Source organism: Triturus cristatus, chromosome 1_1, assembly GCF_964204655.1.
Source record: "Triturus cristatus chromosome 1_1, aTriCri1.1, whole genome shotgun sequence".
NCBI classification, from domain to species: Eukaryota; Metazoa; Chordata; class Amphibia; order Caudata; family Salamandridae; genus Triturus; species Triturus cristatus.
This window is the reverse complement of record NC_140579.1, coordinates 533376672-533665029: the sequence shown is the minus strand read 5'-3', so window position 1 is coordinate 533665029 and position 288358 is coordinate 533376672. Positions and strand designations below refer to the sequence as shown.

Genomic DNA, 288358 nt, shown 5'->3' with positions numbered 1-288358 from the left:
AGATTCTAGAACATTTATGGAAATTATCTTTTAATACTCTTTACACTACAGTTCAAGCAGCCAATTTAAGGAGAAATCACCTTTTTAGCTCACATAGGGTATATTGGATCCCTCTAAAATTATCAAAGTTGGGTAATGGAAGACTGCCGAGATGTGTAAAATGTAGTCTAGAAAAAGCTGACAATGTCCACATGTTCATGGGATGTCAAGGGATCCAAAAGTTCCGGGGTGATGTGAGTAGATGTATGACAACAACTCTTGATATGGCATTCCAGGTAAGCTTGCCTCTTATAATCTTTGGGGTGGTAGTGCAAAAGGAAGGTTTGACCAAAGATAAAAAATAAGTTTTTCTATATAATCCTCCTTGCCCGGAGTGAGATGTGTACAAATTTTAAAATTGGATCAATCAGTAATCTTTCACCTATGGTAGTTATGTTGCAGCGCGGAAACCTGGTATCGGGAATCAAGACGAAACCCCTTACCTGATATCCTCCTTCTGTCACAGACCAAATATCACATTAACACATTCACTCCTACAATCATTGGTGGGGCCCATATCACCAACATTCACACTTCACTTCTCATTGGTCTGTACTTATAGGAGAGATGAATGTACCAAGCGCTGACATGAAAGGAATACCTTATAATCCTATAGGAAGAAAATTATTTACACATCTGTACATTAAACCTTATCTCTACCCATCATAAACTTAAACATTAAGATACTCCTCCCACGTGATCAATGGATCATTTAGTTGAGTTGATATGGTGATTTAGTCCAGCTAAATACAGTCAAGATCCTGATCTATCCTCTATTAATAAACGACCAAAACACATTTGCTTGTTAATCAATATTTTGTTTATCTAATTATTGCAAGAATTTAGTTTTATCTAGTGAATTTATTAATCATTACGCAAATCACAGAACACCATATTTACCTATTCTGGCTATCGGTCATCCTCTAAGTCATCAAATTTTAGTCATCAATCAGTCAGAATTCGAAAGTTCTTCATGCACCACATTACAGTCCCATGAATGATCAAGGACCAGAGCTGTGCTAGCATCTGTCGGTGCCCATAGATTTAGGAAGTCCTCAATTCATCAAAGAAATGGGCAGCAATTCAGTCTGTCAAAGATTCAGGAACACAGCGTCACCGTCGTCTCCGTCAGCAAAGAAATTATAAGGAAAGAAGAGCAAGAAGCGCCCCTCTCTATTCTATTGTCATTTTATAATGAAAGTCAAGTCCGAATGATACATTTTACAAAATTTAGACTTCATCTATTGGTTAGTTAGGATCGTTCGATGCTGAAGTAAGCAAATTTGATATAATTCACGTGGTGATGTCATGGTTCTTCTAAAGTCAGTCCATACTGGTTTGCTTGTGGAAGTCCATTGTTTTTCGTCTTGTCCATCATCCCACAGTGACCTTGTTCGGGTACACCACATTTAGAGTTCATTATTGAGGTCTAGAAGCCTTTGTCGCATCTGCGCACTTCGCTCCATGCCACGTGGGACAGTGGCCACTTCGTCGTGTCACGTCGGCACCCATATTTGTTTTTAGGCCCAATGATAACTTAAGCGAAACAAACACAAAAGAATAATTAATACATAGAAATAATGAATAAAGTGTTAGCTCTTACTAATTCCCTTATGTGCTTGTAATTATCTAGCGTATAGCAACATTCAAAGAGTTCATATTCACCCATTGATGCCATCTGGTGGAACATTACGAAAACATTACGAAAGCAACATATACCATGCAGTATCCTATTTTCTACAGTTAGTATGCGTACATGGGTTAATAAATAAAATTATTAAGCCATGCAGATGCTAATCCCACGTGTATTTCATACATTAGTTATATTGATTAGATCTCAAAGAAACACATTAATACTTCTTATAATTAATAGATTATTCTCATTAGTGTAGGCATGCAAATTAAGAGGGGGTATACAAAATTTTGTACTACCCGCTCCATCAGTGTCATACTGGGTAAAGTCAATTAAATATACCATCAAGTTAGATAAAGCAGTAGCGAGAAAGAGGAATGAGTTTTGGATCCCAGTACTGAAATGGTTAGAGTCAGACGGTCAGAAATATATTTAAATAGGGTGTAATAGGGAAAGGTCCAATCATTCTGTCTTTTCTTGGTCGCTACTTTTTTTTCTTATGTTCTGCAAATTGGTCTGGAAGGCCAAGGCGGAAATTTAAGGAGAAGATAATGGGATTTTATGCCTAGGTATAAATGATCTTCCGAAGCAAGGCGCTCACCTAGGGAGATTTCAGAGGTCAAACCGAAGGAAAAAGAAAAAAAAAGATGTAAAATGTCCAAAAAAAGTACTAGAATTGTCGGCCATATACCTGCCCTTTATGAAGCCAGTTGGCTCTAGACCAATCAATTCCGGGATAAATTAATTGATTTGAAGAGCTGAGATTTTTGGAAAATTTAGCAGTCTAAATATTTGAGAGAAATGGGTCTGTAATTAGCACAAGAGGAGAGATCTATGTCTTGTTTGGACAAGCATCGTTTCCAAAAAACGTACTGCAAACTTCTTTATTGGAGAGAAAGTACTGATACAAAGAGAGCAAATGTGGGAGTAAGATGGGCAAGAAGTGTTTATAAAATTCAACTGAAAAATTGTCTGGTCCCGGAAAAGCTTGATGCTATTGTCATCAGTAATGATAACTATTTTGGACTTTTGTGATTTGACCTTGAGATAGTTAGCGAGCAGCTAGCTTGCTAGCTCTATTTAGCCCTCCGAAAAATTTAGCATTCATCTTTAATAATACACCAGATGCCTCTTCGGTCGATCGTTTATTGAAATCCAACTTGACCAGAATATGGCGCCTAACTGTAATGTCATTGTTGGATGTATAGTATTTGTGTTCTAGTTGCTTAATAGAGGTGAGGAAAAGTGAGGATTCTTTTAGAGCTTTTTTTCATAGGCTGCAACATAGTCAATAGTGTACCCTGTAGCATTTGCCTTAAATGAATCCCAGATATTATGAAAAGGAAGGTCGGAATTAGTGTTGGAATCAAAGTAGTCCTTTAGGAACAGTTCAAACTTTTGCACATAGACGTTATCTTTCAATAAACTATTGTTGAAACGCCATCTATTGGACCTGGGGGTATCAAGCTACTATTCTATATCAACGAGACCTGGTGCGTGATCTGAAATTAGTATAGAGCTGATTTCAGCATTGGCTAATGTAGAGATTAAGTGAGGTGTGAGGAATATATCATCTATCCTAGATAGGTGGGCAGGAGAGTAAAAAGTATATTTTAAAGTGTCTGAGTTGTAAACACTCCAATCGTCTACCAGCCCCCTGGAGCGACTAGTATTTTTGCATGCTTTTGTATTTTGTTGGGGACATATTTAGCTTGGGATTTTGTATCAGTAAAGGGATCCATATATGGATTACAATCTCCACCAACTATGTTGTTTGTGTTGGAGCAGGATCGTAACGTAGTTGACATTCATTTCCAAAACTGTACATCAATGCCAGTAGGACCATATACAATAAGAAGGGAGATCGGAGTGTGATTATAATCAGATGAAGAAGGAGCCACCTACTCTCTTCATTGTTTTCGTCCTTCTCAACTACCAAGGAAAGTGATTTAAGAAACAATATGGCAATACCATTTTTGTTTTGGCCGGCAGGAGAACAGAAAACTTGATCAACCCAATTCTTTCTTAATGAATTAATGTATTTGGCTGAAAGGTGGGTTTCAAGTGGCAGTGTAATTTTACATTGTAATCGAGATAGATGTGTAAGAACCATATGCTTCTTTATAGGATTATGTAAACATTTACCATTTCAGGACACAAAACGAAGATAATAAAGATGCTCAATCAACATATTAGGGTATGCTAAACAGAACCAGTAATACAACCTATGAAAGATATGCTGAGTAAGGCTTATTAGAATAGGATGATAATGAAGATAGTGGAGCAAAGGAAGAAGAGAAGAAGTTGGGGGTAGGGAAGGGAAAGAGCAAAAGCTGGTAAAGGAAAAGAAGATGGTAAAAAGCCAAAGAGTCTTCATCACAATGAACAAAAAGACATAGAGTACAACATCAAAGTGATGATGGGGATGGTGAAACACAATGAAAAAGAGACAGCTGACAGAGACTCAACCAGTAGCTCACAGGGAGACATCCGGAGACGGTAATATACCAACAAAGTTGAATAAAATAGCACAAAAACATAGATTAGGACAACATAATAGGGAAACTAGGAGCACTTACCAACAAATGGTAACACATTGTGAACACTAGGTTGGGGGGATGGTACATGTGTGAGTGAAACATTCGGGATGGGGATTCAAGCAAGAAATATGTATTTGTAATATGTGTATTTGTAAAGTGCAAGTTCACCCAAAAGGGTATATTGGCGTTGAATAACAGACAGTTATTGTTACCCAACTCAATGTTACTCATTTTATTTAAGTGTGAAAGGCTAAGTATACCTGCTGAAATTTGAACCTATGACCATGAGGTTGAACAAAGGACCCTACGGTGGATGCATTAGTCCACTAAGCCATCAGACCTGGCCTGACAAGAGACACCAGTAAGGAGAGGAAGAGATGAAGATAATGCACTTGGAAGAACTGAACTACATCTAGAACAAGAACGACAACTTGGACATAAGTCACAAGAAGACAGGGCTGAACATATCAAGATAGAAAAGTTCAAGTCTTGCCAAGGTCCCTTTCCTCTCCCTTGTGTTGGGATATTAATTTTTTTAAGTCTTCTGGGGAGTTAAAAGAGATAGTTCTTTCCTTGTACATGACCTGGAACAAACAAGGGTGTGCGAGGCCTTAGTGGGCATTCATGGACCACAGGACAGAACAACAGAAACTCTTTTCATCGAACAGCTGTCACACGTGCAACCTCTTGTGCAAAGAGGTCCATAGAATCTGTTTTCTTTGTTTATCTCCTGACAAAACCAAGTTCAAATCGGTGTACTGCAGAAACAGAACTATAATTCCTCTTGGCCAAGCCGATGAAGGTTTAGGGCAGACGTGGTGAGCTTGTTGCAAATTAAGTCTAGTTCCTTCCTTAAGAACGACTATTTTTCCAATGTGTATATATATATATATATATATATATATATATATATATATATATATTATTTACTGGCGGTCGCCAGTAGATAGTTATAGTTAGGACCGTGTTTCCATAGGAAATCCGCAACATTCTATTTGGAATAACTTTGGCGCCGGTTGACGAATCCTCGGGAAATTTTCAAAATAGGTTGTGCGCTCCGCTCCGCTCCTACCCTGAAAGTCTCGGGGGGATTCGTCAAGCGGGGGCTGAGAAAAAAGGGGGGTCCCAAAACACGTTTTCCCCATGCAATTTTCCATAGGGACCTTTAGTCCAAGGTACAGCCCGAACGGCTGAACAGAATTACTTGAAATTTGGCAAAGAGGTAGTCCTCAGGTCAGGCATGTGCCTTTTGCATATATGGTGTCAATCTGTTCAGTAGTTCCTGAGAAAATCAAAAGTAAAATCACATACATATCTGGGCGGAGCCTAACCACAAATCTCATCGTGAGATCTTATTGGCTGTCAGTACTTCATCCAAGAAGTGTTGGCAGCCATCTTGGGACCAATATACATGATAGCACCTCATTAAAAAGCATTGCAGTTAATAGAAGGTTTTAAGACTTTAGTTACATTATAAATCATTTGTTGATGGTACCATACTCATTTTAGGAATTGTGGTGTGTTCTAAGGTGATGTTACCATGTGAAAAAGCCTTCTGCTGTGATATCACGAACCATGTTTGAGAGAAAACTATTTTCTCATACTTTTTCCCAGAGGTTTGGAAGGTGATCTATAAGCTAAACTGAGAGCATATTTTCTGTAAATTCACATTATCTTTCTCAGTCATGTAAGAATGAAGTCTGACATTCTCAGTAAAACATGTACATCCAACAAGGGCAGAGACTGTCAGTTGATTCCTTTGTGTTCTACTGCAGGCAGCTTCCCAGAGTGCTCTAAAGAACAACTAGAGCGCTAAAAGTCTTACTTATGACAAAAGTATGGCACACCTGAAGCCATCTTGATTGGAATAAAGTGGTAACACTTAAAACATTTAATTTACAAAGGAACAAAATGAGGGGGTTCATTTTGCCATATAAATTATGATTAGTGCTGCAGAAAGAAAAACTAGGGCACATTTTGACTTCTGAAATCCTCTTTTATTTCATAAAAACATTCTGACATGCAGACTGAAACATGCACTTTGAATACCAGCAGCAGACTTGCCTGGTGAGCAGTAGCTTTACTACAGTGATCTAATGAGCAACTAGAGTGCTAACATTCAGAATTTATGGAAAATGTGTGACACATCTGAATGCCTTCTTGATGGAATCAAAGTAAAAAACTGAAAGTATTTCCTACTGAGGAGACTGCAGTAAATGAGGAAATTAGGAAACTTCATAACAAATAAATCTCCCAAGACGGCCACCAGAGACAAAAGAGCCCAAATGTAGCCCAAATATCACCCAGATGTAGCCCAAGTATAGCTCAATGACAGAATGTCCCAGAGTGTTCTTAAGAACAACTAGAGCGCTTACTGTCTTACTTATGACAAAATTATGGCACACCTGAAGCCATCTTGATTGGAATAAACTGGTAACACTTAAAACATTTAATTAAAAAAGGAACACAATGAGGGGGTTCATTTTGCCATAGAAATTATTATTAGTGCTGAAGAAAGAAAAATTAGGGCACATTTTGACTTCTGAAATCCTCTTTTATTTCATAAAAACATTCTGACATGCAGACTGAAACATGCACTTCTAATACTAGCAGCAGACTTCCGTGGTGAGCAGTAGCTTTACTACAGTGATCTAATGAGCAACTAGAGTGCTAACATTCAGAATTTATGGCAAATGTGTGACATATCTGAATGCCTTCTTGATGGAATCAAAGTAAAAAACTGAAAGTATTTCCTACTGAGGAGACTGCAGTAAATGAGGAAATTAGGAAACTTCATAACAAATAAATCTCCCAAGATGGCCACCAGAGACAAAAGAGCCCAAATGTAGCCCAAATATCACCCAGATGTAGCCCAAGTATAGCTCAATGACAGAATGTCCCAGAGTGTTCTTAAGAACAACTAGAGCGCTTACTGTCTTACTTATGACAAAATTATGGCACACCTGAAGCCATCTTGATTGGAATAAACTGGTAACACTTAAAACATTTAATTTAAAAAGGAACACAATGAGGGGGTTCATTTTGCCATAGAAATTATTATTAGTGCTGAAGAAAGAAAAATTAGGGCACATTTTGACTTCTGAAATCCTCTTTTATTTCATAAAAACATTCTGACATGCAGACTGAAACATGCACTTCTAATACTAGCAGCAGACTTCCGTGGTGAGCAGTAGCTTTACTACAGTGATCTAATGAGCAACTAGAGTGCTAACATTCAGAATTTATGGCAAATGTGTGACATATCTGAATGCCTTCTTGATGGAATCAAAGTAAAAAACTGAAAGCATTTCCTACTGAGGAGACTGCAGTAAATGAGGAAATTAGGAAACTTCATAACAAATAAATCTCCTAAAATGGCCACCAGAGACAAAAGAGCCCAAATGTAGCCCAAATATCATCCAGATGTAGCCCAAATGTAGCCCAGTGACAGACGTGTGCAAAACACTTATTTTTTGTGTATTTGCAGTTTTATATAGTGCAGACTTGTCAGGTATTGGAGTGCTTTACCTGAACATTGGTTACATCACACAAGATCAATTTCATTTTGGTTGTAGACATGGGGAGATTAAGTGATTTGACCAGAATCACAGAATGTTGAGCTGAAGCAGAAACTCCAACCTGGTTCCCCAGTTGCAAAGTCTGCAGCTCTGGAAGTAACACCACACCCTCTCCCCTTGGATGCAACATTTAATCAAGTGGTCAACTGGATAAAAAAACTAAGATTACAAATAATTTAAAAGTTCTTTGTCGCTATTTGAAAACTAAGAAAATATGTCCTCATTTTAGTTTTTTAGAGCACTAACCATAATTTTGATGCAAATAGGACCCTCTCATATATGTAATTTCTAAAGGAAATGATCTAGGCATTACAGTTTTGATTACATCAAGATGATGTCAGGCATTCCACACTTTGTAATAAATATAGAATGTTAGCAATCTAGTTGTTCATTGGGATACTGTTGAGAGGCAGAGGCCAAGGGCACGGACTCTGAAAATTGAAGGCAGGTAGGAGAGTGCAGAGGCAACAATTTGACCACACTAAGCAGGCAGGAAGGGCAGTGGCAGCACAACAGACTATGGAGGGCAGTGGAAAGGGGGGCAGGGGCAACAAACCAACAATACAGGACTGGCAAGAGAGGCTGTGGCAATATAATAGACCATTGTGGGCAGAAGGAAGAGGCAGTGGTCATGCAACCATACATGCCAACAGACCCGTTTCAGCCAGGAAACGTCCAATGTTTTTCAGCATCCCTGGCGCATACTGGAGATACCTGTTGGGCTAGTTGGCCCTCAGGGACCCTCAGTATTGAAGGGGAATTAATTCCTCAACTTACAACTGGCCAGGGGTTGCGTCTGCAGAGTGCTGCAAGGAGGGGGCGTGGCCGCCGGCGCGATGCCGGTCTTTTATTTATTTATTTTTAAGAAGGAGGGCTGTGTGGCCCTCTTTCTTTTTCTAATTTATTAGCCCTGGGGACCCCATCCCCCAGGGCCTGCACCCTAATTTTTTTTGTTGAAAAAAACTTAATTTGGCCCTCTCAAGGCCTTAATCGGCCCCGGGGACCCCAACTCCCAGGTCATGGCCTTTTTTTAATTTTTTTATTCTTTAGGAGGGGGGCTGTGTTTCCCCCCTCCTCAGGCCACTTCCCCCGGGGCCGGCCTTTGTTTTTTATTTAAAAAAATATATATATATTTATAGAAACACCTAGGACATGCTGGACAAACCGTATGTACCTATCACCATGACGATTTGCGTGATATTCATTAAAAGGCAACTATGCATACAATGAATCCACGTAGAATGTATTCACACCGCTAGTGAAGCTCTGACATGTCTGACACCCTACCGTGCCTAATCCCGGCGCCCCCGCTGGTGGGTACTCTCCAAGTAGACGCCCTTTTCGTTTATTTATGCAAACATGGGTAGCTATTGACGGGCACATTTAATACACATGCACACCAAGCCATTCAAAGGGGATTCGACAAAAATTCGACCAAACTATGCAAGAAACCCCCTCACGGTTAATAAAACACACATCCACCGCCGGATGTGTAATACTTTTTATTTTACTCTCTGGAAAGGAGACAAACCTCACTTGAGAGTCACAGCGTGCTCCTGGCTGAGCCCAATGCTGTGTTACACCCACCAGTGCCCGCCGAGTGCCACACACCTCTGTGTTGTATTCCACCAGCTAGTGCGTATGCTATGACACTCTCTAGCCCATGTGCACTGTAATACCACCCCGTGAATATGTCATGCCACACTTGCCTTCGCATGGGTTATATTGCCCCATCTAACGTGCCTTCCTCGATGCCTATGTTATAAAGCACAGCGCCATGCCATACATATTACAATCTGGGATCCATATCTTTGTCACAGTGCATATGCAATGTTACACTACCCAGCACATATTTTATATTACAACTTTAGAGACTACTTAGGTTACACAACACTGCCCTGTGCATATTACACTCCAAGGCGCATATCACATAGCAAGCGCAAGTGCCTGTGCTATCTCGCGCTCTCCAATGAATCTGTCATTGCGCACAATGTATTGCATATTATATTTCACTCCCCGGTTCATCTTATATCACACTTTTTGGTGCATAGTTTATACCATATACTATATCTAGTTTTCATTTTCAATCGTGCTCTCAGGACTATGTTCTATATAACACTGCGTCCACCTACCCTTTTCACGGGCATTACATTTTGCGATGGGGGGTGGAGGGTCAGGGGATGTTTCTGCCAAGTGAGCCCGGAGTCACAGTCCCAAACGTCCTCTTCTTCCTGAATAAAAGTGAGATTATGCTGCATACTTGTTCATATTTTAAGTAGTTTGCGTAGACACACATTTTAAAAACAATAAAGTTCCTAATACCCACCTTCTATGAACAGTTAGCTTGCTGCCCCATCCACCTCCTCCCTATCCTCTGTTGTCTGAATCCATGGACTAGCCTCCTCCCTCCTGCCATGCATGGTCTGATGTGCTGCCACTGCCCTGCATTTAGCATGATGTACCAGTCCACTCATCCTGCCCTCCATTGCCCAATTCTATGGCCCATCATTGACCTCCTGCTTAGCCTCTGTGCTTTGCTTGCTGCCCCTATTCTCCTTCCCCCTGCCCTCCGATGTCTTTGTGCATGCCCCTGCTCCATCCTTTTTGACCACCATGTTCCATGGACCTGCCACTCCTATCGACTCTGAGTGTTCTGTTGAGCTGCCACTCCCCTACCACCTGCCTAGCATTGTCAGATGACTGTAACCTGTCCCTGCCACCTCCACCCTGCCTGTCCACATGCCATGCCCCTATCCCCTTCCTCCTGTTCTCCATGGTCTATTTTACTGCCACACCCTTCTGCCCTCCCTGGTCTGTTGTGCTGCAACTGCTCCTCCTGCCTGCCCCGTGCGGTCTGTTGTGAGGCCCCTTCCCCTGAACTCTCTTGTCTGTGCCCAGGTCCTGACCCTCCCTTCTATCCTCCTTGGTCCTTTGTGCATGCCCCTGCACCCTCCTTCTTGCCCATCATAGCCATTGTGCTGCCACTAACCCTCCCGCTTGCCATGCATGGTCTTCTGTGCTGCCATGGCCCCTCCCACCTTCCCTGTGTGGTCAGCTAGCTGCTCCTGACCCCCTCCCACCTTCCCTCCATGGTCTGTGTGTATGCCATCATAGTCTCACTGTTGCTCTCCATGGTGTGTCTTGTTTCTAGTGCCCATCCTGCCTGACCTCCATGGTCATCTTGCTGCTCCTGCCCTGCCCCCTTGCCCCCAGCCCTCTGTTTCCATGTGCAGACCCCTATTCCCTCCCTCCTGGCTTGTCGGTTCCATTGTAATGCCCCTGATCCGTCCCTCCTGCCCTTTATGGTCTGTTATGCTGCAGCTTTCTCTCCTGTCTGTCCATTATGGTCAGCTAGCTACCATTGCCTCTTTCCCCTCTGTTGTCTGTTGTCCATGTGCATGGTCCTGTCCCCTCCCTATTGCTTTCTATGGATTGTTGTGCTGCACTCCCGTCCCGCATGCCCTGTGTGGTGTATTGTGCTGCTGCAAACCCTGATGCCTGCCCTGTAGGGTCAGTTTGGTGCACCTCTCAATGTCCCTCCTGTCCTCTGTTATCCGAGTCCATGTCCCTACCCCAATTCCTCCTGCCTACCATGATCCAATGTACCATACTTGCGAACATTTTGAACTTGGTAAGAGGGAGATTTTGAAATAAAACTGGGGTATTGATTTTCCCCTTTGAGTTACATTGAAAAAGAGAAGATTGTAGACAGGAAACAGATCAAGTAAAGCCCATTTGAGCTTAAAAACATTGGACGTTTCCTGGCTGAAGCGGGTCTGTTGGCATGTATGGTTGTATGACCACTGCCTCTTCCTTCTGCCCACAATGGTCTATTATATTGCCACAGCCTCTCTTGCCAGTCCTGTATTGTTGGTTTGTTGCCCCTGCCCCCCTTTCTACTGCCCTCCATAGTCTGTTGTGCTGCCACTGCCCTTCCTGCCTGCCTAGTGTGGTCAAATTGTTGCCTCTGCACTCTCCTACCTGCCTTCAATTTTCAAAGTCCGTGCCCCTGGCCTCTGCCTCTCAACAGTATCCCAATGAACAACTAGATTGCTAACATTCTATATTTATTACAAAAGTGTGGAATGCCTGACGTCATCTTGATGTAATCAAAACTGTAATGCCTAGATCATTTCCTTTAGAAATTACATATATGAGAGGGTCTTATTTGCATCAAAATTATGGTCAGTGCTCTAAAAAACTAAAATGAGGACATATTTTCTGAGTTTTCCAATAGCGACAAAGAACTTTTAAATTATTTGTAGTCTTAGTTTTTTTATCCAGTTGACCACTTGATTAAATTTTGCATCCAAGGGGAGAGGGTGTGGTGTTACTTCCAGAGCTGCAGACTTTGCAACTGGCGAACCAGGTTGGAGTTTCTGCTTCAGCTCAACATGCTGTGATTCTGGTCAAATCACTTAGGGCCATATGTAGGTAGCTAAATACCGGTCGGAAAAGGCCGAAATTCGGTAAATATCCCGTTACCGACCGGTATTTAGCCAATTGAGATGTAGGAGGCCAAAAAGAAGGATTCTGTAAATATGAATCGGTAAATACCGAATCATATTTACCGAATTCTAAATTACCGATTCAGATTTACCGAAAACATATTTTCCGAATCGGTAAATATGAAGTGGTAAAACGAGAAAAGAGATGTAGGTAAATTCGGTATTTAAGAAATCCCTGAAATTCGGTATTTAAGAGTCGGTAATTAACACAGATTGAAAGCAGGTGGTAATCAGCAACAGTGCATATAAGCAATCCCAAAATGCAACAGCGTGAACACCATGGCCGCTCTGTATGTGATTGCAAGGCGCCTACGTCTACAGGCAGCAGGTCTGAGGATTTGGAGACGGGAGGAACTCATTTACAGACAGCGCATCACACTCTTTCAACAGACTGAGGCTGAGATACATGAAAGGTACAGGCTACACCCCCAAACCATCATGGACCTGATAAGGGACCTGCACCCACTCCTGGACCAGCCAACAAGAAGGGCGCATGCCATACCACCACATGTGCAGGTTCTCTGTAGCCTACATCTACTTGCATCTGGCAGTTACCAGGGGGTGAAAGCTGCGGTAGGCGGGGTATCCCAGAGTTGCCTGTCCCGTTTCTTAAGGAAGTTCCTGGATGCCATGATGCTGAGAATGCAACACTACATCAGCTTCCCAAACACACAGGCTGAACTGCAGAAAACCAAGACTGACTTTTACCAGTTGGCACAGTTCCCGCATGTCATAGGCTGTATTGATGGCACACACATTCCAATCTGCCCACCAGCAGCCACTGAGCACATCTACAGGAACAGAAAGTCCACCCACTCCATAAATGTGCAGGTAATCTGCAATGCAGGGAACATAATCACTGATATCGTAGCTAAGTTTCGTGGGAGCACCCACAACTCCTTCATCTTCCAGAACAGTGGGATCTACATACGACTGGTTGCCGGAGATTTTGGAGAAGGATACCTGCTAGGTAAATCACTGTGACGCTCCCTAATACTTATTGCAAATGATTGTGTATTGAGGCATGTGACTGATGGTACTCTCTTACTCACCTAGGCGACAGTGCATATGCTGTGCGGTCATTCATCCTCACTCTCTACCTATACCCATCAACCCTGAGTGAGAGACGATATAATGTGGCACACAAATCAACACGCAACGTGGTGGAGCGCACATTTGGATTATTGAAAAGCAGGTTCCGCTGCCTCCACAAAAGTGGAGGCGCACGCCAGTACACACCCATCATCTGCTGCAAGATCATTGCCACTTGTGCAATGCTGCACAACCTTGCCACAAAGAGAGGTACAGAGGTGGAACTAACTGATTTTGAGGACAATGATGATGAGTCTGCACAGCCAGAGGCCAACGCAGCAGGAGTGGCAACAGCAACAGATGGGAGAGTGAGACGGGCAGAGATCACATGCAACTATTTCTGAGTAAGTAAGGGGACACAGCCAGTAGTTGGATGCAATGACGTAGTTTAATCATGCAGCACTACGCCACAACACAAAGGAAAAACTGTCCTATCAATATTGTGCAAGCACTTGTTACTTCACCCAATAGTCTCATGCAATTGTGTGCAGCCTCAGTGTCTGCGCCCACGCACTACAGTGCGGGATGCCATTGATTGTGCGTCCTCACTGGCTGTGGGACCAGTGGCAGCCCCATGCCGCCTGCTGCTCCTCCGTGTGTCTGGGACAGGGGGGGTAATGCTGCTCCTGCTGGTGGTTTCTTCACTGTCCCCAGCATCCACAGCACCAGTTGTGGCAGACTGGCTTGTTATCAGCACCTCAAGTGCACTGGTGACCCTCACCATCCCCCTTGACACGTCATTGCTGCAGTGCGCAAGCCCCTCCTGCATTGCCACGGAGCGCCTGCAGAGCAGCGAAGTGGCAGTTGCCAGCCGGTTCACTGCCCTTGTGTGATGCTCTTTTTTCTGCCGTTCCCGGCGCCGTGCTGCTCTGTCCTCATCAATCTTTGTGCACAGCAGCATGACTGACTGGGACATGTCCCGCATGCCCACAGCCATCTCACTCATTCCCTCAGCCATAGCGCTTATGCCCCTGTCAATATTGCCCAAGGTGTCATTGAGGCCCCGCATTTGGCGCTGTACTGACATTATTGCCTTTGCTTGTAGGTGCTGTATCTTGACCATGGTGGCCTCCAGCCCTGAGAATACTCCATGGCTCTCACCCTGTGGAGGTGGACTTGCACCCGAGCCCTGCGGCGACGTCTGGCACCTGTGTGTGCTCCCTCAGAGGCGGAGGGCACACTGGCATGGCTACCATCCAGGGGCACAGTGGATGTTTCCGCACACCTCGAGTCTTCAGATGAGGACTCCGAGACATTTAACCTGCAAGCAGCACGCCTCCTCGACCTGAGCAATGCAGGTGGTGTTGATGCCGGTGACTCCAGCAGGAGTGGCGATGCTGGCTGGGGTGGTGAGGCTGGCTGTGGTGGTGAGGCTGGCTGTGGTGGTTAGGCTGGCTGTGGTGCTGATCTCTGCCCAGAACTTGTGGTGGCCTTCTCTGCGCTGTCCCTCCGGGGTGCCCTCTCTCCCTTCTCATGTGCAGTCCTGCGCAAAGTATCGTCTGTGGACAGAAATGCAACATCAGCTCAGTGTACCTGAAGCTCTGCATTGCTAGCATCACAATACATTTCTGAAATACTCTCTCATTGTCCTCTGCCTGCTTTTCGCTAATGTGTGTATCATGCCTTGTTGTTCTGTGCTATTCTTCTCATGTTTGGGGTTTCAGTGACTACATCTCCCATAATGCATTGCTAGTATGGACTAACACCTGTACTGGAGTGGGATTCTCATTGCCCAATTGGGGAGTTGGGATAGGGGTAGGGGGGCCACATTGCTGTGCATGCGTCTTACCTTGTTTGGTGGCGGCTCTGGCAGAGCTGTCTGCATCCCCAATCCCCACGACACTCTCGGGCTCAATTGCTGACTCCACTAGCTTCTCCAGTTCTGTCAGGGCAGGTGCCCTGTTCCTTCCCCCTCCTGTCCGGCTGGCCTCTTTCTGCAGTTCCCCCATCTTCCTCTTCGTGACGATACAGAGGTCGTACCACCGCTTCTTCAGCACGTCTATGTCCCGGGGGGTCACTCCTATTGCATTGACCTGCGCCTGGATTCCCAGCCAGATTTTCCTTTTCTCTGACTCAGGCACTTGCAGGGACTGCTTTCCAAACAGCTTCTGGTGCTGCTTGACCACCTCCTCCACTAGTACCTGCAGTTCCTTTGGGCTGAATTTCAGTTTTCTCCTCCTTTCACCTCCATCTCTCTCTGTCTCCTGGCTGGACATTGTGTCAGTTTGTTGTTCACAATCAGGCACTGGCTCTGTTGCTCTGCTCTGCACTACCAGCCTCTCCAGAGTCTGATGATTGTGTGCACCTGCCTGGGTGTGGCCACTTCCTGGTTGGGTGGGGTTGGCCTTACACAGGATTGGCTGATTCCTCAAGAGATGTATATTTGAATTACCGATTCGGTAAAATCCGATTCGGTATTTACCGAATCGGTAAATACCACTTCGGTATTTACCGATTCGGTAAATACCGCTTCATGATTCCGCCCGGTATTGTGGATTCGGTATTCATTTACCGAATTTTACCGATTCGGTAATTTATACCGAATGTTTACCTACATACTATTTACCGATTCATAAATACCGATTCGGTAAAATTCGGTATTTATGAATCGGTAAATAGTATGTTACCTACATGAGGCCCTTAATCTCCCCATGTCTACAACCAAAATGAATTTGATCTTGTGTGATGTAACCAATGTTCATGTAAAGCACTCCAATACCTGACAAGTCTGTACTATATAAAACTGCAAATACACAAAAAAAAAGTGTTTTGCACACTTCTGTCATTGGGCTACATTTGGGCTACATCTGGGTGATATTTGGGCTACATTTGGGCTCTTTTGTCTCTGGTGGCCATTTTAGGAGATTTATTTGTTATGAAGTTTCCTAATTTCCTCATTTACTGCAGTCTCCTCAGTAGGAAATGCTTTCAGTTTTTTACTTTGATTCCATCAAGAAGGTATTCAGATATGTCACACATTTGCCATAAATTCTGAATGTAAGCACTCTAGTTGCTCATTAGATCACTGTAGTAAATCTACTGCTCACCACGGAAGTCTGCTGCTAGTATTAGAAGTGCATGTTTCAGTCTGCATATCAGATTTTTTTAATGAAATAGAAGAGGATTTGAGAAGTCACTCAAAATGTGCCCTAATTTTTCTTTCTTCAGCACTAATCATAATTTATATGGCAAAATGAACCCCCTCATTGTGTTCCTTTTTAAATTAAATGTTTTAAGTGTTACCAGTTTATTCCAATCAAGAAGGCTTCAGGTGTGCCATACTTTTGTCATAAGTAAGACAGTAAGCGCTCTAGCGGTTCTTAAGAACACTCTGGGACATTCTGTCATTGGGCTATACTTGGGCTACATCTGGGTGATATTTGGGCTACATTTGGGCTATTTTTGTCTCTGGTGGCCATCTTGGGAGATTTATTTGTTATGAAGTTTCCTAATTTCCTCATTTACTGCAGTCTCCTCAGTAGGAAATACTTTCAGTTTTTTACTTTGATTCCATCAAGAAGGCATTCAGATGTGTCACACATTTTCCATAAATTCTGAATGTTAGCACTTTAGTTGCTCATTAGATCACTGTAGTAAAGCTACTGCTCACCAGGCAAGTCTGCTGCTGGTATTCAAAGTGCATGTTTCAGTCTGCATGTCAGAATGTTTTTATGAAATAAAAGAGGATTTCAGAAGTCAAAATGTGCCCTAGTTTTTCTTTCTGCAGCACTAATCATAATTTATATGGCAAAATGAACCCCCTCATTTTGTTCCTTTGTAAATTAAATGTTTTAAGTGTTACCACTTTATTCCAATCAAGATGGCTTCAGGTGTGCCATACTCTTGTCATAAGTAAGACTGTTAGCGCTCTAGTTGTTCTTTAGAGCACTCTGGGAAGCTGCAGTAGAACACAAAGGAATCAACTGACAGTCTCTGCCCTTGTTGGATGTACATGTTTTACTGAGAATGTCAGACTTCATTCTTACATGACTGAGAAAGATAATGTGAATTTACAGAAAATATGCTCTCAGTTTAGCTTATAAGATCACCTTCCAAACCTCTGTGGGAAAAGTATGAGAAAATAGTTTTCTCTCAAACATGGTTCGTAATATCACAGCAGAAGGCTTTTTCACATGGTAAAATCACCTTAGAACACACCACAATTCCTAAAATGAGTATGGTACCATCAACAAATGATTTATAATGTAACTAAAGTCTTAAAACCTTCTATTAACTGCAATGCTTTTTAATGAGGTGCTATCATGTATATTGGTCCCAAGATGGCTGCCAACACTTCTTGGATGAAGTACTGACAGCCAATCAGATCTCACGATGAGATGTGTGGCTAGGCTCCGCCCAGATATGTATGTGATTTTACTTTTGATTTTCTCAGGAACTACTGAACAGATTGACACCATATATGCAAAAGGCACATGCCTGACCTGAGGACTACCTCTTTGCCAAATTTCAAGTAATTCTGTTCAGCCGTTCGGGCTGTACCTTGGACTAAAGGTCCCTATGGAAAATTGCATGGGGAAAACGTGTTTTGGGACCCCCCTTTTTTCTCAGCCCCCGCTTGACGAATGCCCCCGAGACTTTCAGGGTAGGAGCGGAGCGGAGCGCCCCACCTATTTTGAAAATTTCGCGAGGATTCGTCAACCGGCGCCAAAGTTATTCCAAATAGAATGTTGCGGATTTCCTATGGAAACACGGTCCTAACTATAACTATCTACTGGCGACCGCCAGTAGATAATATATATATATATATATATATATATATATATATATATATATATATATATATATATATATATGAGAAAGGCGATCATATCAGATACTTCAGCACCTTAAGGGATTTCATGGATTCAGAGATTGTTGCATCTATCATGGTTTTCCAGGTCTTCTGTTTGTTTTTTTAGAAGAGAAATTACTTTAGACATCATTTCAACCTCTGTTGCCGTATCTTTGACGTCCATTAGAAGTTGTTCCACCTCATTCACCCGGGATTCAAGACTTGACCATTTCTCTTCAATCCTCTGAAGCTTGGAGTTGGTTTCTATCACAAAGAGTTTTAAATGTTTTATTTTGTTCATTAAATCATGATGTGTCAAAGGTAGTGGAGACTTTGTTGGTGAGATTGGGTCCTCCTTTTGCTTTTTTTTAACATTGATATTAGAATCTTTGCATGAAAAAGGCATAGTTGCAGGTGGGAACGATACCTTTTGGATGGAGGGAGTGACAGAGCATAAGGTAAGTGGTGTGGAAGAAAAAGAAACATATAAAAAGACAGAGGGTCTAAAATTAACATTTACCTGCTCCCTGCTTACTCCGATGCTGCCTCAGCCCACCTCATGTGAGGAGGACAACTGGTCAGGGCAAAGCTTCGAGCAAGGTCTCCGAGGCGGCGAGAGGCCCAGGAGCCGATGACCATTTTGCAGGCGGGTCAGCACACCCCTCCATACTATCTTGGTTTTACAAAGGGAATGTAGTGAGCATTCCAATATGGCGTGTAGGAACAGCAAATGTTTAGGTGTGAATATAGATTCAGGAGGACGAGTGTACGATGGGATAAATGCAAAGGCTACAGCTATTTAGGAGTATAATGTAGTAGAGACAGAACAGAGTGCAAGTTCAATGGCAAGGTCAGAATTTGATGGTTGACTTAGCATTGAGAAAACCCTTATCTGGTGTTATCCGATAATACCTCTAGGGATTTGTGAGGGGAGAATTTGTTACTGGAAAGACATTTGACAACCAGGCTTGTGGTGGGATGCGTATAAATATGGTAGGGTATTGTGAAGTCAGCTTGAAGTATAAGGGTCACTCTACCCATGACAAGTGGCATATAGCAACGTAAAACTTGTCATGGGAAGGGGTATCAGCAGTGTCTGACTGGGGCACCGAATGGAGGTCCACTTATTTTTCTGAAACTTGGTTCAGGAAGCAAGTGTCAACTGCCCTGAAGATATCAATTTTGGAGCAGTTTCGTAAGTCAGGGTGTTTAGAATGTGTGAACTAGCAGATGTTGCTAAAGAGCTTTGACTATGTTTTAGGGGAAACACGTTTGTGTGCCAGTGATGTGAAATGTAGAGTTCCAACACTCTATAAAGCCTAAAAGAGAAGCATGTTTGTCAAGCATTGACTTTCCAATATGTTCAAGGAGTGTGTCTTTGAGAGTAGCAAATCACCATTGTTTCTTTGTCACTGTATGTAAATGCAATGATACGTTGCATCTGTGTGTGTATTTAAAGACAAATATTTGCTTGCAGATATTTCAAAATGCAGCTGTAAGACTGATGCTCAGCACCCCCAGACACCACCACATTTCGGGAGGCCTGTAAGAACTTCAATGACTTCCTTTTACTAAGCCAGTCAAATTTAATAACACCATCCATTACTATTAGAGCACTTGACAACAAAGACCCTTCCTATCTTCAGTGCCTATTCCACCAGTGCAACCCCAACTGCCCCCTCAGATCAGCAGAGGCAAATCTTCTTTCTACCCCAGGTATCAAACAAGTCAGACAAGGAGGACACTCCCCGGCCTTCCTAGCGGCAAAAGAATAGAACACCCTATCAAGAAAGCTGTACTCCATCAACTCTGAGACACTTTTCTGCAAGAAATTAAGAACCTGCTTTTTCAGTTCTGACTAGCTTCTTTATGCCACCTGCAGTCTGTTAGCCCCCCCCCTCACTCCCTAGTTAGGGCAACTATTTGCGCTCTATAAACTATTCATTCATTTATTGTCTGTCTGTGCCCCTCTGTCAAACTGAGTGCAACACCCAGGGGAGGAAACATTTTTCAAAACTAGATTTGCCTGCAGAAAAATATCAAGTATAGCTTGATCAGCATGTTGTGTGGAATAGTTTTGATTACATTAATTGTTTCATTTATCAAACTGTGTCCAAATAACCCCATAGTACGCATTAACACTTCCCAACCCTGAACCTTTAAAGCCCCAAACTACCACTTAGTACTACTTGTCCCAAAACCTTAAAAGCCCTAACTACCCTTCTACAATCCATAAACCCTCTCAACCCCTTACCATCCAATAAAGCTACCATTTCCTGAACTTTAAAGACTATTACTATCCCTTAATGCTACCCTTCCTGGAACCTAAAAAACACATAGTTCCCTTAATGCTGCCTTTCCCTGAACCCTAAAAAGCCCATACTACACTTCAATGCTACCCTTCATGAACCCTAAAAACCCCTTACTAGCTATTTATGCAGCTCTTCCCTGAACCCTAAAAACTGTTAACTACCCCTTATTGCTATCCTTCCCTGAACCATAAAAACACCCTTACTTCCACCAGCACTGCCTACTCCTGAACTCTATAAGCGCTTACTACCCTTTTACACTACCCATCCCTGAACCATAAAAGCACTGAACCACCACTTAATGTTGCTCTTCATTACCTTTCCATAAACCCTAAAAACTACTGACTACTCCAAAACACTACTAATTCTTGAACTTGACCAACCCCTTACTACCTCTCAACGCTACCCTTAACTGAATCCTAAAAAACACGTAGTCCTCCTCCCTTCCCCACCTCACTGTGGATGCTTCTCTCCAGTTTAGCAGAGTATGCCCCCTTGCCCCTGCTCACAGGGCACCTACTTTTGCCCTGTATGGCACAACATATTTAGATTTTTTTGTAGCCTCAACGTTTTTCATTCTATTTTTTCAGAAGAGAATATTTTTGACACAACTTCTTTTCAGCCTACTTTTTTCCACACTATATTTTTACTGCAAACCAATCAGCAATCAGTCTCCTACTTTACTTTGGTGGTATGTTCCAGTTTTCTTGAGTGCAATTCTAGCTGGTTTGGTTTAGTTCCTTTTCTACTGTATGACGGTTCATTTATTTGGGGATTTAATAAGGTGGGCCATGTTTCAGGGCAACATTTAGTGGTATAGTTGTACCTAAGAGGAAAAAGATTGTGTTCTCCTCACACTGTTGTGACTGTTCTGGAGGGGTCATTCTGGGATAAGACACCCCAACTCCCGAGAAGCCTCAGAAACCACCAACAGTGCCAGCAACATCACTTCCCTTTACTGCTACACTTTCCTGAACCCCAAAAAAACTCTCACTACCCCTAAGCACTGCCCTTTCCTGACCTCTACTGATCACTTACTATCCTTTTACACTACCCATCCCTGAACCATAAAAGCCGTGAACCACCACTTAATGCTACTCTTCATTACCTATCCATGAACCCTAAAACCCATGTATACTCCAAAACGCCACTAATTTCTGAACTCTATCAACCACTCACTACGTCTTAAAGCTACCCCTACTGATTCTAGTAGAAAGAAGAAGCCACCTTAGGTACAACAGAAGGATCCAAACGAAGCACAATTCTGTCCTCAAAAAAAGAGAGAAAAGGTTCTCTTGCCATAAGAGTCGCCAGCTCCCCAATCCTCCTAGCTGAAGTGATAGCCACAAGAAAGACTACCTTCAGGGTAGCAAACTTAATATCAGCCTGCTTCAGAGGCTCGAAAGGATCAGAGGCCAAAGCCCTCAGGGCCAATGGAAAATCCCACAAAGGAAAAAGCGGCCAATCAAAGGTCAAGCAAGAGAAAAACCCTTGGACAATTGGGACATCAAAGCCTCAGAAACAGCCAGATTACCCCGTGGAGCCATTAAAAGCCCAGATAGTTGCCTACTGGGCCCTCAAGGTAGAGATAGCCAGCATCTTCTCATGCCCATCCCAAAGAAAGAGCAAAACCTCAGGAAAGGAACAAGCAACTGGAGAAACCGAATCAGCCTTACACCAAAGCAGCATACAAGGACCTGCCCTTCAATGTTACTCAACTACTTATGCACCGGGTGCACCCAGTCATTCAGTCCAGTGTCATACACCTCTGCTGCTGCAAATCTGATCTGCAGAGTCCCCAAGGATTCTCGCTCAGCTGCACAATGCTCACCACCTACGTGGCATCGTTCAAAAACATCATTTGCGCACACAGAGTCTGCATCATCTCATATGTTGACAGCACCCAGTTCATCCTCTCCCTCTCTGATGATGACACCTCCAACACTCGCATTAAGTTCACTACCTGCATATCTTAGTTACCAAGTGGATGAGGATCAACTACCTAAAACCAACTGGCACTCTTCGAAATGGAAAACTCGCTGTGGACCCACACTTGGTGGCCTACCGAACTACGACTAACACCCAACCCGTCTAACCAAGCCAGGCTCCTCTGCATAGTAATGGACAATCAACTCTCAATAACCAGCTAGATCAACACGGTCGACTCCTCCTGCTTCCTCACCCTCAAGCTCCACAGAAAAATCTTAAGATGGCTCTGACCCAACACCAGTAAAATTATCACACCGATTCTGGTCTCCAGCAAGCTGGACTACAGGACCACACTCTATGTCAGCATCACAAATCCCCATGAGAATCCAGGTTATTCAAAACACCTCAGCCAGACTCACACTTAAACTCCCACCCCACATTCAGATATCCACACACCTACAAGATCTCCACTGGCTCCCAGTTTACAAATATGAACTCTTCAAGTTCTGCACACACATATATAAAGCCCTACGCAATTCAAGCCCCACTGACCCTAACAGCCGCATCAATATCCACACTGTTAACAGAAACGTCCCCTCAGCCGGCTCCTTTTGGACCACTTCCCCAGAATCCGAAGAACCAAAGCCGGTGGTCGTGTACCTGGAACAACCTCCGCTTGCACATCAGAGCGGCTATCTTAGGCCTTGAATTTTACAAGAAACTGAAAACATTGCTATTCCAATAGGTACCAGCCAGGGCCGCACCATCCTTCTTTAGGTGTAAGGATACCCTCCTGGCTGAAATGTGCGCCATACCAATGGTAAGAGTATCCTTTTGTAATTTAGGAACGTTAGCATTACTGAAACAAACTATCACCAAATGTATCAGTCCTCATTTTAAATTTATTTCAAATTGTCAAGGTACAATCTTAATTAAATCTTCTCTTTTTCATCAGAGCACTCCTTGGAATGTTTATTTGTCTCACCCAATGTCAACTTATTATCCATGCCCAGGCCCCATTATTTTACTACTCATTTTCAATCCATACCTATCTCAAATTAATTCCCTTTCTCTGGTGGGGTAGATTGCGCTGAGCTTGCAGTAAAACGTGCAGAATATTTACAAATGTGGGAAATTCCTGAATATCACATGTTCATTCGCTGCAGGTGTAAATGTGCAGTGGTGAGTCATGCAGAAACGGTAATTCACTTTGTTTATCATTTTTGGAAATAAAAAAAAATGTTTTTGCAGAGTTTTGAAGGTGATATGCCCCTCCCCAAAGAACGCACAAGGGCTCTGTGATAAGGTAGTAATGAATGAGAACCTGAAAAACACTGTCAAACAGATGCTATTCATAGCACTAACTAAGAATAGACTTCTCTCCAGGCCTGAATTCTTGAAAGCAAAAAATAGCAATAGCCTCTGGCTTTTTTGTTTTATCACGCTTTGCTTCCTTGTTTGACTAATGCGGTTTTAACATTTTTAACTGCGCCCATGGTCAGGCAGTGGCTTCCTTGGTTGTTGAACTGTTGGACGCGGCATGGACCACTCTTGTTTCCAAATAAGAAGGCTGTGATATTCTAGAGGGGGAAATAATGGTGTTACCATAGGCGTGGCTCCAACTCCTACACATTCAGGGGCAACGCATGCCATGGTCGTGGGTGACTGTAAATGATGCCTGTGCACTAACGTGAACCTCACTGGTTTCGCAAGAATACTGTAGCTCTGGGCTCTCCTTTGAGAATTGGTGTAAACATTGGAAAATGATGTTGTCCTGGTCAAATCTTATGTGACACAGCAGGGCTCATGGTAACAGGATGGTAAATACTTGCTGGATGGAGACATGAATGCAACTTATAATCAGCTTGTTGGACGGATCAAGCTGACCGAGGGTATCGGAGTGACTAGTAATGCCTATGTGTGGACAGTCTTCGTGTGTTAGGGGGATGAGGACATACAGGAGCTGGTGTGGCATCAAGCCTGAGGCTGAGCTGAAGAGACTTGCATTCTGTTCTTTACAGATCTGAAGCCAGTCTGCTGCCAGTGAGGTAATCAACAAGAAAGACGACTAAGCAGATGACAGGTGGTTTTTGGGTGACTAGCTTCACATGGCTGGGTATATGGTAATGCTGAAAAACGCTAGAAAGGTATTAGGTGGCACTACCCTTTCCGTGATGGGAAACCAATACATGTTTTTGGTTTTTTAAGGGCTGTGCAGATCAAAGAGGAGTAAAATAGTTTGTTTCTGTACTTATGGGGCTAAGAAATCTTATTTTTTGGGAAACCCGTTGTAAGTAGTATTGTAGATATCAGGTCTGGATATTTTCAATAGCAGTACCAAGGTTATATTTTGAGGAAGTGCAGCAGGCAGTACACCTTATCTAAAAAAAGGTGGAAAATTGGGTCTTTGTGGAAGCACTGACTAGAAGAGTCAAAGAGATTTCACTGTCAAATGCTATGTTCAAGTTGCTCAATGTATGGGGCGATGCCAGTGAGGACCTCATGATATTACACTAAATGACAGCATAGAGTGATGAACTGTTATGAAGTATCTCAGTCTTCTGCGTTTGATGCTGGGTTTCCTTTGGTATGCTTACTAATTGGTGATAAGTTCCAGACCCTTTTGTAGACGTTTAAGAGTACTGGGGAGAGGGTCGATCCCTGGGGAACTCCAGAGATGAGAGGGGTAATGTCTGAGTTGCTGGATGTTGTTTTCGGTTAAGGATGGGGTCCATAAAAGAGCAGGGCACTCAGTTCCAGTGGCAGGCATTTGATAAGGAGTTTGTGGGTTAAACTGCCAAATGAGACTTTCACTCTGATGTTTTGAATTGTGGTGCTGATTTCAAGTCATCGATCAATGCTTGACTGCACTCATCAGGTCATTGGCTTCATGGCAGAGTGTATAGATGCATTCGTTTAACGTTTTCTAATTCTCAGGATTTGGCCTTTTAAGAGAGTTACAATATTATACATGTGAGATTCTAAGGGGTATGACCTATGGATGAGGACATATTTATAAGATTAGTGCTTAGGGTGACCAGTGCCTTGAGGGCCTCAAGGGTGAGTAGCTGCGTTATAAGTCCCTGATTGATTGAGTGATTGAGTGTGGCCAGCCTTCGGTTATTTTCAATAGCATTGCCGGTGTCTGTTGGGGGACAAATGTGGTGACTTTTCTGTCTACCAAGCTTGAGGTTGCCCCTCTGAGCTATACAGGTCTTGAAAACCACCATATTTCCACCAGCAGAGCTTCCACCGGCACAGACCTTTGACCAACAGCCAACTGACATATAGGCGTCAAACAATGGACGTCAGAGCGTCCGCCCAATTCCCTGGTAAGGACGAACATTCTGACATAATTTTTTCCTGTTGGGAATGGCAGGGAGAGCATGGATTGCCAAGTCAGGATTGGGAATAATGTTGGGAACAATCTCCGAGCATGTCAGGAGCATTCATTCTTTGTTTTTCAAAGACAAACCTTTGGTTTGGGAGTTTGAATTTTAATAGTCAAAAACCCTTTATGAGTAGGTACTTTGACTATAGCACCCACACAGCAACTCTTCAGTGCCTTCAGATGTGCCTGGTTGGCAGCGACTCATTTGAAGGCACAGAAAACTCCACCTGTTGAACCCACCCCTAAATATGTTGGGCTGCAATCCATCAGATCACTGATCTTTTGTGGAATGAAGTACAGCTCACCAAACGATAAATAATCTCATATTCAATTTCAATCAAGAAATCCTGTGTGAGATTCTAACACTGCCATGAGTGAGCACTGAGTATCAAAACTAAATCAATTGTACATTACTACAGCAAAAAGAACAATAGCACATCATATGTTTACAATGCAGACCCTTGCAATGATTTACCATTCCGTCTGAAGCTGCCTAGCTACAACAATAATGCAAAAATGAAAAGTAACTTTAAAGAACAACTTCACAGATATGTCCTGTTTAGGTCTCGCTGAGCCAAAGGCTCGAAGAGACATTTTGTATATGGGATTTTGAAAGTGCTACCCACTGTCTTTTGGCTGGCCTAAACCTTGAGTGCACGATCACATGCACATGCACAGCTGCTCCCACTCCCCCCTCCCTTCTCTATAGCTTTGGCTCCTTTGTTTTTTATTACACCCTCCCTTCTCTCCCCGCCCTTTTCACACTACCCCCTCCCTTCTAATCAGTTTCCTTTCTGCTCCTTGGATTGACCTTCCCCCTCCCTTCTCTCCCCACCTCATCGCAGCTTGTTTATTCGCGCGGTCGTGTCACTTTTCAGCTTTAATCAGGCTCCTCTGATGCTGGCATTCCCCCCTCCCTTCTCGCCCAGCCCTTCGGCCACGCATCCGTTTTCGGTCACCGGTAGTCAGACCAAGTTTCAGGTTCGATGCAGCCTTTTGCCTGACGGCTCAGTTTCCACTGATGCAAGCTGCATGTTCGCTGCGTTGTACAGAGCACAGATCTATTGAGGCTATGGTGGACTATTTCAGTGCTTTCTTACAGGCTAAGCCCCGATGGTAACTACTATAGAAAAACTAGAGACTTTCAAATCCTGTAGTGCATTAAAAGCAGCAGGGGCACAACTAACCACTTCTTGGCACAATGTGCAATTCTGAGTGATACATGCAGTCCTTAATACCTACCAGGCAGCATCCTCCATCAGACTGCTCCATGAGTGAGGAACTGGAGCGGGAGCTCGAAACAATGAAACCTACAGGAGGCAGGCCAGGGACAAAGTGCTGCACACGGCTTCATTTCCTATCTTTAGCATGTTAATCACCTAATTACGCAATCAGATACCGATTACCGCTTAAAATTAACAAAGACTTGTATTTGTCCTCATGTTTCTAAGCCAAGCCTCAAAGAGCGGCTACTAGGAGTCATTAGCATTACTGAACTCACTTTACTGACTTCAAGCTGGAGGGAACCGGCCTGGTTTTAAGATGCCACTAACAACCTCTGCCACTGGCAGCTGAACCCACTTAGTTACTTTATCTGTAATGCTTAATACAGGTCACTCCCACAGTGACCATTTAAAAATAAAGAGGCACATTTTAAACAGCAGTTGCTTCGCTGCGTTGTACAGAGCACAGATCTATTGAGGCTATGGTGTAAAAGGAAACAACTTTTACAAAATCGCCCATGTGTTCACCAAGGCATGCCATCAATATCCACAATCAGGAATGCTGATGCCTTTTTGTTCCGGAGCTGCAGCCGACAATGCTTTTTATCGACATTCACACCTGAAATGCAGACTGATTTGCATATGGCCATGTCTGAACTGGGGTGGCAGAGTGGGCTAAAGAACGGTGATGGATAAAACCCAGATCTGTTGACTGGGTGTGAGTGTTTGATTGGTTCTGATGCTCCGTCCATCACCACCCTCTTTTCTACCGCTTTGTTCGCCATAAGTTGGCAGGGTATGCTCAGACGTGAGTCCCTTGCTCACTTTGCCACTGGATTCAAGCAAGCCTGGCTGAAGACGGCTGAAATGCCAGAAACCGGTCCTAGGAAGTTTGTTTCCGGTCCAGGGAAGGCATGGCTTGGCAGTTCGGGCTGGACTGTTCCCATGAGGCACAGGGTCAGACTGATTTGCATATGGCCATGTCTGAACTGGGGTGGCTGAGTGGGCTAAAGAACGGTGATGGATCAAACCCAGATCTGTTGACTGGGTGTGAGTGTTTGATTGGTTCTGATGCTCCGTCCATCACCACCCTCTTTTGTACCGCTTTGTTCGCCATAAGTTGGCAGGGTATGCTCAGACGTGAGTCCCTTGCTGACTTTGCCACTGGATTCAAGCAAGCCTGGCTGAAGACAGCTGAAATGCCAGAAACCGGTCCTAGGAAGCTTGTTTCCGGTCCAGGGAAAGCATGGTTTGGCAGTTCGCTGTTCCCATGAGGCACAGGGTCAGACTGATTTGCATATGGCCATGTCTGAACTGGGGTGGCAGAGTGGGCTAAAGAACGGTGATGGATCAAACCCAGATCTGTTGACTGGGTGTGAGTGTTTGATTGGTTCTGATGCTCTGTCCATCACCACCCTCTTTTGCACCGCTTTGTTCACCATAAATTGGCAGGGTATGCTCAGACGTGAGTCCCTTGCTCACTTTGCCACTGGATTCAAGCAAGCCTGGCTGAAGACGGCTGAAATGCCAGAAACCGGTCCTAGGAAGCTTGTTTCCGGTCCAGGGAAGGCATGGCTTGGCAGTTTGGGCTGGACTGTTCCCATGAGGCACAGGGTCAGACTGATTTGCATATGGCCATGTCTGAACTGGGGTGGCAGAGTGGGCTAATGAGCGGTGATGGATCAAACCCAGATCTGTTGACTGGGTGTGAGTGTTTGATTGGTTCTGATGCTCCGTCCATCACCACCCTCTTTTGTACCGCTTTGTTCGCCATAAGTTGGCAGGGTATGCTCAGACGTGAGTCCCTTGCTCACTTTGGCACTGGATTCAAGCAAGCCTGGCTGAAGACGGCTGAAATGCCAGAAACCGGTCCTAGGAAGCTTGTTTCCGGTCCAGGGAAGGCATGGCTTGGCAGTTCGGGCTGGACTGTTCCCATGAGGCACAGAGTCAGACTGATTTGCATATGGCCATGTCTGAACTGGGGTGGCAGAGTGGGCTAAAGAACGGTGATGGATCAAACCCAGATCTGTTGACCGGGTGTGAGTGTTTGATTGATTCTGATGCTCCGTCCATCACCACCCTCTTTTGTACCGCTTTGTTCGCCATAAGTTGGCAGGGTATGCTCAGACGTGAGTCCCTTGCTCACTTTGCCACTGGATTCAAGCAAGCCTGGCTGAAGACGGCTGAAATGCCAGAAACCGGTCCTAGGAAGCTTGTTTCCGGTCCAGGGAAGGCATGGCTTGGCAGTTTGGGCTGGACTGTTCCCATGAGGCACAGGGTCAGACTGATTTGCATATGGCCATGTCTGAACTGGGGTGGCAGAGTGGGCTAATGAGCGGTGATGGATCAAACCCAGATCTGTTGACTGGGTGTGAGTGTTTGATTGGTTCTGATGCTCCGTCCATCACCACCCTCTTTTGTACCGCTTTGTTCGCCATAAGTTGGCAGGGTATGCTCAGACGTGAGTCCCTTGCTCACTTTGGCACTGGATTCAAGCAAGCCTGGCTGAAGACGGCTGAAATGCCAGAAACCGGTCCTAGGAAGCTTGTTTCCGGTCCAGGGAAGGCATGGCTTGGCAGTTCGGGCTGGACTGTTCCCATGAGGCACAGAGTCAGACTGATTTGCATATGGCCATGTCTGAACTGGGGTGGCAGAGTGGGCTAAAGAACGGTGATGGATCAAACCCAGATCTGTTGACCGGGTGTGAGTGTTTGATTGATTCTGATGCTCCGTCCATCACCACCCTCTTTTGTACCGCTTTGTTCGACATAAGTTGGCAGGGTATGCTCAGACGTGAGTCCCTTGCTCACTTTGCCACTGGATTCAAGCAAGCCTGGCTGAAGACGGCTGAAATGCCAGAAACCGGTCCTAGGAAGGCATGGCTTGGCAGTTCGGGCTGGACTGTTCCCATGAGGCACAAAGTCAGACTGATTTGCATATGGCCATGTCTGAACTGGGGTGGCAGAGTGGGCTAAAGAACGGTGATGGATCAAACCCAGATCTGTTGACCGGGTGTGAGTCTTTGATTGGTTCGGATGCTCCGTCCATCACCACCCTCTTTTGTACCGCTTTGTTCGCCATAAGTTAGCAGGGTATGCTCAGACGTGAGTCCCTTGCTCACTTTGCCACTGGATTCAAGCAAGCCTGGCTGAAGAAGGCTGAAATGCCAGAAACCGATCCTAGGAAGTTTGTTTCCGGTCCAGGGAAGGCATGGCTTGGCAGTTCGGGCTGGACTGTTCCCATGAGGCACAGGGTCAGACTGATTTGCATATGGCCATGTCTGAACTGGGGTGGCAGAGTGGGCTAAAGAACGGTGATGGATCAAACCCAGATCTGTTGACTGGGTGTGAGTGTTTGATTGGTTCTGATGCTCTGTCCATCACCACCCTCTTTTGTACCGCTTTGTTCGCCATAAGTTGGCAGGGTATGCTCAGACGTGAGTCCCTTGCTCACTTTGCCACTGGATTCAAGCAAGCCTGGCTGAAGATGGCTGAAATGCCAGAAACCGGTCCTAGGAAGCTTGTTTCTGGTCCAGGGAAGGCATGGCTTGGCAGTTTGGGCTGGACTGTTCCCATGAGGCACAGGGTCAGACTGATTTGCATATGGCCATGTCTGAACTGGGGTGGCAGAGTGGGCTAAAGAACGGTGATGGATCAAACCCAGATCTGTTGACTGGGTGCGAGTGTTTGATTGGTTCTGATGCTCCGTCCATCACCACCCTCTTTTGTACCGCTTTGTTCGCCATAAGTTGGCAGGGTATGCTCAGACGTGAGTCCCTTGCTCACTTTGCCACTGGATTCAAGCAAGCCTGGCTGAAGACGGCTGAAATGCCAGAAACCGGTCCTAGGAAGCTTGTTTCCGTTCCAGGGAAGGCATGGCTTGGCAGTTCTGGCTGGACTGTTCCCATGAGGCACAGGGTCAGACTGATTTGCATATGGCCATGTCTGAACTGGGGTGGCAGAGTGGGCTAAAGAACGGTGATGGATCAAACCCAGATCTGTTGACTGGGTGTGAGTGTTTGATTGGTTCTGATGCTCTGTCCATCACCACCCTCTTTTGTACCGCTTTGTTCGCCATAAGTTGGCAGGGTATGCTCAGACGTGAGTCCCTTGCTCACTTTGCCACTGGATTCAAGCAAGCCTGGCTGAAGATGGCTGAAATGCCAGAAACCGGTCCTAGGAAGCTTGTTTCTGGTCCAGGGAAGGCATGGCTTGGCAGTTTGGGCTGGACTGTTCCCATGAGGCACAGGGTCAGACTGATTTGCATATGGCCATGTCTGAACTGGGGTGGCAGAGTGGGCTAAAGAACGGTGATGGATCAAACCCAGATCTGTTGACTGGGTGCGAGTGTTTGATTGGTTCTGATGCTCCGTCCATCACCACCCTCTTTTGTACCGCTTTGTTCGCCATAAGTTGGCAGGGTATGCTCAGACGTGAGTCCCTTGCTCACTTTGCCACTGGATTCAAGCAAGCCTGGCTGAAGACGGCTGAAATGCCAGAAACCGGTCCTAGGAAGCTTGTTTCCGTTCCAGGGAAGGCATGGCTTGGCAGTTCTGGCTGGACTGTTCCCATGAGGCACAGGGTCAGACTGATTTGCATATGGCCATGTCTGAACTGGGGTGGCAGAGTGGGCTAAAGAACAGTGATGGATCAAACCCAGATCTGTTGACTGGGTGTGAGTGTTTGATTGGTTCTGATGCTCCGTCCATCACCACCCTCTTTTGTACCGCTTTGTTCGCCATAAGTTAGCAGGGTATGCTCAGACGTGAGTCCCTTGCTCACTTTGCCACTGGATTCAAGCAAGCCTGGCTGAAGACGGCTGAAATGCCAGAAACCGGTCCTAGGAAGCTTGTTTCCGGTCCAGGGAAAGCATGCTTTGGCAGTTCGGGCTGGACTGTTCCCATGAGGCACAGGGTCAGACTGAGTTGCATATGGCCATGTCTGAACTGGGGTTGCAGAGTGGGCTAAAGAACGGTGATGGATCAAACCCAGATCTGTTGACTGGGTGTGAGTGTTTGATTGGTTCTGATGCTCTGTCCATCACCACCCTCTTTTCTACCGCTTTGTTCGCCATAAGTTGGCAGGGTATGCTCAGACGTGAGTCCCTTGCTCACTTTGCCACTGGATTCAAGCAAGCCTGGCAGAAGATGGCTGAAATGCCAGAAACCGGTCCTAGGAAGCTTGTTTCTGGTCCAGGGAAGGCATGGCTTGGCAGTTTGGGCTGGACTGTTCACATGAGGCACAGGGTCAGACTGATTTGCATATGGTCATGTCTGAACTGGGGTGGCAGAGTGGGCTAAAGAACGGTGATGGATCAAACCCAGATCTGTTGACTGGGTGTGAGTGTTTGATTGGTTCTGATGCTCCGTCCATCACCACCCTCTTTTGTACCGCTTTGTTCGCCATAAGTTGGCAGGGTATGCTCAGACGTGAGTCCCTTGCTCACTTTGCCACTGGATTCAAGCAAGCCTGGCTGAAGACGGCTGAAATGCCAGAAACCGGTCCTAGGAAGCTTGTTTCCGTTCCAGGGAAGGCATGGCTTGGCAGTTCTGGCTGGACTGTTCCCATGAGGCACAGGGTCAGACTGATTTGCATATGGCCATGTCTGAACTGGGGTGGCAGAGTGGGCTAAAGAACAGTGATGGATCAAACCCAGATCTGTTGACTGGGTGTGAGTGTTTGATTGGTTCTGATGCTCCATCCATCACCACTCTCTTTTGTACCGCTTTGTTCACCATAAGTTGGCAGGGTATGCTCAAACGTGAGTCCCTTGCTCACTTTGCCACTGGATTCAAGCAAGCCTGGCTGAAGACGGCTGAAATGCCAGAAACCGGTCCTAGGAAGCTTGTTTCCGGTCCAGGGAAGGCATGGCTTGGCAGTTCGGGCTGGACTGTTCCCATGAGGCACAGGGTCAGACTGATTTGCATATGGCCATGTCTGAACTGCGGTGGCAGAGTGGGCTAAAGAACGGTGATGGATCAAACCTAGATCTGTTGACTGGGTGTGAGTGTTTGATTGGTTCTGATGCTCCGTCCATCACCACCCTCTTTTGTACCGCTTTGTTCGCCATAAGTTGGCAGGGTATGCTCAGACGTGAGTCCCTTGCTCACTTTGCCACTGGATTCAAGCAAGCCTGGCTGAAGACGGCTGAAATGCCGGAAACCGGCCCTAGGAAGCTTGTTTCCGGTCCAGGGAAGGCATGGCTTGGCAGTTCGGGCTGGACTGTTCCCATGAGGCACAGGGTCAGACTGATTTGCATATGGCCATGTCTGAACTGGGGTGGCAGAGTGGGCTAAAGAACGGTGATGGATCAAACCCAGATCTGTTGACTGGGTGTGAGTGTTTGATTGGTTCTGATGCTCTGTCCATCACCACCCTCTTTTGTACCGCTTTGTTCGCCATAAGTTGGCAGGGTATGCTCAGACGTGAGTCCCTTGCTCACTTTGCCACTGGATTCAAGCAAGCCTGGCTAAAGACGGCTGAAATGCCAGAAACCGGTCCTAGGAAGGCATGGCTTGGCAGTTCGGGCTGGACTGTTCCCATGAGGCACAGGGTCAGACTGATTTTTATATGGCCATGTCTGAACTGGGGTGGCAGAGTGGGCTAAAGAACGGTGATGGATCAAACCCAGATCTGTTGACTGGGTGTGAGTGTTTGATTGGTTCTGATGCTCCGTCCATCACCACCCTCTTTTGTACCGCTTTGTTCGCCATAAGTTGGCAGGGTATGCTCAGACGTGAGTCCCTTGCTCACTTTGCCACTGGATTCAAGCAAGCCTGGCTGAAGACGGCTGAAATGCCAGAAACCGGTCCTAGGAAGCTTGTTTCCAGTCCAGGGAAGGCATGGCTTGGCAGTTCGGGCTGGACTGTTCCCATGAGGCACAGGGTCAGACTGATTTGCATATGGCCATATCTGAACTGGGGTGGTAGAGTGGGCTAAAGAACGGTGATGGATCAAACCCAGATCTGTTGACTGGGTGTGAGTGTTGGATTGGTTTTGATGCTCCGTCCATCACCACCCTCTTTTGTACCGCTTTGTTCGCCATAAGTTGGCAGGGTATGCTCAGACGTGAGTCCCTTGCTCACTTTGCCACTGGATTCAAGCAAGCCTGGCTGAAGACGGCTGAAATGCCAGAAACCGGTCCTAGGAAGTTTGTTTCCGGTCCAGGGAAGGCATGGCTTGGCAGTTCGGGCTGGACTGTTCTCATGAGGCACAGGGTCAGACTGATTTGCATATGGCCATGTCTGAACTGGGGTGGCAGAGTGGGCTAAAGAACGGTGATGGATCAAACCCAGATCTGTTGATTGGGTGTGAGTGTTTGATTGGTTCTGATGCTCTGCCCATCACCGCCCTCTTTTGTACCGCTTTGTTCGCCATAAGTTGGCAGGGTATGCTCAGACGTGAGTCCCTTGCTCACTTTGCCACTGGATTCAAGCAAGCCTGGCTGAAGGCGGCTGAAATGCCCGAAACCGGTCCTAGGAAGCTTGTTTCCGGTCCAGGGAAGGCATGGCTTGGCAGTTTGGGCTGGACTGTTCCCATGAGGCACAGGGTCAGACTGATTTGCATATGGCCATGTCTGAACTGGGGTGGCAGAGTGGGCTAAAGACCGGTGATGGATCAAACCCAGATCTGTTGACTGGGTGTGAGTGTTTGATTGGTTCTGATGCTCCGTCCATCACCACCCTCTTTTGTAATGCAGACAAATGCAGCAGCATGTCTGAATGAGGAACATAAGAAAGCGCCCATGTCCACCTCGGGGGAGTCCCTCACCATCACAAGTCAGTGCCAAAACGCATTGGTTGTCCGCGCCTGGAACATGAGTCCTTGCCAATGTAGCCATGTTCTCTGTCGTCTTGGGACATGTGACCAGATTCCCAACATGCGACCATGTGTCGGGACACGTGCAATGGATCACATCCAGTTGTGGCTGCAGGTACCTTGTCACTCGTCCATGAACGCGAGTGCAACTGCGTAGGCCAACATCTCCAATGAGCGATTGTCGTCCACCACATCTGACATGTCGTCGACATAATTCATCAGCTGACCCGGACAAATGTGCTGACTCCAACTACTGGACCCAATGTGCACCAAAGCCCAATCGGGTAGTGGCTCAATGTGCTCACTGCACACGACGACTCGTGCAATCTCCCAGGTCCAGTTTCCAGCCTGCATGCCAAACATCCATGCATGCCATAAACGGGCATCCCGGTGACTCTCCTGGTCGTGGGCAAACAGGGGGCACACACGTCGTAATCCAGGTCAGCTTCCGTTACGTTGGAGAGGCAGACATCCATGGACCACTCGAATATGCATGAGCGGCAATGCAACACAGGCTGCACGCAGGTGACGTTCGCAAGGTGGAAGCTCAAGCGGTAACTGATCTGCAGCACTGCCAATGGCAGTGCCCCCTGTACATGCAGTAGACGTGCACGGTTAAGGTCCACGTGACTGGAGTCGAGCATGAGTCCGGGATGGTCTGCCATTGCGTCAGTGGCTCTGCTTGAAGCGGCACTGGCTTGCCCTGCGCCAGACCTGTGGATGAAATAGCACAGCTTGGTGCAATGAGTAGTGTCTGTGTGCAATGGGTGCAGGCCTGGGGTGGGGTGGGAGTACGTGTGAAGGCCATTTCACTCATGCCAACTACGACCAAGGACTTTTGCGTGTGGGATGTGTACATGTTGGTCTCATGTCAGGCAGGGCATAGTGTGGGAATCGCAAGCAAATGCTATCGTATCTGTCAGGGTGTGCTGGCCACATGCAAGTTCCTGCTCGGAGCTGCAGATGGGCTACCACCTGATAGTTCAGACAAAGGACCTTTCATCCCTACAGTAACCTCACCAGCTGCATGCATAGAGGAGATGTACAGAGGCCGGTCATGGGTGTGGTGGGATGTCTGCGACCCTGGGAATCATGGATGATATGCCCTAGCACGTGGCACATGAGCAGACCCACTGTGTGTCACTTTGCCACACAGCTGCTCCTCCTTGCCATGAGCCCCCATACATGTGTGCGCTGCACCATTGCAGCATGTGCACACCTACGGGGCACCATTCTAATGCCTGTCCGCGTATGTCCAGCACCATGCCAACTACACTTGGGTGTAGACCAATGGTCCGGACAGGGCGGACACAGGTGTACAGCCCATGGCTGACTGTGATCGCGCTGCGAATGAGGCCAGGCCACTGACTCATGCATCCGCAGGACTGATACACATAACACTTGGCATGCATGTGCCAAGACCCTGAGCGGTCTTTCGCTCCTACATGTCCCCGTACCTGAGGGCCCGCCCTCCTGGTGCATGCCACATTGCAACATCGACTACTGTAGCCCTGGTGGCAACAACACCCCAACACAGAGACACACTTACTGCACTTCTTGCTCAGGGCCAGTCCAAGCCACGCCCTGCCCCCCTTCTGAACTAGCACACGCAGCTTGTGCATGCAGGGGGGTAGGAGCGGAGCCACATGTCCACAGTCACTGCCAACGCTGAGGTGACATGGCAATGTCCGCTGAAGACAGCACACTGTGATGTTGCAGGGCCCATGCCCATCATGCTTACACTAGGAACACACGGACACACTTGCTCAGATGGTGTGAATGGCTATGGGCACGTGCGCACGGCCACATTTATTAGCAGGCACACTTACCGAGTGACACCTGTGTTGGATGTGTGTGGAGTGTGTGCACACCAGCCGGCAAGGGATGCCTGGTGCAGTCAGAAATCGACAGCAGTGTACATCATAAAGGACACACACATTCAACCATAAAGGCCCCATGACCTGTGCTGCACAAAGTTAGTAGCCCCGGATGCATAGCGTCCTGCATGGGCATGCCGCCACGGGCCGCTGACTTGCGGGGCACTGGGTCAGGGTCACGAGTGCAGAGCAGGTTCCTGAGATGATGTCGCTGAGTGTCTCTGTGGACAGCGGAAGGGGTACCCCCAGGGCATGATGCAGAGGGCAGGCCCACACTGAAACAGTCACTATGGTGGAGATGAATGGAACAGACACATGTCGGACACCAAGTCCGGTCCAGCCAGATAAAGATGCAGAAAACCACCAGGCCATGGGATCTGATGCCACCAAGGTCCAACCAGATGGTGCCCATGACTCATTGCGCACAGAATTAGTGCCACCAGTTCTTTTAGGGGATGCCGCCTGCGATGAGGCATGTCCAATGGTGTGGATTCCCACACATCTTACCCAAGACACAGTTCCACATTTGTGACCTACTGGACCGCAGTGTAGGCCTGAGGCAGCGGTCAGCAGACCATTCACAGAGTGTCACCAGCATAGGTTGGATGGCCCCACCGGCCTGCGTAGTTCTGGTTCAGTGGCACCACAGGACGCGGACTTGCGGTGAACAGGGTTGATGGCACCAGGTCAGTTGTTGATAGTGTTCAATCACCTCTGTGACTCTGATCCAGCTTTCGTCCAGACTGAGCCGCATCTTCCTCTTACTCCTCTCCGTGCGTTCAGTGGTGCGGACTGTGCAATTCGTGATTCGCGACTAGGTGCTGGATGTGAGATCTACTGGTCCGCAGGGTAGTCCTGGTCCCTCATCCACGTGTCGCCGGCTTGCGCTGAACAGGGTTAGTGGCAACACGTGTCGCAGGCCTGCCATATGGAACTATGCCTCACTGATCGAAGGGAGTCTGGTGCTGTGGCCGCTGCCCCGGCTTTGGGGTCACTGCCATTCAGGACTCAGGACACAGTTTCACATGTAGGACCTACTGGGCCGAAGAGGGCGCCGGTGGAGTATGTCAATGAGGAAGGGGTAATGTGGGCCAGAGTCGGGGAGCCAGCGATGGTCTGAGGAGGCTGCAGAGGTCGCGGGACTGGTGCTTGGAGCTTGCACCGGCACGTGGTGGGCCCTCTTTGACACACACCGGTGTAGGCAGGTGAGCGGAGCCTCGTTGGTGCACTGGGGCAGCCATGACGGGTCCGGGGACCACCGTCCCGGGGTGCAGCAGGTGCACAGGGACGCAGGCTCTGCCATGCTCGGCGCAGGGCTTGTGGCGGGCTGAGAGGTGCCACCCTGGCAGACGCGTTGTCCATTCTGAATGAGAGCCACTACCAGTACGACATGCTTTTTGTTCACACCCCTAAGCAGGCCTGGCGTGAGCAGGTCCAGCCCACCACGCACGCGCATGCAGGGGGGGAACGTAACGTGCAACATTTCTGCGTTCTTCCCCAAAGCCTGTGGGGACATGGTAGCGTCCACTGGCCAATACACCCCATGCACCAGCAGTTGATCTCCACATGGCCATTTCCGTGGTTTGCATTCTATGGTCTGTCCGGCACCACCACGCCACACCTGGCATTAGGTAGGTTCACATTCCTTAGTCACTTTCCAGTCTCGCACATGCCTACTCCATGCCTCTCCTCACATCCTGCTATTGTGTGTCTGTGATGCCATGCCGTGGCTGGGTTGTGGGCATGGCAAGGCTGGATTCCCAATGGAGTCGTGTTGTGGTGTCTGGTAGGTTGGCATGTTGTGTGTCATGATGAATGTAGTTGTGCTGTGTGCCCATTGGCAGTGTCGTGAGTTGCATGACTGTTGGTCTTCTATTGTGGCTCTTGGCTTGGCTCCCTTTTATGCTGCTGGTAGTCGTCCTGCTTAACACCAGCAAAAGGCAGGTGTTAATTCCCTGCTGCTACCACGGCTTATCACCTGTTTTTGGTTCGCATCGCAGATCTGTCAGTTTGTTGTGAAAGTGGTGTTGTGGTTTTCTCTTGTGTTTTTGCACGGGAATGCCTACTCTGCTTCTCATTAGGGTTAGTTGGTGGTGTCCACTGCGGAGGTAAATTTTGGGGCAGTTATCGCGGGAATACTGGTAATGTCTGCAGTTTGCACCGGCTTGTGAATAGGGTGTTACATCTATATCCACTTTTGATGCGTTAAGGTGGGGATAAATCGGAGATAAGTCCTTGTGAATATCCCCCTTAATTTTCTGCGGTATAATCTACAAACTCGTTTCTCTTGTGGAATTCTTTTACAGCTACATATACAAACAAGATAAGACAGCTGGTTCATGCGAAAAAGCATGAAAGGTTTCCTAAGATCTAATTCCATTACTACTAGGAATGTTCAAAGTTTTTTTCCTTCAAATACTCATCATCCTCATAGAAAAACGAATAGATTTTTGGTGTGACGTTCGTTGATGCATCTTCATTATTATAACAGAGTCCTTACTGATTAATAGTGAAATTTGTGATAAATATATAAACAAACTATTACTAAAAAATATTACCAGCACTACCTCTTTGAAATGTGTCCTACTAGTAATTTACAATTAAGTAAATAGCTTATTTGGTTTACATTAAATCATAAGACACTTTGAACATGTGAACATTGGAAAACACAACATTCACATATAAAGAGTATGGACAGATAAAGGCAATTTCCATAAAATGTATAGAAAACATCCTACTAATTAACAATGAAATTAATTCTGTTGAAAAAAAGTCAACAAGAGTTTAATGGTGTCAATAATTTCAAATTTAATTTTTATCACATGGATAGTATTCATGATGATACATAACTTCTAATTTTGCATATATTCTGCACCTAACCAAACATGACAGGATCTTTGCATTACACATTTAGAGCAGTTGAATTTAACATGGTTATCTGTTGAAAAAAAGTCAACAAGAGTTTAATGGTGTCAATAATTTCAAATTTAATTTTTATCACATGGATAGTATTCATGATGATACATAACTTCGAATGTTGCATATATTCTGCACCTATGTAAACATGACAGGATCTTTCCATTACACATTTAGAGCAGTTGAATTTAACATGGTTAGTAATTTTCTGAGGTATAACCTACAAACTGCGAGTTATCATTAGGCCGTACAAACAGTTCTACACATCATAGCTTTTTTGTTTCAATTGCAAAAAGACACATATTATCAAACACACATATATTCCAATTAAAGAAAACTCCAAGGTTAGAAGAGGGGTAACCCCCCGACTCCCATCCTAATTAAATCTAATGTTGTAGTTGAACCTTTTGTAGCACCCGGGAACCTGAGTACATTCCCCAAAACCCCATCCCTCATTACATTTAAAGCAATAGCTTAATGTTTTTTAAGCATATGGCAATCATATAGTAACATGTGATTCATGTTATTATTCAACCTTTGTTTTTTATTAGCATGTGCAGATTAACAACCCGGGCCTCAGCCTCAATTAAAAATAAAGCAATAATTGTAACATTTTTAATAGCAAGAGGGGTAGACCCCACATATCCCCTTTCTTAATTGAATTCAAAGCAATAATTTACCCTTTCATAAGCATGTAGGGAAATGAACCTGTGAGACATTGGGTTACTAATTGGGAGAAGAGTAAAACCCTACTCAATCCTTGTCAGGGTGAGGCACAAGAAAACACCAAATTAACCTATGCTAACTCTCTGGTAGCTTGGCACAGAACAGTCAGGCTTAATCTAAAGGTAATGTCTAAAGTATTTATGCAGCATTTCAAATAGTATTAAAATGAAAACACAACTAAAGAAAAATCCTACACCAATTTAGTAAAATGTGATAAATAAACAAGACCAGAACAACAAAAATCCAATCAGTAGAACCAGAGATATGCAATATTAAAGATGTAAATGAAAATAAGTTTGAAAAAAGCCCAAAGCGGCACGCAAGACTGTCTGGTTATGCAGGACTGGGAGAAAGTCATAAGTTCAGGCCGCCAATGATGGAGCGTGGGTTGGATACATGGACGAGGTTAGTTCTGCTGAAAAGCTACCTTTTCAGTCCAGCACAAAGAGTCCCATTTGAAATGGAGGGGGCCACGAAGAGCAGAAAAGAGTTACGAATGGTCATGGATGTAGCACAAAGTGCAGGCGTGGTGCCATGGACACGCGTCGCTGTATCCCGAAGATCCTGTCATCGTGATGAGCAGTCAGGCTGGAGCTGTGTGGTGGCACTCCATGTGATTGGCCAATGCTGGAGCACAAAGGATCGGGATGACGGAACTTCGCACTGGCGTGCTGTGCAAGTGACAAGGTTTTGGCACCAAAGGGCCCGTTTGTGGTCTCATAGAGCCCAAAATCTTTAATTCAGCCTCTCTGAGGCCACACCAAGGATCCTGGACCTGAGGGGCATCAATGGCTTGCTCCAGCTGGATCTGGGTGCTGGTGCAGCTGGTTGTGAGCCTTTTATGTCTCTGAGGCTATGAATAGGAGATCAGCAGACTAGCTCTTGGAGTCACTCTGGGAGTCCTGGGTTGGTGCACATTCAAATCCCTCCCACTCTTCCAAGAAGGCAGTGGGTGACCAGGGAAACAATCCAGCAAGGCAGCAGTCCTGCCTTTCCTTTCAGCAGCACATCAATCCTTCTTCCTTGCAGAATCCCAACAGGCACAGATGTGTGCTTAAGAGTTGTGGTCTGAGGTCCAATATTTATATTTGGTGCCCACTTTGAAGTGGGGGAAGCTTCTACAGGTTTCAGCCGCCCTGAGGTGTCAGGCATCCCCTTCCTCCCTGTCCTGGTCCTAGCTTGTCTGGTGTCACAAAAGACGAGTAACAGCCCCTTTGTAAGAGTAGTCAGGCACAGCCTTGGTGATGTGCAAGTGTGGTAGGTGATAGTTCCTCCCCTTATTAAATCAGAGTGGCCCATCCTGCGAACACCTACCTTCCCTTTCACTGTCTGGGAGCAATACAAAAAGTCCAACTGCCAGCTATACCTAGTCATGTGAATTTAAATTTAAAGCAATAATGTAATCACTTTTCTTAAGTATATGGGACAGTAACCCGCCCAAGTCACTATTAATTACATGTAATGCTATCATTTAACCTTTCTTTATCAGCATACGTGGGGGGTGTAAACCCCCAAACACTCTACCTAAATAAAATTAAACATAATTAAAACACATTAACTAATCTGTGTTGTGCTGTCCCTCTGTGTGGTATTATCCTACATTGAAATGCCCTGCATGGTAGTGGCATTGGTGGTGACTAACCTGCATGGTAAATATCCTGCATAGTATTGAATTTGTTGTAATCGACTCACTTGAGTCAGATGTGGTTATAACAGTGGCATCTCTGTTGGCGGCAGTGTCTGCTCTGCTCCTGCCTGCTGTAGTGATGATAGTTACTAGTTTGCTGCTGACAACGTGAATGAACCTCTTGTATCAGATATAGGTGTAGGAAATGTGTAGGATCAGTTGAAAGGAACTAGAGTGTGGCTCATGCCGCATACTTAAGATTTGGACTATCATTCAGGACTGCCAATGCTGTTCTTGCTCTGGCATGATTTACTGAGTATGCTTTCAATTTCTTCAAACATGCATTGGAATCTTGGAGGCATGAGCATCTGTTCTTATAGATAGGTGATACGTGATGGAGCACTTCCTAAAATGTTTACACCAAAGACATTTCTGAAGTTAGTAGCTAAAGGTTTGTGCATGGGGAACTACTCGTGGGTCAAGGGGTGTTGAGCTGGACTTTCGTTGTCTAAAGATGCATAAACATTGTTTGCTAAAATTCGGCTGTTAGTGCTCACCCACATAAATCCTACTATGATGTAATCTACATGACGGTGCAATGAACTAATTCAGTTCTATTGCCTACCTGGCTGCTGAGTGTTTCCACAAGCCTCTTAAACTTCACAGATATGTTCCTCATCTCGCTGGTAGAGAATAAGCAGGACCTCATTCTCAATGATCTGAGGTTCATTTGTGGGTTGGTGTCTCGATAAGTCACTAGGTTGTTGGAAGATGTCTTGTTACAATATGATGGGCTCTCTTCTTTATGTCGTTCCAACAAGGATTGGACAATGCTCCTTTCACTTTGTCAGTAAATACCAGTCACAGCTTGGATGGCACTTTGACTAATGCCTTTGTCGTCAGCTGCTGTGAATCTTTCATCACCTTTCTGTCATGACCTCAAGTTCCTGGTGGACAACTAATCTGCACAATTAACGTTTACATTTTATCATGCCTCTTGATGTGGTTGTGAGAAGTTGGCCTGGCATATGCTGGTCAGTAGTTATAGTGGCCACCTTACACCAGTCCAATTCGACTCTTAAGGTGATAGGTTTAAAAGACAACCTTTAAAGAAAGCTATCCTAGTGGTAGCTGTGGAGAGCAGTCTTCAGGCTAAGTCTTGAAGGAGTGTTAAGCTTATTGTTTTACCATAGATAACCTCTTGAATGACCAAGTGAAAGAGTAGTCCACACAGGTATATATATAAAATATATGTATTTATTCTAAACAGAATCCCCCAAGTCTCTTTATGAGGCTAGAGGTAAAGTTACAATTCAAACAAGCATTTATAGATACAATAAATAGCACTGGAATCACAGGGCCCCAGGGGGGGACCAAACCATATATTAAAAAAGTGGTATAAGAACCACAACAGTTCTACAGACAATGCCTAGGGCATTTAGGATCACTGGCCCCTTGAGAATCCATCCCAGGTGATGAGGAAGGGGACCCACGGGAGGAGCGTGCAGTGGAAACAGCTGATATCGGGATCTCTATTAAAGCCTATAGAGAATGTCGCGGTTTGATTTAAACAGATTAAAGACACTTCTAGCAGGAGTTAAAGTTACAAACTTAGAGTTAAGCTTTTGAGGAGCCCACTACCACGGGAGTACCGAGGTACCACTGTTACCTGCCCCAGGGAAGCCGGGTGCATAGGTCGTTTTCGATGTCAGGTCGCGGGCTGATTTTCAATGGGAAAATGTACAAAACTGCTGCTAGCCAAAAGCGTCGATGATGCCGTGAAGAATGAAGTTGTAGATCTTGTAGAGGAGAACCTGAAAGCAGAGGGGACAGAGTCTGGGTCACGGCACAGTGACCAGGGACCTCAAGGAAAAGAGCCCTTCAATGTCGGGTGCTTCAAGTGGAAAAGGTGTAGCGTGGATCTGCAGCCACGGGCTCCGGGAGGCTTTAAAGAAGGCCAGCTTCTGGAGGGAAATTGTCCCATAAAGGATGAGGGTAGCTGCGGTGTTAGTGTCTGGATTGGATCCACTAAGCCTTGGCAACCGCAACCCACGCAAGATGAACAAATCAGCTACTGGTGCAGACCCACGAGGTCTGAGAGAGGGCTCCTTCAAGGAGACTGTAGAGCAGGCCTGGAGAAACCAGGGGAACTCTTAAAAGTAACAATTGTCCTCCGCTACGGCCCACAAGTCGAGAGTCAGGGACCGTGGAAGGCAGCAATTTGGAGTGCATAAAAGGGGGTCCACGTGCCACCGGAGTGAGCTAGGGTGCTGATCTTTGGCACAGTTGCTGCTGAGAGGTTGGCTCAATATTGGGCCAAAGCACAACTTCCCCACTGGTCAGGGTCATGTGCTACGCAAGAAGTGGCTGGTGTCCTGGGGTATTTGGGATCTCAGCACCCACGCGGTCCACGGTGCTCAGACTTACTGGGCACGGTCACTGGCCTCTGGGATGCTAGGAAACCCACCTCAAGGTTGAGAGGAGTAATCGATGTCCAAAGGAGCAGCGAAGTTCCAACTGGGTCACTTGCAGTGTTTCAGGTGCCTGCCAAGCAGGGGGGTAACTCCTTTACCCCAAGGGAGATTTCTTCAGTCAGCTGAGCAGCAGCTCGTCGTAGGTCAAGTCTGTGAAGTCCAAGATTAATCTGATTCTCTGGGGACACGTTATTCACCTTTATCCACAAGATTAGGGGAGTGTCCAAATCAGTGTCCACCAATGGGAGTTGAGGCGGGAAAGGGTGGCTACACCCTCTCCCCTTTGTGTGTTTCCCACCTGGGTGAGGGCCAGGATGCCCCTGAACCGGTTCCAGGCGGTGCATGCAGAATGTAGGCGCTGTAGCAGCCTACGTGCAACTCTGAAAGGCATCCTATGGTGCACCCACCCTGTTCCAATCCACATAGCCTGTCTGGGAAGGTGCTGGCTCCTCCCTGCAACAGGATCCCTATTGTCCAGCTGCCGAGGCTGGTGTTTTGCCCAGCAACAGGCAGCCAGAGTTGTGTGGGTGGCGAGTAGCATCCATTTTGTGATACGGGTGCACTTTTAAATTGGTGTCTAAATTCTGCTGCTTTTCCCATATCGCCCCTCTAGCAGGGGGGAATCATGCCCTCATGCCCATGGCTGGACTGGGGGTATGATTCCTACATGTTTGACACCAAACACGATATGGTTCTGTGTAGCCATTCTCAAGTTATCACGCTATTGCGATATACTTATAATACGGTTAAGAGTATATGGTATGGCTACACTCCAAACAACCCAGCAATGATTTTCACGAGGGTTGCAGAGGGGCCCTACTCAGGTAGGGGTCCCCCCTCACACATATCCCAGCACCCTGCCTTGTAGGATTAGCAAGGCCTGCTTGAGGGGTGACCAATTAGAATACATGTGTTGTACATAGGTGGGATACAGGAGACCTGTATCCCTGTAAGGGGGTGCAAGCACCACCTTACCCAGACTACAGTAGTGGTCTGGTGGTGTTGTTTGGTATGGCTGTCCCAGAGTGGCACAATAAGTGCTGCAGCCCTGGTAGGCCTCTGAGGGACCCATGCCCTGGGTACCTAGGGTACCATCTACAAGGGCTGGCAGGGTATCTACAGTATCCAATAGGGTTGTACCTAGGGTACTCACATCAGTTTAGAGAAGAAGCAGATAGGCTGGGGTCCTGAATAGCAGGGCCACAGCCTGACTAGAGTCATAAAACAGTCAAAACATCAGCAAAAAGTTGGGGGCAACTATGCAGTCGATGCCACTCTCCTACATACCCCCCCCCCCCCCAAACGCAGGGACATTAAACTAACCTTGACCAGTTGAGTCTTCATGTTCTAAGTGGAAATATCTGGAGAGGCCATCTGCATTGGCATGGTTGCTCCCAGGTCTATCTTCCACTGTAAAGTCCATCCCCCGTAGGGAAATGGACCACCTGAGTAGTTTGGGGTTTTCACCCTTCATCTGTTTTAGCCATAGGAGGGGCTTATGGTCTGTTTGAACAAGGAAGTGAGTGCCAAACAAGTATGGCCTCAGCTTCTTCAAGGCCCAGACCACAGCAAAGGCCTCCCTCTATATAGCTGACCAACGTTTCTCTCTGGGGGTCAACCTTCTGCTAATAATAGCTACTGGTTGATCCTGGCCCTCTTCATTCCGTTGTGATAATACAGCACCTACCCCCACCTCAGAAGCATCAGCTTGAACTATGAATTCTTTGGAGTAGTTGGGGCTTTGGAGCAGAGCACATAGCCTGTTTTAGGTCATCAAAAGCTTTCTGACAGCTGACAGTCCACTGAACCTTTTTGGGCATCCTCTTTGAGGTTAGGTCATACAAGGGGGTCACAATGGATCCATATCCCTTTACAAACCTTCTATAATAACCAGTCAGGCCCAAGAAAGCTCGGACCTGAGTCTGGGTGGTTGGAGCAACCCATTCCATGATGGTCTGGATTTTGCTCTGAAGTGGTTGAACCTGGCCTCCACCTACAAGGTGACCCAGGTACACAACTTGACTCTGCCCTATCTGGCACTTAGTAGCCTTGATAGTGAGCCCTGCCTTTTGCAGGGCTTCCAAAACTTTCCTCAGATGGATCAGGTGATCCTCCCAGGTGGAGCTGAAGACAGCAATATCATCTAGATATGCTGCACTAAAGTCTTCCAGGCCTGAGAGGACTTGGTTCACCAACCTTTGAAAAGTGGCAGGTGCATTTTTCAAACCAAAGGGCATTACAATAAATTGATAATGCCCACCAGGGGTAGACAATGCAGTTTTGGCTTTTGCAGACTCAGCTAACCTTATCTGCCAGTAGCCAGCTGTCAGATCAAATGTGCTCAGATACTTGGCTGAGGCCAATCTATCTATGAGCTCATCTGCTCTGGGAATTGGGTGAGCATCAGTCTTAGTGACTGCATTGAGTCCCCTGTAGTCAACACAGAACCTCATCTCTCTCTTACCATCCTGGTTGTGAGGGTTTGGTACAAGGGCTACTGGGCTAGCCCAAGGGCACAATCACTCCTAATTCCAACATCTTTTGGACTTCTGTCCTTATGCAGTCCCTGACATGGTCAGGTTGCCTGTAGATTTTATTCTTGACAGGCAGACTGTCCCCAGTGTCCACTTCATGAGTGCACCAGGGGGTCTGACTTGGAGTCAGAGAAAACATATGTCTGTAAGACTGAAAAACTTGTCTACAGTCTGCTTGCTGCTGGTCAGTGAGGCTGCCTGCCAAGGCTACTCCATCAACTGACCCATCGTCAGGGTTGTGAGAGAGCAGGTCTGGGAGAGGGACACTCTCTTCCTCCTGTCCCTTATCTGTTGCCATGAGCAAGCCCAAGTCAGCCTTGTCCACATATGCTTTCAGTCTATTAACATGAAGTACCCTGTGGGGACTTCTGGGAGTGCCAAGGTCCACCAAATAGGTGACCTCTCCCTTCTTTTCCAAAATGGTATGGGGTCCACTCCATTTATCTTGGAGAGCTGCTGGGGCCACTGGCTCCAGCACCCATACCTTCTGTCCTGGCTGGTACACCACCAGTACAGCCTTTTGGTCTTGCCAGGCTTTCTGTAATTCCTGACTTGCCTCCAGGTTTTTAGTTGCCTTCTTCATGTATCCAGCCATCCAGGAGCAGAGACCAAGTACATAGTCCACAATATCCTGTTTAGGGGGTTTGAGAGGTTGCTCCCATCCCTCCTTTACTAGACAGAGTGGCCCTATAACAGGATAGCCAAACAAAAGTTCAAAGGGGCTATAACCAACCCCCTTTTGTGGCACCTCCCTGTATGCAAAGAGAAGGCAGGGCAGAAGAACATCCCATTTCCGCCTATGCTTTTCTGGGTGCCCTTTAATCATACCCTTTAAGGTCTTGTTGAATCTCTCAACAAGACCATTGCATTGAGGATGGTAAGGGGTGGTGAACCTATAGTTGACACCACACTCCTTCCACATTGCCTTGATGTAGCTACTCATAAAGTTTGTTCCTGTGTCAGACAACACCTCCTTAGGAAAACCCACCCTGGAAAAGATTCCCAGGAGGGCACTTGCCACCACAGGTGCTGTAATGGTCCTAAGTGGAATAGCTTCTGGGTATCTGGTGGCATGATCCACTACCACCAGAATGAACCTGTGCCCAGATACTGTTGGTGGGTCCAGGGGACCAACTATATCAATCCCCACCCGTTCAAAGGGCACCCCCACCACAGGCAATGGTATCAGGGGGGCCTTTGTGGACTTGCCTGCCTTGCCACTGGCTTGACAGGTACTGCAAGAGCTGCAAAAGCTCTTACAGTCCTCACTCATCTGTGGCCAATGAAAGTGAGGGACAATTCTGTCCCAAGTCTTGTTTTGGCCTAGGTGTCCTGCTAAGGGAATATCATGGGCCAGTGTGAGTAGGAAACCCCTAAACTTCTGAGGTATGACCAACCTCCAGGCTGCACCAGGCTTGGGATCTCGACCCTCAGAGTATAGGAGCCCATCATCCCAATAAATCTTATGGGTCCCACTGGCATTCCCTGCAGCCTCAGCAGCAGCTTGCTGTCTGAGGGGTTCAAGAGTGGGGCAGCTCTGCTGCTCCAGGCTCAAGTCTGCCCTAGAAGGTCCCCCTGCCCCCAATAACTCAACCTGATCAGGTTCCAGTTCATCTGGGGCAGTTCTTTCTTCAGGAGCTAGATCCTCTTCTGCTAAAAGAGTCTCTACAGACTGTTCCTGGGGGGAAGGCTCTGCCTTACCCCTGCTACTCCTCCTCTTGGAAGGTCCTTGGTCCATTCTTCCAGGATCCAAGGCCTGTTCAGTTCCTGTCAGCTTTGCTTTTGACCTTGTCAGGGCAAATACTTCTGCTGGTATACCCAACATTGCTGCATGGGTAGTTAGCTCCACCTCAGCCCATGCTGAGGCCTCCAAATCATTCCCTAGCAAACATTCCACATGTAGGTCTGCACTCACCACAACCTTCTTTAGGCCAGTTACCCCTCCCCAGGAGAAGTTTACAACTGCTAGAGCATGGTTAGTACTAACGTTGCTGGCATTGGTCACTTGGTAAGTTTCCCCAAGTATGATCTGGCTAGGGTCCACAAGGTCCTTAGTCACCATGGTGACACTGGCTCCTGTGTCCCTGTAAGCTAATGACTCCCTTCCATTTATTTTAGGCTGTTGCTTGTATTTGCCCAGACCACTGTGACTCACAAATAGGGACAAGTCCCCATCACAAACTAAGACAGCCTGAGTAGGAGTTCTGACTAGGCCAGAATCCTCTCCAGATCCCAAGGTCAACCCTACTATGCCCTTGTTCTGTGTACCACCACCTATAGCTGGACTAGGGGGAACAGGTGCCTTAGGGGCAGGTGTGGTACTTGTGGAGTGTTTGGCCTTATTACAATCTGAAGTCCAATGGGTTTTCTGTTTACAGACTTTACACAATGGCTTCCTTGGTTGTTTAGCTTTAGTAGCTTGGGTGTTATCAGATGCAGATTTTTAGGGGCCTGTTGAAGACTGCTGGTCTTTTCCCTTTTCCCCACCCTTCTCAGAGTTCTTGGCATCTTCCTTTTTAGTTGCACCCCCCAAGGGCTGGACCTTCTGCTTAATCCTGGTTCTGACCCATTTGTCTGCCTTCTTTCCCAATTCTTGGGGAGAGGTCAGATCTGAGTCCACCAGGTGCTGATGTAAGAGCTGATTCTGACAATTATTAAGGATCTGCTCCCTCATTATGAGATTATACAATCCTTGGTAATCATTTACTTTACTGCCAGTTAACCAACCTTCCAGTGCCTTGGTAGCAATATCCACAAAGTCTACCCAATCTTGATTCTGTGCTTTCTGGGTGTCTCTGAACTTTAGTCTATACTGATCAGTGGTTAAGCCAAACCCATCTATCAAAGCATCTCTCAAGATATAATAATCATCTGCATCCTCTTCTCTCACAGAGAGGAGCTTGTCTCTACCTTTGTCTGCAAAGGAGAGCCATAAGATTGCTGCCCACTGCTCTACTGGGACCCTCTGAACTTTACAGGCCCTCTCAAGTGCAGTGATGCGTTTGTGGATATCATCCCCTGACTGATAGGGGGGCACAATCTTATGTAGGTTCCTACTGTCAGGAGCTTTCTCTCTAACTCTAGGGGTATTACTGCCACCAGGGGTCTCTAGACCCCATTTTCTTGAAGCTTTCTGAAGCTCCAGGGATTCCCTGTCCAATGCTAACTGTTCTCTCCTGAGCTGTAGCTTAGCCTGCTCAAACTGGATCAGTCTGCATTTCCTCTCTTGGGAGGATTCTCTTCTCTGAGAAGAGGCAGAGGTCCCTTTGGATCTCTCAGAATGGTTGGACCACACTGAGGGGGATCTGTTCCTTCTGTTTGGATCCACCATTCTCCCTTTAGGGATGGAGAGAGTGCATCTTGGGCCATCACCTCCATGTTGTGAATGGTTTTGTTCTTCCAGGTCAAGTTCATCTTCCTCTTCCTGGTCCTCATCAGAGTGCACCCCAGGGGTGTCCTCTTCTGGGGGATGCCCACCCAACCTGTCTACCCCATCAGACACTAAAGTCTGCTTAAAGTCTGCTATGAGCAGGATTTCCCTGAGACGTTGAGTATTGGCACCTTTGTTTGTCTTAAATTGCCTAGTGGTGCACATCTCCCAAAGCTCAGCAAAGGAGAGATGATCATATTTGTCGACTGGAACCCTATGGGGTCCTTCCAGAGCCATATGGGCACCTGAACCTAATGACATTTCTAGTGTAGTGATAGTGGTGTATCTACCTACACTAGGTGTGGCCTACTGACCCCTTTCTTGAGTTGTAGTCAAGGTGTGCTAAACCCTCTACACACAACTCCTAAATTCAGTAGAACTTATTATATTCTAAGCTTGAATTTATATGTACCTTTAGTACCAAGTGGCTTTCACTTTAGAAATTCAATTTGTTATCTGGTAAAACAATGGCAAGCTTGAATCCAACCGCTGCACACCAATGTGAGAAGTTGGCCTGGCATATGCTGGTCACTAGTTATAGTGGCCACCTTACACCAGTCCAATTCAACTCTTAAGGTGATAGGTTTAAAAGACAACCTTTAAAGAAAGCTATCCTAGTGGTAGCTGTGGAAAGCAGCCTTCAGGCTAAGTCTTGAAGGAGTGTTAAGCTTATTGTTTTACCATAGATAACCTCTTGAATGACCAAGGGAAAGAGTAGTCGACACAAGTATATATATCTAAAATGTATGTATTTATTCTAAACAGAATCCCACAAGTCTCTTTATGAGGCTAGAGGTAAAGTTACAATTCAAACAAGAATTTATAGATACAATAAATAGCACTGGAATCGCAGGGCCCCGGGGGGGACCAAACCATATATTAAAAAAGTGGTATAAGAACCACGACAATTCTACAGACAATGCCTAGGGAATTTAGGATCGCTGGCCCCTTGAGAATCCACCCCAGGTGATGAGGAAGGGGACCCACGGGAGGCGCGTGCAGTGAAAATAGCTGCTATCGGGATCTCTATTAAAGCCTATGGAGAATGTCGCGGTTTGATTTAAACAGATTAAAGACACTTCTAGCAAGAGTTCAAAGTTAAAAACTTAGAGTTAAGCTTTTGAGGAGCCCACTACCACGGGAGTACCGAGGTACTACTGTTACCTGCCCCAGGGAAGCCGGGTGCATAGGTCGTTTTCGATGTCAGGTCGCGGGCTGATTTTCAATGCGAAAATGTACAAAACTGCTGCTAGCCAAAAGCGTCGATGATGCCGTGAAGAATGAAGTTGTAGATCTTGTAGAGAAGAACCTGAAAGCAGAGGGGACAGAGTCTGGGTCACGGCACAGTGACCAGGGAGCTCAAGGAAAAGAGCCCTTCAATGTTGGGTGCTTCAAGTGGAAAAGGTGTAGCTTGGATCTGCAGCCACGGGCTCCGGGAGGCTTCAAGGAAGGCCAGCTTCTGGAAGGCGACTTTCCCACAAAGGATGAGGGTTGCTACGGTGTTAGTATCCAGATTGGATCCACTAAGCCTTGGCAACCACAACCCATGCAAGATAAATAAATCAGCTACTGGTGCAGACCCACGAGGTCTGAGAGAGGTCTCCTTCAAGGAGACTGTAGAGCAGGCCTGGAGCAACCAGGGGAACTCTTAAAAATAACGATTGTCATCCGCTAGGGCCCACAAGTCGAGAGACAAGGGACCGCGGAAGGCAGCAATTTGGTGTGCGTAAAAGGGGGCCCACGAGCCACCGGAGTGAGCTAGGGTGCTGATCTTTGGCACAGTTGCTGCTGAGAGGTTGGCTCAATATTGGGCCAAAGCACAATTTCCCCACTGGTGAGGGTCGTGTGCTACACAAGAGGTGGCCGGTGTCCTGGGGTATTGGGGATCTCGGCACTCACACGGTCCACGGTGCTCAGACTTGCTGGGCACGCTCACTGGTCTCTGGGATGCTAGGAAACCCACCTCAAGGTTGAGAGGAGTTGTCGATGTCCGAAGGAGCAGCGAAGATCCAACTGGGTCACTTGCAGTGTTTCAGGTGCCTGCCAAGCAGGGGGGTAACTCCTTTACCCCAAGGGAGATCTCTTCAGTCAGCTGGGCAGCAGCTTGTTGAAGGTCAAGTCTGTGAAGTCCAAGATTAATCTGATTCTCTGGGGACACGTTATTCACCTTTATCCAAAAGATTAGGGGAGTGTCCAAATCAGTGTCCACCAATGGGAGTTGAGGCGGGAAAGGGTGGCTACACCCTCTCCTCTTTGTGTGTTTCCCACCTGGGTGAGGGGCAGGATGCCCCTGAACCGGTTCCAGGCGGTGTATGCAGAATGTAGGCGCTGTAGCAGCCTACGTGCAACTCTGCAAGACATCCTATGGTGCACCCACCCAGTTCCAATCCACATAGCCTGTCTGGGAAGGTGCTGGCACCTCCCTGCAACAGGATCCGTATTGTCCAGCTGCCGAGGCTGGGGTTTTGCCCAGCAACAGGCAGCCAGAGTCGTGTGGGTGGCGAGTAGCATCCATTTTGTGATACGGGTGCACTTTTAAATTGGTGTCTAAATTCTGCCGCTTTTCCCATATCGCCCCTCTAGCAGGGGGGAATCATGCCCTCATGCCCATGGCTGGACTGGGGGTATGATTCCTACATGTTTGACACCAAACACAATATGGTTCTGTGTAGCCATTCTCAAGTTATCACTCAGGTAGGGGTCCCCCCTCACACATATCCCAGCACCCTGCCTTGTAGGATTAGCAAGGCCTGCTTGAGGGGTGACCAATGAGAATACATGTGTTGTACATAGGTGGGATACAGGGTACCTGTATCCCTGTAAGGGGGTGCAAGCACCACCTTACCCAGACTACAGTAGTGGTCTGGTGGTGTCGTTTGGTATGGCTGTCCCAGGGTGGCACAATAAGTGCTGCAGCCCTGGTAGGCCTCTGAGGGACCCATGCCCTGGGTACCTAGGGTACCATCTACAAGGGCTGACAGGGTATCCTCAGTATCCAATAGGGTTGTACCTAGGGTACTCACATCAGTTTAGAGAAGAAGCAGATAGGCTGGGGTCCTGGATAGCAGGGCCACAGCCTGGCTAGAGTCATAAAACAGTCAAAACATCAGCAAAAAGTTGGGGGCAACTATGCAGTCGATGCCACTCTCCTACAGTGGTGTTTAAGTCAACTGAGATGCATCCATTACCATAAGCTTTTAGAGATACTTAGGACTAGAACCCGACCAATCATAATTCTCCTTGGCCATACTTACCAATTATATGCTAGGTTGACTGCAAAGAATCAGACAGACACCCACCTTTAATAGAATTGTGAACCATTTAACATACATTATTAACTAAAACGTGTGTGATAATTATACTAGTGCTATTGCCCATGGTTGGAACCTTAACTTTAAATACAATTTACTCTTTACACAAAGTGCTAGCACTATTTTATTAACCCTTCAAGCAACCTCTTCTACTCTCAAAGTTTTTCAAATCTGCCTGCCTCCTTTTTTCTGTAGAAATACTATGTACGCGTTAGACCAAATTTTGAAGAGATCAATGGATTAGCTGCTCACAGCAATTCTTGACCTTTTAGCCCGTTTTGTAGTGAATCTCCACTACAGAGCACCTCTGGGTGATGTACTTCAATAGCCGAACCTTCTTTCACGTACGCCTGAGGAAATTTCAATATGATCACCCCTCTAATTCAACTTTTTTCACTATGAAGTGAGGAACCCTTATCACATTTCTCCTTAGCCATTTTAACCCAGATGGTTGAAATAGAACCAGCAGATGGGGGATGTTTTCTGGGCAATGCATTGATTAGCAGTTGTCAATTTGCACTTACTCTTTACTCCAAGCCTTTGTATCATGTAACATTGTGAATGATCAGTAGCATGCACAATCTACTTGTAAACCTGCTGTTGACCAGGTACTGCAAGGGATATATAGGCTTTGACATGTGCCAAACAAATATAAGATGTACTACTAAGGAGATATTGTCTTAAACCAATTTTCCTTCCACAGAATATTAGAGACTACAAAATTGCACTAAGCTACCTGTTTGCACTTGAAGACTTCTGTGTATGTTTTAATGTTTCACTTTATATAAGGGGGGCAATACACCTCAGTAAAAGTTTTGCATGATAGGCGTGACCAAAAGGAAAAGGAGGCTGTTTCTTAATTAAGTCTTTTTCGTTTGCTTGTATATTTTTATGATTGTATATTTATCACTGTAGTGGCGTCACTAGGGTTGGTGTCACCCGGTGCGGGTAACTCATAGTGTCACCCCCTCACGACTTACCGCATGGACCTCCTCCGCTCCGAGTCCGCCAGTGGACACAATTGGCAAATAACGGGACCATGCAGAATCCTTAGTAACGTTTGTAAATGTAGGTCCTATATTTACAAAATGTGCTTGTTAACAACTGTGTGATAATGACTCATTAATCAGGTTGTTCAGTGGGCTACCTGATAGTCAACAGTTTATTGTAATTTATAATATCATAGGTATTGTACTTTGTTCTGGCGTGGTGTTCCCACTATCCAGCAACACGATATATCAGTGGTCGAAGTGGGGGTAAAAAAGAGGGCGGGAATCACCCAAGGATTGGATCAGTGGGCGGAGCCAGAGGTGTGACCAGAATGCGCAAACATCCCAATTTTTTGTATTTGTTTGGTTTCACTGCCCAGTTTTATCAACCAATGGATACACATGATTATTTAAGGTTATAAGGAGTTATTGACAGTAAAATGTATTCACAAAGTGGGATATGCTTCTAATCACAGAATGTCCCCAAATACGTGGAAGCACAAGCCATTTGTCTCCGAGCCATGGAGTTTCTGTCATCAGCCCTTCTCCCTTTTCCAAAACAGCAGTTCAAACAAGAATGGCTAAAAATCCTAGTTTGCAAATGTTTTCTAAATAATAATGGCTCTGCCATATTTGCCTCATAATGCAAGATCTGCAGCATGATCTGACCATTTAAACGAATAAATTGTTTGTAGCTCAAACGTGTGAAACGAGTAGATGACAGTTAATAGCTCACTGTTCTATGTTCTAAGGATCTCTCTGACAAAAGCAGTAGCCCACTGGCCTATTTACATTATGTGCACTTTGTGATCTGCATGGTACATGTTCTTTGCTGCAGGTACATTAACCCTCTGAGCTACCTTTCCATGAGTCAAAATTCCGATCTCTCTCTAGGAAGAACATTAATCACCAGAGTCATCATGACATTTTTATTGTTGCCGAAAATTGCTGGAGGCCAGGAAGGAGGCAGCAAGCGCTTTTAAAACCATAATATACTTGCAAAAATGATGCCTCCACCTAAAGTCAGCACCTGGTGTGGTCACACCGGTTGCACCGCCCTAGAGCTGGCCCTTCTCATGGGTCCTGTGATCTCAGTGACAGGGTCACTGTTGTTCTAGGGTGTGCTGCTTCATAGGCCTGCCCGCAAGACTGGAGGTGAACTTCAATATGAATAGTGGTGGACAAACCTTGAAGGTTAACCTACACTTGTCATGCTAGGGTCCACCTGCTGGTGCTACGACACCGGGGCTTCTAATGTCTTGCGAAGCCTTCTAAGGTCTAGCATGAGATAGTGCTCTCTCAGGAGAGTGGTCTGTTCTGTTGGACTGGTTATTAAGGCTGAACCTGATTCCCCAGTTCCAAATTCAGCAGCTCTGGCCATAGTGCCACATCCTGGCCCCCACTGAACACCATACTGCCCCACTGAGGAAAAACTCAGACTGCCTTCAACTACAACCCAATTGTTGCCAGCTATAAACACCTGGATGCGGCTCAATTTAAATTACGCACTGGGCAAGAGCAATATGTGGCCTACAAGAAAAAAGTGACAGCATCCTGGAAAAAGCAAACAATCATAGGGAATGCAAAATTTTGCAAACCATGTGAAATGTAAGCAGGAACAACATGGTTACCTTAACGCTTTTACACTCACTCTTCAGAAATCAGTGAGTGCCTTGAATGGACCTATTTCAATGGCCATTGCTTATATCCTTACAAAACGTAAGCAGTATGGTAAAAAAAGACAACATCCCTAGATGCAGAGCAGCAGTACAAATTTTGTTTTTCAATCCTCACATTGCAGTACCTCCAGGATTGGTGAACTAGTTCCAAGCCCAGGGAAAACAAAGCCAAGACAACAAAAATAGCGCTTCACTGGCAAACTCTGTAAAAGTGGCGCTAATGTGTTTGGGTGTGAATAAAATCTATCTGGCCAGTTTGCTACCACTCTGTCTTACTTTATTTAGTTATTTCTTTTTCATATTTTTAAACTTTTATTCCCGATGCTGCACTTTGGAATTAAATGTCAGAAGAATACTTCATTGATTTCCCAGCAAATGTGATTTTCTTTTTTGGATCCATTTCACAGGGAAGCAAATAAAAGAAAGCAGAGGAAAGAGAGTGAGAACCCCATCTTGCAGCCACTGTTTTCAGTGAGAGAAGAACTGCTGGGCTAGCAGGCGAATGGCCTCAGCATGTACACAGAGCTGCTGTGCCTGAAAGTCATCTTCGCAGGCCTCCCGACAGCTCAAAAGATGGGCCCACAACTCGGTGATCAGTGATCAGAGGCAGGCAACCTCGCTCCGCACTGCCTCCGCCCTCCGCCCTCCGCCCTGTGCCCTGCTCAAGATGTCACTCACTCACAACTCGCACAGCACAGGCGGCATATCCGCTTGACCACCCACGATCATTAATCAATTGATGCGGGAGAGACTCACCTGCTGTGTTGGTGGCAGACAGGGGGGGCTACGTTGGCGGGCGGCCCAGAAACCGGTGGTCAAGACAGTGCCTCTGCTCCTCGTCACTCGTGCTGCTGCTGCAGGCCAGTCACGCGCACTTTTAGGGCCCAATGCGCATGCGGGAATGACGCCTGCACTTGAGCCTAGAGAGGCGCACAGACACGGCGGAGGAGGAGACAGTGCGCACTGCGCACAGGCACCTCCTCCTCCTGAAAGATTAGGTTGCTCTGCACACACCGGCCCTGTTGGTGTCACCCCATGTGAGGGTGTCACCCGGTGCGGTCCGCACCCCCCGCACCTCCATAGTGACGCCGCTGTATCACTCTGTGTGAACTTTTCTGGCTCTCTTTTTTAACCTGCTGAATAAAGCTTTTCACTCGAAATCGAAGATGTACTACTATGCAAAATCTTCACTTAGCACATATGCTGATGAGAGGTATAGGTCACGCAGGCAGTTTAAAATCTCCACATTGCATTGTATGCTGTAATGTCCTGAAAGACATAAATTAATATATTGCTTTAATATTAATTTACCTTAAAAAATCAAAAGACGAGGCATTTGGCACAAAGCAGGAACAGCTGGTTTAATTAAACACTTCGGACAGGAGCACAGTTGCAGAAGCGGGTCTGAGGACTGTCTCAAAATACAAACAATCTGAGCAAGGTTTTATACATTTCTTTGGCTATCATAAAGTGTCCATCCTTTTTTGGTAAAATAATACAGGCCTAGTCTTTGGAGTAATAAATAAAGACCCTGATAACAAATGAAGGTGTGCCTCAAACTCTGGTGGACACAATGGGGGCCAGTGGGTCACGCGTCCAGATGTCCATCATGAGGGGACTGTGATCACTGCGTGTACTGTGCGTGCTATGTCCTGATTGGCTGTGTGTTCTTAACTTCTTGTGGCATTTGACCTTATGGTGTTTTTGGGAATGCGTGCACCACTCTTGCCATGTGAGCTTTATTGGGGCCAATCTCCCTGCACCATTGTGGTGTCGCTGCGCTTATCTGTGGGATTGACCTGAGTTTCCTTTTCATACTTTTGTCTGCCGGCTACATGCCACCCCACCTGTGACCTGTCAATCAGTAACCTCAGGCCTAGGTCTCAGAGACTGCCTGACCACGTATTTCTCAGTCTGAGTTGACAGAGAGTTCATGACAGTTGAATTTGATAACAGAGATGTGATTTCTTTCTTACAAATGAATGTATCATTATTAACATTGGCTTTTTCAATATTAACAAATAGCTCCACGTGTTGGCTAGAGATGAGCTTAGAACATAATTGGTTGGTGGCATGATATAGAATAGCCACTGCTAGTGCTCTGAGTGGGCCAGGACCTGACTGGTCTCAGGACTGGAAAAGCAAAAAACAGACATTGAGCCTATAATCAGGGCCACTGGAATTATGAAGCAGGGCAAGGCCAAATTATGCGGCAGAGTTAAGTAACTTATGCTGCAAGGAACGGCAAATTATGCAACTTAATGCAGCACATTTTGTGATAGCATTACTTCATTATTTTAAGACCTGCTGTAATCTGGAGTGTAGTCCCAAATTCTAATCCAATTGGTTGACTCCCCCGTTGCTTGTATTTCCTGCTCCCTTATTGGTGGGGCTCCCGATATTTCACTTCAGTTTTTTACTTCAGGATCACCGGCCGACTACAGTTTCATTACGCTGTAGTTGTTTCACTGTTCCTTTGGGAACTACATCTTTAAAATTAGGGCTAATGGTAAATTTAGCTAGGCATGCGAATTCCTCGCAAGCTTTCTTTATCTGCTTGTTCACAGTTTTGTTTCATAGCGTTCTATAGTGTTTTTGAAACGTTTTTGGCAACATTTGCAGCTGTGGGTAAAATTGTTTTCAAAGATGTGCTCTGGGTCATTTCAATCATGCATATTTTAACAAAAGTGTGTGGAAGTCATAAAGGCATGCAAGCTCGACAACGTGACTGGCACCACACACCCAGTTAAAGGATTATTAAAGGAAGTTTGCAAATAAGAATGTTTGTTAGATTATTTATTTTGTCAAAAAATATGCCAGCAGTAACATAAGTAATTAAAGAAATCCACAAAGCATGGAAAGGGTCCAATACCACAGGCTGTTACCAGGTGTTCCTGTAGGAGTTGAAAAAGGACTTCTATTATCCATATAAGATACTGCATTCTAAATGCAATTATAAATAGAAAGATTGCAACTGAGCATACTTCCAATAAAAACAAATGGAAAGGTAGGCTCAGCTGCAATTTTTTATTTTTTCTAATTGCATTAAGGGTGCAACACCTTAAGTTGCTAATACAGGTCCCTTTACAACTCCACAGGGACACCTAGTAACCGCCTGTGGTACTGCACCCTTTCCTTGCTTCATGGATATTTTATTAGTTATGGTACTCCTGGAATATTTTCTGACAAAACAAAATCTAACAAACATTATCATTTTCAAGGCCGATAACTAAAAATTACCCTAATGATAGACCTATTGCATTGCAAATGCTTGTCACACTTGCGAACTGTCAGGGCATGGGTTGCACCTCATTAGTACCAGTTTAGCACCCAAATATATCAATAAGCAAAAGAAAAGTGACCAGTTAACCTTTGCAAAGGGCTTTCCACTGCGCATCAGCACGTTACTGCACTTTTAGTAACTTTTGAACCATTTGAGCCAGAAACATTTTGGGGCAGATATGCAAGCCCCTTGCGCCTCATTTACGCCGCCGTTGCGTCACTATTGGGATGCAGCGGCGGCGCAAATCCTGCGCCATGGTGCGGGGTACTTACAACGTGACGCATCTGGGAGATGCGTCACGTTGTAAAGCCCTGCGCCACATTTAGGCGTTCCTGCGTGGGGGGGCGTTCGAGCGCAGGAACGCCTCCTAAAAGTGGCTGAGTGAAATCTACAAGATTTCACTCAGTCACTTTTAGGCCCATGCTGCGTCAAAACCCTGCGCCTGCCTGAAGCAGGTGTAAGGATTGACGCAGCATTAGCAAGATAGGGCCCCCCAGACCATTGCTGGAGCTGCGTCGCAACTCCAGCAATGCGCCACTTTTACGGCACAGATGTGTCACGCATCTGTGCCGTTTTTGCCCCATGGTGCGCCGCATTGTAAATGCGGCGCATCCATGGTGGCGGAGCTGTGGCGCACAATAACTGGCGCATCCCTGCTGATATGCAGGAATGCGCCAGTTATTGTAAATATGCCCCCTTGTTTGTTAAAATCTGCAGAATATGCAGCAGATGATAGACTAAGAGGCAAATGAGGCAAATTTACAATTATACAAGAACATTCTGCACTCTCACAATCGCAAAATTTCAGTGGGCCTGCTTATAATGCCCTTTACATCAATCCCTTGCTGTCTGAAGGGAAAAAAAAGCTCTATGTGCCTGTCAGTCATACACTAAAAATGCAATGGAACAGCACTGGGCATGAAGATGAGGCAACATGTGTATTATGCTGTCTACCATATGTGTCCATGACCACGGACACTACTTCATTTCAGCTGATGGCCAACGATTCCTCCTTGTGCACTTGTCTCTCAAAGCAAAGCGATAGCAATCAGGCAATGTGCGGCTGGCTTTTAATTCGTCCTGTCAAGGAAAAAATAATGAATAAATATATCAAATTCACAATGGCAGGATCGGATCTTCAAAATATAAATACAGAATACAATATTCCCACAACTATGGTTCATGTTTGACTCCTGGTCAAACAACAGCTGGCGTGCAGTGGTGAAGGAATGGGATCCAGCCAGGTGGGCATGCCAGGGAAGTCAGTTACAAATGAGCAGGTTCTTTGCAATTTGTCACTCATAGCTCATGCAGTTAGTCAGCCTCGTTATTGCAGGCTGAGAGAGTCATTTCGAGTAATTTCCCTGCCGATCCTGACCGGGTTCTCTGCAGGACTTCATCTGTCCCATTCACCTTTGCTTCTGTTAATGTGTGGCTCACAGGTACAGGGAAGTCACGGGGCCCCGCTCCGCCCATGCACTGCAGTTAGTCGTATGTCAGGAGCAGCAGCGGTCTGTCCTTTGTTATCCATGGGATTGCCCTAGCTAGTTCTGCCCCCTTTCGCTCACTGTAGTTTCCATTCCTTGCCCATTCTGTAGCCCCTCATCAGAAAAGAGGAGGCTGAAAGTGAGATAATGGGTGAACCCTGTGAGTTTATTGTGGGGCAGAAGGGTGTGTAACGTCACTTCCGTTGACATTTTGGTGAATGGATATTCAAGACACCACCCAGCTTGAGCATACTGGCTGAACAGGACTTCATATCTGCTCAGGTGGCCCCTTTTAGAAGGGAGAGAGTGGCCTGTAGATTTTTAGCAGGTCAAACTTGCATGCAGCTTGTTCTTTACTGGGGTTTTAACATTTTTGTACTTGCATATCAAGGATAAATGTTTTGAATCAATATTATTGCTCCAATATATAAGTCAGAATTATGTAAATTTTGGGATGACCTCCTTAGGCTGCTAAGATCATGCTCAATAAAAATCGATTGAAAGAATGAAGTCAAATATACAGCCGGGTGACCCTGTGCATATATATCTGGCTTCTCTAGCAGACGAGTCTTGTGTTTCAAAAACTTTCAACATGACACGTCCTCAAATTCTTTTTGGCTGTTTCCTTGTAACAAGCATCGTGGGAAGACAGTGAGGCTCTTTACATGCCTTGCTATAAATAAACTCCACTGTCAGCTACTAATAGAAAGGTTATAAATAGTAACAGTGCACTAGTGATTAAGAGGAGCTGCAGGGCCTTTCCAAGTAGTGTATATCTGTATGTCATCTCTTGAATGTGGCCCAGTAAAAACAACCTTCCACCCGGAATGATTTAAATACAACATAACTTCATAGGTGACTTGTGAAATAAAATAGTCTGAGAGATCTCTTAGGGTAAGTACATGCAAAAGCCTGTTTTACCTCAATGATCCCTGTGTGTGCTACCTCAGCACCTCTTTCTGGAGGCTAGTAAGGTGCCGCGAAATGCACCGATAACTGCATCAAGATGAGCAGTAAGGATCAGTGTGAAAGGAGACAATGAGCGAGGACCCTGGACACTTGAATAAATCCGGGATCCTTGATTAGAAGCAAGTTAGTTGTTCCACTGGCCCTGTGCAAGGCGGTCAGGATTTTTCTTGGTTACCATAGGGTCCTTTGGGGGACTAGGTATTTGAATACTTTGAGTGTTGTACATGGCCGCACTATGGTCCAAAAAACATCACTGCTGGAACTAAACTAAAAAGTGATGTGACATACAGTATGCAAGCAACACCAATGAGCTGTTTTTCGCCAGTCTCCTGTAAGAATATAGCAAGGCGTGCAGCCGCCATCCACTGCTTTCCACCCTCCACCTACTGACTCAATCTGCTGAAATCGCAGTTTTCAGTGGGTCGCCGCAGACCAAAGAGAAGCTATTGCAGCTGCAGCATCGCATCCTGTCTTGCCCACTACCTCCATTTCTCTTCAAGCCCAGGGCCTGGACTGGGCTTAGCGGGCACCAGATGTTTTCCCCAGGGGCCGGAAGGGTGAGCGGGTTTTTGAGTGGTAGGGGCCGTTTTTAGGTCTCGCCTAGGCAGTGCTTGCACTGTCTCTTTGAGACATGCTGTTTTCAGGATATGGGCATAAAGCTCTGCCCACTTTCTGCCTATCCTTTTAATTGGCTCCTGTCCCTGTCCTTTGTAAATGGTGTCCTTTCACTGGTCAATAGGCTTAGTAGTCCCTCCTTAGTTCCACCTTGCCTCATCTTGGAACCTCCCATGAGAACACCCCCTGTTACATGTGTTGTTACTCCCTAGGTTTTTATTACAGCCTCAAGTCACTATTTTCTTAAAGGGCTTCAGGCAGGACATACACTTGGTCCTAAGCTAAGCTGGCAGTGGTTACTTCACTCACTAGAACATCTCACATGTATATGAGACCTTCTATATATTTCCCTTCATCAGCTCCACACAGAGTACAACCAAATCCGGAATTATTATAATAATTCTTATGTTACATTTCAAAGCTACTACATGTATATATGGACATAGCTATTTGAATGTACTTGTGTGACTGTCTTGCATACAACTCATTATGGGTATGGTGGATTTACCATATCTTCTGCAGGGTGCAGTACCATATGTGGCCAAAAGAGGTCCCATGGGTGCCAGATGCATTTCCAACACAATAGGTCTTGCATTTTTAAAGTTAGACCTGTTGGCGTCAAAAATGACAATGGGCCATATTCTCAAGGATCTATCGCCGTGTTAACGGCACTTTATCGCAGCCAAAGTTGCGATAAATTTATTGCCCCATTCACAAGCTGGTGTTAACAGCCCACAGCACCACTTTTCCGGCATCGGATGACCCCGGCAACTATCGCTAATGAGATGCAGAGTAGGCGTTCCAGAGCAAAAAGCAGCGACCTCACTCCGCAACATTCTCAATGACCAGCCAGATCTGCGATAAGAACACAAAACAGACGATAAGGCGCTTTAGCAGCAGGAAATTAACACCTGCTCAGACCTGGTGCAAAGTCGGGCCACAACCTGCACCAGACAAGGGAGCACAGCCCATAGCCACACATGAAGAACAACAGATGCCCCCGGGCAACTGAACATGCAGCACGGACACCCAAGAGGGCTACAACACCCACCGACACCACACCCAGGCCCATAACACCTCCCCCCCCCCCCGGGCCCACCACCAACCCCAGACAAAGAATCTGCACACTAACACCACAAATCTCAAAACAAATATTTTGCCTGATGTCACACAAGCAGGAAAATTAACATACATGCGTGGCCAGAAAATGTAGAATCAGTCATACAGCAATGCAATCACCAACACAAAACACCATTCAAACAAAAGCCAAAACAACCATTCGGGTCCTCACTGGACAATCTGTAGGACACAGCCTGGAAGACAAAATCCAAGAGAAGAAGGTGTGCCATGCGCCCAACAAAGGAAAGAGAGAGGGAGAGAAGGAGGGAGAGAGCAAGGAAGAGAGACGGAGTGAGATTGCACAAGCAGCGCAAGGCCTCTGGGGCACCTGGCTCCACATGCCAACATGTGTGTGTGTATCGCCATCCGTACACCATGAGCCCAAGGCCTTGTCCCAATCTCAGCACCAAAGCAACAACACATTCCGAAAACGCAAGTAGTAGTCAGACAAACATCAGGGATGAAAGCTCCATTGTTCCAATGCAGAAGGCGGGAGCACAGCTGCACCTCTGACCTTGGTCCAGAACGCAGCTGGAACACCCTGAGAGAGATGCCATGGCAGATGGGAACGACTCTCACACCACGCGTTGCGCAAATTAACTATCCGACTTATCCACACCCCACACTCAGAAGCCCCTGCCTGAGGTACCCCCGCATCGGATGCCCTTGACACTCACAGAAACAGCAACCCATTCTCCCCAATGTTGCACACACATTCGAATCATTGCTCAGAGCTGTGGCATATCCTCCACACAACTGCTGCAGTTCAGAAGAGTGCCGGTTCCACGAGACGCACCAACGCAATGGCACGCCATCCCAGGCACATGCGCAATCCACGTCATGTGGAACAGTACCATGCACTTTTGCTGAATTTACTGGGAGCACGCCCACTGGCAGTGCTGTGGATCAGTTACTGGCTGACCTTCCGCCTTGCCTACAGTACCTGAATCCAGCCCTGGTTCCACTGCCGAACATGCACATTCGAGTATCCCATGGATGTCTGCCTATCCAACACAACCGTAGATGAATTGAACTATGACTTGTGTCTGCGCCCCCTGTTGGATCACAGGAGTGTAACCGAGATAGCCGTGCATGGGAAGCCTTGACATACTGCGTATGTATTGGCAGTTGTTCATGGGAGATTACACAATTCCTCGTGTGCAGTGACCAAATCGAGGCGCTCCCCTATTGGGCTGTGTTGCAGATTGGTGAAACGGCGTGGGCTGAGCACACCTGCCCAGACCCGTTAATGGATTGGCTCACCCTGGTGTTCCTTGAACACGACAACGACGTACTACTGGAACACATTGCACATGAAGATGCATGGGCATTCATGGACGAGTAACTACGTTCCTGCAGCCACATCTGATTGTTACCCACAGCACAGGTCCCAACAACTTGTTGCATCATGGGGAATGCTCACATATCCCACCACAACAAAGGGCATGTCTGCCTTCATCAGGACTCTGGATGCATGTGCGTGGAACTACGCGTGTGTACACACACCTGTGCAAGGAGATACAGGTCCATGGTCGGAGCAACACAGCGTCGTTTGGCAGCGTTGCCAATTCGGACACACTGCTGGGGGAGAGTAAACACATGGCAATGTAGCATGACATGTGAACCTGTCGGACTCTTTCACCTGATCACTGTTAACAGAGCAGACAATCGGCGCACTCCGGTGGCAGAGCACTATGCAGATCCCATGGGCAGTGAGTCGTGCCCCCTCACACGGGGCAATGGGCAGACTCCAAACAACACATGACTCATCCAGCAAGGCAAGGTGGGCTGAGACCATTGCCATCCGTGATGATTGGTGTCCATTTTTGCCTCACCATTTTCTGAACCTCGACATGTACCCATGCTGGGTGTAAGTGTCTTAAGCATGTCCCTGCTGTTGTGGCCGTTTCCTCGTCCGTACTGACACGCACATGCCAATAAAGTCTATGCCACTTCACTGGTGTCTAACTATGATGTGTGTTGATTAGATTGTCCACTCATGTGCCCCAATAAGCATTGTCCCAACACAGGGAGGAACTGACTGATGCATGTGCAATGGGGGTGGGTCCCTTTTGCAAGCTCCACCTCTGTGAGCCAGACATTGTTTTGGGATAGGTGCTGGCCGACTTGTGCACTTACGTGACTTCAGCAATGTGAGTATGGTGTCCAACCTCTGACCATGTGGAGCAGGGTCATATTTCATGACAGAATGTGTCCACACAGATGTGTGTAAGTAGGTATGCGACGTGAAGTTCTGTTGTCACATGTGATGTAGGACACCACTCCTGGCCTGCTACCGATTTGGTCATTCCTACACACAGCCCTATTCAACACATGGATGTGTGCCTACGTTGGGGGGTTACACATGCACATAGATGTCAGTTACCAGGGTGTACCTTCATGTGCAATCAGTGTCCCTACATCCAGCCATACTTCCATACGTGAGTGAACATAGTCATGACACATCTGTGTGACTTAGAATGTTTATTTCACATTCAGGTGATTGACGGAGCTTGAGCTGTACATGGCCATCCAAGCCCACATTACATTGAAGCCCAGTGGTGGGCCAACCAAAGTCCTTTGGTAATTGAAAAGTGATTAGGAAGAGGGGGAGTGAAGTCCGCAGCAGGATTGCTGTGTAATTATGCAGCAGTGAAGATATGGCAGTCCGTGTCGGGGTCTGGGTGAATGTCGCAGAGTGTTCCTGGGGTCAGTGGAAGGTATTGTCCCAGGGCATGATGCATAGGTCAGAACCAGGCAGGGACAGGCCCTATGGGCGTGATGGATGCTACTGCCTCCTTCCTCACACAGTAATTACCATCCCCATCTTACTCCCCTGATACGGGTTCTGTGTTTGGTGTGTCCAGTGTGTGTGGCGGGGTAATGGCTGCATAACTGTGTGCCACTGACAAATCAGGGGTCGGAGCTGTGTGTGTCGATGTTCCTGCTTCAGTCATCTGGGACAGGCTCAGTGGCAGCAATGGCAAGATGATGAACTGCAGGGCATTGAAGTTCCCAGCTACTACTCGCTGGTGTCCAGCCATGGCAGCCATACTTCCAGCCTGCATCTGCTCCATGGTCTCCATTGACCTTCGCATCTGTCTCTGTGCTGTCATCGCTGGTGCCTGTCTGACCAGACAGTTCTTGTATTCGATTAATGGCCCCTGCTAGGTCAGCCAAGGTCTGTGGTGGAGCATGGTGCGTAAAGGAGGTGTCCGATAGGGACTGTACGTGGTCCCTGATGGGACTCAGCCACCCACGTATGGCATCGAGTTTGGCTGCCACGAGCTCGAAACCCACCTGCAGCTGTTCAGCCAACTCCACCTGGCAACCCCACACACGCTGTTGGAACTCCATGTATTGGTCGGGGGGGTCCGGAAAGACAGCCGTGATGGTGTGTGTTTCCTGCTGTGTGGTCTTTGCAGGTGCTGGGGTCACCTCGGGGCATCTGGCCTGCCCTGTTCCTGGGGATGGGGTGTGGAGGTTGTCCATTATCCATTGGAGGGTGTCTTGACATATGTGCAGGTTGTCCTCTTCATCATCAATGATGGGAAGTGTGGTGTGCTCTGCAGGAGGTGTTGTTTGTCGCTCTGCAATGTAAAGGGGAGATGCAGGTTAACAGAGTTACACATGTATGTTGAAGATTTACAGATGTTTACATTCAGATTGCATGCCAATGTACATTGTGACTGTTTGGGTGGAGCTGGCTATTTGATGGCAGTCAGTGTGTTGTTTGACTACATGATGGATGTGTGGTAGTACCCGTGCATTATCACACAGTGTCAGGCAATGCCAGATGTGAGTGGACAGTTACAACGCATGTGCGGAACCTGTTGTGAGCCCTGTCCTGTGGTGTTGGTGTTGCACTTTGTACCACATTGCCGTCATTGCTGATGTTCTGTGATTGCTATGTGTGTGTGCTGCATTGTGGGGGAGTTGCCCCTGCAGCTCTGATTTCGTGTAGCCTTCTCCCTTTGAGGCGGGGTGCCTTTGAATTGTGTGCTTTTCGGGGGCTGAATTGCTTTTGACTTGGTTCATATGTGCTCTCGGACAGATTTTGTGGCTTGGTGCATTGTTCGTCTGCTGCTTGTATTGTACAGCAAAAAAGCGCCAGTGCTGTTATTGTTTTAAACTCAATTTAAAGTGCATTGAAACAAAACAATGTCACGACAACCACTATTTCCGTTGGATTTAATCCCAAATTTATACCATTTACATAAACAATTTACCAACATAACATAACCAACATCTTAAAGTTTTTATACAAATATATCTTTAGCGCCCTCACCTACAAATATAAAAGTTTTTCACTTTCATACATACTTAGCTAACACCCACTCTCAACCATTCATTTAGCTCATTTCACCATATTCATACCAAACATACCAATCATGCCAACACTACACATTGTACACTTCTCACACAAACAGCACCACTAATATCCAAAAAATATTTATCTTCCAATCACAAAAAAAAACCAATTAGTTGCCAAATACAACAGAAAGGCCATCAACTGCATCAATTGCTCTAAATGAACAACATAAACAATTTTAATCTTAGATTGGCCTTTATAACCGTGGTCTACACGTTTCAAATCCCTCCAAATCACGGGATTCTCATCAGGACCAAGACATAACTGAAAGACACAAAAAGACAACCTTGTCTTAAAATATAGCCTCAAGTGACCTTGTTTCTACGCACCTCTTCTGTGCTACAAAGCCCTTACCTTTTTACATGCCCATTGTTCTGCCAAGCATACAGTTTTTCAGTTTCTCCGTTTTTGCCACACCTATAAAGCAAACATTCAGTCATAGTCTCGTTGTGGAAATACGTGCTAGCGTATCATGAGATGGTACATGTTTGTAAAAAAGCAGAACTCTTACTTTGAGCACAGCCGATCGTATCGCACAATCGGGGATGGCGGGGGTCGGTATTTTACATGTCTGTAACATAAAGGATACACGTTGTTCCTATCATTTCAATTGATTTCAAAAATTAAACGTGCCCTTTCTGAAATTGCCCATACCGGTCTTAATCTCCGTTGTCTTAAAGGAGTCGAAAAGAGGAGCACAAGCTGGGAGGGGACAATAGCGTCTGTCTGAAAACAAAAATACAGACCAACTAAGTTGCATTTATTAGCGAGATCTTTTCTGTTCGCCTGCAAGCGAATAGATTTTCAGCATCGCAATTTATGGTAGTCTGACAATGGAATTTTTAGCATTTCGTATATGCGGCTGGTCTTACCTCATATCGCCTCTTCGATGTTCTAACAAAAGAGTAAATACGTTTTTTTCTTTTTTCGCAAAGTCGTTTACTTGCTCCATACGTGGAAGCTTCTTTAAACGTCAAGGAAATGACGTAAACGGAACAGTAATTATGGGAGTTGTAGTGCAATAGTATCCAAATGCGAAATATAGCTGATATTAAGGGGGAATTTTATATATATTTTGTGCCCCGTTGTAGGAAGGTGGATATCTGACTATGGTTACCCCCAAATTTTTGCCTAGTGTCTAGCTGGTTTTTCGACTTAGTTGGCCTGAGATCCTGCTATTCAGGATCTCAGCCTGGCTGTTCTCTCTTTAAAATGGACTCCATGTACCCTAGGTACATACCCAATTGGTTGGATCACCCTGTCAGCCCCTGTACCAGTGTACACTAGGTACCCAGGGCATTGGTGTACCCAAGGCCTGCCAAGGGCTGAAGCATGTATTATGCCACCCCAGGCTTGGCCTAACAATTTGACACAACTGGCTGATCACTCAGCTGGGGTAAGTTGGTGTAATCACCTCTTACTTAGGTGTAGTATACCTATACCTAACCTTAAATGGGACACCTGGTAACCTATAAGTCACTCCTATGGCAGGCCTTAACAATCCTGAAGGCAGAGTGCGTGGTTCCATGTGAGATGGTGCTCTGGCATGAGCTGAGCCTGTCTGCAGTGGTCGGAACAACTTCCTTCTACTGTTTCCAGATATCGTCATACCATATACTCTTAAGTGCATTATGAACCTCGCGGTTAAATGCTATCTTTGGTTTGGCTTTATCAAAACATGTCGAGTAAGGTGTCATACGAATTGGAATACTAACCCCTCGCCAATTCTGGCGACGGGGTTAGCATTCCACCCTTCTAGAGGGACACGACATGTACAGTGCCTGAAACCCGGGTAAAATCAGACATAGCCTCAGCTCCACAAAATGGATGCTGCCACCACAGACACAAGTCTGCCCTCCTGCTGCTGGGAGTCCTTCCAGCTTGGGAGGTGTGGACAAAGGGTTTCCTGCCAGGGGAGGTGCGTGCACCACCCCAGACAGGATTTTGTGTATTGGTCAGGTAGGGCTTGAAAGAAACCAGACATGCCTGTGGCTCACAAGGAGCCTTGGTGCATATGCCAGTTCAAACCGGTCCTGGGGCACACCAGTCCCGGGCCTGGGGCGAGCTGGACAAAGGATTGGGGGTGTAACCACCCCCCTTCCTGGTCCCACCCATAGGGAGGGACCTAGCAGGTAGTCCGGCCCCTAGAATCCGCTTAAAGGTAGGAGCTGTGTCCTAAGACTTCAGACATCCTGGAATCAACTTAATACTAAGAAGAAGACGGGAACTTCGACGCTCTGCTGCACAGAGGACTGAAGCCAATCTCCCCTGTGGTCAGGGAGTGACCACCTTGCTAACGCAAGCACCATCCAGCGAATCAACGTCTGCTTTGCCGCCGCCTCCCACCGGAGCCCGAGCCCAGAGACTGACAAGACCTGGACCTCCAGACCTCTCACCGCCCGATCCACAGTCCCTGAAAAGAGGAGACCCGTGGAGGCACCGAGACACGTGGAGCCGGCCATCTTGGAACGACTACGACAAGCTGACAAGTGCAACAACCGAGGCTTCCTCCAAGTTGTGCTTTGGGATCTGAGAAGCCCAACACCCGAGCAGCATCTGCACCAAAGGTGAGCCCTCCAGCATCTCCACGATCTGCGTGGGGCCCTTCTGCATTTTGCCACTCGACGCGCCTAACCGGTTGCTGGCCCGCTGGCTAGTAGCCATCTTGGCGACGAACTTCAAGAAATACACCGCTGGTCTGGTTGCTCCAGACTGGCCCTTGCTCCCCTCCAAAGGAGCAGTCCTTCTGACCTTGCTGGTCAGAACCATCAGCTTATTTCATCTCCTACAACAATTGCTTTTGCCAAGGCTTGTTTGCTTCGATCAAGTCGCCGACACCGCCGACAGCGAGAGCCTGCGTGGGACAGCTCGTGAACCGACTCCTGGACGTCGTCGACCTCCAGGGACCGCGTGGCTGCAGAGACAAGCTACACCTTTCTTCCTGTTTGCACCCGACATTGCCTGGTACCCACCTGGTGCCACGCCGGTCACTGGCTAGTGACTGTGAACACTGTCCCCTCTGCTTACAGGTCTTCAACATCTCCGATCCACTCTTGGATCCACTGCATCTCTCCCGGACCGACCGCCTGCAGCATCTTTGTCTTCAGGCTCCACGGAACAGATAGAAGAAACCCGACGCACTTCGAGGCCTATGCACCCGCTTCCTGTGGGTGAGGTAAAGCTGGCACACCTGTGCCCAAGTGTAGTATTACATCTCTAGTGCCTGTGTTCCAAATCTTGAGTTCCTAGTCCATCCGGAAGATCCTCTTTGCAGTAACTTTGTACTTTTTACGCACCCATTGAAACCTATGGGAGCACGCGTGTGACTATTTGCTCTGCACACGCCACCCGTGGACCTCCTGGTCACTAACTGACGTTAGCTCCTTGTAGGCCCAGCGATTCTAGAGGCCCTAGGCCTTTTCCCTTTTCTGTTCGTGGTACTTATACCACTATTTTAGTATATGGTTTGAGTGGCCACCAGGGCCTATCCATATAAAGTGCAACTTCTGTGTATTCTACTGTAATCTTGTTTGACGATTTGTGCTCCTGTGCTCATAAAGAGACTAGGGGTTACTTTGAGAAATAAATACATATATATTTTGAATATATATCTGTGTGGTGTCCTTTCATTGGTATAAAAGGGGGTTACATTTGGTAAAACAGCTGGCTTAACACGCTTCACGAGTTTAGCCTCAAAGACTGCTTAGCCTACGCTACCACTAGGGCAGCTAGTCCGAAAAGGTTGACTTACAACCACACCATAAGGGTTGCTTGGCATGGTACAGGGTGATCACTTTAACTAGTGAGCATCATATACCAGGCCAACTTCTCACACCCGTCTTCTGTGAAATTATGCAATAATGTCCTTAATAAAGGAAGCTTGATATGTTTTGCTTAATTCTTGAAGCTACAGAGAGTTTTGACCAGCCATATGTCATCTCTCGAATATTTTGAAAAACAAAAATTTGGGTGAGGTTTCTGATCAACTCGATTTTAGTAGAACGAAACTGTAAGAGAATTCCCTAATCTTGACTTGTATCTGTGGTCAAAATTTGTAAATTTCTGAGAGTTTGTCCACTGCTGTATTAAATCTAATAATCAGAATTGCTTCTAGTTTGGTTAGTTTTATGTCTAAGTCGCCACCTCTCGGGTCTTGCTCGATCCTTGAAATTACAGTCCACCTTAAATCTTTTTCCGTGTGTTTGGTCGCATGCCAATGGTTGACTAGGGGGGCAGTTTGAACATTCTTCCGGATTCTAGATTTATGCTGAGAAATCCTATGCCGTACTTCTTGATTTGTCTTGCCTATGTATAGCTTTAAACACGGACAGAGAATCCCATACTCAACATTTTTTGACTTACAATTAGAAAACTGCTCATGTTTCCAATTTATCTCTCTGTGTGAAAAAAGTACACCCTCCAGTGTGGATTCACAGCAAATGCACGTACCGCATTTATGATGGCCTTTTACTGGAGGGAGGCCCACATAGTCACGAATGGATGCTGTTGGAGGTTTTGGAAATGCGGCCCGTACTATCTGGTTTGTGATACTTCTGTCTTTCTTGAAGGCGAAAAGTGGAACCTCAGTGAGCGTCTTGTCTAGGTTTTTTACCAGATGCCAGTTTTGATAAATTCTCTTCTGAACCAATTCGACGTAGGACAGTAAGTAGACATGCAGACTAGCCTTTCTGTAGACTTCTTTTCTTTTATCTCAAGAAGAATATGCCGTGGGGTCCACCATGCTCACTTCATTGCTTTTTTCAACAGTTTTTTGGGGTAACCGTGGTCTAACAAATTGTCCTTTAAGTTATTCCCATGATGTAAATACTCATCTTTGAAAAAACAATTTCGCCTTATCCGCAAAAATTGCCCATAAGGCAGATTTTCTTTCAGACTTCGCGGATGGTTGCTTGTGAAGTGGAGGGCTTTGTTTCTGTCAGTCTTTTATAGCGGAAAGGCTGTAAGGCATAAGGGAAACAAGGGGTGAGAGTGAGAGGCAGGACACGCAGAGGTGGGATGATTGAAGACCACTTTGAACCGAGAACCAAGCCTGCAGTTCGTTTTCCGATCCAGTCCGTGTGCGCAGTCCTCATTGGATGCCATAGTGTAGGTTTTCCACTAACCAGCTGCACCATTAAATTATAACATATGTTGTGAGGCACGCTACTTATGCGGCACTTAGCTCAGCAGTGAGAGAGGGCAGGACACACTGAAGCAAACTAGACTCACCCATAAAACAGCAGTTGTGCTTATGAGCTACTGCAAGTCAAATCTCGAAACCAAAGCCTTATTACTGAAGCAGACCTGTTAGTCTTGTTATTTTATATTTGGAATTCAGAATCTTAAAACTAATTCATAATATACTGCTAGTCAATGAGAGACTGAAATAAGCAGAGTATTTCCTCGTGTCTTGTTATACCAAACTATTTATTTAGGCACTCTCCACTCCCCTTTATCTCTTCTAGGATTTACACGGCAACAGTTCCTCACCTGTTTTATTAGCTCCCTGGGGAAAACAAGCATTGGCAAAGTCAATAGGTCTTGGTTTAATGTGCTAATACATCCAGCATTAGCACAACAGAGCGAGGCTCGTGGGTGGAAGCCACCAGGGGCAACTAGAATGGGCTATAGTTATAAAGTAGTCCTAATGAAGTTGAAAGCAAGTACTCAAGTGCAGGCAGCAGGATACCCCCAGCCAGTACCATTAGGTGAGGGATGAATACTCCACTGGTCTGTGCCAAGACTTGACTGACAAAGTCTCAATACAATGGCTGAAAGGGGCTGGCTGCCGAAAGAGCACAGTTGAAAGGGGTGGATCCAAAGCCCACTCTGAATATGTTGTTAGCAATAGGACTACATGACTGTTGCGCTGCCAAAACCCTGACCTAGAAATAATTAGAAGTGCTACCTTCTGATGAGGGATTTAGAGCAAGCATACCCTGAAATAGAAACCTAATGCATGCCGAGCAATACACCTGTGTGCGTGCATGCGCTATCTAGATGATCAACGTTCCTACGCCGGTCTTCAGCTTTAATACTATTACCAGAACGAGCACTGTCAAAGAGAACTGGCTTTTATTGGCTGTATTCTCTCAGGTACACTACTCATCCTCCTCTCATACAAACTGCCACTCAAACTACAAGTTGTTTACTCTACATTAACAGAGCCACACTACTTACCCTGAACTCACAAGGGAGCACCGTCCCACTAGACTGAAATAGCTCACAGTACACCCTGAACTCACAAGCTCTCATCTCATCCTGTACTGATAGAGACACCTCCTCACCCTGAACCCACACCAGTACAGGCCTTACTCCGCACTCACAGTGCACCAAGCTCTTCTTCCACATGTACAGGAAAGGCATGCAACTCAGGTACTTTGCTCATGATGCACTCACACAGGTTAGTGCGCTCATTAAGATGCACTGCTCACCCTGCACTTAAACAGACATACCTTGCACTTTGGCATATTGCTCACACTGCACTCATACTGGCACACCACTCATACTGCATTCCCCCCCGAGCCACACTGGTTCCTTCTAATATTACTTCCACAGCCTCTCCTTGACACCCCTAGTACATGTGTTTTACAGTTATAGGGAAGTAACTGGATGGGAGAGGGGACACGGAGCACTTGATAGCCTGCTCACTCCTGTGTGTGGCCAACATTTCCCTTCGGGAGCCTAAGCCTGGTAAGCAGAGGACAGCTACACACTGGCAGGGTGAAAAAAGTAATCGTTTCAAAAAGAGCCTCAGTGAAATAAATTATTTGCCCAGGATCACACAATTTGATAAAGCAGGAAGCCTAGATTGATCAGCTAATTCTTTTCAACTATGTGTAATTCAGTGACTCGATGGGTATATTTGACATCAAAGGTTAATGCTGCGTTCTTAAGACTTGTTTTTCCCTTGTTAATTACTGTTGCTTATTTATCGTATTTAACTCTTGTTGACCAGACTTCTTAATCCAGATTTTAGAATTTTAAACTTACAGACGACCAGAGAGTTTTCCTATTATTGCTATGCAGGTATTTACAATCAAATGTCCTCAAAGTTATGCAGGTTTTAATTAGTATGGGGGCACGTTTAAAACTGGAAACGTTGACAAACATAATTTCTCACCGTGATTGTTTTGTTTGTCCTTGGCTGTGCTTTAAGAGCTGGTGCAAATATTTCTTGTTCAATTACTAGAAACTAATTTGACTATCTTTATTATAATTGGTTTAAAATTGTAACAATTTGTATTTACTAATTACAATTGCTGCAGCCTAGCATGAGTTTGCCAGCCAATCAAGCAACAATGCACTTTGAATATACACTCCTAGCGGGAGCACCCAGTCTTACAGTCCACTCACAAAAATATGGTGTAGCGGGAAAGTTACCGTCATTGGAGAAAAGCAGCCTTGTTCGGTTCTGGATTAAAAACTGGGTCTCCTGGTTCAACAGTTTCCAGCTTGGACTCTAAAAACACAGTCCCATGGGCGAGGTCCACCAACAAAATGCCTCTGTGTTGCGGATCCAGCCAAGATTTTTCGGTCTGGCCTTTGAGATAGCTATAGCTGATTCTCCAGACTCCTATTTTCTCAAACAGTATTAAATTATATATATATATCACACGCTCTACCTGTATTTGCCAACGCTACTCCTCTCAGAACCTGTGCATGGATGAGGGCAGGTGTAACTCTGCGCATTCAAGCATTTGTCTCCACCACCACAGACGACCCAAAAGGTGGCAGACAAACACCCAAAGCTGTTCCCAATATCCCACATTGTTTAAAATCAGCAAACATGGACCTCAGCCATTGGCTGCCCTGTGAGCGATGGCAGTTTGCTTCTACACAATGTGCATTTCTACTTTAGAAGTATTCGTCTTCAATGCCTCTGGTAGGGCCCACTTGTTGCCGTATGCAGTGCGCCACATCCCGAGGGGGTACTGCTTTCATGGATGGCTTCTTAATCCAAGATGGTGGACATGTTGTTCTCAATTCAATTATATCCCAAGATGATTATTGGTGAATGCCCACATACCATTCATCAGTGTTTATTGCATGGTTTATAGTTGTTTAATTGTATAACATGGACAATTTGTTGCTTCTAAACACATTAGCCTTATCAACAAGCATTTGCAATGCAATAGGTTTCGCAGTTGTGAGAGTTTGAACTATTGGCATTGTAAATGGCAATGCCTTTTATTTCCGTGTTGGTTTTTAAAACTTAAATAAAAGGCATTGTCATTTACAATGCCAATAGCTTAAACTCTCACAAATGCAAGATCTATTGCATTGCAAATGCTTGTTGTTTTTTGTTATTTGATTATTGCTGGCTTGGCCTTGCTGTTTTGGATCCAAATCCCTTATCGATTTCTAGCTTGTATTGTACGGCATGGGTTGTGGGTGCACGTGGATATGTCAGAGTGTGACCTGCTCCTTTACGGATGTGATCCGCACTAGGCCACCTCCATGTCGATTCGTGGGCCATGTCATGTTTTTTGGCTGCTGCCATGCTATTGGGCATGCAGTGTTACTTGCATAGTCAGTGTGGGTCACAGAGCCGCTGCTTTGCTGGATTCAGCACATGTGCATGGGTAGGGTGTGATATTAGTGATAGGGAGGGGGGCCCCTTTGTGCACATTGTGGACGGGGGCCTATTTGGTGTTTTTATGTGTGCTGCAGTGTGCCAAGGCTATCAGGGACATGTTCCATGATCATTGTGGATGTGCAGTGTGCTACACATAATTGTGCATGTGTACCATTGTGCCCATCTCCCCCCGTCCCCCCAGTCCCTGGTCGTTACTCACCCAGTTGCTGTTGGGTCAGGTCGTATGGAGCTGTTTCCAGGCTCCCAAATCCTGCCACCTTCTCCACACTGCTGACTGTGGCCACCATTTCCTCCAGCTCATCCAGCTCCTCCTGTGTCGCAGGACTCCCACCTCCAGTCGCTGTTGCTGCCTTTCTGTTTGGTTTGGCTGGGCACTTCATGCCAGCGTCTCTTAACCTCCTCCGGTGACCTCCTCAACACTCCGACTGCATTGACGTTGGTGACAATGGCCTGCCATATTTCCGTTTGGGTTGCCAGTGCCACAGTGGAGGTGCCGAACAGTTGTTGATGGTGTTTTATCACCTCCGTGACGATGATCCGGTCTTCCTGCGGACTGAACCCCGTCTTCCTCTTCCTCTTCTCCTTGCCCTTCCCTGAGCACGGGGTTCCTGGCTGTCCCTCCGTGGGGCTTGTGGAGTTCGGCTTGTCCTCTGCACTCGGTCCGGGTCCATCCATGGTGTTACACAGTTTGAATTGGTTTCGTTTTTTTCCCCTCTTTCTTTTATAGTGCATTTTCACGCCAGACGCGTCGAATTTGCAGACCTGTGGCTGGTTTTCGCTGATTTTTGTACCACGATTGGCCTCATCGCATGATTTTTTGCGTTCGCGTTTCGCACTTTTGCGGCATGGCGTTGATTTTCTCGCTGACATTTGATGTGCTGTCTGGTGCTTATCGCATGCTACCACTGCGTTGTGAATACTTGGTTGGCATGGCGTACTTTTCCCGCGATGGGCTGCGATGTTGAGAGTTGCCTTAAGCTACTCTTGCAGTAGTTATCACACGTTCTTGTGAACATACCCCAATGTTGTTTACTCTTGCCAGTCGGGCCCTGTTCAGACCCCATCATACTAGTGGGAAGAGTAGGCAGCCGTACCAGATGCTAACACCTGCCCTTGATTCCTTAGGGTCTGGAGAGCCCTGAGGGGAGAAGGGTATGTAGAAGTGTTCAACAAAGGATCTGTCAGGCTAACATTACCACAGCAGCCTGAAAACTTGTGGGAGACATTGGGGGGATTTGGGGAAGTAAGTTGTTTATATTTTAATGGGAAATGGTAACTGAACATACACTGTCAAAGGTAGGTGCGGATTGTACTAGGTTAGGTGTTTATTTATATTTAACAGAATAGTGGGGTGTGGGACCGGCTGACAGAACTGGTAGAGTATGGTAGGAAGTAAGTCAGTTTTCCTACGAATTATTTTAAGGGACAGGTATGGAAATGACTGAAAAAGCAGGACAAGGTGGCAGGCATGGTCAAGCTGACAATTTGGGCATTCCAGAATTTCCCAGTGGACTGGAAGGTAGGGGGCTCTATTTTGGATGGAATGGACTGTCATAAAACAACTCAAAAAGCTCAAATATCTTTCTGTAAATTTAAATAATTTAAATAATTTTCTATAATGTTGGCCAAAGAACTCTCCTTCCCGTGCCCTTATAACCAATTGGAGAGGGTCAAGCTCGCTCAGTACCCTCACTGATAGAGTGCAATTAGAGAGTGACTTTTAATCCCTTATGAGTGACTGTAGGCTTTTATCTAGCAGTGAATCCATAATAAGGTGAGGTTTGCGTCCGACACTTTTTCTAGTTTAGGAACACCTTGTTTTGGGTTTCTGATTTACAGCCTCTAACTGTAAATTTGTTTTAAGCTCATGATTATGTTGTTTAAGGTTACAAAAACCGCTTCTATTTTGCAGCTTCCTCTTAAGCATAGAAAACACTTTGAGCAACATGTATTTGAAAGACCAAATTTGCCTTGACCATGGGGGGTGGGGGGGAATGGATTCGATGGTTTTGAAATAGGTATTAGGTAGGTATGGGACCATAAATACAGGGAGTGACCACAATTAGTGAAAAAGAGATACCCACTGCTAGGTGTTTTTTGGTAATCTCTTCTCTATAGAACAATTTAAAAAGAAAATGGGGCAGATAGTGCTTTTTCAATCACAAATTATCAACCATAAAGCAAATGATTGTAATGCAGAACTAACGTATACCTCACTAAACTCATTCCAATACTTCACAGTCTGCTACTATTAAACTGCCAGACCACTATGAGCATGGTGCCTCGAGATGGTTCCATGTACAGTTGATTTAGTACTAGAATAGAATATCGAGTTTTAGTTATTGTGGTGCAAAATTATTGTTGCAAAAATACTAATGACTAAGATATCAGCAAAGTAAGCATAGGTTCACTACACTTAACTCCACATCCAAGTACTTCGGCAATATATATAAATAGTCCGAGAACTTAGATGTACAGTTAAGAATAATAAATTTATACTTACCAATATATACCTACCGCCACGTTATTTTGTTTGGGGATTTTTTTGCTGTGCTATTCCTGTAGCACGAAATTTCGGTAGTTGATATTCTGACATACCATCATATATTATAGTGTGTTCCTTCACTGATTTTATTTCATGTTATGGCCACCAAAGGTGTAAGTCCCACACAAATTTACAGTTGCAATACCTCAAGTTCTTCCCGCCAAAATCAAGAGCTTGGTTTGAGGTTCGACTTGCTTTGTGAGTAACAAATCAAGTCTAATTCAGGAAAACAGCTTGTATAGGCCAGAGTAAATATGATGGGCATCTCATCCTCTCTAAAAATCGCCATTGACTGAGGGGACTCCTAATACACCTGTGGCTTTTCTGGCATATAGGTATCCATTGAGTAGATAGTATTGGCAAACAATGCTGCTATTCATGCCTGGACAATAAATAAATATCCCATCCCTAATAAGAGAGGCACTGAAATTAGCCATGCTGCAACCATGATTTTAATGGCTGGAGGGCATTTTAAAGCTAGGTATTTGTCAGAACCCCTTTGAAAGGGCCACAGGGCAAGCTGGAGCTACTGGGCCTAATCATGGTGGTTGAGGCCTTTTACGCTGTTATGTCCAGGTGCCGACCTATTATGGCTCCTGAGCAGCTGGACTAAGTATACCCCTACAGCACTTTACTAGCAGTGGTAGTGAGGTTCGATCAGTACAAGGCTTCTCGAGTGGGAGGGGGAGAAGTAAGTGCAAGGTGAACATAGGCTCAAGACTCAAAATACACCCAGTAACCCCACCAAATGATTGTCCAGCCATATACTTGCTTTTGTGAAAAAAGTTGTTTTTATATGCAAACACAAAGTGGAATCTTATATATGCAAACAATATACCCAGTCCTCCTAAGGCTAATATGCTAGTGTTACCCTAGTAGAGCCCTGAGACCCATTTCCCTGTCTTCTGGCAATGATTATTCCCCATTTAGGATAGGCAACACTCAAGTCCGGACCCACTAAAAGTCTCAAGACTTAGAAGTCACATTGTGGCTTTTTAGAAGTGAAAGGTCTTGATTCCCAAACTGCACTTTGTAGTACGTTTTGTAGTAGTATTAAAAAAATTACTACAGATTGCAATTCACAAACTATGTGCAGAGTTTTACACCTCCGCTTTACCTATACTAGTTATATGTGCAGAGTTCTTCGTTCCATATGTGGAGTTTTTGCACACAATTATAGGTTTTTGTAGTAAGTGTGGGAGGGGCATAGGAAAGTGGCTAAAAAAGGGACAGATATACTACAAAAGGAATTGAGATTAGAGAGGAATACGAGAGGAATGGGGACAGTCAGGGAGGGGTTTATGGAGGGAAGTCACCCATGCCCACAAGAGTAAGTCAACTGCAATACTCAGAGGGTGGAAGACCTGTAACTTACACTTTAACAGTAAATTTACACTTGCAATTTGTGAAGAGCAAAATCAATAAACTTACTCCATATTGTAAACATACTCGAAGGTGTAAATTGTGTTCCCTGGGCAATGAGGCTGAACAAGTTTCCCCTGGGCTCTCTGGCCCAGCAATCAGTCTTACCCACTCCTGCTGGTTTTTACGATATGGAAGACCCAGGGACTGTTCAGCACTCTGGCGTCGTGATAGACTGGAGTGGATGCTGGTGATGAGAGTTAGTGTCATCACTTTAGGCCAGATGGCTGGTTGTTCATGGCGCTTCTTCAGATGATGCAGTAAGTTCCTCTGATCCCGCTGGCAGGTTCAGTGCAGTCACTCAGCTTCTGATGCTTCAATCTTGGCATACAGTGCAACAGGACAACTGCCTTTGCGCTTCACAGGGGCCCCCTCTGGATACTGGTCACCAACTCAAGTGTGCTCTTGGGCAATGGCCCAATCAATGCAACAGTAGATTTCTTCATGGCGGCCCCCTCTGGCATACAGGGTTGCAAACTTTAGTCTGCACACAGGACAATTGTATGATCAGTGGAACAGCAGCTTTCTCAACGGTGGCCTCCTCTGGTACACAGGGTTGCCAATTTTAGTGTGCACACAGACAACAGCCTGATTGGTGTAACAGCCAGTATCTTCATGCAGACTCTTCTGGCATATGATTTTGCAAGGATCCCCCACGGGACCTTGCTCTCTCCAGACACTCTCCTCCTCCTCACAAGGCCCTCTGGTCTCAGCAAGCAGGCAGGTGCTTGTGCTCCACACTCCAGGGCAGGTTGTCTCGATTGCCTTGGTTGATGTCTCCTCACCCAGCTAGGAGACTGGCAGACCTCAATCCCCAGTCATGGTCAAACAAGGTAGAATTCTTCTGATCTTCTCCATGTCATAGTACAGCACAGGCTGGCTGCACGATCGAAGAGCCCTGTTGAATTGTGCAGGAGAGCCTGGCTCTTCCATCCTCTGGTGTGTGTCCCACACAGCTCCACAAATCTGTCTGGCAGGCTCCTACACCTACCGCCACATGCCTTCCTCAAGACCCTGGGCTTCCAATATGGAACCACTTGTAGGTACACATATATCACAGCACACACTTTCAACACTCACTTGTGTATTGCACAGAACTACATGCTAACATCATGTAGGCCAAAGATGAGTGAGGCACATAGCAGCGGAACTTTACATGAGTGGGCTGATAGGCTCCACTCCATGGACACAGGTTAAAAGACCTGTTCCCATTACTGATCATCATTACTAAAACATGGCATTCTACCATAACTGTGCTCATGCTACTTAATTGTTTGGTATGGGCAGTGACCTTCTACCACTTACAAGGTTAGTGCTTTGGATACCCCTCCCAGTTTAACAAGACAGTAATCTGTGAGGCATGCCTATGTCATGGCGCACGTGCATGATACCTGAGCCAAATCCTAACCTGGAGAGTTTGGGTCGACATATTACTAAAACCGGCAGGAAGGTCCGTCAGCATTCTTGTGGCTCAATCCAGTTCTGTGCTCAACTACACAACCTAACCTGTGCAGACCATCTCAACAACTTGGAATTCTCTTCTTTCATAGCTAATACCCACTTCAATGGCTTATGGTCTGTTTCCACTACAAACCTAGTGCCAAATAAATAGGGGCTGAACCTACATAAGACCCACACTATGGCAGAGCACTCTTTCTCAATAGTCGTCCCGTTCAGTTCTCTGGGTAGGAACTTCCTACTAATAAAAGCTACTGTACGCTCTCTACCTTTGTCATCCACTTCAGCTAACACAGCTCCAACTCCATTGTCAGAGGCATCCATCTGTACAATAAAAGGCTGACTGTAGTCAGGTGCTTTCAGTACAAGTGCATTGCATAGTGCCTTCTTCACTTCCTAAAATGCCTTTAGATACTCCCCAGTCCAGATCACATTTCATGGCTGTTTCTTGGAGGTTAAAGTAGTCAATGGGCCAACTGCCTTCATTTCAGCCTGAGTAGTAGGCATTTCCATCACAGACTGAATCTTGGCATCCAAGAGGTGAATCTTTCAATTACAACCTCATGCCCAAGGAAGACGGCAGAGGACTGCTGGATCTAGCACTTGGTCACCTTGGAGGTCTGTTTTACCTTCTGTATCCTAGTTGTCTCAAGTTGTCCTGTCATGAACTGCTGAAACACTGCAATATCATCACATAGAACTGCTCCAGCTCCTCAAGAACATGGTTCAACAGGAGCATTCTTCAACCCAAAGGGCATCACCTTATACTGGTACAACCTCTCTGGTGTGGAAAAGCCACTCTTTTCCTTGGCATCTGGTACTAAGGAGATCGGCCAGAACCCACTGGTCAAATTAAAGGTGCTCAAGTACTTTGCAGCTCCTGAAGGATTCACAAGCTCATCCGCTCTTGGGATTGGATGGGCGTTCATTTTAGTTACCTAATTGAGGGCTCAATAGCAGTGACATCTTAGATATTTTGGGGGCCCTGGGCAAACATTTTTTGTGGGTCCCTGTTCAGAACTGCTTTGAATTTATAATCCAAATCCAATGATTTCATCTCTTTCATGCCCTTTTTGGCCAGGTCACTGACGCTGCACAGGAACACAATCGTCTAATATTCAGGGATGGAGACATGTTCTCAATATTACACTGCAGCAGCTGACTGATATTACTGCAAATAATCTCTGTGACCCTCCTTCCCATTTCTCATATTTGAGGTCCTTTTTTGATGTAAAATGAACTTATTTATGAATGTCACATGAAACATTAACACAGCATTTATCTACAATATTCACTGAAAAAACCATAGGTTTCAGGGGTGTTATAGTTAGCTGGACTTTTCACTCGTACAAATCCATTGAAATTTCCCCGTTATAGATAGTTCAGCTAACTATAACTCGCGCGCCCGCAGTGCACTGCTGATGACGTCACATATTACATCACTGATGACATCCTCCAGTGAATGTGGGTTTTTCTGAAAATTATATATGTTTTATATATGTATATCTCAAGGTCGATGGAAGAATAAATGGGTATATAAGTGTCTAAATGGATGATTTGTTTTTGAAAAATTGATTGTATAACTGACTGATTAAGTGTATCTTAGTGAATACATGGCTTAGTGAGTAATGTTTAAATATGTAAATATCTGTATCAGTCTCTCACTTTGTGTATAAGTGGCTGCATGGGTTGGTGAGTAGCTACATGAGTGTCTATTTAGGTTATTAGTTGGTTTTTTGAGTATCAGTATGAGTGTCTGAGTGTCTGTATGGTTCGGTGGGGGGTATTACATAGTGCATAGGTGCATGAATGAGTGACTCACTGTTTGTATGTGTTGAAGACAGCATGTGTGCAGGACCGTATGGTGGATGAGTGTGTGCATGGGTGTGTTAGTGAGTGAATGACTGTCTCAATAGTGTCTTTATGAGTAACTACATATGTTTTAAACTAGTATATGTGACTATTGGTGTATATAAGTGAGTATATGTGAGAGTGAGAGATTGAAAGAGTTCCTGTATGAATAAGTATGTGTTTCTATAAGTGATTGTTTAAAAGACTAAGTATGTGTAAGTTTCTGTAGAAGTAAGTGTGGTGGTGTGTGTATAACTGTATATGCAAGTAAATGGATGTTTGATTCTTTATTAGCATGAGTGACTATGTGTGTGAGTAACTCTATGGATGAGTGGCGTTGTGTAACAGGATGTATAGGTGTATGAGTACATATGATGAGTGTGTACATGTATGAGTGACTGTATAGGACTGTTGGTGAATGAGTGGATGTGTATGTGGATCTTAGAATTACTGAATAGGTTGTTGTAACTGGTATTGGTATGTCAATTGTTTTGAAAATTTCAGTTTCTATTTTTGAATGTGTGTATCAAAGGTTATATTAGGGGGAGAGGAGGTCTGCCACTCTATCACAAGGATGATGTCATCAGTGATGTAATTTGAGATGTCATCAGTGATGTCATGAGTGATGTCACTGACCATGTCATGAGTGATGTAATATGTGACGTCATCAGCAGAGCATTGCAGGCGCGCGAGTTATAGTTAGCTGAACTAACTATAACAGGGGAATTTCAATGGTTTTGTACGAGTGAAAAGTCCAGCTAACTATAACGCCCCTGAAACCTATGGTTTTTTCAGTGAATTTCTAAGGTTTTTTAAATGCTAATTCCTAACTATAACGTGCCTGAAACCTATGGTTTTTTCAGTGAATATATATATATATATATATATATATATATATATATATATATATATATATGGATTTAGGTATAGAAAATATAGACTTACTTTTTAATATTTTATCGATATCCTGTCCGCTCCACTTCCTGTACCTCTCCATATACATCTGGAAAAACAAATGGAATAACGTGAAAATGGATTACAAACTGATGTCTTTATTCCTAAATGGAAATTAGTTGAATGTGCCACTAACATGTGAGCAGAAAGCTTTTCAGAAGTGCGGTCTTACAGATAGAAAGACACAAGTTTTTGATTTAGAACTTCAGTTCCAGCTTTTTTACTATTTGGTAAAAGGGAATTGGACCCAATCCCAAGAGAGATTGCGACAGGGTCCTCTTTGAGACTAATGGCATCTTTCATTCAGGATGTCTATTGACTTCGATGATATACTTAATATCACACACCACCATCACTGGAGTATCACACCATCTACCCTTTCCTCACGTTAAAGGGTATGAAGTGTACCACAGTATTTATTAATTATTTTAACTTAACTAAATGACTTCTACTTGATCCATCAATGCTTGCAAGACTTGCTCTGCTTTTGCTCTATCTTGCCACTGAAAACAAGTGTCAGCAGAACATGCTGGGCAAAATATACCACCAGTGTGTAATATCACACACTTATGCCTTATAAGCTGCTAACCAAAAACACCCAACACCAAGGTAAGAACTTGCAAAAAATGAGTATAAGGGTGATGGGTGCAAGCAAGATAAGAAAAGAGGAAACAGGAAAAGAGAATATGAAATCCTAGTTTGTCAGTTTGGTGAAGGTCATTTATTTTAACATTTTCCAGAAACAGGTTTGACAGAAGGGGTCCACAAAGTTGTTCTTTCTCTAAAATCACATAGAGTTGGCAAAAAGAAAAACTAGTTTTTCCACCTTTTAATCTAGAATGGTACGGTTGATTAACTTCACAAGATTTTAAAGGAACATTTCCAATGTAATTGGTCTCGCATCACTGAAAGTTTGAGCTATTGGCGTTGCATTATTATTTGCAACACCAATAGGTCAAACTTTCAGTAATGGGAAACCTAATACATTGCAAATGCTTTTTTAATCTTGATCTTACCTCTGGGATCCCATGATCTTCTTCAACATCAGGCCCGTGGCCTGTAGAAAAGGGCCTAAATGTTCTTACTCGGAATAACGAGAAGGATGAACACTGCATTTGCATGTGATGGGAGGGAGGAGTCAAGAGATGGCCAGAGCTGGCCAACCAAAAGAACCAATTGGTGATGTCTGCTGGGAGGGAACCAAGCACCAAAAGGCAGGACATATGCCCAATAATAACCAACCAGAGAGAAGGAATTTTGAAAAGCAGGCCAACGAACCAACCAAAAGCAGTGGAGGTGTCCAAAGTCCCTCATAGACCATATACTGAATACAGCATGCCTCGCAGAGCAGTGCATGCGCTAGCCAGGCTTGACCTAAAAAAATATAAAATGTGTTCCCAGATGACAATGTTACTTACTTTTGGCAGCGATATTTCTGATAGTTACTATTATCGTTCCCCCAGATCCCTCACCTTATTGTCCGATTTGTTACAAGCATCACCATTACAATATTATGCTTTGTTGTTCAACTCATCTGTTCACTGATCCTATTTTAAACATTATTAGTATTTATTTAATGGCGATTTCTTCAGCCCACAAGGTTGGGGAGTTGCAGGCCCGTCAGACTTGCCTCAATTTACTGTTTCTAAAATAAAAAGATGCTTGTACTCGCCTATTCGTTGCATTATACAAATCGACCAGCTCAATTGCATTATTCCTTCTTCTTACTCACTCTCCAACTAAGAGGAGAAGCTACACACAATGGACCCTAGGGATACTGTCTTTAACTATATGGATCCTATGAAGCATGACTGAGTGAGTGATCGATTCCAGGTTTCTCTGGAGCTAAGAAAGGCAAAGTGGCAACTAAGCAGATTTATTTCAGATTGCGTTACCTTTTGTATTAAGATCTGCTATTCCTTGGTTAAGAAAGACCAGGGGTGGCTGGTGGATTTTGAAATTGGTAGGGCAACAAATTTGTAGCCTTGTACAATGTGCGAGCGAGCGAAGCGAGCAAGCCCGAACTGAAAAAGGATTGTACGGGGGGGGTTTCCCCCGCAAGAAAATTTTGCAAAAAATGTATTAAAATGGTGGGTTTTACACCACATATTTACTGCAAATTTTTGCAAAAATGGGATCCTAATATAGCATTTTAAAGCACAAGTGTGAGGAAAACATTACAAACACATCACAAATGTGCCCAATCCTCTAACTGGTCTGCTTGCAAAACGACCCCCCAAGCCAAGCACACACAGCCAATGGGAACAGGCCCTCTAAGTGTTTTCTACCTGTAACATATCTCTTCCTCTTTACTGTATTGGTTAATGAAGTCATCTAGGCTCACACCATTGGTAAGACCGTACATTGCAAATACTTTGAAAATTAGATGGCGAAATAGATCCATCCCAGGGTTGCAGCTCATCCTTGATTTTTTTAAGATTAGCCAGACAAACAGAAATTATATTTCAGCAAACTGTGTTTATATTGCAAAATATAGCATGTATATACTATAAATGTACACTGACAGAAAGTCCACATAACAGAAATTGAGGTGCAAAACATACAAACCTGACGACAAGATTTTGGGTGGAAAGCAAAGATATACTGAAAAAGACAGATATGGTTTATAAAGTGTTTCAAAATTTACAACAGAGAAAAAGGAGTTAACACAATAAGTTTAATTTTTAAATTGAAACATAAATAATAAAACATATAAATGTAGAGCATTACAAGAAAAAAAATCGAAATCAGTGAAGAAAGTAGTTTGCATTTAGGGCCTCATTTATGAGGTTTTGCTGTAGGGCAGAACAGTAGGCCTTCCTGCTGCCCTGGCCTACAGCAAAAGAAAAGGGCACAAATGTACCGTATCTATCAGCAGATACGGCGCATTCCTGTCCTTTCCCCATGCACCGGCACACAATAAGCTGCTGTGCGCCAATGCAGGCACTGTTGCCTGCATTGCAGGCAATTACAAGAGGCTTTTTCCTCTTTCCCTGTGTGCTGCAGAAGGCAATATGCATAGAAAAAAGAAAAATGAGGAGAAATAAAGAGATTTCTCCGCGTTGTACCTCTGTAAGTTTTTGATGCTGCTTCAGATTACCGATTTCTCGTAAATCTGGGGCAGTGTCAAAAAGCCATGGATGTTGCTGGGAACGCCCCCAGCAACACGCATTGCACGCAGAAAACTGCGTTAAAGGGGAACATATTTACGAGGCAGCATTAAGCCAAAAAAAGTGGCTTAGTGCTGCCTCGTGAATAAAAAGCAGGCTCCTGCACCACGGAACATCACAAAAAGAGACATTGCGGCAGCGCAAGGGGCCTCATAAATGAGGCCCGTAATGTACAAAAGAAAAGCAAAGTATAAAATGTAAACTTTAATTTGGCATTAACAAATAAATAAAACCACACCAAATGGTTAACATGGTTAAGAAAATATTGTTAAATAAACACAAATATGTTAAAGTGACAAAGCTTGGTTTCCACTCTTTATATTGGAACAATAATATTTAACGAGTAACAGTAATTTAAAAAGTGTAAACTTTTAAGCAGCATCGGCAAATAAAGACCACACACACAGAAAAATAACTATGCAAACCCAAAATACGGAAAAATGAAAAGTGCTCAAATCTTTTTGAGGAATACAAAAAGATTATAACAGCAACTGCTTGTGATTTGTAAAGCACTAGGAAAATGCTGAAAATGTGTCATTGTGATTTAGCTGTATGAGTCAAACCCCCTCCAAAAACGTTATTGGGTGTCAACCATGTTCACTTTTTGTACAGAAATTTGGCACGGCGATCTTTAAGAGTGACAAACTTTCTCTATAGTACGCTTATTAAATTCTGGAATGTCTCTGATAAGTTCCATTTCCATAGACAACATGGCCAATGTATTCAGACGAGTCTCTATCATAGTGTTCCTTAACCCCTTCCCCGCTCATGACGGAACCGTTCCGTCATGAGCCACGGTTGCCGTGTGCTCATGACGGAACGGTTCCGTCATGACAATCCTGTTGGCGGCCGCTCCGCCTGCGCGGCGCTGTTTCCCCGCCTGTGCGGGGCGACAACGCAAATGGGCGGAGTCATGACGGAACCGTTCCGTCATGAGCACAGCTCAACTGTGGCTCATGACGGAGCGGCTCCGTCATGAGCACAGGCCCACCGCGCTGCCCCCCTGCCCCCCCCAGCACTGCAGCGGAATGTCCGCAGCAGCGAAGGGGTTAAGAATGTTTTTATTCTCTTTAGAGTTAAAAAACACCGATCGGACTCTGTTGTGGTCATGGGTGTGGTGATCAGATTCTTCAACAGATTCATAGTCTCTGAAAATGGTTCTTGTAGATTGTTTTCAACAAATAAACTGAATAAGGGAATGGCACCAGTAGCTCTTCGAAATTCATGCCTCCCATATATGATTGATAGTTCAGAGTTCAATTTTTCTTTGTTTAGCATGGGATATGCCTTTATAGTTTCATTGAGTATTTGATTTGGAAATGATTTGTCATGTTTTTCAAAGTGGTCACTTTGGAGTAGCACTGACAAGATGTTTGGTAAATTCAAAGCATTCTTTGGCGTGGACAATGATAGTATCACAAACTTCTTTGGCAACTTGGACCTAGACTTTTATATCAGTTCTATGGCTTGAAAACACAGATTCCACCGGCAATCTAGTATCAAGATTGTCAACAGATGCCCTTACATGGGTGATGTGGGTGTCAAAATCTGTTGTTTTTGTTTGCACATATAAGGCATCTATGTCCTGCTTTTGTAGCTGGTTATACAAAATGTCCACATGGGGCATTATGTCATGAAATAAAAAAAGGAAGAAAAGAAACTCTGTCTTCCAATGTTCTTATGAATCCATGGGCCTCGCGTACAGCAACTGATTCAAAATGACCGCTACTTTCAATGGCCCTAAAGCATTTTTTCAAGTCTTCTCTGTACTCATAGATCATATTGACAGTGCGTATGTGGAAATTCCAGCGAGTTGTAGCCCCTCTTGGGAGTCTTCTAGAAACAATGTCTTGGAGAACTTCAGATCTTTTTGGAGATCGTGAGAAAAAAGCAGGAAAGGCCCCCAGAATAGCAAACAAATTTTTTACTTTTGAGATCCTTGATACTGCTTGCTCCATAATCAAATTAAGTTGATGAGCATAGCAATGCACATAATGTGCATTGGGGTAAACATCTCTAACTTTTTTCTGGACTCCTCCAGAGCCGCCACTCATCACACTAGCTCCATCATAGCTTTGAGAAATGACTTTTTTTTTTGTCACTGGTCTCTGGGAAAATATTATTAAGTTCCTGAAGCAAAGTTGTGGCAATTGTATGAGCAGATTAATCTTTTAGTTGATTAAAACAATAGAATCTGTCAACAACTTTATTGCTGGCATTAATATAGCGGAAAACCAGTACGGACTGAGTCTGTGGGGATACATCAGTAGTATCATCCGCCTGAATAGCCACAAATTCAGAGCTTCGTAGCTGCTGTATTATGACGTCTCTTGTTACTTCCAACATACAGTCCAGGAGTTCGTTCTTGATGGTTTTGGAAGTGCCTTTAAAAACTGTTGCTGATTTTAAGTGAGTGTCCATTGCACTGTCTAAGCTGGCAACAAAATCAACTAGGCCTCTAAAGATTCCTTTATTTGAAGAGCCTTCCTGCTCATCGTGACCACGTAATGCCAGTTCAAAAGCACCACAAAAAAGAACACAGTCAATAAAATTAGATAAAATGTACCTGTTTTTATCAACTTCTAGGTTATGATTCCTTATTCCAATGCGATAGCTGTCATCCAGCTGTGAAGCAATATTCATTCTTCCAAACATGGCAAGCTTTATTGAGCTATCTAGATGAGATTTACATGATTTGTGCTTCTTTATTTTTTCAGAGAGATGCTTCAAATCCGCAACTCCTGTTTTTGTCCATAGTACTTCACCACCAAACAGTAAGCAGGGAAAGCAGAACAGCGAATTTTTAGTAGTGCTAGCAGTAAGCCACATTTTCTTTGTATACCATGTAGTAGTGAATTTTCTAGTGTAATCTTTTCCACGAGCTTTTGTAGACTGTTCAAGCTTGATTTCAGGCTTATCAGGTCCTAAAGTTTTGATCTGCATTTTCTCTTCTTCTTTCAGCCTAAAAAATGGTGTGAGGAGTAGCTGGTCAACTGTATTCATTTTGTATAGCAGAAAATTATCTAGTGATCCAAGTGGTTTGATGGAGTAGGGCAGTGCTTTGAGTCTTTTAGTGATGCTGGCTGGCCTTTCTGCCAGTTACTGGGTCAATCGATGGCCCCTGTGAATAAGTAAAAAGTAGCTGTAAATTTGGACACTAGATGGGGTGCATCATAATCACATGTCGAGCGCACCCACATATAATCATGTTTCATGCAAACACGTGTGTTAGAAATGTAAACCATGTTAATGCATTTACATGCCATATTTTAGCAATTATCTAGACGATGAACAAAATAACATAGGAAATAGACATGACGGCTGGAATTACTCATGTGAAGAAACCTGTGTTACATTCATAATATTTTAGTTGTGGTTTAAACTAATGCTTCATTTTAGTTTGATAATCCGCATTAGCAGAATTATAATGTAGTTGTGCTAAACTAAATTTATGTAACATGAATGCTTGAAATACATTCTTATGTTACCTCAAGTTGTAGGCCTGAAATACCAGTCCTTGGTAGTTCTCTCTCTGAATGAACGTTAAATTTCATGTGCACTGTGGAATTGTACTTTCTCAAGTTTTCTTTGCAGGTGGAGAAGCTTTCTCGTAGGAATAGTAATGTTTTTGTTTTAGCAGCTAGTCAAGGATAGGAGAGGTTAGAATTGTATGCTGTAAGGTGATATGGGACAATACTCGGGAGTCAGTTTCTCACAGAAAAAGGCATGGGAAACAAGGGCAAAATAAATGTTGCAGAAGAGCAACCTGGAGAACACCGTGGAAAAGTCCATCCTAGGCTGTGTGACCATCATTGGAGTACGTGAATGAAGGGAATTAAGGGAAAGAGTTTTTTTTCCCTCTGTACCTTTATACCCTTGAACTGAGGTTTATGTCCTACTGTTTTTTGCATTGTAATAAATCGAACTAACCTGTTCCAGTTGTCTGTGAGTTATTAAGTATTGAGGTGAGTTACCTTGAATTGGTTTGTTGACTCAATTGATTTTCCCCCCTTCACACTTTCATGCTGCTTAAAAGATTCATCCGTTGGCATTTCTAGAAAGATCCAGTACAAATGGGCCCTGCCCTTTCACTACCATGAGGCTTACAGTATCTGTGCTACATACAGCTGATAGCCAGCAAGGAGTTAATATGAAGTAGGGAAGAATGCAGTTAGAAATCCTGACTTGAAACAGCAGCGTCTTAGACAGACCCAATCTCCAAGATCCAGCCTTCTCACATGGTGAAGACCAGTCCTGGTGAAGACATTTTCTGAGTTGGCAGGTCTGAGTAACGTTCCACTTCATTGGTATGCATACTCTGTAAGGGTTAGTGTTTCTGCGTTGTAAGCGATTAACTGCAAGTGCGTTTGATCACAGCAATAAACCTCACTCCTGAGTCAGGCCAGGCCCTGATAATGTTCTGCACTGGGAACCGAAGCACACGAGTACCATCTAACCCTCATATGTCCACTACACAGTTCCCAGGCATGTGGCTGGTATGACCTTTGGCCTTGCTTTTAATCTGTCACAAACCACATCATCCTCTACCTCCTTCCCTTCTGTTGATTTACTCCCCACTGCTTTACTCCCTACTTTTGGTTGTTCCCAAAAACACATTAGGTCAGCTGTCAAAGCAAATTATCCTACAAATAAATAATCACAATAAGTTGCTAAGCCTCTGTAAAGCAAGCTAGCACGTCCTAAATTTTGAACTGTGTTTCTCCAGGAGTGTTGGCTAAGCAGGTGGTTACTGGTCAGGAGGGACCCAAAAAAGGAATTCTGCATGCTATGTTGATATAATCTACTCATCTTATGGCTTTCAGTGGCAGTCATGGCAAATGTCTGTATTGCCTAATGGTTTGTGCTACCTTCAGTCTGGGCTAGGCCTTTAACTCAAGCCGCTTTGAATGCTGGGACTCTTGCACCCAGGCAGGCAATTACAGTCAACATACATGTGTTAATAGTGTTACATACATTCAAGTGATTTATTTGGCTGCAGGTGTCAGGTATGATATCAGTAAAGTGTCTCATAAAGTGCAGGGGAAGACAAAGAATTCAATTCACTGGAAAGAATCCTAAAGAAAATGTGTCCCTAAAAGTTAAGTCAATGGAAAAACCCTCCAGGAGTTTAAATTATACACTGCCTCCTTCCATGCTATAATTTGAAATCACTCAACTTCAGTGGTTCTGGTTCAACACTTTAAATGGCAGGATGCAATTACAGCCTTTTAGGACATTACTCACACATTTCTTTGCAACTAAAAAAAAGAATCAAGCCATCTGTGTGATGAAAATAACTCCTCTGGTACATATTACACATTTCCCTCCTTTTTCTCTTCTATATGATGCTATTAATTACATAATGTGCATATCTGCTAAGCTAAAAAAGAAAGCACCTGACTTGAAGTTATTAGCTTAATACAATTATGCATTAAAAAAAATAGACAATTTTAGAAAGAATTCTGCAGGTGCACAAATTGTGTTTCCCCCTGGCATTCTCAGCCTTTGAGCCAGGCCCTGCCTGCCGGCGCACACTGATAGGATATTAAAAGCTAAAGGTGGTGAAGCATGCAAGTATGCAAATCTTTCATCATGTATTTTAAACGCAAACCTTCCATTGTGTATTTTAAACTATAAAAAGTACGGGAGAATTTCTCTGTACTTTTTATAGTTTAAAATACACTATGAAAGGTTTGCATGCCAGGACTGTTGTATGCTTGCAATGGAGCCCCCTTTACTTATTTGTTTAACCTAAGTGCTTTGCCCTGCCCTTTTATAGTTAATAATGTTCTTTGGCCATGTGCTGTTTTAGAATACACCCTGGAAGTCTATCGCCATACGGTACAAGTTTGACTTCACCCTATGTATAAGAGCCCCAGCAACTCAGAACTGGGCCCTAATCGGCGGGCACTGTCTGCTTTCCAGAAGTGGCCAGCAGGGAGCAGTAGTGCCAGCAGGGCTGCTGTACCTTTATTACGACAGTACAGGAGCTTCAGTAGGGCTGATGGACTTTTGAAGGTACAGTACCGGTGCTACTACTCAGCAATGCTGATGCACATTTAATTGTACAGTGTCCACGCTTCTCAGTACTGTTAATGAGTCAGCACTAGAATTCCAATTTTAATGACACAGTATCTTTCAGTATCTTTACTTGTTGTCATTAGATCGTTTTTGGGAACATTACCAACACTTTTAGCGGGGATGCTGTCCTTTTAATTGGACAGTGACTGCCCTTCGTAAGTAGGGCTGTTGAACTTTTATGGGGGATGTTTTTGCACTTCTCGGCGCTAGAGTTGGTGTACTTCCTCAGCTAGCACTGGCACTTTTCATCGGGTCTACTATGGTTTTAATAGATAGAATAAGCACTTCTCAGCCTGAATGCTGTTCATCTAATGGGATGTTATTATCACTTCAGGGAAGAGATACTATACTTATATGGGACCAGCCCTGCTCATCCGAGCAGCTATACTTTTAAATGACTGCACCAGCACTTCAATAGAGCTGAGGCACTTTAAATGGGACAGTATAAGCACTTCAAAGTACGGCGGCTATGCTTTTAATGAAGTAGCGGTAGCATTTCTGAGCAGTGATGCTGTAGTTTTAAATGTCGCACTTCAAACACTACTTGTAATGGATCAATGTAAGCCCTTCTCACAAAAGTTGTTATATTTAGAAGGGGGCCCTGCCAGCAGTTCTTTGCAGGCTGCTATATTTTAATGTGCCAATGCCAGCACTTCTCATCAGTCCTTCTATACTTTTATTGTGGCAGTAATGCACTTTTCACCAGGCTGCTATATTGTAATGGGGCAGTACCTGTCCAGCACTTCTCATCAGATGACTATACTTTAGTGAGGCGGTGCCAGGATTCTCATGTGTTAATTTTAATAGGACAATACCAACTCTTTTTTTTTAATCAGGGCTCTTATAAATTGAATGCAATAGTATCATCACTTCCCATCAGCACAGCTATTCTTTTATTAGGACAGTATCATCACTTCTCACCAGCCCAGCCCAGCCTGCTATATTTTACGGGCACAGTATCAGAACTTCAGGGCTGACATACTTTGAATGGGACCATAATGTACCAGTATTTGACGCCAGCACGACTTCACTTTCACTAGGACAGTGCCGGCACTTTTCATCGTAATTTCACAAGTAACGACACTCCCCCATCCCAATAGGACTTTCAAGGGCACCAGCACAGCAGAGAACCACCTCGGATCCCAGCTGGTGTTGTGAGTTAAGTTCCTAAGAGAGGTTTCGTTTGACTAACATTAAGAAAACACACATGATGCATGCCACTGGCAAGGAGGAATAATGAAAACAAACATGTTGTGTTTTATAGCATGTCAAACTCATGTACCAGACACTGCATTCATGCATTGCTCTTTGGGGCACTGTAAACATGCTTTTTTTTTACAAAACAGACAATTGAAGCAATATAGAAAGTCATCACAAAACGCTGCGCGTGCAGCCAATTAGTCTGACGCCGTCACGTAAATTTGAATGGATCGTGCCACCCAGTGGCAAGCCCAGGCCTTTAAGTGGGATGAAAAAACTGGGGGTCTCTCAAAGGGGCGTGGCCAATGTAATTATTGTATACAACAAGTAACATCATACCTACAACAAGTAAGGACTATTGGCTTTGACAGTGGCTGTTAGTTGCATAAGATAAATAAGCAGCAACTATGGCTTGTATATAGTTTTGAAAAAGCTTCCACTTAAAGCCCTGGTGACACCACAACAGTGTTGCTCCTCCTTAGTTTAAAAAAAGAGAAGGGAAATCCAGAGAGAAAAAAAACTCTTTAAAGGATTGCCCTTCCCCAATAACGCTCACCTGGCATGATGTAATTCCGTAACTTCTCCACTAGTAGGAAGTGAGCAGTGTGAGCACGCGCACATCAATGGGCCTGCTGTCACTGCAGGCCGGAAAAAGAAGGGCCACCTGTGACAGGGCACAAAACAGAGCCCGATAGACACCCATTTTGAGGCCTCCTTTAAAAAACTTCCTGTGCTCAGCACTGGTGAGACCCGGCCCACACAAAGACCTGCCTTCACCTCTTCACACTACTTTCTTCTGCAGTCTCTCGGTTAGGCACACTTTCTACTCATAGTTTTCTGAAGCAGCCATCTGCGTCTCACACCTCATCTCTTTACTCTTCAGCATCATCTTTTCACTCTCTTTTGCATACACTTCCTTGTGCCTCCTTCACTTCTCCACTCATAACACACACATACACAATTCACCCACTCACCTGTAAACACTGCATTTTCTTTAACTTTTTCCCCACACAGTAGTGTACCTCCTTCACACATTTTTGCATTGAATCACAGTTATAATCAGTACACCTGACAGTGCTCTCTGTGCTCTGCAGAGAGGCCAGGGATTGGATGAGCACTTTATGAACCTCTATATAACCCGCTGAAGGGCACTGTGGGAATTCGCACTGAGTTTGGCCTGTACTCCACAGCTCTCGGCCATGGACCGTTATAAATACCCACCCACAATCTGAACTCCCACAATTACACAAAGGCTACTCTTTTCACACTACGCACTGTACACGAGTAATTGCTGCATGAAAGCATTACATCCTGGAAAATGCCTACACTTTAAGAGAATGCAAACGTTAAGTAAAGCTTGGAATGTAAAAATTAACATCTTTGCTGTTCCCAAGCTGAGAGGTTGGTTTTTGGCAGCTAGGTCTGTCGTCCAGTGGTGAGACACAAAAGTGGGGCCAGGAAAGTTAGAGATGGGCCACTGGCCCCACCTGCCACCCACCTAGAGATGCCACTTGTCATCAATTGCAGGTACACCTCTCTTAGACCAAAGGCTGATGGAACTGCATGTAAACCCCTCAGTCTGCAGGCCCACGGCTGATGCAACTGCCTCAATTCCCCTGTCTGCAGACCCTGTATGCTTCCCCCTCGGCTGACACAAAAAACTGTTCCTTCCAAGAATTACTCCCTCCCTGCACTACAGAGTATAACAGTCTGATCTCTTAAAGGAACCCTACGTGAATGATGTGCTGTCACTGCAGTCTGGTAAAAAACTAAACGGGCCGGCTGCCTGTGCCGAGGCACAAAACAGTGCCCGATTAGAGACCTGTTTCGAGGCCCCCATTAAAAAACTGCAGGGGTTCAGACTCGGCCCACTTAAAGCTCTGGGCAAGCCCACTCTCCTTCTCTGCGATGCTGCACGTTTGAGCAAAATAAATGTAATGCATTTGACTTCTGGCCTCCTCACATTCACCTACTCTGAGATATCGCATTGGACACAGGACAGGAAGTGGGCAGACGTCACGGGCCTTGCGGGCCTCTGTCTTAGGAATTATTATTACAGATCAATTGCAATATTTTTTGGGGAGATTTACATGAATTTTGAACAGTCAGCTGCTGTCAAATGAGCATCTGGTTGGATTTGTTATCATATGGGTATCAACTATGTTCTAAATGGTTTTGATTTGAATGGCCTGCCTGATATGAGTCATTCTCATAAAAAAGAATGTGGTCCATACTCTGTAAGAATTAGACTAGAGGAGTGGCATTGGGAGTGTGTGAACACTGAAGAGACAGCTTATCTGCGTTTATTGGGCTATACTCGGAACTTCCGAGCCGTATACCACCACCTCCTTAATATTAACTATATAACTTAGCACGGTTTGCTGTATTCAAACCTACAATCGCTACCCGTTTTTCATATCACAGTGCCACAATTGCAGGGTTTGCGTTGGTATTAGAGTGGCATTGTTTGAAGTTGTTAAGTTGATAAGTCGCCCTTGTATCTCTATGAATGGAATTGTTAAAAATGGCACACAAAGGCGCACAGGACCTCAAAATGTCTGCTATCCAACAAACGGAACCAAAAGTTACCAACAAATTGCTCAATGTACGTACGCCACCAGGGCAAGGCAGCAGGCCACAAAGCCACCCTCCACCCCCCCCACCACCACCCCAACCCCGCAACTACCCACCATGGAATCAAAGTCACCCTGCTGGCCGGGCCCCAAAGGCGTCAGTAAAATAAATTATCGCAGCAGTGACAAAATGAAAAACAACACTTAAACAGTTTAACTGTTTAAGTGTTGTTTTTCATTTTAAACAGTCTTCAGAAGTTCGGCACAGATGTTTTAGTATGAGGTCAAAGACCAGACTTTTTAGCCCTTGGAAAAATGCTGCTTGCAACCTGTTAGAAATGGGATTTCTGGTTGGCTAAGGCTTGCGCCAAAGTCAGGCAGAAACCACCACTCTAGTCAGGGCAAGGAAGGTACACGCCAAAGATAACCCCTGCTCACCCCCTTGGTAGCTTGGCACAAGCAGACAGGCTTATCCCTGAGGCGATGTGTAAAGCGTTTGCGCGCGCACCCAGCAACAACACCCAAGGCCCACCACAAAGGAAACTCCACACAAGGTATTATATAAAAATAGCCTTTGTATTATACCAAAACACATTAGATAAAAACACACACTTTACAATGTGCCAACAGGCACGGGCAGAATTTACAAGGGATTATATATACAGGGGACAGGGCCACATGGACCACTGTCAGGAATTAGCACTTTGTAGAAATAGTACTTAGAACGTAGGAATAATATTTTAGAACATAGCACATACAATCACTGTAGCACTAAAAATAGAACATATAGCACACAACCAGTAACTACTGGTAACAAGTAAGTACTACCTACGCAACCCTAACCACCTTAGGACAATATCGCGCAGGGAACTAGGACCTCACTAGCACCACCTGTACTAGGAGTAAACAAACAACCACCTAAGTATCACAATACCTGTAGGGGTAAAAGCACATTACACATGACGCATAAAAACATTCAGAGGTGTAAACACAAGGCACATGACGCATAAAAGCACAACCTACACTAGGAAAGACCTTCCCCTACGCATAGGTACAGCTAGCAATCAACATAGCATAAAGGCATTGCGCAGGCGCAAAAGTACATATGTAAACGTCAACAGGTACCCTAGGTGAGGGCACGACACAGCAAAACTGTCCCCAGGCCAACCTGGCCCTTCAGGGGCTCAAACGCCCTTCGTCCACAAAGTCAGGGCTGGACTGCGCAGGCTGCGCAAGCCAATTAGCGCAGGGGCACAACCTAAACGTGGCAGCTGCCCACTAAGTGCTGGGCAGCTGTAGGGACTGAGGCCTGGGCACCTCTGGGCCCTTAGAACAGTTATTGCCCCCTGAGCCTCGCAGGCTCTAAAACAAGAAATGCCCCCTAGATAACGTAGGAGCGGCCCGCTGCCTTCCGGGGCCGCTCTGACCATACACGAAATGCGCCCGTCGTTGGAGCCCTCTCAGGCTCTTTAAACAATTGCCTCGTTGGAGCGCACTAGCGCTCGGAATCCACCAATGCCCCCGGGGTTGGAGCCTTCACGGGGCTCTGAATAATGAGCCTTAACCACGTGGGGGCGGCCCACTGCCTTCCGGGGCCGCCCGTTACCGGTAGTGCCTTGGTGCCGGTCTCAGGCACCCCAGAAATGCCCCTGCAACGTTGGACACCAGCGCGAGGCGGGGGAGGAACCCACGGGGACAGCCGCACTCACCGTGCTCACGAGGCGGCGTCTCCTTCCTCGGGTGCCTCCTCCGGGGCGCGGACCTTCCTTCACCCGGCCCCCTCCTGGGACCCGGGACACGGATCGGAGCCGGCCGCTCCGGACTTCTGTCTTCGTCTTCCTCGTCCGGCGGTAGGAGCGCGGGGTAGGCTCCCGTCCGCTTCCTCTTCAAGTCCCGCCCCCGTCCCAATGAAGGCTGCCTGACTTCCGGCCTGGAGAACCGGGCCGCCGCTGTGATTTCTCCGGTCACAAGAGGGGTGGGCTCCCTCGTAATAAGCAATATACGGCGGGGTGGCCACCCGCCAGAGGAAAATAATTAAATAGGCGGGGTGGGCACCCGCCAACGAGCGCACAATGCGGGGTGGGCACCCGCTTCAATCTTGGCAACCAGAGGGGGAATCCCTACGCTGGGGATTCCCTCTTTCAGGAGGAGCAGTTCGGCGCCGCTGCAGACGCGACACGGAGCGCTCTAGAAGCGCTGGGGCCACAGAGAGAGCGCTCCTAGCGCTGTGAGGCAGAGAAAAGCGCTCCCAGGCGCTTAGGGGTGAAATAACCACCAAATCCAGCAAAGTCCTTAGTAAGGTGGGCAGGGGGCAAGGCTGGGCCAGGGGCCAGCTCACTGGGCCCTCCAGGCGGGAAGGCAGTCCAAAGTGGCGGTTCCTCCTGGCCTCCAGCAGCAGCAGCCCCCCCTCAGGATCCTGGAAGAGAACAGTTTCTGTGGGGACACAGCCCCATTTTTATACAGTACAAACCCTTTGTTCTGGGTTCAGGGTGAGGGGGCAAACCAGTCGCAGCTGGTTGGGGAGCACCCTTGATGTGCTCAGCCCCTCACTCTATTCACTGGCAGGGCTAGGGTCGTCAGTCGCACCACAGGGGGCGGAGCCAGCATTGTGTGGGGAAAACCCTGCCCTATTCAGGACCCAGGTGTACTCCTCCCACCCATCTAGCTGCTGATCTCCCCATTCACCACTGGGTGACTCATCCTGACTCTGGGGAATCCCTAGCCCATCACATGACCTCAACCAGCCAATCACGCGACAAGGCACACATTTTACACTGCACACCGAAGTGCCCACTTCTAGAAGTGGCACTTCCACACTAGGTACATGCACGCCGCACACATCATCGCGCAGCATTCAATCACACGAGTCCGCACATACCAAACTCGGGCCTGCACACCCCACGCATCAAGAACTACTAGGGACACATACATTCCCCATGCATTCCTATGGGAGGGCAGGCCTATCTCACCACATGCACTCAAAGTGCGCACGCACTTTACCCTGGGACACAGGGAAAGTGCGCAGAAACCAAAAATCACCACACCAAGTCACCAGTAAAAAGCAAAAAAAGTTCAGGGGTGAACCTGCCAGAAGGGCCAAGTCCAACACAACCCCCTTCCAGCCAAAACGCAGGGCAGCCCAATCACCACCGTGATGATCTTCCCTGCTTGGGGCGATAGAACACGGACGCGGGCCCGCAACTGCAGGGACACCCTCCGGTTCTACGCCACGGTGAACCCATGGAATTCTTTCTAACACCACTGTCTGGACCAACTGGGCTACCCCAATGGTACTCCCAAGCTGTCCGCGGCCAAGACCAGGCCCTAGGCCACCCAGGTGCCACCGGTCCTTGCCTAACCACAGAGTGGGGGGTAGTAACCCCTGGCACATAGCGGCCATTCTCCACTCTTCCTCTCTGCAAGACAGGACTAGACTGCCACTGGTTCTCCAGCCTAGGGTCTACACCCTCAGGCGGACCAGGAGTCTCAGGGAAGGCTCTCCTCCCCCTACCTCTTCTCCTAGGGTTCCTCCTCCTCTGGCGAGGGGTACACCTAGAACGCCATTCCAAACCCAGGGTTTAACCCCTCAGGTTGTACCGGGGCCAGAGGTGGGCTCTCCCACCCTCTGCACCCCCTTCCAGAACCCTGCTCTCTACCAACTGGGGCGGTACCTCTGGAAGAAGAACCGGTCGGGACGCTGATTACAGACGTCCCACCCTTCAGGTCAGGCTGATCCCGAACCTGGCCTTCCAACCTCCGGCCTAGAACCTTTGGTGGAATAATCGCCTGGCACTCCAGGACTTTGGGGGATTTACACTCCATCCCCCTGAGGCTATCAAATGACACATATGTCGAGCAACTGTCTGTCTGGCGCTGATCTCCCGTCCCCTGTCCACCTGACAGTGCGCGGAGATCCCCCAGAACAGAAGTGGTGTCACCCTGGTCACTACACGGGATCCTAGCCCAACTGGGAAGTCCCTGACCCACCGGCTCTTCCACTGGGGAACTCATCCCCCAATCACTCATGCTGGACTCCTGTACCCTCCCTACCGGAGCGGTACTGCCAGACTCCAGAACCACAGGAGCCCTGTTTACAGGCGCTCCAGGTCCTCCGCTCACTAAGAGACCTTCCTCAAGTGGACTAACAGGACAGCCTAGGTCCCCAACTTGGTGTTCCCTCATGAAACCATCCAAGTCCTGAGGCAGGGTTTCGGGCATCTGGGGACCCTCGGTCACTCCCTCACTCCTGCTCCACTGAGCCAGGCAGTGAGCCCCTACACCCTCCTCGCTATCCTGGGACCTAGCTGGGCTACACTGAGCCTCCTCCACCACACTGGGCTGGAGGATCTCTGACCCACTATTGTTGGAATCACTCACTAATGACACTAGAGGACCTCTAGCACTTTCCCAATGGCCTGCTTTTTCTGCAAGCTCAAATGGCTCAGACAATCCACACCCCAACAGGTGTTGGCGCAACCCCGGCACACAACAACTGAGCAGGTGTTCTTTGAGAACCAGATCATACAGGTCGTCATAAGTACGTTCCGAGTTCTGATCCACCCAATCGGACAGTGCCTCATTACATCCCTCCAAAAACTCCTCCCAAGACTGGTGAGACAGTTTCCTACTGCCCCTGAATTTCAACCTATACTCCTCCTCTTGGGAAACAGGTACCATACTCGGGGAACTGGGAATGGGACTCTCTATACTGCACTTTATATCGCTGCCACCACTGGACTTCACCCTCACTGGGGAATCCAGAAAACTACCACTGTGCTCAGGGGACAGGGAAAGGGATGAGGCGCTATCTCCTACGCTGGACCCAGCAAGGGACTCCCTACCCACGGGGTCCTCACTCTCTACTGGCGTCCAGGTACTGTCATCTTCTTCTGAATCTTCAGGGCTCCCCACAGACCCACCACCCTCCAGGTGAGAGGCCCGGGCCCTTTCTTCCTCACTGCGCTCACGTTTCCATTCACCTGCTTGCCATCCAATCATGTGGTTCCTCAGTTCGTACACAGTGTCTGACTCTCTCACCCCTATGTTTCTCTCTCTACAGAACCTTACCAACTCCTGCATACTGTAATAAACTAGATCACTGGGATCAAAAGCAGGCTCCATTCTGGCAGACGTTCTAGAGAAAAGATCACACAGGGAACCTAGGGGTCTGCGTTTAACACAGGAGTACACAATTCACAAAGGATTCAGCAAGCTCTCTATCCCAGAGAACTCACACTCACTTGCCTAGTGCCACACACCATTCATCCACACACAACCCTCCCCTCGGACTGGTAAGGCAGTTTCTACCACCCCGGATTCCTCAACCTGACCACCACGTGACACAGGTACCAACTCTGGGTGCAGGGCGGGGGACAAATGTACAGGACACTATTACGCTGCCACCACTGGATTCCACCCTCTGGTGAATCCAGAAAACACAATGCACTAAGGGGGATGATCTACCCTCCCGAGCTAGGGACACCTAACTCACAGTGCACAAGAAACACATTTCCAAAGAAATGACATTTAAAAACAAACTTAGAACAATCATCCCTATACCATGTGATTTATCTAAATGCAGAGTTTTGTGGTGCAGCCAGTTGCCGCTGCGGTACAGCGCAAATGCAAGTCCAAATCCCACCGCTGATCTCCAATGTTAGAAATGGGATTTCTGGTTGGCTAAGGCTTGCGCCAAAGTCAGGCAGAAACCACCACTCTAGTCAGGGCAAGGAAGGTACACGCCAAAGATAACCCCTGCTCACCCCCTTGGTAGCTTGGCACGAGCAGACAGGCTTATCCCTGAGGCGATGTGTAAAGCGTTTGCGCGCGCACCCAGCAACAACACCCAAGGCCCACCACAAAGGAAACTCCACACAAGGTATTATATAAAAATAGCCTTTGTATTATACCAAAACACATTAGATAAAAACACACACTTTACAATGTGCCAACAGGCACGGGCAGAATTTACAAGGGATTATATATACAGGGGACAGGGCCACATGGACCACTGTCAGGAATTAGCACTTTGTAGAAATAGCACTTAGAACGTAGGAATAATATTTTAGAACATAGCACATACAATCACTGTAGCACTAAAAATAGAACATATAGCACACAACCAGTAACTACTGGTAACAAGTAAGTACTACCTACGCAACCCTAACCACCTTAGGACAATATCGCGCAGGGAACTAGGACCTCACTAGCACCACCTGTACTAGGAGTAAACAAACAACCACCTAAGTATCACAATACCTGTAGGGGTAAAAGCACATTACACATGACGCATAAAAACATTCAGAGGTGTAAACACAAGGCACATGACGCATAAAAGCACAACCTACACTAGGAAAGACCTTCCCCTACGCATAGGTACAGCTAGCAATCAACATAGCATAAAGGCATTGCGCAGGCGCAAAAGTACATATGTAAACGTCAACAGGTACCCTAGGTGAGGGCACGACACAGCAAAACTGTCCCCAGGCCAACCTGGCCCTTCAGGGGCTCAAACGCCCTTCGTCCACAAAGTCAGGGCTGCACTGCGCAGGCTGCGCAAGCCAATGAGCGCAGGGGCACAACCTAAACGTGGCAGCTGCCCACTAAGTGCTGGGCAGCTGTAGGGACTGAGGCCTGGGCACCTCTGGGCCCTTAGAACAGTTATTGCCCCCTGAGCCTCGCAGGCTCTAAAACAAGAAATGCCCCCTAGATAACGTAGGAGCGGCCCGCTGCCTTCCGGGGCCGCTCTGACCATAAACGAAATGCGCCCGTCGTTGGAGCCCTCTCAGGCTCTTTAAACAATTGCCTCGTTGGAGCGCACTAGCGCTCGGAATCCACCAATGCCCCCGGGGTTGGAGCCTTCACGGGGCTCTGAATAATGAGCCTTAACCACGTGGGGGCGGCCCACTGCCTTCCGGGGCTCCCCGTTACCAGTAGTGCCTTGCTGCCGGTCTCAGGCACCCCAGAAATGACCCTGCAACGTTGGACACCAGCGCGAGGCGGGGGAGGAACCCACGGGGACAGCTGCACTCACCGTGCTCACGAGGCGGCGTCTCCTTCCTCGGGTGCCTCCTCCGGGGCGCGGACCTTCCTTCACCCGGCCCCCTCCTGGGACCCGGGACACGGATCGGAGCCGGCCGCTCTGGACTTCTGTCTTCGTCTTCCTCGTCCGGCGGTAGGAGCGCGGGGTAGGCTCCCGTCCGCTTCCTCTTCAAGTCCCGCCCCCGTCCCAATGAAGGCTGCCTGACTTCCGGCCTGGAGAACCGGGCCGCCGCGGTGATTTCTCCGGTCACAAGAGGGGTGGGCTCCCTCGTAATAAGCAATATACGGCGGGGTGGCCACCCGCCGTAGGAAAATAATTAAATAAGCGGGGTGGGCACCCGCCAACGAGCGCACAATGCGGGGTGGGCACCCGCTTCAATCTTGGCAACCAGAGGGGGAATCCCTACGCCGGGGATTCCCTCTTTCAGGAGGAGCAGTTCGGCGCCGCTGCAGACGCGACACGGAGCGCTCTAGAAGCGCTGGGGCCACAGAGAGAGCGCTCCTAGCGTTGTGAGGCAGAGAAAAGCGCTCTCAGGCGCTTAGGGGTGAAATAACCACCAAATCCAGCAAAGTCCTTAGTAAGGTGGGCAGGGGGCAAGGCTGGGCCAGGGGCCAGCTCACTGGGCCCTCCAGGCGGGAAGGCAGTCCAAAGTGGCGGTTCCTCCTGGCCTCCAGCAGTAGCAGCCCCCCCTCAGGATCCTGGAAGAGAACAGTTTCTGTGGGGACACAGCCCCATTTTTATACAGTACAAACCCTTTGTTCTGGGTTCAGGGTGAGGGGGCAAACCAGTCGCAGCTGGTTGGGGAGCACCCTTGATGTGCTCAGCCCCTCACTCTATTCACTGGCTGGGCTAGGGTCGTCAGTCGCACCACAGGGGGCGGAGCCAGCATTGTGTGGGGAAAACCCTGCCCTATTCAGGACCCAGGTGTACTCCTCCCACCCATCTAGCTGCTGATCTCCCCATTCACCACTGGGTGACTCATCCTGACTCTGGGGAATCCCTAGCCCGTCACATGACCTCAACCAGCCAATCACGCGGCAAGGCACACATTTTACACTGCACACCGAAGTGCCCACTTCTAGAAGTGGCACTTTCACACTAGGTACATGCACGCCGCACACATCATCGCGCAGCATTCAATCACACGAGTCCGCACATACCAAACTCGGGCCTGCACACCCCACGCTTCAGGAACTACTAGGGACACATACATTCCCCATGCATTCCTATGGGAGGGCAGGCCTATCTCACCACATGCACTCAAAGTGCGCACGCACTTTACCCTGGGACACAGGGAAAGTGCGCAGAAACCAAAAATCACCACACCAAGGGCCATATGTAGGTAGCATACAAGTTACCACTTCTTAAATACCGAACTTTACCGATTCGGTATTTAAGAAGTGGTAACTCGTATGTAGGTATTCAATCGGTAAAAATTACCGATTCGTAGAAATTCGGTAATTACCGAATCGGTATTTACCGATTCGGTAATGAGGCATACCTTCCCATTGATGGGAAGGTATGCCTCATTACCGATTCGGTAAATACCGATTCGGTAATGGGGGGAGCACATGCAAGGGTGGCAGGGTGTCACATTGACACCCTGTTGCACCCCTGATTCGGCCATGTGTGCACATGTGGCGCACATACATGCCCTAAGGGCATGTATGTCTGCCACATTGCACACTTAAACGTGCACAAAAATGCTTTTTTACACATATTCGTCATTTACCACCAACCTTTAGTTGGTGGTAAATAACGAATCCCCACACCCACCACACACTCCCCCTACATCTCATTTCATGATTCGGTATTTACCGAATCGGTAAAATTACCGATTCGGTAATTTTACCGATTCGGTAAATACCGAATCATGAAATGATCCCCCTACATCTCAAAAGCCTAAATACCGGTCGGTAACGATATATTTACCGAAAATCGGGCGTTACCGACCGGTATTAGGCTTCCTACATGAGGCCCCAAGTCACCAGTAAAAAGCAAAAAAAGTTCAGGGGTGAACCTGCCAGAAGGGCCAAGTCCAACACAACCCATGCCTAAGAACATACCTCACGCACAAATAAAGTGTGCACAAATATGGAAATCTTGCCTGATCGTTCACAGCATAGACTCTATGGAGGAAAATAAAAGAAAATCGTGTAGAATCAACTTGAGATCAGGACTTCGAAGTTCGAACTGATAAACCCTAGCCAACACTCTGCATCAGATACAACAGGCCTGCTGAATGACTTTCATTTTTCTAAGATGAGTATGTTTGTCTTACTGTAAAACAGATCCGAATTGTTGTGCACATCGTAAGCCAGCACGTTGGTCTGAGACTGGTCCCGACGAGTGGGGGCTTTGAACCATGCTGTGTGCCACGAGGTGCCGCGCTGCCCTCTCATGTGGTGATTGATTGTGCATGAAATTCTACAGGAGAGCAAGAAGGCTATGGCTTGAGGGCAGCACCGGGAGCCACGGAAACGGAATGCATGTTTCCGTGTTTCTTTTTCTTTCCTTTCTGCTTGTGCCCTGCCCCTGTCTGCACCTATGAGTCCGACCTGCACCGCGTGTGTAATGTGTATACTGTATACACTAACAAGCGCCGCCAAGGCAAGGCCTCTCTAAAGCCAGTAGCCACCCCCACCCCCACCACCACAGAATCAAAGTCACCCTGCCTGCCAGCCGGGCCCCCAGGCGTCAGAGTAAAGTAATAAATTATCGGATTCGGCTCGCACTCGCAGCACAGTGATAAAAACCTTAAACAGTGCCCCTATAATTAAGAAGTTGTTGTGGGTGGTGGCGGCCGGGTCGCTTACTCGCGTTTACAGTACTTACCGGTGTTCCAACGTGATGATGACCTTCACCTCGGTGTTGTTCAGTCCAGGCCTGGTTCAGTCTCTCAGTCCAACGGACTGCAGTTCACAGCATGGCAATAGCTATGAGAGCACGCACCTCGCACAAGCCACGATGAAGCAAGCTAAAAACTAGAAAATACTGGATTTTGTCTTTGGACTCCACCCCCAGACCCCAGCAAACCATTCACTTGAAAGCAACAACAACTGTTCCTGGGTCTGATGGAAGAAGTAAAGGCAACTGCCACACCCCCACAAACTCTAAGCTTGCCAGACAGCCCCGCCCCCAGCCATTGGAATGAATGGAGGGTCTCCAACTCCTCCCTGGGCCAAGGGGATAGCGCCCAAAATCGAAATGCTATTCTGCAAATGAGACACAGGTTGCACCCACCAGTGTGTCGTCATTGCCCTGCTTTCTGGCTCCAGGTCGATGAAATCTTCGCCCAGCCAAAAGCATGTGCAGAGCAAAGGCCATCCCCCCAAGCCCCCCAAAGAAAACCCCACATTTTCACATGTTTGTTCACTGAGCACTAGCAGCCAGCACAATTTATTGCTAGCTGCTCAGTGTTTTTCATCAGGCATTTTTTTGTCCCCCAAGGTGGGAGGGCGACGCCCATCTCGCCCCTATCCACCAGCCTCGCCTGAGAAAGACCCTCCGGCTGGCATTCATGTGCACTCTACTATGGCAAAGGAGGATTCTAATGCACTTTCCTGGGGCACCCACATTGTTATTTGCTGAGCAGTCCCTTTGCATTTGTTGCTAGCGTGCCATATAAGCTGTTGTCGCATCCTGGTTCGACAGAACTGCAGTTGGTGGCACCTTGAAGTTCCTGGCAGTCCAAGGGAGCTTTTGTACTTTGTTCATTTTCTGTATCTAGTCTGGCATCACAGATTTGTTATGCATTTTACAGAAGGACCCTTTGAGGGACTGCTGACTTTCTGAAGATGTCCCCGATTTTTGCTCATACATTTCCTTAAGGGTCTGACCTCAAAACATCTTTGCTTCCTGATGGACTTCAGGTGCATGGAGAAGCAGGAGTGACAGGCTGAAGAAAAGAATCATGGCCCGACTCCACATACCACAACACAGGTGTCCTGGAAATGCTAAATGGCTGATGGTGTCAAATCAAGTGTTAAAGTAGCCACACTTGAAGTCATTTGATGCAACACAGTGGTAACGGAGAGCTACGGAAATGTTTTCCATATGCAGTCTGGCACCTGTGGGATGAAGTATGCATCAGAACTTTGCAGTGGGGATTATGCAGTAGCTATTCTGTGCCTTGGACCAAGCACCTAAAAGTAAACTAGATTTTTGGAAAAGTAAGCATCAAAATAAGGGTATATGTAAGTGCATTCACCAGCAGCACACCTGCTGACCCCTGTGTAGTGCAAGCCACAATGATTAACATCTCATTGTCATTGTATTTAAAACAAGTATTGCCAAAGCCAATAGGTCTAGCTACCAGGACTTTGATGTATTCAATGAGTGCTTTTTTTACTGTGTCAAGATTTTTGAGGAGCTGCTGTGCCCATGTAAAAAACAAAAACGTTAGCTAAATGCAAACACAGCACACATTGTCATAGCAGTCTCTGGTAATGAAGAGAAACACCTTGTGGGTGGATGCACTTATTGTGAAAGGAAAGAACATCATCACTCATACAGTGGCTGAAGTGGGGTAGCCCAATGATTCATGCTGTAGGCTGTGGAAGAAAGATATGAATGATGAAACAACAAACATTAATGTCAAGGCCTGGCTGAGAGTATAAGGAATAAAGTACCCTCTGCCTTACATTATTGGGATAGTGCAAGTCACCCGAGGAGTTCCATACCTATATAGAGGAATGAGGCTGAAGGCCAAGTTCCTGTATAAGGTTATGGAACTCCAAAGTGGCTTGCAATATCCCTATTATGTATGACAGGGGGCACTTTATCCCATATAATACATGGTGACACCATCACCTTTCCCACAAACCTCTTAAATCCTTTATGCATAGCTCCTTCATATTAAAGGGAAAGCATGTTTGCAAACACGAAGAATAAAAATAGAACCTCTAGTGCAAAATTAAACCCATCAAAAACCTGTTAGATATTTGTTGGGAAAACTTATTAGAATTTTTATTTTTATTTTATTCAGTTGTATGTGTTGAATGTTGATTGTAACTGTTTTATGATGTCATAACAATGTCTTGGATGAAGAAAATCTTTTCCCTTTGCCTCTCATTTTGGACTGCAGAGTGTTTTCTTTGGTGAGACAAGGCACTCTTGTGTAAAAAAGAGATGTAAATGATTAACATGGCAAATGATTAATACATATTGACACACAGGATTAATGTACTGTTTTGTGTATGTGTATTGAATAATTGATAGCTGGTGGGGGTCTGTTGTTTATTTCTTTATATTTTTGGATCCCTTCCCCACTTAGGTTTTATAAGATGAAACCTCAGAATATTTTACATATGATAAAGACAGAACATCTCTAGGGAGACCGAAAGAAATAAATGTAATTCTGGAAGCCATTCAGGGCATGAAACCAGGTAACGCCCCATAATCTGATGGGTTCACCAGCCAATTCTATAAAACCTTTGCTGACATTATCGCTGACCCACTCAAATCTGTTTTTGAACAATTTATTTTGGGCAGTTTAAGTGTCGGAAACAGTCGCCATAGTTGTTATTCCGAAACAAAGGAAGGACCACCTAGCTGTCAAAAACGTCCGACCAATTTCACTCTTCAATATCGATTGCAAACTGTATGCAAAAACGCTCTCCTACAGAATAATTGGGAAACGTATCCACCCCTCATAAACTGGTTTCCTTAAAGGAAGGCTTGCTCGACAACGTAAGGCTTCACTGTCATGTGATAGAAGAGCAAAGAACTCCTACTCCCCCATGGACACCTTGGCCTTAGATGCAGATAAGGCATTTAACAAGGTCTCATCGCCATTATTACACACAAGCCTACAATATATAAATTAGGCCTTGACTTCATTCGCGTGCACATGGTGCTGTACAGTGAACTGGTTGCTAATATCAGGCCACCTTTCTCACCCCTTGCAGCTCACACATTGAACCAGACAAAGCTGCCCTGTATCACCCCTGCTATTTCTCTTAGTCACAGAGCCTCTCTTACAAGCCGTAAGCGAAAATCCTAATATTAAAGGCATTCCCTTCCTAACAGGCATGGAAATCGTGGCTGCCTACGCCGACGATGTATTAATTTTCACTTAAGATGTAGAATACACCATCCCGAGTGTCCTCCTAGAGATCTCCAGATACTCAGAGGTTTCGGGAAACACCCTAAATAAAAATTAAAACTGAAGTATTTCCCCTAAATGTGAACTACACATCCTCTGTTCTGGGTTTCTCTGGTCTAAAATGACAAAAACTGCCATTATATTCCCTGGTATCTGGATTGCAAAGAATCTAAATAACTCCCTCTCAATGAACGAAGAGAAGACTCACACTACAATCAAGATACTTCTTGAGGGATAGACTCCTAAGATTATATCATGGCGGAGACAAAAGCGGCCTGGGGATGGGGCCCCCCTTCGCCTAAAAAATGCTCTAGGCCCCGGGGATGGGGTCCTAGGGACCAAAAGCGGTCTTGTGGCCAGCTGGGCGCAGAGGGGGGCTTTTTTATTTGATTTTTATTTTCAGAGCTTTATATAGCACAGACAAAACCCAAGCGGGTGACAGAGCACTTTACAGGAATTAAAGTCATTGAAATAGAAGTGGTAAGAGGTATAAATGTGCAAGGTATAAGACATGAAGACAGTATTCAATCTGAAAGGGTGGACTAATATAGGGATTATGGCACCTCGGGAATATCCACATTAATATGTTCCCTAGCTGACATGGTCAGCAGTGCTGCAGAGTAGAGAGAGCCACCTATCTCCGTAAAGTGTGGCCTAGGCCAACAAAGCAACACAAACACAGTCCCCAGCACACGCCCAAAATACACTTTTTGAGTATATCAGTACACAGTTGACAATAAATCTATTTCGTTGTGTTCCTCTTTTCAGTATTGCATTCTTAGCCAGCCAACACGTGTTTCATCGCCATGTGGGAAAATGCTCCAGCAACTTTCTCAAGGCTCAATCCTCAAATGCAGAGACTTTTCATTTGGTGATAATTCCATTCCAAACGATATCGAGATAAACCATATATGTTGGTACCCGTGCTTCCACGCGTTTTTCAATTATAGTAGCTTGTCATTGGTAATTGTCCTAAGTAATCGTGAAGTGAAGGGCGCAGTAAATAAATGAGAGCTTTTATGTAAATAGGCCTCGATCCAACAGTGTCCCAGTATGGGATTTGTACACAGGCCCGTTTCAGGGAAGGGAAACAGTCGTCCGTCCCTGTGTGTCTCCCCCGGCGTCTTCGGATACGAGAAACGCACAGCTTCCAACTATCCGAGCCAATATTTCCGGAGAAAGGATTCAGCTGTCTGTCCCTCTGTGTAACCCTCAGCGTCCTCGAGTACGAGAAACGCACGGTTCTGACCAAAAGCGGTCTTGTGGCTGGCTGGGCACAGCAGGGGGCTTATGTATTTCATTTTTAGAGCTTTATATAGCACAAACAAGACCCAAGCAGGTGACAGAGCACTTTGCAGGGACTAAAGTAATTAAAAATCAGAGTGGTAAGAGGTATCACTGTGCAAGGTATAAGACATGAAGACAGTAGTAACTTAAACAAAAATACTGAGATAGACAAAGTCCATAAGTGTGTCCGGGTAATGTATAGAGGATTGGGAAGCGGCAGAAGCAATGTGGAACTCAGTGGAATGGGTTAAGCGTCAATTGCATGGAACGTTGGGTGATCAATGTCGGGGTTCAGAATGAGAGGAATCTTTTGATAGTAGAATTTGAACTTCCTTCCTGAATGTGTATGTTGATGGGTTGCATCTCGTCGCCAGAGGGAGAGAGTTCCAGATTTCTGTAGCCATTCCGGAGAAGGATCACTTGTAGATTTTCTGTTTGTAAAAGTTTTGTGGCTTAAGAAATAGGGAGCTGGTGTTTCTAGAGGTTCTTGTTTCACCAGATAGAATCAATTTCTGGGTCAGAGAGGATGGAGTGTTGTGGTGCAGCGCTTTGTGGGTCATGCAGGCAATATGCTGGACCTTAGCCTCAAAGGGCAGCAATTTCAGGGGTCAGGGGTGATAAGTTCCCTTTTTTTAGAGCTTGTGATAAGCTATTCTGAAGCGTTCAAGGTAGTCTTTAATGGAGCAAAACTGATTTTCAGAAGGACTCCGAGGGTAAAGCTACAACATTCTAATTTCGATATCACGATTGATTAAACCGTGGTTTTAAGATCACCTGTGGGAAGGAAGGGTTAAATTTCCTTGGTGCATGTAGTTGATGATTAGTTCCTCAGGTGGTGGAGCTGATGTGATTTTGCATGGAGAGTGTACTGTCCAGGGTTATTCTAAGGGAATTTGCTGAGTCAATGATGTGTGGGGTACAATTCAGGGCAGTAAGATGTGGTAGCCACTGGGTGCTGGGTGGCGAAATCAGTAGAAATTCAGTTTAAGTGGATTGAGTTTGAGATGGTTGCGGTTCAACCATTGTTACGTTTTTGTCAAGGTAATATTAAGGGTGCTGATGTCATCTGGAGATGCAATTTTCATATAGAGTTGAATAGCATCCGCGTACATGTGGGAAGAGAAGTGGGAGGGTTTGAGGATTTCAGTTAGAGGCTCCATACAAAGGCTAAACAGTGTCGGGGACAGAATGGTGTCTCGGGGAATGATGAGAGTCACTGGAGATTGATCAGAAAAAGTGTGGTTGATTAAAACCCGCTGGGATCTGATGTGAAGGAATGAAAAGAACCATTTTAGCATGGTACCAGTGAGCTCCAACCTATGTTCTAAAAGGTTCAGAAAGATCTTGTGATTGACCGTGTCGAACGCTGCTGACAATCAATCATTCAATCAATCAATCAGGGGGTTTATAAAGCGTGTTACTCACCCGTGAGGGTGTCAAGGCACTGGAGGGTGGCGAGGGGCGGGGGAGTGCAGCTCCAGTCAGTCGAAGAGTCAGGTCCAGTAAGATGAGTATGAAAGCTTCATTCTGTTCGAGTGCAGAGCATCATCAACGATATGTATCAAGGCTGTTTCGCGCTATGGCACGGTCTGAAACCTGATTGGCATTGGTCGAGGAGTTGGACATGTTCCATGTGACTTCTACGCTGTAGTTCCCCACATTTTTCCAACAGTTTGGCTAGTGTGGGGATGTTAAAGAAAGGGTGACAGTTGTTGGGGTGGGTAAGTCTCAGTTTTTTTTTTTTTTAGGATTGTGGTAACCTGACCACTTTTGAGACACTCCAGTATGGAGCCTTGGGTGGGTGAAGCATTGATAATCCTTGTTCATAAAGAGAGTAGGAGTGAGTGAACTCTTCATTGAGGACGGGAAGAGATCATTGAAGTGGTTTGAGTATTTCTGAGTGGCTAGAAGTTTAGAGATGTCATGTTCATTGAAGGTTTGGAAACATAATCAGGTGGCATTCTTTTTGGGTGCGTTGGAAGGGTGTTTGGTGTAAGCGTCCATGTCAGACAGGATTAGGTGTAGGGGGTGTTTGTGCAGTGAGAGCTTCAAAGCGTTCTGAATATCGGTGGGGATTAGCTTTGTTTTCTCAGCAAAGAACGAGGCAAACTTTTCACAATTTGGGAGAGGATTTGCATTCAAAGGATGGAGCATTAAGATTCTGGCTCATTTAATTTTTGACAATTTCTTAACAGTTTTGTTGATAAATTGGTTGCTGTATTGAGTTGATTTAGAAATAATTTTCGCTTGGAGTGTCTGATATGCCTATTGTAGGCAATCCGTCTTTTTTGTAATAATCTGAGGTTTGATATAGTGGGGGTGTGTTGCCATGATGTTTCAGCAAGTCTGAAGCAACGTTGTTCCTCATTATGGTTATAGTTGAATCAGGGGTTGGATCTTTTAACTAGTGCTTTCTTTAGTTGTTTGGGGGCAATGTTGTCTATGATTTTGGCCATGGAGTTGAAGTAGTGATCAGTGAGACCCTGAGCATCAACCATGGTGGGAGAAGGGAGCAAGTTGCAGCTACCAATAGTTGACATCAAGAGTGGGTTGATGTTACAGGTGTCTCTGATCCAGTGTTTGGCCTTCCTTGGTTGGCCTTTAGGGAAAGATGCCTTTCAGTTAGAAGGAAGGTGATGCAGAGGTGATCAGGGCAGTCACAAGGCAGGATTGATTCAATGTGTATGGTGTTCTCTCATGCAATGATTACCTCTAAGGTAACCCACTTTTTGTGTGTAGGGCTGTTGCAGGCGTAAATGACTTTGAGGTCGTGGAGGAAGGATGATTTTAAACTGTTGACAAGTGGTTCTTTGGCATTGTTCCAGTGGATAAGGAAGTCTCCAAGAAAAATCTGGGCATTACGCTCATTGATGTTGGAGAAGAGAATGCCCATGATCTGCTTGATAAAAGTGTAGTTATCATATGGTGGGTTGTACAAGGAATAAAAGGAGCATGTTGAGTTGTCATTGTTGGACTTGGCCCTTCTGGCAAGTTCACCCCTAAAATTTTTTGCATTTATCCTTTTCCTAAGTTGTATTAGTGGTTTTAGGCCTCTAGGCACTTTTACACTGTGTCCCAGTGGAAAGTGCGTGCGCTCTGTGTATGTTTTAGTGAGACTGACTTGCCCTCCCATAGGAATGCATGGGGGATCTGAGTGACCATGTTAAGTCCTGATGTGAGAGGAGTGCAGGGTCAAGTTTGGTATGTGCAAACTCGTGAGATTGAATGCTGCGCGATGATGTGTGCGGCGTTACTGTGTCTAGTGTAGAAGTGCCACTTCTAGAAGCTGGCATGTCTGTGTAATAAATGTGAAGTGATTGTCTGGCTTGTGATTGGCTGGGGTGCCTGGCTCCAGGAGTCAGGATGGGTCTGCCCTGGTGGTGAATGGAGAGATCTGCACGTTGATGGCAGGGAGGAGTACACCTGGGACATGAATAGAGCTGGGCTTTCCCTCCACAATGCTGGCTCCACCCCCTGTGGTGCGTCTGATGTCCCTGGCCTGTCCTGTGAATAGGGAGAGGGGCTGAGCAAAACAAAGTGCTCAGGAACCAGTTGCATCTGGTTCGCCCCTTCCCTGCACCTTTGTGTATAAAAGAGGGGCTGTGACCCCATGAAAATGTTCTTGTTCTTGTGTCTTGACTTGAATCTACCAGGGGCGTGCTGCTGCTGGGGCCCACGGGAAGGCTTGCCTCCCTGGGCCCTGCCCAGCCCCTGGATGCCCTGGATGCTGGAGGACTTCTTTTGGACCCTCCTGCCTGGCCTGAGGATGGTTGGGAGACTGTCCTTGCCCTTCATTCCTAAGGACTTATTATTTTTGATTGCTGAGGACTTTGTATTTTACCCCTAGCGCTGGGTGAGCGCTTTGGTTCTTTTCCTACAGAGCGCTTTGTTTTTCCCTTACAGCGCTGGCGGCGATCCTTGTCGAGGGATCCCCGATGTAGGGATTCCCCCGCTCTGGTGTATTGTGGGTGCCCACCCCGCTTATAGGTTTGGTGTTTATGGCGGGTGCCCACCCCGCATTTGGCCTGCTTCATGGGTGCCAACCCCGCTTATGCCTCCTTTCCGTGGCGGGAGCCCACCCCGCACTTTGCCACAAGAAATTATCACCGCCGCTGGCCCGATTGCGAAAGGAAGTCCGGCGCGTCCGCCTGACTCTGGGCGGGACCACGCCGATGTCATTTCTGCCTTCCCCCGGTCGGGAGAAGGCGACGCGGAAGTCCGGAGCCCGCAGCCTGTGGTGAGGGAGGCGGAGGTGGGCGCGAGGCACAGTGTCGGTGCCTGCCCTCCTCCACCTGAGTGGAAGCGCCGCCGGAGCCTTCCCAGCGAAGAGAAGAGAGCGGAGCCTTTCAGCTACCCTGGTGAGTAGGACCAGGTGAAGCTATGCCTCATCCTGAAGCGAGACATTGTGTGGCGGGGCTCCCATGAGTGAGGGGAGCCCCAGAGACAGAGTCCTGCCTGCAGTCCACAGAAAGGAGACTTCATCCGCTGTGCGGAGTCCCGGTGAGTGGGGGGGGCTCCCTGTGTGCCTGTTTGAGGCACAAGCGCCAGCACGCTCCATTGGGGGCATGATATGGTTAAAGCTCCCGTGCGCCCCAAGAGGGCTAGTTGTTTTAAGGGCCCCAGTGGGGGTCCCAAGGGTCAGAAGGGCCCTTGCTTCTACATGCTGGATATTTATTTTAAAGAGCCCCCAACAGGGCCCAGAGGGCACCGTTGTGCCAGGGCCCCTTTCGTCCTTCCCCCACAGTTCATTGGGGGACACATGTTTGTGTCCAGAGCCAGATGGCTCCCACGTTTTGCGCATTGATTGTTCTAGAGCCTAGAGGGCCCCAATGATTGGCGCATATTGATTTCAGGAGCCCGTGCGCTCCATGGGGACATGTTTGTTTTCTGAGCCAGATGGCTCCAACGTGGGGCACATTGGTTTCAAGGGCCATTGAGAGCCCATGCCTCATCTTTAACTTCCACAGCTGCGCAGCACTTAGTGCCAGCTGCAGCGTTTAGGCCCTGTTCTTGTCCCCAGCTGCCCAGCAAGTAGTTGGCAGCTGCTACGTTTAGGTTCTGGTGCAACATGGACCCTAATGTGATTTAGGTGCTATTGTGATTTATATACTAATGCTTTGGGTGTTAGGAAATGTACCGTGTGTAGTATGTTTTGCGCAACCTGTGTTTTATACTTCTAGATATGATTTCTGCATAGGAGGTTGTTTAATGCGTTGGGTGTTAGGAAATGTACCGTGTGTAGTATGTTTTGCCCGCCCTGTGTTTTATACCTCTAGATATGATTTCTGCATAGGAGGTTGTTTAATGCGTTGGGTGTTAGGAAATGTACCGTGTGTAGTATGTTTTGTGCACCCTGTGTTTTATACCTCTAGATATGATTTCTGCATAGGAGGTTGGTTAATGCGTCGGGTGTTAGGAAATGTACCGTGTGTAGTATGTTTTGCGCACCCTGTGTTTTATACCTCTAGCTAATTCTGACAGTGGTCCATGTGGCCCTGTCTTGTGTAAATAGTCCCCTGTAAAATTCTGCCCAGTGCCAGTTGGCACAGTGTAAATTATGTGATTATCATCTAATGTGTTTATTATAATACAAAGGCTATTTTTTATATATAACCTTGTGTGGAGTTTCTTTTGTGGTGGGCCTAGGGTGTTGTTGCTGTGTGCGCGCGCAAACACTTTACACATTGCCTCCGGGATAAGCCTGACTGCTCGTGCCAAGCTACCAAGGGGGTGAGCAGGGGTTATCTTTGGCGTGTAACTCCCCAACCCTGACTTAGAGTGGTGGTCTCTGCCTGGCTTTGGCGCAAGCCTTAGCCAACCAGAAATCCCATTTCTAACAGTCATTGTTTGTGATATTGATCCTAAGGTATTCGCAGGAGCGGAGTGAAAGCAAAAATGTTTGCTTCATAGCAAGTGTGGACCTGTATATGCAGGCTAGGCCACCCCTGGAGCAACCTGCGCAATGAAATCTGATGATTTCGTGGCTGGGAGGGACAGTAATTCAAAGATAGAGGAGGAGGATTCGTTTAGCTTAATTTCAGTAAGTATAAGGATATCAAGGTGAAGGTTAAGTATAAGATCCGATATGTCCCTCGTATGTTTCACCACTGACAGAGAGTTGAGTAGTGAGCGTGTAAGGAAAGATTTGATACTATTAGTTGGGGTATGGGAGATGTGTACTTTTTCTAGCTTCACTTTGATGATGTCCCTATAGCTAGGGTAGAATTCCCTGAGAGGGTGAGTGATGATAGAATGAACTTTGTTTTCAGAAGGTGCAAGAAGGTCAGTCAAAGCATGGTTATAAGTGGAGATAGGATATCATTATTAAATAGCTGTCTGACTAGCCTATTGGGTCGGGAAAGAGTGGTCATGGTTAGGCTTGTGATGCCATTTAGGTTGTTGTGCCCAGCTATAGGTAGGGCTGGAGATAGGGTGGGATTTGGTAGTTGGTGTGGTATGGTTCTGAGAATCGTGCATTATGAAAGGACGAGTTATGTGCCAGGTTGGGGGTGAGATGAACAAGTTTCCAGATGTCTGACCTAATCATGTTGACTGCATGCGGGGGGTTGGCCGCAGTGCCTGACTGCAGGCCAGACCAGGCCCTGCAGCTAACCCCCGCTGCACACAGCCGAAGGCCATGCACAGAGGGTGTTGGCTGCATGTGTGGTTTGGCGGCACGGCCTGGCCACGGGCCCTGCCAGGCTCTGCCGCCAACCCCCTGCCACGCACTGCCAAAGGCCATGTGCCATGGCTGTTGCACTAACATATGGCCATTGAATATTACTTTACGTTAAAGAAATGCTAGAAATTCAATTAAAAAAATCAAAGGTTACAGGGACGCTATGATTAGAAAATAGAATTAAAAAAACTTTAGAAATTCACAAAAAAAAACACAGGTTACAGGGACGTTATAGTTAGCTCAGATTTTATACACATAAACACATAGAAATTCAGCAGTTATAGATATCTTAAGAAACTATAACTCATGCCCTAAGGTAACTATAACTCGAGCCCTCACCAATAATAATAATAATAATAATAATGTCACTTGCAGAGTGCATGGCTACTTCAATGAAGTGTCCCAGTACTTTGCAGCTGACTGTGGATAAAACAATGCACACCAACTGGGAGAAAGTTACACATCTGAAAAGCCATGCTCTGCTAATTACCCTGCAAATTACATCAGTCATGACACCTTCCATGACATAATTGAAAAATATGCAGTACAATTATTGATGAGAAAACTGTGCATGACAGGGGCGCAGGTTATAGTTACCGTAGGGCATGAGTTATAGTCTTGAGATAACTGTAACTGCTGAATTTCTATGTGTGTGTAAAATCCGAACCTAGCTATAATGTCCCTGCAACCACTGTTTGTTTTAGAATATATGTTTGTATATATATATATATATAGTAGTAAGGCTGAAAGGACTGAAAGGTCTTCTCTAACGCCAAACCTAAAGAGGAAGTTGTTTTCAAAACACTGCTGTCAGCACTTCTATGCCTTCGCGCCCCCCGCGTCCTCACTCCTGCTCTAAGTGCAAGCTTTTCAAATCAGGCCCATTGTATAAGAATCCGGGAGCGAGCAGCATGCCTTTCCGGAGTCCTACCCTGGTTTGGGTATAAGAAGCCCTTAAATGATTGCTGATATAGACTGGACTTTGGTTTTTGGTACTGTAATGTGTGATGATCTGTAGAAGCGCAGCCATTTACATCCTCAACACTTTCATTTGTTTTGAGCTTTTTAGACCACTTTTTACCCTTTCAATATTTATGCACAGAAGAAAAGGAAACATTTCAGAGCTGTCACTTGAGTTGGCTACCCCACATCTTGTGCACATTAATCCATATCCTTGAGGCAAAAATAAAGACCTCAAGCGTCTTTTAGGGTTGTAAAGCTAAGCTTTAAATAAGCTGTTGTCAAAATCAAAAGGCTGTAGAATTGATTATAACATATAGCAAAGGGGGGCGTGGCCAAGAGCGTCAAGATGGCGGTCACACTTTAGAAGTGCTCCGGACCCCTCCGTCATCCACTCTGCAATCCGCAGCCATCGGTACTTTTTCGCCCACGACACTGAGTGCCTTGCTGCCCGGGACCCGGGAGCCCCCTTCGGAGGCGATGTGAGGCAATTCTAAGTGGCGCGGGCTGCCCTTGCTATACGAGCCCTGCACTCGGCGACCCCAAGATGGTGACCTGCTGCGGCGATCTTCCGATCCCCGCCTGAACATGTGGTCCCGTGTGCGGAGCTGACTGGCCTTGCCTGGAGGGGTGCTGATTCTGACGAGTAGCTGGTGCTACTCCGGCTTGGTCCTACGAACCGGCCCTCCATAGCGATGACCTGTTTCTGCCTGGCCTGGAGCACTCTGAGCAGCCTGGGAGGGCCGGCCTGCTGCGCGCTCCGGAGCTGATCCTGCGATGTGGGTGTGCCGTGGCATGCGATCAGCTGCCGATCGGGCGGTGGGAAGGTGGAGGAGCACTTCTTTCCCTGGTGTCCCCCCAGCGCTTCGTTCTTGTGGAGCCTGTTTGCCACCCCATGAGGAGATTGAGCCCGGTCTCCGGCTCTGAAGTTGCGGCTCTATGGGGCCGCTCCCGAGCACCAGCCGGGTGCTGCAGCATTGGCGGTGTCCTTGGAGGCTGCTTGGATGGGGGAGCGTAAGATCCCTTGGCCTCTCCTGGCCCTTTGCGTGAGAGCTGGGCCAGAGTCACGGAGGCCCGCACTGGTAGTTGGCTACCATCCTGCTAGGGGCCTGCACGCTAGGAGTAGTGGCGAGGCCTGGCAGCCTGGGGACCTGGCAGAGGACTGCTGCTGAGGTGAGGAGCGGTGTGTCTGCATGAGCCAGCCTGCTGTGGCGCCTGTCCTTGGCCCTGGGTGGTGGGGGATTCGGCCGTCGATCGGGCGGCAGGGTGGACCTGTCTCCTAGCACTGCCCCCCCTGCCCCCAGTGTGCTATGATTTCCCAGGAATACAGGGCTCGGCTCGGCTGGCTGCGGTAGTCCCAGACTGAGGGCCGTGGAGTGAGGTGGTCCCGGTGTATGGCGATCCCCCTGGCACACTGGTGGGGTGTGGTAGGTGCCTCGGCTGCTTTTTTGGGCAGCGGTGACCCCCTCTGAGATTGCGTCCCCTCTTGGGGGCAGCTGCGAGCCAGGCAGACTGGGACTACTAGAAGCCCTCTGAAAGGTTTCGGCCACCGCATCGGGTGGCGGGGTGCAGGTAGTCCTCTTGTTCTCCTTCCTGCCCCCTCCCCTGACCCCCGACTTGCCCACCACCTCAACATCCTGGGGCTGCTTTCTACTCCTTTGTGCGCACCGGCCTGGAGCCCTAGTCCCGACGCTAACCTCGACCTTCCTTTGCAACCCTGCACGCTTGAGACTCCCACCCGGGAACGTGAGCGGGTCTGCTGAAGGAGGACATCGGCCGTCGGTCGGGCGGTGCACTGTGGAGCGGCTGGGCCCTCCCCCCCCTCCCTCCTCAACCGCCTCCTTCATTCCCCCCTTCTTCCCGCCTGAGCACCCAGGGACTGGACTGAATCTTTCTTCCTGCTGGGCGGCAACCATGGGTAGGGACAAAGCATCAAAAACTCCCGCCACCCAAACCAAAATTGACTGGTTCACTACTACGAACTCCGGGGCGGCTGGAGGGACCCCAGACACAGAGGCCTCTGCCGATGTGGACCTGTGGACTCATTGTCAGTGATATTGCTCTCCCCCCCTTGCAGCTCCACAATCAAGTGAGGCCTTCCCCCGAGCCCCTGCACTTTCGAGTGCTGGTGTTCGAGGTTCCCCTCCACCCGCAGGTTTTACCTGCGCCTCATCACTGGTGGTCCAGTGGACCTCTGTCTCCATTCTCTGTCTCCGCTCTTTCTCTCTGTTTTCACTTGTTTTTCACTGATTTCAATCTCCCCCTTTTACTCTCCTTCTGTGTCTTTCCTCCGTTTTCACTTGTTTTTTCCTGATTTCAATCTCCCCCTTTCACTCCCCCTCTGTCTTTCCAACGTTTCAAGCGTTTTTGACTGATTTCAATCTCCCCCTTTCACTCCCCCTCTGTGTCTTTCCTCCGTTTTCACTCGTTTTTCACTGATTTAATCTTTCCCTCTCACTCTCCTTCTGTGTCTTTCCCCCACTTTTCTTGCACCTTTCACTGCCTCATTTCCACTCTTTCTTCTCTTTTTGCCTTTTCTGCCCGTTTTTCCCTGCCGCTGCTGCCCCCGCAACCGCTCCCCCCCCAGCAGGACCAACGCGACTGGCCCAATTCAGCTCCCCTCCCCGCTCCCGCCTCCCAGCTGTCCAGCCCTCCCTGACCCCTACTTAATGGCGGCCGCTGCGGGGACAGGTGAGCCTATGGCCAATCGTATCATCCCTAAGGTGATCGACTCGGGTGGGGAGGATCAACGTGCCCCGGCGGCAGTGGCGCAATGCTTCGCCACTTATTATGCCACTCTCTATTCGGCTCAGACCCGTAGTCTCTCGCTCTCGGAGCTCCTCCAGCGTGAATGGTTCCCCCTCCCACGCCTTAGTGAGTCTGAGGCGGAAGCGCTTGACTTTCCGGTAACCCCTGAGGAGGTTCATAAAGCCATATCACGCATGGCCGCGGGTAAGACTCCCGGACCAGACGGGCTCCCCCAGGAGTTTTATGCGTCCTACCGGGACACTCTGGACCCCCATCTCCTGGAGATGTACCGAGAAGCGATAGATCGCGGCTCATTCCGTCCGGAGATGGACTTGGCCACCATTGTGGTAATCCCCAAGTCTCAACCTCCCTCGAACTGTTGCTCCAACTACCGTCCCATCTCCCTCATTAATTCAGAGCTTAAAATATTCACCTCTGCCTTAGCCAACCACATACGACCACACCTTGCCAAGCTGGTCCACTCTGACCAGTGCGGTTTTATGCCCTTCAGAGGAACCAGGCACTGCCTCAGGGGCCTCTACCTCACTCTAGCGAATCGACACCAGCTGACCCTCTACTTGTCTCTTCTTCTCGTGGACTTCGAGAAAGCATTCGATTTGTTGGATTGGAGATACCTTGAGGGGGTGTTGGAGGAAATGGGTTTTGGAATCCCCTTCCGCAACCTGGTCAAGATGCTATATTGTCAGCCACGGGCTCAGGTTCTAGTCAACAGAGCTCTGTCCTCTCCCTTTCCTATCAGGAGGGGCACGAGGCAAGGGTGCCCCCTCTCGCCACTCCTTTTTGCGTTGGTGATGGAGCCCTTCGCTTGTCTTGTCCGCTCTGACCGGTTTCCCACGGGATGGAGATGGCCCGGCCTTGAAGAGGACATGATCGCGCTCTACGTTGACGACGTGCTTAGCAGACCCTGCTCGGTCGGGACCCCGATGCTTCCGAGCACTGGATCTTTTCAAACACACCCCTGGCCTTCGGTTAAACTCGGCCAAGTCCGTCCTGGTTCCTCTCCACCTCTCACGGGAGTTCTTTGATTGGCAGTCGTCAATGTCTCTTCGTCGACAGTCCTTCAAGTACTTGGGGATCTGGGTATCACTTCTCCCCAACCTCGCCTGGTCACTCAACGTCACCCCGTTGGTGAAACGAGTTCGCGTTGATCTCCTCAAATGGCAAACGTTGCCACTGAACCCTCTGGGCAGAATTGCCTTATTTAAAATGATGAATCTGCCCAGATTCCTGTACATGCTGCAGAACACGCACCTCTCCTTCTCCAGATCGTGGTTTCGGGAGATAGACAGCTTGGCCATCAATTTTTTATGGGGAGGGCGGAGGCTCATGCTGGCCCTCGCCCAATGCCAGATCCCACCCTTTGACTGCGGTCTTGGGATGACGAGCCTGTATCTTTATTATTTAGCGACTCGACTCCTCATCTTGCATGATTGGTTTAATGGTGGCTGGTCTGACCCGGCGTATCTCCTGGAGCTCTACACCCTGGGTCTATCCAACATTCAGGGGATGCTGTACGGAAATACCATTTCTCAAAATCTCCCTGAGATCACGCGCGGAGTGCTTTTGGCCTGGCGGGCCTCCTTGCGTCACATACACTGGTCGGATAAATTGACCTAGTATACTCCCTTGTGGTGCAGTACCAGACTCCGGGAGGTTGCTAACTTTCAGGATTCAGACCATGGGATCTCATTGGAATTTCCTTATTGGGGGATGTCTGGAGTGGAACCCACATAAGCTCCTTTCAAGATTTGCGGCACCGATACTCCGTTCACTCTTCCCAGTTTTTCCGATTCCTGCAGCTACGCCATGCCCTTCACTCTCATATCTCATAGGGCACCTCCTTACCTGAATACAGCCCACCTGAATCCCAGGTCATGACCGGTAATTTGGGGAAGGGAAGGATCTCCTGTGTCTATCGCTCTCTTACAAACAACACCCCCAACTCACTATATCAACTCCGGGACAAGTGGGAGGGTTGGCTTGGGGCCCTGGAGGAAGCCGATTGGAGGGATGCATTGATGGCTTCCAAAACAATCACAGTCTCAGCACGGCTTTGGTTAGTCCAAATATACTATCTTCACACTGCTTACCTTACGCTGCTGCGTCTTCACCGCGCGGGGCTCCGGCCTGCTGCTTCCTGTCCCCGTTGCTCCTACCCACAAGCGGACTTTTATCACATGGTATGGCTCTGTTCCGCGATCAGAAGGTATCGGGAATTAGTAACAGGGGAGCTCACTGAGTTCCTGGGCTGGGAGGTTCCCCTTAATCCAAGGAACGTGCTCCTGGGCATTAACAAGGGGTTAGACGGAACCAGGGCTGAGAAACTATTCCTAAAAGCAGCACTGATGGTGGCCAAAAGAGACATAGCGGCCCACTGGCTGATCTCGACTACTCCTACAATGGCGCGCTGGCGCAGGGGAGTGGACTGGTGCGCCGCGCAAGAACGGCCCCTGTATGCAGCCAGAGGATGCCCAAAAAAATGGCCTCGAATGTGGGAAAAATGGGTTGGGGTGGTAGAGGACTAAAGGTTTTTAATACGCATCCAAGGACTGGGGTTGGAATGTCGATATCTCCTTCAGCTTCTGTATGTGGATGTGATGTGTTCTCGCCTCTGCCTTGTCTCGTAACCCGTAACCATAATTGGTGCTGTTACTTTTGTTGCTATCTCACAAAAACAATACAATTGGTTATCAAAAAAATATATAGCAAAGGGTTAAAATAAGCTTTTACTGCATAGTACTCTAGTAAGGAAGCTAAAAAACGAACAGGACTGCATGATAGTGCATGTCTTGTTCGTTCAATTTATGCAGCACTTTTAAAATATAAAAGTGATAATCGCAAATGCTAGATTATGATATGAAAATTGGCAGTTTGCTGAAGATGGTTTGGCGCATTTGCTGAAGAGAGGTGAACACTAATTAATGCAGCTATGGGAATTCAATTTACCTCTCCCTGCTCCTTCCATCACTCCAAAAGATTTTCATCCCCCAGTCAGTGTGATTTCCACATTTTTACCCATGCTGTAACAGAGAAACAATTTTGTCCCTTCTACATTTTAAACCTCTTCGCTGCTAGACCTTTTCCCCCCCTGTGCTAAGCCTTTTTTGGGCTATTTGGGGTAGTGTGCGATTAGGCCCCTGTAACTTTTTGACGACATAAGGTATCCATGCCAAATTTGCGTCCTTTTCTTCCAACATCATGGGAATTCTAAAGGTACCCAGGGTTTGTGGATTCCCCTGGAGGGGTCCCAGAAATTCGCCAAAATACAGCAAACTTTTTTTTTGTGGAAAAATTGGAAAAACGGCCTGTAAATGAAAGCGTTAGGGATTTCTCTGCAAATGGTATCAAAAAAGGGTCTGTGGGGCTGAAATCACCATTATCACAGCTTTTAGGGAATGACAGACTTTTGTCAGAAAACCAACATTTTTTACACAGTTTTGGCTTTTTTCTGGGACATAGCCTATTTTTTGCTATTTTTTGTGCTTTCAACCTCCTTCCAGTTAATGGTAGAAATGGGTCGGAAAGCAATAATGGATCCTAAAAAGCTATACATTTTTGAAAAATAGACATAATTCTGATTTCAGCAAGGGGTAATTTGTGTAGATCCATCAAGGTTTCTTTATAGAAACTAACAGTTAAAGAAAGGAAAAAATGAAAATTAGTTGAAAAAAACAGCCTTTTGTGTCAACGTTTTCACCTGTAACTTCTTCTAATTATGACAGTTCTTTGAAAGCAATATACCGTTACATCCGCTGGACCTTCCTGGTTGTGGGGATATGTAGGACTTGTAGGCTCACCAAGAACCCGACGAACCCAGAGTCAAATACTGAGCAGCAATTTGCAATGGTTTTTTATTATGTTCCGGGTATATAGTAATTATTGTGGGAAAATGTATACATGGAAAAATCGGTATGAAAGGCACCTATGTATTTCTGAAATGGGAATAAATTATGAAGTTTAGGGGGAGCGCTAGGTGGCGCCTGCCTGTCATGGACGCCTTCCCGTGAGGCTCCCGACGCCGGTCCCCGCAAATCCGCCTAATCCCCTCCTGGACTGCCCTGGCCGGCCACGACCTGGGCGCTGGGGTGTGTAAGGCTGCCCTGCTGCCCCACGCCGGCTCTTGAGACGCTGTGACCACCGGGGGCCTGCCTGGACGGCGTGCAGCCTGGCCGGCGTCGGACGCGGACGACTGTGGAACCACGATCCGGCCAGGCAGCAAACCCAGCCCGCGGCGCCCACGAGGGGCGCAGGCCTGATCCGGCCTGAGACGAGGACGCGGCGGCCGCGCGGCTGCCGCGGAGGCTGAAGACACTGGCTGGGTGCTGTCCTGCCTCGTGGATGCAGCCCGAGGCCCCCTGACAAGCTATGCTGGGACCCCCCCCGAGCGGAGCCTGAGAGCAGGAACAGGCGGTGAGTGCGGCGGCGGAGGATCGCTTCACCGGGGCGGCTGCGGGGGTCGGGGGCGGAGGGGAGACCCCCCCATCGGGCCGTGCGTCGGCGGCCGGGGAGACCCGTACCCCTGCTCCCCCCCCTCCCTCTCTGCAACCTCTCCTCCTGGCTGCGGCGCTGCCCCGGCCCCGTGGCTCAGAGACTGGCCTCCGGTCCCGGGGGTGGAGGGGTCCTCACTGCTTCGGGCCGCACATCGGCGGTCGGGGGGTGACGCTGCTGTTTTCCCCCCCCCCCTCCTCCCCCCCTCATCATCGTTTGGGGCCCCGGATCACGCAAGTCGACAGGCGACACCGTGCCCCCCCCCTGGGGGTGACGGAGGGACCGCTCGGGCGAGGTGTCCCCCCTGGAGAGGTGGGCTATGCTCCGGAGGGCTGGCCCTGGCGATTCCCGGCGGCGGTGCCCTTGAGGAACGACCCGCTGCCCGGAGACTGTGGGCTGCGCTGCTGGACCTTGCTTCGCTGGGAGAGGCTCGCGGCCACGACTGAGGCGGGGGATCGGACTCGCTGCCCCGCTGGGGAGCCCGCCGGAGACTGACCGCTGGGGCTGGCCGCGTCGGGCCCTTTCCGGCCGCGGGTTCCCCCCGCCGCCCCCCTGCTGGGCTCCTGTCCGCTCGAGCACCCCCTGACGCTCTGCGGGTGTGACGTTCGCTCGTTGCCCCGATTCACGGACGGCCGCCGCAGATATGGGTAAAGACAAAGCCAACAAGCCAGCGTCCGGGGCCACCCAAACCAGGATGGACAAATTTACGACTTCCGACAAGGGGCCCGGCTCCGCGGCCGCGCCGGCCCCTGCCACGGACCTTGCTGCCATCCTGCAGGCCATCAACTCCTCCCGCGCCTCCCTCGAGGGCATGGTGGGAGAGGTCAAAGTGGACGTTGCTCTTCTCCGACAGGATCTGCGGAATGCCACCGCCCGCATTTCCGAGGCCGAGTCCCGGATCTCCACCGCCGAGGACGACATCCGCCACCTACAGGACCAGGTTCGGGAGTTGACCACCCACTCTAAGGAACTACACCGCCGGGTCGAAGATGCAGAAAATCGCGCCCGGCGCAACAACCTGCGCTTAGTGGGATTTCCGGAGGGAGTTGAATCGGGCCGAGCGGACGACTTCATGGAGCGATGGTTCCGGTCCTGGATGTCGGCGGACAGCCTCTCTCCCTCGTTCGTGGTGGAGAGAGCCCACCGCTCCCTGGCCCCCAGGTGCGCCCCCCCGGCCGTTCATCCTCAAACTTTTGAACTTCCGCGACCGGGACGCCATCCTCCGCGAGGCCCGCTGCCAGGGCGCCCTCCATTACCAGAACCACAAAATCATGATATTTCCGGACTACACCCGCGAAGTCCAAGAGCAACGCCGCTCCTACACGGAGGTGAAACAAAAGATGCGCTCTCTGGGACTCCAATATCAGCTCCAGTTCCCGGCCCGCCTCCGGGTCGTCTTCCAGCACAAGACTCTGTTCTTCGATACCCCGCGGGCAGCCTGGGCCTGGTTGACGGAGGAGCACCCCCTGCAGTGCTCTGGACGCGGCTCGCCTACGGGTATGCGGGGGGGACGAGGAAGGCCCCGGACATCGAAGACCCGTCGGCGGCATCGCACGTTACCCCGGGAGCGCACAGCGGAGGAGGTGATCAACACGCGCTCTGGGAGAAGGTCACGCCGAGGGTCGAGAGCCTCCTCTGCCTCCTCGGCCGCACACGCCAGTCCCGGGGCAGATGGACGGCGGACCGTGCCGCCCCGGCCCACGGGCCCTGCAACTCAGCCGGTCGAATTGGTGGACTCTTCGGACCTCTCTCGCAGCCCCAACATTTGACTTTCTTTGCTTCTTTTAGGGGAGGGGGGCTGGGGATGCCTGGACGGGGGTGGGATGCTCCGTTATCAGTGTTGCTCTTGGCCAGGGCAGGTAACCCAGGTTTGAATTTATCGGTATCAGGGGTCCACTAGCGCTCAAGCCCAAGCGTTTTAGCTTGGTGGTTCTTTCATTTGGTTCGGGCGACAGATGCTTCCGTTTTCGAAGTGTAGGGTGGGGGGGGGGTCTGGGGTTGGTTTGGGGTTGTTTCTTCCCCGTTGGGAAGACTTTGTTGGTGGGGGATGACTCCCTCTTAATTGTTGTACTAAGGCATCATGTGCTGTTTGGCTTGCTCTCCTGCCCGATGTCCCGTTGTCCTTCCTCTCTGGGGACCGGCTCAGCCGCGCCCCTACTGGCCCCCTCTCCTGTCCTAGACCATGGCTGACCCGCCTGTCCCTAGGGCCGCCATGCGCATACTATCCTGGAACGTCAATGGTCTTCTGGACCGTTTTAAACGTATGGCGGTCCTCAAATACGCGCAACGCGCTGAGATCGATGTACTCCTCCTCCAGGAGACTCACCTGTTGGGTAACAACTGCCCCTTCCTTGGCCGCTACGGTTATGACAGGGTATGGCATTCCGGTTTTGCACGGGGATCCCGAGGGGTGGCCATTTTGCTCCACAAGTCCTTCCCCTTTGTCCTGTCCCGGGTGCATTTGGACCCCCAAGGTATGGTAGTGGTGGTTTCTGGCAGTCTGGAGGGGCGACCCCTTACCCTGATGTCCCTTTATGCGGCGCCATCCCTCTCGCAGTCGGCCCTCTCCCACGCAGCGGGTCTCCTCCCGACACTCCCGGCGGGCTCCCTCATTCTCGGCGGAGACTTCAACGCCGTCTACTCGCCTCACCTGGACTCGACGGGCCCGGTCTCCCTGTCCCGCGTCGCCCGCGCAAAACAGCTCTCATCCTGGGCTGAATCGCAGGGCCTCTGCGATGTCTGGCGGATCTGGCACCCGCAGGCACGCCAATACACCCACACATCGGCGGCCCATCACTCCCATGCCCGGATCGACCTCATCTTCGTACCATCCACCGACTGCGCGGGGGTGCGAGATGTACGCATTCTTCCGAGGGGCCTTTCGGACCACTCGCCTGTGCTCCTCGCTCTTGGTCCCCCACCCCTCTCTGCCCGTCCGCTGTGGCGCCTGAACGCCTGGTTCCTCCACGACAAGGCTTTCCGGAAGGCGGTCGGGGGCGAAATCGCCGACTACTACTCCCATAACGAGGGCTCTGTCATCTCACCTGCCGTCTTGTGGGAGGCCGGCAAGGTGACTGTCCGGGGCGCCGCTAAGGGGCATCTGCAGCGCCAACGGCGGGCCCAATCCCAGAAGCTCGCGGAATGCGAAGCCCAAGCCTTGGAATTAGAGCGCGGTCTGGGGGAACTGGACGATGCCGTCCGATCTCGTCGATTGGCCTTCCTGCGGGAAGAGATTCGCCTCCATTCCCTGGAGGCGGCGAAGATTCTATGGCGCTCCTCGGTGGCCCGGGTCTACGGGTGGGGAGACAAAAACGGCGCTCTTCTCCACCGACTGGCGACCTATCCCCGGGCGGGAAGGATCATTCCGGCCATCGCGGACCCAGCGGGTGGTACTCACACAGCCTCGGTGGCGATAGCCAAGGCGTTCGCTGACTATTACTCCCAGCTATACCGCCACAGGCCGTCCACGCTCCCCCTTGAGGAATTGCTGGGGACGACCGCGGTGACACTTACGCGGTTGCAGCCTGAGGTTTCCGAGACCCTTGATTCGCCGATCGAGCTGCAGGAGATCGAGGAGGCCATTGGCCGCTTGGCGCCTGGGAAGACCCCGGGTCCCGACGGGTTCCCCCAGGAGTACTACGCTCACTATCGTGAGATGCTGGCCCCGAGGCTTCGGGACCTCTTTGCAGCCGTGGTGGAAACGGGCTCGTTCCGGCCCGAGACGGACACGGCAACCATAGTTGCCCTCCCCAAGACTCAGCCTCCCTCGCGGTCCTGCTCCGACTATCGGCCGATATCCCTTATCAACACCGAACTCAAAATCTATGCTACGGTCCTGGCACAGCGGTTGCGCCCGTCGCTTGCCTCCTTGGTCCACCCGGATCAATGCGGCTTTATGCCGGAGCGGAGGACCAGACACTGCCTGCGGCGCCTGCATCTTGCGATGGCGCACCGCGGCCGCCTTTCCCCCTATCTGGCCCTCCTCCTGGTTGACTTTGAAAAGGCCTTCGACTCCGTGGGATGGCCGTACTTGGCCGACGTCCTGGAGCGCATGGGTTTCGGCCCCCGGTTCCGTGCCATGGTAGCGGTCCTGTACGCGCACCCGCGGGCCCGGGTGTTGGTCAACGGGGCTCTCTCTCGCCCGTTTCCCATAGGTCGGGGGACGCGCCAGGGTTGTCCGCTCTCGCCCCTCCTTTTTGCGTTGGCCATGGAACCCCTGGCGATGCTGATTCGCGCGGATCCCGTTCTTCGCGGATGGGAATGGCCAGCTGTGGCCCCCGATAAGATTGCCCTCTACGCGGACGATGTCCTCCTCTATCTTTCCGACCCAGCGACCTCGGGGCCCCGGGTCCGCCAGATCCTCCATCGGTTTGGCCAGGCGTCGGGTCTCCATCTGAACCCCAAAAAATCTGTTCTGGTCCCGCTACACCCGTCGCGGGAATGTTTCGACTGGCAATCAGATATTCCCCTCCGGAGACTCTCCTTTAAGTACCTGGGGATCTGGGTCACCCTCCTCCCGGAACTCTGCTGGGCACTCAATGTGGCTCCAGTAGTAAACAAAGCCAGATCAGATATGCTCCGGTGGCAGGCCCTCCCATTGAATCCGCTAGGAAAAGTCGCCTTATATAAGATGATGATCCTCCCCAAGTTTCTTTACATGCTGCAAAACACTCCATGCCCTTTTCCGCGCCCGTGGTTCCGGGACCTGGATAAGATGGTGACCAAATTCCTTTGGGGCGGTGGTCGACCTCGGCTGGCCTTGGACCGCTGCAGGGTCCCCTCCTACGACGGCGGCCTAAGCATGACCAACCTCTACCTCTACTATCTGGCCACCCAACTACTGGTGGTCCACGATTGGTTCTCAGGGGGCTGGGGCGACCCGGCTTATCGACTCGAGGTGAACTGCCTCGGGTTCTCCTCCATCCAAAACATGCTCTATGGCACAACGATCCCCCTGTCGCTCCCCGGCGTCGTGCGGGCTCCCTTTCTCGCGTGGCGTGCGGCCTTGCGACACACCAGATGGTCGGGGACGTCCACGCAACTCACTCCGCTTTGGCACGGGACGTGGCTGCGGGAGGTGGTGGGACTAACGGGCTTTCGGCAGTGGGATCTTCTCGGTATCTCCTGTCTGGGCGATATATGGCGTGGAAGCCGCATGTGTTCCTTCCAGGAGCTTCGGACCCGCTTCTCGCTGCAGCCTTCTCAATTCTACCGCTACCTTCAATTGCGCCACACGGTTCGGGCTCACGTCCCTCTAGATTCCAGACTGCCTTCCCATAGTCCGCCTGAGGCCCAGGTGATGTTGGGGTATCTTGGGAGGGGGGGCATATCCCGCATTTATAAATCCCTAATCAACAATACACCGGTGGATTGGAGCGGGCTAAAGCAGCGATGGGAGGCTTGGGTGGGACCCCTGGATGAGGCGGACTGGAGGGACGCCCTTATGGGCCCTCGGTCGCTTACCACCTCCGCTAGGCTGCGGCTTATCCAACTTTATTACCTCCACACTGCCTATTTGACCCCGGACCGCCTGTATCGTGCGGGCCTCCGCGTGGACGCCTCTTGCACTCGCTGTGGGGAGGTTCCGGCAGATTTTTTCCACATGGTGTGGTCTTGCCCTCGTCTGGGGGACTACTGGGCAGCGATCGAGGCCGATCTAGCGGAGGTCCTGGGTTGGGAGGTCCCCCACGAGCCTAGAATGGCCCTGTTGGGCATCATGGACGGGATGGACGGGTCCCGTAATGAAAAGTACTTCCTCACCACTGCCCTTATGGTGGCCAAGAGGGATATAGCGGCAGTGTGGTCACAGCCAGACCCGTCCAGAGTGGCTACCTGGAGTAAAGGGGTGGATTGGTGTGCGGCTCAGGAGCGGTCGCTATACGCTGCACGGGGCTGCCCAAAAAAATTTCGCAAGATATGGGGGAAATGGTTGGGGGGCCTGTTTTGAAGGGTGGGTGCACAGGGGGGGGGGACGGAGGATGGGAGGGGGCGGGAGGGTTTTTGCACTTGCCTGTTGATGCTTTCCTGATTGCAGATACTGATGCCTTGTTCACTGCACTGCTGTAGATTATTCCTGATATTGTTCTTTATGCCGCAAAACACAATAAAAAGAAGTTTATCAAAAAAAAATTATGAAGTTTAGAAACAGTACATATTTGCACATTTTCGAAATTGGGAATACTCATACTAGCATGAGAATTATCGGTCATTTTTCAAAATGACTTCTTTTTTACACAAAGTCTTTCATTTGGAAGGCAGAAATGCATCAAAAATCAATAGGTAATAACAGTTGCTTTACAAATCTGAATTACTCCAAGTCTCCCAATAAAAATGGTACCTCACTTGTGTGGGTAGACATAGTGCTCACGACGGGAAATGGCTCAAAACCCAACGTGAACACACCACATTTTCACAATGAAAATTTACCCTTTTTTTGCGAAGTGTCTAGCTGTAGTTTTTGAACACTAGCTCTGCCGGCACCTAGTGAAATGTTGCAAACCTATACATTTTTGAAAACTAGACACCCAGGGGAATCCAGGATGGGGTGACTTGACTGCCTCCAACCAGGTTCTGTTACCCAAAATCCCTTGCAAACCTAAAAACATGTCCAAAAAACCACATTTTCCCCACATTTCTGTGGTGGAAAGTTCTGGAATCTGCGTGGATCCACAAATTTCCACCCACCCTGCGTTTCCCAAAGGCTTACGAGAAAAATGTGGTCAAACCTCAATTTCGCAGTGAAAAATGACCCTTTTTTGGCAAAGTGCCTAGCTCTAGTTTTTGAACCCTAGCTCTGCGGGCACCCTGGGAAACCTAGCAAACCTATACATTTGTGAAAACTAGACACCTAGGGGAATCCAGGATGAGGTAACTTGACTGCCTCCCACCAGGGTCTGTTACCCAGAATCCCTTGCAAACCTAAAAAATTGTCAAAGAACCACATTTTCCCAAAATTTCTGTGGTGGAAAGTTCCAAAATCTGCGTGGATCCACAAATTTCCACCCACCCCGCGTTCCCCAAAGTCTTACGAGAAAAATGGTACCTCACTTGTGCAGGTCAGCCTAGTGCCCGCAACAGAAAACGGCACAAAACGCAACGTGGTCACACCTCAATTTCGCTGTGAAAAATGACCCTTTTTTGGCAAAGACTCTAGCTGTAGTTTTTGAACCCTAGCTCTGTGGGCACCTTGGGAAACCTAGCAAACCTATACATTTTTGGAAAATAGACACCCAGGGGAATCCAGGATTGGGTGACTTGACTGCCTCCCACCAGGGTCTGTTACCCAGAATCCCTTGCGAACCTAAAAAGTTGTAAAAAAAAACACATTTTTCCCACATTTCTGTGGTGGAAAGTTCGGGAATCTGCGTGGATCCACAAATTTCCACCCACCCCGCGTTCCCCAAAGTCTTACGAGAAAACCAGTACCTCACTTGTGCGGGTCGGCCTATTGCCCGTGACAGGAAACGGCACAAAACGCAACGTGGTCACACCTAAATTTCGCATTGAAAAATGACCCTTTTTTGGCAATGTGCCTAGCTCATTTTTGCAGGGGATTCTGGGTAAGGAAACGTTGGGGGATCCACGCAAGCCACACCTCCCTGGAAGCCCCCGTGTGTCTAGTTTTCAGAAATGTATGGGTTTGGTAGGTCTCCCTAGATGGCCGCCGAGCACCGGGCCAAAAACTTAGGTGACTCCCCTTGCAAAACTAGGTGGTTTTGAGATAGGCAAATTTGATGTTGCCTCACTACGTTTTGGGCCCTTGCCTGTCGCGGGTACTTGGGCCTCCCACACAAGTGAGGCACCATTTTTACCGGGAGACCTGGGGGAATGCAGGGTGGTGGGAAATTTGTGTGAGCCCAGTGATGCCACAACATTCCCACACAAAAATGTGTGAAAAAAGTGATTTTTTCAGCTAAAATTGAGGTTTGCAGTGGATTCTGGGTAAGGAAACGATGGGGATCCACGCAAGCCATACCTCCCTGGAAGCGCCCGTGTGTCTAGTTTTCAGAAATGTATGTGTTTGGTATGTTTACCTAGATGGCTGCCGAGCACGGGGCCAAAAACCCAGATGACCCCCCTTGCAAAACCAGATCGTTTTGACATAATTAGTTGTTTGTTTCTACAATGTGAGAATTTCGGCACAATATTGCAAGGAAAATGTGACAGACATTTTGAGGTTTGCAGGACATTGTGGATAAAATAACTTTTTGAAATTCACAAGACAGACATCACCATGAACTCCCATGGGTTTACGGCAATATCTACAGTTGGTGGGTTATTCTTACATGGAACGTACACCTTGGCAGAGAAACTAAAAAGACAAAGATTCCTGCACAGCCATCTATTCCTCAAACACACACACATACTGGTTGGATTTGGCATGAGGGCGAGTGATGGTTCAGTATATAAAATTTTATTAACAAGAGATTTCACAAAAATGAAATGCACTGTCAATAATTAAATGGACAAAAAACCGAACCAATGACTCGCAGCTCATGAGCTGTAAAGCCACGGCAAGGCACCAACCGCTTTACAGGCCATTCACACACCTTTCAGACGTGATACACACAAGACCATTCACAGCACCAGGCACAAAAACAACACATTACAACATTCACAAAAAGGGACAAGGTACACCCTGCTTCAGAAAGACAAATATTACTGCACAGCCATCTAATCCTCAAGCACACACACATACTGGTTGGATTTGGCACGAGGGTGAGTGATGGTTCAGTATATACAATTGTATAAGCAAGTGATTTCAGAAAAATGAAATGCACTGTTAATAATTGAAAGGGCGAGAAACTGAACCATTGACTCACAGCTCGTGAGCTGTAAAGCCATGACAAGGCACCAACCACTTTACAGGCCATTCACACACCTTTCATATGTGTGACACATGCAAAACCATTCACACCGCCAGCCGTGGGCCCATCACATTACAACACTCACACCAGCAGACAGCGCCATTCAAGGGCCCATCACTTTCACACGACCACAATCCAGACACAGCAACTACACAGGCTGATGGATTGCGTGGAGTGGCACTCAGCTAGCAGTGTGTGTAGTGACCAGCAGCAAGTCACTACTCACACACAGCCAGCCGAGCGCCAGTCCACGCACATTGCTAGCCGAGTGCCAGTCCGCGCACACCGCTAGCCAAACACCAGTCCACGCACACTGCCAGCCAAGCGCCAGTCCATGCACACCGCTACCCAATCGCAAGTCCAGGCACACTGCCAGCCAATCGCCAATCCACGCACACCGCCAGCCAAGCGCCAGTCCACGCACACCACCAGCCAAGCACCAGTCCACGCACACCGCCAGCCAAGCGCCAGTCCAGGCACACCGCCAGTCAAGCGCCAGTCCACGCACACTGCCAGTCAAGCGCCAGTCCACGCACACTGCCAGTCAAGCACCAGTCCACGCACACCGCCAGCCAAGCACCAGTCCACACACACCAACAGCCAAGCACCAGCCTACACACACCACCATCACATTTAGGATTTTTTTTAGACAAAAATAAAAACACAAACAAATTGTAAATAGATACAAATCTACTAACACAAAATCAGAAACTAAATACATTGCACTAATGCCAACCTTGAAACAGAATCAAATTTGTTAAAGAATACAGACCAGGCAGTTCACTTTACCACTCATGGATGCATGTGGTATGCTCTAAAACAAGCAGGGACACACAGCCCAGGGTTAGAAGGACACTCGGGGCAGTACATACAAGTCTCCTTCCGCATACCTCTTCGCCAACAGACTCTACATCTCCTACTGGGAAAGTCTTTTGAGGGTGTGGGAGGAATGTGATCAGGAAAGTGGCGATCTTTCAATCTAGCAACATCCTCCACCACTCCAACTCTAGGAACACTTGCCTGTTCCACTAAAACAAGGCTGCCTATTACAGACTCCTGAAACTTAGCAAAAGTCATCTTTGACTCAGGACAAGAATCCTGGAACTCAAAAAAAGCATTAAAGGTTGCCAAGGGGAAAAGATGGATAGCCAACTTCTTGTACCAAATATAAGCCTTACGAAGAGCAGTGTAAGGTTCCAACCTCTGATCTACTCTGTCAACACCACCCATGTGCCTATTATAGTCTAAAATGCACACAGGTTTGCGCGCATCAGCAACCTGACCCCAAACAGTCACAGGTGCAGTGCTTTCATCATGGATGGTAGTCAGCATATAGACATCTCTCCTGTCTGAAAACTTCACAGCTAGAAGCTCCTCGCAACGCAACGCACTGCACTGTCCCCGCACAAGCTTTTGACAAACAAGTTCTTTTGGGAAACCTTTACGGTTAGAGCGGATTGTGTCACAAGCAACAGTGTCCACTTTGGCCAATTCCCTGAACAACCGCACACCAGTGTAGAAGTTATCTACATATAAATGGTGGCCTTTGTTAAAAAATCCTCTACCAAGTTCCCAAACAATTTTCACAGTCACTCCAAAAGTGGACGGACAACCATGGGGGTTAATCCTGGATTCCTTACCGGTGTACACCCTGAAATTAGAGACATAGCCAGTCATACTGTCACACAGCATATACAGCTTAATTCCATAGTGTGCCCTCTTACTAGGAATGTATTGCCTAAAAACCAAGCGTCCCTTTAACAACACCAAAGACTCATCCACTGCTATTTCTTTCCCTGGAGCATAGATCTCAGAAAATCGATCAACAAAGTGATCAAGGACAGGCCGAATCTTAAAAAGACGGTCACAATCAGGGTGATCTCGTGTCCACGCTAAACCATTATCGACAAAATGCATCATCCGAAGCAGAACCAAAAATCGATCACGACTCATGACTGCCGGAATTATAGCAGTTGCCATCAAGGGACTAGTGGACCAATATGAAGACATTGATGGCTTCCTTAGCAAGCCCATCAAAAAAGTTAAACCCAAGAACTTCTTAATCTCATCCAGATTTGTGGGAGTCCACCGGGTAGCTCTAGAGTGGGGCTTAAGGCTGGCACTGTTGTCCCTCAAAAACTGTTCGGCATACAAATTAGTCTGCTCAACAATCTCTGTCAAAAATACATCATCCATAAACAACTGAAAAAAATGTATTGGCAAAAAGTTTTCAGTATTCACTCTACACCCTGGAACACCAGTAAAGTCTGGCAATGCTGGCTGCACCATCCCTGGGGCAACCCAGACGTCAGCACTTTCAACAGGAAGTCTTGCAGCCCCAGGCTGCAGTCCAGATGCCTCTTGCCGCACAATACCAACGGGAAGCCTTGCAGTCCCAGATCCCTCTTGCCTCACTACACCAACAGGATTCCTTGCAGCCCCAGGCAGCAGCCCAGATGCCTCTTGCCGCACTATCGGCACATCAATGTCCTCCTCTAACACTGGCACTTCATCCGCACTAAGAGTAGCTTCATCCGCATTGAGAGTAGCTTCATCATCCGATGATGCCAAGTGGAGAGAAAACTCACTGCCTGAATTTTCCCCTCGCACCTCTGCCTCAGAATCAGAGTCAGTCTCTGGACCATGGTCAGAGGAAGGATCAAAAAGCATACCAACAACCTGCTGAGCAGTAATCCTGCGGCTAGCCATTATCCTTACTAAGAAAGGAAACTGCACAAACAAGTCAACAACAACCAACACTGTGCAAAATAAGTAAGTAAAAAAAATGCGTGCCTTTTTCACAAAGATCAATATACTCAAAAACTATACGATTCACTTGCAAGAGACCGCTACACTTGATGCAGCGTAGAACATCAAATTCCCCCTTCGTCACAGACCAACTACTTCAAAATCAAATTCACTCATATACATTCAGTGGTGGGGCCCATAACACCAATACTTACACTCAGTTGATCTGTTTTCCTAGGGAAATAAGCTTCCAAACGCTGACATGAAAGGAATACCTTTACCTTATCCTAAAACACATTGACTTCAAACCTAAGATATCTGTCAGGACTTCAAAGGATCTAGACCTCTCTGTCTGTTCAACATGTCTACAATCAGCAATTACATGTTTACCAAAGGTAAAGGCTATTACCTGGAAAGAAGCTTGGAGATTAAACTACTCCAATATGGCCGACCATGCACGGAGAGTGCAGTTCTAGTCTTCCTCTGCAAACTGAGTTACGTGAGGCACTCGCAATGGAACGTTGATGCACTTCATCTGAACTCTTGACGGAAGCACACGCACCTCAAGTATCTCGTGTTTAGTTAGTTAGTTTAGTCAGGTTATCGTCCGTCGGGCTTTTGGTGGTGAGTTCTACAGTTATTCCAAGTGAGAAACAACTACGAGTTCAGAGCAGTTATTTCTCTTTCGTGTGAATGCTTTCCTTCAGAACTCATGCGCACCTCGCTACTGTGGAGAACGCTACTTCTTGAATCCTGCGTTATTGAAGAAAGACGCTACCTCGTCGAGTGTATAGTGTTTGAGGAGGCGGAAAACTCACAAGACTTCTTCATCCATTCAGTTCAACGGAAATGAATGCTGAAACACATCAGGCAGAGTACTAGTCTCTTGTACCAGAAATCGTAATGGAAAACTAGAAACCAACTGCAGCCAGAGCTAAGTACCCAAATAATGTTTGAGCATTCAGAAGAATAGTTTTATAATTTAATCATTCAAGTAAAGTCTACAATGAGTTAATTCTTATCAACTGATTCCACTCGTTGTACACCTGTGAAGATAGAAAATGAGAAAAAGGTCATAATAGGAATAAGGGTAGGTACACTTAATAACCAGAAATTATAGACAAACAGAGTAGGTGGAAATAAAGATTAACTCAGTGTATGTTTCTTGATTATAACAGAAGTTCATCACACAATAAGAAATTGCTATTTAACGGTAGCAGAACATATGAAGACATTTGAAGAGAAGCAAGACCTAAGGTTATCTTGGTACGTGGGTTGGATCTAGAAGGGAATTAGAGTTAATATAAGACTTGTGTTTAATAACTGTTTTGGGTTACAGAGAAAACGGCCGAGCTGGGAACATTAGGCGAAGAAGAAACAGAAGGCTGGAAGCAGATAACCGCAGGCAGTCTCTTTGTCTTCTTATTTATTTTATCCACTCCCCCTTCCCCCCTTGGGAGGTTCTGCTTGGTATTTATAAAACATTACCTGGAGATCTCCTTGGAGGGGCATCGGGAAAAGGCATCTCTGTTCCTGCGCAAGTACTGGAAGCACCTGACAATATCCCTCTCATAAGGAGATGGATCATTTAGTTGTTTGTAGGTTTAGCTTCACAATCATTTATCTAGTCCTTAAATCCCACTAAATTATCTTCTTAAAATAATCGACACAACACATTTGTCAATTAATCAAATATTCTATATCTAAGAAATATTGCAAGAAACGTTAGAAATTATCATCAGCATTTCAGAGCATCATATTTACCTATTCTGGCGAAAGTCGCCCTCTAAGTCAGTCAGTCAAGAAGAATTTTATTCAGCAAAGTTAGGCCGCAATTCAGTTTCTCAAAGATTCAGGATAACAGCTGTCCAGCAGTGTCACCGTCCTCTCCGTCAGCATAACATCAGGAAATCGAGTTCGTCAAAGAAGAGCAAGACCCAATAGTTCAATTCCCTACCTACTTTTATAATGAAAATAATGTCAAAAAGTATCAAGATCGGGGTTCAGAAAGTCATGATTGGTCAACTTGGGGTCGCGAGGTACAGTTCTCACATAGTCCGCAAAATGAAGTCATCGCACTTGCTGGTTCCGGTTTTTAAATCAAGCATTGTCTTTGGTATTGGCTAGGTTCCCGGAGTGTCCTTGAAGGGTACATGTTCTCCCGGGGTCAGGTCCAGGGCACTGCTGCTGGCGGTGACGCCTGCGCACTGCACCCAGAACCTCGTGTTGTCAGGGCAGTCACGTTTAACGTCTCAATCAGCCATCTTGTTTAGGCCGAAATGGTCAACTTAAGCAAAAGAAACACAAGAACGTAATTAAAACATAGAAATGACTAATAAAATGTTATCCCCTTGCTAATACCCATATGTGTGTGTATTTATCTAGCAGAAGCAACACTCAAAGCGGTTTATACTCACTGAATAAAGCACACATCACAAATACATCACTAAAGCAGCATATAACATGCAATATTCTAATTTTCTACTATTAATATGCGTACTCAAGTTAGTTTACAATTAATATAGCCATGCAAGGTGCAATTCCCACGTGTAATTCTTTCGTTAGTATGATTGATTAATGTTTTCACTGCAAACCAATTATTATGATTACTATTAGTTAATTATTCAGATTAATATAAACATGCCCAATGGGGGGGGGGGGGGGGGGGGTATACAAAATGTTGTACTAACCGCTCCAGCAATCCCCCTTTTGGTGATTATATCATCACACTAATCAAAAATGTTGTATCCCTTTTACGGAAATTTAAATTGATTTCTTGTTTCGTTCATATTTCAGTTTCCCCTGTTTCTTCTCTTTTTGCTGTTTTATACATGCTATCTTTTAACTCTTATAATTCTATTTCTTCAAATTCTCTTTCTTGTTTCTTATCCCTTCTCCTTAAGTTTTCTCTTTTTATTCTTTTCTGATTTGTATTCTTTCTACAACAAATACAACCTAATTTTATTATTAATACTAAGGTAATCACACATGTTAACGGAAATAATATCTTACCTATAAATGTACTACCTAATTTTAGTACAAAATCTTTAATAGCTGATATTTTCTTACCAATCTTCTCCCAGACACCTTCAACCTCCAGTGGTACAATTTCGTCATGCAATTCTGTAATATTCTTAATATAAATTTTCAAATCTCTACTTTCGTCAGGAATGTAAGTACAACAATGTTGAACTTTCAGCATTCCACAGACTCCACCCTCTTTTGCCAATAATATATCAAGGGCAAGTCGGTTTTGCATTACCATAGCACGCATGGCAACCATTTCAGTATTCACCAACAAGAATCCTCCAGCAGTGCTTGTTGACAAGTGATCCACTACTGTTGAAAGTTTTCTAATTTTATTTGCATTCAGAGATATTCCCACTGCGGGTATCAGTGCTCCAAAAATGTCACCCACAATTTCAGTCCAAGATTCTCTCTTGCTACGTGCTAAATAACTACCTAAATTATGTACACCATCTTCTCCTCTATCCATGTGAAAAATCTTTGGAGAATCCAGGCCAACATAACATGTGCCATACCAATGGTCTGGCAAACGATAATATGCCCTGTTCCCACAAATGAAATACAGTCCTGGAAAGACTTGATCTCTTCCACCTTTAAATCCCCATCCTCCCATGATCCGGTATGTATCATGGCACTCACTATTCCCTAGAAAATAATTGTCATACGCCGTCTGATTCCTTCTTATACACAATTTCCCTTTCTGAGGCCAATCTAAAGCCATAGTTGGACTTGTTTCCCCTCTTAAGTGTTTCTCCGTTTCTACATCCCAAACTGTTTTCTCCACTTTCCTTTCTGAAGCCTTTCTTTGCATTTTCAATCTCCTTTCTTCAACCATATCCAAAAATGTCTTCTCCTCTTTCTTTAAACTGCAAGTCAAGTTATTCCTAAATATATATTCTAAGGTTAGTTCATTAGTCTCCAAGAAAAATTCACCTAATACCTTTGCAGGTTTTACCTTGTTTAGTTTGTAAATTGCTGGTACTTGTGAAAATATAGTATCTACATCTGAAAAATAATACTCTAATTTACCTGTTTGATAACATAAACTAGCTATTACACTACATGTTATTCCATATGTTACAGGACGGTGATGATAAGTCACTCCTTCAGATACAGATGCAGGTAATTGCATACAAACGTAGCAATCCCTTACGTCCATTGTTTTTACATATTCATACAATAACTTTGAAAACACATTGTTAGAAAAATCTGTTATTGATCTATCTTTATGTAAATAGTTGTTATCTATTCTAGTTGGAACTACCTTTTGAACTTTCCCTATATTAGTTATGTTATCACTATGTCCTGCTAATGTATCTACAGTAACTTTAAATGAAATTAGTAGAGCAAGTATACTCCACAGAAGCATTAATAATCCTGTACAACAACAACACATTTTGCACCATCTTCTAAGGAAGGTACATCTACTTTTGCTACTTTCTATGTTAGCCATCTTTTCTAAAATGAGCCGTGTCTTTTGACTGAGCCTCTTCTACTTCACAACTAGTTTCTAACCCAAGGCTTCTAAGCACCTACGTGGTTCTACCAGTTTTTGTTTTATTGTTTTTCCATCAGTAACTTCCTTGTCTCATTCAGTTTGGCATCTCATCATCTTTCACTTTCCTTTCGTTTTCAGCATACAGGTTGTCCTGAACATCCGCTTCTTCTCCAATATCGGACAAGATAACTGTCAGGATTTCCGATTCTTCGTCTTCCTCAACCACTTCCGGTACAACCACCTCTGGATTTCCTTGGCTATCTGCCTCTTCCTTCACTTCAGTCAGGGCCACATATGTCCATTCCGGTGATATATACTTCTGGTTAGGTTTTCTTGTTCTTTTGTTTTCTTTGACTACTGTCTGTTCTTCTTCTTTTGATTTCTCCTGACTCATTACTTCATTCACCTGTTCAGCTCTTGGCGAATTTACACGTGTCAGTCGATATCTCAGTCTCTTTATTTTGTTTGGCCACACCTCGTCTTTTGCCGCTCTTTTCAATTTACTCCCCTTTTCATTCTTTTCAGTTCTCCAAGCTCTCTTTCTCAGAACTCGGCCTTCTGGTATTTCATCTTCGCTTTCCTCAGACTCTATTTCAACATGCCTTTTACCTTCAACGAGTTCTTTTTCCACCTCTTCTTTTGTTTTCCCTACTTCTGTCCCTCCTCGTATCTCCGTCACGCAATCTTTCTGCTGACTACTTGTCCCTACTTCTAACTGGATGTTGGAGTTCCCTACACCTCCTCGGGGGTCTTCCACAATAATCTTTCCCTCTCTCTCTGTAACTGGCACCTGTCCATCTAAATGTGTTATTTCGGGTGAAATTTCTCTCAATCTTTCATCTGGCACTTCTTTCTCATGGATTTCTCTTATCGTCTCTCCACTGTCCTTTTCTTTGTTCTTCCTTTGTTCTTTCTTGGAAGAATGTCCTCTTTGTTCTGTCTCTGAGTCTGAACTGGTATCAGAAATCTGTAACCTTTTCCTCAGGGAATTACTTCTGGGGACCAAAGTTAACCTTGGCTCTGTCTCCCCTCTTTCAGAGTTTTCTCCTTCTTTATCTTTTGGCTCTCCGTCATCTGACTCAGTACTGGATTCTGACTCATCAAAGTACTCCTTTTCTTTACAGTCAACTGGATTTGGAATTCTCAAAGTATGACTTGCATGGATCCAGTTCTTCAATCCAGCACACTTCACAACTGTTGTAGTCAAGATGACTTGCCTTGGTTTTCCCCACCTGGGAACCAAACAGTTTCTTCTTCTGTGTACTTTTATCCTTACCCAGTCCCCTGGGCTTAGATCATGAGCTGGCTTCTTTTCAAGAGTGGTGGCATCCGCTCCAACCTGATGAAACACAGAATGAACTGCGTCAGCCAGGCTTTTACAGTATTCCAATACCATGTCATCAGTTATTGTCATCAGCTTGTTGACTGGTATAAATACATGTCTCATTGCGCGTCGCATGAGGATCTCATGCGGACTCAAACCAGTAGTTCTGTCTGGTATTGATCTAATAGTCATGAGTACTAGAGGCAAGACATCGGGCCATTTCATACCTGTGGCCAAACACATTTTCCCTATTCTGTTTTTGATAATACCATTCATTTGTTCTACTATACCAGAAACCTCTGGTCAGTAGGCACAATGCAGTTTTTGTCGTACATTCAATGCTTCACAAATCAGTTTTATAATCTCATTATGAAAATGTCCTCCTCTGTCTGATTCAATTGTTACTGGTAACCCAAACCTAGGTATAAATTCTCCCAATAGTAATTTTGCCACTGTCATTCCATCATTTCTTCTTGTGGGGAACGCCTCTACCCACCTGGAGAATAGGCACACCATCACCAAAACATACCTCAACCTGTTACAAGGAGGCATCTCAATGAAATCTACTTGCATTCTGGTGAAAGGCCCTCCCTCTCGACCTATTGTTCCTAGACTCACCACTGTTTTCCTTCCTGTATTATACTGCTGACAAATTAGACATCTTTGACAAATACTTTCCGCCACAAGCCTGAACTTGGCATTATACCAAGATTGTTTAAAATACCTAATCATGGCGTCTCTCCCTATATGTCCCTGTCCATGATACATCCGTGCCATGGCAGATATCATTCTATCAGGCATAACTGGTCTTCCGTCTCGATAGACCCACACATGATCTTTTCCTCTTGGTGCACATCCTGCTTTTACCCACTGTTTTACTTCTTCCTCTCCTGCTTCTTCCTGTAATTGTCTTACCTCATCCCATGTTCCCACAGTGTTAGTAAACATTGGGAAACAAGAAATCGACTCTTTTTCCTTTGCCCAATTGATTGAATTCTGAAATCGTGCCCAATATTGCGCCATGTCATTGGCAAATTTATTCCCAGTGGCAATGTAATCACCACTACGACTATGAGCAGCACATTTTACCACAGCCAATTGCCTAGGCAACTGTATTGCCTCAAGCAACTTTCCAACCACTTTAGCATTCTTAATGGGAGTTCCACTTGAGGTTAGGAAACCTCTTTGCAGCCAAATTTGGCCGAAATCGTGGACCACCCCGTAGCCATACTGGCTATCAGTTATTACAGTCACTCTCACACTTTTCCCAATCTTACATGCTCTGGTAAGGGCGATAAGTTCAGCTACTTGGACCGACCTTACTCCTTTCAAATAGGATGCTTCCATCACTGCTGCAACTGTACATACCGCATATGCTGCACTCAGCACTCCATCATCTGTTCTTAAACAAGATCCATCAACAAACATGACATAATCACTTTCTGGCAATGGTTCATCTTTTATGTCAGGTCTTGGTTTTGTACAGAAATCAAGTACATCCAAACAATCATGATCTGCTTCATCTCTTACCTCCACATGATCTACATCAGGCAACAATGTTGAAGGATTCACGCATCTTACAAGACTCACATTGGTTGCACCCAAAATAACCTTTTCATACTTAGTCAGTCGGCTGTGCGTCATATACTGAGTACGACTCCTTGTCAAAAGAATCGCCACATCATGAGGCAGAAACACTTTCACAGGATATCCCATCACAATTCCCTCACTCTGTTCCAAACTTCGAAATGTCGCAGCTGCTGCTTTCAGACACCCAGGAAGGGCTACAGCTACTGGGTCCAAAATGGATGAAAAATACGCAATTGGTTTCCTCAGTTTTCCATGCTTCTGCACTAGAACAGAGAGCGCACATCCATTTCTCTCACTGCAATACAACTCGAACTCCTTATCGTAGTCAGGCATACCTAATGCAGGCGCTTCACACAATCCTTCTCTCAACTTCTTGAATGCTGCCAACTCCTCTTTGTTCAAATCAATAGGATCTCTCACATCACTTCTTGTCAGACGTACCAAAGATTTTGCAATCAATGAAAAATTTCCTATCCACTGATGACAATATCCAACCATTCCCAGAAACATTCTCACTTCTCTTTGGGTCATTGGTGGACTCATTCTCTTTATGATCCTGATTCTGTCTATGGTTATTTTCCTGTGTCCTTTCTCAATGCTGTGTCCCAAATGTTGGACTTCTTTCTTACAAGACTGTAATTTCGATGGTGACACTTTTAATTCTCCATCCTCCAAATGATTCAGCAAAGCTACTGTGTCTACCTCACAAGCTTCACGAGTTTTCGATGCCACAAGTAGGTCATCGATATACTGGACTAGTACTGAATTTTCAGGCATTTCCAAACTCTCCAAAGACTTTTTCAATAGCTGAATAAATTTTGAGGGGCTTTCCGTATACCCCTGTGGAATTCGGCACCACGCCAAAATACGCTCGCCGAAACAAAATGCAAAAATTTGCTGGCTGTCATGGTGCAATGGGATGGAAAAGAAAGCATGGTACAAATCAATCACTGTGTACCATTCTGCGTCATGAGGGATCTGATATAAAATCACAGATGGATTCGGTACAATGGGAAAACATGGTACAACAATTTTGTTGATCTTTCTCAGATCTTGCACTATTCTGAACTTCCCACTAGGCTTTTTCAGTCCCATTATTGGTGAATTACATGGGCTACTCATTACTTCTCTCAAAATTCCTTATTTTATCATTTTCTCAATCACAGGAGTAACTCCTTCGATTATTTCAGGTGTCAATTTATATTGTGGGACATTTGGGTAACATACTCCTTCTTTTACAGTTATTTTTACTGGATCTACATTCCTCATCAATCCTACGTCTTCTCCTGTAAAGTGAAGTCCCAAACTTCTACTTTTGCTGATTTTTTAAATTCTTTTGGTAATTCGTCAGAGTTAAATACAGCATAGGTTCCTGTGACCTTTTTCTCTCTGTTTGCCATTGTCATTTTATACAACACATCATCATCTGGTGTTTCAAAGGCTATTCCATCTGGAGTACAAAATATAGTGCAATTCATCTTGCACAATAAATCTCTACCTAACAAGTTCACAGGACTGGTGTCGCACACTACAAATCTGTGCATTTCAGAAAATTTCCCTATACTAACTTTCATTTAGGGATCATCAGGGGTCGCGTTGCAGCTGCTATCCCTGGCTTGCCCCTTGCTACCCCTGGCACTGCTTTTGCAACCCCTGCTCTCAGGGGGTCACAAAATCAATGCCTGGAACATAGGAGCCATTAACGATAATTGGGTAGACCCTGTGTCCCTCTCAGAACCTGGGTATAGGCAATATAATCTATAATGAGTTTTGTTGGGTGAAAGAATTGCTTAATAAACATAAATTAATAAAAATAATATATTAGCAGTATTTTTTCTGAATGACACTCAATGCCAATAAACGTCTAGTAAGTACTTTAGACAGATAAAAGTCAAAACACTCAATAAGCAAAGGCTCAATTTTTCATGTATATTTTCTATAATAATCAATTTAGTAAATGACTGTCACATACACAAATAGCAAAACAAACAACATAGATAACGTGACTTTAGTGAGCCATGTGATATAAGATGCATGCGTGATATAGACAGATATCCAAGACATACAAATTACAACCATGGGGCAGATCTATATTGGAGATGTGCCACTTTTACACCGCCGATGCGCCAGGAAACATAAATCTGCCCCCATGTATATAAAAATTTGATTAGTGTAGATCCGTCCCTTTTTACATACATCAAGTTCTGTGACCACCCTTTGGAATTCCTTCTTCTTAGTATAAGGGTGATGAGACTAAAGACATGAGCAGATCAAGAAGCGTCTACGCTTCGACCCAGAGGGCATGCGCAATTGAATAAACATCACTGCGGGGCTTCCTCTGGACTGGTAATTGAAATGTGGACATCCTATGTAAAAGAAGGTAATCTAGAGTAAGTGTGGTGTGTTAAGATTGACTATTGTATAAAAATGGGGTTTCAAACGACTCACCAAATCAAAAGGAACTCTCCAATCCTGGATGGAGTCAAAATCTAAGCGACAGCGAAGAACCCTGAATCATCTCTCAGGTATGGGGTGAGGTATCTATAAATGGAACAACTGGAAAACTTATAAGTAATTACGCAGGTCACTGTCAATTAGTAATGGTAGCCACAAAATTTGGTAGACTCACCACGTGAAAATGAGGGGCCAAACCTCTCAGTCGAAAAGACCTGTCTTAAATGCGGAAAACACTGTCATCCCAAAAAATCACTTGAGGCAATCTAAAATGGTGGAGGAAGAATACAAATATATGTATCTAACAATATTTATCACAAAATCTCTGTCAGAAAGGGTCAAATGCGCTGGTAAATTTACCACGAATACAATTCTTGTTTTCAAATTATAAGGCAATTAGTCCCTGGTTTGTAAGCAACAGGGAAATTCCACCATCCGGTTAGAATCTAAAGAAAAGTGAAGGCAGGAGGAATTTGGAAACGGCAGGGGACTCATTCAGAAGTGTATGAAAATGGAGAGAGGCAAGTAATGGCTTAACTCTACAGCACTTCGGCAATGAATGCCAGCGTTCATCAGTGAGGCGAAGACGCCCGCGAGGAAAGAAAGAGCGAGTCATTATGTAGAGCCGACGGCTGCTATGTAAGTCTGCACGTTGAACGGGAACAGGCAAAAGCTGTCTGTCAAACTCTGTCAGACAGCAGATAGGCACAGAAACCTTTCAATGTTGACAGCCATGTGACGCGTGCCTAATAAGGTATGATAAACCTACAAGCGGATCGAGTATCTGCCCGAGTAAATGATGTATTCTGATCGCATAGCAGATCAGCATAACGTAACTGGAGAATAGAGAAGGCAGCAAGTTCATAAAAATACCAGGATATTTTATGTGGTTTTATTCATAATGTTATTAGAGAAAGCAACTAGTTCCTAATAATAAAAAGACATTTGCTGTCAGCATAACATAACTGGAGAATAGAGAAGGCAGCAAGTTCGTAATACTACTGGGATATTTTCATGTGGTTACATTTACAAGTTTACTAAAGAAAGCAACCAGTTCATTATCGTAATGAGACATTTGCTGTCTCAAGTGGTTGTATTCATTCCGATAAATAACGTATAAAACAGACAATATATTTAAATCACTTTACTTTGGAAATAGAAAAGAACCCAAACGTTTTGTTGTGATACAAAGGCATGTAAACAGATATAAGAAAATATGGAGAAACATCACGCATTCTATTTCGTGTAATTGCATTAGTAACGCAAAAGAACATCCACATAACTTCGATATGCGATGTGTACATACCTGAGAAGATTACATCATATAGACAATATGGCCATAAATAATGCTCAATAAAACCAGCATCATTTCATTCATTCTGCTTTAAATGAGAAGCTATCTAAACTAGAAAGACTGGAAAAAAAGTTAATATGTTTCCACCTTCACGAACAGTAATGTTGTTTATACGACCATATGCCCCTGTGGCCTACGCCACATTGGCCTGACAACTAGAAAAATCAGAACACTTATAAGTGAGCACAGGAGCACAGTGCGTTGTAAAAAATCATAAATCAAACTTAGCTCGTAATTCATCAAAATAATTCGGATCAAGACTTATGATGGTTAAACATTGAAAAACTGAGCCCTGGCCATAACAGTGCCAAAAACTCCTGGGGAAAGAACAAAGGTGGATGTACAAACTACAGACTCATAAAACAGGACTGAATGATGCCATTCCATGGCACCAATTGAGCCTATGACTCCTGATGATCTCACCACCTCTAAATATTAGAAACACACAATGATGTTGTTATCTATCCTCGTCATTATATGGTTTTGACAATTGTCCCCACACATAAGTTGTGATCGGTACTGTTAGACCTGGCACCGTGGCGTGGGTCTCCCTTCCATTTTTTGCTGTTGCCTCATGTGTTTTTGCTGGTGTTAGATGCTTTGGGCACTGTGCCACTGCAATCCAGTGCCACAGTACAAGTGTTCCCTAATGTAAATTGATGTATGGATTAGTGATTCCATGACTGGCTGATTTGGGTTACTTGTCAGACCCTAGTACAGTGCACCAGGAGTGCCGGGCTGGTAATCCAAATGCTGCTGGTGGTCTTGCAGCACTGGTTGTGCCACCCACAGAAGCAGCCTGTAAAAGTGTGTCTAAGGCTTGCCATTGCAGAGCCTGTGTGCAGTCTGGTACTGCCATGCTGACTGGGCAAGTGCACCCACTTGCCAGTCCGTAAACCTTCCCTTTTCTTCATATCAGACACCCCTATGGTAGGCCCAAGGGCAGGGTGCATTGTAAGTATAAGGTAGGACATGCCCTGGTGTGTGTGGCATGTTCTAATAGTGAATTACAGCCTTTTTCATTTTTCACTATTGCAAGGCTACCTGTTCCACATAGGCCAGAATGGGCAGTTTGATTATTACATCTTATAATCCTAACTGACTCAGGGAACATGGTAGAAATTCGAGTTTAGTATGCCTGAACTGAGAATGATAAAATACATCTTTTAGTGAAGTTGGTTTTAACATTCTGTGTTTGAAAATACCACTTTTCGAAAGTAGGCATTTTCTTGTCTAACCATCCAAACCTGCCTCTGCTAGGCTGTGTATTCCTTGTCCGGAGGTTGAGTGACAGGGGCTGGGGAAATTCCAGGAGACAGGGTGAGTCAGCACAGGGCTGAATAGAGAGATCTGCATCTAGATGGGTGGGAGGGGTTTCACCTGGGACCTGAATAGGGCTGTGCCTTCCCTCCGTAATGCTGGCTCACCTCCTGAGTTGCCTCTGATGTCTCTCCCCTGCACTCTGAAAGGAAAGAAGGAGTCTTGTCAACAAAGTGGTCCAGGACTGACCAGAACTGGTTTGAACTAGGCAAAGGCCTCTCTGCCTTCAGAGAACAAAGAGAAACTGGGTATAAATATTGGGACACAAACCCAAGAACTTTAGATCACTTTGGGAAACAAGAAGAAACCTTTGCTGAGGAGACGAACCAGAAGAAACTGAGGAGAGACTATCCCTAAGCTGAAGTGCTTCTTGGGCGATTGGCCTGCAGTGGTTGCTTGACTGCCAAAGAAAGGAGAAAGGACTTTGTGTGCACTTTATTCAACTTGTGAAGGATATCCAAGGGCTTGGAAAAGAGCTTGCCTCCTGCTGAAGTCTCAGGGACAACAGACTTCACCCACCAGCTCCCCAAGAGTTCTTTGGAAGTGCCTGCTGTTTTGCGAGGCTTTCTGAGGGACTGTGTGTCACAAGGAGCTGGAAGCGCGACTCACGAACAAGAAGCGTGTCGCCGAACTGCCGCTGCCGCTTCACAACACGAAGCGACCCGTATCGCCGGAATAAGAGGATCGACGTCGTAGCAGACGCCGCCGCATCACCGGGAAGCGTGGCGCAGAAGAATTGTTGAGTCATAGCAGGTCCACCGACGCGCCTCGCATCGCCAGGGGAGAGGATCGACGTCACAGCAGATGCCGCCGCATCACCGGGAAGAGTGTCACAGGGCCTGTCGCGGCTCGCATCATTGTGGAAGTAACTCGCATCGCCAGGGAAGAGGATCGACGTCGCAGCAGATTCCGCCGCAGCACTGGGAAGCGTGTCGCAGGGCATGTCGTGGCTCGCATCGTGAGGAAACATCTCGCATCGCCGGAGAAGAGGGTCGACGTCGCAGCAGACACCGCCGCATCACCGGGAAGAGTGTCGCATCAAGAAGAAAGCGCCAACTCTGTTCTTTGCACCAGATCTTCAACGCATCACCGTCCTTGCAACACTTTCATTGTCTTGCATCACGCATCTTAAGGTACTTTGAACTCTCAGTGTTGCATTTACCATCTTAAGAGAACTGAGCTAATTCTACCATTTTAAAGTACAGTATTGTGGATTTTTGTCATTTGTGGTCTTGTGATAAGTTTATAAAAAGAATAATTATTTTTGCTATAAAACTTGTGTGGTGTCCATCTGTAGTGTTGTCACTTGATTACTGTTTGTGTTCACAAATGCTTTACACACTGCCTCTGAGATAAGCCTGTCTGCTTGTGCCAAGCTACCAAGGGGTTGAGCAGGGGTTATTTTAGGAGTGTACCCCCTTACCCTGACTAGACGCAAGGGCCCCTACTTGGACAAAGGTACCTACCTCTGCCAACTAGAGACCCCCAAATCTAACAGGTACTGTGTAACTAATCCTGTGGTCCGTGTTTGCTATATGAGACTTGTGATTCTTTTGGGATCTTATATCCTAAATGATTGCCTATCATTCTTCACAAAACTCAAAACCACAACCAATCCGGTGTATCGCTTGCACCACGTATTACCTGTGGTTCATGTAGGAGCTTATATGCTATCTATTTCAAAAAAGTGTCCCCCAACTCTTTCTAAAATCAGAACTTTCTTTAGCCCGCTTGAGTCTAGCAGCTCTATTTTGAGAAAATGTCGAGATCTGTATTTTTATGGTTAGATATACTTTTATTACATCTTTGCCACCTTTGATGGAACTTCTTATCCCACAAGTCACTGCGGGCTTCCACTCTAATACAGGTTCACATACCACAAGCATACACACTGACGCGTGGAGACACGTAATGACGCAAGTCACGCCCCTATGGCAGTGACACGCGATTATCAGAGAAACCATAGGGATATATAAGGCGGATCCAGAGAGGGTGTTCCACACACACTCTGTCAAACCCTCAAAAGAAGAGACGACCTGTATGCGCCACCCCTGATGAGAGCAGCGGGTAGGATCTACATACGTGAGTACACCGGTTAGGCCACATGACCTGAAACTGAGCCGAAACAGACAAACACCTGGGGCATTTAACAGGCACTTCTCACAGAGCCAAGCACCAGCCAGGGAGCGCGGTCAGAATCACAACACCCTGTTTGCCTCTTCCCATAGTTTTTAATCATTCAAACTCACCCCACGAATAAAGGAATACATGGGAGTTAGCAAGGGATTTTTATTATATGGGAGAAAAAACATTGAAAAAAACTAAGATTTCTTAAAAGAGCCCCCTGGAACACGGTTGAACCCAACCTCACCTGTATGAGTCAGGGTGAACCCGAGGATATAGCATGCCACTACTATAGTGGGTGAGGGTTATATATAAAAAAGATGCTTTCTCCTCTTCTCACCTCAAGAGCGGTGGAGTATAGATTTCTCTTTCTCCTTATACTGTGTCAGTTACAAGGTACTATTTAAGTTACCAGTATTTGAATGGGAGTTTGTATCCCCTTTCCTTTCAGTCTTGAAAGGATCTCTCCGCCCTCTTTGGGTTCTGGAGTTTCCCTCTGAACCCTATTTGTTAAAAAGCACTGACCTTCCTTAAGTAAAACACAGGCCCAGCACTGTCTGAACAGTACCTTTAAGGAGCGCACATAAAAAATAACAGGAAGACTTGAATTATCGAGGTTTTTTTTAATTGCGTTTTATTTTTACGAGGACCCTGATAGGAGTGACTGATATGAAGAATGTCCTCTCAAATGCAATTAATAAGTGGGTCGAGGAATGGATGAGGAGGGGGAAAGCAGCGATGTGCATAATATAGTCAGCCCTGCCGCAAAATTTGGTCCTCCCCTACCATATTATTCCAGTGGCAATGCCAAAAGTTAGTTGATGAGCTAGTTAATCAACAGTTACTAGTTGACACGTGTGAAATGCTACTAGTAGTGCTTGTTGACTAAATAGGCGGGTTGAGAATCTTTAAAATCCTGACACCTTCAATAGTTATCATAGCGATTCATCTATAAACAAGAGGAGGTGCCCATGCCACTACTTAACGCACCAAGCACGCTGGGGATAGAACGTGTCTGGAGCGGTTATAACATGCACTTTATTGCAAGGTATATACATTTTGCCTGAAAAGATTTAACATGCTAATTTTAAATTATAACCTATCTCAAAATCATGAGTTCATTAAGCTACCTTAACTGCCTTTAAAATAGGCAACTTAATTTAAAAAAAAAAAAAAAGCCTTGATCTTCTAACAACTGAAACTGTTGAAGAGGTTTAGAAGAAAACACTTACTGGATTGAAAAGGCAGTAACCCATCTAGGGAAGTTTGCCAATTGGATATTTATCAAGCACAGTGATAGACAGTACACTGTTATTATGAATAAACCCATACCACGCTTTAAGAATGTGTGATGTCTATGAATTAGGCATGTGATTGAAAGATAAAATACATTTCATTCGAACCTCAAATTCATGAAACAGTGCCTTCCCACTCACCTTTTTATATCCCTTAAAATACGTACTACCAGCAAGCGCACTCCAGCCCCTGATGCTTCCGGCTGGCAAACCAACTCTCCTCTTGGGGAACAGGGAGCAGCAGTTACTGGGCGCCACCATCTTTGACTACTAGCCTCACCGTCCGATCCAACCTAAGCCACTAAAGAACTTGCTCCTTGCATTGAAATAAAAGAAGGACGATGTATTCACTCTCGTTTATATGGGAGTATTTTGACCATTTGAAAATAGCAGATGAACAGGAGAGTTCCACAGCCGTTTGAAATAGTTTGCCAAATCGAACATTTCAGTAGGCAAATTAGCAAAACATGCATTGTTATGCTTTCTGTGCGTGTGACTAATAATAATGTAACATGTCAGTCTCTGCAGGAGCACTTTCCTGTGTGCCATATATTAGAAGGTTCGGTGGACTAAGAAACAGAAGAGGTACCTGCATCCATCACCACTGCAGGGGGGACTTCATCCCCCAGACTGCCCTGCCGCTTCTTGCGCCTGGAGGCGCTGACATCATACTGCGTGCCCCGAGGCGCATTAAGGCATTCGCGGCTCCCGCTTTGCGGGACGTGCGCGGGCCAAGGGTTGGCCCGTCAGTGACCGGAAGAGGCCAGGCAGGGCCACCCCTCTGTCATCTGCTCCTCGGGCTTGAACTACTGTGGTCTACTGTGGCAAAACCCCTCCTGTTGTAGAGGTACTGTCTGTCTTACCCTATTTTCTCTGTTCTTGGGTTCCTGTATGTTGGACTGCGCCGGATCCTGGTCCTTACAAACTATTGCTATTCCCACAGACTGCCAACTAACGTATGGAATTTTGAGCGTAGGATTTGATGTACCAAACACTGATCAGCCTGTGGAGATAGTCTTTATCTTAGTCCTAGTGCGTGTTCTTTTTATATATTTGTCCCATGGGAAAAAGAAAGTCTATGGAAGGCAGTGGGGGTGGGGGCAAAGAGGGCAACAGTGGCAGAGTCCGCAAGGGGAAAAAGCTAGAAAGGTATCCAAACATGCTGGTAGCAACTGTGTAATGGATAGGATTGACACGCTCATTGAGGAGTGTGAGGACATATTAGCTGTTAAAACAAACGCGCGATCAGCGAGAAAAAAGTCCCCATCCAAATCTACACAAACCAATAGTGGAAGCCCAAATCGACATGTTGCAATTCCGGGAATGTTCCTTAAAACACATAAAAAAGAGCCCATTCCCAAAAGTGGTGAGTCAGAGAAGAACCAAGAGAAGACGGGCAAGCTTTCTCCGTGCAACCCCCTCCCTAGTCCTTCCATTACAGCAGAAGATAACAATGATCCTCAACATATTGATCCTTTAATCATATGCACAAATAGGTATACGGTATTATCCAATACCATAGAGGAAGTGACGCCCCAGATACCTGAGGCACCCCTAGTAAGTACCATAGGGATGGTAGCGACTCACACTGCAGACTCCCAGGAGGTAATTGAATTGGTGCAAACATTAAGGGCTGAAATAGGGGCCATGAAAGTGATGATCGAGGATCTATTTACAATGGTTAGACTCTTATCAAAAAATAATTCTTCATGCCCAGAAAGCACTAACACCCGACCTACTAATCCTTTACCACCCAGCCAAACATCTAATGCAGAGAGAGTAAATGCTATTCCTCAAAATGGGGGCAAGCACATAGGTAGCCCGCTGTTTTCTGAGGTGGCGAAGTCCAAAATGTTGGCACCATTACTACCTACCCCCAAGTGGGTTCATAACACCAACACAAATGCCATTGCCTACCATACTGCAAACTCGGATACCACAGAAAATCCAAAGAACCATCTCTTGGGTGGCAGAGGGATCTACCCTCGCCAGACTCAAAACCAGCAGAGTAGTACTCACATGGGTTGGGGACAGAATGCAAACAAAGCTCACAACACGCATAGAATCTACATGGTAAATGTCCCCAAGCTTGATACAAGCAAAGGTATAGAACATGCGGATTCACTAACAAATAAAGCCATTCACTGGATTAGGCACATTAGGGGTTGCCGCTCTCTGATTAGGAAGGATATTATCAGGGCGCTCAGGATTTCTTCTCCCACCCAACAGTCAGACTGCATTGAACTCACCCTCAGTAGGAAGGATCTAGTTGATAATCTCTTTGCCCTCGAATTTTGTACCTGCTCCCCCAATTCATCATCTATTCAGTTTAGACAGGCTCTTTTGAGTAGTCAGCCAAGACACTCCATTGGACAGTCTCCCACAATGTGGATGGGTTGTTCCACATTGGAGAGCATTGACTGACTAGGAGGCTCGTTTACAACAGGTGCAGGTGATACGGGAGATATACCAAACAAAAGGGGTAGTCTGTCCACCACCTACCTCCACAGTACTGTTGATGATGGGCCCGCTGGGCTCCCAGGAAGGATTAACACATTTCCACTTCAAATGGAGAGTTACAGGGAGACTAGCAGTATGTATTCTGCGAACATATCAGGCCCATTGCCATCTTGTAATAATTCCAAATGGGGGACATTTTAATCATGGAACATAGCAGGGTTGGGTTCAAAATGATCTTCCCTGGAGTGGCATGCCTTTATTGAAGATCACAACATTTGCCTTTTTCAAGACGACATTTGCCTTTTTCAAGAAACATGGCTCGTGGCTCCACAATTTTGCGTAGGATATTTAAACTATTACATTCCAGCTGTGAGAGGAAAAAAAGGTCACCCCTCAGGGTTATTGACAATCTGGGTGCGACAAGAACTAGGCATCATCATAGAGGAGCTCCCGACTAAGAATAATGACATCCAGGCTTTACGTTTGAAACTTGACCCACTGGAGAACGTAGTTATCTATAATGAATATGTGAGAGGAACTAGAGGGAGGAAGTGGGAATTTATAGTGGCTCTCGACAACCTCCTCGATAAATCTACTAAGCAGATACCAATGTTATCATTGCGGGTGATTTTAATACCACTTTTGAGGCACTTGATAACGAGGAAAGTAACCTCTTAGAGGAAGATGTGCAGAGGGGCATACCGAAGTTGGAGCTTGCACCTATAAAAAAATGGACTGATGTGGCTATACAGATTAATTCCATTTGCTTAGGAAAGGGCTTTCGGGCGGCAAATGGCAGGACCCCATTAGATAGACTAGGGGCAGATACCTTTAGTAGTGGATCCACAGCCAGTTGCATAGACTATATACTAATTTGTCTGAAATTTTGGCATACCCTTGGTGACATGGTAGTTAAGGATCGGTTGGAGAGTGACCACAACCATTTGTGTGAAACCCTTGGTCTATGGCGATAGCAGATATCTTCACAGATTGGGTGCAACTTGTATTCTTGTGATGTAGTTCCCACCAATGACATGAGGCGCCTAAAATGGACAAGATTAGTAGAAAAGCCCGAAGCTATAGCTAACATTACCAAGGAAATAGATAAGGCTTTGACATAGAGTCTATCATGGCCACGAATGAAGCACTAGTCACATTTTTCAAACCACAGTATGCACGTAGCCACAGTGAGCCAAACTCGGAGGATCTCATCCACGTGCTATACCAAGAAGAGGCATTTAATAGTACTAATGTCAGTGCAGCACTGGGATCTGTATTAGGAGGGAGGGTGCCTGGTCCTGATGGCGTTCCTGCAGACATGTTCCTATATTATAAAAACAGATGGAGCAGGTACATCCTGTTGCTGGCCAACTCCATTGCGAAAGGAGCCCCTATACCAGATTCATGGAAAGGGGCAGAAATAATCCCCATTTATAAAAAGGGAGAAAAATCACAGTTAGGTAACTATGGGCCTATTAGCCTGATAGACTCCCTACAAAAGGTAATGGGTAGGTTAATCCTTAACAAGATCCAGGAATAGATTGATGAGAATAGCATTTTATAGCCCCTGCAGGCAGGCTTTCGGGCATACACCAGCACCATCGACCAGGTGTTTCGCTTCACTCTGTTATATTGAAAGACGGTGGCCCTGGGCAAAGGCAGCTTGTATGCTGCCTTTGTCGATTTAAAGTCAGCATTTGATCTTGTCCCCAGTTCCAAACTATGGGCAATCTTACATGAAATGGGGATCCCACCCAAACTACCCACACTAGTGTGCGATTGCATGAAGATAATTATGCCAAAATTTGTTGGGGCTCTCAGGGCATGGTGACCAGCTTCTTCCCAGTAGAGAGAGGTGTAGAGAGAGGTGTTCAACAGGGCTGTGTGTTGGCACCCACCCTATTCTACTTATTTATTAATGGTTAAGAAAACTATGTGGAAGTGGAGAGTACTGATGCCCCGTCACTTGCTGGCACAAAAATACCAATTTTAATGTTCGCGAATGACATATTGATTATCTCAAAGACCCCGAGTGGTCTCCATCGGGCTCTGAAATTGTTTGAAGAATTCTGTACCACTCGTGGTCTAGAAGTCAATGTGTTGAAAACAAAATTTATGTCTTTTAACCCTCACAGAGCTTGTAAAAGTAAAATATTAATGAACAATCGCCCATTGGAGCAAGTAAAAGCATTTACTTACCTGGGGGTCAATATCCAACGTGACCTAAAATGGAAGCAGAAAATTGACCTGGCTACACTCAAGCATCGACAATTGTCGGGAGTGTTAAACCGGGAGCACAATACCTCACTGACTAAACCAATTAGACCAGTGCTCCAGGTATACAACATGAAGGTCGTCAATACTGCACTTTATGGAGCTGAGGTTTGGGGGTATGAAAACCTGTCCAATCTTACCATTGCAGAAAATAGATTCTTGCACAACATTACAAACCTCCCCCAAACCACCCCAGTGTGTCCCCTACTTTACAACCTAGGAAGAAAGCCACTGGCTGAGGTCGCTAAACTACGTCCTTTACTATACTGGCGTAGATTCTGGACCACAACTGAACTGAACCGAACCATTATGCTGCGGGCTTCATGGACATAATAAGGGCCGACACATTCCACAAAATCAGATGGTTAAGAGAAATTAGAGATGCCCTAATACACATAGGTATGAAGACACTATGGGAAAAACCAAACACAGCTTGCTTTCCCTCGAAAAAGATTCTGAAAGAAAAATATTGGGAGATGATCACGCACAAAACATTAAGAAATAGTGAGTCACCAACACTCACAGGAATCTTTTTGGAAACCAAGCTGATCCCGAGCCTAGAACCATACTGGTACATCATAACTAAACCACATGACAGAAAACTATACTTCCAGTTTAGGGGGCTCATTGCCCACTAGGGCTTTTACAGCCAGATGGGCTAAATCATGCGACAACATGTGTCCTCTATGTCAGACCCAAGGGGAGTCGGTGGCACATATGCTGTTTGTCTGCCCAGCTTATGTCGCTCCTCATCGGGCATGGCTGGTGTCAATTTGTAAATCACTTGGCACCAGAAGGAGCGAGGAAGTGGGAAGAATTTTACGCACAAATACCTCAATTCCAATCGTTACAGCTGTAGCAAAATTCCTAGGTTGGTCATGGGCCATAAGGTCACACTCCCTATCCATCTGACATATGCTATTTTGCACCTGTACTAGGGGACCCATAGCCATACTTTGGCTAAAATGTACTTAGTCTAGAAAAAGACGTGTAGCGATTCTACATGTGAATCGGCCAATCTAATCATAATCATTAAAGATTTAAAGGAATTTGTGACAAAATCACTAAACACTTTTTCAACTAGGATAGAGAAAATGGAAAAATGCTTGGATAAATTCCTCGCGGCCCAACCCTCTACTGTCCTATGGGCTGGTACGGCGCCCCAGAGGCCAACAGGTGGTTACGATCGAGTAGAGAGGGAGGGCTCGAGCGGAACTGTCGTGCAGCCCGATACGGGCGCACTAGCAGCTTTGGGGCAAAATGGTCGTCCGGACTCGTCTAATCACGGCTCCATGACTACTACTATCAGTCCCTTAGTAAATGGCAAACCTTCCAGGCATAATGAGACGGGTAGGGCAGGATATAAACCCCTTGATAGACGGACGGGGGGAGAAGATATTAATAAGATGGCGATTAATAGAGCCCAAACACTTTACCTCCCTCCGGCTGCAACACCATATACTATCATCCTAGCCAATGAACCCAAACTGGATCCGGCAGCTAACGAAACCTGGCCTGCCTTAAGAAATAAAACCCTAAATTGGTTGGGAAACAGGACTGGTTTAACAAATGCACTCTTCGGGGAATTTAAAATGGTGAGGAGAGTGGATTGGGTTGGAACTAACAGCAAACCTTATAAAGGAGACTGTATAGTATTATCGTTAGGTTCACCAGCTCTTGTTAATGAAATCTTGTCAAGATTCCAACATCTGAACCTTACTAATACTAGCATCCAAGTCCGCCAGTTGGACTATTTTTACCGCTTGCCATATAAAAATCCTGTTGAAAACCAAGGCTTGCATTGTTGGAATAAGGAGGGCCCTTACCACAATTTAGTTGTCTCAAATAGATTCGCCCCTTTATCTACCCTAGACGAGAATGAATGACCACCAACTAAAAGTTTACAACCCCTGAGGGTGCCTTCCCCTCCTACTAGCACAATATGGGGTGCACCAACTTCACTGGACCAGTTTGTGCCGGAACAAGTGGACGATGGAGGCAGCACCCAAGCTAGTAAAAATATCACTTTGGGGACTACTGTGGATTTTATTGACCATCATGCTGGGATTTGTAGCATTTGCTTTTGGAATGTGGCAGGCCTAAAGCAAAAAGTGAATGACCCCGCCTGGCTAGACTTTGTTAGTAATTTTCATATCTTATGCCTACAAGAGACCTGGGTAATCGACGGAGTCCACATTAATGGCTTTAAAACATACCACACTCCTGCTATTCGATCACCTTTTGGCAGACCAAAAGGGGGGCTTTGTGTATATGTGTCTAACCTGTTTGGGGTACGTAATTTAGAGATGGTGTGTGCAGAAATTTTTTATCAAATCGTCTTAATTCATATGGACCTGTTTACTGTTTTGGTTCTGATTAATTTCTATAATAATGTGGAAAAGGATCAGTTGGGGTCTGTATTAGAAAAGCTTAGTAGGGATATTAATAACCTAAAATTAAGAGGTGACATAACCTTAATCCCCATTTGGGGTGGTGACTTCAATACTAGCTTGTGCCCACTTATAGATGCGGGTAAATGCGGCCTAACTCTGAATAAGAATGATCCTCCAGTCCACTTTCAGCACACAGCCAAAGGTGAGCTCTTAAATGAGCTCATGTTTAAATACGACTTTGGCTTCTCTAACTGCTTATGCACGCCTAAGGTGGATTTTGGCCATACATTCATTGGCAGAGGTGCCAAATCAATCATTGATTTTATTCTTATCCCCAATCATCACGCTAATTATGTGAAAGGTTACAAAATTCACCAAAATACCATGAGTGATCATTTGGCCATCAGTGTGAACATAGCCGTCGCTAATAGCGCATCTCGAAAATTATGTACCAGTATGGCATGGTTGCAGAATATTGAGTTGGGCAGGAAGAACGGCTATGCCATACGTTGGGCTAGCCGGGACCCTGCAGAGCTCAATAATGAAATAGTTTCCAAGGCAATAGATCCAATTACAACATGTCTAAGTGATAACCCGTCGCATGATGACGTTTTAAAAGCTTTTGACTGTATCACCGAGGTTGTGAAAAGCACATTGTCCAGGGAATGCAGAGGTACAGGTAATCCTAGGAAGGGATGGTTCGACCAGGATTGCACCAGATGTTGTTCAAATCTGAAGAAAGCTCTGCATAGACCCGAAAGAGACAGCAGTGAGATTAGGGCCTGCAGGAAATTGTATAATGCCTCAAGAAAATCCAGGGTGAACAAATTGAAAGACAATGCTTGGAGAAATCTTTGCGAGGCCGCCGAGAGTAAAGACAGCTCCAAATTTTGGTCGGCTGTGAACGCCCCATTCTTAGTTAATAACCTGGAAGAACCAACTATGGAGGTGGCAATCGACGAGAGAACCTGGCTAGATTTTTTCTCCTATGTGTATTCAATAGAGGGTGATGGGGTGCCCACTGACGAGGAACAAGATATTGCTAGAGGGAAACAGAAATTCAGGCCTGTCAACCTTCATATTTCACTTCAGGACGTCAACGCGGCAGTGAAGGCCAGTAGTGGAGGCAAGGCCGCGGGCCCAGATGGGATACCTATAGACCTCTATAAATCAAACCTTGAGGTGTGGGGTCCCATCCTGACAAGGGTCCTACAAGCCTGTTGCGAAAAAGGCTTTATTGAGACTTGGTCAGAATCGATCATAGTTCCCATTTTTAAAAAGGGTGAGCGAGGGAACCCCGCCTGCTACCGCCCAATATCCCTGCTGGACTCCCTTATGCAGATCGCCGGTAGAATTGTCCTAGATCATTTACAAGCATGGGCAGAAGAAAACGACATTTTAAGCAATGTGCAATATGGTTTTAGAGCTGGGTTAGGTACTAATGAGCAGATCCTGAATCTTAGTATATTAATTGGTAAATATACACAGGCAAAGACAGGCAAACTCTACCTGGCTTTTGTCGACCTCACAGCCGCTTTCGACTGTGTAATACATGATAAGCTGTGGGAAGTCCTTAATGCGTTAAAAGTCGACCCTGTGATAATACTTTTCTTGAGACAGCTGTATTCTGGCGCAAGGGCAAAAGTCCGTTATGGACTGAAGGGCGAGTGTTCTGCATCTTTTAAGGTGGAGAGGGGCATCAGGCAAGGTTGCGTTTTGGCACCTCTCCTGTTCTCACTCTATATGAACGCCCTGGAACAGGAGTTGATGTCACACACCAGGGATCCCCCGAGGGTATACGCACGCCTGATAGCCTCCCTCCTTTACGCCGATAATGCGGTGCTCATGGCTCGTACACAGGTTGGCCTCCAAAGGGCTCTTTCTTTTTATACGAGTTTTATGGATAGGCTGGGCCTGAGGTTAAATGCTAAGAAAAGTTTTGTCATGGCCTGCGGGGGGACCACTAATAAAGCCAGAAGCTATCAGGCGGGTGGAGATAGGGTGGAAAGTATTGACCAGTTCAGCTATCTGGGCGTCCTTTTTAACAGAACCGGCACATGGACCGCAGCAGTCAAGGCCAGAAGCCTACTTTTTATGAAGTCCATTGCTGCTTTAAAAAATTTCTCGAAAAAACTGGGGAAAAGGCCGCCCGTAATATTACTAAAAATGTATCAAGCGAAATGCGTCAGCACAGCCATTTACGGGGCGGCCATTTGGGGCTTCCATGATTGTGCTTCGTTACAATACATTGAAAACGGGTTTTTAAGGTATATCCTGGGGGTTCCAGCTAGCACTTCAGTTTTTAACTGCCACAGCGAGCTTGGAGTCGTCTATATCTCTGACTTAATTAAAATCCAACCAATCTTGTTATGGCACAGAATTTGGACTTCAGTTAGCCTCGGCTTAAATAGGGACATTATTATGGACGCCATGAGTTTGGATAATGTGGACAAAATACCCTGGCTCAAATATGTCAAAAAGTTCATGCATGATATTGGCCGCCCAGACTTTTATTTTTTACCTGAAAATTCCTATGAATTCTTTTAATCGAAAGGACCTCAAAAAAACTTGCATGACTCACTTAGAAGAAGTCAGGCTAGCCCAAGAATTGAATAAAATCACGGTGACTAATCACCAAATTATTACTGTAACATGCGAGATCCAACCATACCTAGCATGGGTAGCAGGAGGGTATGACAGATATTTGTTATCCAGATTTAGATTTGGGTCTTTTTATCGCCTAACCACCCACCCTAAAATTAATCATTGGTCGAGGGAACTTTGCTGCTGCCCATGTGACAATATTTCACCACAATCTACTATACATGTCATTTTATTTTGCAAATTTTATATTAATGAAAGGCGTAGATGGTTGATTCCCTTTTTAAAACAAGGTGGATGGAGGCAATGCCGCCCTGCACTCATGTATTTACAGAAGCTGGAAAACTGTTATTGCATTGGATCAGTGTTGGGTTTTTTAAAGGGCGTGTTACGAGCTAGAAAATGTGTAAATAATTAAACCTTCAAATTCGACACAGGTTGGAATCAGTCAGGGCGACATTACTTGTTCATGAAACTTTCCCTCTTTTGGATCAGATGTATTTTATGAATATATTTTCATCATCTCTCACACGTTCTGTATTTACAGTACAACGATGTATCTTATATGTAACCAATGCTTCTATTTTTAGCTGCTGTTTTTATTAATATGTTTGCTTTTATGATTTTAATTCTCAAAATCGAATAAAGCTTGGTTTGATTTGATTTGATTTGACTTAGTCTAGTAATGCTGGCCCTATTTATCAGGACCAAAGCTTAGCACCCTGCAGTAGAGATTTTTAATGGTGCTTGTTTTTAGTGGTTGTTCTTAATGCTAGTTATTAATGCTTTTTAACATTATTTTATGGATTTTTAAAATGCTATGATGATGTAACTGCATTTTCTAAACAAGCCCTACAATCATGTTATGCACTTTTGCACAATGATAATGAAATATTTTTATAGTTTCATGTTTTGTATTTCGCATTTATGACTAATTGTTGAATAAAGCTTGCTTGAATGAATGGTACTAAAATGAATCAAGTGACTTGTGAAAGACAGCAGGATCGGACAAATAATAGAAAACAGTTTCCAGGACTCGCAAATCCTCTCGCTTTGAAGTCCGAGAAAGAAAAGTAAACAGCCCTCTGCAACCAGTGTCTGACATTTTACCTCAGTTTTTGAATGCACAGAGAAACAGCGCTAGGAGCAAGCACTTGTGTGAAGTGCTCAAAATCAATTAAAGAAGTAGTCCCAAGAAAAGTTGCTTTAATGGGACCTATGGATGAATAGCGGTAATTGGTCCCTGCCCTTAGTGAGGGCTAAACACAGGAAGAGGTATGACGCATGCAAGCTATGAACAAATGAGTAGGAAGAATATGAGAGTGACGATGGATCCAGCAAATGGGAAGCTAATGGGCGGGCTGAAGTCCACAAAATATATACAACATGTCTCTTCGAGCCAGTGCATATGCTGGCTTGAGCCCAGACCTAAAAAACTAGCAGTTGGAGAAAGCAGGGATAAAAAAGTGAGATCAAGAGACCTTAATTGAATGGCATTGGAACAAAGAGGCTTGAGACAGGTTCAAGACAAGCAGCCTTGGGATTCAGCACCTTTGGCATTCAGCAGGCAGCATTGGCAGGAGGCTCTTGGGAACCTCACTTATATCTGGTTTCACAGCTTAAGCACCGGTGCACACTTGACAACATCTTTACTTTTAGGGACCAAACTCCACTACATGTAAAGTCTAATTTGTGATTTTCGGAAGGAAAAGGAGTAATACCTGAAACTGAAATGTGGCTGGACCAACCCATTACCAACATCCTTCGCTATAATGGCAGCATTTGGAGGAGGCAAATGGTTGTTCAAGGCAGTGTCACCGACTGGATAGAAACCTAGAATGTAGTAAAACAGGAGGGACATGGTTAGCAGAAGCACAAATTACTAGACTGATTTTAAGCTCAGAACAAAGTATTGTAAAACTCATGGCTCTAGTAGCATTATGCTTTTAAAAAGAGGAATAACATGGATTCAAGAGCTTTTGAAGACCATTCTCTGAGTCATGAAGAGGCATCACAGTGGAATTACTTACACTTTGATCTTAGGTGTTCAAAAGACTTCAGATCTTCAGAACAAATTTGAGGATGCTACTCTTTAGGAAATGTTATGTATTTAATCAGCCACAGGGCCTATTTTGTATTTGTCTGTACATTCTATGGACTTATATTCACTGTTGTATGCCTTTTCTACCACTGTCTCCTGACCCTCCTGCTCCACATGAGCTATGACGTGGATATTGGTCAGCACTATAGCAATACAAATCAATGAATATGCATATAACTAAATGACACATTCTTAAAACCTGTCATTTTCTACAGTTTTATGTAAAAGAAACTTTCATCTTCCACCCACCCTGTAAATCTAACGATCGACCAAGATTATTTGGAGATTAATTTTCAGAAGCTGGAGCAGGGTGCAGTGGAGGACTGTGAAAAGAGGACAGTTGTAATAAAGCAGGCTCAAACTAAAACCAATAGGATTGTGGACTACAACATATTAAGCCTTTATTTGGCCTATGATATTATTTTACATGGGAAACTGAATCACCAGCCCTTTGTGTATTGCATAGTCCATCTATTTGCATCTGTACAGATTAATTTGTAGATGGAAAACTGCAGGCAGCAGGCGTCTAGATTAGAGGTGTGTATTTTTTACATTTAAAAATTAATGATGAAAAGAACAGAAATGTTAGCACCATTCCAGGTAAAACATATTCACATGAAATGAAAGATCACCCCAACTTTACAGTTTAAAAAAACAAATGACAAATCAGAGCTGGCACAAATAAATGTGCTCCCACAAGTTAATAAAGATTTCTCAGCAGCCATTAGTAGTCATTAAGCATCAAAACGTGGTGAGGACCCACACGTCATCCACCTCAGAGGAGCTTATGGGTTTGTGATCATCCCGTTGCCTAAAGAATGTTCCTATGGGAGTGTTAACCCACTGTACTCTCTTAATGGTTATGTTTGCTGGCCAAGTTTCTCATCTCATAATATCACTCAGAGGGTGAGAGGCACAAGGTTTGGGAAGTACATGGATTAGCAGATTTGTTTGTGCCAAGAAAAAGGAAGGTTACATTTTAGGGATGAAACATTTTGACTTATATACAGGGTGTAGGGTCACTGTTTCCATAGACATCCCCTTCAAATATAATTTTAATCCGACCAGGAACACCATTAAGACGGATGCCTAGGTGTTCCAAGGTATTTTTACTTGAAGACCCCAGCAGGATAACAGTCTAAATGTTTCCTTGAAAATAGTCAAGCCCATCCTGGATTTTAGGGACCAGGATGAGACCAGATGATGAAGCATGTCACCAATAGGGTGTGTGAGGGTCTATTAAACAATATTAAGGCCAGCCTTTTATGGTTCAGCTTCACTTTTTCTGTGAGTAATTCTGGTATGACTGATGGATTAACCCTTTCGGTGCTCATGACGGAGCGGTTCCATCATGAGCCACGGTCGGCATGTGCTCATGACGGAACTGCTCCGTCATGGCACCCACCCATGGGTGAAGCGCTGGCGCTCTCCCCATGGGCAGTAGATCTAGCCCCACAGAGGGGGATGGCAGCGGAAGAGTTTCCGCTGCCACCCCTGACCCCCCCGGGCTATCCCTTGATGTCAGCACGCACAGCGTGTACCGATGTCATCAGGAAGCCCGGGACGCGCTGGAAGCCATTTGCTTCCAGGCAGCAGGGTAAGTGTTTGCTGTTCCGGTGGGGGGGGGGGGGATTTTTTGTACATTTTTGGCATCGGGGGAGAGAAAAGAGTGTTTCCTCTCCCCTGATGTCTCAATGCAGGGCAGTCCCGCTGCACGATCGCGCACAGCGTCGCGATCGCGCAGCAGGAATGCCCCCACTAGACACCAGGGATGTGTTTTTTATGTAAAGGAAGTGACACCTTGGGCAAGGGTCACTTCCTTAGTGGGCCCATTTATTTGAAGACTTTTTAATGTGTATTCTGTCCCCCCCGGGGGCAGATCGGCATGTTTATTTGGCCTCTCTGCCCCCAGCGGGGCAGAATACACCACTTGACATCAGGGAGTTCTTTATTTAAAGGAAGCGACCCCTTGAGCAAAAGTTGCTTCCTTAGGGGGCACATTATTTTTAAGACTTTTCTGCCCCCCCCCTGGGGACAGATCGCCTTTGTTTTTTGGTGTTTCTGGCCCCAGGGGGGGGGGGGGGGGGGGGTGCAGAAAAGCCCACTAGAGCCAGGGATGTTTAAAAAAATAAAATGGAAGCGACCCCTTGGGCAAGGGGCGCTTCCAGGGGGCATATTTGCTTTTTATGTGTATTCTTCCCCCGCGGGGGCAGATCGGCCCGTTTATTTGGCCTTTCTGCTCCCGGGTGGGGGCAGATTACCCCACTAGACACCAGGGAGTTCTTTAAAATTAAAATAGAAGCGACCCCTTGGGCAAGGGTTGCTTCCAGGGCCATATTTTTTTTAATGTGTATTCTGCCCCCCCGGGGGCAGATCGGCAGGTTTATTTGGCCTCTCTGCCCCCAGGGGGGCAGAATACCCCACTAGACACCAGGGAGTTCTTTATTTATTTAAAGGGAGCGACTCCTTGAGCAAGGGTTGCTTCCTTAGGGGGCACATTATTTTTAAGACTTTTCTGCCTCCGCTGGGGACAGATCTCCTTTGTTTTTTGGCATTTCTGGCCCCAGGGGGGGAAACGAAGCCCACTAGAGCCAGGGATGTTTAAAAAAATAAAATGGAAGTGATCCCTTGGGCAAGGGTCGCTTCCAGGGGGTATATTTGTTTTTTATGTGTATTCTGCCCCCCTGGGGGCAGATCGGCCCATTTATTTGGCCTTTCTGCCCGTGGGGGGGGGGGGGGGTTCGGGGGTCAGAATACCCCACTAGACACCAGGGACTTCTATAAAATTTTAATGGAAGCAACCCCTTTGACAAGGGTCGCTTCTGGGGTGCATTTTCTTTTATATGTGTATTCTGCCCCCCTGTGGGCAGATCGGCACGTTTTTTGGCCTTTCTGCCAAAACCCCACTAGACACCAGGGACTAATTTTAAAATTAAAATGGAAGCGACCCCTTGGGTAAGGGTTGCTTCCAGGGGGCATATTTTTTTATATATGTATTGCCCGTTTTTTGGGACTTTCTGCCCCGGGGGGGAGAGGAGGGGCAAAAAATAAACACTAGGCACCAGGGATTTTGTTTTGTGTGTAATGGAAGCAACATGGTTGCTTCCAAGGTGATAAAATTAGCTTATTGTTTTTTCAGATCTGACCCTTTTTTGGCCTTTCTGCCATAGGCGGGAGGGGGGAGGTAGAAAACCCCACGAGGCACCAGGGATTCACTGTGAAAATGTGGTGTGTCCACCTTGCGGTTTGGGACGTTTCCTGTTGCGGGCACTAGGCCTACCCACACAAGTGAGGTACCATTTTTCTTGGGAGACTTTGGGGAAATGGGGTGGGTGGAATTTTGTGGATCCACGCAGATTTCAGAACTTTCCACCACAGAAATGTGAGGAAAATGTGGTTTTTTAGACAATTGTTTAGATTTGCAAGGGATTCTGGGTAACAGAACCTGGTGAGAGCCAGTCAAGTCACCCCATCCTGGATTTCCCTGGGTGTCTAGTTTTAAAAAATGTATAGGTTTGCTAGGTTTCCCTAGGTGCAGGCAGAGCTAGGGTTCAAAAACTACAGCTAGGCACTTTGCAAAAAAAGGGTGATTTTTCATTGTGAAAATGTGGTGTGTCCATGTCGCGTTTTGAGCCGTTTGCTGTCGTGGGCACAAAGCCTACCCACACAAGTGAGGTACCATTTTTATCGGGAGACTTAGGGTAACACAGAATTGTAGAGCAACTGTTATTACCTATTGACTTTCGATGCATTTCTGCCTTCCAAATGAAAGACAATGTGTAAAAAAAGAAGTCATTTTGAAAAATGGTCTATAATTCTCATGCTAGTATGGGTAATCCCAATTTCGGAAATGTGCAAATATCTACTGTTTCTAAACTCTACATTTTGTTCCCATTTGAGAAATACCTAGGTGTCTTTCATACCCATTTTTCCATGTATACATTTTCCCAAAATAATTGCTATATACCCGGTACATAATAAAAAACCCTTGCAAGGCGCTGCTCAGTTATTGGCTCTGGGTTCGTCGGGTTCTTGGTGAACCTACAAGTCCTATATATCCCCACAACCTAAACGTCCAGCAAATGTAACAGTATATTGCTTTCAAACAGCTGTCATAATTAGAAGAAGTTACAGGTGAAAACGTTGACACAAATGGCTGTTTTTATCAACTAATTATAAATGTTTCCTATATTTAACTGTTAGTTTCAATGAAGAAACTTTAAAGGATCTACAAAATGACCCCTTGCTGATTCAGAATGTTGTCTACTTTTCTAAAATGTATAGCTTTCCAGGATCCATTATTGCTTTCATACCCATTTCTACCATTAACTGGAAGGAGTTTGAAAGCACAAAAAATAACAGAAATAGGCTATGTCCCAGAAAAATGCCAAAACTGTGTAAAAAATGTTGGACTTCTGTAAAAGTCTCCTTCTCCATGAAAGCTGGGAAGATGGTGATTTCAGCACCACAACCCCATTTTTGGTACCATTTGCAGGGAAAAAAACATACGCTTTCATCTGGAGCCCTTTTTCCCCCCCAAAAAACCTTTGCTGTATTTTGGCTAATTTTTGTGTCCCCTCCATGGGAATCCACAAAGCCTGGGTAGTTTTATAAGCCCTTTCGCGTAACGCCGTGTCGCCACGCAGAGCTGAGCTGAGCTGAGCAGCGTGCTGAGAGAGGAGAGCCCGGGTTGTTACTGCTGTCTTTTTGGAAAAGTTGGCTGAGTGAGTTGGTTGAGTACACCTGTGGTAAAAAAGCTCGGACCAGGAAGCTGGTGCTGTGCCAGAGCCCGAGGGACTTCGCAGAAGAGGAACCCGTCTCGCCAGGGAGAGTCGCATCGGGTTTCACATACTGCCCAGTGCCTGCTTGAGAGGTAACTCGCTCCGGTTCTCTCACGGGAGCTCGCGCCTGGCGCAGTGGCCCAGCCGACGGGCTGCTTGTGAGTTCAGCGTCAGAAATCGCGCTTTGGGGGCACGGGAGTGTTGTTGTTGCTCTTGAGCTGAAAGGATCATCGCGCACTCACGCATTTGGGACACAGGAGTGTTGATGTTCTTGAGCTGAAAGGATCATCGTACACTCGCACATCTGTGACACGGGGGGAGTTGGTGATTTCCTCCTTGTTTGCTACTGAGTCAACCAGGGGCACACATCTCGCGCCATAGAAGGCAGCATTACTGGGGTGTTGAAGAGCACCAATTTCATTATTTCTGAAGGGAATTGGGCTGATAGCCAAGAGCATGACCAAGGTGAACTGTGTGCACAACAAGCATTCGTGAGCTGAACTTCTCATAACAAGGAGCCATTCTCAGAGACAGAAAAACTTTATTTGCTTTATATGTGCTCAAACTACAGAACTATAGAACTATAAAACTGTATTATGTCCATATAGAATAGTGCATCAATGCCACTCGCAGCGTTAGGGCCTTGGTAAATCGAACTGGGCATTGCGGAAGTGTAGGGACTGCAAGGACCGGCAGCCTATGAACGCCCCAGCTGTGTCCTCTTCCCGGATCCCGCCCCCTGCCTGCAGTTTCATTAATGCTCGCGGCCTCCGCTTTGCGGGTGCTGCTCGTAGCTAGGACTTTGGTGTATTGAACTGGGCATTGTGGAAGTGTAGGGACTGCGAGGACCAGCAGTCTACGAATAGCCCCAGCTGTGTCCTCTTCCCGGATCCCGCCCCTTGCCCCCCATAGGTGTATAGGTGTTCCCCATTTCCATTCCGCGGAACGCGGGCGCGCACCTGGCGAAGTCCGGGCCAAGGGCGGTCCCGTTGTTATCCGTTCGAGATTGTGTGAGGTCGGACTGGGCCCCCCCTCTAACCTCTTAAGCTAACGTATGTTACATTCATTTTATTCGTACAGATTACATCCTCACTTGTAATAGCTATCAATTTAGGCCTAGATTTCCTTTTGACGCAGGCAAACATGACAACAAGAGGAAGCAGAAGTAAAACGGCAGCAGGGGAGCTCCAGTTTACAGGCCCTTTGGATAATTTCATCATCAGGGCAAATTCCTTTATAGATCAAAGTATTTCCCTTATGGAACGTAGAGTGTCCCAAGATCTAGCCTTAGCAAAAAGATCTTCTATGGGCACCTAGCTACCGTGAAAACACCTGAGCGGGTCAAGGAGTTTGGATTGATTGAAGCTCGTGCCGATATCAACATCCTTCCAAATGTTGTGGATTTATCGGCTTCACAACTACTATCCGATTTTGAATAAAGTCCTGAATTGGAAAAGACCACAGAATTAGTTATACCAATTACACCAGAGGAAACTAGACAGTTGAGAGGAAGGAGGGAGGGTGCAGTCCGGAAAAAAAGGGAAAAACCAAAAAAATCTAAGGTTAAAAAGATATGTGAGCTACCTAAAAATCAAAGGGAGAAGGTACATCAAATCGTACAAAAAGGGAAACAAAATAGGCACATCGCGCTGCCAAATTCTATACTGAATGACACCCTTGCATCTATCATAGTAGAGACATCGGCTGATCTACCAGGGGGAAGCAAGATAAAAGAGGTCGATAGCCAACTCCTGATAAAATTGGCGGAGCTATTTACCTTTACTTCTCTCCATTAGAAGCTAGATTACTGCAAATAGAAAAACAGTTAACTGAATTGACGGTTATCTCAAAAAATCCACCAAAAAATGGGGACCCAAAGACTGGGGGAAATAAACTGACCACTGACAAATTAATAGGGCAACAAGCTAAAAAAACATCATCTGCAGGGTCAATCCCAAAACTGAATCCACCTATAGTAAAACAAAAGAAAATTGTAGAGAAGATCGTTGAATTAACCCCATTGATTAGGCCGGAATATATTGTTCCCAAATCTCTGGTTTTAAATTCTAACAGAGACTGGAACCGGGGAGCCGTTGACGGCAGATTTGCAGTTAATTTGCCTCCTGAGGCCAATCCTTTTGTGGTTGTGATGACTGGTGTACCGGAGGTGGCAAATCAGATAGCAGAACCAAGTTGGTCACTAAAAAATAAGGTCCAACACTGGCTGAATATAAACCGCCCTTTGCCACCTATGTGGTCGAGTAAGATTCTAATGGTACGTAGGGCTCCCTGGGTGGGGCACGGAAAGAAATCTATCCAGGGAGACTGCGTCGTGATTAATTTTGACGATCCAGGCACAGTCGATCATATTTGCTCATGGGGATCTCCCGGGATGAATGAAGGTATAGGAACAAAACGCCTCTCCTTCTTCTATCCCCCCAGGAGTCGTATCGCCCCAGTTCATGAGGGGAACTGGCATACAGTGGGCCCCTGACACATGGGAGGTGAATGGGAGGAGTGGGGAGGCAATCCTGCCAGGAATCAAGTAAGAGAAGTAGTTCATATGGACTATTGGAGAGGCCTCCCGACTATGAATAGATACAGCGGCCTGGAAATGGTCGACTGACTATCATTGACTAAGGTGCCCTCGGTGGTAAATGGGGAGGAATTATATCCCTCTCCCACACTGGGTGGCACCTTGGCGGGAAACGGGGAGGAAATAGACCTTTCCGCCATACTGGGTGACACCCTGGTGCGATGTGGGGAGGAAATAGTCCCCGGGTCCCTAGTGGGTGGCACTGTAATAAAAAACTCCCAAGCATTAAATGTCATCTTCTGAAACATCGCGGGTCTCCGTCCCAAGGTCGAAGACGGTAGTGCCCTGGGTTTCCTGGAGATGTATAATGTAATTTGCCTTCAGGAGACATGGTCCACGACTGAACTCCATCTTCTAGGATATAAAACTTATTTTTCCCCAGCCCTAGCAGGAATCATGGGCAGGCCTAAAGGGGGACTGACTATTTTCATAGCTAACACAATAAAAGGACTGAAAACTTCTGTTGTGCAGCTGGATGTAAATTATCAGCTTCTCTGTCTTTCCTTTAGCAATAAAGAGACTATCCTTTTGCTCAACTTTTATATTAACCTAGCGGAAGGGCAGGTTCTAAAGGTTTTGTCGACTGTTCAAGACAATCTCTCCAAGCAGACAAAGGATTATGGAGAAATAGGCCACACAAGTATTGTATGGGGGGGGGGATTTCAACCTGCATCCTTGCCCACTGAGTAGTAATAACATCTGCGGGTTGGTGGATGAACATGATGGTTCTCTAGTCCATTTCAATCACTCTAGGCTAGGTTCGTACTTGAACGAAGTCATGTCAGCATTGGATCTCATTATAGTAAATAAATTGGAACCAACTCTAGACAACCAACATACCTGGGGAGGGGGCACGAAAGAACAGTTGACTATGTTCTAATATCAAACATCCTAGCAAGTAGAGTCAGACATTTCGATGTACTAGTCAACGTACTAAGTGACCATTCGGCCCTCCGCCTAGATCTTCATTTAAATTCTACACACTCTTCTCCACAGATTATAGCTAGTGCTTTAAGCTAGAATACTTTACATCTAGACAAAAAAAATGGTTACTCTATAAGATGGGAGAAGTTAGACCCTAGACAAATTACCGAAAAGGTAATTAGAGCCGCCTATCCATATATTATTAGATGCCTAGACCTAGAAGCCACAGAGGAGGAAGTTCTAAGTAACTTTGCGGTAATTCTTGAAAAAACAAGTGAATTATTGATAGCAAAGTCTAAAAGAGATCAACTTAGGAAGGTAGGGTGGATTAACCATGACTGTACGGCAGCAAATAACAAATTAAAAGCAGCACTGAATAAATCTAATAGAGATCGACAGGAAATCAGAATGCTCAGAAAGGAGTATACTATTGTACGGAAGAAGAGAAAGGGCGAACTAAAACAAGCCCTTTGGGACCAACTCCATAAAAGCTCCCTAGAGAAAAACAGCGAGGCCTTTTGGAGAGTGGTAAAATCCCCATTTCTAGTTGATGATACAAACCTCCCAAAAATAGAAGTAGCAATTGAGGAATCAGCTTGGGTGGCCCATTTCTCTAAAATATTTCAGAAAGGCCCAGCACAAATAGGGACTGAGGTATCTCATATTAGTAGTCCTTCCCCGGTCTCATATCCTATCCCGTTGGAATTTGACATTCCGGAAGTGCTTCGTGCATTAAAAGTGAGTAAGAACGGGAAGGCTCCGGGATCCGATGGGGTACCCGTGGATCTATTTAAGTACAATACAGATCTCTGGGCCCCAATATTGACCAGGGTGTTTATGGCTGTAACAGAGAAGGGCCTGCTGGATTCCTGGACCAGATCCATCATGGTGCCCATATTTAAAAAAGGAGACCGGCAAGAGGTATCCTGCTATCGTCCAATCTCACTGTTGGATTCGCTGGGCAAGGTCGTGGGTCGTGGGTAGAGTGGTGCTCGAGCGTCTACCGCGGTGGGCGGAGGATGGTGGGGCCCTCTCCGATCTCCAATTTGGATTCCGGGAGGGCTTTGGCACAACAGAACAGGCCCTGAATCTATCATTGATGGTGAGCAAATATGTACACGCAAAACGGGGCAAGCTATATATGGTCTATGTAGACCTGTCCGCTGCCTTTGATTGTGTTTCCCATTCTAAACTCTGGTCAGTTCTGTCACAATCAGGAGTTGATGCCCCCCTTGTAGATTTTTTAAGGGAGTTATATTCCAAGGCATCCGCGAGGGTACGATTCGGTGTAAAAGGCGAATTGTCTGCGTTGTTTGGAGTAGAGCGTGGGGTTCGACAAGGTTGTGTCCTGGCCCCCTTTCTCTTCTCACTGTATACAAATGGTCTGGAGGTGGAGTTGTTGAGGGGTGGGCAAGGACCTTCCGCAGGTAAAAAAATGCCCAATCCCCGCTCTGCTCTACGCGGATGATGCCGTGATACTGGCGCGTACCCCACGCGAATTGCAGAAGGCTTTGGACAGGTATGCGGACTTTATGGGAAGCCTTGACTTACATATAAATATAAAAAAGACATATGTAATGGCAGCAGGTATAGGGAAAAAACGGGTCAAAGATATATTTCTTAGTAAACAAAAACTTGAAGTTACGACCCATTATCCCTATTTAGGCATCATGATAGACAATAAGTTGAATTGGAAAGCCGCAGTTGAGGCACGAAAACATTCTTTCATGAGAGCCATCGCTGCACTTATAAGTTTCTCCCAAAGGCTTGGTAAAAGGTCCCCGGTAGAATTGTTAAAAATTTATAGTGCTAAATGCCAGGCAATAGCCCTGTATGGGGCGGGAGTATGGGGGCACGCTGACACAAGTGCCCTGCAGGTGGCAGAAAATACATTTTTACGGTTCCTTTTAGCAGCACCCAAACGTATTTCCACATTAGCATGCCACATGGAACTGGGGATCCCGTATTTAGGGGATTTGGCAAAAATTCAACCACTCCTTCTTTGGCGATGAACATGGATCTCTGAAAAGAACATATTAACTAAACAAATCATGACAGGTTGTATGTTATTAGATGACTCAGTGCAAATTAGTTGGCTCCTCTTATGTGCGAAATTTCTTAATTGACCTAGGGTTAGAGTCTTATTATACATCACCTGAGACAATCAGTGAGATTTCAAGGAAAGATCTGAAAGCTAGGGCACTGAGCCATTTAGAAAATTTAAGGTTCATGAATGAAGCAACGAAAGCTTCTGCCCAACATGCAATTGCGGTTCAGACCACCCTGTTAATTCAGCCCTACCTGACATTTGACCTCAAAATTTTTGAGAGACTTCTTCTGACGAGATTCAGGTTAAATCTCTTCCACCAATTAGTCGCTTTTCCTGTAAGAAATAGTTGGGACCCAATTCTTTCACCATGCCCCTGCGATGAAATATCAGAACAGACGACTATACACACTGTCCTGTTCTGTAAGTTCTATCAGGGCCATCGCAAACTCTGGTTATTACCTCTGTTGAAATTCTGGGGCCCTAGGCGTTGTCGCCCGGCTATGTTACGACTTCAGTTTCTAGATTCCGAATGTATCTGCTATCCTGTTAATTTTTTTTAATGTATTTTTAAAAATAGAACAAATTTGTGAATTCTTTTATCTGTGAATTGGATGATTTTTATGTACAGATAGTGACGACAAATTACAGTAATTCTGTAACATTACGAGAAAATGTTTTTAACTGATGTGTTGCTTTTATGGTTTTCTTATTTTGTAAAACCGAATAAAGAAAGTAAGTAAGTAATCCCCATGATGTTGGAAAAAAAGGACCCAAATTTGGCGTGGATACTTTATGTGGTCAAAAAGTTACAGGGGCCAAAGCGCAAACTAACCCAAATAGCCAAAAAAGGCTTAGCACGGGGGGGGGGGAGGCCTAGCAGTGAAGGGGTTAATAAATAAATGTATAGGATATCTTCTGGTGGAGAGAGTCTAAGACTGGAGTATGTATCCTATGTGTTTCCTCTCATCCTTTCCACAGCACCCGATCGACCTCTGGTCTCTATGTGCTACCAAAGTTGTGGATATAAGAAAAAGGATGAGACAGATCATGTGGCTACTGAAAACTTCCTAGTGACAAGTTTACAAGACAACGGATATATGCACTTAAAAGAAAAATAAAGTTCATCAAGCATTGGCAAAGCCAATAGGACTCACTTTTTGGACCAATAGGCTTTGCCAAAGCTGTTGGTGGAAACTCTGCAGCATCACAGGCACAATTGTGTTTGTTTACTGATCCAAAATGGATCAGTTAAAAAAAGAAAATGTTGATAAGCACAAAAGGGCTTTTTGTAAGGTAGATGAGTTATAAAACAATTTGCTGCTAAGCCCTCCAAAAATTAAGAGAAAAAAGCACTGCAGGATGGGTTGGCAATGGAGTAGCGGGTGGGGCAGGGTATGGGCGATGCAATAGGGAGTAGGCAAGGAGCAAGTCAGTTAAAGAGGCTCTAGAAGCTGGATCAGTGGAACCTTCAAATAATTACTAAAATAAGTCAGGTAGGAATGAGGAAAGCAATGGATACGTTTGGGAGGAGAGTTGAAGGAGTAACAAGGAGTGAGCCGTGGGCAGGCGTTTGGAAGGGAGAAGTAGCACACAAGGAAATAGCACACTCTCATAGAGTGCTAAAAAAAAGAAAAAAGTAGTTCCCTAAATGTGAGCAGTGCAAAGATACAAGCCATCCAATCAATAGGAAGGTAAGGGAGCTGTGCTCCAGGGGAGGGATACACAGAAGAAGGTGAGGGATGAACACAAGATGGCCAAGTAAAGCCATTGAATATAAAGCATGTTAATAAGAATAACAATAAAGGCCACCAATGGTAAGCAATGTGTTGGGCCAAAGTTCACTGTGAAGTTTTAGTATAGTGCGCAATAGTCTTTCACTTACTAAACAGCTAAAAGCTGATTGGTAGATGAGACCTAAAAATTACATCAATTTTCCGAGCAGAGCATGTAAAGAATTGTGGATGGAAGGGAAGAAGAGAAAAACAGGGAAGACATGGTAAGTAAAACACTGGAATTTCACCCGTTCATTCCCCGTCCATGGAGCAGAATTAGAACTGATCCATTGCTTCATGAGTTGAAAAAATTGAAAGGTTTTTGAAGCACTGTGAGGGGATGGGCAATGTACTTTCCTTAATGGGTGTGCACCCTGAAAATCAACCACAGAATATCTCTTTGATACAATGTTGAGGACAAATCATTGAAAACAAAATACTGACAGGTAAGTAAGTCTAGATTTTATATATTTAACTTCACATTTATGCACCTATGCAGTACATAAATTGCAGACTATTCAGAATGCTGGTGCCAGTCTCCTGTATAACATCTCAGGTAGACTTAGTGTAAAGAATCAACTTCGTGATCTGCACTGGTTGCCAGTTCTCCAAAGAGTGCAATTTAAATCTCTGATTTTGGCACACCGAGCATTGCATAATAGGGGCCCTCTTTACATCCAAAAGCGGTTGGCTTTCTATACTCCTAACAGAGTGTTGTGATCTGCCACCTTACGTCAGGTGGCAATTCCTCGCTTCCGAAGGGCTCGTCTGGGTGGCCAATCTTTCTCAGTCAAGACAGCTATCGCCTGGAATGCTCTGCCTTTGAGGCTTTGAGTCATTCAAGATCTTAGGCTCTTCAGAAAGCAATTGAAAACTCTGCTATTCTTAGGGGCGCTCTAATGGCCTCTCCACATGGTTTTGTTTGCAGCTTCCGCGCCAGGACACTCTCGAGTATTAGTGCGCGCTATAAGTATTATATAACATAACATAACATATATAATCATGGTACATAGTTGTGAAGTCAACAATAGTAAATCTATACATCCCTATATACACTTACCTTTCCATATTGTGCCCCTCGATTTTCTGTCCACAATATCCTTGCACCACAATATTCTGGGTATCAATATTCAGAACTACGATTCCTTAAAGCTAGATGTGTTAAGATAAATACATAGCCTGGACCCCAGATAGTGCTCTTCAAAACAACTCCACCAGAAGGGAAGCATTTGTGCAATGTCTGCCTGCAGGGTCCCGCTGGTAGGAAGGCATTATACACAAGTTCCTCTGTTGGGAAGGTTTCTTTGTAGAGGACTGTCATTGGACATCCATTGTGAATAACTTAAGTCAATTACCTTTACTCTATTTATAAAAGCCTACCACTGACTGTGCCAGGCGGCACAATAATTTCTTGTTCCTTGCACTGAATAAGGAGTTCTTGTTTTGCAGTACATTTCACCTGCATTCCTTCCTGTTTATGTTTGTTTATGTTTATTGAAATTTATATAGCGCTAATCACCCAAGGTCTCTAAGCGCTTACATTTAGACAACAGACAATCAAAGTAACACTCTGAACAAGGCCCCGTCCCGTAAGCCTACGCGAAGGCCTCCGAGAATAGCATGGTCTTCAGCCTCCTCCGAAATGAGAGTAGATGTAGGTCTTTCCGGAGCGCCTCAGGGAGTTTGTTCCACAGCTGTGGGACACAGACAGAAAAGGCACGACCCCCAAGTGTCGATAAGTTGAAGCGGGGGCAGGTAAGAAGACTCGCCTGCGAAGAACGAAGGTGGCGACCTGGGATGTAGGGCTTCAGACGGTCTTTGATATAATTAGGTGCTCTGCCGAATAGGGACTTATGAGCGATGCACAAGCCCTTAAAGCATACCCTTTGTTTAATCGGAAAGCCAGTGCAGCTGCCGCAGCAGAGGGGTGGCATGTGTTTTACGAGGCAGCTTAAAGATCAATCTAGCTGCATCGTTCATGACTACCTGGAGTTTCCTCAGGAGTGAACCAGGGAGCCCAATGTAGACTGTATTTCCATAATCAAGCCGAGACAATACCAAGGCAGTTACCACCGTTTGCATGGTAGTGGATGATAGAAGGGGCGATAGTTTCCGAAGCTGACGCAGTAACCCGACACAGCTTCCCACCACCGCGGAAACTTGGCTCTTCATCGTCACTTCGGAGTCCAGTATAATCCCTAGGCTCTTCACGGTAGGAACCGGAATGGGGGTAGGGCCCAGCTCTTGGGGCCAAAATAGATCAGACCAGGGGGAGGAGTCTGGGAAGAGTACCAGGACTTCAGTTTTGTCCGGGTTTACCTTAAGCGAGTTCAGAGTCATCCAGTTCATGGTGTACCTGAGGATGTTCTGAACATTCCGTTTACGAATCTAGGACAGATGGATGTGAAAAGAGTAGAATTGCCCTCAAATTTGCATCCACTTTCCACATATGGAGCAACAAGGTACTTTTCCTATCGCTACTTGTGAACGTCAAACTCAAAGACATGTAATTTGTGCTTTACTTGCTGCTAAATAAATATGGTTAAGAAAATCATCAGTCGCAAAATGATGATACCTCTACATGTGAGAACCTATGTGAATATAACAGGAAGACAGTAACCCCATGACAGCAGTCCTCTTGGACGCAAGGAGCAGCTTACAGAAAGTTCTTAAGAGGACCTAGGTAGTCCTCATTGGAGTAGGGGACTGCTTAAAGGCAGTTCTTAGTACAACTGAGTTAGTCCTCCTGTTGAGGTGACCACACAATAGAGTTTGTCATTGACGGAATACAAGCATTATAAAGAGCACCAGCAGAGTATCTAAGAAGGTAATGCTAAGAATTGTCTAAGGGTGTCTTTGTTCAGTAATAAGGTTCTGACTTATCAGGAGATATATGCAAGGCAAACTCCAACTTGGAGACATTAACTTCAGATTCAAGTCTTATAAGTGCACTGAAAGTGAGAACAAAATTAGGGTCCGATTTATATGTTGACGGCAATCACAATGGGTTGCAATGGCGACGGAGTATGCTTACTGCCAACATAATGGTCCGTCCTTTAAATTTAGAAGCGGGCAGGCCCTAGTTTGGCCATGGTGAAGACGAGGTAAGGAGGTATCTTTTTTATAGTTTCAAAAACATAAACCCACTTTTGGGTTTTGTTTTTGGAATTACAACCATCTTTGAAATCTTTGCCACATGGCTCCTTCTTATTTGACGGAGCCATACTGCAAAATGCATTCACAGGAACCACCTTGACTACAGATTCTGTGAATGCTTGAAATGTTTGTCGGGCTGATAGACATTTCATAATTTGGTGGTCGGGACCTCCCTTTAGGGTGACAGTGTAAATAACTCTGACACCCTGAAGAGGTAGAGGCAGACCGCCAAAGTAAAAATCAGGCCCTAAATTTTCAATCCAGTCAGAATTGACCTGCGAAGAAACACACTGGAAAACCTTCTATCAGTGCTCTGAAAGTCAGAAAAGCATCAGTGTTAAACCCACTCTTACTCAACATAACAGATCCCACTCTGGGGAGAAACACTACCAGTGCTCTTAATACCAGGAATGCTTAAATCTTTTATTCATTTTGGCTCTGCATGTGAAGACCCTTACAGGGCAGAAACGTTATTGAAGATTGGCATGTGAGAAAAGCATCAGCGAGAAAGCTAGTTTCACTCAACATGAGAGAACTTGCACTGGGGAAAAATATTAGTGCTTTGAATGCCACAGAGGAATATCAGTCTTAAGGTCATACTTGAGGAACAGAAAACTGGAGGAAAACTCAATTTGTGCTCTGAGTGCCAGAAACAATTTCGTCAGAAATTTAGGTTCATTTGACTTTTGAGAACCTATATTGGGGAACATCTTATCAGTGCCCTGAATTCCAGAAAAAAATAAAATAAATCTCTCTCAATGAGAGGGGCCACCCTGGAGAAACACCCTATCAATTTTCTGGGTGCCAGAAAAATGTCAACCACAAAAGAAAAATTATTTAACTTTAGAGAAATCACATTCAGTAGAAGCCTAAAACTAAAAATCAGATAAGCTTTGTTGTAAGCTGGCCTCACTTGCTATAAGAGAACACACAGTGGGCAAAAATAGTATCCGTGCTTTGAGTGGTAAAACAGTGTCAGTCATAAATTTATTCTGACTCTGTATAAGAGGACCCACACTAGGTAGAAACCTAACTGGCACACTGAATGGCTGAAAAGATTCTGTTAAAAAGCTAGTCCTACTGCATGGTGTACTGACATGTTCCCCTGCCCTGCGTGCCCAAGTGTATGGTATTCTGGTTTTTGATTTTGTCCATAGCATTACGCTAATCTAGTGTGTGTGCGAAGGCCCAGGCCTGTCCCTTGGCATGAGTGAGGTCTTGACATGAGGGGTACAATAAGCTTGCTGTCATTTGACTGTTAATGGACTACAGTCCATATCATGGGTTTAACATGTAGAGTGGTGTTGATGGCAAACCTTGCTTTAAGAATCAGTACATGTGAACAGACATTTGTATCTGTGTCATTTGAATGAAGGCCTACTGAGTGTCTCTTAAAAAGTTCTTCTTCTATGCTCTAATCCAGATCCTTGCAATAACATCCCAAGTGTGTGCTATGTGTGTGGATTATGTAGTGCACACAATGTGTGTATTGATAGGACAGGGTGACGGAGGCCTGTGGATTTCATTTTGCATGCTCCGAACCTCTCCATGTGCACATGATGAAGGCAAGGTTGTTTTCCCAGACAGTGGAGTGCATTGCGGACATTCCTGAAGCTAGAGGTAGGAGACCTTGATACTGAAGTGGAACAAGAGGAGACAGCACTTCTTTAGAAATCTGATTATGTCCTTTTACTGCTAGGACTGCTGATTAGTCTTTCTATAGCAGTACTATTTAGATAGATGGTGTTGATGAAGAGTGGGGAGGCAATTTCTGTTGTTCAGAATGAGATGATTCCTTTAAGTGATGTAAGTCTTTTATCTTGTTCCTGATCACTGTCCGTGTGACCACGGATGAGCTAAGTACAGAAAGCTCACATATGTTTGTGCTACTGTTGTGGGTACGCTACGCTAAAGACTACCTTGTTGTGAGAAGACTCAATCTGCACAAAGGATTTTTCTGAAGAACAGCTGTGAGATGACAAATAAATAGAAAATCAACCCAAAACATTTCTTAAAGTGCCGACTTTCAGAAAGAGAATCCTCATTCATTTTCTGCTTAACATGGGAGCAACTGACCCACTTATTGTTCCAGTTACAATTTCTCTGCAAACAAGGAGAGGAGTGCTCCATAAAGTACTTAGAAGAATGGTGCAAAATCACAGCTGTTGTCTGCTTTGCAGCCAGCTTTGCAGAGGTCAAGAGACATCACTTGCAATCTGCTCTTTCTAGAAGAAGTGGAGACTCTGGACTGAGAAGCCTTGAAGCCTATCTGCTGCTGAAAAAGGGAAGGAGCCTGTGAACCCTGAAGTGCCAGAGCAGCTAGATCCACAGTTCTATGTGGGTTTGCTGACCGAAAAAAGACTGGGGAGAATGGTCTGCATACCCTGAGGTTTGTGGTCAGCAGCCTCTCTATGAAAGTGGTCCCAAGAGGGAAACACAGCTAGCAGTCATTGTACTTGCCATTGAGAAGTTTGTGCCGGAGTCTGAGTGCGTCGCTGAGAAGTTTGAGCCAAAGGCAGACTGCCAGAAAGCCAAGAAATGTATATGTGCCTGGAGAAGATTGCATCACTACCCAGAAGTTGGGCTTAGGTGGAAAGTGCTGCTACAATCAAAGATTGTGCATGAGGTGTGACATGTTGCTACAACTGAGGCCCCATTGCAGCTGCCCTGGAACTACTGTGACTTTGGCATTAGCTTCCTGCCTACCGCACCTCACTAGTGACTCAGAAGAGGGTCCACCACTGCTAGAGTCACTGCCTACCTGTGAGGGCACCTGACAGCAGCTCTTGCTGTTGTTCAGCTGCTGTCCTCCCCCAGATTGAGGGTTGAGTCTCTAGTTAGCACATCTCCTTCCAGAAGCGGTACTAAAGTGTGATATGGCCTTTTGGTCCTCGCTGGATATTAGAAAATTGACTGTGAGGCATGTGCTGGGTTGAAATTGTATAATAGCATAGGTTAGCTTTAGAACTGAGTGTTAGAACTGAATTCAGGGGTAATCTGCAAGTAAGGACCTGATCACCAGTTTGGCGCTCCCCCAGAAGGCCGCCATGCCAGCTCCTACTAAGAGACTGTCAAACTTCTCCACACAGCACCCGTCAGATTAGGAATACATTCCTGGTCCATCTGGCAGTCCAGTGGAGGTGCCATTTTTAGGCTCATATATGAGCATTGGAAAGACACTGCAGTGTGACCACCAAAGCATATTACTGCATGACATGGATTGCACCATGTCAAATAGTCCATGACGTGCAGGAACTGGGGGTGCATGTATACATGCTGGGGCACAACATGTGCCCATCTGCATGCATCCCCTGTCCCAAAGGCATCTCGGGCCCTGCAGGGCCCCCTCAGTTTCCTCACCGCCACTGTTTTCAGGGCGGCTCACCACCATGAAAAGGGGGGCATTGAGGAAACTCAGAATATGCTTGGCAGTCCCGCAGCGGCACCACCAGCATATTGTGGCCTCACACCGCTGCAACACTGACGAGGGATCACAGATCCCTGGTGGTTGCAGTGGTCCTTTGGTGGCCTGACCACAAAACTCATAATAGGGCACTTGGACAGCTGGTGAGGTGGTGCCCGCACCACCACCATGGCCATGATGGTCCATAGGACCACCAAGTCATAATTAGGCTCTAAGTCTTGATACACACCCAAGGAACACTCAAACTCGGGGTGACCTACCTTGTCATACCAAAGGGGGAAGAGAGAGAGAGGCAAGGTGAGGCAGACAATGAGACACAGTAGCCCAAGCGCCACTGCCCCTCTGATGCCTTCTTGAGAAGCCAGTGACTGCTTGCCATCGCTATTCAAGTGCTGAATGAGTTGTACATGGCCCTGTTTGCAGACCCATTGTAGAACAGACTGTGATACATACTAGGTAAATTACCTCATTCCTCACAGCTGAGACTCACTAGCACCTGCTTGCCCTATGGATCCCAGAACGGGGTCCAACATCTAAATTCCAGAAAATCTTCAGTCAGAAAGTCAGTGTCACTCACAATGAGGCATGCCAGTTTCACATTGGAAAACAAACCATAGCAAGGTGTAGAATCTTAATCTCTGGACTCCATGTCGAAGACACCGGAGGATACCTACCTAGAAACACCCTCCACCTCAACGACTGCCCCACCACCTATGCTGCATGCTTGCCCTGTGCATGCATTTGGTGAGCACCATTGCTGTTTTTATGTCCAGATTTTCTCCTGCCAGGCATAAAACCTACAACTCTTGAGAGAAGTCCTTAAGTTGTTACTTCTACTTTTCCGTTCCACTCGTGGAATTTGCAGAATTTGGGTAATTTTGCGTTCCGCGGAGAACGCAGAATTGGCAAACGTTCCGCGATCCGCGGATTCGCAGAATTTTTTGCTTGTTCGCGCTTTCAAAATGCGTGTTCACAAGATATTTCTCCCCGAGCACGCAAACAGCGTTCGCGAACAGGAAAAATGCATCACGAACAGGCCAAATAAGCAATTCCGCGTGTTCGTGGAACTTTTGCGTGCTCGCGAAGATTTTTTACCATTTCGCGGAGCTTTGCGTAGTGCGACTACGCAAATTCCGCCCACCCCTACTTTTGGTATGGGATATTTTGGGTGCCATGCCCTACGTACAGATGTTTTGCGGAACTCTGCAGGGATCAGTGCTAGTAGCTCCATCCCTCTTCTGCTGCTCACCCACACCTCTGGTAAGGATGTGCCTGCACCTTTCCCCATTCTTTGTCTTAAGCGGGCCCACAACGATCATCTGAAAGGGACTGCTGACCTGTAGAAGCACCTCCAGGATCAGAGAGCATTAGCTCTTGTGTTGGGTCTCGTCTTTCCACTGAACTACACTATTATCAAGACCACCCCGGTGGACCTCATGTCTGGTTTGCATATGGAAACAGACTTTACAATGCAGGCATTACCACACAATACCATATACCATATACCATATATATATATATATATATATATATATATAGCAGTCAACCTTTCCTCAGACGATCCGCTCAATCCTGGATCAAGAAGGGGACGGACTCCGATAAGTTATACCCAAATTATTTTATTTTGTTTGTGCGCTCTGCCGCCATGACGCGTTTCGGGCTCAACAGCCCTTGATCACATGACGAACCCCTCGTGTGAATCCCTTTTAAAGTGACAGTGCTTAATTATTTGCCGTTGACATAGAAGAAAGATTTAGCCATGATGCTATCGCTTTTGACATGATAGTTCTAGTCACTTATAATTGTAAAATACATCTGTACATTTGTTGCTTCTCACTATATAATTGTAAAATACATTTATACATTTGTTGCTCATTGCCATATAATTTATACAGCAATGAAGTGAGCTGTAATCCGATGTGAGGCTGGAGCTGTTGGCTCATATGCCATTCTGTCTATTCATAAATGTATAAATATATAAATAAACTGCACATATAAAAACAGAGCAATACAAATGGTAAAAAAGCATGTTAAAAGCAAAAAGTTTGTTAAAAACAAAATTGATTTTTAGCAATTGCTAAGCAGCATGGTAATGTTCTAAATGTGCAAAATGGCAAGTAAAGTGCAATGTTGTGCAAAATAGTGCAATGGAATCACCTGTGCATTTATTCAATTATTTTTGGAGACCTTTTTTTCCCATTTTTTCCTGTAATACGTGATTCATGAAGGTAAAATGTGGGTCAAGGGAAAAGATAAAAACGGGGAAAAGAGGAAAAGAGAGAAATATCGCGGGAGGGAAATTACAAATATATTTAAAAAATTATTTAAAAATATCTGTATTTTGTGTGGATAATATTATCTTTATAGTGGAGAACCCTGGACGTTGAAATCTACTTCAGTCAAGTTATTTTTATTTATTCTCAGTTAGCTATAGATTTCTTACAACCACGTGTAGAGATCTTCCGTGGTGTTAAGCCCGTGTGGGCTTTTGCTGTCCAGTTCTAATATATATTTGGTCTCCATTTTTCTGAGGAGAGCCTCACGATCACCGCCTCTTCTAAGAGGTAGGACGCAGTCAATTGCAAAATATTTAAGGAATTGTATGTTGCTAGCATGACAATCCCTGAAGTGTCGGGCCACCGGATATGAGGTGTCTATATTGGTGATTGCACGTAAGTGCTGGAGAATTCTTTTGTGGACTTGCAGTTTTGTGGATCCCACATACTGCAATCCACAAGTGCACTCCAGCACGTAAATGGCAAATTCCGTTTTGCAAGACATATTTTTGGTGATCACGTGTGGTTTTTCCTCAAAAGGAGTGATGAAAGATGTTTTATTTGTTGCGTGTTTACAAGCTTTACAGGTTGGGCACTTGAAAAAACCCTTACGTTTGGTTAGCCAGTTTGTTATAGCTTTAGTTTCTGGACTACTGTTGACCAAGAAATCACTGGTCGATGGTGCCCTTCTGAAAGTGATGGTTGGGTTGGTAGGGATAATCTCAGTCAATTGTGCATCTAGGTGTAGCAAGTACCAGTTGTTTCTAACGATTTTACTGAGGCTGTCTTTTTGTTTGTTATACGTTAGGATTAGTCTTATCTCATCTGTTTTGTTCATGTCAGAATGACTGCTCATGGATTTGATTTTACTATTAGAAGGTTTAAATAGTAAAACCTCCCTACTCATGGACCTAGTCTTTTGTATAGCCTCCTCAATGATCTTTTTGCTATATCCTCTTTGAATGAATCTGTTTTTGCTTTCCTGTTGGGCAATTGCTAGGTCATTTTCGGTGCTGCAGATTCTTCTAATCCTGAGCATCTCACCATATGGGATGCTGTGAATAGTGTGTTTAGGGTGAAAGCTAGAGGAGTGTAGCGTGGTGTTACCTGCGGTGGGTTTGCGGTACAGTTTTGTTTGAAGCTGGTTATTAGCTACATATACTTTCACATCTAAAAAACAAACCTCTGAACGATCAATTGTACTGGTGAAATGCAAATTGAGATTATTATCATTGATGTCATATATGAACTTCAAAGCTTCACTTTCACTACCATCCCAAATTATAAAAAGATCATCAATGTAACGCATCCATTTTATCACATGATTAGTCATTGTTGCAGCATGTGTCGTTTTTAAAACAGTCTCTTCCCAATAGCCCATATGGAGGCAAGCATAACTTGGTGAAAAACTAGCCCCCATAGCTACTCCTCGTAGTTGCTGGTAGATTTGTTGATTAAACATAAAGAAATTATTGTTTAAGCAAAAATGGATAAGACTGATCACCATTTTGTTGTGTTGATGGAATTGGATCAGTCTATTTGATAAAAAATATTCTACCGCTCTCAGTCCATCTTTGTGGTTGATAGAAGTGTAGAGGTTAGCGACGTCCAGAGTTATTAAAAGATAATTGTCATTCCACTGGAAATTGTATATTTGCCTGAGGAAATCAGAGGTGTCTTGGACGTATGAAGGTAGTGCTTGGACTAGATTTTGTAGGAATGAGTCTATGTAAATGGATACGTTTTCAAGTAGACTTTGCTTGGCCGATATTATGGGCCGTCCTGGTGGGTTTTGGATGTCTTTGTGTATTTTTGGTATGAAGTAGATTACCGGCATAATGGGATGATCTTTTTTCATGAATTTATATTCGTCTTGGTTGAGAAGGCCAATGCTTTTCCATGCTAGAAGTTGTGTGAAGAGTTCATTTTGCGCCTGTGTTGTTGCTTGTTTGTTACTAATCCTGTAACATAATCTATCGTTTAGTTGCTTCATAGCTTCATCAGTGTATTGTTGCAGGGGCCATAGTACCACGTTTCCACCCTTGTCTGAGTTGCGGATGACCACTTTGTCCTGTTCCTTCAATTTTTTGATTAGTTGATTGTATTTTTGCTGTTGAAAGGAATATTTGTTTTTTGTACATGCCGTCTTGTACTTCAGTTTTTTTATTTCCGCAACCACTGTTTCGCTGAATGTGTCAATGTTGTCTCTGGGTAGGATTGGCACAAACTTAGATTTAGGTTTGAAGTTGGTTTTGGGCCTCTGATCTGAAGTCAAGTGTTGTTGTGCCAAGATAGATTGGGAGGAGGGGGACAGGGTACACTCTGGTACGTTGTTTTCTAAGTCTTGTAATACACCTAAAGTGTGAACATCGGATATGGTTAATTGGCTGGTCTCCCCAGGTTGGTTTATTTTTGTGGAGATATCCGGTTCTTTGTTTGGCTTGAGAGCATGAAATCTGCGGAGCTTGAGTTTCCGTATAAAATGATAGATATCAGCTCTAGTCTGTGCATAGTCGAAGTTAGTTTCGGGACAGAAGGAAAGTCCTAATGCAAGGAGTTGTTCTTCTGCTTTGTCCAGGTTGACATTAGCTAAATTGATGATGGTATTTGGTGCTTGGGATTGAAGATCAGTTACCGCCGCCAATTCCTTTTCTGGGTTTTGTTGAATCTCCCTTTGTTTTTTCCTTCTTCGTTTCCTTCTTTCATTTCTTTTGGAATTTCTTTTTTGGTTCCTGTCGTTTGATTTCTTGGGCGCAGGGTTTGGCGCCTCTCGTCCCGTAAAAAATGAAGCTCATCGACTAGCGTGTGTTTAGAGTTGGTTGTGCCTCCTGTCGCTCCCCTGCTGGATTCGATATCCGATTCGCTGTCGATCGCTGAGCTAAGGTCTGAAATATATATATATATATATATATATATATATATATATATATATATATATATCTATATCTATCTACTGGCAGTCGCCAGTAGATAGTTATAGTTAGGACCGTGTTTCCATAGGAAATCTCAAAATTCTATTTTGAATAACTTTGGCGCCGGTTGACTTATCTTCGTGAAATTTTCAAAACTAATGGGGCGCTCCTCTCAGCTCCTACCCTGAAAGTCTCGGGGTGATTCGTCAAGCGGGGGCTGTGAAAAAAGGGGGGTCCCAAAACGCGTTTTCCCCATGCATTTTTCCATAGGACCTTTAGTCGCAGCTACAGACCGAACGGCTGAACAGAATTACTTGAAATTTGGCAGAGAGGTAGCCATAAGGTCAAGGAAGTGCCTTTTGCAGGTCTGGTGTAAATCTGTTCAGTATTTCCTGTGAAAATAGCATTTAAAAGCATATCAATATCTATACGCGCGCAGGGTGCGCGCACTGTGCAAGCCCTGTGCGCGCACCCTGCTGTGCGCGAGCGTAATTCTGATTGGCCGTTAGATGTCAGTAAACATTCGAATCGGTCGAAATCAGGAAGTGTCGGCCGCCATTTTGTCTGTCGCACTGAAAAGGAAAGGTGGAGAACGTGAATAGGGGGCAGAGTAGGGAGTTCTTGACCCCCAAGGTCACAGTAGGACCACGAAGGGCAAAAAAAATTATTTAAATTTTTTTTAAAAACATCGCGAGGTGCGCGCACTCTGCGCGCACCCGAAAAAAAACATTACAAAAAATAGAAATAAAAATCAAGTTTAAGGGCCTCATGTAGGTAAATAAATTTTACCGGTTCTTAAATACCGAGCCGTACCGAATCGGTAAATTAGAATCGGTAAGTTATATGTAGGTAAAAATTCGGTAACAGTTACCGATTCGGTAACATTCGGTAATCACGAATCGGAATTCACCGAATCGGTAAATACCGAGGTGGTATTTACCGATTCGGTAAATACCGAGGTGTTATTTACCGAATCGGTAAATACCGAGGTGGTATTTACCGAATCGGAAAATACCGAATCGGTATGTACGGATTCGGTAAATCAAATCACATGACTTGACGAAACAGCTAATCCAGTGCAACGACAGCCCACCCAACCAGGAAGTGCCCACACCCAGGCAGGTGTACATAATTAGCCGAAGTGGCCACACCCGGGCAGGTGTACATAATTAGCCGACCCTGGAGAAGCTTGGAGTGCAGAGGAGAGGCAGGGAGCCGTTGCATGTGCGAGCGGGTAAACGAACAGCATGTCCAGCCAGAGAACACAGAAAGACGGAGGGGAAAGGAGGAGGAAGCTGAAATTTAGCCCCAAGGAACTCCAGGTGCTGGTGGAGGAGGTGGTGAAGCAGCACCAGAAGCTGTTTGGAAGGCAATCCCTGCAAGTGCCTGAGGCTGAAAAGCGCAACATATGGCTGGCCATCCAGGCGCAGATCAATGCTGTGGGAGTGACCCACAGGGACATTGAGGTCCTCAAAAAGCGCTGGTATGACCTCCGGATTGTAACCAAGAGGAAGATGGGCGACATCCAGAAGGAGGCCAGCCAGACCGGAGGTGGAACCAACAGGGCACCTGCCCTCACCGAACTGGAGGAGCTGGTGGCGGCCACAATCGAGCAAGAGAGCGTCGTGGGTCTTGGGGACGCCGACAGCTCTGCCAGAGCCGCAACACACCAAGGTAAGACGAAAGCACAGCAATGTAGCCCCCCCTACCCCTATCCCACATCCCCCATTGTGAAACGAGAATCACACTGCAGTCCACACGTGTCAGTGCAGACAGGCAATGCATTCCGGGAGATGTAGTCAGGGCAACACTAACCATGACGTAAATGTTACAGGGCAACAAGGCATGTCACGCACTCGAGGCACAAGGAGACAGGGGACATATTGGAATGTGAAATGATTTATTGTGACGCTTGCAATGCAGCCCTTCGGGGACACTGAGCCAATGTTGTATTTCTGTCCACAGATGTGACATCATGCAGGACAGGGCATGCTGCAGGAGAGACGGCACACCGGCCACATAAATCACCTCTAGCCAGCACCAGTTCAGACCAGGGAGCAGGCCCACTGGCAGCCGCACCACCAACACAGCCAGCCTCGCCGCACACAGAGCCAGCATCACCTCACCGAGAGCCAGCATCACCACCACCAGAGCCAGCATCGCCACTCATGTTCGAATCACCGGCCACATCTCCGCTTGCAGGTGTGAGAATGAGGAGGCGTCCAGCAGCCAGGCTACGAGCCTTAGACACCTCGTCAGACGACAGCATGGGCCCAGAAGACCGCACCGGGCCCCAGGAAGGGAGCCATGCCACTGTGCCCCACACCTCACAGGCAGCACAGACGGAAGCAAGAGGGCGCCGCAGGTCGCGTGTCCAGAGTCCACCAGCACCCACTGACAGCCATGGTGTCTTCTTGGGGCTCGAGGGCCAAATGTTGAAGCAACAGCGCCTGCAATCAAAGGCAGTCATGTCAGTCCAGAGGCACATGCGGGTGATGAAGACAACATTAGTCAACATGGACACCAACATTAGCGGCATGGCTGCGGGCATTCGGGACATGTCCCAGTCAATCCAGCAGTTGTGCAGCAAATTAGATGCTGACATCGAAGCACGGCGCCGGGAACGCCAGAGAAGGGACACTACCAGCAGGGCACTCAACCGTCTGGCAACTGCGACTTCTCTACTGTGCCGGCGCTCTGTGACGATGCAGGAGGGCCTAACACAGTGCTGCAGCGACCTGTCTCGGGGGATGGTGCAGGTGACAAGTGCACTAGGGGTGCTATTGACTAGTCAGGCGTCGACAACTGCTGCAGGGGATGCTGCGGAGAGCATCGACACCAGCAGCAGCATCACACCCCCCGTCCCAGAAGCACGCAGGAGCAGCAGGCGGTTTGGGGTTGGCTCCAGTGAGGATGCACAGGCCGTGCAATCCACCACTGCAGCGCGTATGCGCAAACATTGATGTAGCCCTGCTTAGCCACTTCCCATTGGGTGACGTAACCCTGGACATACTCCTTGTATAGATGGTATATTGCCAGATTGGCCTGTTCATGTGTTCATGGCGTGGTGCCACATTAAAACTACGTCAGGACTTCTCACAACTCGCTGTGTCCCCTTACTTACTCAGAAATAGTTGCATGTGATATCTGCCCGTCTCTCTCTCCCATCGATTGCAGTTGGCACTCTAGCTGCGTTGCCCTCTGGCTGGCCTGACTCATCCTCGTTGTCCTCAAAATATGTCAGTTCCACATCTGTACCTTTTTTCGTGGCAAGGTTGTGCAGCATTGCACAAGTGGCAATAATCTTGCAGCAGGTGATGGGTTTGTACTGGCTTGCGCCTCCGCTCTTGTGCAGGCAGCGGAACCTGCTCTTCAGTAGTCCAAACGTGCGCTCCACCACATTGCGTGTTGTTTTGTGTGCCACGTTGTATCGTCTCTCACTCTGGGTTGCTGGGTGTAGGTAGGGAGTGAGGATGAATGACCGGCATGCATATGCACTGTCGCCTGGATGAGTAAAAGGGAACCATCAGTTACATGCCTCTATGCACTATGATTTGCAGGTTTCAAGGGGCGTCACTGTTACTTACCTAGCAGGTATCCCTCTCCGAATTCTCCGGCACTCAGTCGTGTGTAGATCCCACTATTCTGGAAGATGTAAGAGTCGTGGGTGCTCCCAGGAAACTTTGCAACAATATCTGTGATGATGTTCCCTGCATCACAGATCACCTGCACATTGATGGAGTGGGTGGACTTCCTGTTCCTGTAGATGTGCTCTGTATCAGCTGGTGGACAGATTGGGATGTGTGTACCATCAATACAGCCGATGACATGGGGGAACTGTGCCATGTGATAAAAGTCTGTTTTTGTTTTCTGCAGTGCAGCCTGTGTGTTTGGGAAGCTTATGTAGTGGTGCATTCTCTGCATCATGGCATCCAGGAACTTCCTGAAGAAACGTGACAGGCAACTCTGGGATACCCCACCCACCGCAGCTATCACCACCTGATAACTGCCGGATGCCAGCAGATGTAGGCTGCAGAGCACCTGCACATGTGGGGGTATGGCGTGCGCCCTTCTTATTGGATGGTCCAGGAGTGGCTGTAGGTCCCTGATTAAGTCCATGATGGTTTCGGGGTCTAGCCTGTACCTCTCATGTATCTCTGCATCAGTCAGCTGGAATAGTGTGATGCGCTGTCTGTAGATTTGTTCCTCCCGTCGCCACACCCTCAGTCCTGCTGCCTGTAGACGTAGGCGCCTTGCAATGACGTACATAGCGGCCATGTTGTCCACGCTGTAGCATTTTGGGATTGCTCATATGCATTGTTGATGGTTACCACCTGCTTTCAATCCGTGTTAATTACCGACTCTAATTTACCGATTTTCTTGGATTTCTTAATTACCGAGTGCTCCTACATGTCATTTTCATTTTTACCACTTCATATTTACCACTTCATATTTACCGATTCGTTAATTATGTATTCGGTAACTCTGAATCGGTATTTTGGAATTCGGTAAATATGAATCGGTATTTACCGCCTCATATTTACCGAAAATTGGTTTTGGGACTCCTACATCTCACTTGTCTGACTACCGGTCGGTAACGGCATATTTACCGAAAATCGGCCGTTACCGATCGGTATTTGGCTACCTACATGAGGCCCTAAGTGTTTAGATATTAGGTGGCTCTAAAAAGAGCCCTTGTGTTCATTGAGTGTTTTTCGGTACCTACAAGTAAGTACCGATGCAGAGTCTAAAGTTCAAGAGGAAGACTCTGTTCCCTTCATCATTGAAATGTATACCGTCTGCATGTTGTAACGCAAGTTGTTGTGGTATATAGAACCCATACCATAGTCTCTGAGGAAAGCATAAACAGACTTATTGACATGCTTTCTTGCTTTGTCAATCTGCGGACAAAATTGGTTGGACCAGTTCCACTTTTGCCTTTGGCATATATTAGAATATACAAAGGCAGTTTGTGGAAAAAGTGACATCAATTGCACAAAGGTGTCCTTAATAAGCATTTCCAGACCTACCCCAGTTAAAGTGCCTAGGTCATTTCCACCACAGTGCACAATAATAAGGTTAGGCTGTGGGAGATGTAGAAAGGTTTTCACCAAAGGCATTAATTGGTGCCACTTTAATCCTCTCTGACCAATCCATTTAATGTCTACATTTGGCAAAGCAAGGTCTTGTACAATACCTCTTTTTTCTGCAAATTTTTCACTCCAGAAGACATAGCTATGACCTACAATCCACACTGTGAACATCTTTCAAGGAGAACAGGATGCACTCAGGAGGTGTCTTTCAGTAGAATGGCAATATGAAAAGAAAGACAGTTGAAAAATGGAGGCATACATACTTTTTTTTAATAAAAATAACTCATTGGCTGATTCAAACCATTTTACAGTTAAAACTAGGCTGTATGTTTACATTTTTAAAAGCATGTTTTGGATTGGTACAGAAAAATGTGTTCCCACTGAACATTACTTTGGATTTGCTGTTAGGTTTGAAAAGTCAAGCACTCTTGCTCTTTGGATTTGAAACATTGTGTGATGAACTTCTGACCTCTCTGCTCACACCAGTGTTCCATGACCTGTTGCTATGGTAGCAGGCAGAAGTCCTGTTGGGGGAAGGGATGATTTGGAAAGGGCTTGTAAGTTGCAACCAATAGAAATGTGTGATTCCATTTGAAAAAATGTGGGAAGGACTGATTTTACCTTAACATGTATATGTGTGAAAAAAGAGAGGGAAACATTGTCATTTACTGTTGTGGTGAGAGGAGAGAGGTGTACAGCTCTCAGATTCTGGCTCTGATAATCTGCTGTTTGAGTGCCACATTTCTTTCTCAACTAACTAATTTTAAAGGTGAGTTATGAGTTTGAGAGGGGATGTATGTGGTGATTTTTGATATAAATATTAGAATTGTCATTCTTCTTTGAAAATTGTGTTTTACATTTTGTGTTTTACGAGATATTTAACTGTCTTGAACTTGTAAGATATTATGGAGTATGTCTTCACTGTAAGTTAAGGTGTACTGGTATCACTGAGGAGTACTGTTTTGTGCCTAGAATCACATCATGAGTCTGTCTGCACACAGGATTTGCTGTCAGAGATTTAATTTGTGTTGCTCTTGTTCTGTTAGCCTTGCACTCGCAGAAAAGGGGCAGCTTGTTTTCTAAAAGTGTGATGGTTAGCATTCGGCAGAAATCAGTTACTCACAAATGAGAGGCAAATGCAAACACATTTGAAAATAGCATTGTACATTTTCCTACGACTTTTAAAGTTGTGTTTTACATTTTATGTTAAGGAAGATATTTAAGTGCCTTGAACATGTTAGATATTATGGAGTATGTGCTCACTATAAGTTAAGGTGTACTGGTATCACCCAGGAATACTGTTTTCTGCCTAGAATCACACCATGAGACAGTGTGCACACAGGAATTGTTATCAGAGATTTAATTCGTGTTGGTCTTGCTCTATTACCCTTGCACTCGCAGGAAAGGGGCAGCTTGTTTTTTGTAACACATGGTCATGGTGTCAAGGAGCTGTTAGGACATGTGCTCTTTTCTGCTTGTCTAAAATATAAGAAAAAAGTGTCAGGCTGTCACAGTAATTATCACTTGCTCCATCCACAGTACTAAATGTGCTTTCAAATTGCCAAACAAAATATCGCTTTGTGGTTAGAATCACACCATGAGTCTGTGTGCACACAGGAATTGTTGTCAGAGATTTAATTTGTGTTGCTGTTGTTTTGTAAAACTTGCACTTTTAAGAAAGGGCAGTTTCTTTTCTTCAACTGTGTTGGTTAGCACTCAGCAGAAATCACTATAAAAAAAATGAGAGGCAAATGGTAACACATTTCAAATCAACAGGGTAGATTTTCCTCTCAATCTTGTAATGGGTGAGGTAGTTCCTACATGTACAAAACTCCAATTAACCTTTACCAAACATGTACTCTTACACACATATCTGCAGTCTTCATGCACTTGTAAAAGTCTAAATGCAGATCTCTCTTGCAACTGACAATACACAGTCTCCAGAAACACACTCTTTGCACACATGCAGCAGCTTCTCCTACACTCCCATGCATAATATTCAGCTCTGTGTTGTGTTTCAGATAGCAGTGTATAATGCAAACATATTCAACGTCACCAAGGCTCATTTCCTTTGCTCTACTCTAATCACTCATCCTGTAACACATGCTGATGGTCTCAAGTAGCTGTTAGGACATGTGCTCTTTTTTGCCTCTCTAAAATATAAGGGAAATGTTTGAGGCTGTCACAGTAATTATCACTTGCTCCATCCACAGTACTAAATGTGCTTTCAAATTGCCAAAGGAAATATCGTTTTCTGCCTAGAATCACACCATGAGTCTGTGTGCACACAGGAATTGTTTTTTTTTTTTTTTTTTTTTTTAAACAGTTTATTACAAAATTCAAAAAATATACAAAGATGGGCCTACAACCTTCAGGCCGGCCGCCAGCAAGCAAGAGGAGTATGTGATACAAACAATAGCGCGCATGCCGCGGCAAAGGGAAATGCACAGGAGTTAGAAGCGGTGGTAGCCACACCATTCGGACCCCACATAACGGTTTCATTTTAATATAAATAACAACAAAAAACAAATCCACAAGGCAACCCACAATCGGAAACAGCAGCATGTGCTCCCCTAGAGGGGGGACCCTACCAATCCATAGGAGTATCAAGGGGGGGAAAAGGTCAAGACGGGGATTAGGTAGACTCAGTGCCCGGAACCGGGGAGATAAACTGGCTAAGGGGACGGGGCCGGTGACGGATCGGGCAATAACGGCGGGGTACAGATTCCCCCGCGGTAGGCGTTCCAGGGGCCCCATACTTTCACCCATGTCCCAGGCTTACCTCTCGCAACATACACCACCTTTTCCCGAAACATGCACCAATCCATGTTATCCTTCCATGCCGAGACAGTCGGCGACCTCTGGGAACCCCACAGTTGAGCAATGTCGCGTTTGGCCACCATATATCCCAGAGTCACCCACCGCGTCTGCGGCACCGAGTAGTCGGTTGGCTCCCACACATTCAGAAGGCATCTCCTCGCTTCGGGCAGCAGCGACACACGCGTAACCACCTGCAGGACCTCATGCACACCACGCCAGAATCGCTCCACCTCCGGGCATTCCCACAAAATATGGAGAAAGGTCCCCAAAGAACCACACCCACGCTTACACAACCCGTCCACAGCATAGCCCATACGCAGTAGCCTTGGCCCCGTAACATAGACCCTATGGAGTATCTTGAGCTGGATGAAGCGAAGGCGGGCCAGTATGGCCACCTCTTTCGGGGAGGCCACCGCAGATACCCAGTCCTCGTCATCCAGCTCCAATCCATCGGCCACCCATGCCTCACGAAGGTTAGTCAGCAGTCCCGAGCGGTCATTGATAAGTTTTTTATAGATTAATGAAATCGTGCTGTCCGGTACATGTCCATCTAGCACTCTATCCTCCAGAGGGGAATACTCCGGGATGGAGGCAACGTCCGGGAATACGGAGCATAGCGCATGACGGATCTGCATATACCGAAAGTACTCCCTGTCCTGCAACTGGAATTCTGTCTGCAGCATCTCGAACGTTTTGAATCCCCCCCTCGTCCAGAGATCACCCACCCTGCTGATGCCTATCATGTCCCACTTCTCAAAGCCCTTCGAGGTCCACAGGGAGCCCAACTGCTCAGATGCATATAGTGGCGACGCCCGGGTCAAACGATCTTTCCACCCCATCGCCACATTAGCCGCGTGCCACACTCGTACCATGACACGCGTGGGGCCCGTCAGACGTGCGTCTAGCGAGCTGGAGTAAAGCGCTCGGTTATAATCACCACCCGGCAGTAACATCTTATCCATTTCAAAGGCCGGGTTTAGAGCGGGCCCGTACAGGCCGTGATTAATCGCAGCCAGCTGGGAGGCCCAATAATACCGTTTGATATCCGGGAGGGCAATCCCCCCGTCATACCACGGGAGCGTCAGCTTCGCCAGGACGATACGCGGTCTACCTTCCCAGAACAGTCGGCGCTGCAAACTCTCCACCTCGCGAAAGTAGCGCGCCGGGACGACGTCCATTGTGTTCTGCAGAGCGTACAGGAAACGCGGCAGCGACATCATCTTAAACAATGCCGCCAGGCCGAGCGGCGAGAGCGGCGAGAGCGGCAAGCGCCTCCAGCGCGCGACATCCTCCTTCAGGCGCTGGAGGGGGGGGAAGCAAGTTCTGACTATATCGGGCCTCTGCGTCCAGGGTAATGAAGACACCCAGGTACCGAAATCCCCGCGGGGCGATCTGGATAGGACAGCCCCGCGGAAGGATAGGATCCTCCCCAGAGAGAACATAGACGCACGATTTAGCCCAGTTGATGACAAGGCCGGAATTAAGACCAAATGAATGCAATACATCAACCAGTACTATCAGTGATTTACGTGGGGAAGCCAGGTACAGGAGAATATCGTCAGCGTATAGAGATACGCGGTCTTCATACTCGGGGGTCCAGCGGAGACCACGAATAGAAGGTTCCCACCGCAGCCACTCCGCCAGGGGCTCCAAGGCGAGCGCGAAAAGGAGCGGCGATAACGGGCAGCCCTGCCGCGTGCCCCTGCCCAGCTCGAACGGAGCCGACACTCTACCGTTCACAACCACCTGCGCCAGCGGGCCAGAGTACAACAATTTTACCCAACCGATGAATCCTGGGCCAAACCCAAACTTCGCCCAAATATATGGCCATTCAAGTGTGTCAAACGCCATAGTGGCGTCCAAGGACGCCAAAATGGCCAGCTCCCGTATGAACGGGACACGTGCGAGCACCCCATGCAAACGCCGCAGGATAAGCGCTGTGTTGCGATGAGGGATAAAGCCGGACTGATCCTGGTGAATCAAGTCACACACTACGCCGACCAGCCGATTGGCCAACACCTTGGCGAGAATTTTGGGCTCCGCATTCAATAGCGAAATAGGCCGATAGGATGTGACCCGGTCCCGTGGCCTCCCCTCCTTATGGATAACCACGATAGTAGCTAGACGCTGGTCTAGCGGGAGGGAACCCGCCGAGTGGGCCGCGAGGAACATAGCACGGAGATGCGGCGCCAGCGTATCCGGTCGCAGTTTATACAACTCGATGGGAAGACCATTAGGGCCCATGGCCTTGCCGGAAGCGACCGAACGTATGGCGAGGGCAATTTCTTCGGAAGTTGGAGCGGCGTCCAACGACACTCTGTCCTCCTCCGAAAGGGAAGGCAGCGCGATATCCCTGAGCAGGGCATGGGAATCCTCTTCAGAGCGGGAGGACACCGGGGAATACACCCCACGGAAATAGTCTGCAAAGCAGGAGACAATTTCTTCTGGTTCAGTGACACACACACCATTCTGTTTCTCAATCAACGGGACAACTCGACTCGCTCTCTCCTTTTTGTCCAGCCACGCAATCAATTTACCAGCCTTATCACCCACATCATACAGTCTCCCCTGTTGCTCTCTACTGAGGCCCCTGGCCGCCTCCGTGACGAGGGCCTTATAGGCCGCTTGCTTGAGTCGGAGAACATGTAATTTGTCATCCGTCACCCCACATTCTAGATCACCCTCCAACTCGGTTATCTTAGCTTCAACACGGGTCACCTCCTCCCGCTCGCGCCTCCGGGAATGGGAAATAAGGGACAAGGCCTCTCCCCGGAGTACCGTCTTGAACGCCTCCCACAGTGAGACCGCCGATGACACAGACCCCACATTCTCGTCAAAGTAGCGCTTAAGGGATTTAACCAGCTCTGCGCGAATGGTGGGGTCACGCAGGTACCAGGGATTAATCGGGACCACCCTCCCCTCGGAAGAATATCAAAGTGCAACAAGAGCGGGGAGTGGTCCGAAATACCCCGTGCCAAATGGCGCACCTCCCCTATCCTCCCCACATGCGCCGCCGGAACCAGGACATAATCTAGCCGTGAGAGACTACCATGAGCCCCTGAATGGAAGGTGTATTGTAGCTGCGTGGGATGTTTCAAACGCCAACAATCCACCAGCCCCAAGGTATCCAAGAGGCCAGACAGCCACGCCTGGGCACGGGGGAGATCCCTAGGGGGGTGACGATCCACAGTTCCGGAAACCACAGCATTAAAATCCCCCCCCACCACTAGAATCCCCCCCGGAAGGCCAAGGAGGAGGCGCCCCAGATCCGCAAAGGTGGTCGTCTGCAGCCCCGGCGGGACATAAACAGACACGAAAACGACCACTCTGCCCTCCATTCTACCCACCAAAACCGTGTAATGTCCCCTGTCGTCATGGAGCACCTCATCAATCTCCAACGGGAGCGAGTTCTTAACCATAATGCCCACACCCCTTGAACCAGACGTGAAGCCCGAATGGGCCACAAGGCGGTAGCCCCGTCGATTCATAGCACAAAAGGAGTTGCCAATGAGGTGTGTCTCCTGCAGAAAAACTATATCGGGCGAAATTCGCTTCAAGAACTGCAGGACCACACCTCGTTTTATCCTGTCCCCCAGTCCATTAACATTCCAGGACAACAGACTCAGTCCCCTACCCCCCATCATAAACAGATGCCATCACTCGTCCCCCAGAGAGCACTTTAGAAATAACACAACGATACTTTTGCCTTGTGGTGTAAACGAACAACACCCCACCCCAACCCACCCGCCCCAACAAAACTCCCCCCTCCCTGCACCCCTGCATGAGCCCAGACAGCCGCCCCAACTTGCAGTGTGCCTGTCGCCCCTATAGAATGAAACTAGCTAGACCCCCTAGAGGAGGAAAGAGTACCCCTTCTAGACCCCACACAATCTCCAAGGGAGGGGAAAGAACAAAGACAGAAGCTTGGTCGAAAGTGGCATCATAGTCGTCCAGAGTGAGGCCCAATATCAACCCCTCAGTCCCGATCCAGTGGGCCGTCTCCTCCCGCCGCCCCCCCCACCATCTCGATCACTACCCCCAGACAGAGTGTCCAGCCAGACCCCGGCCGCTTCGGGACGATCAAAAAAGTGCGTGCGACCATCCACCTCTACCCGCAGCTTGGCCGGGAAGAGCATGGAGTATTTTAAGTTCATGTCCCGGAGCCGGCGCTTGACGCCCAGGAAACTCAGTCTCTGCTTCTGGACCGCTTGTGTAAAATCAGGATAAAAGTTCACCTCCATATTTTCCAGCTTAATCGGCCCTTGCAGTCTGGAGGCTTGCAAGATTGCGTCCCTGTCCCGAAAGTTAAAAATCCGGGCAATGAGAGGCCGCGGAGGGGCTCCGACCTTCGGCCTTCCCCCGGGAACTCTGTGGGCCCTCTCCACGGTAAAGAATTTACTCAGTCCCCGAGGCTGGAGATGGGTAGCGATCAGGTCCTCTACAAAAAGATCCGCCGCCGCCTCCTCCCGTCCCTCTGGTACTCCGATGATGCGGATGTTATTCCTCCGGGCCCGACTCTCGGAATCCTCCAGGCGCCGATCCATAAGCGCACTCGCCTGACGAAGTCGGTGCACCTCCGTTTGGAGGGCCGCCACCTCAGTCGTGAGGCCCGACGCGGTTCGGGCCAAAGAATCAACCCGGTCGTTGGTCTTGGAGAGATCAGCCCTCACCAGGCCGACATCCACGAGGACCGCGTCGATCTTATGCGCCAAGGTGTCGAACCGCTGGCCCACCGAGGCCTTCATCCCAGCAATGGCGCCCATGACGTCTTGCACAGTCAGATCCGTGGGCAAATCCGGGGCATCAGGGGGGCCCTCAGTGGACTTGTGCGGTCTGCCGGGAGATCCCTTCTGGAGGGTATAGCGGTCCATGATGTTGGCCTGATGTACGGCGCCACGCCGGGTCGACTTGGTCTTCGACCGATCTCCGTCTTGTTTCGTGGCCATCGTCACGGGTCTCACACCCGCACCAGCTATGCCGTAGAGGGCAGGCAATCAAGGCCACGAGCTCCGGGGGGCCACCCCAGGTCAGCGGGGTGGGTCACAGCCGGCAGGCAGGCAGGGTCTCCCAGCGAGGCCACACCAACACAAAGAGCTCCGCGATCTCACTTGCAGAGACGGCAAGGGGGTGCGAAAGTGAAAGCGAAAGTGCGGGGTACGCGACTCGCCAGGCCCACCCCGCCGTTGTTGTTCACTTTGCCACTGGGTCGCCCCCCAGCGCAAATCCGGGGTCCGGCGAGAAGTAGGCCGCAAACTTCAATCGGTGCTCATTCCGGTACCCGAAGTCCGATTCGAGAACGGGGAACGGGTACCACCTCGGCTCAGGCTCACCGACACAGTCCCCTCAACCGAGGCAGGATGAAGACAGGATAAACGTAGGAGGTTGCGGAGGTCCTCGGGAGCCTCGCACCTACGCGGCCATCTTGGTTGCGTGCTAGGCTCCTCCTCCCACACAGGAATTGTTGTCAGAGATTTAATTTGTGTTGTTGTAGTTCTGTAAAACCTGCACTTTCATGAAACGGCCAGCTTGTTTTCTTGAAATGTGTTGGTTAGCACTCAGCAGAAATCACTATCAGAAAAATGAGAAGCAAATGGTAACACATTTCAAATTAACTAGGTAGATTTTCCATTAATTCTTGTAATGGGTGAGGTAGTTCCCACATGTACAAAACTCCAATTAACCTTTACCAAACATGTACTCTTACACACATCTGCAGTCTTCATGCAGTTGAAAAAGTCTCCATGCAGATCTCTCTTGCAACTGACAATACACAGTCTCCAGAAACACACTCTTTGCACACATGCAGCAGCTTCTCCTACACTCCCATGCATAATACTCAGCTCTGTGTTGTGTTTCAGATAGCAGTGTGTAATGCAAACACATTCAACGTCATCCAGGCACAATTCCTTTGCTGTAGTCTAATCAGTCACCCTGTAACACATGGTCATGGTCTGAAGAAGCTGTTAGGACATGTGCTCTTTTTTGCCTCTCTAAAAAATAAGGGAAATGTGTGAGGCTGTCACAGTAATTATCGCTTGCTCCATCCACAGTACTAAATGTGCTTTCAAATTGCCAAAGGAAATATCGTTTTCTGCCTAGAATCACACCATGAGTCTGTGTGCACACAGGAATTGTTGTCAGAGATTTAATTTGTGTTGCTGTTGTTCTGTAAAACTTGCACTTTCAGGAAAGGGCCAGCTTGTTTTCTAGAAATGTGTTGGTTAGCACTCAGCAGAAATCACTATCTCAAAAATGAGAGGCAAATGCTAACACATTTCAAATCAACAAGGTAGATTTACCATCAAATCTTGCAATGGCTGAGGTAGTTCCTACATGTTCAAAACTCAAATTAACCCTTACCACACATCTACTCTTGTACGCATGTCTGCACTCTTCATGCAGTTGTGCAAGTTTCCATGCAGATCTCTCTTGCAACTGACAATACACAGTCTCCAGAAACACACTTTTTGCACACACGCAGCAGCTTCTCATACACTCCCGTGCGTACTACTCCGCTGTATGTGGTGTTTCAGATAGCAGTGTGTAACGCAAACAGATTCAATGTCACTAAGGCTCATTTCCTTTGCTCTAGTCTAATCACTCACCCTGTAACACATGGTCATGGTCTCAAGTAGGTGTAAGGACATGTGATCTTTTCTGCTTCTCTAAAATATAAGAAAAATGTGTCAGGCTGTCACAGTAATTATCATTTGCTCCTCAACAGTAGTAAATGTGCTTTCAAATTGCCAATCAAATATCGTTTTCTGCCTAGAATCACACCATGAGTCTGTGTGCACACAGGAATTGTTGTCAGAGATTTAATTCATGTTTCTCTTGTTTTGTAAGACTTGAACTCGTAGGAAAGGATCAGCTCATGTGATAGGATTTGAAAAGCTGAAAAAAAAATTGTAATGAATTAAAATTTAAAGATGCCGATAAAGTCAAGAAACAGAAAAGAAAAGCAACAACAACTATATTTGAAGACAACTGGTAAAAAAAATAGGAAGAGAAGCTCGTGTTGGAAAACAGAAAAAATCTTCTGGTAAGCAGACTAAAGAATTTTAAAAAAATATCTTCAAGAAAAAAAAAATGATCGAAAGATAAATTCAAACAGTGTTTCAAGTACAAAACAACAACAGAGTCAACAGCAAAAACAAAATGCTAATGTAGACTCAGAAGTAAGAAAGAGTGACTTAACACGGAAAATAGATTTTAAAAACATTCGTCGAAAAATGTTTCAGAGAAGAGTGATGTTAAATTTGCTAAAGGATGTGAAAAAATATAAGAAAAAAACCAAATTTTATAAGAAAAAGAAATTAATTGAAAGTATTGTTACCAAGGCATTAGAAATAAAAAAAACTATTCATTTTAATTTTGAACAGGATGCGTAGATTAGATAAATTAGTCAATGCAATGAAGTCACAAAGCAAAAGGGAAAGAGAAGTAAAGTGTTCTTAGGAGAATGGAAGCATAGTTCAAATAATGAACCATTTTTTAATGAAGAGAGTTATCTTCAAAGTAATAGTTTGTTGCATGCAGTTGACACCAATGGTAGAGCATATGAAGTTAAGAATGGTTGTGTAATGGAAAAGGAGAAAATGGTTCCAAGAAATGAGGAAGAAGTGATGGCTGATGAGGTTATGGGGAGACGTCCTAAAGCCCCAGTGTACACTTGGAATTGTAGTAGTATTTGTACTGTGCGTCAGGAATCTATTGATAAATTACGTGACTTTCTAAGAGAATATAGTAAAAAGAGTGTTAAACAGAAAATTAAGGTGCTTCAAAGACTAGATCCATGCAGTGTGAGAGAGAATACTGGTTTGCAATGACATTCTCTGGCTTGTCTATCTAGGAAAGTGTGTCAAAGTGTTTTTCACCATTTTAGGATGCTGGCTGCTCATCATACTGAAATGAGAAAGTTTGTGAGAACATTGTATTTTGCTAAAAGTCCAGCACTAAAGTTAAATGAGTTGAATAATGCTCTGTTCCGTGGATCTGTATCAGATGTAGTGAAGGTTACTGATGAGATTCAGTTTTGTTACTTTGGTCCAGAACAAGAAAGTGCAGAAAATGACACAGTTATTGATGAAAATGTGGAAGAGAATGTAGAACTTACTGTTAGTAAAAATTTTGAAGATGAAATGACAAAATTTACTATCTCTAATGAAAGTCCAAATATTACTTGTATTTGTTGCCGGAGAAGCCATTATAAAATTCAAACAAGGAATGTTGATCTGTATAAAAAAAGTGAAAATGAAGATAAATATAAGTGGAAAGATTTTGCAACATATATATTTCTGGAAAATTGTTTTGAATTTGGTGAATATCAGCGTATTTGTAAATACTGTTATAACAAGTTAGAAGGAAATAGAATGCCAGCAAGAGCTGTACATAATAAATTAGAATTGGTTGATATTCCTCCAGAACTTTCTGATTTAAATACGTATGAGTCTATACTCATTCAATGTGTCCATCCGTTTCAGACCATAGTGCGTATGGAGCCAAAAACAGGTAAATTACCTCCTTCGGATTTACAAAGAGGTTTAAAAGGAAGAGTTGTCTATTTGCCATTGGATTTGAAAAAAAATATGGAAACAATTGATGCAGATACTTTGGAAACTGAACCATTAGTAATTCTGGTTAATGGTGTACCTACAAAGAATAAGAAAATTTGGCAGGAGCTGGTGGATGTACGAAAAGTACAAAGAGCAAATTTGTATTTGAGAAAAAAAAAAATGGTATGAAGCCATTTATATGGATGAGGATGAAGAAGAAATACGAGAAGACACAGGAATACCAACTGGGCAAATTGAAAAAGTGGATAAATCAAAAGAAGAAGAAATTTATGAACATTTCAGCATACATCCTCTTCATTCTAAAGAAGTTATGGGAAACGCTATTGATCTGTTTCAGATGAAGAAAGCAAAAGGAACTCCTGTGAGTGTATGGGAGGAGAGCTTGGAAGCTTGTTATTTTCCCCAGCTGTTTCCTACAGGAAAAGGTGGACGATATGATGAACGTCCAGTACAGATTCCTGCTTCGGAGTATCGGACTACAAGATTATATGCAGAAGATCCCAGATTTCGTCAAAGTATTCCTTATTTGTTCCATCTTTTATTTGAAAGTGACTTGTCCGAACTATCTTATGCAGTAAATCACATTTTGAAAACTGGAGTACATCTACATAATGTGTCAGCAAAGAACTTTCTCAACAAAGTGCAACAGCGAGATGATCATTTGGAATTTCAATTGATCAATTTGATGGCTTGTCAGCGTGGAACTAATGAATATTGGTACCGACGCCATGGAGAATTGAAGTGTATGTTACGGAATTTAGGAACTCCTACATGGTTCCTTACCCTAAGCTGTGCTGAGTACGCTTGGGATGATTTACTGGATTTTCTGCGAGAGGCAAATTCAAACATTAAAAACATACAATACAAGACAGCGGGAGAATTGTACTCATTGGATCCGGTTAATGTTTGCAGATATTTTAATCATAGATTTGAGGCTATGATGTCCTTCATCTGCAATAAAAAAAATCCACCTCTTGGAGAAGTTGTGGATTTCTTTTGGAGAAAAGAGTACCAAGCAAGAGGTGCTCCTCATATTCATATGCTGTTGTGGATCAAGGATGCCCCAAAATTTGGAACAGATGCTGATGAAGCAGTTTTATCTTTCATTGAAGGATATGCAACATGTGCTATACCTAAAAGCACAGAAGAGAAAAACTTAAAAGAGAAAGTTTTACGTTTCCAAAGTCATCGATGTGGAAAATACTGTCGACGAAAGTACAAGAGTAAAGATAAATTCTACACAAAATGTCGATTTGGTTTTCCACGAGCTGTTCTTTCAAAAGGAAGAGTAAACAGTTTTATGTCAGGTGTGCGACATACTATTACAAGAAAATCGCCTAAGAATACCTACAACCTAAGAAGAAAAGAAGAGTCAAAATATATAAATGACTACAATCCAGTCATTGTATCCATGTGTAATGCTAACATGGATATACAGTATGTGGCTGACAATTCTATTGCTGTTGCTCGGTATGTCATATCTTACATCACTAAATCTGAGAAAACGGAATTGAAGGAAATGTGGGAAGAGATTTCTCACGAGAAGACTGTCAGTAAGAAGCTATACAGTTTCAGTTTAAAGATGTTATCGCATCGAGAAATTGGATCCTATGAATGCTCAGATAGGTTATCATCTGCAAGTCTGTACTCCAAATCCAGAAGAATAATTTGGGTAAGTTTAGGCCTTGCAGGAATGCGAAATCGGGTACTGAAATCTATTCGAGAAATTGAATATTTAGCAGAGTTTGAACCAGAAAGTACAGACATTTTAAGAACAAACATGTTGGATACATATTACCCACAAAGAAGTCATCACCTTGAGGACATGTGTCTTTATGAAGTGCTGCAGAAATTCATTTTTAAACGGAATGCCACAGAAGATATCAACAATGGAAAATATAAAGTCAGTGGTGAGGAAGGATGTTTGGTGAAGCAAACAAAAGGAAGTTTGATAAATCACCGGGAGCTGAGTTGCGACACTCCTGACAAAAAGGAATTTTACTACTTGGCACTTTTGCAGCTGTTTAAACCATGGCGTTCAGAGGACGAACTACTTGGAGAATTCCAGAGTTATGAAGATTCCTTCAATGCTAGCAAAGACAGCATAGAATGCAGTACTTTCACAACTTATGTTCAAATGTTAAATGAAGAAATTGAACAAGAAGCAACAATTGCAGCTGATGTAGCTAGAGACAGTTCTCAAGACAGTCAAAGTTCTGGGACATTCAGTCAAGATCCTCTAGGACAACCAATCGTAGAAAATGAAGCAGCAATAGCCATGAATGAAGTGGAAACAGCTATGAATCAAGCTCAGGAAGATTTAGTAGACTTAACATATTTGGAGCAGCAACTGAATGAAGAACAAAAACAAATTTATGAAGAAGTCAGGAAAAAAATTGATCACGGATTACTACATGAAAATAAAGAGTGCTCATGCACATCTTTTGAACCAATGAGAATGTATGTAAGTGGACAAGCAGGAACTGGAAAAAGTTTCTTAATTAATGTAATTAGAAGCTACCTACAGAAGAAAATGTTACTGCTCCAACTGGGTTAGCAGCGTATAACATAAAAGGAGTTACCTTACATCGTTTGCTAATGTTACCAGTAGAGCATGAGAACAAAATACAGTACCACAAACTAGCAGGAGAAGCATGCTTGGAAGTTTCAAGAGTATTGAAGAAATTGAAAGTACTCATTATTGATGAGGTAAGCATGGTATCAAACTTAATGCTTGCCTTTGTGCATTTAAGAATGCAGCAAATTCTGAAGACAGAGTATGACGTGTTATTTGGAGGAAAACACGTCATAGTTTTTGGGGATCTTTTGCAACTTACTCCAGTTAAAGGACAACCGGTATTCCATACACTTACACATGAAGACACGAAAAAGTCGTTAGGAAGTATAGGCAATGTAAATATTTGGACATATTTTGAGTATAAGGAACTCATTACCAATATGAGGCAAGCCAATGATGAGGACTATGCAAGTATTCTGAAAGATATAAGAATTGGACTACTCACAGAACATGGCAGGAAAGTATTACAGAGTCGATTGCTGACTAATTTGTTTACAACAGAAGAAATAGTTCCAGAAAAAATATACAAGAAAATTGCTGAAAAAAATACTGTAATCTGCTTAATGCCAACACTACATGAATGCTCTGTATTCAATCAAGAACTTTTGAAATTGGAAAATGAAGAGATCATAAAACTGGAAGCTGTGGATAAAATTCAACATGAACGAATAACTATTATATTGACAGGCAAATTGGCAAGTAAATTGGATTCTCTGGAGAAAAACATTTCAAAAACAGCTGGTTTGGAAAAGAATCTTTGTGTGTATGAACTGTAGAGTAATTTTAAGACGTAATTTGGATGTAGAAAAAGGATTAGTGAATGGAGCTATCGGTAAAGTTGTGGGTTTTGTAAAGTACCAGAAAAAAGATGGAATTGAATTCTTAAAAATAAAATTTGATCAGATTGAAGAGGTTAAAGTCATTAGTCGTTGTTCAGTTCGTTTTTTGCTAGTGAAAGACTTATATGTACGCAGGAAGCAGTTTCCGATTTCTCTAGCATATGCTGTAACTATTCACAAGTCTCAAGGATTAACTGTTGATAGTGCTTTTGTAAACATTGGATCTACTGTGTTCAAAGAAGGTATGGCATATGTTGCTTTGTCACGCGTGAAAAAATTATCTGGTTTATTCATGATAGACTTTGATGACTCAAAAGTAAGTGCTGATGCAAACTGTGTAAAGGAGTATAATAGATTAAGAAGAAGCTATGCTCCTCATTTAGGTCAGTATCCTGTGTTTGAAAAACGTGTTGTTTGTCGGAAAAGGAGATTTGAGAATATCTGTAATGAGGATGTACAGAAGAGAAAACAAAAAGACAGTGATGTGACTGCAAGGAAAAAGAAAAAGGACAATGCTGAAGAGGTTGTTGGTTGTCATTTTGAAAATAGCTCTGGTGTCAACTGCTACGCAAATGTAGTGCTGAATGTTGTATTTTATCTTGAAAGTTTGCAAGAACAGATAATACTAAATCATGAAAAAAGGTTCTGTTCTTGGCTGAGTCTCCTTTATGAGAAGCTGAGTAATGATAAAAATATAATAGAAAGTGCTTCTGATGTTAGAAATCTTTTAGATGTATGTTCTGGATGTACACAGTTTACACAAAATGTCCAGCAAGATGCACAGGAATTCTTGATTTATATCCTGATGGTACTTGAAGATGAAGGAGTAGAAGTAGAACATTTATTTGGTGTCTCTTATAAATGGGAACATTGTTGTGATAACTGTATGAACACAAGCAGTAGTAATGTTGATTCTGAAAGGTTCATATATTTACCATTACCAGAAAGTAAAACAGTGACTTTTAGTAAATTAGTTAAAGATGCTAATCACAACATGGAATGTTCTAAATGTAAATCTGAAATGTTGTCAACGTTATTTTTAAGGAAATATGGACAGTATGTAATTTTAATGGCACAACGTTGTAGAGCTGATGGAACAAAATTGGAAACTTTACTAAAGAAGTTTGTTGGTAATCAATTATCTATATCTGGAAAAACTTTTGTAGCAGTTGCAATAATTTTTCATGACGGTCCTTCTATAACTTCTGGTCATTACACAGTTTATCTTAAATGTGAAAAAGGATGGACACTGTGTAATGATTCTCAATTGATTTTCAAGCAACGTTTGCCTTATGATTTACCCAATTGTTACTTAATTTTTCTGAAACCCAAATTTTAAATACTAAAATCCGCATCGGAAGAAAGCATTATTTAAATTTTAAAGGATTAAAATTGGATATTTCACTCAAAAAGGATTTTAAACTTACCATTTGGCCTCAAGGAAAGGTAAAACAAACAATTGTGGACTTCTTTGACAGATATTATTTTGGAAAATGTTCTTTTGCAACAAGGTTTACAGATGTTATTTCTTGAAAATTGTTAATGTACTTAAAAGGTATTTTTGACATTTCTACTAAGGTATGTTTTAGTGAGGATACATTTGGGGCTTTTTTAAACAATCTTTCAGATTGTTTTTTTTTTTTGCCCGCTGTTAAATGATGAATACAATTGATTTCACTATTTTCAGTGAAAATCAAAACATTCTGAAAACGGCAAAAAAAGGGCAAGGGTGCTCCTCAAATTTTCTCTGAATGAGATCAACACTGCTCTCACCCATAGTAATAAGAGTAGCACAATCCATGCAACGTGTACTCATCCTCCCAAAACAAGGACGAATATCCCGAGGTGTGTAAGAAGGTGAAGGCACCATCGCAGAAGATGTGCTCGGCTGAGCTGCCAAAGATGTGCTCGGCTGAGCTGCTGCAGATGTCGTCGGCTGAGCAGGTGGAGGGTTTGCTCCAGAAGCTTGATGAAAAGTCACAGGATGCATTTTCTCAACGTGCCTCATCATAGTGTGAATACTAAAAGAGTACTTCTTATTAGCATTCCCACGTGACAAGATGCGGTGACAAAGTATGCAGGTGACCTTTGGTGCATTCACCTTCTTTTGTCCCTCAGGAAAAGTGAAAAACTGCCATATAAAGGAGTCTTTCTGCTTCCTCTGCCTCTGTCTCTCAAGAGTGTCCTGCTCACTCTCAGAAGGTGGCTGGTGCTCTGCCATTGTCTCACAAAAACAGAGTAGCTCCTTCTCCAAGGGAATCAGAACTAATAATGAGGGGAGTGGGTGTAGTTTTGGAAGAGTCTGGAACAGAAAGTACTTTGAACCAATGAAAAGTGAAGTTTCTTGATCACATGACTTGCCATGAGGGGATTGGGTGTGGTGTTGAAACAATCTGAAACTGAAAGTAATGAAAACCAATTAAAAGTGTTGTTTTATTAATCACATAACCCGAGGTGCGCGCACGGAGCAAGCTCAGAGCGCGCACCATGCAATTACGCATGCGCGAACGCGTACGCGCGCATGTGCATAAGTATTATGCGCGTACGTAACGCGCATACGCAGCACGCGCGCATGCGCGAACGTCAGCGCGCGTACTCAGCGCGAGTGTAGCGCGTGGAGCACGTACGACGCACGCATGCGTACGTACGAATGCGTACTGGGTGCGTGCTGCGAGAGCGTACTAAAACGTACGTATGCGTACGTAGATAACGTACGCCTGAATACATGAAAAACGTACGCAAACGTACTAGGTTCGCGCTCAGTGCACGCACCCTAAAAATTTATAGAAAAAAAAAAAAAGAAATAAAGTTGACATAAGTTAATAGAAGATATTAACTATGCTGTTCAACTTTATCCAAATTCAAAGTAAAAAAAAAATGACCCACACAAAATTAAAGGATACAGATAATTTATAAATGTATATATAGGGACATTTTTGTAAAAGAAATATATTAAAAATATATTAAAAAATTCTAAAATTAGCATTTAAAAAACCTTTGAAATTAACTGAAAAAACCATAGGTTTCACACATGTTATAGTTAGGAATTAGCATTTAAAAAACCTTGCAAATTCACTGAAAAAACCATAGGTTTCACACACGTTATAGTTAGGAAATAGCATTTAAAAAACCTTACAAATTCACTGAAAAAACCATAGGTTTCACACATGTTATAGTTAGCTGGACATTTTACTCGTAAAAAACCAATGAAATTCCCCCGTTATAGTTAGTTCAGCTAACTATAACTCGCGCGCCCGCAATCCACTGCTGATGACGTCACATATTACATCACTCATGACATGGTCAGTGACATCACTCATGATATCACTGATGACACCTCAAATGACATCACTGATGACATCACTGATGATGTCATCCATGTGAAAAATTAGCACATCTTCTCACACCCTAATATAACTTTTGATACACCAACTCAAAATGTAAGAGTTCAATTGTCAAAACTATACATACTGCAATACCAATAACTACATACCCACTTATTAACTCTTAGGTCTACATACACCTCCAATCATTCAGCTGTACAGTCACTCATACTTAGTCACTCCATACAAAACTATCTTATGCATTTATACACCTATATAGACACTCACACACCACCAATCATCCATAGAGGTACTCTCACACCTAGTCAGTCATGCAAATAATCACACTCCCATTTACTCAGCTATGCGGTTATACACACTCAAGTTCACTTAGTCATAAAAATAGTACCACATTCTTACCCTCTTATAGAATCATTCATACAAGCACACACTCATCCATACAGTCACTTTCACAATCACACACTCTCACATCTACCCACTTATATACTCTTACACGCATATATACTGCCTTTCACATATGTAGTTAGTCACAAATGTACCACTGAGATATGCATTCAATCCCTAACACACCCATACATACACTCACTCAACCATACAGTCCATCACAGATGCACTCTTAAAACCATGCACCCATAGGATCACCCACTCACACATTTATGCATAGTCACACACACCCTACCCACACAAACACTCAGGAACCCATACAGATACTGAGACAAGCAATCAATAACTCATATACACACTTATATAGGTATTTACAAAACCATGCAGCCACTTATACACCAACATACAGACACATACAAACATTTACACAGTTTAGTCACTAGTCTGCAGTAAGATACATTTAATGACTCACTTATAGAGTCAGTTACGCACCACAGAAAATCATCCATTTACACACTTGTACACCCACTCATTCTTCAACAGGCCTTTCCCGATATATATTAAACATATTAAAATTGTTCAGAAACACATACTCAAGGGATGATGTCACCAGTGATGTCATTTGAGATGTCATCAGTGATGTCATGAGTGATGTCACTGACCATGTCATGAGTTATGTAATATGTGACGTCATCAGCAGTGGATTGCGGGCGCGCGAGTTATAGTTAGCCGAACTAACTATAACGGGGGAATTTCATTGTTTTTTTACGAGTAAAATGTCCAGCTAACTAGAACATGTGTGAAATCTATGGTTTTTTCAGTGAATATATATATATATATATATATTATCTATTGGCGGTCGCCAGTAGATAGTTATAGTTAGGACCGAGTTTCCATAGGAAATCTCGAAATTCTATTTTGAATAACTTTGGCGCCGGTTGACGAATCCTCGCGAAATTTTCAAAACTAATGGGGCGCTCCGGTCAGCTCCTACCCTGAAAGTCTCGGGGTGATTCGTCAAGCGGGGGCCGAGAAAAAAGGGGGGTCCCAAAGCGCGTTTTCCCCATGTATTTTTCCATAGGACCTTTAGTCGCAGCTACAGCCCGAACGGCTGAACAGAATTACTTGAAATTTGGCAGAAAGGTAGCCATAAGGTCAAGGAAGTGCCTTTCGCAGGTCTGGTGTAAATCTGTTCAGTATTTCCTGAGAAAATAGCATTTAAAAGCATATCAATATCTATAAGCGCGCAGGGTGCGCGCACTGTGCAAGCCCTGTGCGCGCACCCTGCCGTGCGCGAGCGTAATTCTGATTGGTTGTTAGATGTCAGTAAACATTCGAATCGGTCGAAATCAGGAAGTGTCGGCCGCCATTTTGTCTGTCGCACTGAAAAGGAAAGGTGGAGAACGTGAATAGGGGCCAGAGTAGGGAGTTCTTGACCCCCAAGCCATTGTCAGGGGGTCACAGTAGGACCACGAAGGGCAAAAAAAATGATTTTAATTTTTTTAAAAAACATTGCGGGGTGCGCACCCGAAAAAAAACCTTAAAAAAAATAGAAAGAAATAAAAATAAAGTTTAAGTGTTTAGATATTAGGTGACTCTAAAGAGAGCCCTTGTGTTCATTGAGTGTTTTTCGGTACCTACAAGTAAGTACCGATGCAGAGTCTAAAGTTCAAGAGGAAGACTCTGTTCCCTTCATCATTGAAATGTACACCGTCTCCTCTATAAATGTCTTGCATGTTGTAACGCAAGTTGTTGTGGTATATAGAACCCATACCATAGTCTCTGAGGAAAGCACAAACAGACTTATTGACGTGCTTTCTTGCTTTGTCAATCTGCGGACAAAATTGGTTTGACCAGTTCCACTTTTGCCTTTGGCATATAATAGAATATACAAAGGCAGTTTGTGGAAAAAGTGACATCAATTGCAGAAAGGTGTCCTTAATAAGCATTTCCAGACCTACCCCAGTTAAAGTGCCTAGGTCATTTCCACCACAGTGCAAAATAATAAGGTTAGGCTGTGGGAGATGTAGAAAGGTTTTCACCAAAGGCATTAATTGGTGCCACTTTAATCCTCTCTGACCAATCCATTTAATGTCTACATTTGGCAAAGCAAGATCTTTTACAATACCTCTTTTTTCTGCAAATTTTTCACTCCAGAAGTTATGACCTACAATCCACACTGTGAACATCTTTCAAGGAGAACAAGATGCACTCAGGAGGTGTCTTTCAGTAGAATGGCAATATGAAAAGAGACAGTTGAAAAATGGAGGCATACATACTTTTGTTTAATAAAAAGAACTCATTGGCTGATTCAAACCATTTTACAGTTAAAACTAGGCTGTATGTTTTCATTTTTAAAAGCATGTTTTGGATTGGTACAGAAAAATGTGTTCCCACTGAACATTACTTTGGATTTGCTGTTAGGTTTGAAAAGTCAAGCACTCATGCTCTTTGGATTTGAAACATTGTGTGCTGAACTTCTGACCTCTCTGCTCACACCAGTGTTCCATGACCTGTTGCTATGGTAGCAGGCAGAAGTCATGTTGGGGGAAGGAATAATTTGGAAAGGGGTTTAAAGTTGCAACCAATAGAAATGTGTGATTCCATTTGAAAAAATGTGGGAAGGACTGTGATTTTACATTAACATGTATATGTGTGAAAAAAGAGAGGGAAACATTGCCATTTACTGGTTGTGGTGAGAGGAGAGAGGTGTACAGCTCTGAGATTCTGGCTCTGATAATCTGCTGTTTTAATGCCACATTTCTTTATCAACTAACTAATTTTAAAGGTGAGTTATGAGTTTGAGAAGGGATGTATGTGGTGATTTTTTATATAAATATTAGAATTGTCATTCTTCTTTTAAAGTTGTGTTTTACATTTTGTGTTTTAGGAGATATTTAACTGTCTTGAACTTGTCAGATATTATGGAGTATGTCTTCACTGTAAGTTAAGGTGTACTGGTATCACTGAGGAATACTGTGTTGTGCCTAGAATCACATCATGAGTCTGTCTGCACACAGGATTTGTTGTCAGAGATTTAATTTGTGTTGCTCTTGTTCTGTTAGCCTTGCACTCGCAGAAAAGGAGCAGTTTGTTTTCTTAAAGTGTGATGGTTAGCATTCAGCAGAAATCAGTTACTCAGAAATGAGAGGCAAATGCAAACACATTTGAAAATAGCATGGTACATTTTCCTACTACTTTAAAAGTTGTGTTTTACATTTTATGTTAAGGAAGATATTTAAGTGCCTTGAACATGTTAGATATTATGGAGTATGTGTTCACTATAAGTTAAGGTGTAGTGGTATCACCCAGGAATGCTGTTTTCTGCCTAGAATCACACCATGAGACAGTGTGCACACAGGAATTGTTATCAGAGATTTAATTTGTGTTGATCTTGCTCTATTACCCTTGCACTCGCAGGAAAGGGGCAGCTTGTTTTTTGTAACACATGGTCATGGTGCCAAGGAGCTGTTAGGACATGTGCTCTTTTCTGCTTGTCTAAAATATAAGAAAAACGTGTCAGGCTGTCACAGTAATTATCACTTACTCCACCACAGTACTAAATGTGCTTACAAATTGCCAAACAAAATATTGCTTTGTGGTTAGAATCACACCATGAGTCTGTGTGCACACAGGAATTGTTGTCAGAGATGTAATTTGTGTTCCTGTTGTTCTGTAAAACTTGCACTCGCAGGAAAAGGGCAGCTTGTTTTCTTGAACTGTGATGGTTAGCACTCAGCCGAAATCCCTATCTCACAAATGAGAGGCAAATGGTAACACATTTCAAAATAACTAGGTAGATTTTCCTTCCACTCCTGCAATGGGTGAGGTAGTTCCTACATGTACAAAACTCCAATTAACCTTTACCAAACATGTACTCTTACATACATATCTGCAGTCTTCATGCAGTTGTAAAAGTCTCCATGCAGATCTCTCTTGCAACTGACAATATACAGTCTCCAGAAACACACTCTTTGCACACATGCAGCAGCTTCTCCTACACTCCCATGCATAATATTCAGCTCTGTGTTGTGTTTCAGATAGCAGTGTATAATGCAAACACATTCAACGTCACCAAGGCTCATTTCCTTTGCTCTACTCTAATCACTCACCCTGTAACACATGCTGATGGTCTCAAGTAGCTATTAGGACATGTGCTCTTTTTTGCCTCTCTAAAATATAAGGGAAATGTGTGAGGCTGTCACAGTAATTATCACTTGCTCCATCCACAGTACTAAATGTGCTTTCATATTGCCAAAGGAAATATCGTTTTCTGCCTAGAATCACACCATGAGTCTGTGTGCACACAGGAATTGTTGTCAGAGATTTAATTTGTGTTGCTGTTGTTCTGTAAAACTTGCACTTTCAGGAAAGGGCCAGCTTTTTTTCTTGAAATGTGTTGTTTAGCACTCAGCAGAAATCACTATCTCAAAAATGAGAGGCAAATGCTAACACATTTCAAATCAACAAGGTAGATTTACCATCAAATCTTCCAATGGCGGAGGTAGTTCCTACATGTTCAAAACTCAAATTAACCCTTACCACACATCTACTCTTATACGCATGTCTGCACTCTTCATGCAGTTGTGCAAGTTTCCATGCAGATCTCTCTTGCAACTGACAATACACAGTCTCTAGAAACACACTTTTTGCACACACGCAGCAGCTTCTCCTACACTCCCGTGCGTACTACTCAGCTGTATGTGGTGTTTCAGATAGCAGTGTGTAACGCAAACAGATTCAATGTCACTAAGGCTCATTTTTTGCTCTAGTCTAATCACTCACCCTGTAACACATGGTCATGGTCTCAAATAGGTGTAAGGACATGTGCTCTTTTCTGCTTCTCTAAAATATAAGAAAAATGTGTTAGGCTGTCACAGTAATTATCATTTGCTCCTCAACAGTAGTAAATGTGCTTTCAAATTGCCAATCAAATATCGTTTTCTGCCTAGAATTACACCATGAGTCTGTGTGCACACAGGAATTGTTCTCAGAGATTTAATTCATGTTTCTCTTGTTTTGTAAGACTTGGACTCGTAGGAAAGGATCAGCTCATGTGATAGGATTTGAAAAGCTGAAAAAAAAATTGTAATGAATTAAAATTTAAAGATGCCTATAAAGTCAAGAAACAGAAAAGAAAAGCAACAACAACTATATTTGAAGACAACTGGTAAAAAAAATAGGAAGAGAAGCTCGTGTTGGAAAACAGAAAAAGTCTTCTGGTAAGCAGACTAAAGAATTTTTAAAAAATATCTTCAAGAAAAAAAAAATGATCGAAAGATAAATTCAAACAACTGCTGAAAAAAAAATTGTAATCAATTAAAATTACATAAAGGTATTTTTTTTTTTTGTTTTTTGCAGGTATTGCTGAGCAACAGTGAAAAAATGTAAAGATGCCTATAAAGTCCAGAAAGAGAAAAGAAAAGAAACAACATCTATATTTGAAGACAACTGGTAAAAAACAAATAGGAGGATAAGCTCGTGTTGGAAAACAGAAAAAGTCTTCTGGAAGCAGTCTAAAGAATTTTTAAAAAATATCTTAAAAAAAAAAATGATTGAAAGATAAATTCAAACAGTGTTTCAAGTACAAAACAACAACAGAGTCGACAGCAAAAACAAAATGCTAATGTAGACTCAGAAGTAAGAAAGAGTGACTTAACACGGAAAATAGATTTTAAAAACATTCGTCGCAAAATGTTTCAGAGAAGAGTGATGTTAAATTTGCTAAAGGATGTGAAAAAATATAAGCAGAAAACCAAATTTTATAAGAAAAAGAAATTAATTGAAAGTATTGTTACCAAGGCATTAGAAATAAAAAAAACTATTCATTTTAATTTTGAACAGGATGCGTAGATTAGATAAATTAGTCAATGCAATGAAGTCACAACGCAAAAGGAAAAGAGGTCAAAAAAATAACTTTTGTAAAGTGTTCTTAGGAGAATGGAAGCATAGTTCAAGTACTGAACCATTTTTTAATGAAGAGAGTTATCTTCAAAGTAATAGTTTGTTGCATGCAGTTGACACCAATGGTAGAGCATATGAAGTTAAGGATGGTTGTGTAATGGAAAAGGAGAAAATGGTTCCAAGAAATGAGGAAGAAGTGATGGCTGAGGAGGTTAAGGGGAGACGTCCTAAAGCCCCAGTGTACACTTGGAATTGTAGTAGTATTTGTACTGTGCGTCAGGAATCTATTGATAAATTACGTGACTTTCTGAGAGAATATAGTAAAAAGAGTGTTAAACAGAAAATTAAGGTGCTTCAAAGACTAGATCCATGCAGAGCGAGAGAGAATACTGGTTTGCAAGGACATTCTCTGGCTTGTCTATCTAGGAAAGTGTGTCAAAGTGTTTTTCACCATTTTAGGATGCTGGCTGTTCATCATACTGAAATGAGAAAGTTTGTGAGAACATTGTCTTTTGCTAAAAGTCCAGCACTAAAGTTAAATGAGTTGAACAATGCTCTGTTCCGTGGATCTGTATCAGATGTAGTGAAGGTTACTGATGAGATTCAGTTTTGTTACTTTGGTCCAGAACAAGAAAGTGCAGAAAATGACACAGTTATTGATGAAAATGTGGAAGAGAATGTAGAACTTACTGTTAGTAAAAATTTTGAAGATGAAATGACAAAATTTACTATCATCTCTAATGAAAGACCAAATATTACTTGTATTTGTTGCCGGAGAAACTATTATAAAATTCAAACAAGGAATGTTGATCTGTATAAAAAAAGTGAAAATGAAGATAATTATAAGTGGAAAGATTTTGCAACATATATATTTCGGGAAAATTGTTTTGAATTGGGTGAAGATCAGCGTATTTGTAAATACTGTTATAACAAGTTAGAAGAAAAGAGAATGCCAGCAAGAGCTGCACATAATAAATTAGAATTGGTTGATATTCCTCCAGAACTTTCTGATTTAAATACGTATGAGTCTATACTCATTCAATGTGTCCATCCATTTCAGACCATAGTGCGTATGGAGCCAAAAACAGGTAAATTACCTCCTTCGGATTTACAAAGAGGTTTAAAAGGAAGAGTTGTCTATTTGCCATTGGATTTGAAAAAAAATATGGAAACAATTGATGCAGATACTTTGGAAACTGAACCATTAGTTATTCTGGTTAGTGGTGTACCTACAAAGAATATGAAAATTTGGCAGGAGCTGGTGGATGTACGAAAAGTACAAAGAGCAAATTTGTATTTGAAAAAAAATAATAAATGGTATGAAGCCATTTATATGGATGAAGATGAAGAAGAAATACTAGAAGACAAAGGAATACCAACTGGGCAAATTGAAAAAGTGGATAAGTCAAAAGAAGAAGAAATTTATGAACATTTCAGCATACATCCTCTTCATTCTAAAGAAGTTATGGGAAACTCTATTGATCTGTTTCAGATGAAGAAAGCAAAAGTAACTCCTGTGAGTGTATGGGAGGAGAGCTTGGAAGCTCGTTGTTTTCCCCAACTGTTTCCTACAGGAGAAGGTGGACGATATGATGAACGTCCAGTACAGATTCCTGCTTCGGAGTATCGGACTACAAGATTATATGCAGAAGATCCCAGATTTCATCAAAGTAATCCTTATTTGTTCCATCTTTTATTTGAAAGTGACTTGTCTGCACTATCTTATGCAGTAAATCACATTTTGAAAACTGGAGTACATCTACATAATGTGTCAGCAAAGGACTTTCTCAACAAAGTGCAACAGCGAGATGATCATTTGGAATCTCAATTGATCAATTTGATGGCTTGTAAGCGTGGAACTAATGAATATTGGTACCGACGCCATGGAGAATTGAAGTGTATGTTACGGAATTTAGGAACTCCTACATGGTTCCTTACCCCGAGCTGTGCTGAGTACGCTTGGGATGATTTACTGGATTTTCTGCGAGAGGCAAATTCAAACATTAAAAACATACAATACAAGACAGCAGGAGAATTGTGCTCATTGGATCCGGTTAATGTTTGCAGATATTTTAATCATAGATTTGAGGCTATGATGTCCTTCATCTGCAATAAAAAAATCCACCTCTTGGAGAAGTTGTGGATTTCTTTTGGAGAAAAGAGTACCAAGCAAGAGGTGCTCCTCATATTCATATGCTGTTGTGGATCAAGGATGCCCCAAAATTTGGAACAGATGCTGATGAAGCAGTTTTATCTTTCATTGAAGGATATGCAACATGTGCTATACCTAAAAGCACAGAAGAGAAAAACTTAAAAGAGAAAGTTTTACGTTTCCAAGGTCATCGATGTGGAAAATACTGTCGACGAAAGTACAAGAGTAAAGATAAATTCTACACAAAATGTCGATTTGGATTTCCACGACCTGTTCTTTCAAAAGGAAGAGTAAACAGTTTTATGTCAGCTGTGCGACATACTATTACAAGAAAATCGCCTAAGAATACCTACAACCTAAGAAGAAAAGAAGAGTCAAAATATATAAATGACTATAATCCAGTCATTTTATCCATGTGGAATGCTAACATGGATATACAGTATGTGGCTGACAATTCTTTTGCTGTTGGTATGTCACATCTTACATCACTAAATCTGAGAAAACGGAATTGAAGGAAATGTGGGAAGAGATTTCTCACGAGAAGACTGTCAGTAAGAAGCTATACAGTTTCAGTTTAAAGATGTTATCGCATCGAGAAATTGGATCCTACGAATGCTCAGATAGGTTATCATCTGCAAGTCTGTACTTGAAATCCAGAAGAATAATTTGGGTAAGTTTAGGCCTTGCAGGAATGCGAAATCGGGTACTGAAATCTATTCGAGAAATAGAATATTTAGCAGAGTTCGAACCAGAAAGTACAGACATTTTAAGAACAAACATGTTGGATACATATTACCCACAAAGAAGTCATCACCTTGAGGACATGTGTCTTCATGAAGTGCTGCAGAACTTCATTTTTAAACGGAATGCCACAGAAGATATCAACAATGGAAAATATAAAGTCAGTGGTGAGGAAGGATGTTTGGTGAAGCAAACAAAAGGAAGTTTGATAAATCACCGGAAGCTGAGTTGCGACACTCCTGACAAAAAGGAATTTTACTACTTGGCACTTTTGCAGCTGTTTAAACCATGTCGTTCAGAGGACGAACTACTTGGAGAATTCCACAGTTATGAAGATTCCTTCAATGCTAGCAAAGACAGCATAGAATGCAGTACTTTCACAACTTATGTTCAAATGTTAAATGAAGAAATTGAACAAGAAGCAACAATTGCAGCTGAAGTAGCTAGAGACAGTTCTCAAGACAGTCAAAGTTCTGGGACGTTCAGTCAAGATCCTCTAGGACAACCGATCGTAGAAAATGAAGCAGCAATAGCCATGAATGAAGTGGAAACTGCTATGAATCAAGCTCAGGAAGATTTAGTAGACTTAACATATTTGGAGCAGCAACTGAATGAAGAACAAAAACAAATTTATGAAGAAATCAAGAAAACAATTGATCATGGATTACTACATGAAAATAAAGAGTGCTCATGCACATCTTTTGAACCAATGAGAATGTATATAAGTGGACAAGCAGGAACTGGAAAAAGTTTCTTAATTAATGTAATTAGAAGCTACCTACAGAAGAAAATGGATTCCATTTTGTCTTGTGTTGTTACTGCTCCAACTGCGTTAGCAGCGTATAACATAAAAGGAGTTATCTTACATCGTTTGCTAATGTTACCAGTAGAGCATGAGAACAAAATACAGTACCACAAACTAGCAGGAGAAGCATGCTTGGAAGTTTCAAGAGTATTGAAGAAATTGAAAGTACTCATTATTGATGAGGTAAGCATGGTATCAAACTTAATGCTTGCCTTTGTGCATTTAAGAATGCAGCAAATTCTGAAGACAGAGTATGACGTGTTATTTGGAGGAAAACACGTCATAGTTTTTGGGGATCTTTTGCAACTTACTCCAGTTAAAGGACAACCGGTATTCCATACACTTACACATGAAGACACGAAAAAGGCGTTAGGAAGTATAGGCAATGTAAATATTTAGACATATTTTGAGTATAAGGAACTCATTACCAATATGAGGCAAGCCAATGATGAGGACTATGCAAGTATTCTGAAAGATATAAGAATTGGACTACTCACAGAACATGGCAGAAAAGTATTACAGAGTTGATTGCTGACTAATTTGTTTACAACAGAAGAAATAGTTCCAGAAAAAATATACAAGAAAATTGCTGAAAAAAATACTGTAATCTGCTTAATGCCAACACTACATGAATGCTCTGTATTCAATCAAGAACTTTTGAAATTGGAAAATGAAGAGATCATAAAACTGGAAGCTGTGGATAAAATTCAACATGAACGAATAACTATTATATTGACAGGCAAATTGGCTACTAAATTGGATTCTCTGGAGAAAATCATTTCAAAAACAGCTGGTTTGGAAAAGAATCTTTGTGTGTATGAACTGTAGAGTAATTTTAAGACGTAATTTGGATGTAGAAAAAGGTTTAGTGAATGGAGCTATTGGTAAAGTTGTGGGTTTTGTAAAGTACCAGAAAAAAGATGGAATTGAATTCTTAAAAATAAAATTTGATCAAATTGAAGAGGTTAAAGTCATTAGTCGTTGTTCAGTTCGTTTTTTGCTAGTGAAAGACTTATATGTACGTAGGAAGCAGTTTCCGATTTCTCTAGCATATGCTGTAACTATTCACAAGTCTCAAGGATTAACTGTTGATAGTGCTTTTGTAAACATTGGATCTACTGTGTTCAAAGAAGGTATGGCATATGTTGCTTTGTCACGCGTGAAAAAATTATCTGGTTTATTCATGATAGACTTTGATGACTCAAAAGTAAGTGCTGATGCAAACTGTGTAAAGGAGTATAATAGATTAAGAAGAAGCTATGCTCCTCATTTAGGTCAGTATCCTGTGTTTGAAAAACGTGTTTGTCGGAAAAGGAGATTTGGGAATATCTGTAATGAGAATGTACAGAGGAGAAAACAAAAAGACAGTGATGTGACTGCAAGCAAAAAGAAAAAGGACAGTGTGGAAGAGGTTGTTGGTTGTCATTTTGAAAATAGCTCTGGTGTCAACTGCTACGCAAATGTAGTGCTGAATGTTGTATTTTATTTTGAAAGTTTGCAAGAGCAGATAATACTAAATCATGAAAAAAGATTCTGTTCTTTGCTGAGTCTCCTTTATGAGAAGCTGAGTAATGATAAAAATAAAATAGAAAGTGCTTCTGATGTTAGAAATCTTTTAGATGTATGTTCTGGATGTACACAGTTTACACAAAATGTCCAGCAAGATGCACAGGAATTCTTGATGTATATCCTGATGGTACTGGGAGATGAAGGAGTAGAAGTAGAACATTTATTTGGTGTCTCTTATAAATGGGAACATTGTTGTGATAACTGTATGAACACAAGCAGTAGTAATGTTGATTCTGAAAGGTTCATATATTTACCATTACCAGAAAGTAAAACAGTGATTTTTAGTAAATTAGTTAAAGATGCTAATCACAACATGGAATGTTCTAAATGTAAATCTGAAATGTTGTCAACGTTATTTTTAAGGAAATATGGACAGTATGTAATTTTAATGGTACAACGTTGTAGAGCTGATGGAACAAAATTGGAAACTTTACTAAAGAAGTTTGTTGGTAATCAATTTTCTATATCTGGAAAAACTTTTGTAGCAGTTGCAATAATTTTTCATGACGGTCCTTCTATAACTTCTGGTCATTACACAGTTTATCTTAAATGTGAAAAAGGATGGACACTGTGTAATGATTCTCAATTGATTTTCAAGCAACGTTTGCCTTATGATTTACCCAATTGTTACTTAATTTTTCTGAAACCCAAATTTTAAATACTAACATCATCATTGGAAGAAAGCATTATTAAAATTTTAAAGGATTAAAATTGGATATTTCACTCAAAGGATTTTAAACTTACCATTTGGCCTCAAGGAAAGGTAAAACAAACAATTGTGGACTTCTTTGACAGATATTATTTTGGAAAATGTTCTTTTGCAACAAGGTTTACAGATGTTATTTCTTGAAAATTGTTAATGTGCTTAAAATGTATTTTTGACATTTCTATTAAGGTACGTTTTAGTGAGGATACATTTGGGGCTTTTTTAAACAATCTTTCAGATTGTGTTTTTTTTTTTTGCCCGCTGTTAAATGATGAATACAATTGATTTCACTATTTTCAGTCAAAATCAAAACATTCTGAAAACAGCAAAAAAGGGTAAAAAATTGCTTTGCTAAATATGAAAAAAACATGTACTGTTTAATACAATGTATTGTTGAATATTAATACTTTTTTTCTTTTTTTTCAGAACTAGAAAGAAAATGTAGAAAATGTAATTCAGTTTCCTTGCAAATAAAAAAAACCATTTATTTCTAAATAAGTTACTTTGATGGTCAGGTAAGTTTAACATATCTGTATGTGTCACTGCTTTCGTTTCATGCTTCCTTTTCTTCACCTCTCCTTACTCTGCTTTTCTCATTTCTCTTCTCACTCTCTCTTCCTGCTTTACTACTCTTTTGTAACTCCCTCACTCCTTCTCTACTACTCCCCTACCTTTACTACCTCCATCACTAATTTTTCATCCATGTTTCTTTCTCTGTATCCATATGTCCTAGTCTTTTTAACTGCCTTACTCCTTCTCTGTTGTTTGCTTTCTGTCTCTGTATCTGTCACTCTCTATTTGTCTGTTTTACCCTTAATTTCCTTAACATCTCTGGGGCAGATTAACAAGGCCTCTGCGCCACCACTACGTCACTTTTCATACCGTACTGGTGGCGCAGGGTGCTCCTCCATATTTACAAGGAGAGGATAAGCCACTCTGTGTGTCTTTTCCTCTCCTTGTAAATACAGCCAATTCAAACGCAGCACTAAAATGAGCTATTATCTTTTTTGATAGGTTTAGGGTACCTATACGTAAGTACTGATGCAGAGTTTAAAGTTTAATAGGAATACTCTCTTCCCTTCATCTGTGAAATGTACACCATCTCTTTTTTAATTACTTTTCAACTCCCCTCTCTTTGTCAGGGAGTCCCTGAAGGTTTACTAAAGTAAAAAAAAATGATTTTTTTTTTAAAAAACCTCATTGGGTGCGCGCTGGGTGCACGCACCCCAAAAAAAAAAATTGACAAATAGATTCAAAAAACAAGTTTTTGTGTTTAGATTTTAGGTGGCTCTAAAAAGAGCCCTTGAGTTAATGTAGGGACAGAGGAAGAGAAAAACATAAAAAAAAAATAACAAAACTATGGCCTAGTGCAAGGGTGCTCCTCAAATTTTCTCTGAATGAGATCAATACTGCTCTCACCCATAGTAATAAGAGTAGCACAATCCATGCAACGTGTACTCATCCTCCCAAAACAAGGACGAATATCCAGAGGTGTGTAAGAAGGTGAAGGCACCATCGCAGAAGAAGTGCTCGGCTGAGCTGCCGAAGATGTGCTCGGCTGAGCTGCTGCAGATGTCGTCGGCTGAGCAGGGGGAGGGTTTGCTCCAGAAGCTTGACGAAAAGTCACAGGATGCATTTTCTCAACGTGCCTCATCATAGTGTGAATACTAAAAGAGTACTTCTTATTAGCATTCCCACGTGACAAGATGCGGTGACAAAGTATGCAGGTGACCTTTGGTGCATTCACCTTCTTTTGTCCCTCAGGAAAAGTGAAAAACTGCCATATAAAGGAGTCTTTCTGCTTCCTCTGCCTCTGTCTCTCGAGTGTCCTGCTCACTCTCAGAAGGTGGCTGGTGCTCTGCCATTGTCTCACAAAAACAGAGTAGCTCCTTCTCCAAGGGAATCAGAACTAATAATGAGGGGAGTGGGTGTAGTTTTGGAAGAATCTGGAACTGAAAGTACTTTGAACCAATGAAAAGTGATGTTTCTTGATCACATGACTTGCCATGAGGGGATTGGGTGTGGTGTTGAAACAATCTGAAACTGAAAGTAATGAAAACCAATTAAAAGTGTTGTTTTATTAATCACATAACCCGAGGTGCGCGCACGGAGCAAGCTCAGAGTGCGCACCGTGCAATTACGCATGCGCGAACGCGTACATGCGCATAAGTATTATGCGCGTACGTAACACGCATACGCAGCACGCGCGCATGCACGAACGTCAGCGCACGTACTCTACGCGTATACGCCAGTGTAGCGAGTGGAGCACGTACGACGCACGCATGCGTACGAACGTATATAACGTACGCATGCGTACACTAAAAACGTACGCAAACGTACTAGGTTCGCGCTCAGCGCGCGCACCCTAAAAATGTATAGAATAAAAAAAAAAGAAATAAAGTGGACATAAGTTAATAGAAGATATTAACTATGCTGTTCAACTTTATCCAAATTCAAAGTAAAAAAAAAATGACCCACACAAAATTAAAGGATACAGATAATTTATAAATGTCTATATAGGGAAATTTTTGTAAAAGAAATATTTAAAAAATTCTAAAATTAGCATTTAAAAAACCTTTGTAATTCACTGAAAAAACCATAGGTTTCACACACGTTATAGTTAGGAATTAGCATTTAAAAAACCTTGCAAATTCACTGAAAAAACCATAGGTTTCACACATGTTATAGTTAGCTGGACATTTTACTCGTAAAAAACCAATGAAATTCCCCCGTTATAGTTAGTTCAGCTAACTATAACTCGCGCGCCCGCAATCCACTGCTGATGACGTCACATATTACATCACTCATGACATGGTCAGTGACATCACTCATGACATCACTGATGACATCTCAAATTGACATCACTGATGATGTCATCCATGTGAAAAATTAGCACATCTTCTCACACCCTAATATAACTTTTGATATACCAACTAAAAATTTAAGAGTTCAATTGTCAAAACTATACATACTGCAATACCAATAACTACATACCCACTTATTAACTCTTAGGTCTACATACACCTCCAATCATTCAGCTGTACAGTCACTCATACTTACAGTCACTCCATACAAAACTATCTTATGCATTTATACACCTATATAGACACTCACACACCACCAATCATCCATAGAGGTACTCTCACACCTAGTCAGTCATGCAAATAATCACACTCCCATTTACTCAGCTATGCGGTTATACACACTCAAGTTCACTTAGTCATAAAAATAGTACCACATTCTTACCCTCTTATAGAATCATTCATACAAGCACACACTCATCCATACAGTCACTTTCACAATCACAGACTCTCACTTCTACCCACTTATATACTCTTACACGCATATATACTGCCTTTCACATATGTAGTTAGTCACAAATGTACCACTGATGTATACATTCAATCCCTAACACACCCATACATACACTCACTCAACCATACAGTCCATCCATCACAGATGCACTCTTAAAACCATGCACCCATAGAAACACCCACTCACACATTTATGCATAGTCACACACACCCTACCCACACAAACACTCAGGAACCCATACAGATACTGAGACAAGCAATCAATAACTCATATACACACATATAGGTATTTAAAAAACCATGCATCCACTTATACACCAACATACAGACACATACAAACATTTACACAGTTTAGTCACTAGTCTTCAGTAAGATACATTTAATGACTCACTTATAGAGTCAGTTACGCACCACAGAAAATCATCCATTTACACACTTGTACACCCACTCATTCTTCAACAGGCCTTTCCCTATATATATTAAACATATTAAAATTGTTCAGAAACACATACTCAAGGGATGATGTCATCAGTGATGTCATTTGAGATGTCATCAGTGATGTCATCAGTGATGTCACTGACCATGTCATGAGTGATGTAATATGTGAGGTCATCAGCAGTGGATTGCGGGCGCGCGAGTTATAGTTAGCTGAACTAACTATAACGGGGGAATTTCATTGGTTTTTTACGAGTAAAATGTCCAGCTAACTATAACATGTGTGAAACCTATGGTTTTTTCAGTGAATATATATATACTGTGTGATCAAGGCAGTTGATGCCGAAACGCGTCGCAGTGTAATTTTGGAATAAAAAAACTTTATTGCCAGAAACCTCCCCGTGTCGGTGTCCGGTTCGTTTTGCAAGGAATCAGATGTGGTGTTCATATATATATTACCTACTGGCAGTCGCCAGTAGGAAGTTATAGTTAGGACCTATTTTCCATAGGAAATCCGCAACATTCTATTTGGAATAACGTTGGCGCCGATTGACGAATCTTCGCAAATTTTCCAAACTTTTGGCCAGCTCCGGTTCGCTCCTATCCTGAAAATTTCACGGTGATTCGTCAAGCGGAGGCCGAGAAAAAGGGGGGTCCCAAAACACATTTTCCCCATGCATTTTCCCATAGGACCTGTTGACGCAGCTACAGCCCGAACTGCGGAACGGAATTACACCAAATTTGGCAGAGAGGTAGTCCTCAGTTCAGACTCGTGCCTTTTGCTTAAATGGTGTAAATCCGTTCAGTAGTTCCTGAGAAAATTAGAGTTAAAAAGATAGATATATCTGGGCGGAGCCTAACCACACATCTCATCGTGAGATCTGATTGGCTGTCAGTACTTCATCCAAGAAGTGTTGGCGCCATCTTGGGACCAATATACATGATAGCACCTCATTAAAAAGCATTGCAGTTAATAGAAGGTTTTAAGACTTTAGTTACATTATAAATCATTTGTTGATGGTACCATACTCATTTTAGGAATTGTGGTGTGTTTAAGGTGATTTTACCATGTGAAAAAGCCTTCTGCTGTGATATCATGAATCATGTTTGAGAGAACTATTTTCCCATGCTTTTCCCACAGAGGTTTGGAAGGTGATCTATAAGCTAAAATGAGAGCATATTTTCTGTAAATTCACATTATCTTTCTCAGTCATGTGAGAATGAAGTCTGACATTCTCAGTAAAACATGTACATCCAACAAGGGCAGAGACTGTCAGTTGATTCCTTTGTGTTCTACTGCAGCTTCCCAGAGTGTTCTAAAGAACAACTAGAGCACTAACAGTCCTATTCATGACAAACGTATTGCACACCTGAAGCCATCTTGATTGGAATTAAGTTGTAACTCTTAAAACATTTAATTTAAAAAGGAACAAAATGAGGGGGTTCATTTTGCCATAGCAAATATGATTAGTGCTCCAGAAAGAAAAATTAGGGCACATGTTGAGTGACTTCTCAAATCCTCTTCTATTTCATTAAAAAATTCTGACATGCAGACTCAAACATGCACTTTCAATACCAGCAGCAGACTTCCCTGGTGAGCAGTAGCTTTACTACAGTGATCTAATAAGCAACTAGAGTGCTAACATTCTGAATGCCTTCTTGATGGAATCAAAGTAAAAAACTGAAAGTATTTCCTACTGAGGAGACAGTAGTAAATGAGGAAATTAGGAAACTTCATAACAAATAAGTCTCCTAAAATGGCCACCAGAGACAAAAGAGCCCAAATGTAGCCCAAATATCACCCAGATGTAGCCCAAGTATAGCCCAATGACAGGATGTCCCAGAGTGTTCTAACGAACAACTGGAGCGCTAACAGTCTTACTTATGACAAAAGTATGGCACACCTGAAGCCAGCTTGATTGGAATAAAGTGGTAACACTTAAAACATTTAATTTACAAAAGAACAAAATGAGGGGGTTCATTTTGCCATAGAAATTATGATTAGTGCTGCAGAAAGAAACATTAGGACACATTTTGACTTCTCAAATCCTCTTCTATTTCATAAAAAAATTCTGACATGCAGACTGAAACATGCACTTTGAATACCAGCAGCAGACTTCCCTGGTGAGCAGTAGCTTTACTACAGTGATCTAATGAGCAACTAGAGGGCTAACATTCAGAATTTATGGCAAATGTGTCACACATCTGAATGCCTTCTTGATGGAACCAAAATAAAAAACTGAAAGTATTTCCTACTGAGGAGACTGAAGTAAATGAGGAAATTAGAAAACCTCATAACAAATAAATCTCCCAAGATGGCCATCAGAGACAAAAGCGCCCAAATGTAGCCCAAATATCACCCAGATGTAGCCCAAGTATAGCCCAATGACAGAATGCCCCGGAGTGTTTTTAAGAACAACTAGAGCGCTTACTGTCTTACTCATGACAAAAGTATGGCACACCTGAAGCCATCTATATTGAAATAAACTGGTAACACTTAAACCATTTAATTTAAAAAGGAACACAATAAGGGGGTTCATTGTGCCATAGAAATTATGATTAGTGCTTAAGAAAGAAAAATTATGGCACATTTTGAGTGACTTCTCAAATCCTCTTCTATTTCTTGAAAAAATTCTGATATGCAGACTGAAACATGCACTTTTAATACCAGCAGCAGACTTCCGTGGTGAGCAGTAGCATTACTACAGTGATCTAATGAGCAACTAGAGTGCTAACATTCAGAATTTATGGCAAATGTGTGACATGCTACTTGGAAGATGGCCAGTATTAAGCCTCTTCTTAAAGCTTTTTTGGAGCCGTCAGAGTTTAAAAATTATCGACCCATTTCGGGCCTTCCACTGATAGCCAAGGTCACGGAGAGGGCCGTAAATTTAAGTCTGACTGATCACTTAGATAAGCATGGCCTCCTCGATCGGTCCCAGCATGGCTTCCGGCCTAAACACTCTACTGAATCGGCCCTAATAACGGCAGCAGAGGGTATTCGGGCAGTAGTTGACGGAGGAGGGAGGGCAATTCCTGTCCTCCTGGACCTATCTGCTGCTTTTGATACCGTTAATCATGCGGTATTGGTACAGCGGTTAAAAGAGGTAGGGATCACGGAGAGGGCCTTGGCCCTATTATCCTCGTTTTTGGATGACAGAAAGCAAAGATTAAATTGGGCTTGCCTACACTCAGGCAACTTCACCTTGCCATGTGGCGTCCCACAAGGTTCTGCTCTCTCCCCGACCCTCTTTGATATATACGTCAGGCCATTAGCTAGAGTAGTTAGGAATCAAGGCTTTATGCTTGTATCTTACGCCGATGATTCACAACTGGTGATATCAGTTACGGACAATCCTGAGTTAACAGCAGCCACATTTCATGCCTGTTTAACGGATGTGATGGAATGGATGCGTTTGAATTTCCTAAAAATTAATACCGCGAAAACAGAAGTAATGGAGTTCGGCAGCGGACCCCCGCTGTGGAACACTCGGTGGTGGCCACCTGAGGCCGGTCAATGCCCCTAGAAGTAATGGAGTTCGGCAGCGGACCCCCGCTGTGGAACACTCGGTGGTGGCCACCTGAGGCCGGTCAATGCCCCTTACCGGTCACTAAGGCGAGGAACCTGGGGGTGATATTGGATGATAAGCTGAATATGTAAGCTCAGGTCAACAGTTTAACCTCCTCATGTTTTCTCTTGCTAAAAACATTGCGTAAAATCTTCCCCTTCATTCCTCAGGTGCTACAGAAGACAGTGATGGCCGCTCTTTTTATGTCCAGACTGCACTATTGTAATGCTATGTTCCTGGGTATTGATAAATACCAGGTTGCTAAAATACAGTAATTACAAAATGCGGCGGTTCGTGTCATTCCGAATTTACCCAGGGGACACTCCACCTCTAAAGGAAGAAGATCATTACATTGGCTCCTGGTTCAGCAGAGAATTGAGTTTAAGGCACTCTGTCTGGTACATCGCGCACGTTTTGGCGGGGGTGCCAATGATGGAAGGGATAGGTTTAAGCATTATACCCCCTCCCGTGATCTGCGTTCGGCCAGTCTTGGCCTCATCTGCACTTCCAGATTTAGACTGGTAAGATGGGGTGCTCGCTCTTTTGCCGTTTGTGCAACTAAACTCTGGAATAAGCTACCAGTGGGTATGCGACTCCAACAGAATTATGTCCACTTTAGGAAGGCCCTGAAGTCTCAGTTGTTTTAATATCCATTAGTACTGTTCCTCTGTCTCCAACTATTCACACCTTAGCGCCAAGACTCCATTGGCACTCGAGCGCTTTAAAAGCTTCTTTATACTTTATACTTGTATCTGAAAACCTTCTTGATGGAATCAAAGTAAAAAACTGAAAGCATTTCCTACTGAGGAGACTGCAGTAAATGAGGAAATTAGGAAACTTCATAACAAATAAATCTCCCAAGATGGCCACCAGAGACAAAAGAGCCCAAATGCAGCACAAATATCACCCAGATGTAGCCCAATGACAGAAGTGTGCGAAACACTTATTTTTTGTGTATTTGCAGTTTTATATAGTGCAGACTTGTCAGGTATTGGAGTGCTTTACATGAGCATTGGTTACATCACACAAGATCAAATTCATTTTGGTTGTAGACATGGGGAGATTAAGTGGTTTGACCAGAATCACAGAATGTTGAGCTGAAGCAGAAACTCCAACCTGGTTCCCCAGTTGCAAAGTCTGCAGCTCTGGAAGTAACACCACATTCTATCCCCTAGGTGCAACATTTAATCAAGTGGTCAACTGGATAAAAAAACATAAAGATTACAAATAATTTAAAAGTTCTTTGTCGCTATTTGAAAACTCAGAAAAAATGTCCTCATTTTAGTTTTTTAGAGCACTAACCATAATTTTGATGCAAATAAGACCCTCTCATATATGTAATTTCTAAAGGAAATACTCTAGGTATTACAGTTTTGATTACATCAAGATAACGTTCCACACTTTTGCAATAAATATAGAATGTTAGCAATCTACTTGTTCATTGGGATACTGTTGAGAGGCAGAGGCCAGGGGCACGGACTCTGAAAATTGAAGGCAGGTAGGAGAGTGCAGAGGCAACAATTTGACCACACTGGGCAGGCAGGAAGGGCAGTGGCAGCACAACAGACTATGGAGGGCAGTGGAAAGGGGGGCAGGGGCAACAAACCAACAATACAGGACTGGGAAGAGAGGCTGTGGCAATATAATAGACCAATGTGGGCAGAAGGAAGAGGCAGTGGTAGTACAGCCATACATGCCAACAGACCCGTTTCAGCCACGAAACGTCCAATGTTTTCAAGCTCAAATGGGCTTTATTTGATCTGTCTCCTGTCTACAATCTCCTCTTTTTCAATGTAACTCAAAGGGGAAAATCAATACCCCAGTTTTTTTTCAAAATCTCCCTCTTACCAAGTTCAAAATGTTCGCAAGTATGGTACATTGGGTCATGGTAGGCAGGAGGAATTGGGGTAGGGACATGGACTCGGATAACAGAGGACAGGAGGGACATGGAGAGGTGCACCAAACTGACCCTACAGGGCAGGCATCAGGGTTTGCAGCAGCACAATACACCACACAGGGCATGCGGGACGGGAGTGCAGCACAACAATCCATAGAAAGCAATAGGGAGGGGACAGGACCATGCACATGGACAACAGAGAACAGAGGGGAAAGAGGCAATGGTAGCTAGCTGACCATAATGGACAGACAGGAGAGAAAGCTGCAGCATAACAGACCATAAAGGGCAGGAGGGACGGATCAGGGGCATTACAATGGAACAGACAAGCCAGGAGGGAGGGAATAGGGGTCTGCACATGGAAACAGAGGGCTGGGGGCAGGGCAGGAGCAGCAAGATGACCATGGAGGTCAGGCAGGATGGCCACTAGAAACAAGACACACCATGGAGAGCAACAATGAGACTATGATGGCATACACACAGACCATGGAGGGAAGGTGGGAGGGGGTCAGGGGCAGCTAGCTGACCACACAGGGAAGGTGGGAGGGGCCATGGCAGCACAGAAGACCATGCATGGCAAGCGGGAGGGTTAGTGGCAGCACAATGGCTATGATGGGCAAGAAGGAGGGTGCAGGGGCATGCACAAAGGACCATGGAGGATAGAAGGGAGGGCCAGGACCTGGGCACAGACAAGAGAGTTCAGGGGAAGGGGCCTCACAACAGACCACGCGGGGCAGGCAGGAGGAGCAGTTGCAGCACAACAGGCCAGGGAGGGCAGAAGGGTGTGGCAGTAAAATGGACCATGGAGGACAGGAGGAAGGGGATAGGGGCATGGCATGTGGACAGGCAGGGTGCAGGTGGCAGGGACAGGTTACAGTCATCTGACAATGCTAGGCAGGTGGGAGGGGAGTGGCAGCTCAACAGAACACTCAGTCGATAGGAGTGGCAGGTCCATGGAACATGGTGGGCAAAAAGGATGGAGCAGGGGCATGCACAAAGACATCGGAGGGCAGGGGGAAGGAGAATAGTGGCAGCAAGCTAAGCACAGAGACTAAGCAGGAGGTCAATGATGGGCTATAGAATTGGGCAATGGAGGGCAGGAGGAGTGGACTGGTACATCATGCTAAATGGAGGGCAGTGGCAGCATATCAGACCATGCATGGCAGGAGGGAGGAGGCTAGTCCATGGATTCAGACAACAGAGGATAGGGAGGAGGAGGATGGGGCAGCAAGCTAACTGTTCAGAGAAGGTGGGTATTAGGAACTTTATTGTTTTTAAAATGTGTGTCTGTGCGAACTACTTAAAATATGAACAAGTATGCAGCATAATCTCACTTTTATTCAGGAAGAAGAGGACGTTTGTGACTGTGACTCCGGGCTCACTTGGCAGAAACACCCCCTGACCCTCATTGCCCCATCGCAAAATGTAATGGCCGGTAAAAGGGTAGGTGGATGCAGTGTTATATAGAACATAGTCCTGAGAGCACGATTGAAAATGAAAACCAAATATAGTATATGGTATGAACTATGCACCAAAAAGTGTGATATAAGATGAACCGGGGCGTGAAATATAATATGCAATACATTGTGCGCAATGACAGATTCATGGGAGATCGTGAGATAGCACAGGCACTATCGCGTGCTATGCGATATGCGCCTTGGAGTTTAATATGCACAGGGCAGTGTTGTGTAACATAACTAGTCTCTAAAGTTGTAATATAAAATATGTGCTGGGGAGTGTAACGTTGCATATGCACTGTGACAAAGATATGGATCCCAGATTGTATTATTTATGGCATAGCGCTGTGCGTTATAACATAGGCATCGAGGAAGGCATGTTAGATGGGGCAATATAACCCGTGCGAAGGCAAGTGTGGCATGACATATTCATGGGGTGGTGTTACAGTGCACATGGGCTAGAGAGTGTCATAGCATACGCACTAGCTGGTGGAATACAACACAGAGGTGTGTGGCACTCGGCGGGCACTGGTGGGTGTAACACAGCATTGGGCTCAGCCAGGAGCACGCTGTGACTCTCAAGTGAGGTTCGTCTCCTTTCCAGAGAGTAAAATAAAAAGTATTACACATCCGGCGGTGGATGTGTGTTATATTAACCGTGAGGGGGGTTTCTTGCATAGTTTGGTCGAATTTTTGTCGAATCCTCTTTGAATGGCTTGGTGTGCATGTGTATTAAATGTGCCCGTCAATAGCTACCCATGTTTGTATAAATAAATGACAAGGGTGTCTTCTTGGAGAGTACCCACCGGCGGGGGTAGGGCGTCAGACACTTCAGAGCTTCACTAGCAGTTTAAATACATTCCACGTGGATTCATTGTATGCATAGTCGCCTTTTAATGAATATCACGCAAATCGTCATGGTGATAGGTACATACGGTTTGTCCAGCATGTCCTAGGTGTTTCTATAAATATATATTTTTAAAAAATATTAAAAAACCATGGCCGGCCCCGGGGGATGGGGTCCCCGGGGCCATAAGTGGCCTGAGGAGGGGGGCAACGCAGCCCCACTCCTAAAGAATTAAAAAAAAAAAAAAAGGCCATGACCCGGGGGTTGGGGTCCCCGCGGCCGATTAAGGCCTTGGGAGGGCCAAATTAATTTTTTTCAACATAAAAAAATAGGATGCAGGCCCTGGGGGATGGGGTCACACAGCCACACAGCCCTCCTTCTTAAAAAAATAAAATAAATAAAAGACTGGCATCGCGCCAGAGGCCACGCCCCCTCCTTGCAGCACTCTGCAAACACGCCCCCTGGCCAGTTGTAAGTTGGGGAATTAATTCCCCTTCAATACTGAGGGTCCCTGAAGGCCAACTAGCCCAACAGGTATCTCCAGTATGCGCCAGGGAGCTGCGTTGCAGACAGGTGTTCTGAGGCCACGCCCCTTTTTACACCTCTATGCAACGCAGCTGTGTGGCGCGTACTGGAGGTACCTAGTGGGCTAGTTTGACCCTAGGGGCCCTTAGGATTCAAGGGGACTTAATCTCTCAACTTAGAACGGCCACAGGGCGTGTTTACACAGTAGTGAAGGGACGGGGCCTGAGGTGACATGTGCAAACACGCCCTCTGGCGCGTTTTAAGTTGGGGAAATAATTCCCTTTCAATCCTGAGGGACCCTGGGGGCCAACTAGTCCACCAGGTGCTTCCAGTAAGTGCCACTGCTCTACGTTGCAGAGAGATGGTGCAGGCCGTGCCCCTTTTTACACCTCTCTGCAATGGCGCTTACTGGACGTACCTAGTGGGCTATTTTGCCCCTAGGGACCCTCAGGATTCAAGGGGACTTAATCTCCCAACTTAAAAAACGGCCACAGGGCGTGTTTACACAGTGGGGAAGGGAGGGGACGGGGCCTGAGGTGACGTGTGAAAACACGCCCTATGGCGCGATTTAAGTTGGGGAAATAATTCCCCTTTAATCCTGAGGGCCTCTGGGGGCTAACTAGCCCACCAGGTGCTTCCAGTAAGCGCCACCGAGCTGCGTTGCAGAGAGGAGGTCCAGGCCGTGCCACTTTTTCCACCTCTCTGCAACGCAGCTCTGTAGCGCTTACTGGAGGTACCTAGTGGGCTAGTTGGACCCTAGGGACCCTCAGGATTCAAATGAACTTAATCTCCCAACTAAAAACAGCCACAGGGCGTGTTTACACAGTGGGGGAGGGAGGGGACGGGGCCTGAGGTGACGTGTGCAAACACCCCTTGTGGCGCGTTTTAAGAGGTAGTTTTAATCCCATGCCCTATTATATACTAAGGGCTTACAGAGGAGGTCATGCTAATCACAGGGGGACCCCAACGCATAGTGTTCCCTAGTGTATGTAGGTGTTTTCACTGTATTCTAAGGGGCAGATTTATGTGGGACTTGCGCCCCTTTTACGCCGCTGTTGCGTCACTTTTGTGACGCAGCGGCGGCGTAAACCCTGTGCCACGTTGCGCCCCATTTACATCATGACGCATCTATGGAGATGCGTCACGGTGTAAAGCCCTGCGCCACATGAAACCTGCGTCAGGTTTCCCGTGGGCGTTTTGACACAGGGGGGGGCGTTCCATCGCAGGAACGCCCCTGAAAAGTGACTCAGTGAAATCTATAAGATTTCACTGAGTCACTTTCCCAACGCTGATGCGTCAAAACCCTGCGCCTGCTTGAAGCAGGCGTAAGGCTTGATGCACCATGTTAGGGATAGGGTAGGTTGAAACAGTGCTGGAGTTGCGTCGCGCTTGCGACGCAACTTCAGCACTGCGCCAACCTTACGCCGGCAGATGCGTCAGGTATCTGCTTGTCCTTGTGCCACGATGCACCGCATTGTAAATGTGGCGCATCTGCGGTGGCGCAAGGGCAAACTTGCGTGACGCATCTTCCCTGGCGCATCCATGCTGATTTGCAGGAATGCGCCAGGGAACATAAATCTGCCCCTGAGTGTCTTTTAACATACCACTAGCTCTAGGACTGGTTAGTCAGACTCAGTTACCACCAGTATCCGTCTGAAAAAGTTCAGGGTACTGGATGATTTTGCAACAAGGCTTCTTTCTGCTCTTCTGTTTGTTCTTTCTGGACGTTATCCTTCTTCCTGCACTTTTCTTCGTCTTTGAGGACTTCTGTTGCTTTTTTCTGCATTTCTTTTTTTTCTTTCTGTGCGTTTTTTCTTCTTTCTTCACATGTCCTATCTCTGTAGGCATAGTTAGAAATTAGCATTTAAAAAAATTTTGAAATTCACTGAAAAAACCATAGGTTTCAGGCACGTTATAGTTAGGAATTAACATTTAAAAAACCTTAGAAATTCACTGAAAAAGCCATAGGTTTCAGGGGCGTTATAGTTAGCTGGACATTTCACTCGTACAAAACCATTGAAATTCCCCGGTTATAGTTAGTTCAGCTAACTATAACTCGCGCGCCCACAATGCACTGCTGATGACGTCACATATTACATCATTCATGACATGGTCAGTGACATCACTCATGACATCACTGATGACATCTCAAATGACATCACTGATGACATCACTGATGATATCATCCTTGTGATAGAGTGGCAGACCTCCTCTCCCCCTAATATAACCTTTGATACACACATTCAAAAATAGAAACTAAAATTATCAAAACAATGGACATACCAATACCAGTTACAACAACCTATTCAGTAATTCTAAGATCCACATACACATCCACTCATTCACCAACAGTCCTATACAGTCACTCATACATGTACTCACTCATCATATGTACTCCTACACCTATACATCCTGTTACACAACTCCACTCATCCATAGAGTTACTCACACACATAGTCACTCATGCTAATAAAAAATCAAACATCCATTTACTTGCATATTCAGTTATACACACACAACCACACTTACTTCTACAGAAACTTACACATACTTAGTCTTTTAAACAATCACTTATAGAAACACATACTTATTCATGCAGGAACTCTTCCAATCTCTCACTCTCACATATACTCACTTATATACACCAATAGTCACATATACTAGTTTAAAACATATGTAGTTACTCATAAAGACACTATTGAGACAGTCATTCACTCACTAACACACCCATGCACACACTCATCCACCCATACAGTCCTGCACACATGCTGTCTTCAACACATACAGTGAGTCACTCATACATGCACCTATGCACTACATAATACCCCCCACCGAACCATACAGACACTCAGACACTCATACTGATACTCAAAAAAACAACTAATAACCTATATAGACACTCATGTAGCTAACTCACCAACCCATGCAGCCACGTATACACAAAGTGAGAGACTGATACAGATATTTACATATTTAAACATTACTCACTAAGCCATGTATTCACTATGATACACTTAATCAGTCAGTTATACAATCAATTTTTCAAAAACAAATCATCCATTTAGACACTTATATACCCATTTATTCTTCCATCGACCTTGAGATATGCATATATAAAACATATGTAATTTTCAGAAAAACACTCCTTCACTGGAGGATGTCATCAGTGATGTCATTTGAGATGTCATCAGTGATGTCATGAGTGATGTCACTGACCATGTCATGAGTGATGTAATATGTGACGTCATGAGCAGTGCATTGCGGGCGCGCGAGTTATAGTTAGCTGAACTAACTATAACTGGGGAATTTCAATGGTTTTGTACGAGTGAAAAGTCCAGCTAACTATAACGCCCATGAAACCTATGGCTTTTCCAGTGAATTTCTAAGGTTTTTTAAATGCTATTTCCTAACTATAACGTGTCTGAAACCTATGGTTTTTTCAGTGAAAATATATATATATATATATATATATATATATATATATATATATATATATATATATTCACAGAAAAAACCATAGGTTTCAGGGGTGTTATAGTTAGCTGCCCATTTCACTCATACAAAACCATAGAAATTCCTCCGTTATAGTTAGTTCTGCTAACTGTAACTCACGCGCCCGCAATGCACTGCTGATGATGTCACATATTGTATCATTCATGACATGGTCAGTGACATTACTGATGACATCACTGATGACATCTCAAATGACATCATCCACTGAATGTGGTTTAGTTTGAAATTTAAATATGTATTATATATATACCAATCTGTATTGAAGATTGAGTGGATATATAACTGTCTGGATGGAGGATTTAGTAGCTGTCTGACTGTCTTTTTATGTGAGTAATTAAAAGTGTCTCACTTAATACATGGATTAGTAACTAAACTATGTGAATGTGTGCAGCACTGTCTTCGTTGTTGTATAACATGCTGCATCAGTTGGTCACTAACTACATGAGTGTGTATATTAGTTATTGATTAGTTGGGTGAGTATTTGTATGGGACACTGAGTTTGTGTGTGGTTGGATGGGGTGTGTGTAACTCTATGCATAGATGTGTGAATGGTTGATTGACTAGGTGTATGGGTTTAAGAGTGCATGTGGAAACAGTTGTTTGGGTGACAGTGTATTTATTTGTGTGTTGGTGAGCGAATATATGTTTTAGTTGTACATCTTCAACAAAGTAAAAAAATAAAAGGCATTGTATTTGAGAGTTGGTGTATATAAATAGGTATGTGTAAGAGTCGGTGATTGTGAGAGTAACTATATGAAGGAGTGTATAATTGTAATGGTGCTTTTTTAACATATTAACGATGAGTTACTATGTGTTTGAATAAATGAGGTGTTGTTGGATAATTGTGTAAGTGAGTAAATTTAAGTGCGGTACATTTTTTTTCATGAGTGAGTAGGATGACTGCATAACCGACTAAGATGACTGCTGATGTGTGAATGTCTATATATGTGTATAGGTGCATTTGATAGTGTTCTATTAATTAATTACTGCATGTATAGATGATTCTGTTGTTGAATGGGTAGTTGTGTGTGTAGACTTAGGAATCAGTGAGTGGGTATGTAGTAACTGGTATTGGTGTGTCAATGGTTTCAAATATGGTACTCTGTATTTTACAGTGAATGATGAAAGGTTATACTAGTGTATGAGGAGGTGTATCATATTGTCAAGTGGATGATGTCATCAATGATGTCATTTGAGATGTTATCAGTGATGTCATCAGTGATGTCACTGACCATGTCATGAATGATGCAATATGTGACATCATCAGTAGTGCATTGCGGGCGCGTGAGTTATAGTTAGCAGAACTAACTATAACGGAGGAATTTCAATGGTTTTGTGAAATGGGCAGCTAACTATAACACTCCTGAAACCTATGGTTTTTTTCTGTGAATTTCTAAGGTTTTTTAAATGCTAATTTCTAACTATAAAGTCTCTGAAACCAATGTTTTTTTTCAGTGAATTTCAAAGGTTTTTTAAATGCTAACTTTTGAAGTGTGATAGTAGTTATATCTATTTTTTTGTACTGATTTTCTACAGTTTTTTAACTGTTTATTTATAAATATTTTATTCATTAAATAACATTATATATTTTTCTGAAAATTGCAAAAAAATATATTTTTTAATTAAAACTGAAATATTGATTAATTTTCTTGTTTTTATTTTTTATTTTAATATATTTGTATTTTCTTTAAAGAAAATCCAATTTTTTTCGGAGTCGCGCACTCAAAGTGTACACATCACGGTGGGTGCGCGCATTCTAGCCGCCATTTTAGAAAAGTCATAAAGGATCCGCCTATGGTGTGCGACGGCTGCGTGTTTTTCTGTTACATCATATACATTTAATATCACGTGATATGCGCAATTGGTATGTGACCAGTCTGCTACTCCTGCTCCCGCGCATTCGCGACACATGCGCATTACGGTACGAGATGTTTGCGCGGTTGCGGGCCCCGCGTGACATCATATACTTGCTGTGGTACGCTGGGTGCGCATCTCCCGCAAAAAAGAAATTATGTTCCAAAATGATATGTATGTGTCTTTAATATACATATTAAGGCAAGAGATTATGTAAGATATTCATCAAAATAATATATTTGTACTTATAATAAACTTATATTATTTTTAAATATATTTTCGCGAAGTCGGGTGCATGCATCGTGGGTGCAGAAAACCAGGTCAGCAGAGCTGCTGTAGAGCCAGAGAACCAGGTCAGCAGAGCTGCTGTAGAGCCAGAGAACTAGGTCAGAAGAGCTGCTCTAGAGCCAGAGAGCCAGGTCAGCAGAGCTGCTGTAGAGCCAGAGAAACCAGGTCAGCAGAGCTGCTTTAGAGGGAGAGAACCAGGTCAGCAGAGCTGCTTTAGAGCCAGAGAACCAGGCCAGCAGAGCTGCTTTAGAGCCAGAGAACCAGGTTAGCAGAGCTGCTTTAGAGCCAGGTCAGCAGAGCTACTCTAGAGCCAGAGAACCAAATCAGCAGAGCTGGTTTAGAGCCATAGAACCAGGTCAGCAGAGCTGCTTTAGAGCCAGAGAACCAGGTCAGTAGAGCTGCTGCAGAGCCAGAGAAACCAGGTCAGTAGAGCTGCTCTAGAGCCTAAGAACCAGGTCAACAGAGCTGCACTAGAGCCAGAGAACCAGGTCTGCAGAGCTGCTACAGAGCCAGAGAAACCAGGTCAGCAGAGCTGCTTTAGAGGGAGAGAACCAGGTCAGCAGAGCTGCTTTAGAGCCAGAGAACCAGGCCAGCAGAGCTGCTTTAGAGCCAGAGAACCAGATTAGCAGAGCTGCTTTAGAGCCAGGTCAGCAGAGCTACTCTAGAGCCAGAGAACCAAATCAGCAGAGCTGGTTTAGAGCCATAGAACCAGGTCAGCAGAGCTGCTTTAGAGCCAGAGAACCAGGTCAGTAGAGCTGCTGCAGAGCCAGAGAAACCAGGTCAGTAGAGCTGCTCTAGAGCCTAAGAACCAGGTCAACAGAGCTGCACTAGAGCCAGAGAACCAGGTCTGCAGAGCTGCTGCAGAGCCAGAGAAACCAGGTCAGTAGAGCTGCTTTAGAAGGAGAGAACCAGGTCAGTGGAGCTGCTCTAGAGCCAGAGAACCATGTCAGCAGAACTGCTTCAGAGCCATAGAACTGGGTCAGCGGAGCTGCTTTAGAGCCAGAGAACCAGGTCAGGAGAGCTGTTGTAGAGCCAGATAACTAGATCAGCAGAGCTGCTCTGTAGCATAAGAACTAGGTCAGCAGAGCTGCTGTAGAGCCAGAGAACCAGGTCAGCAGACCTGCTGTAGAGCCAGAGAAACCAGGTCAGCAGAGCTGCTTTAGAGAGAGAGAACCAGGTCAGCAGAGCTGCTTTAGAGCCAGAGAACCAGGTCAGCAGAGCTGCTCTAGCTGACACTGACTGACTGACACTGACTGATTGACACTGACTGACACTGATTGACACTGACTGACACTGACTGACTGACACTGACTGACTGACACTGACTGACTGACACTGACTGACTGACACTGACTGACTGACACTGACTGACTGACACTGATTGACTGACACTGACTGACTTACACTGACTGATTGACACGGACTGACACTGATTGACTGACACTGATTGACTGACACTGACTGACTGACACTGACTGACTGACAGTGATTGGCTGACACTGACTAACACTGACTGACAGTGACTGACACTGACTGACTACTCTCTACTACTGACTCTACTACTCTCTACTACTCTCTCTCTACTACTCACTCTCTACTACTCACTCTCTACTACTCACTCTCTACTACTCACTCTCTACTACTCACTCTCTACTCCTCACTCTCTACTACTCACTCTCAACTACTCACTCTCTACTACTCGCTCTCTAGTATTCACTCTACTACTTTCTACTACTTTCTACCACTCACTCTCTACTACTCTACTACTCACTCTCTACTACTCTCTACTACTCACTCGCTACTACTCTACTACTCACTCTCTACTACACTCTCTACTACTCTCTACTACTACTCTCTACTATTCACTCTCTACTACTCTCTCTCTCTACTACTCACTCTCTACTACTCACTCTCTACTACTCACTCTCTACTACTCACTCTCTACTACTCTCTACTACTCACTCTCTACTACTCACTCTCTACTACTCTCTCTCTACTACTCTCTACTACGCACTCTCTACTACTCTTTAAAACTCTCTCTCTGCTACTCACTCTCTACTACTCTCTACTACTCACTCTCTACTACTCACTCTCTACTACTCTCTACTACTCACTCTACTACTCACTCTCTACTTCTCTCTACTACTCACTCTCTAATACTCACTCTCTACTACTCACTCTCTACTACTCACTCTCTACTACTCACTCTACTACTCTCTACTACTCACTCTCTGATACTTTCTCTACTACTCTCTACTACTCTACTACTCACTCTCTATTCTCTATTACTCGCTCTCTACTCTCTTCTTCTCTACCTCTCTCTACCTCTCTCTCTACTACTCTCTACCTCTACCTCTCTACATCTCACTCTCAACTACTCACTCTCTACTACTCGCTCTCTAGTATTCACTCTACTACTTTCTACTACTTTCTACCACTCACTCTCTACTACTCTCTACTACTCACTCTCTACTACTCTCTACTACTCACTCGCTACTACTCTCTACTACTCACTCTCTACCACTCTCTACTACTACTCTCTACTACTCACTCTCTACTACTCACTCTCTACTACTCACTCTCTACTACTCTCTACTACTCACTCTACTACTCTCTGTTGCTCTCTACTACTCTCTCTCTACTACTCTCTCTCTACTACTCTCTCTCTACTACTCTCTCTCTACTACTCTCTCTACTACTCTCTACTACTCACTCTCTACTACTCACTCTACTACTCTCTACTACTCACTCTCTACTACGCACTCTCTACTACTCTCTACTACTCACTCTCTGCTACTCACTCTCTGCTACTCACTCTCTACTACTCACTCTCTACTACTCTACTACTCTACTACTTGCTCTACTACTCACTCTCTACTTTTCTCTACTACTCACTCTACTACTCTCTCCTACTCTACCAATCACTCTGTACTGCTCTACTACTCTCTCTCTACTACTCTCTCTCTACTACTTACTCTCTACTACTCACTCTACTACTACTACTCTCTACTATTCACTCTCTACTACTCACTCTCTACTACTCTCTACTACTCACTCTACTACTCTCTGTTGCTCTCTACCACTCACTCTCTACTACTCTACTACTCACTCTCTACTACTCCACTATTCTCTACTACTCACTCTCTACTACTCACTCTCTACTACTCTACTACTCTCTACTACTCTCTACTACTCTCTCTACTCTCTACTACTCTCTCTACTACTCACTCTCTACTACTCACTCTACTACTCTCTCTCTACTACTCTCTACTACTCACTCTCTACTACTCTCTCTCTACTACTCTCTACTACGCACTCTCTACTACTCTTTAAAACATCTCTGCTACTCACTCTCTACTACTCTCTACTACTCACTCTCTACTACTCACTCTCTACTACTCTCTACTACTCACTCTCTACTACTCTCTACTACTCACTCTACTACTCACTCTCTACTTCTCTCTACTACTCACTCTCTACTACTCACTCTCTACTACTCACTCTCTACTACTCACTCTCTACTACTCACTCTCTACTACTCACTCTACTACTCTCTACTACTCACTCTCTGATACTTTCTCTACTACTCTCTGCTACTCTACTACTCACTCTCTATTCTCTATTACTCGCTCTCTACTCTCTTCTTCTCTACCTCTCTCTACCTCTCTCTCTACTACTCTCTACCTCTACCTCTCTACATCTGCACCTCTACCTATACACCTCTACCTCTCTACCTCTCTGTACATGCACACATATGCACATATATATATGCATTTATATATATGTATGTGTATATATATATACATATATAAACATATAAATATAATCTGCATATCTATATAAATATAAATGCATGCAAACATATACATATACATATATGCATACATATGCATGGTATGTACATGAAAGTTTGAAAAACTCTAATACAAGCAAAGCTACTAATACAAGCAAAGCTAAAAAGCCACCTAATTACAAACAGAATTGCTTTAACTTAAACGAGGGCGAGACCTATTGCATTTTCAATGCTTGTTTACTTTGATTCCATCAAGAAGGCATTCAGATGTGTCACACATTTGCCATAAATTCAGAATGTTAGCACTCTAGTTGCTCATTAGATCACTGTAGTAAAGCTACTGCTCACCAGGGAAGTCTGCTGCTGGTATTGAAAGTGCATGTTTCAGTCTGCACGTCAGAATTCTTTAATGAAATAGAAGAGGATTTGAGAAGTCACTCAAAGTGTGCCCTAATTTTTCTTTCTGCAGCACTAATCATACATTCTATGGCAAAATGAACCCCCTCACTTTGTTCCTTTTTATATTAAATGTTTTAAGAGTTACCACTTTATTCCAATCAAGATGGCTTCAGGTGTGCCATACGTTTATCATAAGTAGGAGTGTTAGCGATCTAGTTGTTCTTTGGAACACTCTGGGAAGCTGCAGTAGAACACAAAGGAATCACCTGACAGTCTCTGCCCTTGTTGGATGTACATGTTTTACTGAGAATGTCAGACTTCATTCTCACATGACTAAGAAAGATAATGTGAATGTACAGAAAATATGCTCTCAGTTTAGCTTATAGATCACCTTCCAAACCTCTGTGGGAAAAGCATGTGAAAATAGTTTTCTCTCAAACATGATTCATGATATCCCAGCAGAAGGCTTTTTCACATGGTAAAATCACCTTAGAACATACCACAATTCCTAAAATGAGTATGGTACCATCAAGAAATGATTTATAATGTAACTAAAGTCTTAAAACCTTCTATTAACTGCAATGCTTTTTAATGAGGTGCGATCATGTATATTTTTCCCAAGATGGCTGCCAACACTTCTTGGATGAAGTGCTGACAGCCAATCAGATCTCACGATGAGATGTGTGGTTGGGATCCGCCCAGATATATATGTGATTTTACTTTAAATTTTCTCAGGAAGTACTGAACGGATTTACACCATTTAAGCAAAAGGCACGACTCTGAACCAAGGTCTACCTTTCTGCCAAATGTGGTATAATTCCGTTCAGCAGTTCGGGCTGTAGCTGCGTCAACAGGTCCTATGGGAAATTGCATGGGGAAAATGCGTTTTGGGACCCCCCTTTTATTCTCAGCCCCCGCTTGACGAATCACCACGAAACTTTCAGGATAGGAGCGGACCGGAGCTGGCCAAAAGTTTGGAAAAGTTTGCCAAGATTCGTCAACCGGCGCCAGACTTATTAGGAATAGAATGTTGCGGATTTCCTCTGGAAAATAGGTTCTAACTAGAACTACCTACTGGCGACTGCCAGTAGGTAATATATATGCTTGGAGGAGTTTTGTTTGGATATATATATATATTTACATACATACATATATATATATATATTTATATATATATTCACTGAAAAAAACATAGGTTTCAGGGACGTTATATTTACAGATTAACATTTAAAAATCCTTTGAAATTTACTGAAAAAAAACATTATTTTCAGGGATGTTATAGTTAGTTGCACATTTCACTTGTACAAAACCATAGAAATTCTGCCGTTATAGTTAGTTGAGCTAACTATAACTCACGCCCCCGCAATGCACTGCTGATGACGTCACATATTACATCATTCATGACATGGTCAGTGACATCACTGATGACATCACTGATGACAACATCCAGTGACTGTGTGTTTCAGTAAAGTTTAAATGTTTTATAAATATATTGGCCAAGGTATATTGAAGAATGAGTGGGTGTATACGTGTGTGGATGAAGGATTTAGTAGGTGCATGACTGACTGTATAAGTGAGTGATTAAATGTGTCTTACTGAATTCATGGGTTAGTGACTAAACTGTGTGAATGTCTGTATCAGTCTGCCTATTACTGTGTAAGCTGCTGCATGGACATGAGTGTCTATATGGGTTATTGATTGGTTGCCTGAGTATTTGTATGGGTGCCTGTGTGTCTGTGTAGGTGGGAGGTATGTGACTTGGTACAGAGATGTGTGAGTTCATTATTCACTGGGTGTATGGGTTCAAGACTGCATGTGGAAACAGCTGTATGGGAGGGTGAGTGTGTGTATGGGTGTGTTGATGAGTGAATGGATATCTCAGTGCTATATGTCCAAGTAACTACATATGTAAAATGCAGCGCATGAGAGAGTTGAGTATATAAATGACTATACGTGAGAGTCAGTGATTGTGAGAGTGCTGTATGGATGAGTGTGTACTTGTATCAGTGATTGTATAAGAGAGTAAGTATATGTTAGTATCACTATGAATAAGTGAGGTTGTGTGTGTATAACTGTGTAGCTAAGTAAATATAAGTGTGATTGATTCTTTGCATGACTGAATAGATGTGTGAGTAACTCTGGATGAGTGGCGGTGTGTGAGTATTTGTATAGGTATATGAGTGCCTATAATAGTGTTGTATTAATGAGTCTCAGCATGTCTGAGTGACTGTATGGGTGAATGAGTGGATGTCTGTGTAGACCTAGGAATCAGTGCATGCGTACGTAGTAACAGGTATTGGTGTCTCTATTGTTTCGAAAATTGTAGTCTGTATTTTAGAGTGGGTGAATCAAAGGTTTTATTAAGGTATGAGGAGGTGCATCAGATTTTCACTTAGCTGATGTCATCAGTAATGTCACTGACCATGTCATGAATGATGTAATATGTGATGTCATCAGCAGTGCATTGCGGGGGCGTGAGTTATAGTTAGCTCAACTCACTATAACAGCCGAATTTCTATGGTTTTGTACGAGTGAAATCTGCAACTAACTATAACATCCCCGAAACCTATGGTTTTTTCAGTGAATTTCAAAGGTTTTTAAAATGATACTTTGTAACTATAACGTCCCTGAAACCTGTTTTTTTTAGTGAATTTCAAAGGTTTTTTATATGCTAATTTTCAATTATAATGTTCATTAAACCTATGGGTTTTTCAGTGATTTTAAATTATCATTCCATTCTCAACCTGGTGAAAACAGCCGATATCACCAGTTTTCCAGCAATAGCTTCCGCCAAAAAAAAATCGCCACAAATGAGAGCAATAACTAACGCTAATAATAATAATAAAACAGGCGATAAGCTGTGTTAGCAGTAGGAATGTAACATCTGCCTTTTACTGGTGTAAAGTAGGACAACTACCTACAGTGGGAAAGGGAGCCCAGCCCAGAATCACATCTGAAGACCAACTCATGTCATAGAGCTACTGATCATGCACCTCTCACACCCAAGAAGGCCATAAAACCCACTGCCACCAACCTGAGGACCTCCCCCAGGACCACCCCCCTACTACCACCGAGGCAGTGCACAACAGGACAGTGAACCTTCCAAAAACGGCATGGCCCCTCAGCCACACAATAGCTGAATGTTGCGAGATGTGGCAACCAAACGTGTGAAGGACGCAAGTCACCAACCAATAATAATGCACACAATACCAAGTGTAGCGGTGATGTGCTGGACAGACCTCACTATGAAGAGCACAAACCTCTCCATGTGTACATATACTGCTGGTAGTGTTGTGGACAGTGGACGCAACCATGTTACCTCAGGCAGTAGGGAAGATCTCAGTCATGTACCTGTGTCGTCGTCCCCTGTAAGCGGAAGCGCAGTGGGCTGGTCCACCATACGCCACTCCAGCATAGAAGTGTGAATAAATAGGCTGGGGCTCTGGGCGTGGTTCACTTGTGTGAAGGCCAATGCGTCTGCCAGAGCGGCGGCCCTTACCCTGCCCCATGACTGCTGCCATGACCGCGGGCATCCTCGACACAGGGCTCCCATGAACACAGCGGCACAGCACCGCAGAGTTACGTCTGTACACACTACTGCCTTCGATCTATACTGCGGACAGCAAGGCTCACAATTCAGATGGAGTCGCGATTGCAGATGGCGCAGTCCAGTAGGCAAGAGACATTGCTCCCAGTGCGCCCCGCCCGGACCACGCATCATCGCACGCTGCGTACACGCTGAGCCCCAGAGGTACCACTAACTCAGTGCACCACAAGTCGACGCCACGTGGCCTCATTAAGGCAGAAATCATTAGACACAGGACATTGCTACCAGTGCGGCCCGCCCGGACCACGCATCATCGCAGGGTGCGCACACGCTGAGTGCTTCAGGTGCCACTAACTCAGTGCACCACAAGTCACCACCACATGGCCTTACTGAGGCAGAATTCATTAGACAAAAGACATTGCTACCAGTGCGGCCTGCCCAGATCACGCATCATGGCAGGGTGCGCACACACTGGTTGCTTCAGGTGCCACTAACTCACTGCACCACAAGTCATCCCCACGTAGCCTTATTAAGGCAGAATCCATTAGACAAAAGACATTGCTATCAGAGCGGCCCGCCCAGACCACGCATCATCGCAGGCTCCGCACACACTGAATGCTTCTGATGCCACTAGCTGTGCAGCTCAACTCAACGCCACGTGGCTGTGGGCCCTTGCTGAACGCTGCATCTGGCCTACACTGCGGTCAGCACGGCTCACAATTGAGATTGAGTCTTGATTCATTAAATACAGAGACCAGTAGGCAACTAACTACAACGTCCCTGAAACCTACACAATATCCTTTTAGTATCCTTGCTTCAAGAACTTTTGTTTATATCAATTATAGCTTTAGTACAATGACCAAATTCATCTTGCAAGTCCAAAGGATCATTGAATGGCAGTCTACACTGTGGCCAGCAGAGCTCACAGTTCAAATTCAATCTTGACTCATTAATTTCAGAGTCAAGTAGGCAACTAACTATAACGTCCCCGAAACCTACACATTTCGACAATGTATTCCATACATATTTCATCTTTTGTTACCTACACTGCGATCAGCAGAGCTCACAATTTACATTGAGACATGATTTATTAATTGCAGACAGAATTGTACTCTATGTCCTCGGATGTTGTCAAGAGGAAGTGACAAAAAGCATTCCTCGATGTCTGTGCTGACTACTGCCTTTCATCAACATTGCGGACTGTAGGGCTCACAATTCAGATCGAGTCGCAATTGCAGATGACGCAGTCCAGTAGGCAAGAAACATTTCTCCCAGTGCAGCCAGCCCGGACCACGCATCATCGCTGGCTGCACACATGCTGAATGCTTCTAATGCCCCTATCTCAATGCAGCGCAACTCATGGACCCTTTATGATACAATATTTTGTGTATAATTTCACATCTGGTGCCCCTTCCTCAGTGTACCACAAGTCATGGACCCTTTACGATAGAATCTTTTGTGTATTATTTCACATCTGGTGCCCCTACCTTAGTGCAGCACAAATCATTGACCCTTTATGATTGAATCTCTGTGTCTGATCCAATGATTACTGTTGTACCTGTTGCCAGCACCAACCATTCCGGAAGGGCTGGCTTATACTCACCCCACACGCATCCAGCACAGACGTCACTGGACATGTGACCCTGGTAATAAAAAGGAGTCGAGCGCACGTGCCCGTACCCAGTTCCACTATCTATCTGTGTCTGTGTGTTTATTATTTATGCAACATGCTGCTGGGCCCTACCACATGACATTGTGCTCTGGACAGCATATGCAACCAACTTACCTTTGACAGTGGGAGAAAACTTTGGTTATGTAACTTTGTCTCGGTCATTGTATCAGTACGTACGTAGAGACTGGATGATTAGAGGACTGCAAAGTGAGTGTATAGTGAATTTCTAAGTGAGTGGGGATTGGCGGAGTGATTGTATAAGTACATATGTTGGCACAGCCTAACTCCGACAACAAGCTTGTCTCTAATTGGCTGCCCTCCATGTCCCAAAAACTGAAATTTGGGCTTTGCATGGCCCTGTACTGCTACAGCTGCAATACTCCACTGAATGTGCAATAAACATTCACATCCACACAGATGTGTCATGTCCACCATCTTTCTTGTGTGGAACTGTAGATGAATGTAGGGTCAGTGATTCCCCGTACCTTCCATGTTGGCCATGTTGTGGGACTTGGCTCACAGAGTGACACATTGACGCTTGCAACCCGGGTGACGGCAGCACTACAACAAGACCAACCGCATGCCAATGTTGCCAGATTTTGTAAGCATTCGCAAGCCCAAAGCCAACCAAAAAGTAGCCCAAAGTGGTCCAATAGGAGGGGCAGGGACATCGTCAAGCAGGCGGTGAATGCATTGGAATTGATGTTGCAGCAGGCAGCCAAGTAAATATTTGTCTAATAAAGCGCTTTAACATACTACTTTGCTGTAGCGCTGTATATATATTTATAATCTGGCAACTAGCACAAACCAAAATTTTACCACACAACCGGGAAAAATGTAGCCCAATTGTACGTGATCTAGCCCAATATGGCAACAGTGCCGCATCAGTTAATTCCTCATACAGCTCACGATGGAGCCACGCCCATAGCTACGGAGTCGTTCTTCACAGCCTCACGCAGGACTGGCATACGCCAGGCTAGCCCACTCTACTTACGCTTACAGGGAAGGACAACAACGCTACATGGCCCAGATTTTCATTGCAGTGATCTACAGCTCACACCCTAGTTGTCAGTACGCCACAGCCACTCCCTCATGGCTAATATACACCCACACCACACCCATCCAGCACAGGCATCACAGAACACTTGACCCTCCCAATAAAAAAGACCGGCCACACGTGCTCGACACCATTTCAGAGTTGCTCGCACCACATGCACTGTGGCCGGCACAGGCACACCAGCACGGGACGGTGACTTTCGGTCCACTTAGGTACGGGTACCGTAATTGCTGAGCGGGTGTGCAGCCTGCGGTGATGGCCCGTCCTGGCGGTCTGGACAGCTCAGGTTTTGTGTGCCCTGCTGGACCGCAGTGTAGGCCTGAGCCATCAGACAGCGCAGGCCTACCGCCACGTGGTGTGGCCTCGCTGGTCATAGAGTTAGTGGCACCGCATGGGCTGAGCGGGTGTGCAGCCTGCGATGAAAAGCCCGGTGCACTGGTATGTCCTCTGCCATGACAAAATCAAGACCCAGCACCAAATGTAAGACCTGGTGGCCTGAGGAGTGGGGCTGCATGATATGCAGGGTGCCCTGTCTGCGAAAAGGTGAGCAGTGAGGCATGGGTGCGCAGGGGTGGGCAGACACCTCTGGGCGGCGGGAGTGAATGATGTGCAGCAGCCTGGATGCACAAATGCGGAACAGCGATTTAGGCGTGCACAGTCATATATACTCTGCCATTACTAATTCTGTACTATGTTTCAGATGTGGGAGCTTGAGTGCTCCACTAGGTCCCGGCACGTGGTTGAAGACACACCGGTGGCAGAAAGGTGAGCTGTGAAGATTTTCTCCAGTGTCAACACTCCCTCTCCCTCTCCATTTCTTCCTTTCTCTCTCTCACACTTTCTCTGCCTTTTCCCCTCTCTCTCATTCTTTCTTTCTCTCTCTTCCTCTCTCTCACACTTTCTCTCTATTCCTCTCTCTCACACTGTTTCTCTCTCTATTCCTCTATTACACTGTTTCTCTCTTTCTCGCTTCCTTGTATCTCTCTCTTTCTCTCTTTCTCTGTCTTCCTCTCTCTCACTCACTCTTTCTCTCTCTCTCTCTCTCTCCCTCACTCTCACTCTTTCTTTCTCTCTCCTCCCTTCTCTCACTCTTTCTCTCTCCCTCTTCCTCTCTGTCACTCTTTCTCTCTCTCTCTTCCTCTTTCTCACCCTTTCTCTCTCTCTCTTCGTCTCTCTCACTCTTTCTCTCTCTCATCCTCTCACTCTTTCTTTTTCTCTCTCTATTCCTCTCACTCCCACTGTTTCTCTCTTTCTCTCTGTCTTCCTCTCACTCTTTCTTTCTCTCTCTCTCTCTCTCTTTCTCCTTTGATGGACGCATGACGCACAATCTTATCTTGCTTTTTATCTAACAGGCTGTGATTCACGAATCGACGTCCCCCCCAACATCACCACAGCTGAACGTGTGTAGTACCTGCAACGATGCGTGGCCATCCTGACAACGCCTGAGAAAGTTGCTTCGGCACGTGGTGGACCCTCTTACACACACGCCGGTGGCGGAAGGTGAGCAGAGAGGCTTCTTTCCGCAGCATTGGGCAGTCACCTCTGGGCAGTGGGAGTGGATAGTGTGCAGCAACCTGGGCGCACAAGAGCGCACAGACACCTCCGAGCAGTGGGAGTGGATGGGCTGTAGCAGACTGAGTGCGCATTGGCGAAACAGAGAATTAGGCGTGTGCAGTTGTATGTACTCTGCAATTACAAATTCTATACTATCTTTCAGATGACTAAACTTGAGGGTGCACTATGTCCCGGCACATGGTTGGAGACACACCGGTGGCACAAAGGTGAGCTGCGAATATTTTCTCCAGTGTCAACACTCCCTCTCCCTCTCCATCTCTTCCTTTCTCTCTCTCACACTTTCTCTCTTTCTCTGTCTCTTCCTCTCTCTCTCATTCTTTCTTTCTCTCTCTTCCTCTCTCTCACTCTTTCTCTCTCTCTCTTCCTCTCTCTCACACTGTTTCACTCTCTTCCTCTATTACACAGTTTCTCTCATTCTCTCTTTCTTGTATCGCTCGTTCTCTCTTTCTCTGTCTTCCTCTCTCTCACTATTTCTCTCTTCCTCTCTCTCACTCTTTCTCTCTTCCTCTCTCTCACTCTTTCTTTCTCTCTCTCTCTCTCTCACTATTTCACTCTCTCTTCTCTCTCTCACTCTTTCTCTCTCACTCTTTCCCGGCACGTGGTTTGAGACACACCAGTGGCACAAAGGTGAGCTGCGAAGATTTTCTCCAGTGTCAACACTCCCTCTCCCTCTCCATCTCTTTCTTTCTCTCACTCACACTTTCTCTCATTCGTTCTCTTCCTCTCTCACTCTTTCTCTCTCTATCTTCCTCCCTCTCACACTGTTTCTCTCTTTCTCTCTTCCTTGTATCTCTCTCTTTCTCTCTTTCTTCGTCTTCGTCTTTCTCTCACTCTCTTTGTTTCTCTCTCTCTCTCTCTCACTCTTTCTCTCTTTCTTTTTCTCCTTTGCTGGACGCATGATGCACCATCTTATCTTTCTTTTTGTCTTGCAGGCTGTGATTCACAAATGGTCCAGCGATGACACGATATGGCTGTACATAGTTTTATTTGTTGTTCTTTTGTTTTAATAAAATGTTTTATATGTAAATCCATACATGACTAAGATTCTTATTTGTCCAACCTCACAAGCATCTTCTTATTAATAATTGTACAACATTACCCAATTTTTGACGTTCCAGATCCCCTAACATGACTGTCACATTTGTTTGTGGGGGGTGGGGGTGAGGGGGTATGGCAGACAAGCAAGGAGCTCCTGCTGGGGGATGTCAGAGCAGTGTTGGGTGTCCGAACTGCATGATTGTTGCCTCATTGCGCCAGTTCTCAGAGACTTACGAGCCGGCGAGCCGACTGGCAGGCTCATAGAGGGAGAACCGCGGCCCGTCAGTTCACAGAGGGAGAGCTGTGGGCCAGCTCGCAGAGGAACACCTGCGGGCCGACTGGTATAGGGAAAGGTGTGGGCCATCATCTTCCAAAGGGACAGCTGCGGAACAGTGATGTGTGGAGAGGGACCGTGAAGAGCATATCTCGCAGAGAGAGACCTGCAATATATTTCCAGTCTTGGCTTCACAGATACAACTGCGGGCCCAAGAACTCGAACCCGAAGAGCTGAGAGCCGACAAGTGGTTCACAGAGGGAGACTTGCGGGCCCAAGAATGTTGTTGGAGGTATGCTGTTGATGGGGGAAAAGGGTGCGTTACCTGCTGATGTAGGGAGACGCAGCATGAAAGGGGTATCTCGCACAGACAGAGCTCCGGCATATTAAATTGCCCCCGGGACCTTTCTTTTATATTTTCACTTGATGCGAGGCACAAGATGGCTGCGAACACTTCCTGGTTTGAAGTGTTAGCAGCCAATCAGAGAACACTTCCTGGTTTGAAGTGTTAACAGCCAATCAGAGGAAAGCTCGTGCTCAGGAGTTAGGCACAGTCCAGATATATATATTTCTTTTTTCCTTTAATATCTCAAAAACTACTAAACGGATTTACACCATTTCAACAAAAGCGCTCTCTGGACCAAAACCTTTCTCCCTGCCAAATTTGGCATAATTCCGTTCAGTAGTTTGACCTGTAGCCTTGCCTAACGTTTCCTATGGAATCCCCACTTTTTTCTCAAGCCCCCCTTGACCAATCACCCTGTAATATGTCTTTGCAGCTGGATGGCTCCAGTCGTGGGTGCAAATATCTCGCAATAAACTTGCTTTCAATCAACAACCAACTGTGGTAAAGATTCGTCAAACGACGCCAAAGTTCTAAGCACATGGAGGACTCCAGGAGGGGGGCCGTGCAATCCCCCTCCCAACATGAGTGAAGCCCCGGGTCTGCGGGGACTCTAGCGGGCCCCCGCAGCCCCAGTGAGCCCCTGCTATTATTTTTTAAGAAATGTCCCCGGGACCTAGCCCACCCCGGTGTCTCATTAAAATAAAACGCGGGAACCCGAGACCACAGCGCGAATTGCGCCAATATATATATATATTTTTTTTAATGCTTTCTTTGGCCTTGAGGGTCCTTCTGTGACCCCCTGAGCAGGCCTAGGGGGTCAGGGTGTTTCTACCCTGCCCCCTTCTCTTGTTTTATACCTTTGTTTCTCTGTTTTCTGGTGAATCGCTTCTACTGAGTCACAAGATGGCTGCCAACACTTCATGGTTTAGAGTGTTGACAGCCAATCGCAGTGAAGATCGTGCTTGGGACTTAGGCTCCACCCAGATATCGAAACTTTTATTTTTCAAATTTTTCAGCAACTACTGGACGGATTTACACCATTTAAAAAAAAGGTCGCTTTCTGATCCACGCACTACCTTTCAGCCAAATTTGGGGTAATTCCGTTCAGCAGTTTGGGCTGTAGCTCATCGCAAAATTTCCTATGGAAATTAACAAGGGGAAAACGTGTTTTGAGACCCCCCCCTTTTTTTCTCGGCCGCCGCTTGATGAATCACCCCCGCACTTTCAAGATAGGAGCTGACCTAGATAGACTTTTTTTTTGCAGAATTTCGCAAAGATTAATCAAACGACGCAAAAGTTATTAGCAAATCAAAAAATGCTTTTCCTATGGAAACTAGGTTGTAACTATAACTTCCTACTGGTGACCGCCAGTAAGTAATGTATATGTATATGTATATATATATATATATATATATATATTGGACAGGCCACGTGAAGGGCTTGCTCCCTCCCCGCATGACAGGGCCCGAGCCCCGGCCCTCCAGGTGTTACCCACAGAAACAACCCGCACCCCGTCCCCAGACGGGACTCCTGCCCCCGGACCTCTCTGTATCATGGGGCCGAACCACTACCGGCTCCCTCGCCCGGCCCGGCCGCCATCTTGGACACTGCACCACGAGGCCGCGTGGCCTCCGCTCGACCCTAACCCTGGGCCTGGCCAGGCCCCGACATCCCGGCACCACCATCCACCCAGGAGGTGAACGGACCACTTGGCAGGTCGATGGGAGAAAGAAGTGTTGATGGCTCTCCCCCGCCAGGTGCCGATCGCCCCCCAGCTCCCCCGGGCGCTGGCTCCACCCCCCTGCTGGGTGTCTGGACTCCCTCATCCCGGACCTCCCGACCTCCAAGTGCGAGGGTCCGGACATCAAAGGGCGCCAGACCTATAACTGGGGCAGCTCCAGAGCAGGAAGGCAGTTGTATCCTGGAGTCGAGAGACACCGTGAAGAACTCATCCCTGACGGACTACTGGCGCTGCCGTAGCCCTGCCTTGCGAACTATCGTCCTGCCTGCTGGCGCTGCCGCGGCCTTCTGCATCCTCCATCCTCGTCGGGACCTGCTGGCGCTGCCGCGGACCGTTGTAACTACCACCTTCACTGGGACCTGCTGGCGCTGCCGCGGACCGTTGTAACTACCACCTTCACTGGGACCTGCTGGCGCTGCCGCGGACCGTCCATCTAGAACGCCGAGCTCGAGGATTGGGAGCTATCCATCATACCATCTCAGCTACCAGATTGGTAACAAGACTGTCCCGCTACCCCCTTTCCCAACCAAGAGACTAGAATCGAGGGGACCCCTGAGTCCTGACCTCCTTGTACCATTCTATCGTACCTAAAGATTGCTTATAAAGAACGTCAAAACCTTATCTTTGTGTGGTGTACATCTGTGGGGGGGAAGTTACTCGTCTGTACGATCGCTGGAGACGGCTCTCCCCGGAGACCTCTCCCCTTGTCCTCGGCCGACCCTCCCGGTCCGTCTAACATTGGTGGCCAGCGGCGCGATCCGAATCAACGCATAATCGTACAGAGAGTAGCTCACCCCACGACGAAACCACAATGTCAACCAAAGAGAGCGGATCCACCGAGAAATTCCAGATGGAGAAATTGGAAGAGTACAGCCATCGTGAATTGAAACAATTCTGCATTGAACTAGGCATTGCTACCACCGGCCTGAGTACCAAAGACGATTTCAAGCACGCCATTGAGTCGTGGGCAGAAACCGGGGCCGCCAGATCCCCGGACCAAAACATTGCAGCATCAGAGAGGAACACCACGGCTCCCGAGGAGCGAAGAACGGGTCTCTCGCAGGAAGAGATCCAAGAGAGAGAAAAAAGCAGACTACATGAGCTAGAAATGGCACGGCTCAAAATGGACGGTGAACTAAAATTAGCCGAACAAAAACTGAACCTAGAACATCTGCGGCTCCGAGAAGAACGGGAAGAAAAACAGAGGCAGAGAGAGCTCGAAGAAAAGAAATTAGCGTACGAACACGAGCGCAAACTGGCAGAAATAGACCTACGGAAGCAGAACAAAGAACTGGAGGTGCCCGAGCGACCGCGCACCCCGGGAGCGACAGAAAAGAAAGTCCACATCCCCAAGGATGTCGTTCGAGAGTATGTCCGAGAGGACGACATACAACAGTGGTTCAAGGCCTACGAGATCGCCATGACCTCCCACCGGATCGATCGAAGTGACTGGGGAGCCGGTCTATGGGGGAGGTTCGTCAATGAAGGCCGTGATGCCCTGTTACAGCTCCCAGACCATCTGATGTCATCCTATGACCACATGAAGGCTGCCCTCCTCACCCGATATGGGCTCACACCCGAAATGTACCGCCAGAGGTTCCGAGACTGCACCCGGATCCCGGGTACAACTTGGGTGGAATATGTCAACTATTTCAGCCGAGCCTTCGAGGGTTGGATCAAGGGAAGCCACGTAACGACCTACGAGCAACTTTTTAATCTCATGGTGTGGGAGCACCTCTCTAACAACTGCTTCGTCGAGCTCAGGCAGCACCTCCTCGACAGTAAATTGACTGACCCACGGCAACTCGCCGCCGAAGCTGACCGGTGGGAAAGCACCCGAGTGGGCCGGAGAGGGCCGCACGAACAGAACCGGAACAACCAAGGTCAGCACCGTCCCCGAGGAGGAGGAGGAGGCCAGGGATGAGGAAGAGACACCGTCCCGGCCGCTCCCGCTGCCAGCACCCCGCCCCCGGCCAGCCGGGGCAACCCCCCGATGCGCCCGGGGTTCCGAGCCAATGTCATGTGTCACCGATGCCAGCGAGTCGGCCACTACGCCAATGACCCGAACTGTCCACAGAACCAAACTCCGAGACCCTGCCAGGTAGCTGCCGCCGCCCTGGGGGGAGAACAAATCTCCGAAGAACAGGAAGAATACGAGCAGGAACAACAAGAGTGGGAACCGGCCGCCATGGTTCTAGCGTGCCTAGGGGGAAGAGACATGGTCCCGCGGGCTCCCCTACCCGCCAACACCAGAAAATATAGTCAGTGGGTGAACATTAATGGACGCCGGGCCGAAGCACTACGTGACACGGGGGCCAGTGTGACGGCCGTCCGCTGTCACCTGGTAAAACCAGAGCAGATCCTGCCGAACATTCTCTGCCCCGTCCGTTCAGTCGACAATTCGGAGAGTCTATGTCGGATGGCCTGCGTCCCCTTCGAATGGGGAGGAGTCTCCGGCATGTTGAAGGTGACGATCCGAGATGATGCCCCCGTGGACTGTCTCCTGGGGAATGATCTTGAGAGTTCCCCGTGGGCCGCCGTAGAAAGAAGAGAGCACCTGGGGATGTTGGGCCTCCCGGACTGGGCGTGCGTAACCACCCGGTCCATGGCCGCCCGTGCCATCCCCCGACCAGAAGAACCAGAATGGCCAGCACCTCCTCCCCCGATCGCTCCAGTAGAGGACACCGAGCATACCGACCCCCCAGAGCAAACCCCCGAAGGGCTCGCTCAGCCCCAGGACCTTCCCAACCTGGCTCAGTGGCGTCAAGAAGGGGGGCCCACCCAGGAACAGTTCCGTCAAGAACAGAAGACCTGTCCCTCCCTCGAGGGACTCCGCCAGCAAGCCCTCGCCCAGAGCGCAGGGGACACCACCGGAGCCCATTGGATCTATTGGGACAACGACCTATTGTACAGTGAACAGAGAATCGCGGAGTTAGGGGCCAGTCGAGTGCTGGTGGTGCCCCTCCGTTTTAGAGACTTCCTGTTAAATTTGGCCCACGATGTCCCTCTGGCTGGACACCTGGGCCAGGACAAAACCTACAGTCGCCTGGTGACCCACTTTTTCTGGCCAAAGATGAGAAACGACGTCCTCAACCACTGCCGGTCCTGCCCCACGTGCCAGGCCAGCGGGAAGAGCGGCCGCAAACTCAAAGCACCTCTGCAACCCTTCCCAGTTGTCACCACCCCGTTCGAGAGGGTGGGAATAGACATTGTGGGGCCCCTGGACCCCCGTACAGCACAAGGACATCGGTTCATCCTGGTACTGGTGGACCACGCCACCCGCTACCCCGAGGCTGTGCCCCTGCGAACTGTAACAGCCCCGGTGGTCGGCCGGGCCTTAATGGGGATCTTCTCCCGGGTGGGCTTCCCCCGAGAAGTCGTCAGCGACAGAGGCACAAACTTTATTTCGAAGTATATGAAGTCCCTCTGGCAACAGTGCGGGGTCACCTACCGATTCACGACCCCCTATCACCCTCAAGGAAACGGACTAGTCGAGCGGTTCAACCGCACGCTCAAAGGAATGATTGGGGGATTGGAAGAGCCCCTCCGTCGCCAGTGGGATGTACTACTTCCGTGCCTCCTCTTCGCCTATCGAGAAGTTCCCCAGAAGTCCCTCGGCTTTAGCCCTTTCGAACTCTTGTACGGGCACCCTGTGCGAGGGCCCATCAGCCTAGTCAAAGAAGGTTGGGAGATGGCCCCCCTAAAGACCCCTCCAGACGTCTTCAAGTACCTCCTGACCCTACGCAATCAGACCAGGCGATTCAGAGAAATGGCGAAAGCGAACCTTGAGGCCAGTCAGGAGGACATGAAAAAATGGTACGATCAAAATGCCTCCTCCATCGAATTCGAACCTGGCCAACAAGTGTGGGTGATGTCCCCCACCGAACCATGTGCCTTGCAGGACAAGTGGACGGGGCCCTTCAAAGTGGTCGAACGCAAGAGCCCCGTCACCTATCTCATCGATGTGGAATCTCCACGGAACCCCCTCCGGGTCCTCCACACCAACAGACTCAAACCCCACTTTGTGCGCTCGGAGCTCAGCCTCCTGATGGCTACAGACAGTGGAGCGGAAGAAGACTCCGAGCCTCTCCCTGATCTCCTGAAGACTCGGGAGAAAGATGGTTCCGTGGACGGGGTCCGGCTCTCCGATGCCCTCACCCCGGAACAGCGCCAAGGCTGCCGGGACCTCCTGCAGTTCGCTACCTTGTTTTCCCTCACCCCAGGGGTCACCCCCTGGTGCTTGCACGACGTGGACACTGGGGGCAGTCCCCCTATCAGACACCGGGCGTACCGCGTACCAGATCGGGTACGGGCCTGCATCCAAGAGGAGGTATCAAAGATGCTCACGCTCGGGGTCATCGAGCCCTCGGACAGCCCCTGGGCCAGCCCGGTCGTGCTGGTCCCCAAAGCTGCTGCCCCCGGCACCACTCCTGAGCTCCGATTCTGCGTCGACTATCGGGGCTTGAATGCTGTCAGCAGAACCGACGCTCATCCCATCCCCCGAGCGGATGAACTGATCGACCGCATGGGGGCTGCCCGCTACCTCAGCCTCTTCGACCTGACAGCGGGCTACTGGCAGATCGGTCTCACACCCCGGGCCCGAGAACGATCCGCCTTTTCTACCCCCGATGGCCACTACCACTTCAAAGTCATGCCCTTCGGCATGAAGAATGCCCCAGCTACCTTTCAGCGACTGGTGAACCAGGTCTTGGCGGGGCTCGAGGAGTTCAGCGCCGCCTACCTGGACGATATCGCTGTGTACAGCCGCCACTGGTCCGACCACCTCCACCACCTCCGAGAGGTCCTGCAGGCCCTCCAACGGGCCGGCCTCACAATCAAGGCCAGCAAGTGCCAAATTGGTCAGGGGTCCGTGACCTATCTCGGACACCAGGTGGGAAGCGGTCTGGTGGCCCCTCTGCAACTCAAAATCGCTGCCATCCAGTCCTGGCAGCCTCCAGTCATGCAGACCGAGGTCCGAGCCTTCTTGGGGCTCACCGGCTACTACCGGCGGTTCGTGAGGGACTATGGCAGCATTGTGGGGCCCCTCACGGGACTCGCATCCAAAAACCACCCGAAGAAGGTCAACTGGACCCCAGACTGTCAAGCGGCCTTCGAGAAGCTGAAAGCCGCCATGTGCATTGCCCCTGTGCTCCAGGCCCCCGACTACAGTCGGGAATTCATCGTACAAACAGATGCCTCCGACCATGGCATCGGGGCGGTCCTCTCCCAGCTGAACTCCGAGGGACTTGACCAACCGGTGGCCTTCATCAGCAGACGCCTCCTGGCCCGAGAACAGCGCTGGAGCACCATCGAGAGGGAGGCCTTCGCAGTGGTGTGGGCCCTCAAAAAGCTCCGGCCCTATCTCTTCGGTACCCACTTCCGGGTGCAAACAGATCATCGACCCCTGCAGTGGCTAATGCAGATGCGGGGGGAAAACCCCAAACTATTGCGTTGGTCCATCTCCCTGCAGGGGATGGACTTCACTGTGGAACATCGACCGGGCCAAGACCACGCCAACGCAGATGGCCTGTCACGCTTTTTCCGCCTCGACGAGGAGAGTCCCCAAGAGGATGGGTGACTCTCCCCGCCTTCAGCTGGGGGGGACGCATGTTGGACAGGCCACGTGAATGGCTTGCTCCCTCCCCGCATGACAGGGCCCGAGCCCCGGCCCTCCAGGTGTTACCCACAGAAACAACCCGCACCCAGACGGGACTCCTGCCCCCGGACCTCTCTGTATCATGGGGCCGAACCACTACCGGCTCCCTCGCCCGGCCTGGCCGCCATCTTGGACACTGCACCACGAGGCCGCGTGGCCTCAGCTCGACCCTAACCCTGGGCCTGGCCAGGCCCCGACATCCCGGCACCACCATCCACCCAGGAGGTGAACGGACCACTTGGCAGGTCGATGGGAGAAAGAAGTGTCGATGGCTCTCCCCCGCCAGGTGCCGATCGCCCCCCAGCTCCCCCGGGCGCTGGCTCCACCCCCCTGCTGGGTGTCTGGACTCCCTCATCCCGGACCTCCCGACCTCCAAGTGCGAGGGTCCGGACATCAAAGGGCGCCAGACCTATAACTGGGGCAGCTCCAGAGCAGGAAGGCAGTTGTATCCTGGAGTCGAGAGACACCGTGAAGAACTCATCCCTGACGGACTACTGGCGCTGCCGTAGCCCTGCCTTGCGAACTATCGTCCTGCCTGCTGGCGCTGCCGCGGCCTTCTGCATCCTCCATCCTCGTCGGGACCTGCTGGCGCTGCCGCGGACCGTTGTAACTACCACCTTCACTGGGACCTGCTGGCGCTGCCGCGGACCGTTGTAACTACCACCTTCACTGGGACCTGCTGGCGCTGCCGCGGACCGTTGTAACTACCACCTTCACCGGGACCTGCTGGCGCTGCCGCGGCCCGTCCATCTAGAACGCCGAGCTCGAGGATTGGGAGCTATCCATCATACCATCTCAGCTACCAGATTGGTAACAAGACTGTCCCGCTACCCCCTTTCCCAACCAAGAGACTAGAATCGAGGGGACCCCTGAGTCCTGACCTCCTTGTACCATTCTATCGTACCTAAAGATTGCTTATAAAGAACGTCAAAACCTTATCTTTGTGTGGTGTACATCTGTGGGGGGGAAGTTACTCATCTGTACGATCGCTGGAGACGGCTCTCCCCGGAGACCTCTCCCCTTGTCCTCGGCCGACCCTCCCGGTCCGTCTAACATATATATATATATATATATTACCTACTGGCAGTCGCCAGTAGGTAGTTATAGTTAGGACCTATTTTCCATAGGAAATCCGCAACATTCTATTTGGAATAACGTTAGCGCCGATTGATGAATCTTCGTGAAATTTTCCAAACTTTTGGCCAGCTCCGGTCCGCTCCTAACCTGAATATTTCACGGTGATTCGTCAAGCGGGGGCCGAGATAAAAGGGGGGCCCCAAAACGCGTTTTCCCCATGCATTTTCCCAGAGGACCTGTTGACGCAGCTACAGCCCGAACTGCTGAACGGAATTACACCAAATTTGGCAAAGAGGTAGTCCGTTGAGTAGTTACTGAGATAGATATATCTGGGTGGAGCCTAACCACACATCTCATCGTGAGATCTGATTGGCAAGAAGTGTTGGCAGCCATCTTGGGACCAATATACATGATAGCCTCTCATTAAAAAGCATTGCAGTTAATAGAAGGTTTTAAGACTTTAGTTACATTATAAATCATTTTTTGATGGTACCATACTCATTTTAGGAATTGTGGTGTGTTCTAAGGTGATTTTACCATTTGAAAAAGCCTTCTGCTGTGATATCATGAATCATGTATGAGAGAATACTATTTTCTCATGCTTTTCCCACAGAGGTTTGGAAGGTGATCTATAGGCTAAACTGAGAGCATATTTTCTGTAAATTCACATTATCTTTCTCAGTCATGTGAGAATGAAGTCTGACATTCTCAGTAAAACATGTACATCCAACAAGGGCAGAGACTGTCAGTTGATTCCTTTGTGTTCTACTGCAGCTTCCCAGAGTGTTCTAAAGAACAACTAGAGCGCTAACAGTCCTACTTATGACAAACGTATTGCACACCTGAAGCCATCTTGATTGGAATAAAGTGGTAACTCTTAAAACATTTAATATAAAAAGGAACAAAATGAGGGGGTTCATTTTGCCATAGAAAGTATGATTAGTGCTGCAGAAAGAAAAATTAGGGCACATTTTGAGTGACTTCTCAAATCCTCTTCTATTTCATTAAAACATTCTGACATGCAGACTGAAACATGCACTTTCAATACCAGCAGCAGACTTCCCTGGTGAGCAGTAGCTTTACTACAGTGATCTAATAAGTAACTAGAGTGCTAACATTCTGAATTTATGGCAAATGTGTGACACATCTGAATGACTTCTTGATGGAATCAAAGTAAAAAACTGAAAGTATTTCCTACTGAGGAGACTGTAGTAAATGAGGAAATTAGGAAACTTCATAACAAATAAGTCTCCCAAAATGGCCACCAGAGACAAAAGAGCCCAAATGTAGCCCAAATATCACCCAGATGTAGCCCAAGTATAGCCCAATGACAGAATGTCCCAGAGTGTTCTAACGAACAACTAGAGCGCTAACAGTCTTATTTATGACAAAAGTATGGCACACCTGAAGCCATCTTGATTGGAATAAACTGGTAACACTGAAAGCATTTAATTTAAAAAGGAACACAATGAGGGGGTTCATTTTGTCATAGAAATTATGATTAGTGCTGAAGAAAGAAAAATTAGGGTACATTTTGAGTGACTTCTCAAATCCTCTTCTATTTCATTAAAAAATTCTGATATGCAGACTGAAACATGCACTTTTAATACCAGCAGCAGACTTCCCTGGTGAGCAGCAGCTTTACTACAGTGATCTAATGAGTAACTAGAGTGCTAACATTCAGAATTTATGGCAAATGTGTGACATATCTGAAAACCTTCTTGATGGGATCAAAGTAAAAAACTGAAAGCATTTCCTACTGAGGAGACTGCAGTAAATGAGGAAATTAGGAAACTTCATAACAAATAAATCTCCCAAGATGGCCACCAGAGACAAAAGAGCCCAAATGCAGCACAAATATCACCTAGCTGTAGCCCACATGTAGCCCAATGACAGAAGTGTGCAAAACACTTATTTTTTGTGTATTTGCAGTTTTATATAGTGCAGACTTGTCAGGTATTGGAGTGCTTTACATGAGCATTGGTTACATCACACAAGATCAAATTCATTTTGGTTGTAGACATGGGGAGATTAAGTGATTTGACCAGAATCACAGAATGTTGAGCTGAAGCAGAAACTCCAACCTGGTTCCCCAGTTGCAAAGTCTGCAGCTCTGGAAGTAACATCACATCCTCTCCCCTAGGTGCAACATTTAATCAACAGACACGTTTCAGCCAGGAAATGTCCAATGTTTTTAAGCTCAAATGGGCTTTATTTGATCTGTCTCCTGTCTACAATCTCCTCTTTTTCAATGTAACTCAAAGAGAAAAATCAATATCCCAGTTTTTTTTTCAAAATCTCCCTCTTACCAAGTTCAAAATGTTTGCAAGTATGGTACATTGGATCATGGTAGGCAGGAGGAATTGGGGTAGGGACATGGACTCGGATAACAGAGGACAGGAGGGACATGGAGAGGTGCACCAAACTGACCCTACAGGGCAGGCATCAGGGTTTGCAGCAGCACAATACACCACACAGGGCATGCGGGACGGGAGTGCAGCACAACAATCCATAGAAAGCAATAGGGAGGGGACAGGACCATGCACATGGACAACAGAGAACAGAGGGGAAAGAGGTAATGGTAGCTAGCTGACCATAATGGACAGACCGGAGAGAAAGCTGTAGCATAACAGACCATAAAGGGCAGGAGGGACGGATCAGGGGCATTACGAAGGAACAGACAAGCCAGGAGGGAGGGAATAGGGGTCTGCACATGGAAACAGAGGGCTGGGGGCAAGGGGGCAGGGCAGGAACAGCAAGATGACCATGGAGGTCAGGCAGGATGGGCACTAGAAACAAGACACACCATGGAGAGCAACAATGAGACTATGATGGCATACACACAGACCATGGAGGGAAGGTGGGAGGGGGTCAGGGGCAGCTAGCTGTCCACACAGGGAAGGTGGGAGGGGCCATGGCAGCACAGAAGAACATGCATGGCAAGCGGGAGGGTTAGTGGCAGCACAATGGCTATGATGGGCAAGAAGGAGGGTGCAGGGGCATGCACAAAGGACCATGGAGGATAGAAGGGAGGGTCAAGACATGGGCACAGACAAGAGAGTTCAGGGGAAGGGGCCTCACAACAGACCGCGCGGGGCAGGCAGGAGAAGCAGTTGCAGCACAACAGACCAGGGAGGGCAGAAGGGTGTGGCAGTAAAATGGACCATGGAGGACAAGAGGAAGGGGATAGGGGCATGGCATGTGGACAGGCAGGGTGGAGATGGCAGGGACAGGCAGTCATCTGACAATGCTAGGCAGGTGGGAGGGGAGTGGCAGCTCAACAGAACACTCAGAGTAGATAGGAGTGGCAGGTCTATGGAACATGGTGGGCGAAAAGGATGGAGCAGGGGCATGCACAAAGACATCGGAGGGCAGGGGGAAGGAGAATAGGGGCAGCAAGCTAAGCACAGAGGCTAAGCAGGAGGTCAATGATGGGCCATAGAATTGGGCAATGGAGGGCAGGAGGAGAGGACTGGTACATCATGCTAAATGGAGGGCAGTGGCAGCACATCAGACCATGCATGGCAGGAGGGAGGAGGCTAGTCCGTATTCAGACAACAGAGGATAGGGAGGAGGTGGATGGGGTAGCAAGCTAACTGTTCAGAGAAGGTGGGTATTAGGAACTTTATTGTTTTTAAAATGTGTGTCTGTGCGAACTACTTAAAATATGAACAAGTATGCAGCATAATCTCACTTTTATTCAGGAAGAAGAGAACGTTTGTGACTGTGACTCCGGGCTCACTTGGCAGAAACACCCCCTGACCCTCCACCCCCATCGCAAAATGTAATGCCCGTGAAAAGGGTAGGTGGACGCAGTGTTATATAGAACATAGTCCTGAGAGCACGATTGAAAATGAAAACTAGATATAGTATATGGTATAAACTATGCACCAAAAAGTATGATATAAGATGAACCGGGGTGTGAAATATAATATGCAATACATTGTGCACAATGACAGATTCATTGGAGAGCGCGAGATAGCACAGGCACTAGCGCGTGCTATGCGATATGCGCCTTGGAGTGTAATATGCACATGGCAGTGTTGTGTAACCTAACTAGTCTCTAAAGTTGTAATATAAAATATGTGCTGGGGAGTGTAACGTTGCATATGCACTGTGACAAAGATATGGATCCCAGAATGTAATATGTATGGCATAGTGCTGTGCGTTATAACATAGGCATCGAGGAAGGCACGTTAGATGGGGCAATATAACCCGTGCAAAGGCAAGTGTGGCATGACCTATTCACAGGGTGGTGTTACAGTGCACATGGGCTAGAGAGTGTCATAGCATACACACTAGCTGGTGGAATACAACACAGAGGTGTTTGGCACTCGGCGGGCACTGGTGGGTGTAACACAGCATTAGGCTCAGCCAGGTGCACGCTGTGACTCTCAAGTGAGGTTCAACTCCTTTCCAGAGAGTAAAATAAAAAGTATTACACATCCGGCGGTGGATGTGTGTTTTATGAACCGTGAGGGGGGTCTCTTGCATAGTTTGGTCGAATTTTTGTCGAATCCCCTTTGAATGGCTTGGTGTGCGTGTGTATTAAATGTGCCCGTCAATAGCTACCCATGTTTGTATAAATAAACAACAAGGGTGTCTACTTGGAGAGTACCCACCGGCGGGGGCGCCAGGATTAGGCACGGTAGGGCGTCAGACCCGTCAGAGCTTCACTAGCGGTGTAAATACATTCCACGTTGATTCATTGAATGCATAGTCGCCTTTTAATGAATGTCAAGCAAATCGTCATGGTGATAGGTACATACGGTTTGTCCAGCATGTCCTAGGTGTTTCTATAAATATATTTTTTTTTAAACTAATAAAAAACAAAGGCCGGCCCCGGAGGATGGGGTCCCCGGGGCCATAAGTGGCCTCAGGAGGGGGGCAACGCAGCCCCCCTCCTATAGATTATTTTTTTTTAAATGCCATGACCCGGGGTTTGGGGTCCCCGGGACCGATTAACCTTGGGAGGGCCAAATTAATTTTTTTCAACAAAAAAAATTAGGGTGCAGGCCCTGGGGGATGGGGTCCCCAGGGCCAATAAATTAGAAAAAAGAAGGGGGGTCACACAGCCCTCCTTCTTAAAAAAATAAAATAAATAAAAGACCGGCATCGTACCGGAGGCCATGCCCCCTCCTTGCAGCACTCTGCAAACGTGCCCCCTGGCCAGTTGTAAGTTGGAGAATGTATTCCCCTTCAATTCTGAGAGTCCCTGAGGGCCAACTAGCCCAACAGGTATCTCCAGTATGCGCCAGGGAGCCACGCCCCTTTTTACACCTTTATGCAACGCAGCTCTGTGGCGCTTACTGGCAGTACCTAGTGGGCTAGTTTGACCCTAGGGACCCTTAGGATTCAAGGGGACTTAATCTCTCAACTTAGAACAGCCACAGGGCGGGTTAACACAGTGGTGAAGGGAGGGGACGGGAGGGGACGGGGCCTGAGGTGACGTGTGCAAACACACCCTGTGGCGCTTTTTAAGTTGGGGAAATAATTCCCTTTCAATCCTGAGGGACCCCGGGGGCCAACTAGCCCACCAGGTGCTTCCAGTAAGCGCCACTGCTCTGCGTTGCAGAGAGGTGGTGCAGGCCGTGCCCCTTTTTACACCTCTCTGCAATGGCGCTTACTGGACGTACCTAGTGGGCTATTTTGTCCCTAGGGACCCTCAGGATTCAAGGGGACTTAATCTCCCAACTTAAAAAACAGCCACAGGGCGTGTTTACACAGTGGGGAAGGGAGGGGATGGGGCCTGAGGTGACGTGTGCAAACACGCCCTATGGTGCATTTTAAGTTGGGGAAATAATTCCCCTTCAATCTTGAGGGCCCCTGGGGGCTAACTAGCCCACCAGGTGCTTCCAGTAAGCTCCACTGAGCTGCGTTGCAGAGAGGTGGTTCAGGCCGTGCCACTTTTTACACCTCTCTGCAATGCAGCTCTGTGGCGCTTACTGGAGGTACCTAGTGGGCTAGTTGGACCCTAGGGACCCTCTGGATTCAAATGAACTTAATCTCCCAACTAAAAACGGTCACAGGGCGTGTTTACACAGTGGTGAAGGGAGGGGACGGGGCCTGAGTTAACGTGTGCAAACAAGCCCTGTGGTGCGTTTTAAGTTGGGGAAATAATTCCCCTTCAATCCTGAGGGACCCTGGGGGCCAACTAGCCCACCAGGTGCTTCCAGTAAGCGCCACTGCGCTGCGTTGCAGAGAGGTGGTCTAAGCCGTGCCCCTTTTTACATCTCTCTGCAAAGCAGCTCTGTGGCACTTAGTGGAGATACCTAGTGGTCTAGTTGGACCCTAGGGACCCTCAGGATTAAAGGGGACTTAATCTCCCAACTTAAAACGGCCACAGGGTGTGTTTACACAGTGGGGAAGGGAGGGGACGGGGCCTGAGGTGAGTTTTAAGAGGTAGTTTTAATCCCCTGCCCTATTATCTACTAGGGGCTTACAGAGGAGGTCATGCTAATCACAGGGGGACCCCAACGCATAGTGTTCCCTAGTGTATGTAGGTGTTTTCACTGTATTCTGAGTGTCTTTTAACATAGCACTGGCTCTAGGACTGGTTAGTCAGACTCAGTTACCACCAGTATCCATCTGAAAAAGTTGAGGGTACATGATGAGTTTGCAACAAGGCTTCTTTCTGTTATTCTGTTTGTTCTTTCTGCTCGTTATCCTTCTTCCTGCACTTTTCTTCGTCTTTGAGGACCTCCGTTGCTTCTTTCTGCATTTCTTTTTTTTCTTTCTGTGCGTTTTTTCTTCTTTCTTCACATGTCCTATCTCTGTGGGCATAGTTAGAAATTAGCATTTAAAAAACCTTTGAAATTCACTGAAAAAACCATATGTTTCAGGCACGTTATAGTTAGGAATTAGCATTTAAAAAACCTTAGAAATTCACTGAAAAAACTATAGATTCAGGGGCGTTATAGTTAGCTGGACTTTTCACTCGTACAAAACCATTGAAATTCCCCCGTTATAGTTAGTTCAGCTAACTATAACTCGCGCGCCCGCAATCCACTGCTGATGACGTCACATATTACATCACTCATGACATGGTCAGTGACCTCACTCATGACATCACTGATGACATCATCCTTGTGATAGTGGCAGACCTCCTCTCTCCCTAATATAACCTTTGATACACACATTCAAAAATAGAAACTAAAATTTTCAAAACAATGGACATACCAATACCAGTTACAACAACCTATTCAGTAATTCTAAGATCCACATACACATCCACTCATTCACCAACAGTCCTATACAGTCACTCATACATGTACACACTCATCATATGTACTCCTACACCTATACATCCTGTTACACAACTCCACTCATCCATAGAGTTACTCACACACATAGTCACTCATGCTAATAAAGAATCAAACATCCATTTACTTGCATATACAGTTATACACACACCACCACACTTACTTCTACAGAAACTTACACATACTTAGTCTTTTAAACAATCACTTATAGAAACACATACTTATTCATACAGGAACTCTTTCAATCTCTCACTCTCACATATACTCACTTATATACACCAATAGTCACATATACTAGTTTAAAACATATGTAGTTACTCATAAAGACACTATTGAGACAGTCATTCACTCACTATCACACCCATACACACACTCATCCTCCCATACAGTCCTGCACACATGCTGTCTTCAACATATACAAACAATGAGTCACTCATTCATGCACCTATGCACTACGTTATACCCCCCACCGAACCGTACAGACACTCAGACACTCATACTGATACTCAAAAAACCTACTAATAACCTATATAGATACTCATGTAGCTACTCACCAACCCTTGCAGTCACATATACACAAAGTGAGAGAATGATACAGATATTTACATATTTAAACATTACTCACTAAGCAATGTATTCACTAAGATACACTTAATCAGTCAGTTATACAATCAATTTTTCAAAAACAAATCATCCATTTAGACACTTATATACCCATTTATTCTTCCATCGACCTTGAGATATACATATATAAAACATGTAATTTTCAGAAAAACACATTCACTGGATGATGTCATCAGTGATGTCATTTGAGATGTCATCAGTGATGTCATGAGTGATGTCACTCACCATGTCATGAGTGATGTAATATGTGACGTCATCAGCAGTGCATTGCAGGCGCGCGAGTTATAGTTAGCTGAACTAACTATAACGGGGGAATTTCAATGGTTTTGTACGAGTGAAAAGTCCAGCTGACTATAACGCCCCTGAAACCTATGGTTTTTTCAGTGAATTTCTAAGGTTTTTTAAATGCTAATTCCTTACTATAACATGCCTGAAACCTATGGTTTTTTTCAGTGAATATATATATCTATATACATACATCCAAAACCCAAGAGTTCGCCTGGAATGAGGGAGCCCAAGCAGGAAAATCTAAATATTTTCCTCTTTATTGGTGGAAATTGCAATGGAAGAACAGAAAGCCTCCTCACAAATTGATGTCCAACCCTGACGCGTTTCGTGCTCTGATAGCACTTCTTCAAAGGGGTGAGGACTTGCATAGAATGAAACGGGTCTTTTTTCCAGCAATTGAGCATTATTTGAATATTAAGCCCATATATTATTTTGAACACAATAGGATGTTGTTGTCCATGTTCAATATGTGTTTGGTTAACAATTATTTCCTATTTTCTAACCAGGTGTTTCAGCAAGTGAGGGGCGTGACTATGGGGGCCTGTTTCTCCCCAAGCCATGTCTGTCTCCATATGGGCTTGTGGGAGGAACAGGTCCTTGTACCCACCTACTCAGAAATCATGACTCAAAATGTTATTAAATGGTACAGGTATATAGATGACCTGCTTATAATTTGGAGAGGCACAGAACAGGAGGCCCTTCATTTTATAGGGTGTCTTAATGATAACAACCTGAATTTGACATTTAGTGGACAAATTAGGAACAAATCCATTTGCTTTCTCGATGTGGAGATTAATATCCAACATAACCAACTGCAGACCAAAATGTACAAGAAACCGACGGCTGGTAATGCTATTTTGCATGCCTCTAGTCATCACCCTGTACCTCTTATCAGCAGTATCCCCTATGGGGAGATGCTGCGGATAAGAAAAATTTGTAGCACTGACAAGGATTGCCATACTGTACAGCAAGAATGTAGAGAGAGATTTATCCGAAGAGTGTATTCTCCAGAGGTAGTCAGAAAAGCAATTGTCAAAGCTAATGAACAGGGCAGGCCTCAAGCATTAGCAGGCAAGCATAAAGAGACCATGATAAAAGAAACTGGTCAGATACAACAGAACAGATTTATTCTGACATATAACAATCAACACTAAGCAATTCGGAAGATTGTTAACAAGAATTGGGCCCTCATCAAAAATGATCCTGTTTTGGGTACCAATTTGACATGCTCACCCAGGATCACATACAGGAAGGCTCGCTCCATGAGCAATTGCCTTGTTAAATGTAGTCCTGAGGTTAGAACCAATACTTTATGGTTGAATTCTAGTAAGGGATTTATAAGATGCCCAGTCTGCAAAGCTTGCAAAAATGGAGTAAGTAGGCGTGAATACTCTACCCCCTTCAGTAATAAACCAGTCCTCATTCAGAAAAAATGGACTTGTAAAACCGAATTTGCTGTATATGTGCTGGAGTGTCCCTGTGGCCTGCGATATGTGGGAAGCACAAAATTGCAGGTCCACAAGAGGATACTCCAGCACATACGGGCTATCAACAAAGGAGATTCCAACTATCCCATTGCCAGGCATTTTGAAGAACTGCATGCTAAAAATCTACTGAGTTAACATTCTTCGTAATTGACACGGTCCCCCCACTGAGAAGAGGAGGAAATAGAGAGTCAATGTTACGCAAGTTGGAAACCAAATACATTAATGAATTGGACTGTAAAACCCCTCATGGAATGAATTTGAGTGAGGACATGTATACACATCTGTAAATTGGTAGACATTTAGTCCTTATAGAACTATGACTGCTGATAACTGCCTCCCATATGTTTTTAATGTAACCAAAATATTCCTTTTTTAACATATTTGTATTGAACAATTTTGCACCATTTTGCACTAGGGTTGCACTTTATTGATGTGACGTTGCTTATTTTGCACTGGTTCTGATTGTTTACGACATGATATAGCTCTGGCCCACTTGGGCTTTATTTTTAACAACATGATTGTGTCATTGATATATGGAGTGTTGCTTAATGAATTTCAGAAAAGGGGAAATGCTGCTATTTATTATGAAAAGTGTCACATTGGTTACACTTTTTAGGTTGCATTTTTTATCCAATGAAGCCTGTTTTATACACGAGCAGGAATCTTACATCATTGCTAGCATGGTATAAATACTTATTTATTTATTTATTTATTTACCTATGATGCTGCTTAAATATTTAATATTTATTTGCATTGCTAAACTTTGCACATTTCATGTTTACAACAGATATTTGTGGTTATTGTTTTCGTGGAATTTTTTCCATGTCTATGAAGGACCAGTTAACATTGCCTCACAACTGTCACTTTAAAAACTGTAACCGCTCCCCTAACAGTGTCATGTGATCATGGCCCCACGTGGGCTGAAACGAGTTATGGAAATGGCGGTACTGGGCCCACAATAAAGAAAACTGCACCATTACCTTGGGTTCGCTTTGTTCTTTCAAACGGACTTTGTTTTTTCAAACATTGGTGACGATTGTATTCGTATATATATATATATATATATATATATATATATATATATATATTATATTCACTGAAAAAACCATAGGTTTCAGGGGCGTTATAGTTAGCTGGACATTTCCCTCGTACAAAACCCTAGAAATTCCCCCGTTATAGTTAGTTCAGCTAACTATAACTCGCGCCCCCGCAATGCACTGCTGATGACATCACATATTACATCACTCATTACATGGTCAGTGACATCACTGATGACATCTGAAATGACATCAATGATGACATCACTGATCACGTCATCCATGTGATAAATTAGTGCATCTTCTCACACCCTTTGATATACTCAATCAAAATTTCAGACGTCCATTCTCAAAACCATAGATACTCCAATACCAATAACTACATACCCACTCATTGACTCTTAGATCTACACACACATCCACTCACTCACCTGTACAGTCACTCATACTTACAGTCACTCAGTACAGGACTATCATATGCATTTATACACCTACATAGACACTCACACACCACCAATCATCCATAGAGGTACTCTCACACCTAGTCAGTCATGCAAATAATTAATCACACTCCCATTTACTCACCTATGCAGTTATACACACACAAGTTCACTTACTCATAAAAATAGTACCACATTCTTACGCTCTTATACAATCACTGATACAAGCATGCACTCATCCATACAGCCACTCTCACAATCACACACTCTCACATATACCCACTTATATACTCTTACACACATATATACTGCCTTTCCCATATGTAGTTACTCACACATGTACCACTGAGATAAACATTCAATCACTAACACACCCATACATACACTCACCCAACCATACAGTCCATCACAGATGTACTTTTAAGACCATGCACCCATAGAATCACCCACTCACATATGTATGCACAGAGTCACACACACCCCACCCATACAAACACTCAGGCACCCATACAGATACTCAGACAACCAATCAATAACCTATAGAGACACTCATATAGCTATTCACAAAAGCATGCAGCCGCTTATACACCAACAGACAGACAGATACAGACATTCACACAGTTTAGTCACTAGTCTGCAGTAAGATACGTTTAATAACTCACTTATAGAGTCAGTCACGCACCTACTAAATCATCCATTCACACACTTATACACCCACTCATTCTTCCATAGGTTTTTCCCTATATATATATATATTAAACATATTTAAAATTTAAAGAAACACACACTCACTGGATGATGTGATCAGTGATGTCATCAGTTATGTCATTTGAGATGTCATCAGCGATGTCATCAGTGATGTCACTGACCATGTCATGAGTGATGTAATATGTGACGTCATCAGCAGTGCATTGCGGGGGCACGAGTTATAGTTAGCTGAACTAACTATAACGGGGGAATTTCTAGGGTTTTGTACGAGGGAAATGTCCAGCTAACTATAATGCCCCTGAAACCAATGGTTTTTTCAGTGAATTTCTAAGGTTTTTTAAATGCCAATTCCTTTTTTTTTTTAAGTATCTTTATTGGTTTTCATTCTACAATAACATTGCCCCACCTCCTCCCCCCCTCCCCTCCAATTCAAACAAAGTTACACTATTCAGAGTTTCCCAAGACACATGAAGCATATGAACCTGTGAGTAGTGTTAATGCACACATTTAGTAGAATGAAGAAGAAAAAGAAAAAAACAATATCTCTAGTTTGTTAAATATTTCCCTTTTGAATTCTTTTTTTATAAATCTAGATAAAGTTAGACATCCATTGTATCAGTGGATCCCATATCAGCATGCCTCTTTTGTACTTATTACGCCCTTTTCTTCTATATATGGCTACCTCCAGACTGCATGTTGCTAATAGGCGGGCCCTCCATTGTTGGAACGTCGGAGGGTTTGGATCCAGCCAGACTGAGGCTATGCCAATTCCTAACTATAGCGCCCCTGAAACCTTTGTTTTTTTCAGTGAATTTCAAAGGTTTTTTAAATGCCAATTCCTAACTATAACGTGCATGAAACCTATGGTTTTTTCAGTGAATTTCAAAGGTTTTTTTCAATGCTAATTCCTATCTATAACTTATCTCTAAAGATATCATGTTAAATGATTTTCATTGGATTTCTATATTTTTCAATTTCAGTGTGTCAATTTCATTAATTATGTTTTTTTGAAATTCTTTTTTAATACTATTTTTTTAACCTATTTTTTCATTTAAATCTTTTCAAAATTAAAAAATGTCATTTGTTTTTATTGGGTTTTTCAAACATATTTTTTTATATTTTTAAAAATATTTTTTTAACTATATGTTCAAAACTTTATTTTATATATGTTTTTCCATGTTTTTTTGGATCCGCGCACCCTATGCGCACCGTTCTCAATCCCTACGTGATAGCATTCACGCATGGTATGCGTTGGGTACGTGTTTAGTGTGCGATTGCAACGCGACCGGTACGCGACTCCCAGCCTATACGCGACATGTTCGTTGTACGTAACGCGATATTTACGCGCTTCCGCGATGCGTCATGTGCATGCAAGACGCGGTAGGTGTGCGGATCCCGCAAAATATTTAACATTTTAAAAAATATATATATATGTATTTCATGTGAATATTAATTGAAGACAAACTCTAAACTAGTCTTAAAAGTAATATATTTTTACATCTAATCCTATATTTCTTTTTAATTCAATTTCGCCGATGCGCGCTGGGTGCGTGCTGCGTAAGCCCAGGGTGCGCGGATCCCATGTGACCTGCAAAAAAGAGATTTGATTGGTTCATTACACTTCCTGTTCTAACTATTGAAAGACCCCACCCATTTCAATCATTCTTCTTTCACCCTCTTTGGAGGAGCATCTCTTTGCAGAGAAGAAGATTTTATGGACTAAGTTTACACTTAGCTCTAGCTTTTTTCTCCTAAAAATGGCTTCAGGGCAGCAAGCATCACCTGCATCTCCTCATACATCTGGGGATGAATTTATGGAGGAGCCAGCACGCACACCACGTTTTTCTTCAGTGGTGTGGAAATTTTTTACTTTTCCCGAGGGGCAAACGAAGACCAATGCCACCTTGGTCACGTTGAAGATTTGTAAAAAAGTGCATTCTCGAGGGGATCCGACAAAGAAATACTCATGCGGGACAGCCGGCATGATGAAGCACCTACGGACCCTTCATCCTGTCAATCTTGCACGAGAAGAATGCCGATGGATGAGAGACACTCCTGATCCTGCGCCTTCCACCTCATCGCAGCCGAGCACTTCAAGAGTGCATCCGTCAGCCCAAAACTTGGACATCCGTCCTCAATTTCAATTTTTAAAAGTGCTCTGCACTAAGTGCAATGCGACTTTGTGCTATGGGGAGCAGTCAATCGATCTGATCTGCCGCTGGCAAGAAAGTCACCATTGCTAGTTTTTTTGTTTTTTTCCCTGAAGTTCATTGTTTTGTTCCTCCTGTTTTGTTTTGTTTTTTTTCCAGAAAAACAAAAAAAATCACAAAATCGTTGAAAAACCCCCCAAAAAAATATAAAAGAAGAAGAAAAAAAAAGTTCTTGTAAGAACTAACTTTCCTGGTTTAAAAAAAGAGCTATATTTGTATGCTAGTGTGTGAAAGTTTAGATGAATGTATGTGTAGTACGTAATTGACTGAATGAATGCATTAGTAGCGTATGTTGAATGTATAAGTGCAGAACTATGAGGAAGTGCTGCAGCATCACACAGTAACCTCTTTAACTGCAGTGTGCTGTAGTACTTCCGAAGCACAGGGATGCAACATATGTACATAAATATGTTGCAAATCTAGCTTCTCTCTGCACGGCTGCTTAAACTACAGCCATGTGGTGACACAAGCACCCTTGCACCATAGTTCAAGGATATCTGTGTCATGTGCTGTTTGTTTTTCTGCAGGAAGACACACCTTCCTGCACAAAAACAATGAGAAAATGCATTTTTCTCCTTCAATGTATGCTGAACATTTTAGCATGCTTTGAAGATATACAAATGTGGAGAAATGAAAACAATTCTCCTTGTTGTGCTTTCCTACACCTATTTTAGAATGGTGCAGCATTCACACACATATCGAGATTCATGATTTCTGATAAATCTAGAGATGTGTCTTGTTCTATGAGTATTCAGTGCAATCATACACAACAACACTTATATAACACCCTTTCAACGCAAAGTGGTGTGTATGATGAAGTTGTATTTACATGGAGTAGAAAAAGTACACAGAGTGCCTTTTCCTCTCTTTGTAAATATGAAAGAATGTCTTGCGCAATAACTATGTTTCAAAAAGTGACACATTTCCGGTTTTAAAATTCCTTGCGAATGATAGAAGGTTAGCACAGAGTTTGTCTGTAAAGATGTTCAAAGAAGAATGATTGAAATGATTGCGGTCCTTCAATAGGTACAATGGGAAATATTATGAACCCCTCAAATCTCTTTTTTTGCAGGTCACATGATATCTGATTATGGTCAGATTTCAAAACTACATAGGTATAAACAGAGTGTTTTTAGAAACGTGTTTCAACTTTGTAGCTTCTTGCAGACCTCCTCAGTCTGCATATTGAGACGTAGTTAAACTTACCTTCACAGTAATAGGAATAAAAAATGGTATACATTTTTTTCAGATTTTCATTGCAATCTAAATTGATATAAATTGCTTATTTTAAAATTTGGATCTGTGAAAGAAAAGAAAAAAATATATATAACATGTAACAATACATTTTTTACAACACAGCATAATTTCCACAAAGTAATTTGTTTGCCTTTTTTGCTGTTCTCAGAATATATTGAATTTCACTAGAAATAGTGATTTCAATCGTACTCATCACTTAACAATGGGCAAAAAAAAACAATCAGAAAGATTGTTAAAAAAACAACAACATGCTATTCTCAGTAAAATACCAGAAAATACAAATCACACATATATGAAATACTTACGGCTTACAAAATTTTATAACTTTAACTTATAAAAACTGTAAATGTTGCCGCTTTAAAATATTCACCGAATCAATGACCACCAAAAAGTCCATAATTCAAAAATACACCTTTCCTTGAGGCCGAATGGTATTTTTGCACTCCTTCTTTATGTAAATTGCCCAATGGTAGTCCTATTAAATTATAATAATAAATTCCTCAGAGAATTAATTATCTTCCTAAAACTTTGACTTTAAAAATATTAGGTAGGAATTTTTGAAATTCCCTAGGCAAACGTTGTTTATAAAACCAACTGGGAATCATTACAAAGTGTCCAGCCTTTGTCACATTTTAGATAGGCAGTGTAATGTCCAGATGTGGTGGAAGGACCATCATGGAAAATTATAGCAATTGCTACAAAAGTCCTTCCTGATATTGATAGTTGTGCTGCTACAAATTGCTTTATTAAAGTATCCAATTTTCTTCTGTCAGCTGTACAACGTTGCATCATTAAAATTATGTATTTTCCATATTTTGTTAAGAATAATATGGATAACATTTCTGATTTACATTGGCTACACTCCATGTTTTGATTTGCACCTTTAACTAATTTATTGAAAGACACTGATTTACAGTCTGGTAATCTTAAACACAGAAATCTCTCAGTGTCTACATTAGTGCTACATGTATACATGCAATTTTCACAATGATGTTCCCATTTGTAAGAAAAGCCAAAAATATTTTCTATTTCTACACCTTCATTTTCAAAAATGGTAAGCATAGACATTAAAAATTCCTGAGCATCTTGTTGGTTATTTTGTGAAAATTGTGTAGAACCAGAACACACATCCAAAAGACTACGAACATCTGAAACAGATTGTATTTTACTTGTATCTGTTGTCAACTTTTCATAAACAGAATGCAACAGAGAACAAAATCTTTTTTGCCGATTCTGCATAATTTGTTCTCGCAAACCTTCCAGATAAAAAACAACATTGACCACTACATTAGCATAGCAGTTGACACCTGAACTATTTTCAAACTGATAACCAACAATCTCTTCAACAGTGTCCAATTTCTTTTTACCTGCAATCACAATATTATCTTGTTCTTTTTCCTTCTTGACACCTTCAGAACAGATATTCTCTAACCTTCTTTTTTGACCAACCACACGCTTTTCAAATACAGGATATTGACCTAAATTTGGAGCATAAACCCTTCTTAACCTATTATACTCTTTTACACAGTTTGCATCTGCAGTAACCTTCGTCTCATCAAAATCAATCAAAAACAAACCAGATAATGTAAGCAACATATGCCATACCCTCTTTAAATACGGTAGATTCAAAGTTCACCAATGCACTGTCTATACCTAATCCTTGAGATTTATGAATAGTCACTGCGTATGCCAGAGAAAATGGAAATGGTTTCCTACGGACATATAAATCTTTAACAAGCAAAAAACAAACTGAACAATGACCAATTTCTTTAACTTCATCAATCTTAATTTTTTTTAATTCAATTCCTTTTTTTTTTGATAATTCACAAAATCCACCACTTTACCCATTGCACAATTAACAAAACCTTTCTCCACATCCAAATTACGCCTTAAAATTACCCGACAGTTTACACATGCATATAGTGTCTTTTCTAAACCAGCAATTTAAGATATTTTTTTTTCGAAACAATCCAGTTTTGATCTCAACTTTCCCGTCAAAATAATAGTGATTCCTTCATGCTGTATTTTATCGATGGCTTCCATTTTTACAATATCTTCATTTTCCAGTTTCAATAGTTCTTCGTTGAATATAGCACACTCGCGCAGTGTTGGCATTAAGCAAATCACTGATATACTTTTTAGCTATTTCCACGTACACTTTTGCAGGAACTGCATTTTCATTTAGAAAGACATTGCAAAGTAATCGACTCTTCAAAGCTTGTTTGCCTTGTTTTGAAAGAATTCCAATTCTTATATCTTGAAGAACACTTCCATATTCAGCATCATTTGCCTGTCGCATATTTGTTGTCAGTTCTTTGTATTCAAAATGAGTCCAAATGTTCACATTACCAACACTGCCAAAAGACTTTCTGGTATCTTCATGGGCTATTGTTTTAAATACCTGTTGTACTTTTACCAAAGTCAGTTGCAGTAGATCTCCAAAAACTATAACGTGTTTTCCTCCAAATAACACGTCATACTCTGTTTTAAGAATTTGCTGCATTCTTAAATGCACAAAGGCAAGCATCAAGTTTGAGACCATGCTCACCTCATCAATAATGAGAAGTTTAATTTTCTTCAGGACTCTTGAAACTTCACAACAAGCTTCTCCAGATAGCTTGTGGTATTCCAATTTGTTCTCATGCTCTACTGCCAGCATTAGTAAACGATGTAAAGTAATTCCTTTAATGTTATGTGCTGCCAATCCAGTTGGAGCAGTGACAACACAAGACAAATGCGAATCAGTTGTTTTCTGCAGATAACTTGTATTTACTTTAATTAAGAAACTTTTTCCTGTTCCAGCTTGACCACTCACATACATTTGGATAGGTTGAAATGATATACATGAGCACCCTCTCTTTTCATGAAGTAATCCATGGTCAATCTGCTCTTTCACTTGCTGATATATTTGTTTCTGTTCAACATTTAGTTGTTCTTTCAAGTTTCCTAACTGTATTGCATCTTCTTGAGCTTGATACATTGCTGTTTCCACCTCATTCATTGCAATCGCTGCTTCATTTTCAACAATTGGTTGTCCTAGTGGATCTTGACTCAGTGCAGCAGAACTTTGACTGTCTTGAGAACTGTCTCTAGCAATCTCAGCTGCAATTGTAGCTTCTTGATCAATTTCATCATTCAACATTTTGACATAATTTGCGAAAGCACTGCATTGTATGTTAACTTTAGAAGCATTAAATGAATCTTCATAGCTGGGAAAATCTCCAAGTAATTCCAGTTCTGAACGCCATGGTTTGAACATTTGCAAAAGGGCTAAATAGTAAAATTCCCTTTTGTCAGTAGTGTCGCAACTCAGTTTCCTGTGATTAATTAAATTTCCTTTCCTTTGTTTCACCAGATATCCTTCGGAACCAATCATTGCATATTTTCCATCATTGATGTTCTCTGTAGTATTCCGTTTAAAAGTGTAGTTTTGCAGCACTTCATAGAGACACATGTTCTCAAGATGATGACTTCTATTTGGGTAGAATGTGTCCAACATATTCGTTTTCAAAATATCTGTACTTTCTGGTTCATTTTCTGCTAAATATTCAATTTCTTGAACAGATTTCAGTACCCGATTTCGCATTCCTGCAAGACCTAGACTCACCCAAATGATTCTTCTACTTTTGGAATATAGACTTGCAGATGATAACCGATCTGAACATTCATATGCTCCAATTACACGATGCGATAACATCTTCAAATTGAAACTGTATGATTTCTTACTTAGAGTCTTCTCGTGAGAAATCTCTTCCCACATTTCTTTTAATTCAGTCTTTTCTGATTTAGTAATGTAAGACGTTACATATCGAGCAACAGCAATGGAATTGTCCGCAGCATACTGAATATCCATGTTAGTGTTCCACATGGATAAAAAGACTTTCTTGTGATGGTATGTCGCATAACTGACATAAAACTGTTCACTCTTCCTTTGGATAATACAGGACGTGGAAATCCAAAACGACATTTGGTATAGAACTTATCCTTTGACTTGTACTTTCGTCGACAGTATTTTCCACACCTGTGGCTTTGAAATCGTAAGACTTGTTGTTTTAAGTTTTTATCTTCTCTGCTATTGGGAAGAGCACATGTAGCATAATCTTCAATGAAAGACAAAACAGTTTCATCTGAATCTGTTCCAAATTTGGGGGCGTCCTTGATCCATAACAACATATGTATATGAGGAGCACCTCTTGCTTGATACTGCTTTCTCCAAAATAAATCCACAACTTCTCTAAGAGGAGGATTCTTTTTATTGCAGATGAAAGACATCATAGCTTCAAATCTATGATTGAAATATCTGCATACATTGACAGGATCCAAAGTGCACAATTCTCCAGGTGTCTTGTATTCAATATTTTTTATATTGGAATTTGCATCTCGAAGAAAATCAAGTAATTCATCCCAAGCATACTCAGCAAAGCTTAGTGTAACAAACCATGTAGAAGTTCCCAAGTTCCGTAGCATACATTTCAGTTTTCCATGTTATTTAGGCCACGCCCCTTTCCAACCTCCCTTTCACCTGTATATAGGATGTGTCCATACCGGAAGCGCAGCGGACGTGCGCAGCGGGTGCGCCGTTTTCGTGCCGAAGGCGCGCCTAAGGCAAGCCCGTCTGCGCCCGTCCGCGGCCGGACGGGGCCCGGGCCATGTCACTCTGCCCAAACTACTACCTTCACTCCCAGGGACCTGATTGCTCTACACTCACTGAGGTAACTGGACACCACCAGCTCCACATGCCTGCAACAACTAGGTATTTATCAACCTCGGAGTACCTTTCCTGAGTTACAGTCCCTCCCGTCCCTTCTCACTTCTGAACCCTCAGTTCTTCCTCCTCCTCCTAATCCCCCACTCGCTGAGGTACCCGCTAATATGGAATTAGCGGTTATCTACCTTAATACTCGTTCACTTGTCAGACACCAACTTGACATCTTCCACCTCCTAGACTCGGACCGACCCGACGTTCTTCTCCTAACCGAGACTTGGCTGAATGAGGATTCCTCCCCCGACTTTCTAGCAGCCATTCCTCCGGGGTATTATATACTCCACGCCAATAGGCCCGCCGGCAAACTAGGAGGCGGCGTAGCCGCCATTATCAATCTCTCCCTCAGGTTCACTTCCCTCTCCCTCCTCACCATCCCTCAGGTGGACTGTCTGGGAATTAGACTCGAATCTTCTGTCTCCCCTCTTACCTGTGTTCTGGTATACCGTCCCCCACAATCTATGCCTAATTTCTATTTGAATTTTTGTGACCTACTCTCTCAGCTTACCATCAACAATTCTAAACTCCTAGTCCTGGGAGACTTCAATTACTGGCCGTCAGATACCCATGAAAGCCCCCAATCCCTGGCTTTCACTGATCTTCTAACTGGGCTTAATGGTATCCAACACATTCATCTACCCACTCACCCCAAGGGCCATATCCTTGACCAGGTGTGGACCTACAACCTCGAAATCAAGTCGCTCACGATCTCACCCTGCCACTGGTCCGACCACCATTTAATTTCTTTTCTCCTTCTGGTCCCTCCCCCGCCCCCTCGCAGCCGAGGCCCCAGCCTCCATGCTCGCAACTGGAACAAAGCTGACCTTGATTTATTCATCACTTCTTTTACATCTTCGGTCTCGGCCACTCTTGGCCCCATCGACTCCCAAGAAGCTGCACTAGTCGACTGGCTAGAACATGCCAGCGACAAGGTTGCCCCCCTTAAATTAATAAGATCCAAGCGCCCCCACGACGCACATCGATGGTTTTCCGATAGTCTCAAAACCTTAAAACTAGGTCTCCGCCAGGCCGAGCGCCGCTGGCACAGAAGCTACGATCCTGCAAAGAAACCACTCTTTCTAAAATTATTGGGAGAGTACAAACTAGCAATATCAGCTGCTAAAACCGCCTACTTTTCCACCAAAATCCTCAACTCTGCGCAGAAATCTAAAGATATCTTTGCAATCGTAGACGAGCTCTCACACCCGGACAGGGTAACTCTCAAACCTCTTCCGTCTCAAGCACTCTGCGACTCCCTCAACTGTTTTTTTATAGAAAAAATTATCAAAATCAAAAATAGCATCTCCTCCACTCCCCCGGCTATACCCTTCACTGAGGCTGCACCTTCTGTCAACCCTCATCTTCTGACTCAGTTCCCCCCGATATCAGAAGAAGTCTTCATCAGTCTGCTTAATAAAGTCTCCTCTGGTTCCCCCACAGATTGCTGCCCCCCCGCGATTCTCCGGGCTGCCTTCTCAGCCTGCCCCATCCCTCCACTGGCCCTCCTGAACAACTCCCTTCTGCTCGGTGAGGTTCCCAGTCAGTTTAAGAACGCGGAAGTAGTACCTATCTTGAAGAAACCCAGCGCCGACCCTACGATCATGGCCAACTTCCGTCCCATTTCCCTCCTTCCCTACCTTAGCAAAGTACTTGAGTCATATGTCACCAGCATCCTCAGTTCCTTTATTGAGGACTCCAACTTCCTGGACCCTCAACAGGCTGGGTTTAGACCAGCCCACTCAACCGAGGCGGTCATTCTCTCTGTAATGGAGGAACTCCGCAGAGGCGCTGACTCTAACACCAGCCAAGCCTTAATCCTTTTGGACTTGTTGGCAGCCTTTGACACGGTCGACCACTCCATCTTGGTCGACCGTGTCAAGGAGGCTGGTATTGGAGGGACGGCCCTTGACTGGGTTCGCTCCTTCCTGACGAACCGCCACCAATCTGTTCGAATCTCCCAATTCTCGGCGGATAGGATGAAACTCACCTGCGGAGTCCCGCAGGGCTCGTCTCTGTCTCCGCTCCTTTTTAATTTATACCTTACCTCCCTGATCCGCTCCCTCCGGGGAAGGAATGTCACTGCATTTAACTATGCAGATGACATTCAGCTCATCTTCAACCTTGACTCGCAGGAAGC

At 45.2% G+C, this 288358-nt stretch overlaps 1 protein-coding gene and 1 long non-coding RNA gene across 4 annotated transcripts; one reads left to right on the top strand and one right to left on the bottom strand.

Moving 5' to 3' along the window:
* Nucleotides 1-66357: 66357 nt before the first annotated feature.
* On the bottom strand, nt 66358-155328 carry LOC146870559 (uncharacterized). Of its 3 annotated transcripts, XM_085599688.1 has the most exons (5): nt 155186-155236; nt 139468-140104; nt 133454-133527; nt 85080-85137; nt 66358-67477 (listed from the first exon to the last, which is right to left on the bottom strand). In XM_085599688.1, exons 4-5 carry the CDS (start codon nt 85135-85137, stop codon nt 66837-66839), a joined length of 699 nt encoding a protein of 232 aa, XP_085455814.1. In that variant the 5' UTR covers nt 133454-133527; nt 139468-140104; nt 155186-155236; the 3' UTR covers nt 66358-66836. The 3 variants fall into 3 exon arrangements, with proteins under 3 accessions (XP_085455814.1, XP_085455813.1, XP_085455811.1); XM_085599687.1 differs by lacking the exons at nt 133454-133527; nt 139468-140104 and adding an exon at nt 90825-91379 and having other exon boundaries at nt 155186-155259; XM_085599685.1 differs by lacking the exons at nt 133454-133527; nt 139468-140104 and having other exon boundaries at nt 155186-155328.
* Nucleotides 155329-155709: 381 nt separating this feature from the next.
* LOC146870558 (uncharacterized) lies at nt 155710-257045 on the top strand. The gene is made up of 5 exons (XR_014978318.1): nt 155710-155891; nt 255140-255204; nt 255792-255939; nt 256157-256220; nt 256947-257045. It is a non-coding gene; the product is annotated as an uncharacterized LOC146870558 (long non-coding RNA).
* The last annotated feature ends 31313 nt before the right edge of the window (nt 257046-288358 follow it).

Excerpts from the sequence above, each read along its gene's own strand:
- LOC146870559 (XM_085599685.1), bottom strand. The coding sequence starts at position 155,305 with ATGGTGGCGCCCAGTAACTGCTGCTCCCTGTTCCCCAAGAGGAGAGTT. Across the intron at positions 85,138-155,185 it reads ATTTTAAGGGATATAAAAAG|ATGTATATGGAGAGGTACAG; the intron begins GTGAGTGGGAAG and ends TTGTTTTTCCAG. Across the intron at positions 67,478-85,079 it reads TATCGATAAAATATTAAAAA|AGCGACAAACAACACCTCCT; the intron begins GTAAGTCTATAT and ends TTTACATTGCAG.